This window comes from Arachis stenosperma, chromosome 4 (assembly GCF_014773155.1).
Source record: "Arachis stenosperma cultivar V10309 chromosome 4, arast.V10309.gnm1.PFL2, whole genome shotgun sequence".
Taxonomy (NCBI): domain Eukaryota; kingdom Viridiplantae; phylum Streptophyta; class Magnoliopsida; order Fabales; family Fabaceae; genus Arachis; species Arachis stenosperma.
In genome coordinates this window covers 7078708-7282689 of record NC_080380.1, presented here as the reverse complement: position 1 = coordinate 7282689, position 203982 = coordinate 7078708, and the positions used below count along the sequence as shown (strand labels likewise).

The window sequence follows — 203982 nt, the reverse complement described above, 5'->3', positions numbered from 1 at the left end:
CAAAGTAGATCAGCGCGGTGACAGAGCGCCACAACGCCAGATGCCGAGGCTCCAAAACCTCTGGATGCACAACCTGAAGTACGTCGGGACTACTGTACGGCATCCATAGAAACTGCAAAAGGAACTCACCCTTGTCAGGGCAACTGTAGCACACAACTAGAAATGCTTGATTCTAAAAGGACACTTGTTAACTAGCATACTCACCTCCCTGTCCTGTAACCGGTCTATCCTGAGCCTCCACATCTGCACTCTAGGACCCTTCTCGCTCCCAGAAGGGTTGTAACCTGACCATCTGCACCATACACATGTGTTACATCTACTGAAATATGTGTTCAAATTATGCAATAGAATATTAATGAATACGCAGTTATGTATGTCAAATTGAAATAGAGAAGGCCTAGTATAGTACCTCGAGGCCAACGGCCAGCTCAACTCCTCATATCCTGCAGGCCTAAACCGAGGAAAGCGCCAAAAGATCCAAGACTGTAGTAGCTGAAGCGGGCCCGCTGACTTGACGACATGTCTGTTCGCCACTCGGCACATGCACCGGTACAACCAAGCCAGTGCGGCAGAACCCCAGCTGTAGGTACCCAGCTCCTCCAGCCTCGCTACGTACGGAAGCCATCTGATGTGAATCCGGTTCCCTGACTTGTCCGCAAACAGCTGCGTGCCCAACAACATCATGATGTACGCACGGGCATATCGGCGCACAGTCTCATCATCTGCATCCTCAGGGCACTCACCGAAAGTCTCCTGAAACCAGCTGCAGTTCACTGCGTACTTCTGAACCTGGCTGGGAGGAGGTATAACTCCGAGCAACTCCTGGAACCAGACCCAGGCTGGACGGCCACCCTCGATGTATATATGGAACTCTGACAAGCACCCACTCACGTAACGGCCGTCCACTGGCAAACCCAGCTGGTATGCCACGTCCTGGAGTGTGATCGTGCACTCTCCGAACGGCATATGGAACGTGTACGTCTCGGGACGCCATCGCTCTACGAATGCACTGACAAGGGCCTCGTTTAGCCGGAACCAGCGGTCGTTCAGCCTTGCAAGATGGTATAGACCTGCCATCTGCAAGTACGGAACGTATCTGTCATCAAGTCGCATGCCCTGCTGCCGCCGCATGCTCCGAATGCATCGCTGGGGCTGCGCACAAAACGAACCGCATAGTTAGAACCAGCTTAAAAACCAACCACAACCATAAGCAGCACGATAAATCATCAACATACCATTCTGCTACATAAAACCGCATAATATTACATGAAAGATAAGCAACTGGAAAACAAATCCATAGACCGTACAACTAAACTGCTAAAATAAACCAGCATAACGAGATCCACTAACAAGAAACATCTTAACTAAACCGGTTTACGTAAAAGAGCTAGGGTAAAACAACTACCATAAAAAAAGTCAAACAAATCACCAACATAAAACCACTAACGAAAACCACCTACCCTAAACCACTAACATAAACCGCTTGCATAAACCACTCGCAAAAACCGCTAACATAAACCACCAACATAAACCACCAACAGAAACCACTAACTTAAACCACTAGCATAAACCACTAACTTAAACTGCTAACTTAAACCACTAACATAAACCACCTACATAAACCACTAACATAAACCACTAACATAAACCACCAACAGAAACCACTAACTTAAACCACTAGCATAAACCACTAACTTAAACCGCTAACTTAAACCACTAACATAAACCACCTACATAAACCACTAGCATAAACCACTAACATAAACCACCATCTAACCCACATGCAAAACCACTAAGGCACAAATACCGCTAGAATAAAAAATATTTCCGTGCTACCCTCCTCGTTGATGACCCCGGCTATATGAGCGACTCCGTCCAAGCGATATAACCGTGCTGGATCGTCCCCCATGAGCAGAGTATTCCGTTCAGGTCTTCCTCGGAGAGAATCTGGGTCGTTTTCTCTGAGATTTTGTGGGGTAGGGGGTAGGAATAATAGTTCGAATGAGGGTGATTCGAACTCCTTATATAGCCGAATCACCCATAATTCGAACCACCTTGGTTCGAATTATGAAGGAGCACGCCAAGGGTAATTCGAACCAGCTTGGTTCGAATTACATGGTTTGGTTTCCAATGAATAATTCGAGCTAGGCCAGTTCGAATTACGTGCAAGAAGAGTTCGAACCACCTTGGTTCGAATTACGTTCAAACTTCCTCTCCCCTAATTCGAACCACCCTGGTTCGAATTATTAAGATTTGTAGTTCGAACCACCTTGGTTCGAATTACATAAAGATAGTGTTTGGCTTATTGCTGAAACGATTTTCGGTTTGATGTATTTACGTTACACACTTCTTGCCTTGGCTTATATAAGTTTTTTACCCTAAATTTTATATTAGACAAAAATGATTGATTCCAAGAGCTCAAGGTGTGTCAAGCTAAGTTTAAGTTGTACACAAAAAATTAGTTATCATTCAATCACTATATATATAAATATGTATTTGGTTCACAAAAAAATATATGTATTTGACATTTTATTTTATTTTTTTATCATACTGTTTTAAATAAATTTGATTATTGATTTATTTTAAGTTTAATTATTTTGATGATTGATGATTTAATTAAAAAATATATAAATTAATATAATACTGATTTCATTACTTTACATGATGTATTTTAAAATTAACATGGTCTTGGTTGAATTTGAACGGTCAAGGACGCCATTCTTTATTTTTATAACTTTGTTTACAGTTTATGAAGGAAAATGGTGGTTGGTAACACTCATAAGTCATAACGAAGAAAACGTACCAAGCGAATCCTCCACCTTAATTATTGCCGATTAATTTAGTATAAGCTTATTTTTGTCGTTGTCTTTTGTCACGGAATGAAAAATCATCTTCACGACTAATGAGTCTTCCAAAATTAAACGAAAAGCATTGCTAGCTAGAGACTCAAATTGCATTTCATAAGCTAAGTTTATATTAAAATTAGACATTAAAATAAATTATTAGTATAAAATATACATTAAAATATAAAATATATGTTCATAAAAAAATACAAAATATATATTAAAAATAAATTAAACAACACATATATTTATGCACAAAATATATAATTAATTTTAATGTATAAATAATATTTTTATTAAAAAAATAATAAAATAAAAAAATTTAAGCATCACATTCTCCTATACAGGGAGATATTAAAAAAAGTAAAAATCGTAAAGCAAAAAAATAAAACGAGAATTTTTTTAATATTGTATTATTATTAGGGGTGAAATCCTCCATAATAAATTAAACTGTGTGTTAAATACTACTATGATTATGTACAAAACGTTTTGTATTTCTTTAATTAAAATACTATTTTTTTTAACAAAACTTCAATGATGTTTTGTATTTTAATAATTAAAATATTTTTTTTTTATTATTACAAAACGTCAGTAATATTTTGTTCTTTTATAATTAAAATTTGTTTTTTATTACAAACCGTCATTCCACCACAACCTTATATAACACTAAAATAATCAAATATTTTTATATTTTACATCAAAATTATTCATATATAAAATTTTAGCCATAAAACGACTGAGGTTGATTTCTCTTAAAGAACATGTGGGCTATTGGAAATAAATGAAATAATAGAATATGTAATATCCGCATGTTACACGAGTCACGGTTTCTAGAATAGCCAAGGAGGCTGCAAGAGTTTGGTCCAGCTAGTGGTCATTACATATGTCTTACAATAAATGTATTTGGGTTCAAATTTAGTTAGGCCAAGTAGAGATGAAAGTATGAAACCTTTAAATATTAAGTATATAAGTGTGGTGTGAGTAAATTTGTAACGTTTAGAAATAGAAGTTGTCTAATTCATTTAAAATAAAATAGCCAAGAAGTAACGATATTTGTACATGGAAAATTATAAATAACTAAATAAGCATGTATCATAACAGAGTACATAAACCATCTTATTAACCCTAAATAAAGTTGTTTTGTTAATTGAAATGGCCCTGTTATACTCAATTCTCTTCTTAATTACTGGATTACTTCTAAATAGTTTGTACTTTGATGGATCCGATCATATTTTATTATAGAAACACCTCTTATTTGTTAATCTAATTTTTATAATCTAATTTTAATATTTATCTAATATAAATTCAGGCCAGTAGGCCACTATCCAACCCAAATATTTTTAATATATTTTTTATTTCTGGTATTAAAATAAAAGTAATTAATAAAAAGCTTTTTGATGTATTATTTACACAACTATTCAATAAAAAATCTTTATATAGTAATTAATTAAAGATTATAACATATAATGAATGTGTATTATTTTGAATAAAGAAAGGTATAAATACAATTTCTTTGGTCATATGTCGCTAACATAACTTTATTTTCTTAATTGAAGTTTGTTTTTAGAAACGTGATAGAAGCTCAGCAACTTTTGTAATTTATAGTTATTAATAATATTTTTAATGATATAAAATTTTATTTAATAACATAAAATTACTTATTTTTTTTTTTGTAGATTACATGCTATCAAAAATTTAATAAATAAAATTGATGCAGTAGACTTTTCCTTGTTTTTATGATGTTAATCCTATAACAATCCTTTAAAAGAAGGTTTATTCAGTAGTGGAATATGCTACGTGGCATCCTCTAGATTTTTTTAAATTTTTTATGTATGATCATTATTACAATAACACCCATGATCAAATCATCCTCATTTTACTACTCTTCGGAACATCGTGCCTACTTTTCTCATCATTTACAACTTTCTTTACGTGTACACACCCTAAAATTTCAAATTTCGAATTCAAAATCAATTAAAAAGGAAATTCATTCCCAATTTTCCATCATCTGCGTTCTCCGTCCTCTGTTTCCTTTCTTCTCTCTTCCTCCTCTTCTTCATCGATTCTTCTCCTTCATCATCCGTTCCTCCTTTTTTTTCCCTTTTTCCGTTCGTTTTTTCTTCCTATTCCTAATCTAAATTGGAGATGGAGAAAGTTTATGTACTCACCAAGGCAGAGGATGTCATTGTACCTGATGGCTCTAACTTTCAGGGGAGTCGTCGCGGTGGAGCAACGCCAGCGGTGGTGGTAGGGTTACGGCAGTGGATGAGGAGCCGATTGCTATGGTGGTGGACAATGGTATGGCGTGGTGGTCGCCGTCGGTGAGGTGGAGTTCGTGGTAATCATCGATGTGTGGTGATGGATACGGAGGAGGAAGCGGCGGAAGAAAGCATATAGCTGGAAAGTAGTGAGTCGCGGCCATAGGGAGCACATGTAGTGAGAGCACAGCAACGACGACCAGAACAGAACCGTGAGATCTAATCGGCGTTCAGAACAGATTTGCATGGTTGTTATTTTTTTGTTTTAATTAATTAATTAGATAAATTATGCAAATGATTATTATTTGCTTAATCTACAAATTTTATTGTTTGAAAATTTAAATTTTGAATTGAAAATTAATTTGAAAAAAAAATCATTTGTATATGTTCATTTTCATTATCCGCACAAATTATATTTTCCAATTTTTTCTTCTCATCATTCTTGCTCTCGCTCTCTAATACTGGGAGCTGTAATATTCCACCGCAAAATCAAATCGACTACTGTTTGTGAAACATGGTTTGGTATCTCCCTTTTGAGTTTTGATCATGGAATTTGATAAATGTCTTAATTTTACTCACTGTTAAAATTACTTATAGGCAATCCTTTTTTCTTCCTTTTTGGAACTTTAGTTATTTCTAACTTTAGTGCTTAATAATTAATATATTATTTTTATTTGTTGTGCATCTATTGCACTGAGTTACATAGTTTTTAAACACATCTATATTTGGACAATCCCTCAACTACCTTTAGTTATTTCATTGTTAGATCAAACACATAATATGCTCAACTACCTATATCTATGATAACGATAAGATAGTGTTGAAGTTTCTGGTGTTTTCATGATAGGTTGAATGGTGGATCTAAATAGAGCAGGGCACCTTTGCTTGAGATAGTTTCCGAGCCTTATATAAAAACCGGTATTGAAGCAGTAGAGCATGCAGCAGAAATACGGAGATCGGTTCGGTATTTGGGAGTGAGCAATGGCAATATGTAAGAAGGATCTCTTCGTTTTGATCTCTTCGTTACATTGTTATACTCCTTGCAATTGAAATAAATTTTGTGATCTTAGCCGTTGTGATTTTTACTAATGTCAATCTTAGTACATGTACTATCTAAATATCTTATTAGATATAGCAAATTCTCTTCTCTATATAAGGATCTAATTAAATAAGAAGCTAATTTATTTTTTTATTTCAATGCAGCCCCAAACATATATCACCAACGTAAAAAGTGCAAATGTATGGACCACTCGCAAATTAACTTTTTCATACTAAGCATAATATGTATTTGTGTGGACTTGGCATTTATACATATATTTTTTTCCCTCTAATTTTGGTTAACTTAATTGTGACTTGATGGCTAAAAGATTGAAAGTCTCAATGTTTATTCTTAAGCTTTTGAATATCACAAATTGTATTTCAGGGTCAGCAGACAATACACTAAAATTTTGGGATTTAGAATCCTTTGAAATGATTGGATCTACTAGACAAGAGGTTTCTCATTTAGTGTCGTGTGAGTCATGGTGTTAGCAATAGCAATTATTGGTGGGTTTGGATTCTGCAGTTTCTCTCTTTTAAATGTTCTTATTGTGCATTATTTTCTTTTTTCAGGTTCACCCCATGATGTACAAGCACACATATAGTGGAGGTCATGGTTCTCTATGAATTTTGGTAGATATTTTTGCTTAGTGTTTCATTTATAGTTCCTTTTCGACATGTTGATTTTACTAAAGTTATTTGAGATCTGATTTCTAACAACCAGAACTTACTAACAATAGAAATGGGTACGTTACCAGACAGCAAAGCTTCAAAGGCTTCTCCATAGTGCAATATGAAGACAAGATCCATGGGTGTGAAGAATTCCACTAAGAAAACTACTAGAAGGAATCACAAATAAGTGGTAATTTGTTTTCCCAATTAATTTACTGATAGTTGTCATTTACTTATGAGATTTTTGTTGGTTTGTTCGGTATTTTTTTGGTTTGTTCTTTTGTCATTTAGTTATTTCAGCAGGATTCAAGCTATGAACAAGAAGATTTACCTTAAGTTACCAAGAATAAACCACCAGTTTCTTCCTTCAAATTGCTAAAGAACAATGAAACCTTCATCTTTTCGTTTTGTGGATGACTGCTGTTATAATATACATATAATTCAGACATTTATCTATTTATTTTTTAAAGATATGTTCTTTAACTACTTTGCTATTGATTTTATATTGTTTATTGTTTCTAATATTGCTTATGGTTGTTCTGTTATTCTGTTTTGCTATGCTATCATATACATAAATATTGAGAATTTACTATTAGCTATTAAGTGACGACTAATTATAAAAAATTATAATAAATAATAAATAATCTTATTTCATTGATATTCTTATATAAATAACACTCATTATTGGTTCCTCTCTAAAAGAAGGTGGTCAAGATGATAAATATGTATCTTCATGCTTTTCTTGCTAAGACATTTAGCTTCTTTCTTTAATTTTTTTTCCAGGTAAAAAAGAAGGTGGAACTCTTGGAGTCCAGGATCTGGCATATTTTCTTGCAACAGCCAACTTTATGGGATCTCCAAGCTCCCATTTAGATCTGTGGTAATCTAACTTCTTACAATCCCTGATTCTACTGCTTTCTTTATTAATAACAGGTGAATATATACACTTTTGTGCATCCCTTACTCTATTGCTTTCTTTGTTGCAATTCCTTTTGTTTCGGTCTTCTTCCTTTCTTTTTGGAGTTGGCATTTGATTGATGGGTTATTGCGTTTATTTTTTATTTTTATTTTTTTTAATAGTGGTTTTATATTGTTTTAATTTGAGAGTGACATTGCTATTATATTTTTCAATATATTTTTTAAGCATATTTTAAAATCTTGATTTTCATTTCATATAACTTCTCTTTAATCTTATTTTACCAATACATTATAGACTAAGATTCTTAATACCCCTCCTTTTGAAACTCCATTTTTCTTTTGTTATCTTTTTCTTAGGCTTTAGTATGAGATTGGGTTCTATTTTGATGTGAAGTATTTCGAGCACATCGCTTGATAGTAAATTTGATGATGTTGATAAGTTCCTTTCTGCATTCACATGGATTGATGAGAATGAACATTAAACCTATATCTACATTAATTTGAATAAACAAGTAACTGAGTAAGTTTCCATAAGATTCCTTAGTGGTGTCACTTTGTGTATGTTCTATTATGTTGTCATTAATTATTCATTTTAATTATGCCTGTCTAAATATTTTATATCTGATTTGGTTAGTAAGCATGGTTCCAAGACTTTAAATATCCTCATGAAGGAACCGTATATCATTCTAGATTATCAAGGGGAAAAAAAGAAGAAAAATTGCTTTCTTTAGTGTGCATGCAAGAAATCTTTTGATATCTCATTCATACATAAGCAAGATTCTACTTTTTAAGGAGGAAAAGAAAACAGAACGAAGAACAAATAAAACACAGAATTTGACCGTCTTTAGTTTCTTTTTCCTCACTTGAGAGCAGATGCTTGAAACAGGACATAGTTGAACTTATTAATAAAATTAACAGATCCTCCATTACCATTCAGTTTATTAATAAGATTTGAAGAATTACAAATGGGACACTATTTTATGTGTGGGTGACTTCGTTCTGGTTTGTTTCCTTTTTAGATTAATGATATGTATCAATTGCTTCGCAACATTAGTATTTGATATTCTTCTTTCAGTGGTTATGTTTTAGTTCGATGAGGTGGATTTGACTGGCACAAAGTTTGAATATTTATGGTTTGGAGTGAACATTTATGATTTGTTGAGATGGTGATTTGTCTCTTTATCTTGAAAAATTTATATGTTTGGCAAATATATGCATTTAAACCATTTTACAATTTTTCTTTCGAAATCCTCTGTTCCTATAGAATTAAGATAGTTCTTTCTTAGACTCTTTCATTTATGAGAATATATTATTCTACATAATGAGAGTTTAGAGATCAACTATTTTGCATTGCGTGCATTGTGCATCCTGTTTTCTAGAAAAATAACTATTTATATTTCTTAAATGATTTAGGGCTATGAAGTTCTCAAAAAACTTGCTTATGTGACTGATAAATTTGATAGAAAATTCCTTGAGCAATTACGTGAGTAAGAAGATTCAGTATTTCGTTATACTTAATGTTCTATGCTCTTTTTTTTCCTTTGTACTTAGTGTTCAATGCTTTTTTTCTTTTTCATTTTCGTTGATGTGCCTTCTCCTGTTTAGTTGCTTTTCAAAGAGTTGGATACTTATTTGTCTATATATTATGACTTAAGTTTTTTTCTTTTTGAGGGATATAATTTTGCTTTAACATATTGGGTTGCCATTGTTTAATTGAGTTCTTTGTTTATTACAGAGAATTCTGCACCACAATTCCTAATGATTTTAGATTCAGAAAAATTAAGCTCTCTCTCCCATATAGTTTTTTTATCCACTTAGTCATTTATCAATTTATTCTATGGTTGAAATCATAATTGTGAATTTCTGACACCTAATAGTGGATTTTGTACACTTTATTCTCCAATTGGTTTCCTTTTATATTAATGGTATGTATCAATTGCTTCGCAACATTAGTGTTTGCTATTCTTCTTTCAGTTGTTATGTTTTAGTTGGATGAGGTGGATCTGACTGGTGCAAAGTTTGAATATTTATGGTTTGGAGTGCATATTTATTTTTTTAAAAAAAAAAAAACATGAAGCTTTTTATCTTTTGCTGCTTTAGCTTTCATTATTGTATATTCATGCTCTAACTACACAAGCTATATCTTTTCCAGCTAATTTTTGTTGAGATAGTGAATTGTCTCTTATCTTGAAAAATTAATGTTTGGCAAATATATGCATTTAAACCATTTTTTCAATTTTTCTTTTGAAAGCCTCTGTTCCTATAGAATTAAGATAATTCTTTCTTAGACTCTTCTATTTATGTGAACCTATTATTCTACATAATGAGAGTTTAGAGATCAGCCATTTTGCATTGCGTGTAATGTGCATCCTGTTCTCTAAAAAAATAGCTATTCATATTTCTTAAATGACTTAATTATGAAGTTTTCAAAAAACTTGCTTATGTGATATATAATATTCTGTGCTCTTTTGAATGTCTATAATTGTATTTTTTTAATTATCATTATTATTTTGACTGCTGCTCTATTAATGTATATTTATAATTTTATATGACTTTTGTGGTATTATGTGATATATGAAGTTGGTGACAGTGCCATTGCAATGTTAGGTGATCTTAATAGTAGGAAATGGCTCTTCCTCTCTGATGTGTGTTATTATCTATGAGACGATGACTATTAACAAGCTTTAGGGGTCAAACATATGAGTCTATATTTGTCGAAGCATGTTTTTACACACAAGACAACTTTATGTTGCTCTTTCAAGAGTAAAAATCAAAATCAAGATTAAGGGTATTAGTTTAGAATAATCATTCAAGGCAAAAGATATAAATGTTGTTCGTAGACAAATTTAGTTGATTATGTATAATTTTAAATTTTATTTAATATGTAATTTTAGATATTTATATTCTTCTATAAGTTTGTTACTTCTTTGTAGAAATTATTTTTGGATACTTATTCACTTTAGTTTACAATTTTTCTATCATGTATTTATTGTAATTAAACGATAATCTTAATCTTAATTTATATGTTTTTACAATTTTTTTAAAAGTAAAATTAGATCATTTTATTCTTATGATTTAATTTAAAATAAAAAATTTATATTTAATTAGTTATTCTAACAATAGCTTAATATTAACTGATTTTTATTAAACTTAGTATATTTATGCATCGCTTAATGTTATCGATTTTAGAGACAACATGGTGAGGCGTGCATAAAGAGCATGAACACTAGGAGATTATCACAGGGCTGAACTAATTCTAAAAGTAGAGTGATGATATTAAATTTTTCTTTTTTTAATTGATTTGAATACTAAATTCTAAATAATAGTTGAAAGACTTATTTTTTAAAAGTATATTTTTTATATATAAATTGATCATTCTATTGTTAAAAATATAAAAAATAAAAAAATAATTTACATCACTATAATTTTTTTATATTTAATAATAGAATTCAGGTTATACAAATTTTGAAACTAAATACTTGGAGTTTAAAAGCAAGAATAAATTGGCTGAGAATAATATAAAATACATTTAAAATACATTTAAAGAGAATATAAGATCTTAGTATTTTTTTTTAATTTTTAATAATCTATTTATTATTATAAAATTATGTAAATCAAATCATTATAAAAAATAATTTATGTATTATAAAAATTAATTATATATATATGTATTAGTTAATAATATTTTATTATTTAAATTAATTAAATACTAATTTTTTACCTTTCAGTTTTAATTAACATATATAATATATCTAATATTTTTTTATTATTTTTGTGCCATTCCCGTGCATCGCACGGGTGAATGCACTAGTATATTTGACAAGAGCGAGCAAGTTAATAAGTTGATATAGGAGAATTTATAATTAAGGGCAAATAAAGTTGATTTTTGATGAGGCATTTGATGGAAGGAGAAGCGTTGAACTTGATAATGGTATGGACAACAGCGGCAGCAACAGTATGCTACTGCCGTGCGATCGGAAACTTCATCCCAAAGGGAGGGTCTTCAAGATTCGCCGCCATATTCCCCGCCATAGTGATCCTCCTCCTCCTCCCTCTCCGACTCACCTCCGTCCACCTCGGTGGCCCCACAGCCTTCATCCTCTCCTGGCTCACCACCTTCAAGCTCCTCCTCTTCTCCTTCGGAAAGGGTCCCCTCCACCACCTCCTCCCCCTCCGCCAGTTCGTCCCCCTCTCCCTCCTCCCTATCAAATTACAAAACTACCCTCCTGAAATTCAAAGACCATCCCTCAACTACGCTTTCCCCACAGCGATTGTGGTGTTAGCCACTCTCATCCCTCTCTATACTGCCAAACAGAGTCTTCATCCAAAGTTCGTGTTGTTCTTGTACAGTCTCCACATGTACATTGGTCTCGAGTTCATCTTCTTCGTCTTCTCCTTCTTCACACGGAAGCTTCTCGGTGTTCAGCTGGAGCCGCAGTTCGACCAGCCTTACTTGTCCACGTCGTTGCAGGATTTCTGGGGGAGAAGGTGGAACATCGTGGTCCACAAAGTCTTGCAGCCCACGGTGTACCAGCCCGTCGTGACTGCCGCCACCCGTCTCCTTGGAACGAGGTGGGCCCCGCTCCCCGCAATACTCGCCACTTTTGCGGTGTCTGCCGCCATGCACGAGCTCGTGTTCTATTACATCAAGCGTGAGAGGCGCGGCGCGTGGGAACCGTGGGAGCCATCGTGGGATGCCATTTGTTTCTTTATGCTTCACGGGACTTGTTTGGCTTTTGAGGTTCATTTCTTCCTAAAAAATAATAATAATTTATCTGTCTATATTCTTTATTGATATTATTATATTCATAAAGGTATACGTGTAAAAAATTAAAATATTGGCAGTTTAGAATTTCTGTTTTTCTAAACTCGTTCTGGTTGATTATGTTACTTACAGGTGGCAGTGAAGAAGTGGCTGAGGGCGAGGGGGAGCAAGTGGCGTCTGCCGGGAATGGTGTCGTGGATTCTGACAGTGGCGTTTGTGTACGAGACAGCGTTGCGGCTGTTTTTTCCGGCGCTGGCAAGGTGCCGGGTTTATGAAAAGGCCACGAGGGAGCTGAATGCGGTGATGGAGTTTGGGAAGGAAGTTTATGGCGTTTTGAGGTTTGCTTGTTTTCACGTGACTAGAAATGAAGAATGAGATTTGGGAGAACCCTTCAGTTCCTACTTAGTACATTTGTTTGATTGGAAACTCGAGCGTATTTTGGACATGCAGTTGAGGATCTGCATAGATTTTATTGAATTTATCGGAGGAATCATTTTAGATCCTTCAATTCGTTGTCTCTAATTTTAGATTTTGTTCAAGACATTTGTTAAAAAAATTCACAAATGCAATAAAACCTTTTTTTTGTTAGTTTTTTTTTTTACTGTTTTATCAATAAATGTCCTGAAAATACAATTTAAAAATCAAAAGATAAAAACTTTGGTGATGTATTCTCACTGACACACAATGCACACACAATCAGGCTGCTACTTAACATATCCTTATGCTGACACTCAAAGTTGACTCATGACAGAGTTAGTAAACAATTAAAAACAACATCCCACTTTAACAAGAGCATGCAAGTATTTATTCAAATCAAATATCCATGGCAATCCATAGATGATAGCGTTGACAACTATGAGTATTGTGCAAACCAAGACAGATTTGTGCTGCCAGAGACTTTATGAGAGCAAGTGCGAGTTTAATATCAGTATCAGGCAACCGTCTCCAAATGAATGCATCCCCACTTTTCGATGCCCTCATATGGATCTTAAATTCAGTCTTACCTTAAACTGTTTCCCCAAATTTATATACTAGCTTCTGAAACTGGTATATAGATACCTAAAAGAATAACTTGGTAACTCTGGTTAATCTGGAGGCAAAGAAGAATGCAATGGGGGTCCAAGTAGAAGCGGTGTTGGTGATAATGGTGGTGGTTATGGCTTCCCCTGCACTGAGTTGCATGCCTTCAGATGGTATGGGGTGCAAGGACTGCATAGTGAACCAGATGAGAAGTTCATGTCCCTCATGCACCCCAATCCTGCACTGCATGGCTCGGTGCTTGTGGGATGGGGGTTCAAGGCCCTATTGCATCAGCAAGTGTGACTGCAACAAAGGCGGCTACCCTACACTCTCTGACTGCAAGAGATGCATGTTCAAGTGCAAGTGCAACTGCCTCAATTAGCACCACCATCACCTCTTACTACTCCACACCTAATCACCTACACTACTAGATCTAAAGGTACTATAACATGTGAGAAAATAAAAGTTTCTTCACACTTAAATCGTGACAGTGCCAAATCCAATAGTTGAAGGATGCTGTACTTTGTGAACTATAACATCATATATTGTGTATTAATTTCATCAAATGCTATCTTAGTAGTATTTTAACAGATCTATACATGCTATTCATTTCACCATATAACACTTGCTAATTAAAGTACATTATAGAGAATAAAATATTCATACACAAGCAACAAAGTAACTTATACATGTTGAAGGGGGCAATTGAAATCAGGGTTCACGAAGGAACCTTTGAAGGCAGCGGAACCCTAAATATTGGGCGCAGAACTTATCCATATCATCGCCACCTCTCTCCCTGCAAACACTCTCCTCCATGTCTTCAATCACCTGGTCCCAATTCCTCACCAAAACGTCGTCGTAACTGTTCCACCAACCCGATTCATCGAACTTGCACTCGGACACGGAGTCCAGGATCTCCTGGAGGCTCACGATCCGGCGTGTTATCTTCCGGCGAGCTTCCCTGACCGTTGGATCGAATCCGGGGACAGAATCGAGAGTGAGGAGGAGGGACATGAGGGACTCGTTGATGGCGAGCTTCTGAAGTGGGTTGGTGCGGACGGCGTCCACGGTTTCTTGCCTCTGGATGAGGCGCTGGAGGCGGTCGGCCTCGGAATCGACGGTGGAGATCTTGCGGTAGAGGGTGCGGATGCGGTGGGCGCGGAAGGCGGATTGGATGGTAAGAGCGGGGTTGGAGATTTTGGATTCGGGAGGGGCAGAATGGTCATTATGGTGGGAAACGGCGGTGGTGGATCTGGAAGAATGGTTCATTGGAGTGAGTGCTTGAGAGTCAGGGATTGCAGACAGCAACAGTCGCAGACAGAAAGTTTGTAGGTGACTGTTTCTGTGTGCGCAAAAGAGTGAGAAGGAAAATTATTATAAATAAATAAATAAATAAATATTTTATTTTATTTTTTAGAGTCTTTTTTTTTTTGGGTTCATAACACTCAACTCACACACATATTATATGGATTCATAGACCAACGGTCATGCCACTTGAACAAGCCTTGCAGTGCTGACTGTTGGTTCTTGATTGAATGGTGTTAGCGCGTAAATGCTTTAATTCTCATGCTCCTTTTTCACTTTTTAAAGGAATGGGCTTCGTTTATTTTCCTCAGGCGTAAAGGGCTCTTATGGCTCTGTGATCTCATCAAGTCTCAAGTCTTTGCTCTATAGTAAGGTTTCAGACTCAGTTTCAAGCTATAGTAGCAGCTGAATGAAGTTAACGCTGCTCGATCTTTTATTTTTAATAGGAAATGATGTGCTGAAGAGTTAGGGGTGGCAAAACGGTCTAATCCCAGCTGATCCGCCGAATTTGCTAAGAAAGACAGGTAGATTAGAATTTAAAATCCGCCGAATAAAAAATTTATCAAATTTGTGAGTTTTGGCGGAATAAAAAATTTATCAAATTTGTGAGTTTTGGCGGAGGCAGTGGACCGGGCCAAATTTTTTTTTTTAATAAATAAAAGAGTTATGACTATTATAAAATTAATAATTATATAATGTTTTTGTAACTAATAATTATATAATTTTTAAATATTTTTTTTTATTTTTTTTAATTATTATATTTATTTATTTTATTTTATAATTTTATATATATTCAAATTATGTAATTTATTTTTTAAAATAAAAATAATTCTATTGACAAATATCATTTTAAATAATTTTATTGAAATTAAAAATCTAAAAAAATATTAAAAAATTATATTATAATCTAAATATTTTTTATTTATATTTAATTTTTTAATTTTTTTATTAATTTTAATAAATTTTATTTTTTAAATAAAAAAAAAATCAAGCAAGCTAATTCCAAGACCCACCATAAAACGGAGCAAGCTAACATTTTGAACCCACATTAAGGAATTAACTAAAAACTACCAGCGACTAGTAGGGCTACATGCGACGAAGACCATTGTAGTGTTTTTTTTTTTTTTTTTTGTTAACAAAGCCCATTGTAGTTACTATAACCTATTCAAGATAAATTTTTTATAAAAAGTAAAATTGAGTGAAGAAGGAAATTGTTTACCAAATTTCTAAAGAACATGTGCAATGCACATTTTTTTCCCTTGATAATTTTCATTTTGTAAAAAAACAATTTTCATTTTTTATTAAAAATTACAATACACCATGGTATTATTCCATTTACAATAGACACGAGCCTTGAGGGGTTGGCGTGCAGCCCTCTAGTAGCACAATATGAGATGAAGTCATAAGGTCCGCTGTTGCAAAATGAATCACATCTACAGACCACAGTATGGACCGGAAGATAAAAGATTAGGACTAGTTTTATTATATTGAAGAAATGTGTATACTTATTTCATCACACATCAATTCACTTGATAATGGAAAACCAGGCTGCATACCAGATTTGGATCTTCAACAGTTCAACTACTCTTAGCTGCAGAAAAGCATGCAACAACAATGGCGTCCTCAGGGAGCTGATGGAATTATCCTGCCGGAGCACTTGCCGAACCCAATTGTGTAACCATCTCCCTGCAAAGCAACCAAAAATTTTAGCTTATTCTCTATGCAAACTCCATTTTACAAAATAAAAGCAGAGACATGATAGAGGATCATCAGAATTTATTATTTTTTGTGGGATAAATTATGTTGTTGGATTATTAAACTAAAAAAATTGAGTTGATGGCTAAGGACTTGTTCGGGTGAACAAGCACTAAGTGATAGCCAAGAAGAGAGAGAGAGAGAGAGAGAGAGAGAGAGAGAGAGAGAAATCGAAAATAAGTAGAACACTTTAATTGATAGTAAGTTTGTAACCTTGCAATATCCAGTGAAGGTGACTTCATCTCCATCTTCAAGAAATTTCCGATCTACCCCATTCAATGACAGTGTGTTTTGTCCATTCCAGGTTAACTCCAGCAAGCATCCACGGGACTCTTGCTCCTGCAATAAAGAACACCCATTTTAACTGAATCTCCTCACACAAATGTCAAGGAACAATTACTCAAAAGATTGAAGAAGACCCCGCAGTGAGGAATCAAAACTCGAGACTACATAAGATATTAAGTCTTACAGGACCACTAATTGTCCCAGTTCCAAGGAGATCTCCTGGTCTCAGATTGCAACCGTTGATGGTATGGTGAGCAAGCTGTTGAGTCAATGTCCAATATCTGCAGAGTAAGAGGGCTACATATGTGAATATATACACTATGTATGAGAGACGTGTTATTTGCACTAATTATTTCATGGATGAACTTTCACAGGTCAGCATAAGCATTTGTCATGTAGTAAGCCTAATTGTGCGTTGAGGTAAAATGACAGGTATAAAAATTACAGTTGGGAAACAAGCTAAATAAATGTGCTGAATTATTGACGCTAATTGGAAAGAAACTCTTACAAGTGCTTGAGATTACTCCGTGTCACCACACTTGGCTTCTCATGCTCAGCTGGTTTAATGTGAACCTTGCGGAAGGAGACAATTATGTGATTTAGAATAATAATATAAAAGGTTTATCACCTAAGAAAACCATCAATTTCAATCTGAATGTTAAAAGGAAGGAATACTATTCAAGCACATGGATATAAAAGTGCTCTGAAATACCTCAAGTGCAACATCATAGTTTTTGGATACTTTTTCAGTCAAATATGGAAGTGGAGGAGGATCCTGCATTTCACACACAACAGATTAGATAGTATGCCATGGTTATCATTATATGATGAATATTAGAAGTGAGAGGCCCAAAATACAGTTCCTAAAGTGTTAATATCCAAAGGAAGAAACCATTCACCTGTTTTGGGGCTTCACACGCAAAAGGTTCTAATGCTTCTAGGGTCACAATCCAAGGTGATATTGTTGTGCCTACACAATGTTTGATGATCAAAGACCGTAACGGAAGGTTAACACTACAATAGCAGCTATAAACCAAAAGTTTTCCTTCTAGAAAAAATAACGCATGCAAGATGCTACTCCCATTTTTCCCCAGTTGGTCTTTAAGAATATGAAATAGTAATTAGTTGAAGCTTCATACCGAAATTCTTGCCAAGAAAAGGGCCAAGAGGAATATATTCCCATGCCTGAATATCCCGAGCTGCAAAATATAATTTAGTAAGCTGCCAGCACATTGTTGTCAACTATACGGCAAATTGACATCAAAAAGAGATTGAATTGGATATTTACCACTCCAGTCATTCATTAGAACAACACCAAAGATATGATCTGCTGCGTTGTTGATATCCACAGGTTTCCCCAAATCATTTCCAGGTCCAACAATAGTAGCCTGTAAGAAAACTAAGAATTTTACTAGAAGAGAAAAGTAATGCAGAAGAACCTTGACAGCTCAATTAAAAGGGAAGAATCAAATGGATGAATATCTAATCCAGAGTTTTATATCTTCAAAACAACAACATATACATGTATTTAGATCATAAAATGGCAAAAGAATATCCACAAAGAAAAAAGGCTAACCATTTCCAACTCAAAATCTAGCTTTCGAGAAGGACCAAAGTAAGGTGGAGATCCAGGTGTTGGATGAGCTTGACCTCTGGAATTACCACAAAGTGGCATACATTGTGAGATAGGGTGCAGAGCAATTAGAACATTGTATGAACTAAAATTAGCCGAAGCTTAGTTTTTTCATTTAAATTTTCTCAATCTTCATGTAATATACACTTGAGAATTACTCTTAAAGCATTTGACATAAAGTTATATTAGCCTACTTATATTTAGGTGCATGACAAAGCTTCCTATGTTAACCAACACAACTTGGATGGAGCAAAATTTGATAACTTCAAAAACATAAGACCGACAAAATGCAGATATCTTAAAAAGTAGCTTAAGCACATTGACTTGGAATAGAACAAGTTAGAATTAGCAACAGAACTTCTAACCTTGGTCGAACAATATCAGTTCCAGATATAACAACAGAAGATGCTCGTCCATGATAGGCAACGGGTAGGTGATACCTGCAAAAGAAGTTTCACATTCTTCCATTACAAACAATTTTTTCTCTTAGCTGATTTGTAAAAGGCTTCCATTTCAAATGAACATACCAATTTTCTAGGACAGGATTCTGTGACCCGCGAAATATGAGGCCACAATTTTTAGTGTGATGCAAAGATGAAAAGAAGTCAGTGTAGTCTCCAATCTGAACAGGAAGAAGCAATTCCACACGGCTCTGAAAATGTATACATCAACAAATCAAAACCATTGTAAGAAGTGTCAAACACAAAGTAATAAAATAACCAAAACAAGAATCACAATGTGTCATACCATAGGCACAAGTGATTTCTCCCTCAAAGTAGCATTGTCCCTCAAGGTTGGCTCAGTTGCTATATATAACAAAAAGAAAATAGATTTGTTTTTCAGCACAAAAAAAAAAGACCCTAACTCACAATTTTGACATGAGAATCAGCTATTTAAAAGACACATCAACCTCTTCCATTAAAAAATGCTGTAATATACAAACAAAGAGTGAATAAAAATAAAGCAAGTAAAAGAAAAGAACAAATTGAGGTTGTAACTTGTACCTGAAAGGAGCTTTTGAAGAGTAGCGCGAGCTTCCTTCCACGCTGGCCTTCCAAGGGATACAAACTTATTTAGATTAGGCTGTTTCAATTACAAACACAACATGGGAACCAATTAGTAGTTAGTAGTTACAGAGGTTCCAAAACTACGCCTTGTTCAAAAAAATTTTTCAATTGAAAAAAAAAAGGAAAAATCTTCGGAAGAATATGGGGTCAAAACTCAAAAGAGTTCACCTAATTAACAGGTACATACATTGCTTGCGTTTCTTCCGGTTTCACAGCAAAGCAAAAAGCTCATAAATTACGATATCTTAGCCCCAAAAAATGGGAGCACCTTTAGTGCTAGTATCGATATCCGAAAGGAGTACAACTAATTAGCTCAGTTAAACAATAACCGAACCACTTGAACTAAACCAAACTTGAGATTTCAGTGAAAGTAAGCTTCAATTTCAGATTTCTGCTGTTTTGGAGAGAGAGAGAGAGAGAGAGAGTTGTGTTAACCTGGTGGAAGCAATCAGAGTTGTTGAGGAGAGGACCATTGAAGAGAGCAGCAGAAGCGATTTCAGAGAGGTCAAGGACGTAGTCGCCTATGGCTACGCCGGGTCGAGGTGAAGAACCTGGTTGGGGCTTGAAGACACCGTAAGGTAGGTTCTGTATGGGGAAATGAGAGTCAGGGTGAACTTCAATGAACGATTTCAGAGCCATGAGTGAGTAGAGCAGGGTGTGAAAAAGATGAAGCTTTCGTAATCCCTATTTCCTAGTCAACAATGAGAAGGAAGGTTTGGTTTATGCGATTTTAATTTTATACACACGTAAGATTTAAGAAGAAGATGAAAATGATGATGCGAAGAATGAGAGTACACGTAAGGAACGTGATTTGAGACCCGGGTTACTTGGACCGGCAAATGTTAATTTAGTGGATTTGAGAGATGATTAGATGCGTCTATAGTCTATCTACCACCCTTCACTACGCACATTGTGCAATCATCATTTTTCAATGACTTACATCATATCAGTCAATATTCAATAAACTATTAGAGTATAGCCGTGTAGTTAATTTATTTGAAAAAATTTTAAGTGTAACACTATATTTTTAATAATTAAAATTAACAATTAAAATGATTGAAATATTAATGGCCTGAATATATTTAAATATTTTTTAATCTATTTTATTATAGTAATGTGTATATATATATATATATAGGTAATTTACTAAAAAAATATATATTGTTTAAAAAAATAATTTATTAAACATATGAGTGATTAAAAAGATAAATATATAAAATGTAAAATAGTTAATATCTTTTAATATTTTAAATAATATTAATTTACACTTTTATTATTTAGTTAGTAATATTTAAAATACATCTTAACTAAATATATAAAAAAATCTAATAATATGTGTTTTAAATATTATAATTAAAAATATCAAAATTTATTTATATCCGATTCAATTCTTGTTTACATTTATTTATGTCCTTTAGTTTGGGCCTGGTCCATATAAAATATTAACAACCGTGCTACGTTACCAATAAGTAATCTGCCAATATCTGCCAAAAGGTTATTGGGCTGCTAGACAAAACCCATTTATTTAAAAAAATACATTTTAAATTAACCTAGTTAATTCTAATACCACTTGTTTACCCCTCTAATCTTACTGTAACCATTTTTTCACTTCTTCTAACAGTAGAGACACACCCCCACTCCCCATCTCCACTTGCAGCACCGCATAGCACGCCGGATTGCTGTCTTCACCGGCCGCATTCGTCAACGGAGTCAACGCCGTCGGGAAACCAATTGCCGCCACTAACCAGTTGCCGCCACTAACGCCGCCGGGAAACCAGTTGCATGTTGCCGTCGTGGAGACGCATCCACAGGTGAAACCTTCATCTCAACTCGTTTGCCGCTGCATCACCCTCCCAGTGCACCGTCGTGGATGTGTCTTCTGCCACAGGTTATAAGAATGTGTCTTTTTCGTGTTTTCATGTAATGTGTCTTCTATGTTCCTGCCTAATTTCATCGTGACATCTTCGGAGTTGTCTCACCATGGATGTGTCTTACATTGGAGGTGGTTATCATAGTCCTGTGATGTTAACAGGTTTTCTTTTTCAGAGTTGTGTCTTATGTTTGGATATGGCTTTGTTGACCACAAATGTGTCTTCCATAGTTTTCTCGGATGTGTCTAGGTACATATGGATGTGTCTATTACCATGCGTGTGTTATAAGAATGTGTTTTTTTTTTTGTGTTTGCATGTAATCGCAGATGTGTCTTATCGAAGATGGTTGAGGAGAAGAGGGTTGCGTGACACCTTCAAAGACTCACGTTGCAGTTCTCTTCTATAGAAATGGTGGTTGGTCCACTTGACTTCAATGGAGACTCACCTTGTACCACTGACGTCACACTTCTATTCAAGGGGCCTAGTGGTGCAACAATGTGGGATCAGAGTGACAGATTCAATCACCGTATAAGGGTAATGATGGCGTGTCAGTGACCTCAACAATTCGATGAAGGAGAAGCTGGATCCGGGTGTAGGCGCAATCACCGTCGATGGAACAAATAGCGGCGTCCCAGTGAGATGAAAAGCAACCCGACGGAGACGCAATCAGCGAGAAGAATGAGAATTAGGTTTGCTTGATGGTGTGCCATGCTGAGTTCGTAATTGGCGTGAAAGTCTCTTGTTAGGTTAGTACGTTATCACTCATTACTAATTCAAATTGCATGGACCCACTAAATCCCTAATTGACATAACAAATTATATTTAATTAATTAATTTTAATTAGTGTTGGTAATAGTTGGCAGATACAACTCTTGGTACCCTATACTTTTCCAAATATTAAATATATCAAACTGCCGGATTAATCGTGTTCCTTTTTTCAGCAGGAGAGATCTCTTTTTTCACATAAAGAGAGTCTCACTAGAACGTTTGGTTCTTATCCAACAGAAAATCTTCAATAATTTACTCTTCATACAATCATCGCCACAATCGTTCCATACCTGATCACATTCACAAAATACTTCGATTAGGATTCTTATTTTCAGGATGTGTTTTTGAAACAACAAAAAGATATTGAAAATGACTACCTACGGGCTGGAGTCTATAGAAGGAAAATTGATCAACTTCAACAAAGGAGGAGAGTTTGGATATAAAGCTGATTGCATAAATCTGGTGGAAAAAATCATCACAAAAAAGGAAATAAGCTTCAAAATGTGCAAGAATACTCTGTTAGGGATGTGGGAAAACCCACAAGGAGTTGCAGTCACAGATATAGGGAGAAAAAAATTGCTGTTCAGTTTTAAGGATATCAAAAAAGGGTTACAAATTATTCAGAATGACCCATGGAACATCAGAGGCAATTTAATCAATTTGCAGCTATGGTCTGAAAGAGAATCGGTCTTTGATGTTATCCATAACTACATGGAATTTTGGATTCAAGTTCACGGGCTTCCTTTGGATTACATGAATAAGAAAATAGCTACCAAGGTGGGAAATATAATGGAAATTGTTGCTGAGGTTGAAAATCTGTTGGTGGATGGCATACTCAGAAGGTCGTTTTTACGGATTAAAGTGGGTAGAGATATAACAAAGGCGCTGCCAACTGAATTTTGCTTATTCAGAGAGAAAATGCCTAAGACATGGGTATTTTTTGCACAAGAAGAAGAATTGTAGTAAACTTACTGCCATGGCATGCTGGGATCCGACAAAGCCAAAATATTCAGCTGGTTTGGGGATGAATCCCGTTCATCCTTTATCAGCCATGGAGGAAGGTAGTTCATGGAAGAGTGGCTGGAGAAATGAAGGAGAAGTTGACCTAGTGCGTGAGCAACAACACAGTAAGAAGGAGAGTGTTGAAAAGTAAGAAACAGAAGAGAGCACAGTTAAGGTTGAACAGTGTCCACAACAGGGATTAGGAGAGGAAGGTTTCTTGGAAAATAAAATGATGAGAGAGATAGAGATGGTGGAAGTTAGAGTGCAGACAGATAATGTATAGGAAATACCTGATTTTCAGGGATATGAGGAGGAACAGAGGGAAGTAGGGGTAGCCTATCAACTGAAAAATCTAGAATAGTTGAGAAATGAGCAAGCAACATAGGTTGTAAATAAACAAAATCAGGAAGAAAATATTGTAAGAGAAGTTTGGAGGGGCAGCAAGGTTGGGTCAAGTTATGCTGATAGGCCCAACAAGATCGAGGCTTATGCTGAAAATGGAGGGAGAAAAGAATATAGGGCTACAAACCAGCCCAAAGGGAAAGAGGTTGTTATAAAAGGATATGGGCTAAAAAGGAGTCAGGAGGATAGTGTGAACATGCCACAACAAAATCTAAGAGAGTTTAGAGGCCAAGATACCGAAAAGAAGAATGAGAAGGGTAAAGTTGAAGCCCAAATTAAATATAATATTCCAGAACACACAACAACTGGGGAAGCTCTCAAAATAATAATGGGGGGAGAATTACAAACTAAAGAGCTCAGCAACCAAAGGATAGCTGGAAAAGGAAAGGAGTTTATCAGTGCTGAGGTTCAACCTGAGTGGCACTGGAAGTATAGAGAATCAGTAAGAGAAAAAATAGGCGCTACAGATTATAAACAAAAGGAGAATCTGGGGACAGGAAAGGAGGCTGCATATTATGTGGAGCTAGCTAGTGATGAAGAAAATGGAGAGGGAACAGCTGAAGAGAATATAAAAGAGATTGCAAGATGGGAAATAGAGCTTATAAAGAACATGGACGAAGGACTGCAGCTTAAAAGGAAAAGAGAAAAAGATACTCTGAAGCTGATTATGAATGAAGAATGGAAGGAGAAAGAGACAAAAAGAGAAGATCAAGTGCCAAAGAAGCAAAAAATAGCAGAACAAATGAAAGAAAAACTAGTAAAGTACTTAGAAGAAGGAACCGATTCACTAGTTTTGGACATAATCATGGCTGAGGAGGCGGGCCTTAGCATGCTCCCAACTCAACCATGATTGTCATAAGCTGGAATTGTCGAGGGTTAACAGCCACCTCGACAATTTCAGAATTAGTGAATCTGTGTAAACAGATTAAACCGGCTGTTATCTACTTAATGGAAACTAGGGCTAAGGCTGATAAGATAGATAAGATTAGAAAAAGATTACATTTTGATGAATCATTTTATGTAGAACCCCAGAGATTGTTCGATGGTCTATGTTTACTTTGGAAATCTAATATTAAAGTTGATATTTACCAGTGGAGTAATAATTTTATTAAAACAAAAATGAAGGAAAACAATAGAGAGGAATGGACTAGTATTTTTATTTATGGAAATCCTATTTTCAAACAAAGGAGGAAGTTGTGGAGTAATTTGGCAGAGGGAAAGAGAGACCCAAATGAGCCGTTAGCTTTCATCGGGAATTCTAATGATATTTTACATCAAGAGAAAAAAGTGGGCTTACATCCTAAAGCAAGGGTAAAATTAGAGGAATTTAGTAATTTTGTATTCAAAATTGGACTTATTGATATTGAATTGAAAGGAAATAGGTTTACCTGGTTTAGCAAGCCAAGAAATAGAGTAATTATTAGAGAAAAATTAGATAGGGTTATGGTGAATTGGAGATAGAGAAAAACTTTTCAACATGCTCAGTTAAAAGCTCTGCCAGCTATAAGTTCAAATCATTGCCCTTTGATCTTGAACACAGAACCAAATGATAGAGCGAATAAGATTTTCAGGTTTGAGGCATTTTGAGCAGATCATGAGGATTGTGAAGAAGTTATTGAAAATAGTTGGACTCAACCAGGTGAAGAAGTCAGAAGTTGGAATAATTTCAAGAGGAAAAGAGAGAGATGCAGGGAGGATCTAAAGAAATGGAGTAAACAGAGATTTAAGAGTGCGGATAAAGAAATAAGCAAATTAAAGGAGCAGCTTACAATTCTACAAAATTCTGATCTTAAAGGAAATCAACAACAAAAAGAGAGGGAGATAAAGGAAAAATTTTCTCAGCTTTGGAGACAAGAGGAGAAATATTGGGGTCAAAGGTCCAGGCTTAAATGGCTGGGACGGGGAGATAAGAACACGGCATTTTTTCATGCTACAATCATTCAGAGAAGGGATAGAAATAGAGTTGAAAGGTTGAAGAACGGTTATGGGGAATGGATTCATGGAGAAACAAATATTTTAAATTTAATTGAAAATCACTTTAGGGAGCTGTTCACTACGGTGGGGAGAAGAAATTTTGAAAAGTGCATTAAAGAAATATCAAGGAAGGTTACAGATGATATGAATGAAGAACTAAACAAGGAGATAAATAAGTTAAGGACCCGTGTTTAGCATGAGAAGCTTAAAGGCCCCAGAACCAGATGGTTTAAATAGTTTATTCTATCAGAAATATTGGCATATTATTCAGGAGGATGTTTTAGCAGTGGTGCAGAATTTTTTTGAAGATGGGACAATTCTAGAAGATATTAATGAAACCACAGTGGTTCTCATACCTAAGGTGGATAATCCGAAAAATTTGAATCATCTCAAACCGATAAGTTGTTGCAAATTTATTTATAAGATAATATCTAGGATTTTAGTAATCAGGCTGAAAAGGATTTTAGATATTATTGTGTCCCCAATTCAAAGTGCTTTTGTGGGAGGGAGAATGATACAAGATAATATCGTTATTGTCCAGGAAGCATTTCATAAAATTGAAAAGAAAGGAAGAGAGGGAATGGAGGATTTAGCAATAAAATTGGACATGAATAAGGCATATGATAGGCTTGAATGGGACTTTTTGGAAGAGGTATTAAAGGCCTTTGGATTTTGTCAAAAATGGGTGAAGATGATGATGAGTTGTGTTACAGGAGCTAATTACAAGTTTAAAGTGAATGGAAAACTAACAAAAAAAATCAAACTGCAGAGGGGTTTAAGGCAAGGGGACCGCTTTCACCCTATTTGTTCATTATTGCGGCTGAAGTATTTACTATCTTGATAAATAAAATAGAGAGAATGAGATATTCCTGGTATGCAATTAGCTCCAAATGCTCCGAATTTAACCCATCTTTTGATTGCTGATGATTGTATCATTTTCTCAAAAGCTAGACAAGAGGATATATATCAACTTATTCAAATCTTAAATGCTTATACGGAAGCCTCCGGTCAAAGAATAAATTTGGATAAACCCGAAATAATATTTGGGAATCAAGTTTCTATAAATACAAGAGTACATATTGAAGAAATTCTTGGAATAGCTACTTGGGATAATCCAGAAAAATATTTGGGCCTGCCTGCGAAATGGGGAAGATCTAAGATGAAAGCTCTAGAATGGATAGAGGATAAGGCTAATAAGAAAATTCACGGATGGAAAGAGAAAATCCTTAATCAAGCTGGGAAAGAAATCCTAATTAAAGCAGTGATTCAGGCTATACCGTCATACGTTATGAATGTAGTGAAGCTGCCAAAGAGTTTTTGCAAGAGATTAGAAGGCAAAATAGCAAAATTTTGGTGGACTGGATCAAGGAAGGAGAGAGGAACACATTGGATAAGTTGGAAAAGAATGACTAATAGTAAGAAGGATGGAGGGTTAGGATTCAAAAATTTAGAGAATCAGAATATGGCATATTTGGTTAAGCATGCTTGGAGACTTGTAAAGAATCTTGAGGCAATATGGGCAAAAATTAAAAAAAATGTATTTTCCGGATGGAAATTTTTAGGAGGCAAAGGCAAAAAATGGAGACTCTTGGGTTTGGAGAAGTTTAGTGGAAGGAAAAGACTTTATTAGAAGGAATGGAAGATGGAGCATTGGAGATGGAAGTAATATTGATATATGGAAAGACAATTGGATTATTGAAGGTGGGAGTTTAAAGAATTACCGGGATAATAGGATATCAATGGTTAAAGATTTATTGGTGGAAGGGAGAGGATGGAATGAAAAGTTATTACGACAGGTGTTTCCCCCTAATATTAAAGAAAAGATCCTAAGCACACCTATAAGTCTCATCAATAAGGAAGACTGCTTCTTTTGGCCACACAGATTAGATAGAAATTATACTATAAAATCAGGATACTACATTGCCAAATATGAAGAGAGAGTTGGTGAGGATAATTGGGCATCTTCTAGTGATAATATAAAGGAAGTATAGAGTGAGATATGGAAGATGCAAATACCAAATAAAATAAAGCTCTTCTTATGGAAGGCCTCACACAATATTATTGCAATTAATTATAATCTTTGGAAAAGGAAAATTACTAACAGTCCAATATGCATGATATGCAGGGATGGTGAAGAATCAGTGGAGCATGATATCCTATTATGTCCATGGACAAGACCCACTTGGTTCGGAGCACAAATTCAGGCAATACCTACGGATAATTCAATTCGAACATTTGCTCAATGGTTGCTGGAAACAATCAACAGAATAAAACAGGAAGGCAGAGAAATACAGGAACAACGGATAGGAAGTTTAGAATAAAACAGGAAGGCAGAGAAATACAAGAACAACGGATAGGAAGTTTAGGATTCATGTGCTGGGCTATTTGGAAACAAAGGAATAATCATATTTTTCAAGGAAAAGAAATCAGTCCAAACAGAATAATTCAAGCAGTAAAGGTAATGCAAATTGAATTTTTATCGGCAATCGAACAGGTAAAAATGAAGCACAAAGGAGCAGAAAATAGGAGGATGAGAAATGCTACCTGGAGGGCTCCACCAAAGGATTGGTTGAAAATTAATGTGGATGCAAGCTTCAGAAAATTTAACAGGAAGGGAGCAATGGCAACGGTTCTTAGAGATTGGCAAGAAAAATTTATTACAGGATCAGCAACAGAAATCAGGACTTTCTCCAGTCTTGAAGCTGAAGCATTAGCACTCAAGGAAGCATTGATAATGGCAAAAAATCTGCAGTTGAAAAAAGTTTTAATAGAGTCAGATAATTTACAATTAATACAATCAATAAAGTCAAAATCTTATATAGGCGAAATACTAGCTTATTTAAAGGACATAGCACATCTTTTGAAAGATTTACCAGATGCCGGGATAACCTGGACTCCAGGAGAGGGAAATCATTTAGCGCATCTCATAGCAACACAAAGAGCAGTAGGTACACTTTCAAGCAATTGGTCAGTGAGATTACAAGTGATAATTGAAACCCAATTGAGAAGAGAAGCAGAGAAAGTTAGAAGAATTGGAGGAAGGCCTACACATCACGAAGGTGCAATCGAACAAAATGAAAATTGGGTTTTAACGGTACCCAATCAGGTGGTCATTGAAGTCAGGGAAAGAACCGGAGGGGGCAGTGGACAAAGGAGCAACCTGCGTTTGAGCCAGAAGATAGTCACAAACAGGTACAAATTTAAAAATGACAGAAATACGGTAAGAAAAAAGAGAAAGACAATCAACTTACTTTTCAAGCTTAATCCGAAACAAGGATTGTACATCGGAATCGAACAATTTAGTAAAGAGGAACTCCTAATGAGAAATTGCGGGTTCCTTCACCCTTTGCAACAGAGCTTCCATCAGGGGCGCTGCCAGCGGAGGAGACCTGAACAAACCGGCACAATCATACCATGCATCGAATTCAAATCTCAAAAAAAGAAGAAAAAAGAAGATGTTAAAGAGAAGAAGACCGGTCTGAAAAGGAGGCCATGGGAGCATTGTTTTTCAACTCCCACTACTTTCAACTTCCACATAAATTACGTTATAAAAGTCTAACTGTCTATGTAGAAAAGGGGATCTGGATTTCGGGTGGGTGGGTTGTTAAGTTTGGGTAGGGTTGAAGGGCTTAGCCCAAGACTAAAAAGAAAGAATGCCACCACCCCTCAGAATAATGGTTTCCACACCGGTGCTGCGAAGAAGAAGATGCTTCACAACATGAAAAATTCAGCCGTTTCTCTAGTGCAACAGATGGGAAGGTTTAGTGGGTACTGGGTTGGATAGGGGCAGGGGTTCTTTGTTTTTGGCTTGGGCGGGTTTGCTTGCCCAAGTCTCTGTCCAAAAAAAAAAAGAAAAGAATAATTTATGTAATAAAAATAATTTAATTTTACTAAAAAAAATTCTATTAAAGCCACTTAATATTATAAGTGTTGATCATTTAAGAAATTAAAATACACGTGTTTGTGTGCACGCTTTAAACATAATTCTTTAACTAAAATGTAATGACACACGTGTTATGTATTCATTTGATATATGCGCATATAAAAATTAGTTTATTCAACTTCACCTTTATCCAAACCACCATCATGTAATAGCCACATCTTTGCACACCAAAATTAGGTTATTTGCATTGAATTCTATTAAATCTTTAAAACTTCTGATAATTGATTTCTATTCTGTGTTAGAATTGATTTCTATTCTTACTCATGCTGATATATTGAAATAAACAAATGAACAATTCAACTTATTTAGTACATAATTAATTTGTATAAAACTTTTTTTTATTTTTGCCAATAAATTATATAATAGCATTATTTTATCGATAACATAAATTTTAATAGTTTATTTATGCAAATATTTAAAATTGTATTGTAACTTTTTTAAAGGTATGTCCTTTTATTGATATATTGCTTGTTTTATCGTTTAATATAAAATAAATTGATAAAATTTCTTTAATTTACAAGTAATTTATTATGTTATTCATTTATTTGTCCTTAATTTAATACTTTTAATTTTTTTTAATTAAATGTTATTGGACTTTTGACTGAAAAAGAAAAACTTATATCATGATCAAAAATAGAAAGAAGTGACCATTACATTGTGGTTGATCTTCATGATTTGGAATATGTGAATTTTTAATATTTCACAATGAGATTTTGTTTTGTAACGATTATCTATACATATGCAAAATATTTTATCTTTTTCATTATATATTACTACTTATTTCTCTTAATTCTTGCTTTTATTTAGAAATAAGAAAAAATAAAGTGTATATGTGAGATCAATTTACAATCCAATTATTCAATTATCTACTTGATCATCAAACAACCGAATCATACTTATTCTCCAATTTGCAAAACTTAACAAAGGCATTGGTAAGCATATTGGTTTATGTTATATTTGTAATCATATTATATCTATTTTTACGAATATATCTTTTTAGAAAATATTTTTAGTATTAGCATATGGTGTATTATATTAGAGGTTTTAAATTATGCAAATGTTTAAAATTGTATTGCAACTTTTTTAAAAAGTATATCATTTTATTAATATATTGTTAGTTTTATCGTTTAATATAAAATAAATTGGTAAAAAAATTTAATTTATAAGTAATTTATTATGTTATTCATTTATTTGTCCTTAATTTTATATTTTTAATTTTTTTTTTCAATTAGATGTTATTGGACTCTTGACTAGAAAAGAAGAACTTATATCATGATAAAAAAATAGAAAGAAGTGACCACTACATTGTGGTTGATCTTCATGATTTGGAGTATGTGAAATTTTAATATTTCACAATAAAATTTTGTTTTGTAATAATTATCTATACATATAGAAAAATTTTTGTCTTTTTCATTATATATTAATATTACTACTTACTTCACTTAATTCTTGCTTTTATTTAGAAATGAGAAAAAATAAGGTGCACACTGTGAGATCAATTTACAACTCAATTATTCAATTATTTATGTGATCACAAAACAACCGAATACATACATATTCTCCAATTTACAAAATTTAATAAAGGCATTGGTAAGCACATTGGTTTAACTTTTTATTTAACATATTTGTTTATGTTATATTTGTAATTATATTATATCTATTTTTACGAATATATCTTTTTAGAAAATACTCTTAGTATTAGCATATGATGTATTAAATAATATTAGTGGTTTTAAATTATTTATTATTTATTAGAGAACCTTGCGCATTAGAATTCTCTAATAATTTATTGTTCATTTTAAACTGATTTTGATATGTTCTTACTTCATGGAAAAATAACAAATAAAAATTTGTTGGTGAAAAGTATTACTAGGTTATTTATGGTCACATTGGATATATATGTCTAATTTATTGAAAAAAATTGATTATTAAAACTGATTAATAACTATTTTAGAGTTGATACACTTAACACTAGATTAAAAAAACAAACAATGCGTAATATGTTACTTTTTTATTAATCAAATTATTATAATTAAAATTAATTTTAATAAAATAATTTAAAATTATAATTTCAATCTTATTACGTGCATGACACGGATTATTACACTTGTTCTTTAACTAAAATGTAATGGTATAATATATCTATTTGATATATGCGCATATAAAAATTAATTTATCCAACTCCACCTTTACCCAAACCACCACCATGTAATAGCCACATCTTTGCACACCCAAATTAGGTTATTTGCATTAAATTCTATTGAATCTCTAAAACTTTTGATAATTAATTTCTATTCTGTGTTAAAAAATGGTCTCAATTCATTCTTCTATTCGAACAAAAACGTATGGAGTTTATCGCCGAACAAATATATTATTGCCGAGTGGATACGATTGTCTATAAAAATTTTTCTTCTGCATTCGACCATCAACAACAGGAGTGGTTTGCGAATGAAAAGTAGAAGGCCAAAGTCTGAGAATTTATTTGTTAGAGCTTTTAATTTTATTTTAATAAAGTTTGCTATACTCTTTTGTTCAATTGAATTATTTTTTACTTTTGAGTTAGTTCTTCATGCCAATGTACATGATAATGCTGGTAAATGGGAGCAAAATAAAGGTGAGTACTTTCATTCTCAAAGGCTTATTAGTGAAAATAGATTTTTTTTAATCAAGTTCCAACAGTTGGAATTTTTTTTGTTCATAGTAATCGGATTAAAATTTGATATGACTAAGCAATTAGTTCTTGATAAATAATTACAGGAAGGTTGATAGTGAGTTTCAATTTATATAGTATAACTAAATAAATATTTCTCTTTTGCTGCATGTTCAAGAAAAGACTAAGAACAAAATAGTTTTTCTTCAATTGATTCCAACTTGATATAATAATGATCAGAATATTGTTCTATGTGAACTAAGGACTGATCTTAATCATCAATTAAAAAACTCTCATCATAATATGTGATTCGAGTTGGATAAATATAAATTTAATTGTAACTCACATTCTTGTTGGTTTTATTTTTGCTTTTTTTTATATTTTTTTGTTGCTGATGATTTAAATGTATATTTTTACTCAATAGTAATTTACTTTCATTTTTCACTTTTCTTGCTCCATTTTAATATGAATTTAATATGGTGTAAACTCTCTATGCTCAAGTTATTCGAAAGGTGTTAATGGAGAATTAATCTAATAGTTATACGATGCTTCTTTTACTATTCATGATTTTATTTCTTTGCCACTTCTATTTTTTATAAATATTGCATAGACACTTTTTTTAAACCGTAGAAGATTATGACTTAATGATTGTGAATACAAATTAACACAAATTTAATAACTTTATTATAATTTCAAATTGTTTTATAAATAATTAAAATTTGAATAAATTTATACGGGTATCAAAATCATATATAATAAATTTAATATGTAGTCTATTTTAATTAAAAAATATATATTGTTTAGTATTAGTAAACTTGATTCCATATATTACATAAGTTGGATTTAGTAGAGTTTCAACCACCCCCCAAAAGCAATCCAAAAATAAAACAGATTTTAATATTTGCAATGTAATATTATCTTTTTTTAAAGGTTAAAGACCATATAAAACTAATGATGGATATAGAGCTATACACTTCCATCTGAAATGATAAGGTTTCAACAAATAGCATTTAATTTTGTATGTAGAGAAATGAACTCTATTAAATTTCCATCTACTTCATCCCTATATGGACAATGTGAAAGCCAATCAAATAAAATAATATTTTTACAAAACTTATTGTATCACCTTTGTGATATGTGACCCTCCTCCTAAAATTTCAAAAACACACTATATTCAGTCAAGGAAAATTTTTACGCATCACTGAAAAATGAATTGTAAAAAAAATTAACTGAATAATCCTAACACATGATAGTTTCAATAAGACATGTTTTGTTTAACAGTATTTGGGAACATGACGTGATGTTTGAGAATTAGAAAAGAAAAATTAAATTATTGAAATATTTTCAACGTTGGGGAGCTGCTTCAAGGATTTGGAAAATCACCTACAAATTCTTCTATGTTTACTGTTGTGTTTTACTTGTTCTAAGTGAGTGTGCTTTAATATAGTTTATTGTTCATTTAATTATATGTTAGTTTAGTGCTACTTTGATTAAATATGTGCTGAAATGTTCTTTATTGTTAATAAAATGTCCAATCACTATGAAATCTCACTATGAAATGTTCTTTATTGTTAATAAAATGTTCTACTTCTAAATTTTTTATATGCTTCTATGTTCCTATTTAGCTTCATCCAATTTATGATTTTTGAGGATATTGTTTCCATGTAAAATAATACAATTTTACATAGAAATGGTTTGATATTTTGCCAAGACTTAACATCTCGATAATTTTATTGTAACTTTGAAGTGTTTATAATCACTTCTGAATTTGAAATGTTTATTTATCACATTTATAAATGTTGATATTTAAACAATTATTGCTTATTTTGAGGTAGAGGATATTTAAATAAACTGATTTTAGCTAACTAATCAATGCAACTCGCTTAGTAACAATTATATTGCTATTTCTCTTTAAATGTTGTTACATCCACGTGTGAGTATTTTTTTCAGGCCTAATTTAAATTTTCTTTGCATGTCTAGTGTTGTTTAACAGCATAAGTAAGAGTGATAATGGGAATACATTGTTATTTTAGATATGGTGCTGTCATTAACTACACTTCTCTCATGGTGAAAACTATACAGGCACAACAAGTATGTTAGTGATTCATAATATTCATATCTTTACTTGTATTTTTCATGCCTTGCTGCTTCATAATTTTATTTTAGCATTGTATTGGGTTACCTTTGTTGTGTGTTGTGGACAATAATTATATGTGTTCTATTAGTTATGTATATATTAGTTCAGCTTTAGGTGATAATTTCATTTCATTCTAACTAATAATTGATTTGTTAGTAGTGTTTTCCTTGTTATAGTTTATCACATTGTTACTCTTTATAGTATATATGTATATGCGCTTTTCATATAAGAACTTGCTACAAATAACATGAAAATCATCCTAATCAAGATTAGAACAGAAAAATATGTTGAATTCCAGAAATCTTTAAATAATGCAAAAATAATTGACCTTTCAGCTTAGTAAAAAAATAACGTGAGAGCAAAAATATGTTGGAAATTATCCATTGCAATCTCTAGAAAATAATGGACAATACCACTCGTGACATAACATCATCTGTATCTTTCCTTTGAATTTTCTCCTGATACAATAGTACGTGAATTCAATTGATTTGTTTACACTAGGCACCACAAGATAAAAATGTTCACTAGTGCACATTGATAATTGAATATATAGAGATAGCATGGTTCAATATAAAATTTGTGGTGATTTGGGTCAGTCCATCTAAAATAATATAGAATCTTTAAATAAAACTCTCTTTTAAAACCTATAAATTACATGAGATGAACTTTGATATAGAATGTGGCAAACATATAGCCTTTGTCAAACATTCCTAAATACGTCTTTGAAAACAACATTATCTGTCTCTTTGCTCCTTTCTTTTTCGTGATATAAGAGTATCTTAAGACCTTTCCTATTTGTAACCCTCGAAATAGTCACATACAATTGCTTGTGGGTAAAAACAGGCTTCTTTAAAATCAATCCAACTTTTGATAAAGATTGTCCTTGACTCTTATTAATTGTCATTGCATAGGATACCATTATAGGGAATTGTTTGCGTTAAAACTTGAATGGTATTCTATGGTCAAATGGACTAAAGGTCGTCCTTGGAATAAAAACTTTCTGACTAGCATTCTTTCCTGTCATGCTTTTTGCTTCAATAATGTGTTTTCCTAGCTTTGTTATCACCAATCGGGTTCTGTTGCATAATCCAACCGAGTGATCAATATTTCGTAGTGTCATGATAGGTGTTCCTACCTTGACTGTCAACTCATGGTTTAGAATCCCCGAACACCTAATTATGTTTAGAAAGTCTAGAGTATGTATTGATGCGATTAACTCATTAGTTGGCTCTGTTGGACATGCTTTGTCAGAACTATAGTATGTTTGTGATTCACGTGGATTTAAACTCATCATGTATCGGTTAATCTCATCCACTATTTGCAATGTTGGTGCAAGAATAGCTCAATCTTTGACTTCATAGACAGAATTTGAAGGCCAAAACATCTCGAGATAAATTGCTCTACATATAGCAGCTATAGGATCATCCCATTCTTTTATCATAATGTCATCGGGGATTTGAATTGTATCAATTCCATCTTTAGACTCCCCGCATTTACTATCGCCAATGCTTAGTATCCATTCTACAAAATCCTTTAACTGGGACGAATGTACATTAGCATCATCTGCTTGTACATGCATATTTCTTGTTAGTTTCAAGATGGTGCAACTATTCCAAATGTAGGATGAATTGATAGTTGCATTCACAATATCCTATCTGCTTTCTTTGGGTATAACAAGAAGTATATGTCTAAAGTCATCACCAAACACAATTGTTTTCCCTCCAAAAGGTTGCTCTTCAATGTGAATATTCTTGAATCTCAATAAATCTCGCATTGTCCTATCAAGTGCTTCTATACAATACTTATTGACCATGGGAGCTTTATCCCAAATAATAAGTTTTGTTTTTATGATCAATTCTGCTAATACACTGCCCTGATTTATATTACAAGTGGAAAACTCATTAAGATTAAGTGGTATTGCAAATCTTGAAGGAGCTGTTCTACCACCTGATCATAACAAAGCAGTTATGCCACTTGAAGCCACTGTCAAGACAATTTGACCTCTTGATCTTAACCCTGATGCCAATGTCTTCCTCACAAAAGTCTTTCCTACTCTCCCATATCCATATAAGAAGTAAACACCACCTAATCTATCGTTGACATATTGCATAATCTTGTCATAAACATGGTGTTGTTCATCTATCAGCTATTGTAAATAAAGGCTATGTTCATCAGCTAATCTGTGTCTATCATATCGTAGCTCATGGATTGTCTTAGTTGATGTTTTTTAAACGCTAAAAGTGCTATCAACAATATTACTTTAATCTGTAGTGTTATTTGTTAGCAATATATGGCAACGTATACTCAAAACATGTACATCGGTTACCTCATCTAACACTGCTTTGTTAAGTTTCTGTACATAGTGAAGACGTTTCTTCTTCATGTAATGTACATAGGGAGGATCTGATTATAATAACAATTAATAAATTTATCTTTTATTATCTATACTGTGTTTATAGCCCAAGAAAATCTTCAGAGCATCCATCATGCGTCCCTTCATTGTATCTGGTTTAACATATTTTTACATTTTTTTACCCTTCTTCTTCACATAATGTACACAGGGAATGCTTAAAATAAACTTATCCTTTTTTGTTGTATAATGTGTCTATAGCCCAAGAAAAATTTTAGGGTATATACCTCACATAATATCTCTTATACCATAAATTGAAATTGCTCATGTGATCGACAAATTTTTCAGTGATGATAAAATTCCGATAGTTACATTTTAAACATTTATATTCATTGTTTTAAAATCGGTTAAATTTAACCTTACATGTAAATGTAGATAGTTTTCCTTTAAAAAATTTCACTTCCATTACCAAGTTAGTATATTAAATAGCTTAGATCATATTAATTATTTGTCAGCATCCCTAACAAATAAGTTCGTAAAGGTCAATTTTACTATATTCTAATTTTTGGCATATTTATTTCTTCTAATATTTTTGCAATATTAATTAAACAAACAAAATATTTAATTACTTGAGTACAACTCAAACTATATTTAGTGAACCCACTTTAGTAAAAGTACATAGAAATTCATTATGAAACTGAATTATGTCTCTTTTCACAGATAAAAATTTTCGTAACATAGTCCATCACAAATGTTTGGTTTATGTATTTGAGCTAGACATTGCTTTATATTACACCTGGTCATCTTTTCTATTAAATTCTATTAGTGTTGTAAGATAAGAATGTAATTGTATTTAATTGATTTTTTTATCCTTATATAGGTTTTGGTCCAATATCACGTGTTATACTATTTCAACTCAATCATGATCCATATAGTGGCTTTTCATACTTATTTTATAAATTATTATATTGTAATATCTAGCACTTCATACATATTTCACGCCTAACTAAGTAGTTGTATAGTATATATCAGAATTTCATAGTGAATGCATACTTCTTTTTACTCTGATGTGTATATGGTTTATTTCCAACCATGTGAAATAATTTTAGTTAGTGTAACTACCGATATAAGCCAGAGCATACATTAGATGATTAAATTCATTAAGAAGAATTCTTACTAAAAACAATTCTTTTAATGTGTGTATGTAGGTAGCTACTGACCATGTCAAAACAAAGTTAACTATCTAGAAATCATATTAGGAAGCAATCAAGTTTCTAAGGTAAATTCATCATAAATTGAATGCCACCAGACTAACAAAGTCTCCCATGATAGAAAAATAATAACAGAGTCATACAATTACAAAACACATAATTAGGTGACTGCAATAGAGTTTCTTTTACTACTCAAAATATAAACCCAATTTTCAACTACTCATATATCTGCATCAAGGTTAACACATTTCTGTCTCTTTCTCATCTGCCTGCTAAACATGTTGGTTGACAGCTAGCCTTCTTCCTCATGTTCATCCAGACTTGGGGAAGAATTGTTCAATACATTGGTAATTCTTTTAGATGGTGTTTGGTATTTGAGGGATGAGATGCACTCCTCCATGACATCCTATAACACATAAATAAGAGATAACTATTAGGTTAAACTATCATCTTAAAAGCTGTCAAGAAATATGCACTTGTTTGTAGCAACATAAAAGAAAATAGATATTTTGAACATACCATATAAGATTCAGTATCACAATTAGTTTTAAGATTAGCCATATTTCCTGAAATTTCCAAATAGTTGTTGCACCAATTTTCCTGTGTTTAGGAAATGAATTGTTCTGCTTAGATGTTACAGTGAATTGACCATGTATAGGAATATACGCTTATCGGTAGCACTCAATCGTTTAGAGAACTTATACTGACATTACTCAGAAGATTAGTAGACAACTCTTTGGGAAGATTTTTGTCAATGATATCCTCATCATCACAGATTTTCATAACCGTGTACACATGATCAAACTGATTAATGTTGGCTTCCTTGATATTTATCTTGAAAAAGACTCTTTTGTCCATCATGTTATCAAGTGTTTTGGGATATTCATCTCCCACTATAACCTGTAAACAAATAAAACAACACTTTACTCTTAACTATATAGCTTATAGATAGTAATTCCTAAGAATAACACTAGGTGCTTACATGGTCCTCCATAATCTGTTCAGCTCTCTTCCCATAGAGCATACTTGTTTCCTTGTCCCACAGTAGCAAGCGAATGCTACCGGTTCTGTCAAAAACCATCACCTCGACGTTGAACCTATAATACAAACAAAATACAAATGAACATGTAGTTTATTTAAAAAGTTCCATACAAATATTATACAAAAGAACCTTAGGGCTGCAGATCTATGTGTATGGCCACACTTTCCACATTCATATCTGTTTTCAATAGGAGTTTCTACTTTCTTTGGACATTTTCTATATGATTTGTAGAACTAATCATCCTTCGTAATATTAATCGCAACAATGGTTGCAGCAATCCAAGCTGGACCTTCCTATTAAGCCATATTAAAATGTTGATTACTTTTGCATCAGCAACCAATCCAAATAGACATTGGAAAAAAAGCATTCACAAAAACATAACCGTGATTACCTCATGTTGGATAAGGACTTCTTCAATTATTTTCACTGACACAGCACCTTGTTTGAGCTCTTCAGCCCCTGACTAAGCTATTTTTTATGGAACTTGACTAATCCTCACAGAGGATGATGGTTCACTGCCAAGAAGCCTACATATTAGTTCAAAAGGATCATCAACTTCATCAACAAATATACATATAGCCCACAACATTTTCATACAAATTATAAAATCAAGTCATGCATTTTAGTGATTATATAATATAGAATCAACTCACCTGCTCCTAAATTCTGAAAAACATCTTTAAGGTCGGGCTCTATGTGCGACATTTCAAAATGGCTTTGGATAGATGTCTTGCCATTCCATCTCATTGCCTTAAAATACTGGATCACAACTATTAGTGGCTCAGCCCTTCCATCTTGCATGGTCGAAGTAGTTGGTCAACCATTTCACCAAATATAGTGCACCAAATCCTATTGTTTCTGAAACATTATAAATATAAACGACATCACATTAACTTTTTGAAAACAGAAATTTCTATATACACGCAGCAATATAGTTGTTATAGTGTTGAGTGTACATACTCGAGGTCCTCCAAGATAATAATAGCCAGTCGTTTAGTCTCTTTTCCTTTGCTGGTGATCAACTCTTTTGGATCTTCTTTACCAACTACTTCACCAATCATGTCTGAAAAGAACAAAACACACATTACACGCATTTGAGAGAACCATAGCCATGCAATGCATTTGAATATGAAAAAAGTTGAACAACTATTTAATAAAACCAACTTACCAAACAATGTAGAGTCATGATTTAGTAACTCACGGATGGTTTTGAATTGGAAAGCATTTAGAGGAAAACTGGGATTCTCAACATGACTAGCAATTGTCCTATGACTGAAGAATAATAAATACTTCCCTCTTGATATGTTACCCTTTTGGTTGTCAACAACAACGAAGTTGGTCATAATATACATTTGAAACTGAACCAAGACACCCCGCCACTTGCTCAACGGGGATTTAGGGATCGAAACTTGCAACCTAGTGCCCTGTATTGTTTTGAATATATTTAGAACTTGCTTATATCAATAAAAATTTTGAAACTTTTGAATAGAGTTAATGTATTTACCTGACTACCTTGAATAATCACTTCAATGGTGCCAACTTCTCTCTCATTGTATCTGTTAGGGAGTTCCCACACCCTTATTACATATACTTTAAAATTCCATTGTAGTTTTCTTGCATTTAAATCAGTCACGTAATCAAAGGTTTGAGACATTTTCTCATTTTTTTTGTTTACTTGTGAGAATGATTTGTGCATACTATTCTTCCTTCAGATGGCCTTTTATATAAGACTGATGGAAAGCGAGTACAAAAGAGAGGAAGATATAAATCTTTACTGTATTCTCATGTTTTTTTTTGCTGGAATCTATTAGTGAATGTATGCTTTTTTTTCTTTACTATATGACTCAACACGTGTCAAGTGAATAGATCTACTACTTGTCGAGCACCAAACCAGCCACTAGTCTCCTATTATATATAGGAAGATTATTTTTTACTAATAAAAACTTAAACTTTTTTAGTTAATCGAACGAAGTCTTTGTTAATAACGATTGAGATATTTGAGAATGAATTAAATAACATATATAATATAAAGACACTCATTAATTTAATAGGTTAAGACTTTTACTTGTTGTGGAATAAGTGTTAGCTCATTGATAATATAATAGAATTCAATTAGTAAGCCAAGTCATTTGTATTTATTAGTCACTTAGAAAAATTAGCTTAATAATGCAGAATAGATGGCTAGCTATATAATGCAAATAATTAGCTATTAGTTAAGCTTATATATAAGGAAAGCTTGTATATGATGTAAGTGTGATTTATTATTTTAATAAATTAGAACTTATCTAAGAAGTTCTCAAAATTATGCTCTAACAATCTTTTCGCTCTCACCAAATCATCATCAAGCTCTTGTTCTGCTGCCTGATACAAAACTTCATCATGGTACGGTGAGCATGGATGATTGCATAGATCCGCGAGTACCTTCCACCATTCAAGGTTTAATTGCTTCATGAATTCTGATACTGTGGTTCAAGCCCAATTTTGACGAACACACGGAAAAGAATGATGGATCAAACAAATCCAGAGAATCAAGAATTTACCGTGTCAGATTTTCAGAAGTTTGCGAAAATAATGGCACAATTCTCGTTGTTTCAATCACAAGCTGCAAAGATGAGCACCAGCCTCAATCAAAACCGAACTTGATGCATTAGAGGGAAATAAGACTTGGAAACTGACTAAACTTCCACCCGGAAAGAAAGCGATCAACTACAAGTGGGTATTCAAGATAAAGTTCAAAGCGGATGGCACTATTGAAAGGCGCAAAGACCGACTTGTAGTTAAAGGTTTTACTCAAATTCAAGGCTTCGATTATTTCGACACATTCAGCCCCGTGATTAACATGACCACATTGCGCATCATGCTAGCTTTGGCAGTTAAGAAGCATTGGCACGTTCACCAACTAGATGTTAATACTGAGTTTCTGCATGGTGATTTACTAGAGAACGTTTACACGAAACCCCCACCAGGCCTTGAAGCCCCTATGGAATGGTTTGCAAACTTGAGAAGTTATTTTATGGGTTGAAGCAGGCATCGAGGCAATAGAATTCCAAATTATATTCTGTATTCCTCAATTTAGGTTACACGCAGTCAAAGGCTGACCATTTGTTGTTTACCAAGAATTTAGGTTCTGGCTTTACATCAATATTGGTGTACGTTGAAGATTTGATATTGGCTAGGGATGATATGCAAGAGATCAAATTTGTAAAGAAGTTGATGGATGAAAAATTTTAAATTAAGGATATTGAGAAACTAAAGTTCTTTTTGGGGCTAGAGGTGGCTTGAAACAGCCAAAGAATTTCATTATATCAATGGAAATACACCTTAAATTTATTAAAAGAGTATTGATTACAAGATGCAATACCAGCTGCCACTCTCATGAACTACACACCAACACTCTCGAAGTCACCAGAGCTTCCTTTGTATGATCTCCAACCTTATCGAATATTAATTGGCCAACTCATATATCTCACAAACACTAGGCTTGACATTTGCTTCGCTGTTAGCGAATTGAGTCAATACCTAGATTGTGCAACAAATACTCATTTTAAGGCTGCCCTACACATCCTTAGATACCTCAAACAAGCTTCAACTAATGGAGTTTTCTTCCCAACTCAATCAAATTCTAAACTCACCGATTACTTAGATTAAGATGGGAGGACGTGTCCGGATTCGAGAAGATCCATGACAGATTACTGCTTCTTCCTCGGATTAGCCCTAATCTCCTGGAAAAGAAAAAAGCAAACTATTATTTCTTGCTCCTCCGCAGAGACAAAGTATCGAGCTCTGGCTTTCTTACTCCTACGCATATTCAGAGTATCAAGCTCTGGCGGCAACCACTCGTGAAGGTTTGTGGGTGACTTATATCCTCAATAATTTCAAAATTCAACAAAAAAAACCAATTACTTTGTATTATTGACAACCAAGCAGCTCTCCATATTGTCACAAATCCAGTTTTTCACGAAAGAATCAAACATATAGATATTAATTGTCCTATGGTTCGTGACAAGACTCAAGAATGTGTCCTTAAACTTCTGCCAATATATTCAGCAAATCAAACTGCCGATGTACTTACCAAATCACTTGTTCCATGACTTTTTTCAACCTTTTATTCCAAACTTGGCTTAATAAATTTTTACACGCCAAGCTTAAGGGGGATGTTGGGAAATAGAAATATTAACTCCTTGATAATATAATATAATTCGGTTAACAAATTAGATTACTTGTATTTGTTAATCAATTAAAAAATTTACTTAGTAATGTATAATAGATGGTTAGTTATAATAGCACAAATAATTAACTATTAATTAAATTTATTATAATTTGTATATAAGAAAAATTTGTATCTGATGTAAGTATGATTTATTATTCTAATATATTAGAATTTATCTAAAAAACTCTTAAAACTGTGTTCTAATAATCTTTTCGCTTTTTCCAAATCATGGTTAAGTTCTTTTTCTTTTACCTAAGACAAAACTTTAACATTACTCAAGATATATTGTATAATCCATTATTACAATGGTCTTATTAAGTGTAAGTTAGGTAAATTTGTAATTTTAAAAATAAGAATAAATATAAAATTCTATTAAGTTTTTTATTTTAAAAACATAAACTATATTTAAAAATTATATTTATAGATACTTTTAAAAATATCACTAATTTTTAAAAATAAAAAATATAATGACATATTTTTTTATTCATCAAATATAAAGTTAAATACTTACTTTTAAAATGCAAAATCATTTCTCCACTAATTTTATCCTAACAGGTGTCTTTATTATTTTTTTTACTGGAAACAAGTGTCTTGAGTATCGTAAGGGCATTCTTTAAAGAAAACATATCGCAAGTAAAAAGTTTGAATTTAAGTAAATTAATTATGTTTTTTATTTTAAACTATAGAAAAAATGACAAATCAATTTCTATTTTTGGTGTATAAATATTTAAGTTTTTAAAGATTTAAAAATATATTTAAAATTTTGATCTCTTTAAAATTTGGATATATAAAATTTTGAATCTAAATTTTTACATATTAAAATTTTTTTTACGTGTACATCTATATCAATCAAGTCAGTATAATGAGAACCATATTTAATTTTTTTATTGAATATGATAGATTTAAATAAACATAAAAGATCAATAAATCCAAAATTTAAAAATGTCAAAGATTTAAATATATTTTTAAATTTTCAAAAACTCAAATATTCGAAGATCATAAGGTCAAGGACGTATTTGTGGTTTCCTCTAAACTTTATTAGTTAGATTAAAAAGTTATAAATAGAAATTTTGGTAACGAAAGATGATTTATTCGTGTCTCATGGTGCGGGGGGGTTGCGTTGGAACTCTGCGATTCGTTTCCGAAACTCATTTAGCGAGCGCGGAACACCTCTCCAACTTTCATTTCACCTAAAATCCTATTCATGAAACCCTAGAATCTCTCCCATTCGTCTTACTCCGCATTTTCCCCTCATCTCCATAATCATTCTCTCATTCTTTATTTTTTCTTATATTTTTTCTGTTGCCACTCAGAATGTCGGCAGACCTCGTTCTGAAACCGTCTTGCGGCGGTTGTGGATCGACGACTGACCTTTACGGAAGCAACTGCAAGCACATGACTCTCTGCTTGAACTGCGGCAAGGCCATGGCACAGAAACGCGCTAAGTGCCACGATTGTGGCGCCACCCTCACTCGCTTGATTCGAGTTTGATTTCTCTCCCTCTCTTACTCCCCTCGTATAATATCCCTACCCCTTAACTTTCTTGCTGTTACTATATTCTACTGTTTTTTGAAATTATAAATTCGATTAAATGCTTATTTTGGTGGAATTTTTTTTATCATTGTTTTCTGTAAGAATAATTATTACTGTAGGGCTATTGTTGTTGTTGGTCGTTGGGCGTGGAGGTTTTGATTACATATGTGTGATTGTAACAGGAATATAATGTTCGTTCGAGTTCTAGCAGTGACAAAAACTACTTTATTGGGAGATTCATGTCTGGGTTGCCAGATTTTTCGAAGAAGAAAAGCGCCGAGAACAAGTGGTCTTTGCAGAAAGATGGGCTCCAGAACCGCCAAATTACTGATTCGTTGAGGGTATTGAGTCTATACTTTCATTATCGATTCTTTGGTTGCTTTTTATCATTTATTTTTGTATCTTCTAAGCACTATCTTTCATAGAGGAAATGCTCATTGGAGGTTGTAAACGTGTAAATGCTTCTAAAAACCCATGTGTTGTTGTGCCATTTAACGGAGGCTTGAGTTGCTAAGTGCATGGTTGTTGAGGATTCTGATATATGGTTATATTCAGTTAGGAAGGATGTGAACAATTGAGGTGAATTGTGATTATTTATTTATTTTTGGTGTATAATTTTTTATTGTGCTATGCAGGAAAAGTACAAGAACAAGCCTTGGCTCCTTGAGGATGAAACTGGTCAATCCCAGTACCAGGGTCATCTAGAGGGTGCACAATCATCTTCATATTACCTGCTTATGATGGAAAAGAAGGAGTTTTCCGCCATCCCCTCTGGTTCTTGGTATTTTTGCTGTGCTAGAAGTTTCCTTTAGTTTTCCTTGATTTTGTTTTCTTGAAATTTTCTATTTTAATTACCAATCAGAGAAAGTAGGCAGATGTGTAATATGCCATGTTTGGTTTTTTAGGTACAACTTTAATAAGGTTGCACAGTACAAGCAATTGACTTTGGAGGAAGCAGAAGAGAAGATAAGGAATAGAAAGAAAACTGCAGATGGATATCAAAGATGGATGATGAAAGCAGCAAATAATGGGGCTGCTGCATTCGGGGAACATGGGAAGTTAGATGACAAGGAAAGCAACACAGGCGGTGGTGGAGGAAGAAGCCGGAAAAAAACTAGCGAGGATGATGAAGGTCAGGCCTCAGATAAAGGGGAGGAGGACGAAGATGAGGAAGCAGAAAGAAAGAATAGACTTGGACTTAATAAAAGAGATGGTGATGATGATGATGATGAAGGTCTAAGGGGTGGAGACCTTGATCTAGATGATGATGATATTGAGAAGGGTGAGAATCTTGCCTTGTTTGCTCGTTAGTCATTGTATCTTTTGATTAGAATGGTGATGATTGGTGAAGGTCATATCATATCATTTTATATCTGGGTAGTTTTTGAAAAGGCTTGGCTGTTGTGTCAAGAAAACATCAATCAGTTTGTATGTCAAACTAGGTGAGCCATAATAAACGATCGTTTATGAAACGTGAAATGTCAGAGCATGAATTTTTCCCATACCAGAACTTAAAAAGTCCATTCAGGAATAGCTGCGGGTTTAGTCCAATAACAGTGTTGAGTTTACAGCTTTCCATATTAGTTTGACATTGGTCTATACACCTGACTCATTGGAATGTTATGCAAAGAGTGACCATATTCTGCCTTTTTTTTTTTTTTTGTGTGGTGTGTGTGTGTGTGTGGAAAAATAACTTCCTACTGCAGCCCCTTCTTGGCATAGCCATCAGGAACCAAAATTTTTATTTTTTGATATGAATTAGAACTAAAAAGCATTAATAGACAGTTAATTTAGGCATATGAAATGCATGAGCTGATTGGCTTGTTATTCAAACTTACAGAGCAGTAAGTTATGCTTAGCATTCTTTCTCCTGAGTATACAGGTGATGATTGGGAGCATGAAGAGATTTTCACTGATGATGATGAAGCTGTAGGCAATGATCCCGAGGAAAGGGAAGATTTGGCTCCAGAAGTTCCTGCTCCTCCTGAAATCAAGCAGGTTAGTGTTCATCTCCACCAACACTTTTGAGCAGTGACCTGGGGACATACTCATGTTCAGTTACCCTTGTAGCATATTTGGTGATTCTTTCTTGAATTATACGTGCAGGATGAAGAGGAAGAAGACGAAGATAATGAAGAGGGGAAAGGTCTGAGTAAATCTGGGAAAGAGCTGAAGGAGTTGCTAGGGCGAGCAAGTGGTATGAATGAATCCGATGCGGAGGAAGATGATGATGATGATGACGACGATGATGTATGGCCTCTGTTCCTTCTTTTAATTTTGGGTAATGTCTAGGGTGAAAGATAAGCATAGCTTAATGCAAACTACTTGTTATGATGAGTAGGACGGATATCGTTTTGCATTTTCTGTGACTTCTCTACATGGGGAAGCGGCTGATTATTTTATTTCTTTTGAGTTTGTGAATATCTCAGATTTATAGTTGGACAATAAGCTCTTTTTATCCCTTTATGACTCACATTTGTTTGTGTAGATGGATGATGAGGTCAACATTCCTCCTGTGACTGCTACAAAGCAGAAGGATGCACCTAAACCTAAGGAAGAACCTGTTGACAACAGCCCTTCAAAACCAGCAGCAGCAGGGGCAACTCGGGGAGCACCTTCTACTTCGAAGTCTTCAAAGGCAAAGAGGAAAACAACCGAGGAACCAAAACCATCGAATGCTGCAACACCAAAGAAGGTTAAGTCTGAAAATGTAAGTCCTTGCTTTTTTTTGAGCTAGCTTGATTATGAGGACCCTCTATTGTAATTACTACTCTACTTTGGCTTTTTGAAAGATATAGTGGATAACTTTTGAAAATAACTCAGAATTGAGCAATTAAGTTGGCCTTCAGCTTATTCTGGAAAACTGTTATATGCTAATTATCAAAGCTGAGGTTGTATAATTTAAAGGGAAAAGTGTGGGATTGTACATTGTAGACCCTTGGATAAATATCTTGGATTATTTGTGGGGCCCCTGTGAGAATAATCTAAAAGTTGATAACCCCATACACTCCAACTTCTCAAAGGTTCTAACCTTAGCTTGGAAGCACTTTCCATTCAATGCATAAACACAATGTGGCTTTTGCTTTGTTTTACGGATTTTTGAAATGTCTTCTTGTTAAATATTTTTTTTCGGTTCTTGGATTACAAAAGGAACTTAGGATTACTACTATTGAATTTTCTTTGTTATCTTATTGACTCAGGAGCAAAAGTCATCCGGTAAAGATGTACATGGGACTGCTTCTAAAAGTAATGCATCTGCAAAAGGTTCGGCCCCACCACCGCCATCATCATCATCGTCAAAAGCTGGGACTTCCACTGCAGCTTCTGGACCTGTGAGTGAAGAAGAAATCAGAGCTGTGTTAAAGCAAAAGACTCCAGTGACCACACAGGATCTTGTGGCTAAATTTAAGGCAAGACTAAAATGTAAAGAGGTAAGCTCTGCTTCTGCTAATATACCTTTACCCTCGTTTTAGACTGATATATTTGCTTGATTATTCCTATAATACATCTGTGAAGTTATATTGGACTGTTGGTATTCTCCCCGGTTCAGTTTTTGAAGGTTTCTGCCTCTTCTATGTGCAGGATAAGGATGCATTTGCGGAGATCCTGAAAAGAATATCTAAAATACAGAGAACTCCAACTTCAAATAGAGCCAGTTATGTTATCCTGAGAGATAAGTGAAAATTCAACTGCCCGAATGTGGTTGATGATGTAGCATTCAAACGGAAAAAATGGATCCAGTTCTGTTGTCCTGAGAGATGGCTGTAAATGTTTTATCCCAATAATTGGCTGCGACTGATGATGCAGCTTCATATAGAAAACAAAAGAACAGTTGATACTTAATATGCCTTGTATATTCTTCACTTTTTGGACATCATTATGACTGGTTTTCTATCAATTAAGTTTTTTCTAATCTATTTTTGGTCATAACACAAGCACACGCTGCACAAGGGTTCTCTCCAGGCACTGCTACGAAGTTTTAAAAATATAATAAATCAGAAAACATAATTTTTTTTATTAGAATTGCCTCCATACCCATTTACCAGGTTTCAATTCTTCTTCTCTTCATATGAAGTTGAAGAAGCAGGTGAATTTGCTAAACTGTTGACCAATTAAAAGTTGGTGTGACGAGAAAGGGAATTATAATAGAGGGCTCGGAAGAGCTATAATTTTGTTTTCCGGAGGAACAAAATTTATAATCAATAATGCACTATTATCTACTAAGTCTTTGAGAAACTTGTTGAGTTTCAAAGATATTTGCCTAAATGGATATCATATTAAAATAATGAATGCGGAAAATTATGAGTATTTATGTATTACAGCTCATGATTTAAATAAAAAGGTTATATTAGAAAAGTTATCCTCACTTTCATCTAGATTGTATTATACCAAGATTAGTGCAATTGAATTACATGCTATTGTAAACTAGAAGTTTACTAGTCCAAATAAATTCATAACTTGGCATGATAGATTGGGTCATCCGGAAATAACCATGATGAGGAGAATTATTGAAAACTCTCATGGATATTCACTAAAGAACCAGAAGATTTTTAAATCTAGTGAATTTTGTTGTATTGTGTGTTCTTAGGAAAAGTTAGTTTTAAGACCATCATCATTAAAGATTGGATTTGAGTCCCCTGAATTCTTAGAAAGGATTCAAGGTGATATACGTGGACCTATTCATCCACCATGTGGATCTTTTAGATATTTTATGGTTCTGATAGATGCATCTTCGAAATGGTCACATGTGTGCTTATTGTCTTCTCGCAACCTGGCGTTTGCGAGATTACTGGCTCAAATTATTCGATTAAAAGCACAATTTCCAGAAAATCCAATCAAAGCAATTCGTCCACATAATGCTGGTGAATTTACTTCCCAAGCTTTTGATGCTTATTGTATGGCTAATGGAATAAGTGTTGAACATCCAGTAGCTTATGTTCACACACAAAATGGATTAGCAGAATCACTTATTAAGCACCTCCAATTAATTGCTAGACCCTTACTTATGAGAACAAATATCCCAACCTCGGTTTGGGGGCATGCTGTTTTACATGCCGCAGCACTTATTCGTTTGAGACTAACGAGTTACCATCAGTTCTCTCCTATGCAATTAGCATTTGGCCAACAGCCAAATGTTTCCCATTTAAGAATATTTGAGTGTGCGATATATGTTCCCATTGCACCACCTAATCGCACCAAAATGGGACCCCAAAGAAAATTGGGGATATATGTTGAATATGATTCTCCTTCTATAGTGAGGTATCTTGAGATACAAACTGGAGATGTATTTAAAGCCCGGTTTGTGGATTGTCATTTTGATGAATCAAAATTTTCAACATTAGAGGGGAGAGAATAAGCTTCATGAAAAGGAACTTAATTGGAATGCATCATCGTTGATGCATTTATATCTTCGATCAGGGTAATGTCAGCTAGAAGTTCAAAAGATTATACATTTGCAAAGAATAACAAATAAATTGCCTGATGCATTTTCCGATACAAAGAGGATAACTAATTCTTATATACTAGCGAAAAATGCCCCAATTCGAATTGATGTCTCAGTTGGACAAATTGCCACCGAAGCAAATACATGCCAGAAGCGTGGCAGGCCTGTCAGTTCCAAAGACAAAAATTCTCGAAAAAGAAAAGAGGTAAATACGATTCCTGTTGAAAAAGCATAGTAGAGACACCTGCAGTTGTCCAAAATTCTGATATAGTTTTAACGCCAAAAGACGTTCAGGTACCTGAAAATTGTGAAAATGACGAGATCTCGATAAATTATGTCTTTACAGGAGAGAAATGGGACCGAAATAAGACAATTGTCAATGAAATATTTGCATATAATGTGGCATTAAATATCATGCATGAAAGTAAGGATCTTGAGCCAAGATCAGTCGAAGAATATCGACAAAGAAATGATTGGCCAAAATGGGAAGCAGCCATGAAGGCTGAATTAGACTCACTTGCAAAACGTGAAGTCTTTGGACCTGTAGTCCGTACACCAGAAGATGTAAAACCTGTTGGATACAGATGGGTATTTGTGAGAAAACGAAATGAGAAAAATGAAGTTATGCGCTATAAAGGCCGACTTGTGGCACAAGGTTTTTCACAAAGGCCCGGTATAGTTTATGAAGAAATTTATTCCCCTGTAGTGGATGTGATAACATTGCGTTATTTGGTCAGTTTATCTGCATATCATAAACCGCATATGCATTTAATGGATGTGGTAACAACCTATTTATACGGCTCATTGGATCGGGATATCTATATGAAAGTCCCTGAAGGACTAAAGATATCTAAACTATCCAATGAATATTTGCAATGGTTATACTCAGTTAAATTGTAAAGATCTTTATACGGTCTAAAGCAATCTGGATGAATGTGGTATAATCGTCTTACTGAGTATCTGGCAAAAAATGGATTCAAGAATGATGATATCTGTCCATGTGGCTTCATAAAGAAATCTGCATCTGGTTCATTATAATTGCTGTGTACGTTGATGATTTAAATATCATTGGGACTCTTGAAGAGATTCCAACAATTATAAAAACTCTAAAAGAAGAGTTTGAGATGAAATATCTTGGAAAGACTAAATTTTGTCTCAGCCTACAGATCGAGCATATAAAAAATGGGATCTTTATTCATCAAACAACATACACAGAAAAAATCTTGAAAAGATTTTATATGGATAAGTCACATCCCTTGAGTACCCCAATGATCGTAAGATCTTTGGATGTGGAGAAGGATCAATTCCATCTTAAAGAAGAAAATGAAGATATCCTTGGTTCAGAAGTACCATATCTTAGTGCCATTGGAGCGCTAATGTATCTTGCTAATAATACACAACCCGATATATCATTTGCTGTGAACTTATTAGCAAGGTATAGTTCCTCTCCAACCAGAAGACATTGGAGCGGAATCAAACAAATTTTTTGATATCTCCATGGAATGGTTGATATGGGATTGCTTTATCCCTATGGATCCAAGTCACAACTAGTTGGTTATGTAGATGCTGGCTACTTGTCTGATCCATATAAAGGGAGATCTCAAACAGGATACCTGTTCACATATAGTGGTATAGCTATATCATGGAGGTCCACGAAACAGACGATAGCAGCAACCTCCTTTAATCATGCTGAAATACTGGCGATTCATGAAACTAGTCGCGAGTGTTTTTGGCTCAGAAGTTTGATCCAATATATTATGTCATCATGTGGACTGATTGACCATAAGATAGCTCCAACTGTCCTGTTTGAAGATAATACAGTATGTATTGCTCAACTTAAAGGCGGATACATCAAAGGTGATAGAACAAAGCATATTTCTTCCAAATTCTTCTTCACTCATGATCTTCAAAATCAAGGGACAATTGATGTGCAACAGATCCGTTCAAGTGACAATCTGGCAGATTTATTTACAAAGTCACTTCCAAAATCCTCCTTTAAAAGATTGGTAAATGAGATTGGGATGCACCGATTTCGAGATATTAAATGATGTCGGCAAGTGGGGGAGACTGTACTCTTTTTTTCTTGATCAGATTTTTTCCCATTGGATTTTTTTTGACAAGGTTTTTAATGAGGCAGTCCCCATCACAAAGGATATTGTACTCTTTTTGCTTCACTAAAGTTTTTTCCCATTGAATTTTTTTTAGTAAGGTTTTAACGAGGCATAATCGTAAATGGTCATCCAAGGAGAGTGTTGTGATAAGATGTGGATGACCACGTATGACTTAGGTGGGCTAACCTTCTCAATATTGAAGGAATCATTTTACAAGACAAAATCCAATAAATGAAGATTGAAAATGAAGCCACATTTCATTTATAAATAGAAGGCATCATCAGATGCAATATACACATAATAAAATAAAGAGCAATTCTCTCTCTTTATATTAAACTTTTCTCCTCCCTCTTTCATACGCTACTAATATATAATAACAATAAATATATAAGTTTCTTCTATTATTATATTACGATAATTATATTGGTGAGTATCAAAACTAAAGTTCTATATTTATATTTCTCTATTTTATAATTTACATCTTCCTTATTTATTTAGTTATTTTACAACAATTAAGAGGAGTCTCAAATAATTTGATGTTGGTGGTGTTGATGAGTTTGACAACAAAGAAATTCTGGTATACACTTTTTCGTTAACAAAAAAGCGGTTTTTTTTATTGAAATAAATAAAGAAAAATGATTATTTCTCTAAATACGCACAGCTGTAAATAATCTCCAAAATACGCAACTCCATCTCAGGTCTATCACCCACGAAATGAATATACATCCCAACTCAACTTGTGTCCACGAAATGAGCCAGATTTTCATTTTCTGGATAGCGCCCACGAAATGGGCGTTTCATGGCGAGCGTCCACGAATTGGCCATGACAATGATGGTACACGCGAAATGAAAGCAGAAGAATATTGGCACCTAGTTTCATTTTATAACAATAAAGATGTTTCTGCGCATTAATTCCAATGTTAATACAAAATTAAACAATATAATATAGAACATTACAAAATGATTAATTAAGATTAATAATTAATTTAATTGATTAAGTTGTTTGAGCAATAATTTTAACCAATTGATTAAGATTAATAATAAACATAAAATTATTAAGAGTACTTAAAAAAATACTAAACATAAGAGTATTAAGAATACATAAAAAAATACTAAAATATGTTTGTATATTATTTTTAATTTAATAAATAAATATTAATTTTTAATACAAAAAATACTTAAAAAATTGTCAATTTTTATATGTTATTTTTAATTTTATAAATAAATATTAATTTTTATTATAATAATAAAAAATTATAATATACTAAAATAAAATACTATAAAAAATACTAAAAAAATAAAAAAAATAAATATACTTAAAAAAATATTATAATTTAATATTATATTTTTTAGTAATTAATTAATTATTTATTTATAAGTGATTTTAACTAATATTATTCAAATAATATTTATTTTATCAAAATCAATTTTAATAAAAATTGGCAAAATTATCTTGCCTTTTTTATCTTTGTTCTTACCATATTATAATTTATTTATCTTCTGAAGCACAAAAGCACCGGTTTTGACTTTAAACATTGATTATATGAGTATATAGAATTATAGAAATTGTATAATATAATTTTTTTATCGTTAAAATAAATAAATAAAATGCATCCCTTTTTGCTGATGTTATTACTAAGACATTGCAAGGCCTGTCCCATTTATTGAGTTTAGAAAAAATATTAGTATTTAACAATATTTCATTTAAATTGAATTTTCACTTAAATGCGAAATGTAATTATTGAAAGTAAATTAGTATGTGTTAAATTTAAAATACCAACAATGAAATAGCACTCATCAAATGATATTATATGCTTTTTTTTTCTTGAACAAATGAAAAATGTGTTTTCTTTGTTAGATCCAACTTTACATGTCTTAAACTTTATATAATATAATATATATATATATATATATATTCCAAAGTTTCGTAGTTTATATATAATTTATATATATAATTAGATTTTGTCATAAAATAAAAACTATGTGCCAATATCCTTTTAATTTCATTTTATGTGTATCACCATTGTCATAGTCCAATTCGTTGACGTTAGCCTTGAAATGCCCATTTTTTGTGGGCGCTATCCAAGAAATAGAAACCTGGCCCATTTTGTGAGCACGTATATTCTTGAAACGCTCATTTTGTGGGCGCTATCTAAAAAATGGAAACCTGAGTCATTTTGTGGACACTGAAACCGAGTTGGAGCGTATATTCACTTCGTGGGTGATAGACTGCGCATTTTGAAAATTATTTTAAGTTGTGTATTTAGGGAAATAATTTTTTTCTTTATTTATTTCAATAAAAAAGCCCAAAAACTCTTTACCGTTTTGCGTGCTTTTGTCTATATTCTCTGATTCTTCTCTTTTCTTCTCTTCTCTTAGAGCACCTCTAATGAATGATCCCCATTCAACTTTTTTCTGACACTTTGAAGAACTTATCATTGGAAAAGAAGAGAAACGAATTCCCTCACGGAGTTCAAAATGGAAGAGTCCCTGCTAAGAGGGACTCAAGGACAACCAATAGTAACTTGCCACATGGCAAGTTACCTTTTAAATAAATATATATAAAATTATAATTAAATAAATAATTATATTAAATAATTAAATTATAGTAAATAATTATATTAAATAATTAAATAATATTTAATTTAATAATAATTATAATAATTAATTAAATTAAATAATTATAATTTTATTTAATTAATAATTTATATTAATTATTTAAATAATAATTAAGTAATTAAATTACAATTAATTTATTAATAATTATAATAATTAATTAGATTAAATAATTAAATTTTTATTTAATTAATAATTTATATTAATTATTTATATCATAATTAGTATTAAATATTATTTATATTTATATTATTATATTAAATTAGCCGTTGTAAAACTAGCCGTTGTAAAATTAGTCGTTAGAAACTAGCCGTTATTATTAATAAATTAATATTTTGTTACTCTATATATACTACTTAGATACACTTCTATTCTCACACTATCTACTACTCTTCTTTATCTTCTTCCAAGTTTACGAAATCAAAGTTCTGCTACTATTATTTTTTGTTCGAAAAAATGGATCCAAACCAACTCAACTCTTTCTTCAATTACTTACAAAACTTTTCTCAAATTCCAAATACCCAACAATCTCAAACCTCAAACTCTCAAGTTCCAAATCAAAACTTCACACTACCAAATTCATTTCAAAATCCAAATCCACAAAATCTTTATAATTTCAATTTTCAAGATCCTTATAATAATCAGTTTCCTATATTCCAACCACAAAATCAAAATTCACAAATAACCCATTTTCCATTTTCATCCATATTTAACCCCTCTATCGGAAATGCTACTCCAACTTCCTTACCGTTTCCAACTCAATTCAGTGCATCAAGACATAACTCATCTGGTGTTGGTGGCTCTTCTAACCCATCATCTCAGACTCTTATACAATCTAGTCCAAATTCGCAATATTCAGATTTTGCCAACTCTCGTGGATTAGATGTTATCGACCTTAATGATGATGATATTGAAGATCGGAGGCAAGATAGTATTCAACACTGGCATTGGAAAGAAGATGAGATGCTGATCAGTGGATGGTTAAATGTTTCAACTGACCCTGTAGTTGGTACCGATCAAAAGGGGGAAACATTTTGGAGTCGAATTCATAGCTACTGTGTAGAATTTTGCTTCGACATGACAAGGGGGTAGTTGCATATAAGAAACGATGGTGTAAGATCAACAAGGCTGTTGCACAATTTGCTGGTTGCTACGATCAAGCTAGTCGAAACATAAGGAGTGATTCGAACATTGATGATATAAAGGAGTTGGCTTATAAAACTTTATTCCACAGATTATGGTCAAAAGTTCACTTTTGAGAGGCATTGGAACATGCTTCGGTTGGAGCAAAAATGGAGAAGCCAACTACCTACACAGAGTAGCGGCTCAAAGAGAACCAAGGTTAGTACAACTGGAGCATACTCATCCTCATCAAACCCAGAAACACCGTTGGCTGACGAATCCAGTGTGGACTCTCCCGTTCGCCCACAATGATCAAAGAAGAGCAAGCGAAAAGGTAAGGAAAAAACACAGATGTTTGAAGATTTTAGCGAAAAAAATCATCGGTTGTCAAAAAATTATCTCTCATGGAAGATATTAAGAATGTTAGAGAAAAGAAACTAATGAATAGGGAAAAAGAAAGAGAAGAGGAGAAGGAACATAGAGCAAAGATTATGACAATCAAAGAGAAGGAGTTACAAATTCAAGCGGTAATGAAAAGAACAAGAATTACAAGCTCAAGCAGCAATGAAAGAAAAAGAATTACAAACTCAGAGGTATATTAAAGAAATGGAAATAAAAGCAAAAGAAAGGAAAATGGAAAGGATGGCCAAGAAAAGGGAAAGGGAAATGGATATGCAAATATATACTTAATGTTGACACGTCTACAATGAGTGAAAAATGATTGCATGTGAGAAAATAATCGTCAAGTGGTTTACTTAGTGGTTCCTTGTATTCGTAGAGTTATGTAGTATGTTCTTATTTTTATTGCGTATTACTGGTTTATGATGTAGTTTGTTTTATTTATTTCTGATGTAAGTTTTTAATTTAGTCAATATTATTGTGCCTTTATTGTTCATGAAAGTGACCGTTGCAAAAGTAGCCGTTGCAAAGTAGCCGTTGCAAAAGTAGCCGTTGCAAAACTAGCTGTTGCAAAACTAGCCGTTGCAAAACTAGCCGTTAAGGTAGTTATTGCAGACACACTTATAAATATCAACTATCCATGACTCTGCAACTCCACTTTAATTCTCGTTTCTCACCTCGAAAGAGAACTAAAAATTACATTTCTAAATATGGCTAGAAATTTTGATGATATATTTAATGAGGCTTTGTATGGCAAAAGAAGACGACAAGATAACACAGTCATAGATAATTGGATCGATGAGTGTTTACTCAAAGATTCAGAAGAATAAGATATCGATAGAAGCTCTATCCCAATTACTCGTAGATGGATCAACAGAGATCGAGAAGTAGGACATGATCGCCTTTTTCAAGATTACTTTGCAGATGAACCGGTGTATAATGCTGACATTTTTCGACGGAGATTTCGAATGAGAAGACATGTGTTCCTTCGGATAGTAGACGCTCTCTCAAACGTCTATCCGTATTTCCAACAGAAGGTTGATGCAACTGAAAGAAGAGGCTTGTCATCACTCCAGAAATGTACCACTGCGATACGCATGTTAGCATATGGCGTAGGAGTTGATGCTGTTGATGATTATGTGCACATAGGCGAGAGCACTACAATTGAATGCTTGGAAAAATTTATTGAATGTGTCATTTCGGTGTTCGAGGATGAATACTTGCGAAAACCCAAACCAAATGACGTACAACGCCTGCTACAAATGGCGGATGGTCGTGGCTTCCCTGGCATGTTGGGTAGTATTGACTGCATGCATTGGCAATGGAAAAATTGTCCAAAGGCGTGGAAAGGTATGTACATGAGTGGTTATCGTGGGGGTTGCAACCATAGTACTTGAGGTTGTAGCATCTTCAGACCTTTGGATATGGCATGCGTTTTTTGGAGTTTCTGGTTCAAATAACGATATCAACGTGTTAGATCGTTCTCCAGTGTTCGATGATATTCTAAACGACCGTGCTCCGGAGGCAAATTACACTATTAATGGTAATAATTATACTATGTGATACTATTTAGCAGATGGTATTTATTCTGAATGGGCCACATTTGTCAAATCAATCTCAAAGCCACAAGGGGAGAAACGCAAGTTATTTGTACAATACCAAGAAGGGCAAAGAAAAGATGTGGAGCGAGCATTCGGAGTGTTGCAAGCACGCTTTGCAATTATACGTGGTCCAGCTCGTTTTTGGGAAAATAAGAAGCTTGCCAACATAATGAGATCTTATATTATATTGCATAATATGATTGTTGAGGATGAAAGAGACACTTATGCAGGAAATTTTGCTCAGGGCTTAGAGTATGATGATGTCGAAAATGGCTTATCACAACCTCAGCTGGGAAAATAAGATTTCGCACCATACCATCAATTTCTCCAAAGAAATGCCCAACTTCGAAATAGGCAGCAACATAGACAATTGAAAGAGGACTTGACTGAACACATATGGCAATTTCACAATGCTTGTCGTCAACTATAAAGCTTAATTATGTTTTTCTTTGTATTAAGTAATTTTACAAATCAGTATAACTCCAAATTATATATTGTGTATTATTATTATATATGAATTTATTTAATATTAATATCTTTTAATAGTAAATTATTTTTAAATTTATAAGTTTAAATTACATTATTGAAAAAAATTAATTACATTAATTTTAAGTATTTTAATTAATTAATTAAATGGGACCATTATAGGGACCCAAGTTAGTTCCTTCTAATAGAAAAGAGAGAAATATTTTGAGTTCTTATTGATGTGGAGTTACTTTTTATGACAAGTGAGTAGAAATTGGGAGATGAGTTCCTACCGGAGATGGTCTTATTACCCCTCCCTCTCTCCTCTATCATTCTTCACTCTTCACATTCTCTTCTTCGTCTTCTTCTCTCTCATAGCGTCTTCTTCAACCCAACCAGGTTCCATGCTTTTTAACATCTCACTTTAACACTCACTATCTCGCTATTACTTATCTTCTATTTTTATCTTTTTCTTTATTTACACTTTGTTTTTCCTTTTTGGATTGTTGATTTTTCAAGTGTGTGCTTTTGTTATTATTTTCAAGTCTGGTATAGGTTTAACTGTAATGAACTGTTTCTGATTTTGAATCTGGTTTTTTCTTTCATGCTTCACCAAGCACCTTTAATCTTCGAGATTCATCACTCACAAAGCTTTGAGTTGTAAATGATTTTATTGTATAAATAAGGAAAAAATAAGAAATTTTAGTTGTGCATTATTTATTTGTATTTTTGTCTATGGTATAGATGTGTGATATAACTGGAAAATGTTTTGCATCATGGAGCAGTTGAGGGATGAATGGGACACGGTAATTTCAAAGTCAGCGACTTTATGGAAGTTCAAGCGTGTGGGGATGGAGTATTGGTAATGCAGGAGTGGTTTTGTGGTGAATAGGTCTTATCATTTGAATGGATAGAAGAGTTTCTGATTAGGGATCAGTTCTCAGTAGTTCCTGAAAGTGTAGCATTCCTCCAAATTAGGAAGTAATATAAATGCACATGAAGTCAACATAGGTGGGTTGGGGATTTGGTTTCAATTTCTGAATTTATGTTATGCAAATGTGAATATGCGATGGATATCATACATTGACGAACAGTCTCTGGGTGATAGCTGTATTCATGTACTTGTACTACAATACTAGTATCTTCAATTGAGCCTCCATTTTTGAATTCAGATTCAGTCATCAACCATGCACATTAATCAATTTAACAGATGATGTCTATTGAAGTAGGATTAAGTCTCCTAGGTTTCTCACACGAGACAAGCCTTTGACTCCATTAAACTGATTTCTCATGGAGCTTTGATCAGATTGAGTTGCCTTTTTGGATTGCTTGTGGTCAAAACTATGGAGGGCAAATGTTCTGCAAAATGGATTATCAAGGAGCATCATTCCTATAAGGTATAAGTTGGCGATAGGGTGGTTTTGGGGTTGTGGGGTGAAGAGAGCTTGTTTAGAGTGTAGTGCAAGAGGGATTTACTTTTGATATCCACAAGAATTCAAATAGAGTCCTTTTAGGGTAGGCTGACTGCAAAGGCAGCGTGAAATCTCTAAAGGCTAAAAGCCTTCCATGGCTCATCAGTATGGGTAGTTCCCGGTATAGGTTTCTCCATAGTGGCAGACATTCCTTGGCCGAGGGTCATCCCTGACACCCAGCATCTCCCAATGGCTAACCTCTCCCCTCCTATATGATTATTAGGGCCTCTAGTGATGCCCTATTTAACCATTCTAATACATGATTAACTTTTTGTGTAGCATCTCTGAGCTTTTGTGAATGAAATAAAAAAGTGTTAAATTGAGTTTTCTGTGGTTGATGACACCTTTTGTATCTCTCTCTCTCTCTATATAAAAAAAAGGCATATCAGGCATTTTGTATTAAATTCTGTTTTATAGTCCACTAAGTTAGGGAAGTTGTATCAGATATCTAGTTGATAAGAAGGGATGACTGATCATGATTATAAACTTTTTTTTAAGTGAAATTCAATATTTCACACCAAATAAAGTGGCTAAATTAATGGGAAATAATCAAGTTCCTTGGCAGATTATGTAGGTGTACTAATGGAGAAGAAGTACATGATAATGATAGTGACAACAAGAGAGTTGATGTAATACGTAAATAGCAAATGAGATCAAATACCAAATATTAAGGCTCTTTTGCAGAATTTAATTTTGTTCAACGGGAATCACTGATTCAGTTCACTTGAATTTTCTTTTACCCCCTGATATTTTGTTAGGTGATAGGACATAGTGTGATAAGCGTATTGAGTTGTTTGCTTCATATGTATAGAGAAGTATATTTTATGTTATTTACTTTGCAGGTGTCATCTTCTGGCTACACATGTGATTTTCACATTGTCTTCCAATCAGGTGAAATCTTATTGAAGAGCTATGCAGAAGGATACAAGTCCATGTTAATTCGTGCATACTCATCCATTTGGATGATTGGTGGCTTTGCATTAATCATCTGTGAATATTAATAAAGCACTCCTGCATAGCCAAGTTTACTATGTCTTCTTGTTTGCAGCATCTAAGGTAGATCCTCTGCATCTAAAGTACTTCAGTTTTGCTGGTCGTGTTATTGCATTAGCTTTAATGCATAAGGTGCAAGTGGGTATTGTTTTTGACCGTTTGTTTTTCAAGCAATTGGCTGGAAAGTCTGTTACTTTAGAAGATATACAGGCGGCAGATCCTTACTTGTACAGTAGCTGCAAGCAAATATTGGAGATGGATGCTGATTTCATTGATTCAGATGCTTTAGGACTGACGTTTGTGAGAGAGGTGAATGAATTAGGACACAGGAAAGTGGTTGAACTTTGCTCTGGTGGGAAAAACCTTGTAGTGAATAGTTCGAACAGGGAGAAGTATGTTTCTGTTCTCATTCAAAATTATTGGGACATCGATATCTGAGCAGGTATCACATTTTGCCAAGGGCTTTGGTGATATCCTTTCTAACTCAAGGCAACTACCATTCTTCTTTAAAAGTTTAGAGCTTGAAGACCTTGATTGGATGCTCCATGGGAGCGAAAGTACTATTTCTGTGGAAGATTGGAAGGCTCATACTGAGTATAATGGCTATAAAGAGACTGACTGTCAAATATCTTTGTTTTGGGAGGTATTAATGATACTGGTTTTCTGGAACTAACATGTCTTTACATCCTTTCTGCTCCACTCTCTCCTCTCCCTTTTTGTTAACTTTTTCTTTTGCGAATGTAATTTTACTTCCCCATTTTGAAGAACTTGGCGCAACAGTTGAGTTGTTTCCGAATGACCCACGGTTTTGGGTTCAAGCCATGAAATCAGCCACTGATACAATTATGAATTTATGATACAACTTCTTCTATTTTGTTAGCTAACTCTCTTCCTTTAGTCCTGATATCTTCAATTTTTTAGGTGCTACCTAACTCCCTCCTTGAATCTCTCAGATTAACATATACATTCTTCCGAAATTTCTAATGCTCAGCGCATGCTGAGAACACCTCTTTCTACACACTACTCTTTTACATAATAGCCACTTACTGGTACCAGTTCTATAGTACATATCACACTCACACAGATGTCTCCCTTCAGTTCATTTGCCCCCAAAATACTATGATTTTAAAATATTTAACTTTAATCATAATTGGTGATGCTTTGTTTAAAGAAAAAAGAAAAAAAAAGTACTTGTATAGTTTGGCCTCTGTACTTTTGTGAAGCCATATGCTAATGAGTTGCATTTTTTTCATATTCTTTCCAGTTTGAGATATACTGTATTATTATCTAATATTATAAATTTTTCTATTTGGATCATGAATTGCAGAAATACAATAAATCTAACATTATATTCCGTCCAAAAAAATTTGGCAGATTGTTGGTAGAATGCCAGTAGAACAAAGGAAGATTCTTCTGTTCTTTTGGACATCCGTGAAATATCTGCCAGTTGAAGGTTTCCGTGGTTTAGCTTCCCGTCTATACATTTACAGGTCTATGGAAACTGAAGACCGCCTTCCTTCATCGCACACATGCTTTTACAGGCTGTGTTTCCCACCATATTCATCCAAGGCTGTCATGCAAGATCGCCTTAGAATCATCACTCAAGAACACATCGGTTGCAGTTTCGGTACTTGGTGAGAATACATTTGCAATTTGGGGGCTACAAGTGGTTTTCGTTTTGACTGCATAGAGAAGTATCACTGCTCTGCTTTGCATAGTTATAGCATCATTGTTCCATCTATCCTTGAATTGGATAATGTGAGAAGGTTCTGTAGTTCTGTTTCCCGAATCAATTCAGGGTTGGAATGTCATTGCTGCTCTGTCAAATGTTTATATCGGGGTCTAGTGTCAAAAATAAAAACAGGATTAAAAAAGAAAATTTCATTATATTGGTGGTGATGTGGTCATTGTTCTGGTAAATAGGTGTTGGTCTTGGTTCATCTTCCCCGGTGACATGTAAGTTTGGACAAAATCATGTTCAAGGGGCAACTCTTCCTCCTTTTAATCTATTAAGAGTTTGAGAATTTCTAACATTCTCACTATTTAACCTATTTATGGGTTTATGCATTCTCGTCTACTCCAGCCAAGGCAACCCACAGGAGAGAAACTGCACTTGTTTCAGTGACAGAAAATCATTAGATGTCAAGGGCTTAAATATGGGTTTACATTAGATTTTAGATATTCCTATCTGGTTGGTGATGAGCGGATAATTTGTATACTTTTTGGCATTGTTTTTAGTATGTTTTTAGTATGATCTAGTTAGTTTTTAGTATATTTTTATTAGTTTTTAGTTAAAATTCACTTTTCTGGACTTTACTATGAGTTTGTGTGTTTTTCTGAGATTTCAGGTATTTTCTGGCTGAAATTGAGGGACCTGAGCAAAAATCTGATCCAGAGACTCAAAAGGACTGCAGATGCTGTTGGATTCTGACCTCCCTGCACTCGAAGCGGATTTTCTGGAGCTACAGAAGCCCAATTGGCGCGCTCTCAACGGCGTTGGAAATTAGACATCCTGGGCTTTCCAGCAATATATAATAGTCCATACTTTGCCCAAGATTTGATAGCCCAAACCGGCGTTCAAAGTCACCTCAAGAAATCCCAGCGTTAAACGCTGGAACTGGCACCCAAATGGGAGTTAAACGCCCAAACTGGCACCAAAGCTGGCGTTTAACTCCAAGAAGAGTCTCTACACGAAATTGCTTCATTGCTCAGCCCAAGCACACACCAAGTGGGCCCGGAAGAGGATTTTTATGTCATTTACCCATTTCTGTACACCCTAGGCTACTAGTTTCTTATAAGTAGGACCTTTTACTATTGTATAGAAATCTTTTGATCACTTTTAGATCTCTAGATCATCTTTGGACATTTTAGTTCTTAGATCATTGGGAGGCTGGCCATTCGGCCATGCCTAGACCTTATGCTTATGTATTTTCAACGGTGGAGTTTCTACACACCATAGATTAAGGTGTGGAGCTCTGCTGTACCTCGAGTATTAATGCAATTACTATTGTTCTTTCATTCAAATTCCGCTTGTTCTTTTACCAAGATATCACTTGATCTTCAACATGATGAAGGTGATGATTGACGCCCATCACCATTCTCACCCATGAACAAGGTGACTGACAACCATTCTTGTTCTACAAGCATCTGAGGCTTAGTGAATATCTCTTGGATTCCTGATTGCACGATGCATGGTTGATCGCCTGACAACCGAGTGCTCGCCTGACAAACGAGCCAGCCATTCCGTGAGATCAGAGTCTTCGTGGTATAGGCAAGAACTGATGGCGGCATTCAAGAGAATCCGGAAGGTCTAACCTTGTCTGTGGTATTCTGAGTAGGATTCAATGATTGAATGACTGTGACGTGCTTCAAACCTGTAACCTACTGGGCGTTCGTGACAGACGCAAAAGAGTTATTCTATTCCGGTAGGGGAGGGAACCACACCGGTGATTGGCAGCACTGTGACAGAGTGTGTGCATTAGCTTTCACTGCGAGGATGGGAGGTAGCTGCTGACAACAGTGAGACCCTATACGAGCTTGCCATGGAAAGGAGTAAGAAGGGTTGGATGAAGACAGTAGGAAAGCAGAGAGACGGAAGGGAAGGCATCTTCATGCGCTTATCTGAAGTTCCTACCAATGAATTACATAAGTATCACTATCTTTATCTTTTATGTTATTTTCGTTCATCATATACAATTGAGTTTGCCTGACTAAGATTTACAAGATGACCATAGCTTGCTTCAATACTAACAATCTCCGTGGGATCGACCCTTACTCACGTAAGGTTTATTACTTGGACGACCCAGTGCACTTGCTGGTTAGTTGTGCGAAGTTGTGTAATGCCATGGTATTGAGCGCACCAAGTTTTTGGAGCCATTACCAGGGATTATGAGAGTTGTGAAAAAGTATAGTTCACAATTTCGCGCACCAGTTGGTATGAATACTTCTAGATGAGTTTAGGGAAAAAGAAGAAAGAATGGAAATTCAGTTATTTTCTTCATACTTTTATGTAGCAGTTTATAATACTTGGGAGTTGGGAGTCTTTTGGCTACTTTCTTCTAATTTATTTATTGGTAATTTTGCTAAATAGTTACATTCGGTTTTTCGCCAACTTTTCAAGAATGTTTTGTTGAGTAAACATGAGGTAAAACTTCTATGGATGGATGATTTTGACGTGCCTATGAAAATTTTTTACCCCTTATGATCACTTAACTAAGGAAAATGTTACTTGTGCTTCAGTCTTTGGTCAGCTTTTAATATTATCTAATTTTTCTAATTAATATTTTTTAGAATATACATTTATAATTTAAATTAATTTAAATTTTAAAAACAAAAATTTTTCTAACTTCTTATCCACTTCATAGTTAGTTATTATTTTTTTCTTTTACGTTTTTTCTCTCTGTGTAATACGGTTTTCTTTTTTTCTTATATTCTGCTACAATATTTCAATTTATATCTGCAGAAGAAAAAGAATTAAAAGTCAGTACATTTTGAATAAAATTAATTCCTTACTTATTGTACCATTGATAAAATGCAAGATCTGTTTTATGATTTTCTAGTGATGAATGGTCGAATATAATTATATATACAAACTAATAGTTTCTTTTTCAATTGTAACACATCTAAAATTATTAAGTTATACAGAAAATATTTTTAAAACACATCCAAAATCATAAATCTAAAATTTAAATTTAAACATTAAAAAATAATTGTAACACATCTAAAATTAAGAAGTTATATAGAAAATATTCTTGAAACACTTCCAAAATTCAGAAATTGCACATGCAAAAATAATTTAAGGGCAAAAAACCCAAATGAACCAAGCACAGCTCAATATAACCCAAATCAGCCAAATCAAACATTTATACCTGAATCCGCCAGGACCAATTTTAATATAATTCGAATCAATAAGATTCGAATTAATTAAACACGTAATTCGAATTGAATCAATTCGAACTACTCTCAAAAATAACTTCAAGCTAATTCGAATCAATTCAGATCGAATTAAGCATGCAATCCACCTTAGTAATTCGAAACAAATAATTTCGAATTATGAAAGTGTAATTCGAGTGATATTAATTCGAATTACATGGAGAAGAACACATGAGAGAGGTTCGAATCTAGTTGATTCGAATTAGGTGAAATACGTTTTGCATAGTAATTCGAATCAAGTTGATTCGAATTACAAGGGGTTCGGCTATATAAGGAGTTCGGATCAAGTTCATTCGAATCACTTTTTCATTCTCCAACCCCACCAAATCCCAGAGAAAATGACCAACATTCGGTCCGAGTAAGACCAGAGCGGCATTTTTAGTCGATGGGGGACGATCCAGGCAGGCTTTATCGTTTGGATGGAGTTGCGCATATCGCCGGTGTGATCAACGACGAGGTTAGTGATTTATGATGTTGCACTGTTGATTGTGTTTTTTATTAGTGGTTGATGAAAGCAGTTTATGATAATGGTATTTGTTAATGATTTTTGATAATGGTTTATGGTACTGTTAGTGGTTTAGGATAGTGGTTTAGGATAGTGGTGTAGGCTAGTGGTTTTTGTTAATGGTTTCTTATAGTGGTTTATGTTAGTGTTAGCGGTTTAAGCAAGTGGTTTAGGCCAGTGGTTTTTGTTAGGAGATTTTGTAATGGCTTTTTGTAAGCGATTTTTGTGAATGGTTTTGGATAGTGGTTTTAGTGAATGGTTTTGGATAGTGGTTTTAGTGAATGGTCTTGTATAGTGGTTTTAGTGAAATTGTTTTTTGTAAGCGGTTTTTGAAAATGGTTTTGGATAGTGGTTTTAGTCATGGGTTTAGGTTTAGGGTAGTTGTTGTTTTTGATAATTGTTTTTTATAATGGTTTTTGTGTATAATATGTTGGTCGCTTGTTTCATATATGTTATGTTGAAGGATTTATTTACTGCATCCCTATGAAATATATTGTAAATGTTACTGGTTTGTGCATCTGTTCTAATTATGCGGTTTATGTGCTGGCCAGCCTCGTCGTTGCATATCCAGCGTTAGGCGGCAGCAGGGGATGCGTCTTGATGAGAGGTACGTTCCGTACTTGCAGATGGCCGGATTGTACCATCTTGCGAGACTGAACGACAGATGGTTCCGACTAGACGAGCCCCTAGTCAGTGCATTCGTCGAGAGGTGGCGGCCTGAGACGCACACCTTCCACATGCCGTTCGGAGAGTGCACCATCACGCTTCAGGATGTCGCATACCAGCTGGGGTTGCCAGTGGACGGAGATTACGTCAGTGGTTGCCTGACGGACTTCCACCTTTACATTGAGGGTGGGAGGCCAGCTTGGCAGTGGTTCCATGAGTTGCTCGGTGTTGTACCTCCCGAGAACCAGGTGCAGAAATTCGCAGTTAACTGCACCTGGTTTCAGGAGACCTTTGGAGAGTGTCCAGACGGGGCTGATGAGGAGACAGTTAGGCGCTTTGTCCGTGCCTATATCATGATGTTATTGGGCACGCAGCTGTTTGCCGACAATTCCGGCAATCGTATACACATCAGATGGCTGCCCTATGTTGCTCGGCTTGAGAAGATGGGTCAATATAGTTGGGGGTCGGCGGCACTAGCATGGTTGTACCGGTGCATGTGCCGAGTGGCCAATAGACATGTCGTGAAGTTAGCTGGCCCTTTACAATTACTGCAGTCTTGGATCTTCTGGAGGTTTCCTACTTTTAGACCATCTGGGTATGATGAGATTAGCTGGCCTCTTGCGTCGAGGTACTGTTATTGTTTTGTACTATGTATTCTTGTTGTATTTGTTTTCGATTATGCAAGCAATTTAATGCATTGTATAGTTAGTGATGAACGCAACAGAATTTTTTAATTCTCTTACACAGATGGTCTGGTTACAATCCTGGGATTAGCAACAAGGGACCTCGGGTACAGATGGCTCGCCTGAAGATAGACTTGTTACAGCCTCGGGATGTAAGTACGCTGAACATATGTGTATCTGAAGTTGTTGTTTCAGTTTATATTGTCCAACAGAAGTGTGAAAATGTTTTTATTTTGTTTTTTTCAGTTCATATGGATGCCCTATAGCGCACTCGACGTCATCCAGGTTGTCCATCCAAGGGTCTTGGAGCCTCGGCATACGATGTTATGGCGGTGTAGGACCTCCCTGATTTATTTTGCGGTGGTCGAGTGGCATCAGGTTGATAGAGTTTTACCTCAGTTTGGGGGGGGGGGGGGTTCAGCCCACACCGTCTCCCGCCCTGAACATCGACTTCTTGATGTCGAAGGACGGGAGAGGAGGTGACCGTTGGTTCCCGGCACATTTACCTGAGTGGCATCTTCACTGGCAGGAGCGTGCGGAGCACATTCTACAGTTCGACATCGTGCCCGACCCCGGTCCGTCGCATGATTTCTTGACATGGTGGTATCAGCACGGAAAGAGGTTCTTGTCGCCAGAGATGTTATTGGAGGATCCGAGAGGTATTCCTATTCCGGATGAGGCGACGCAAAGGGGTGCAGGCCGACTTCCAGATATGGACAGGGTCGATGATGTTCCTGACAGACGTCGTATTGATAGGAGAGCACGAGTCGGCACACGTCGTAGCCAGCGTGAGTGGAATTGGGTGGATCGTGCTATGGATGACGTCGACCACACAATTGGAGGTGGAGGGAGAGTACGTGGCCGTGGAGGCAGGAGGAGGGTGGCTGCTGCTAGAGAGGGTGCCCATCAGCCTGGGGGCAGTGCAGCTGGAGGAGGTGATGTTGCGGGGGTTGATAGGGCCCATCAGGGCGGGCATGATGGTGAGTGGCATGGATCTGGTATGGGAGATCCCACGAGTCACACTGGTTCTGGGCTTGGGGGTGGAGCTTTTGGAGATTATTTCGTAGGTGTTCCCGGTGATGATCAGACCCTTCAGGAGAGTACTCCATGGGTGAGTCCTGGCTCGATGTTTTCCGACTTCCTTGCTAGTGATGGCATTGTGGCGGAGTTCGGTGGACCGCATTTCCTTGATGATATCCGGACCATCATGCAGGAGGATGAGGTTGCAGCAGGACGGGTTCACACGACAGGGACACAGGCACCGCTAGATGTAGATCTGAACGAGCCTGCCACGGTGCCTCCTGCGCATGCTTTTGCCATGGGTGGGACGCCAGCATTGGCCCAGACTCTTGGGTCACATTCAGTTGCCGGCCCGTCATCATCCAGGCCCATGCATGTTCCTCCCATGACCCCGAGACACCCAGATCCGGATGACAGCGACGACTCGATTGAGGATGAGGAGCCACTTATACGACGGGGTTACAGGACACGGGTGCCACACCGTTGTGGCACGGGATCGCACCTATTTAGATGATTTATGGATAGTGGTGTATGTCATGTTGTTATATTTATATTATGTACCTTCTTTGTTGGTTATCAGTGTTATGTTATGTACTTTGTTGTTTTTTACTTTGATGTTATGTTATGTACTTTGATGTTATGGTATGTTATGTATCTTGACGTTATTTACTCTGATGTTATGATATGTACTTTGATCTTATGTTATGTATTATCGGTCATCCCATCAGATAGTGTTGTTTATTTTAATTATTAGATTCCTTATTTAGAAAGACATTCAACATACATATGTGGTTCGAATAACAAGATTCATGACTTATATAATTCAACTTAGTTCCAAGGAGTACAATGGTTGCTAACTGAAGTAAAATACATATGCTGATAAATTAAGAAATAAAAACAGACAAACTCTGATCCCCTATTAATTCCCAGCAGTCCCGCTAGGGCCTGCGGCTTGTGGACAACTACGACGGGTGTGTCCTGGCTGCCTGCAGAGGCCACATCTCTTTGGGCGGTTCGGATCTGCATCATCCATGTTATTGCGAATTCGTGTGGACCTAGGACGACCTTCCCTCGCACGCCTCATATTCGGATCTGGTATAATGGAAGGCCCGGCATAAGGTGGCCAGAAACCCTCCGGAATGGGAGGTGTAAATCCCATCTGATAGACACCGAAAACGGAACTAAGCTGATAGACCTGGTGGACATAAGGCTGCCATGTAAGACGTGAATAAGCACAGCAAGCCAGGGCATGAGGACACGGGAAATGAAGTGCTTGGAAGTATCCACAATCACAAGTCTTTGACCCTAATGAGACCCTGTACGTACCAAGTGAGAATGAACCTGTCGGAGTCGTCTCAGCCACGGTGTACTCCGAGTTATCCCTGTCATAAACAGTCACCGTGAAGCACCTGGCTGTCTTCAGGTTGGCCTCGATACACTTTACTAGGTATTGACTGAATTGTTGTCCAGTACCCATCTGAGCCTCGGCCTCCCTACCCTTACGGACGAATAGCTCAGCCAGCCTTCCGTATGTGGCCTTAACCAGCGAGCAAATAGGGAGGTTCCTTACCCCCTTCAGGATTGAATTGACACACTCTGATATATTGGTCGTCATGTGCCCGAATCTCCGGCCCTCATCACAGTACTGTGTCAACAACTTATAATCAATTCGGTTCGCCCAGTCACACATTGCCGGATTTTCAGAGCGCAGGATGTCGAACCAGTAGTCAAACTCCACCTCGGTCTTTGCATATGCGGCGTTGACAAGAAGCCTCTGGGCATATTTGCCCTTGAAGGTGAGGGCGAAATTCGCTGCAACGTGTCGAATGCAGAATGCCCGGTATGCAGACGGAGGTAGCCATCCCCCATCAGGTGCTTCAAGTGCCGCCTTGATGCCGTTATGCCTATCTGAAATAACTAACAGACCTGGCTGAGGTATCACGTGCTGACGGAGGTGGGAGAGAAAGAAGGACCATGACTCAGCATTCTCACCCTCAACTAGTGCGAATGCCACAGGAAGTATGTTGGAATTCCCGTCCTGTGCAATCGCCACGAGCAACGTTCCCCCATACTTGCCATATAGATGGGTGCCGTCAATACTCACCAACGGCTTGCAATGACGAAATGCTTCGATACAAGGGGGAAAAGTCCAGAACATCCTATGAAAATAAGACTGAGACTCGTTCACCTGTCCACCAACTCGAACCGGGCAGGTCCTGAAGACTGCTACAGTGCCAGGCATAGTCAACTGAACTCCTAAGACCCACCGAGGGAGCTCGTTGTACGACTCATCCCAGTCCCCGTAGATGATTGCTACCGCCTTCTGCTTGGCCATCCACACCCTCTGGTATGTAGGCCTGAAGCCAAAGTGTGCTGCCGTTGCATTTAGAAGCACCTTGATGTTGACCGATGCGTCAGCCCTAACCATTGGCATGATGAATGTCGTTATCACGTGGTAGTCCAAGCTCCTATGGTCGCTGGAGACGGAGGTGGCGAGACAGGTATGCGGCCCGTTGTACCGCTTCACTTCCCAGATGCCCTTGCGCTGTCGGAGGCTAAGCCTAATCAACCATGTGCACCCATTCCCAAACTCAGAACACTTTCCCACGTACCGGCGATAGTCAGACTCAACCACCTTGTACTGTACCCCTCGGCAGATGCTGTACGTCTTGACACTCAACAGCGCCTCATCTTTATCCTGGAATTGTTGACCAACCTGGAACTCTGTTATACCGGCAGACCCGTCGGTATCTCTAGCGCCAAATCCAGCTAGCTGCCCAAGATGTCCGTCCTGCCTCATGGCATCCAGATCCAAAGATGAAAAATGGGGTGGGTACTGATTTGTGCCAGAACTAGAACCACCAGTAGGCCTTATCGGATCACTCGCTCCAACATCATCGCCGCTTTCATCAGTGATAATATCCGGCTCGACTTCATCATCATCGGGATCATCAAACGATCCCTCGCCAACACCAGCCGGAGGAGGACACCGTACTTCAGTCGGATGATGTTCATCATATCCAACCTCGTCTCCAACATTGCCGGCGAGATCAACAGCAAACAATGGGGAGGCGACATGCTAGACCGCTGGAGCGGAGGAAGAAGCAACCGCAGGTCTCGAGCTCGAACCGGCCGCCGTTGCTATAGTGTTGGCGTTCCGGTTCGACCCACCAGAGCTAGATACTACGTCGACGAACTTTGCCAATAGCTCCGGTGTCCTCACCTCCGGAAACTGCCTACGAGAAAGAAACATGACCTGCAAGTCCTCATCACTCCCGATCGTGAAACAATCATACTTCACCGTATCGTGGAGCACCGTGATTGGAATTCGATAGAAAAACTTCTTAACTCTCTTCACTCCTTCCAGACCAAGTTTGCCAAGCACAGAGCACACGAGACCATCGTAACTAGTCGCGGGGCTCATGATAATACATAGAGGATCCTTATCCGTGAACTTCATCCCAGACCGAGTTTTTCTCTTAATCGATCCTCTGTGGTGTACTAGCACTAGAAAACTATCCTCACTAGCCATCTCACCTCTTTGTTCACAGCAACATGAGTTCACAACATATATATAGAAAAAGGATCCTTACTAATTCGAATCAATTAGATTCGAATTACCAGGTGTGAGTAATTCGAATCTATATGATTCAAAATATGTACTTCTTCACCTAAGCCTACTAATTCGAATTAATATGCTTCGATTTATGGTTTGGTAATTCGAATCATCTTGATTCGAATTACTCGTGATTTTTCATCTTAATTCGTGACAAATCAATTCGAATTACGTGTGAGTGTGCATGCATGATTCGGGACAAATCAATTCGAACTACGTTCTTACATTGTCATATAGTAATTCGAGTTCTATCAATTCGAATTATGTGTTAGGCTAATTCGAATCTTATTGATTCGAATTATATAAATATTTGATCTGGTGGATTGTCGTAGCAAAGTTTTATTTGGCGGATTTGCGTAAATTTGAGCTAGCCTTGGCTCATTTGCGTTTTTTGCCCATAATTTAACATTGCAATATATATGAAAATCTCTTCAAACCATTTAATTCGATTTTTTATTTAAAAAAATAAAAAATTTATACAGAATAATAAAAAAATAATGGTGTCGGAGACCCATCCAAACCTTAAGTAAGTTTTCGGCGTGGACGAACGGCGACGTTGATGCGGACGAACAGCGAGAGGAGGAGGAAGGCGGCGACAAGGAGGAGGAAGGCGGCGACGAAGATGAGTGTTAACGGAGGGGAATGTGGCGTTGTGAATAAGCACCGAGAATGAAAAAAGCAGCGTCGAAGATGAGCGTGGAAGAGAAAGGTAGCGCGGATGAACGACGGCGGATGATGACTTCTCGATGTGAGCCTCTGAGTTTTCCATGTGCGTCTCTGGTTTTCGATGAACGTGACTTTTCTGATTCTTTGAGTGTTTTGTACGGATTTGGTTAATAATTAAATGGTTTAAGGTTTATTTTATAATTTTAAAATCAAAATTTTAAATTTAAATAATTTGATTTTTAGATATGTAATTAAATTATAATATATTAATAATTAAATATATCAAATCTGAAATTAAAATTTAAATTTAAATTTTATTTAGTTTGTATTTTAAATGCATATTTAATTTTTAAAAAAACACTAAATTTATTCATAATTTTTAGATGTGTTTATTTTAATTTTTTTTAAATTATTATAATAAAAAATTAAATATTATACATTTTTAAAGTTTTAAAAAATACCTAGTTGAATTGCTTAACTAAACATGCTCTTAAAGGTAGATCTATTTCTGCTTTAAAAACTGTGATCAAAATAGTAGTGCTTAGTTAAATATTCAAATCCATTATGCATGTTTAACCAAATTGATTCTTTTGTTTAATATCCTCTTGCTGCACTTAATTTGTGGAAGTTCAGCGTCTTTGATTTAGAAAAGTCCTTTCTTTCACCCAATGACACACGAAATTATTATATAGATCGGTGTATTCTAATGTGACTATAAAAGTGTCAGCATGACTGTATTTGAAAAGAAGACTGAGATTAAAAGAGAAACCTGTGTCTAAGAGTGGATAAAAAATTCCAAATTTTGAATTTTAAACCAAATTTAAATCAAACCATTAAAAAAAATTAATTTTAAATAAAAAATTCAAACTAAATTATATTTATTTTATAATTTAGATCCAAATTAAGATTCAAATCTCAAAAAAACCCTAATTCTGAATTTCCGGTTCCTCTTCTCCTTCGCCTGGGCACTGGGCAGTCTCCGCCGCACCCGGCACCGGAGCAAGCAACTGGCACCGGTACCCTATTGTCTCATTCAACGTTGAACGGGCCTCACTTCTGTTTCTCTTCTTCTGCCTTTGGTCTTCTTCGCCGTCGTCTTCACCGTCGCCGATCGCCGTCACAGGTGTGGGCTTCCGGTTCTTTTGCTTTCCATTCGCCTCTGCTCGTGCTTCTTGCCTCTGGGTCACAGCCTCATACGGTTAGTACCACCCATTTCTCCTTCTTCTTACTATAAATGCCTTTCCCGTTCACAACTATAAAGTTGCAGTTCCAACAAAGTGAGTTCACTGAGTTGTGTTGGTTTTCTAAAATATTCTTATTGTGTGTGAAATACTTTCTTTACCTGTCTAAATTTTCCGATTCTACTTTCATTCATTTTCAAGAGGGTTGGACAGTCAGTTCACCCTTGAGTGAATTTGAGATCACCATGTTTGTTTTTTTTTTTTTAAATCATAGGTGGCTATGAATCTTGGAACAGGCAGAAAAGAACATGCCACAATGATGCTTCTGAATCTAACTTTTCCTGAAGTTTAAAATTGATATGCTAAATATTTAGTTATTTACTGATGCAAATTTTTTAATGCTCACAGGGATTGCTCAGCAGGGTTGGGATCCTCTTCGGGTGCTGCTGAGGTAGATATCTCTGGTTATCCTTCTGTTCTGTTCATCATTATTTGAGTAATGAAGCAGCTATTAATTGGTAATATTGTGATGTGATTGCTTGCTTCTACTCTTTGTTGTTAGTTTCAAGATTTAATAGTGGTTCTTAATGTATATTATTGCCTCTAAGTAGCACCATTATGGCCTGGTATCAATACCAAGAATCTTGCTATATACTTTATAGATGGGAAGCTAATGATATTTTATATTGAATTCTGTATTTTTGGCTTGCATTTCCATGAACATGAGTGGTATTGGTCTTCCAACATAATATCTCTTTGGCTTTATAAATTAGCCATGATTTGTGAGTCTTTACATTGAGATCATAAAATGTCATAGGCAATCATACATGGCATATATACTGCAAATGTATAATGTTATCCCTATGGTGATCCCCCTAAACAGTCCCTTTTGATAGCAAATGTATAATGTATAATGTTATCCCTAAACGGTCCCTTTTGATAGCAAAATCCACTTAGAACCTATAATAGTCTTATTGCTTGGGAACTTAACTAAATCTCATGTCTTACATCTATAACAGTCTTATTGCTTGAAATTAGCAATTATGTAACATAAATAGTAGTGGGGGACAGATTCATATCTGGTGTGGTGTTTTCAGTTGAAGTAGGAGTTGTGAATATAAAAGTCTGCAGTTTACTTGAAAATTTACCAAATAGCACTTCAAATGGTGACTTAAATTCTAAAGCATAACTGGCTATAACAAAACTACTCTAACTATTGATTTGTGATTTAGAAAGCTTCCTTCTTGATGTGCTACATTCTTCTCTGATTAAATATGGATAGTGACATTGTTTTTTCTGTATGCTTTTAGATTTTAGAATACTTTAATGTGATTTTTTTCTATCAAAAGGGAATGAATTGCTTCCACCAATCCTACCCTTCATAGTTTGAACATTGTTTGCTTGTGTGAAAATTTACTAAGTTATTGCAAAATTGCTGAAATTGTTGCTGGAACTGGGCTGTTTTGATGAGAAACTGGGCTGGGATGTTTTACTTTTATGTGGTTGCTAATTTGTGCCGTCCGATGATGTTTTCGGAGAGATCCAACGGCTGTTGGGTGTCTTGGTTAAGATGGGTGGAAAAGAATGTGGAGGCAGTTAATTCTGTTGACCTTATTTCTTGTACTTTAGGACTATGATTCTTCGATTTTACGAATTTCATTTATAAGTATTTCTCTAATATCAGAGTTAATAGCTAGTTGGGATTTTAGCTATTTCCTTCAGAGTTTGATCCCTTTTGGCTTGAATTTTACGCTCAGGAATTTATGTTTCTAGAGAAGCTTTGCATCGATCCAAGAAAATAGTCACTTTCTTTTATTAGTTGTGGATATTTTGGGAAAATATTGTAAATATCAATTAGTAAGTATGCCAAATTTTTCTTCGAACCTAGTAGCCAGTTTGTAAAACAGAATTAATTTTGCAGAGGTTATTAACTATTATGCTTTTCGTTAGCCCTGGTTATTTGTAACACTTTTTTTTTATTTGTTTCTATGTTTTCACTTAGCAAACGGATTCAAGAAGGCAGGGTATTAGAGAGGTGGGGTCCACGTACAAGTGGCTTTATGATTTGTGTGATGATAGTAGAATGGAGCAAAACTAGCTTACTAACTAGATTGGCTCTTGACTTGAATGGCTAGCAAAATTTTTTAGTATTTTTTGTTTAGACTGTTTAAGTTTATGTGAAATAGCCTCATAATCCATGTACATATATCTCTTTGCAAATATAATGTTATTTTCATAAAATGCAAGACACTAAGTTGGTACAATCAGTTGTTTGTCTCTCTTTGGGCTGTGTATAGTTTATGAATCGTGCTGAAATCATTCTTAATATGAAGTTTTAATTTCATAATCTTTGGGCCGTGTTTTCTTTGCGAGATATATGAACATGGATTAGTTTATGAATCATGCTGAAGTTTTATTGGCTGCTGTTTCTTTGGATTAGTTTGTGTTAATTTTAGCATGTTTGGCACCAAATTTTGAGTTATGTACACCTTGCTTTATATGCAGAGCAAGATGACTGAAAACAGTAATATTGAAGCAGCAGGGATGTCCGCTAGTACTCAACCATCTTCTCCACCGTCAGGTGTTCGTAAGAATCGGTCAGCTGTCTGTGATCATTTTGATGTAGAGAATGCTATCGAGAAGATGAAGTTGCAAGATTTTCTCTCGGTAAATTGTGGTAGAGTATGTCTAACCACTGACACTTGGACTTCAATTCAAAATTTTACTTATATGAGTTTGACAGCACACTTTGTTGATTTGGATTGGAAATTACATAAAAAAAAATACTTAATTTTTGTCAAATATTTTTTAACGGATTTTTGAAATGTATTGTCAAATATTTTTTTTCCGGTTCTTGGATTACAAGAGGCACTTAGGATTACTACTATCGAACTTTCTTTGTTATCTTATTGACTCAGGAACAAAAGTCATCCGGTAAAGATGTACACGGGACTGCTTCTAAAAGTAATGCATCAGCAAAAGGTTCGGCCCCACCACTGCCATCATCATCATCGTCAAAAGCTGGGACTTCCACTGCAGCTTCTGGACCTGTGAGTGAAGAAGAAATCAGAGCTGTGTTAAAGCAAAAGACTCGAGTGACCACACAGCATCTTGTAGCTAAATTTAAGGCAAGACTAAGATGTAAAGAGGTAAGCTCTGCTTCTGCTAATATGCCTTTACCCTCGTTTTAAACTGATATATTTGCTTGATTATTCCTATAATACATCTGTGAAGTTATATTGGACTGTTGGTATTCTCCCCGGTTCAGTTTTTGAAGGTTTCTGCCTCTTCTATGTGCAGGATAAGTATGCATTTGCAAAGATCCTGAAAAGAATATCTAAAATACAGAGAAATCCAACTTCAAATAGAGCCAGTTATGTTATCCTGAGAGATAAGTGAAAATCAACTGCCCCACCTATTGAATGTGGTTGATGATGTAGCATTCAAACGGAAAAAATGGATCCAGTTCTGTTGTCCTGAGAGATGGCTGTAAATGTATTAGCCCAATAATTGGCTGCGACTGATGATGCAGCTTCATATAGAAAACAAAAGAACAGTTGATACTTAATATGCCTTGTAAATTCTTCACTTTTTGGACATCATTATGACTGGTTTTCTATCAATTAAGTTTTTTCTAATCTATTTTTGGTCATAACACAAGCACACGCACCATTCACTGTCACACGCTGCACAAGGGTTCTCTCCAGGCACTGCTACGAAGTTTTAAAAAAATAATAAATCAGAAAACAATTTTTTTTTATTAGAATTGCCTCCATACCCATTTACCAGGTTTCCATTCTTCTCTTCATATGAAGTTGAAGAAGCAGGTGAATTTGCTAGCAAAATAGGGACAAAGAAAAAATCAGAAATTATTTACTCACTGGACTGCCTTATTCTGCTATATAATTCCATTGGGTTTTCGAATCCGAACTCTGCATTCTTTAGGTTTAGGAGTATTAGCGCCAAAATAACAACGGATATATAATTCCCTTTCTCGTCACACCAACTTTTAATTGGTCAACAGTTTAAAATTTTTTATGTCGCAAATGTATCAAAGTTAAATTCATTATAAAATGAGAAAAGCATTTGTATTTTTTTTACATAATATTTAGTAGAACAATGTTAGAGGGCCAGCAACTTTTGTGATTAGTAGCCATCAAATAGTCATCAATGATGAGTTAATGGTGTGAGATTGATGTGAAATTTCATCCATAGTAAAATTCACAAATTAGAGAACACACAAATTCTGTAAGCACAGGTAACCAATTTAATCATTCATACAACAATAATATGTTCCTTTTAAAAAAAAAATAGATACATAAGAGGAAAGATCTGAAAATATTCTGTATTATTGTTCTCCTCTCATACATGTAAATATATGTGCTTGCTTGTACCATGCATGAAGAAGCTAAGCAAGGAGCATGGTGACAAAGAACATAAGCACAAGCGCAAGAATCGTTCCATGACAATAACGATAAGAGAGAGAATAAGCAGAAGAAGGGGTAGAGGGTGCAACAGCCTCAACTATTTTGGTGACTGGGGGTGCATTATCATGATGATCATGATCCTTGGGAAGAACATGAAGGTGTAGCTTAAGACCAGTCTTGCAGTTTTGAGGGTCTGTGCTGGCGAAGTACCTGATCCCTTCCCTCTCAAGTGGTACGGTATGGAGTCCCTCGTTGTACATCCTGATAGGGTTCCTCACATCACATGCTTCATATTCTTCTCTGCTTTCCACCTCAGCTATTAGTCCCTGCGCCACTGAGTATGTGAACCCTGCCCATTTTGGCACGTGCCACGTACCCCCACAAAAAAATTAACCATATTAATGTATTCAATTAAGTCTAGTCATTTTTATAAGTATAAGATCATTTTTAATTTTTTCTCATTCTTTCTCATATAAGTTAAAAGACACAAAGTAGAGGTCCCAGTGTCTCCAGGTCCCAAGCCATATGACAAACGAATAGGAAGCTTCGAACAGATTGAGAATCATCAAAACCATAATGAAAAAGAACAAAATCAAGGGCAATACCCACAGGTAATAATACAAAAGAGATTTTTAAACTAGCAAGTTAAAGTATCACATTTTTTCTCAGTTATTTTCTTTCCTTAGAAGAGTTGTTTAGATACTTAGACATTAAAAGAGGTGTCTATGAACATCCAAACAAATCTAACAATGGAAAACTTTTATGTCATGTTTTAACTTTTAATATGCTTTTTTTTAGCAAATAAGGGACTAACATATATATGAGAAATTATACAGATTATAAATATTTTATTATTAGAGAGAGTGTGAGGTCGAGTTATCCATGGTATATAAACTCAACAAATATTTAATGATAAAAATTTATATCCATACAGTTATATTTACGTGAAAGTGTTATTCGAAGATAGTTAGATAATTTAATTTATTTAATTAAATTATTATTTAATATCTCTTATTTATCAACTTCATATAAAATAAGTACAGATGAGTATTCATGGTATTTAATAGTGTTAAATAAGAAAGCAAGAAAAATAATGTAAAGAAATGGAAGAAGAAGAAATAGATAGAAGCTTACAGATTTGGTCTCCGACCCTAAAGACCCTGTGATTAGACCATGAAAGGAGGTCAGAATCGGAATCCCAGCCACGATCACCACCAACGACATGGTGCAGCTCCGCCACCACGCGCCATTTGCTGGTTGCAACCACAACAAAAGCAAGAAGAAGAAGAGCACCAGACATTCCCCGACTCATTTTCCGTTGAGCGAAGGGGAGAAAGTGAAGAGTATATATATATTTATATAGATGTGATGAGTTTAATTTGAGCGTAGCTGAAGATAGAAGAATGGTAGTTACGAAATGTAGTGAGGAAAATGTTGATGGATGGTACCTTCACTTCACATGATCACACGCTCACACTCAATAATCGTCTATATTGAGTATATTCCCTCCCACGCTCTCTTTGCTATTATATATGCCTATCTTCCATTTCTCTTTTATTTATTTATTTATTTACTATCATCATCATTGTTATTGTGGAAAATTATATTTTTATTATTTTTTAGTACATTATTAAGTGTACTTTTTTACTGTATAATTTTTTTCCTCATTACACACAACGTATATAATAATAAAGAAGCCATTTAAATAAAGACGCTTAAAATGTCTTTTTTAAAGATTTTTTATGTTATGTTTTAATTGATTTCTGTATAATTTATTCGGTGTTCCTTATCACATATTATTAAATTTTTCAAAAGATTTTCTTTCTAAAAACAATAAAAAATATTTAATTTGGACTAAAACAAAAAAGGTAATAGATTAACTATTAGATTTTTTTAAAAAAATTATTTACATAAAAAGATATATCACATTCATCAATATATATATATATGCTCAAGCCTCTTAAAATTTTTATAAATAAAAAAATAATTAATTTATATTCGTACAATATATAAAATAATTACTATATTATTATTATATTATAAATTAAGATTCACTAATTTAATTTTTTTTATTTATAAGCATTAAAAATAAATAAATTTTTTATAACTAAATGTAGTGTAAAAAAAAATATAATATTAATTAGTTCTTAAAAAATTCTAAAAAAATAGTTTCTTTCATTTTAGTAAAATAACTATTTATTAAAGTAGACAAATTAATTATTTTCTTCTCATATACAATTTTTTTAAGACATAAAAGTAATTAATTAGGACATTGGTTAAGATAATTAAAGTCACTATTTCATTAAATTTTTAATTTAAAAAAATCCTAGTTAATTTTGGTATAGAAATTTCGAATTTAAAAACATTGATAAAAATGATGTTGAATTTTGATTTATTTGATTCTCATTTAAATTAATCACTACATAAGTTAAAGTTCTATTTTGAAGTTCGAGTTTTAATTTGATTTTTAAAGTTTCAATTAACTTAGTTTGATTTTTTAACTTAGGTATCCGTGACTCATATTAAGGTTTTAAGTATTTAGTTGAAAAAAATAAGGTAAAAAAAAAATTTCAATTGCCACATCAAATAGTCGCTAGAATGTATAATGTAGCAGTCGTTAGTCCATCTCAGCATGTCGTTGACGATTTTGTGAGACAGTGACAAAAATAATATTAGGAACCAATGTGAGTCATAACTATTAAGTTGGGAGACTAAATTGAGTAAATCGAAATTTTTGAAATTAGATTGAAACATAGTTGTTCGAACCGAACCAGTGATCGAACCGGTCAAACTACTGGTTCACTGGTTTATTGGTTCAACCGATAAATCACTGGTTGAACCGATAAAATCGGTCTCACCTAAATATAAAATATAAAATAGTTAAAAACTTAAAATTAAAATTTGAAATACATATCTTCACTAACATTTTATGAAAAATCAAGTCTTAACTTCTAAAAATAACTAATATAAAAAAGAGAAAATTATTCTAAAGGACTGTTAAGAAGATTTAATTATTAAAAATGACCTTTAATACCAAAATTAGTAAGAAGGACTAAATCTTTTTATAATATTTAAGAAAAATAATCAAATCTTTTTATAAGGAGATAAATATATCCTTAATTATTTTTTATAATCTTTAATATATGTTGTTTGATTCTCAACGTTATATACATATGTATGAATATTCACTTGAAATTAATTAGTTAATTAATTAAAAAAAATTACTCTAAAAGATCGTTAGGAAGATTTAATTATTAAAATATTAATTTTTAACTATTTATTTATTTATTTTTTATAATTTTTATATTAACAATTTTTATTTTTTCTAAAATTTTAATCATTTTTATTATTTATTTATTTTTTACTCTTATAATCTTTTGTCTTTTTTTTTTCTCGTTAACTAAAGATCACAAAAACAAAAAAATAAATAAGTAATTAATAAAAAATAATCAAATAATAAATGTCTACCATTCAATTATTAGCAAGAGTATGAATGAATATTCAAATATCTTAATATTTTTTTATTAATTTTGTCCAAAATTGTTTCATGTATGTATATGCTATTGTTGTGCACAGTGCACCTATATATAAACATGTTTAATATGTGCAAAATTCACCTGAAACAAAAATTACCTATATATAAACATGTTTAATATGTGCAAGATTCACCTGAAACAAAAATTAGAGCACTACTGCCTCTAAAATTACATTGTTTAAATGGTTCTTAGATGGCTTGTTCACTCAGCTTGCCATATTTTGGGTATTACCCTATTGACAAAACTGTTGAAGAAGGATTGACCCAACAAGAGTATCCTACTACTTGTTGAGAGTTTCAAATGCCTCTTCACTATCCACACTACACCAAAGGGGACTATGAAATCATGGAGGAGTGGAAGGTAGATTTGCTTCTTCAGCAGTATGGGCTAAGTTTCAAGGGCACCTTTCATGACAAGAGGGCTTTTTATAAAAAGATTTATCTCTTTGTTATAAAAAAGATTTGGTTCGTCTTCTTAAATATTATAAAAAGATTTGGTCCTTCTTACTAATTTTTGTATTAAAGGTCATTTTTAATAATTAAATCTCTCTAACGGTCTTTTAGAAAATTTTCCTATAAAAAACCATAAAATTTTAATACTACAATAGTATCTTATTTTGACACAATAAAAAAATAATTAATTCACGAAGCTTATCATCTAACTATAATATCAGTAGATTTTAATACTAACATCAAAACAAACAACCTTAATCACAATACTAGCAATAAAATAAATCAAGTAAATTAATAAATTTTTAGTGAAATTTATATTTATATTAATAATGGTATATAATTAAAATATAATTAATTTTAAAAATAGAAAAAAACAAAAATTAAATTAAATTAAATATTTATGTATACTATATAATTAGTATTTGTCAAATATGACACTTAGAAGTGCAATGGTTAAGTGGCAAGTAAATGTTACTTTTGCTTTAAGGTTCTTGGTTCGAGACCTTGTGAAAACATTTTAAAAATTTTTTCAAGCAGATCAGTTTGGTTAGACCGGTTTGCACAGGTTCTTAATGGTTCACACCGGTTTTATTCCTTAAACGGTCCAAGGAGTAAATCGATCTAGTCCAGTTCATTAGTTTTGCGGTCGAACCAGTCGATCCAGTTCGGTTTTTACAACTATGGATTGAAATACGAACAAAATTTCAGAGACCAATCTTCGTCGACAATTAAGTTGTTTTAATGATAATTAAGATCTAATAATGGTTTATAATAAAAGAAGCATTCTTTTGCAATAATGAACCTATAGTAGTAGTTATGGGTGTTCATAGATTAGATCATATCCATATAAATCCACAGTATTTATCCGTATCTGATATGTAATTTGAGGATATGATATGATCAGTAAGATGATTGGATTGGATCGAATCGGATCCACACTTTAATCAGATAGAAGTAAATATGTTTAAAAAAGTAAACAAAAAAATTATTGACTTTTTTTATAAAAATAAATTTTTTTAATATTTTTATTTTATGGATATATTTGATATCTGACCCAAACATAAAAAGTGCAAATATCGAATTTGATCTAATGAATTTAGTGTGCATTGGATCGAAATTTCAGCCATATTCCATCTGTAAACACCCCTAGTAATAATAACTAAAATATAATGATTATATTTTTAACTAAGAGGAAGTGCCAAAAAAAGTACTAAATACAAGAATATTTAATCAAATATTGAAAGAAAATTTTACTTTAAAACAGTTGGACTTTTTTTGCTCATATAACATATATATATATATATATATATATATATATATATATATATATATAATGTGATAATAATAATAATATGATAATTATTTTATATATCACACAAATATAAACGTTTTTTTCTATGATCTTAAGAAAGGTTTTGTAAGTCCCTAACCTTGTTATCGATTTTTTTAGTGTTAGCCATCATATTATCAATTTGATTCATATATAATTCGAATGATAAATTATTTGGTGACGTGCTTCCTTTTTTACTGTGATATACTTGTTTATTATTATTATTATTATTATTATTATTATTATTATTATTATTATTATTATTATTATGTACATTAAAAAATAACAGGCCATATTATTGCCATAACATAATAGAAGTATGGAAGTTTATCATTCTTCTCTAATGGAGGAAACAAAATTCTTTTCAATAGTTTGTTTAACGTTTAGTAGAATAAAAATAAATTTTATTAGAATAAATTTTAGTACGAGTTTAATATTTTTATTCATCATAAAATATTTATAGAATTACTCGTAGATAAATTTTGGAAAAAAGAAAAAAAATCATGATTTTTAATTTTATTTTTAAATAAACTTTATTTTTAATTTTAAAATAAATTTTATTTTTATTTTTTTAATAATATTAATTTTTTTTCCGTATATAATTATTCAATTATTTTTTAATCATATATAAATAAATTACTCTTAATAAGACTTTTTTGTGTTATTCAATTATCTTTTTAAAAAATAATTAAACTTTTCACAACAAAAATAATAAAAAAATTATGAACGAAAAAATTAACCATCCTGATAATTTTTTGTATTTTTATTCATATTTTAATTATAAATATAAATATAATTTAATTATATTATTTATGAAATGTGACTATAGATGTAGATAAAATTTAGTTATATCACTTATATATAGTTTCATTGTATTGTATTGCTTATAAAGTTAGATTATAAACATGACAATAGAATTGTTCTTGTATTTTTATATGTGTGACTAATTGGTAGTGTTAAAACATTACTCTTAATTATAGATAAGGTTTATAATTTAAAAAATCAAAGACTCAATTAAAAAGTTACGAAAAAAATGATGTTAAAATATTCTAACTCTTTAAAATAAAAATATTCAAAATTCAATTAAAAATTATTTAAAATTTAAACTCAATAAAAATTTATATTCAATGTGTTTTGTATTAAATATATTTAATAACCTATTATATCATATTGGTTGAAATTAGTTTTTATAATGTTAATTTTTTAATAACACTTTATTAAAAAAATTATTTTTTCAGAATTTTTTATAAACTAATTAATATTATATATATTTTGTTACATTACATCTTGTTATAAAAAAATTATTTATTTCTAATACTTATATTAAAAATAAAAATAAAATTTAAATTAGTAAACTTTAATCTATAATATAATAATAATATAGTAATTGTTTTATATATTATACGAATAAAAATTAATTATTTTTTTATTTATAAAAATTTTAAGAGCTTGTTTTATATATATATATATATATATATATATATATATATTGATGAATGTGATATATTTTTTTATGTAAATAATCTTTTAAAAAAAATCTAATAGTTAATGTATTACTTTTTTTGTTTTAGTCCAAATTAAATATTTTTTATTATTTTTGAAAAGAAAATCTTTTGAGAAATTTAATAATATGTGATGAGGAATACCGAATAAATTATACAGAAACCAATTAAAACACAACATAAAAACATCTTTAAAAAAAAGATATTTTAAGCGTCTTTATCTGAGTGGCCTCCATACAATAATACATATAACATTTTTCTATTATTTTAAGCTAAGCAATATCAATTCTACTCTTTGTCTCTTTCATATATAAAAGTGTAAAAAGTTATATATATTTATTCTCTCTTCATTAATTACATCAGGATTTTTTAACTGTTTTCAGAATTTTATTTGTCAATTATGTTACATGTGTACTAAAACTTAATCATCAACTAATTAATGTATATCAAAATAAATTTAATTTTAATATACTATCAGTATAAATAATTTTATATATACATTTAATTATATAATATTACATTAGTAAATATAACTTAATGGTCATCCAAAAAAAAAAAATAAATACAATTGTACGACTATGTAAAATACTTTACACTATCAGTACATTAAAATTAAATTCTATGAAAATATATATTTAATATTTCATAATTTTTTATTATAATATTATAAATAAAATTTATTATTATATTGATATCAGATTTAATTATTTTTTTAATATGTTTAATTATTCTCTTTATTTATAATTTAGTCAAAAAAATTATGTAAATTAATATAAAAGTAATTCTACGTTTAAGTCATTTATCTAACAAAATCCAATCAAGTTATTATAATATATTTTTTATTGACGCGTTTCTTCTTCTTGTACATCGCTACTACTATTGCTTTTTCCTGTTCTCCTCATTCTTCCTTATTTTTTTCTTTTTGTTATCGACTTATCATCGTCATCGTCACCACCATCATCTCCTTCTCTTTCTTTTCTCATTTTAATTTATTTTTCTCCTTCCTTTTCCTTCTCCTCCATCATCATCATCGTCGTTGTTGCTATTGTCTCTTTTTATTTTCCTCTTTTTTTTCTCATATTTCTATTTCATTTTTGTCTTCGTCGTCACCACCACCCCCTTCTCCTCTTCCTCCTCCTCCTTTCTTTCTCATTTGAATTTATTTTCCTTCTTCCTTTTCCTTCTCCTCATCGTCTTTATCAATTTCGTTTCCTTCTTATACATAAATTACAATGATTCTTTTTCTTCTTCATTCTCTTTCAAATTTTTGCACACGTAAGATTTCAATTCAATAAATGTGCATTCAAGTCTAATTGAGAAATAATATTCTTAAAAGAAATAAGAGCAACAGGAAAAAAAGAAGAATAAGAAACGAAAAATACAACAGTAAGGAAGAGATTTCTATATTTTTGTAGCAACATTTCAATGTCAAAATTAAAAAATTTTGGTATTTTTTTGTTTATGGTAAGAATTCAATCCAATAAATGTGAACCTATATTCATTTAATTAAATAAGATTCTAATATAATACAAACATATTCATTCAAGTAATTTTGATGTTATCTAGTGATCTTTTAGTACATAATTTACTTTTTTACATTAATTCAATTAAATAAGATTGTAATACATATTTATTCAAGTCTAATATGAGAAGTAATACTTCTAAAAAAAAAAAAAACAACTCCTCCTCCTCCTATTCTTAGTTATCTTGTTCATCATAAAGACTAGAACATCAAATTTAAATATTCCTTCTCATTATCTTTAGTTAGTAAGTAGAGAAAAAAAATGCTCTCATTTAAGCATAAGAAGACATTAAGAAGACATTTATGTGTTTGTAGTAAAATTTTGGTATCAAAATTAAGAAATTTTTTTAGTTTTTGTAGTAACATTTCAGTGTCAAAATTAAAAAAATTTCTGCGTTTTTTAATTTATTTTTGCCAAAAATTCAATTCATTAAGTGTGAAACTACATTCATTCAACTAAATAAGATTGTAATATAGTATAAACATGTTCATTTAAGTAATTTTGATGCTATCTTGTGATCTTTTAGTATGCAATTTATTTTTTATATTTATTCACTTAAATAAAATTGTAATACATATTTTTTCAAGTTTAATATGAGAAACAATACTCGTAAAAAATGTAAGAATAACAATTCAAAACTACTACTACTACTCATCATCATCACCATCATAAGAAGCAAAAAAAAAAAAGAAGAATACAGTCATTAAAGAAGTTATGTTTTGTAGTTAAATTCGGTGGCAAAATTAAGAAATTTTGGTGTTATTATTAAGATATTTCGATGTTATTTTTTAACAAATTTTGTATAATTTAAAACTCTTCTTCTTCTTCTTAGGGTAAAGTATTAAATTGGTCCCTTATGTTTAGGCGTAATCCTGTTTTGGTCCTTAAGGTTTAAAGTGTCCTATTTGAATCCAAAAAAGTTTCATTTTGCTTCAATCTAGTCCTACCATGAGGTCAAAGTTAAATAATTAACGGAATGTCCTATATAACAGTAGTACAAGAACAAGATCGATAATTTGGAGAACAAGTACAAGCTCCAGAGACACAAAATCAACTGTGGATGCATCAATACATTTATTTATCATTCTCATTAGTTCTATAGACGCGATTCAACCATCTTTTCCACAATGGGTGCTACTCCAACTCTCTCCCTTATATCTTCGTTCCTTATTTTATCCAATTGCGTATGACCACTTATCCATCTCAACATCTTCATCTCTGCCACACTCAACTTATGTTCGTGCTCTCCTTTAGCCGCCCAACATTCCGGACCATAAAGCATAGCCGGTCTTATAGTGGTGCGATAGAATTTACCTTTAAGTTTTAAAGGCACTTTTTTGTCGCATATAAAATCAGATGCACTCCGCCATTTTGACCAACCTGCTTGGATCCTATGATTTACATCATGTTCAATCTCTCCATTATCTTGTATGATGCACCTAAGATACTTAAAATTTTTAACTTTTTGTAGGATGTTTCTCCAATCTTCACCTCTATATTAGGGTTTTTTCTTCTCAGACTTAACTTACATTCCATATATTCCGTCTTGCTACGGCTTATGCGCAGACCATACACTTTTAGAGCTTCTCTCTATAACTCTAACTTCTTATTTAGGTCTTCCCTTGACTCTCTCATAAGGACGATATCATCGACAAAAAGCATGCACCATGGCACAGGCTCTTGGATGTGCTCTGTGAGTACTTCCAAGGCTAATATGAAAAGGTATGGATTTAAAGATGATCCCTGGTGTAATCCTATACCAATAGAAAATTCCTCTGTCACACCACCTTGAGTCTTCACACTAGTTGTGGCCCCATTATACATGTCTTTAATTGCACGAATATATGCAATTCTTACTCTCCTCTTTTCTAAAACCTTCCATAAGAACTCCCTTGATACCCTATCATATGCTTTTTCCAAATCAATAAACACCATATGTAGATCCCTTTTATTACTACGATACATCTCCATCATCCTTCTTAATAGGTATATCGCTTCAGTGGTAGATCTACCTGGCATAAATCCAAATTGATTCTCTGTTACTTGTGTCTTTTTTCTCAACCTCCGTTCTATCACCCTTTCCCATAACTTCATGGTATGACTCATAAGTCAAGGAGATAAAAGAAGATTTTTCTTCATTCAGAACCAAGGAGAGAAAATCAGTGTTCTTGAGGTGTATATTTTGAGAAAAGGTCTTTGAAGAAGTTTATCTAATTGGACAGTGTTTCCTAGTCAAAGGTGCATTCCGCCAGTATGAAGAACTGAATCAGAGGCTTGCTAATATGGTTTTTCACATAGCAAAGAGGCTATTGAAGAAATCAATCTCCTTCATGTTTTACAGATTGTAATTCTCTTTTTTATGTTTATCTTTCTGTAATTTCTAAAGTGAAAAGGCATAATGAAAGAATTCAAGTAAAAGCCAAGAGTGAAAAGAGGCTGAGTGATACACTTAAGAGAAAAGTCTAGAGTTATTTTCAGATTTCTTTAGGTATGTTTGTGTCTTGTATCTAGTACCAGTGAGGTACCCCTTTCTTAGTTGGGTGAGCACTAAAAGTGAAGAGTTAGGTATTAACATAGCCAATGTCAAGTTAAGTTAGAACTTGAGAGTGAAAGAATTGTGTCAATCCTGTGGAATTGATGTATGTAATACTTTTAACTATAGTGGAAATTCTTCCATTGTTGTGGAGGAGACTGGACATATGTTGCATAGCACAAGCAACCGAATCAGGATACATGGAGGTGTTAACTTTTTTCTTCTCTACTTTGTCCTGTTTTTTTATATTCATGAGACAAAATGAAATTGTCTCATAAATTTTTCGCTGCTTAGTTTAAACAAATTTAGACCGCAAGTTCATTTCAAAAGGGTTAATTCATTAAGTTAAATGAAAGTCATAAATTCAACTCCCCCTTTCTCTAAGTCCTTTATATACCTTCAAAAAGTCAAATATTTTTTCTTAATACAATGAAAAAACACATTTTAAATAATAATGTAAATATATATTATAAAAAAATATTAAAGATCATGACAATTTATTTATTTGTTATCATAAATTAATTATTAATATTTAAAAATATAGATTAAAATATATTTTTAGATTATTAAACTAAAAAAACTAAGTTAATAATTAAAAATAATTAACAAAAATAATATATTATAATAATTTTTAATATTTTTGTATATTATATAATAAAAAATAATAAATATAATCTAATTTATCATCAAATATAAAAATATTAATTTTTATATTTATATTATTTATGTCTTATTCTAATATTTTATCTTATTCTATTCTTGGAACCAAATGCAGCATAATAAATTGCATAATAATTCTTGGAACCAAATGCTGCACTTAACTTGTGGAAGTTCCGCGTCTTTGATTTAGAAAAGTCCTTTCTTTCACCTAATGACACACGAAATTATTATATAAATCGGTGTATTCTACTGTGACTATAATATCTCTAAGGGACCATTAAATAATTTTATAATAAAACATGTTTTTTAAATTTTTTTAATAACTGTTAAATAATTATTTTTTAAATTTAATTACAAATTAACTCCATATACTTTATTTAATTATAAAAATTATTTTTTATTTTATAAATAATTATTTTATCATAAATCTATTATATTTATTAACAATCAAGAACAAAAATAATAACGAATTAGATCTTCTATTGATCCTAATAATTTTTTTTGCCATTTCAATCGATTAAAAGATTATATTTGATCCGTGACGTTTGTGATGAACCATAAAATCGTGTTTGATTGAAAACCAATCGATTGGATTACAGTTTACCACTAAACAATCGATTAAAAATTGCAAGGAAGCATAGTTTTCGCATAAATCAATCGATTGGTCATATTAACCAATCGATTGAACGATGAAGAAATAGTGGATATTAAATAGACGGATAAAAAAATAAAAAAATTTGGATATTGAGTAGATGGATGTTCCAAAGAAAAACAATGAAATTTTTTATAATAAAAAAAAATTATACACAATTTCAATGGTGGGATTGAATAATTGGTGATGGATTATTCACCAATTTATAATGTTAATATTAAGGAAAAGATAAGATTAGAGTATCTAAATCAAAATAAAATCGCAAAAGTTGAAGATAGAATTTTAAAGATAAGATAGATGAATAACAAGATAATTTCTAAAAACGATAACAAGATTGAAATAGGCATAGTACACATTTCAATAGATTGGGTAGCACACTTCAATTGATTGAATTTGTCAAATCCATATTGTTTTGGTGAATTCAATCGATTGAGTAACAAAAGCAATCGATTGAATTGTGAGACCTCAGGTTGTTTTGAAGCATTCAATCGATTGAAAATTCTAAACAATCGATTGAATTATACAAAATTCACATTTAACTCATCGTTCAATCGATTGGTTAATATGACCAATCGATTCCTTACAATTTTTAATCGATTGTTTAGTGGTAAACTGTAATCCAATCGATTGATTTTCAATCAAACATGATTTTATGGTTCATCACGAACGTCACGGATCAAATATAATCTTTTAATTGATTGGAATGGCAAAAAAAAATTATTAGCATCAATGGAAGATCTAATTCGTTATTGTTTTTGTTCCTGATTGTTAATAAACATGATAGATTTATGATAAGATAATTATTTATAAAATAAAAAATAGTTTTTATAATTAAATAAAGTATATGAGATTAATTTGTAATTAAATTTAAAAAAGAACTATTTAGCAGTTATTAAAAAAATTTAAAAAATATGTTTTGTTATGGGATTATTTAATGGTCCAAACGATCTGGGACCACTGAATCTGGTGCCGAAACTAAGATTAAAAGAAAAATATATGTCTAGGAATGGACAAAAAAAAAATCAAAATTTTAGATTTTAAACCAAATTTAAACCAAATCATTAAAAAAAAAACAGAAAAGCTCTACATACAAGCCATTAGGGCTTGTATGCTTTACAAGTTCATTAAGCAATAAACCCACAAAACGCGCTGCATGCCCTACGTCCAATACACGCGCTATATAAAGATCCCGCGTATATGTAACTACCAAATTTAAAAGATTTGTTTCCTTCTTCGTTCTCCTTATCGTTCTTCTTTTTCTCGTTCTTCTTCTTCTCGTTCTTCTCTCTTTATTTCTAGATTTGTTTTCTTCTTCGTTCTTCTTCTCGTTCGTTCTTCTTCTTGTTCTTCTCTCTTTCTAACTCTAGCTTCGTTTTCTATCGATTTTTGTTTACTGAAATCAAAGTTTGGATTCGTTTTGAAGATAATGAATGATTCAACCTCAGATTCTCAGCTGAATCAGGGGGAAGTGGATTATGAATTTGAATCTAACGAAGTTTCTGAGGTTTGATTTACATACGTTTACTCTGAATTTTGTTGCAGTAATTTGTATAGCATTGTGTAGCTGAATAATTCGTGAACATTGACTGTGAGACTAACGCGTCAACATAAATCTGTGGATTGAATGTAATGTATTTGATTGATTATCTGGAATTTATAGCAGACGCTCGGGTGTAGATCAGAGCTTTCTTTGGGTGTATTTGTTTTGGTAGTGTGGGTGTATTTACATTTATGGCTTTTTCTGTTATTTTAGCTGAGTTGTTGTCGTTCGGGTGTATTATATGAGACATGATTGGGTGTATTTTTAGTTTTCATCATGGTGTATTCTGCAGCCTGTGTATTTACAGCTTATGGCTTTTATTGTCATTTTGGTTGAGTTGGTGCCGTTCGGGTGTATTATATTACCAATGATTGGGTGTATTTATAGTTTTTGACATGGTGTATTCTGCAGCCACTCTCTGTTGTTGATGACCAGTTTATTCCGAAGGTTGGAATGACCTTTACCACCCTTGAAGATGCTAGAAAATTTTACAAGAACTAGTATTTCGGAGATGTTATTTCATTTGACACCACATACAATACAAACAGGTAATAAACTGTCCCTTTTTATGATTCTAAATTAATGTGTTTTATGAATCTGCCACAGAGGTGTATATTGGGTGTTTTTTGGGTGTATACAAAGCATTTGTTGGGTGTACGTAATGATTTTCCATTCTGCACTATGGTAATTTGTTTCAGGTATAATTTGGTTTGTGGTTTTTTTGTCGGGGTGAATCACCACGGTCAGTCAACACTTCTTGGATGCTCTTTGATGAAAAATAAAGAAATTGAATCATTCAAATGGTTATTTCAATGTTGGCTTCGTTGCATGGGAGAAAATGCTCCGAAAGGATTTTTCGCCGATCAATGCGCATCAATGAAAAGGGCTTTAGAGGCCTGTATGCCAACAACAATTCACCGTTGGTGTATTTGGCACTTCATGAAGAAGATTCCAAGCAAATTAAACGGGTACAAGGGACATGCAGAAATTGAACAAGAAATGAGCGAAGTTGTTTGGAATTCTCATAGTAAAGACTCATTTGATAGGAATTGGAATGAATTTCTGCTGAATTTTGGTCTTGTGGACAACAAGTAGCTTTTAGGTAATGTTTGTTTAAAATCTGCAGCAGAGGTGTAAATTTAATTTTCTTCGGGTGTATTCTGCAGATCTCTATGAAGACCGTCATATATGGGTTCCAATCTATCTGGATCACCACTTTTAGACAAGGATGAGAAGCACGCAAAGGATCTCTATGTTATAAAATACTGTTTATTTTTTTACAATGGTTTAAGGGTTTTGGGTATTAGGGTTTATGGTTTTATGGTTTGCGGGGTACGGGTTAGGGTTTAGGTTTTAAGTGTTTCGTGTTTAGGGTTTTAGGGATAAAGCATCAGGGAGATAGATTTTTTGGTGTATATTCAACGTTCTTTGGGTGTAAAAAATGGCAAGTTATGGATGTATATTTGGTTTGATTTTTTCCTTCATATTATAGTACCTGTAATTCATACATTTTGAATACAGCAGAGAGATTTTAATTATTGAAAGAAATTTTACAATAAACAGAACTATAATTGAAAATTTTTTACAGTATGTGTTCAATTTGTTACAGGACTATATAACATTTACATTAAACAGTGTCAATATCCTCAGAATCTATCTGACAATATGGACTCAATAAAAACGAGGATGGCTTGGACAGTCTTATTGCATTACTTTTCCTAATAGCTTCAGCTTTGTCTAAATTCATGTCATGGAATAGAATCCTGGAAGCATATTCCACTCTAAAGTGGTCCACCTCGTCCTACAGTTAAAAAGAATATTCTGTTTAATCAACCATGTTAATTGAGAAATGTAATACAGAGTTATTTACTTTTTAAACACATTTACCTAGCTGACATTTATTTCATCTAAGCACACTTACATTTCTTCCAACTTGGTTTCTGGCTGCCATTTTTTCTGAAATAAAAAATACACTCATATATATCAGCAGGATACATCCAAGGATATAAATAAGATACACCCATAGATATGAGTCAGATACACCCATAGATATCAGTCAGATATCACTCAAACATGCATTAATATACAAGGGCAAGCAACATTACAAGGTCAGGCAATATACACCCATGGACAATCAAATATTAGAACAGTGAAACTGTTGAATATATATTACAGTATATCAGTTCAGAAAAATACACCCATAGATATCAGCAAGATACACCCAAGGATATAAATAAGATACACCCATAGTCCATAGATATGAGTCAGATACACACATAGATATCAGTCAGATATCACTCAAACATGCATTAATATACAAGGGCAAGCAACATTACAAGGTCAAGTAATATACACCCATGGACAATCAAATATTAGAACAGTGCAACTATATTAGTTCAGAAAAATACACCCATAGATATCAGCAAGATACACCAAGGATATAAATAAGATACACCGATAGATATGAGTCAGATACACCCATAGATATCAGTCAGATATCACTCAAACAAGCATTAATATACAAGGACAAGCAACATTACAAGGTCAAGTAATATACACCCATGGACAATCAAATATTAGAATAGTGCAACTGTTGAATATATTACAGTATATCAGTTCAGAAATATACATCCAACAAAGTATGTGATATACACCCAACAAGTTACTCCATATACACCCAGCAAATTACGCATTATATTCCAAACAATCAATTACCAGAAGAACTAGAAAAACAACTACAGTAATACCTAGAACAACTAAGAAGAACACTATAACCTAGAACCAAGAATAACAGTAAAACGTAGAACAAGTAGAATATTAAAAACTGTAAAATGAGACTTAAAACAAGAACAGTAAAATCTAGAAGAATGTAGAAGAACAGTAAAACCTAGTTCTTCGTTTTCGAAATCTGGAAAATATAGAATATGAGTGAAATAGTAACATAAGGTACCTTGAGTATTATAACTTCGTTTTTTCTTGAGATTCTTGATCGAGAATTCTACGTTGTGTTGATGGAGAGTTCTAATCTTCGCGACAAGTGCTATCTCTGCAGTTTGGAATGTTGCTCGAAAATGGATGGTTTGTGTTTTCTTTGAACGGGTTGGAGAAGTGGAAGAGTGCGCCATTAAGGAGTGCTATTTGCGAAGAGAAACCGTTTGAGTGGCACGCGTGTAATTTACGCTCCATTCAAAGTGAGATGAGTGCGCGTGTGAATGATATGTGGGTTGGAAACTTATAAAACTTGTAGGGCCTTTTTGCTTGTATGTGTAGCAGACCCGTAAAAAAAAATCAATTTTAAACCAAAATAAATTCAAATCAAATTATATTTATTTTATAATTTAGTTTTTAATCCGATCCATTCAAATGATTTTAAATTCAGATCCAAATTAAGATTTCAAAAAAACCCTAATTCTGAATTTCTGATTCGGGAACCAGTTCTACCTTAACTCACACAAATTCTGAAATCCAGTTCCTCTTCTCCTTCGCCTATTCTCCTTCGACCGGGTAGTCTCCGCCGCAGCCGGCACCGGAGCAAGCAACTGGCACCGGCACCCTATTGTCTCATTCAAGATTCAACGTTGAACGGGCCTCACCTCTGTTTCTCTTCTTCTGCCTTTGGTCTTCTCCGCCGTCGTCTTCACCGTCGCCGATCGCCGTCACAGGTGTGGGCTTCCGGTTCTTTTGCCTTCCATTCGCCTCTGCTCGTGCTTCTTGCCTATGGGTCACAGCCTCACACGGTTAGTACCACCCATTTCTCCTCCTTCTTACTATAAAGTTGTAGTTCCAACAAAGTGAGTTCACTGGGTTGTGTTGGTTTTCTAAAATATTCTTATTGTGTGTGAAAGACTTACCCGTGTAAATTTTCGGATTCTACTTTCATTCATTTTCAAGAGGGTTGGACAGTCAGTTCACCCTTGAGTGAAATTGAGATCACCATGTTTGTTTTTTTTCTAAAAATCATAGGTGGCTATGAATCTTGAAACAGGCAGAAAAAGAACATGCGACAATGATGCTTCTGAATCTAACTTTTCCTGAAGTTTAAAATTGATATGCTAAATATTTAGTTATTTACTGATGCAAATTTTTTAATGCTCACAGGGATTGCTCAGCAGGGTTGGGATCCTCTTCGGGTGCCGCTGAGGTAGATATCTCTGGTTATCCTTCTGTTCTGCTCATCATTATTTGAGTAATGAAGCAGCTATTAATTGGTAATATTGTGATGTGATTGCTTGCTTCTACTCTTTGTTGTTAGTTTCAAGATTTAATAGTGGTTCTTAATGTATATTATTGCCTCTAAGTAGCCCCATTATGGCCTGGTATCAATACCAAGAATCTTGCTACATACTTTATAGATGGGAAGCTAATGATATTTTATATTGAATTCTGTATTTTTGGCTTGCATTTCCATGAACATGAGTGGTATTGGTCTTCCAACATAATATCTCTTTGGCTTTATAAATTAGCCATGATTTGTGAGTCTTTACATTGAGATCATAAAATGTCATAGGCAATCATACATGGCATATATACTGCAAATGTATAATGTTATCCCTATGGTGATGCTCCTAAACAGTCCCTTTTGATAGCAAATGTATAATGTATAATGTTATCCCTAAACGGTCTCTTTTGATAGCAAAATCCACTTAGAACCTATAATAGTCTTATTGCTTGGGAACTTAACTAAATCTCATGTCTTACATCTATAACAGTCTTATTGCTTGAAATTAGCAATTATGTAACATAAATAGTAGTGGGGGACAGATTCATATCTGGTGGTGTTTTCATTTGAAGTAGGAGTTGTGAATATAAAAGTCTGCAGTTTACTTGAAAATTTACCAAATAGCACTTCAAATGGTGACTTAAACTCTAAAGCATAACTAGCTATAACAAAACTACTCTAACTATTGATTTGTGATTTAGAAAGCTTCCTTCTTGATGTGCTACATTCTTCTCTGATTAAATATGGATAGTGACATTGTTTTTTCTGTATGCTTTTAGATTTTAGAATACTTTAATGTGATTTTTTTCTATTAAGAGGGAATGAATTGCTTCCACCAATCCTACCCTTCATAGTTTGAACATTGTTTGCTTGTGTGAAAATTTACTACGTTATTGTAAAATTGCTGAAATTGTTGCTGGAACTGGGCTGTTTTGATGAGAAACTGGGCTGGAATGTTTTACTTTTATGTGGTTGCTAATTTGTGCCGTCCGATGATGTTTTCGGAGAGATCCAACGGCTGTTGGGTGTCTTGGTTAAGATGGGTTGAAAAGAATGTGGAGGCGGTTAATTCTGTTGACCTTATTTCTTGTAGTTTAGGACTATGATTCTTCGATTTTACGAATTTCATTTATAAGTATTTCTCTAATATCAGAGTTAATAGCTAGTTGGGATTTTAGCTATTTCCTTCAGAGTTTGATCCCTTTTGGCTTGAATTTTACGCTCAGGAATTTGTTTCCAGAGAAGCTTTGCATCGATCCAAGAAAATAGTCACTTTCTTTTACTAGTTGTGGATATTTTGGGAAAATATTGTAAATATCAATTAGTAAGTATGCCAAATTTTTCTTCGAACCTAGTAGCCAGTTTGTAAAACAGAATTAATTTTGCAGAGGGTATTAACTATTATGCTTTTCGTTAGCCCTGGTTATTTGTAACACTTTTTTTTATTTGTTTCTATGTTTTCACTTAGCAAACGGATTCAAGAAGGCAGGGTATTAGAGAGGTGGGGTCCACGTACAAGTGGCTTTATGATTTGTGTGATGATAGTAGAATGGAGCAAAACTAGCTTACTAACTAGATTGGCTCTTGACTTGAATGGCTAGCAAAATATTTTAGTATTTTTTGCTTAGACTGTTTAAGTTTATGTGAAATAGCCTCATAAGCCATGTACATATATCTCTTTGCAAATATAATGTTATTTTCATAAAATGCAAGACACTAAGTTGGTACAATCAGTTGTTTGTCTCTCTTTGGGCTGTGTATAGTTTATGAATTGTGCTGAAATCATTCTTAATATGAAGTTTTAATTTCATAATCTTTGGGCCGTATTTTTCTTTGCGAGATATATGAACATGGATTAGTTTATGAATCATGCTGAAGTTTATTGGCGGCTGTTTCTTTGGATTAGTTTGTGTTAATTTTAGCATGTTTGGCACCAAATTTTTAGTTATGTACACCTTGTTTTATATGCAGAGCAAGATGACTGAAAACAGTAATATTGAAGCAGCAGGGATGTCCGCTAGCACTCAACCATCTTCTCCACTGTCAGGTGTTTGTAAGGATCGGTTAGCTGTCTGGGATCATTTTGATGTAGAGAATGCTACCGAGAAGAAGGCTAAATGCAAATATTGTGGTAGCTTAATACAATATTGGAATGGAACCAGCTCAATGGGTGATCATTTGAGAAGATGCAAGCAAAATCGTAATAATGATTCGAACAAAAGAAAAACAACGACCACACTGACTATAGATGAGCGTGGTGCTTTAAATTCACCCAGTGCTTCCAAATTTGACCAAGAGGAGGCTCAAAGGGCACTTGTGGAAATGTTTATTGGGGAAGAGCTACCATTTCGCTTCGTTGAAAGCCCGAAATTCCGAAGATTTGTGCATGCCCTACAAGCAACATTCAAAGTTCCTTCACAGACTACATTAGCACGTGACATTGGAGCTCTTAATGCTGAAGAGAAGATGAAGTTGCAAGATTTTCTCTCGGCAAATTGTGTTAGAGTATGTCTAACCACTAACACTTGGACTTCAATTCAAAATTTTACTTATATGAGTTTGACAGCACACTTTGTTGATTTGGATTGGAAATTACATAAAAAAATAGTTAATATTTGTCAAATATTTTTTTCCGGATTTTTGAAATGTATTGTCAAATATTTTTTTCCGGTTCTTGGATTACAAGAGGAACTTAGGATTACTACTATCGAACTTTCTTTGTTATCTTATTGACTCAGGAACAAAAGTCATCCGGTAAAGATGTACACGGGACTGCTTCTAAAAGTAATGCATCTGCAAAAGGTTCGGCCCCACCACCGCCATCATCATCATCGTCAAAAGCTGGGACTTCCACTGCAGCTTCTGGACCTGTGAGTGAAGAAGAAATCAGAGCTGTGTTTAAGCAAAAGACTCGAGTGACCACACAGGATCTTGTAGCTAAATTTAAGGCAAGACTAAGATGTAAAGAGGTAAGCTCTGCTTCTGCTAATATGCCTTTAACCTCGTTTTAAACTGATATATTTGCTTGATTATTCCTATAATACATCTGTGAAGTTATATTGGACTGTTGGTATTCTCCCCGGTTCAGTTTTTGAAGGTTTCTGCCTCTTCTATGTGCAGGATAAGGATGCATTTGCAGAGATCCTGAAAAGAATATCTAAAATACAGAGAAATCCAACTTCAAATAGACCCAGTTATGTTATCCTGAGAGATAAGTGAAAATCAACTGCCCCACCTATTGAATGTGGTTGATGATGTAGCATTCAAACGGAAAAAATGGATCCAGTTCTGTTGTCCTGAGAGATGGCTGTAAATGTTTTATCCCAATAATTGGCTGCGACTGATGATGCAGCTTCATATAGAAAACAAAAGAACAGTTGATACTTAATATGCCTTGCATATTCTTCACATTTTGGACATCATTATGACTGGTTTTCTATCAATTATGTTTTTTCTAATCTATTTTTGGTCATAACACAAGCACACGCACCATTCACTGTCACACGCTGCACAAGGGTTCTCTCCAGGCACTGCTACGAAGTTTTAAAAAAATAATAAATCAGAAAACATAATTTTTTTTATTAGAATTGCCTCCATACCCATTTTCCAGGTTTCCATTCTTCTCTTCATATATAGTTGATGAAGCAGGAGAATTTGCTAGCAAAATAGGGACAAAGAAAAAATCAGAAATTATTTACTCACTGGACTGCCTTATTCTGCTATATAATTCCATTGGGTTTTCGAATCCGAAGTCTGCATTCTTTAGGTTTAGGAGTATTAGCGCCAAAATAACAACGGATATATAATTCCCTTTCTCGTCACACCAACTTTTAATTGGTCAACAGTTTAAAATTTTTTTATGTTGCAAATGTATCAAAGTTAAATTCATTATAAAATGAGAAAAGCATTTGTATTTTTTTTTTACATAATATTTACTATTTGAAACAAAAGTAGAACAAACAGAATCAGCGGACTTCGTAAAATTCACAAATTAGAGAACACACAGAAATTCTGTAAGCACAGGTAACCAATTTAATCATTCATACAACAATAATATGTTCCTTTTTTAAAAAAAAATAGATACATAAGAGGAAAGATCTGAAAATATTCTGTATTATTGTTCTCCTCTCATACATGTAAATATATGTGCTTGCTTGTACCATGCATGAAGAAGCTAAGCAAGGAGCATGGTGACAAAGAACATAAGCACAAGCGCAAGAATTGTTCCAGGACAATAATGATAAGAGAGAGAATAAGCAGAAGAAGGGGTAGAGGGTGCAACAGCCTCAACTATTTTGCTGACTGGGGGTGCATTATCATGATGATCATGATCCTTGGGAAGAACATGAAGGTGTAGCTTAAGACCAGTCTTGCAGTTTTGAGGGTCTGTGCTGGCGAAGTACCTGATCCCTTCCCTCTCAAGTGGTACGGTATGGAGTCCCTCGTTGTATATCCTGATAGGGTTCCTCACATCACATGCTTCATATTCTTCTCTGCTTTCTATTAAAAATAAATTTGATGGTTAGAATTTAAGAATGAATAGAAACCACAGTTTGAATAAATTATCTATATTTAGTTTTAATTTAAATCATTTGTTTATTAGGATGTATTAAATTTAAATGTCAAAGAAAAATATAAATACATATGTAACAATCATTTCAAAATAACAACATATAAATACATTCAATACATATATTCCTCTTCATTTTATATTCTTCGTGAGTGTGTGTGCCTTGTTTTTTATTTTCCAACAAAGTGGTATCAGAGCCACTTATAAAATGTTTTTGTCAAAAGCAACTACTTTATCTTTTCAATACCCACAATTATCTAAGCTCAACTATGACAATTGGGCAGCTCGAATGAAAGCAATTCTCGATGCTCAAGGAGTGTGGGAGATGGTTGAGAAAGGTTATGTAGAACCAGAAAATGTGGAGAAACTAACAGAAGCTCAGAAGGAAGAATTAGAAAATAAAAGAAAGAAAGATCAATGTGCACTTACTATCATTCATCAAGGCTTGGATGATGATATGTTTGAGAAGATTGCTGATATAACCAACGCAAAGAAAGCTTGGGATACTCTTCAAAATTCCGTCATAGGAGTTGAAAAGGTGAAGAAGGTTCGTCTTCAAACTCTAAGGGCGGAGTTTGAGTCTCTAATGATGGAGACTGAATCCATTTCGGATTATTTCACCAAAATTTTGACGGTAGTGCACCAAATGAAAAGGCTTGGAGAAAAATTAGAAGATGTTCGTGTTGTTGAGAAAATCCTTCGTTCTCTCAACTCAAAATTTTACCATGTGGTGGTAGCCATTGAGGAGTCCAAAGACTTGGATACGATGTCCATTGATTGGTTGAATGGTTCCTTACGGGCCCATGAAGAAAGAATGGATAAAGACAAGCAAGAACGCGTGGAGTATGTGTTGCAGGCAAAACTTTCGTGGAATGGTAGAGGAGAAACCAACGAAAGTGGAAAACAAGGACGAGGTCGAGGCCATGGACTAGGACGAGGATGTGGTTACGAAAGAGGAAGAGATGAGAAAAATTATTCTCAAGAGAAAAGAAATCAAAATTTTGTTCGAGGTCGTAGAAGAGGAAGAACAGTTGACAAAAGACACGTTGAATGATATTCATGTGAAAAGAATGGACATTATTCTTGGGAGTGTTAGACATCCAAAGAAGAAGAAAATAAACTTGTTGTGCATAGTGAAGATATTGAAGAACCAACATTATTCCTTACGCTCAAAGAAGATCAAAATTTTGAAGATAGTACATGGTATCTTGACAATGGAGCTAGCAACCATATGACAGGTGATAGGAGTAAATTTGTAGCACTCGACACCAACGTAAAAGGACACGTGCGTTTTGGTGATGAATCAAAAGTAGAGATAGATGGCAAAGGGACGATTCTATTCAAGCTGAAGAATGGAAGTCATAAGGTTCTTTCCAATGTTTATTACATCCCAAAGATGAAGAAGTATTGGACAACTTATGAAGAATGGTTGCAAGATAGTCATGGAAGATCGCTATCTTTGGCTTAGAGATAAAAATGAAAATCTTATTGCTAAGGTTTCTATGACAAGAAATCGTATGTTCTTGTTAAACATGAGAAGCGGTGGAGCTATATGTTTGAAGTCATGTATTGAAGATCCACCATGGATTTGGCATATGAGATATGGACATTTAAATTTTGGTGGACTCAAAGAATTATGAACAAAGAAGATGGTAAAAGAAATTCCAACAATTGATCATCCTCATCAGTTATGTGAAGCTTGTTTACTTGGAAAACATTCAAGAAAGAGTTTTCCAAAGCAGTCCAAATCAAGAGCTACCAAGCCACTTCAGCTTATTCACGCAGATGTTTGTGGACCTATCAAGCCTTTGTCACTTGGTAAGAGCGCCTATTTTTTGCTTTTTATTGATGATTATTCAAGAAAAATATGGGTTTATTTCTTGAAGCAAAAGAGTGAAGCATTTGAAGCATTCAAGAAGTTTAAAGCCCTCGTTGAAAAAGAAGGTGGCTATGAGATAAAAGCTCTCAGAACTGACAGAGGTGGAGAATTCACTTCAAATGAATTCAAGATGTTTTGTGAAAATCATGGTATTCGACGTCCCTTAACTGTTTCTAGATGGCCTCAACAAAATGGAGTTGCTGAAAGAAAGAATAGGACAATTTTAAATATGGCAAGAACGATGTTAAAAAGTAAGTCATTACCAAAAGAGTTATGGGAAGAAACAGTTGCATGTGCAATTTATCTCTCAAACCGCTCACATACCAAGAGTTTGAGAAATATAACACCTCAAGAAGCATGGAGTGGTTTAAAGCCTAATGTATCACATTTAAGGGTATTTGGATCTATTGCATATGTCCAAATTCCTGAGCAAGAAAGATCGAAGCTTGATGATAGGAGCCAAAAGCTTGTATTTATTGGTTATAAAGAGAATACTAAAGGCTACAAATTCTTCAATCCCATAAATAATAAAGTAATAATAAGCAGAGATGTTGAGTTTGAAGAAAATGCAAAGTGAGACTGGAGTACAAAAAATGAAGTCACTTATGATTTTCTGCCTTACTTTGAGGAAAAAGAAGCCCCGATGCAAGAAGTGTAAGGCGAAATCGATCCTTCAACACCAGCATTAACCCCACTAGCATTATCATCGTCATCTCCATCCTCTAGTTCAAGCGAAGGCCCTCACAGATATCGAAGTCTCACTGATCTCTATAAGCAAACAGAAATGTTAGAGGATGAAAATTTATTGTGTTTACTCTCCAATGATGAGCCTTTAAGTTTTAAAGAATCTGTCAAATATGAGAAATGGATATGAGCTATGGAGAAAGAAATTCAAGTAATTGAGAAGAACAACACTTGGGAACTTGCATCACTTCCAAGTGGTCATCAGGCTATTGGAGTCAAATGGGTTTACAGAGTTAAGAAGAACTCTAAAGGAGATGTAAAAAGATATAAGGCAAGACTCGTTGCAAAAGGGTACAAGCAGAAGCAAGGAATAGATTATGATGAGGTGTTTGCTCCAGTTGCTCGCTTGGAGACGATAAGGCTATTGTTGTCACTTGCAGCACAGAACAACTGGAAAATCCACCAAATGGATGTGAAGTATGCTTTTCTAAACGGTAATCTTCTGGAAGAAGTTTATATTGAACAACCTTTGGATTTTGTTGTTGAGGGTTGCAAAAATAAAGTGTTAAGGCTTAAAATGGCCTTATATGGACTAAAGCAAGATCCAAGAACTTGGAATGATCATCTTGATACGTATTTTTAAGATAATGGTTTCACTATGTGCATTCATGAATATGCACTCTATGTAAAAGAGGAAAGAGAAAATTTGTTATTTGTTTGTGTCTATGTGAATGACCTTATATTCACAGGAATCAATCAAATAATGTTTGAAGAATTTAAGAAAGTAATGGCTCAAGAATTTGAGATGAGTGATATAGGACTAATGTCTTATTATCTGAGAATTGAAGTGAAACAAATGGAGGATGGAATTTTCATCTCACAAGAGGCTTATGCAAGAGAGCTATTGAAGAAACTCAACATGCTAAACTGCAATCCTACCAATACACCTATGGAGTGTGGAGTCAAACTTTCCAAAGAGGAAGAAGGAGTAAGAAAAGTTGATCAAACATTATTCAAAAGTCTCGTTGGGAGTTTAAGGTATTTGACCTGTACCAGACCTGACATTTTATTTTCAGTTGGGTTAGTTAGTCGTTACATGGAAAATCCAACAGAAACCCACATGAAGGCAGCCAAGAGAATTCTTCGCTATCTTAGAGGCACTCTTGAGTATGGCATGTTTTATTCAGCTTCAGATGAATTCAAATTAATGGGCTATTGTGATAGTGATTATGCTGGGGATATTGACGACAGGAAGAGTACTACTGGCTTTGTTTTCTTTTTAGGAAATAATGCAATTTCTTGATATTCAAAGAAACAACCTATAGTCACTCTTTTAACTTGTGAAGCTGAATATGTTACTGCCACTGTCTGTGCATGTCATGCAATTTGGCTAAAGATACTACTGAAGGAACTTCATTTTGAGTAAGCTGAATCCACCAAGATCATGATGGACAATAAGTCAGCGATTGCCATAGCAAAAAATTCAGTGTTTCACGACAGAAGCAAGCATATAAAAACAAAGTATCATTTCATTCGACAATGTATTGAGAACATGCATGTGGAGGTTGAGTATGTGAAACCACTTGATCAAGTTGCTGACATTTTCACAAAACCTCTGAAATATGATGCTTTTCAAAAGTTAAGGATTATGATTGGAGTCAAAAAAAATTATCAAGTTTAAGGGAGGATGTTAAAAATAAACTTGATGGTTAGAATTCAAGAATAAATAGAAACCACAGTTTGAATAAATTATTTATATTTAGTTTTAATTTAAACCATTTATTTATTAGAATGTATTAAATTTAGATGTCAAAAAAAGATATAAATATATATATGTAACAATCATTTCAAAATAACAACATACAAATACATTTAATATATACATTCCTCTTTATTTTATATTCTTCGTGAGTGTGTGAGTGCCTTGTTCTTTTATTTTCTAACACTTTCCACCTCAGCTATTAGTCCCTGCGCCACAGAGTATGTGAACCCTGCCCATTTTGGCACGTGCCACGTACCCACAAAAAATTTAACCATATTAATGTATTCAATTAAGACTAGTCATTTTTATAAGTATAAGATCATTTTTAATTTTTTCTCATTCTTTCTGATATAAGTTAAAAGACACAAAGTAGAGGTCCCAGTGTCTCCAGGTCCCAAGCCATATGACAAACGAATAGGAAGCTTCGAACAGATTGAGAATCATCAAAACCATAATGAAAAAGAACAAAATCAAGGGCAATACCCACAGGTAATAATACAAAAGAGATTTTTAAACAAGCAAGTAAAAGTATCACATTTTTTCTCAGTTATTTTCTTTCCTTAGAAGAGTTGTTTAGATACTTAGACATTAAAAGAGGTGTCTATGAACATCCAACCAAATCCAACAATGGAAAACTTTTATGTCATGTTTTAACTTTTAATATGCCTTTTTTTTTTTACAAATAAGGGACTGACATATATATGAGAAATTATACAGATTATAAATATTTTATTATTAGAGAGAGTGTGAGGTCGAGTTATCCATGGTATATAAACTCAACAAATATTTAATAATAAATTTTTTTATATATTTGTATTTACAAAAAATTATTAATTAAAAATAATTAAATGATTTAATATACTTGATTAAATTATTATTTAACATCTCTTAACTATCAATTTCAAATAAGATAACTGCATATGTGTATTCATCGTATTTAATAGTGTTAAATATAGAAAGCAAAAAAAATAATGTAAAGAAATAGAAGAAGAAGAAATAAATAGAAGCTTACAGATTTGGTCTCCGACCCTAAAGACCCCGTGATTAGACCATGAAAGGAGGTCAGAATCGGGATCCCAGCCACGATCACCACCAACGACATGGTGCAGCTCCGCCACCACACGCCATTTGCTGGTTGCAACCACAACAAAAGCAAGAAGAAGAAGAGCACCAGACATTCCCCGACTCATTTTCCGTCGAGCGAAAGGGGAGAAAGTGAAGAGTATATATATGATGAGTTTAATTTGCGCGTAGCTGAAGATGGAAGAATGGTAGTTACGAAATATAGTGAGGAAAATGTTGATGGATGATACCTTCACTTCACATGATGACACGCTCACACTGTCAATAATCGTCTATATTCCCTCCCACGCTCTCTTTGCTTTTAAACATGCCTATCTTCCATTTCTCTTTTTTTTTTTCTTCTTACTATCATGTGGAAAATTATATTTTTATTATTTTTTAGTACATTATTAAGTGTATATTTTTACTGTATAATTTTTTAGTAGATTATTTTTCATTGCACACAACGTATATAATAATACATATAATATTTTTCTATTATTTTAAGCTAAGCAATATTAATTCTACTCTTTTATATATAAAACTGTAAAAAGTTATATATATATATATATATATATATATATATATATATTCATTAATTGCATCAGGCTGTTTAATTTTAACTGTTTTCAGAATTTTATTTGTCAATTATGTTACATGTTTACTAAAAATTAATCATCAACTAATTATTGTATATAAAAATAAATTTAATTTTGATATTTTATTAATATAAAATAATTATATATATTTAATTAAATAATATCACATCAATAAAAATAACTATTTTTTATATTAATTGTGTGAATAATCATCTAAAAGAATGATTACGATTATACGATTATGTAAAATTTTTTACAATACACAAAATTAAATTCTATAAAAGTATATATATTTAATATTTCATATTTTTTATTATAATATTATAAATAAATTTGATTATTATATTGATATGAGATTTAATTATTTTTATAATATATTTAGTTATTCTCTCTGTTTATTATTTAGTTAAAAAAATTATGTAAATCAATATCAGAAAAACTCTATGTCCAAGTCATTTATTTAATTAAATCTAACTAAATTATTATAATGTATTTTTTGTTCACGCGCTTCTTCTTTTCATACATTGTTGTTGCTATTGCCTCTTCGTATTCTCCTCCTTTTTCTCATATTTCTCTTTTGTTATCGTCGTGATCGCCACCATCAGTACTTCCTTCTCCTCCTTTTTTTCTTATTTGAATTTATTTTTCTTCTTTTTTTTTCTTTCTCCTCCATCATCATCATCATCATCATCATCATCATCATCATCATCATCATCATCATCATCATAAATGCCGTTCATAAATTACAGTATTTTTTTTTCCTTTACTTTCTTTCAAATTTTTACACATGTGAGATTTCAATCCAATAAGTGTGTATTAAAGTCTATTTGAGAAACAATGCTTTTAAAAGAAGTAAGAAGAACAAAAAAAAAAAGAATAAAAAATAAAAATGCAGTATTAAAGAAGAAATTTCTATTTTTATAGCAACATTTCGATATCAAAATTAAGAAATTTTGATATTTTATTTCTTACAAAAATTCAATCCAATAAATGTAAACCTAAATTCATTCAACTAAATAAGATTTTAATATAGTAAAAACATATTCATTCGAGTAATTTCAATGTTAGATATCTTGTGATCTTTTAAAATACAATTTACTTTTTACATTCATTCAATTAAATAATATTGTAATACATGTTCATTCAAGTCTAGTATGAGAAGGAATACTCCTAAAAAAATAAAAATAACAATTCAAAACAACAACAACTCCTCCTCCTCCTCTTATTCTTAGTTATCTTGATCATCATATGATTACTTAGAAAGATTAGAACACTAAATTAGAATATTTTTTCTCATTATCTTTAGTTAGTAAGTAGAGGAAAAAAAGAATCTCTCATTGAAGCATAAAAAAACACTAAGAAGACATTTATGTGTTTGTAGTAAAATTTTGGTGTCAAAATTAAGACATTTTTAGTTTTTGTAGCAACATTTTGATATCAAAATAAAAAATTTCGGTATTTTTTGTTTCTATCAAGAATTCAATCCAATAAGTATAAAACTATATTCATTCAACCAAATAAGATTGCAATATAGTATAAACATGTTCATTCAAGTAAATTCGATACTATCTTGTGATCTTTAATATGCAATTTATTTGTTACATTCCTTCGATTAAATAAGATTGTAATACATGTTTATTCAAGTCTAATATGAAAAGTAATACTCCTAAAAAATTCAGAATAACAATTCAAAACTACTACTCCTTCTCTTTATCATCATCATCATCATTATTATCATCACCATCATCATCATAAGAAGCAAAAAAAATGCAGCATTAAAAAAACTATATTTTTGTAGTTCAATTTTGGTATCAAAATTAAAAAGTTTCGGTATTATTATTAAGATATTTTGGTGTTATTTTCTAATAAATTTTGCATAATTCAAAACTCCTCATCATCTCTTTTTTCATTATCATCATCTTCTTCTTTTTTACCTTTTTAAAAAATTAAAAAAATTAAAAAAATAAAATAAAAAAAGAAGACATATATAATACTGTAAAAAATCACCAGAAAGATGAAGAGAAAAAAGAAAAAAAATACAGTAATTGCATGTAGAGAAAGAAAATGAAAAAGAAAAAAAATACGAAAAAGATAAGGAAGTGCAAGATGCCGCTGAAAGTTAGAGTGTGTTTATACACTTTCACTAATTAAATTAGTTTTTGTTAAATTTAAACCAACTTAGTTAAATTTAGTTGTTATAAAAATTTGGATATATATATATATATATATATATATATAAAATGATTGATTTGATGATTGATAAATTTTTAATATATCCGTAGTATTTTTATTTGATAAATTCTATTTTTAGGACTCTTATTAAAAACTAAAAAGAGAAAGATTTGTAAACTCAAAAAAATGGGAAGGTTTTTTTTGATGAAGTTAATTTATAAACATTTATTATTATTGAAAATTTTATCTTTCTAATAAAATAATTTTATTTTTAATTTTTTATAGAAACCCTCAACCAAACCTTTTATTCTCTTGTATTCATTAATGTAGAAGTACCTGAAAAAGTAAAAATGTTAGATTAATTTACTAAGTGAATATTTATTGTCGAAAAATAAAATTTCAAAAGAATACTAATTAATAATGGAATGAGTTTCATAGTGTGTAATCTTTTGATATAGTAAATTAGTAATATAAAATGATTAATTTAAGGGAAATTCCATTATTCAATACATTAGTTTTATGTTGAGAGTTAGACAAAGCGTAATAATGGCCGAGTGGCCAACTAAAATTAGGAAAACAAATAATTGCTGTTTTTCCTTTTCTTTTTTTTTTTTTTTTTGGGACTGGGTTTCTTTCACTTTCTTTCTTCTTTTGGACTGGAGTTTTTGTTTCTCTTTCCTGTTTTTGGATAGTGAGATTATAACCTATGATTCAAACGGGTTGGTTGTATGAAACTTTTTTTTTGTCTGGGTATAAAACTTGTTTGGACCACATAGTAAGTAAGCTTCAGGCCCAACAAAACAACAACTCAAGGAAGCAATTCATGGCTTTTTCTATGGACCCCAAAATATTAACAAGATACGCATCATTTTGTTGAGAGAGAAGAAATTAGTCATACATCAAAAATAACATAAGAAAAGTAAATCATATATAAAATGAAAGATTCGTAAATTTATTATCTTAAGATTTTAAATTAAATGTAATATTTTTTTATTTTATAATTGATATACTTTTTTTAAATATGCTTTTGGTAATTATTTTTTTATTTTTACAAAAAATAGGAAGATTCGAACTCATGACCTTTTAAGTGAGTATAAAAAAAATATGTCATTCGAACTATAATTCAATGACTTTTGATAATTATTTTACTTTATGACAAAATGTGCATGTACATAACTAAAATTGTGACATAACTAATATATTTTGTATTCGTTTAAAAACTTTACAACCTAAATAGCTATGTTCGTCATGCAACTGAAGAACTTTGACAAATTGAAATCAGTTATAATTAGGATTTGATTATTAGTTAAATATCTACTTTAAAGCTGCTGAGTTGTGATTCCTACATAAAATCTACACTAACAATAATTTATCGCATTTTTAAAGGGGTAACGTTCTTTGAGAGTTATATTAAAACCAGTGAACTGAGATATTGCAGAAGCCACAATTAGTTGGAATGAAGCATTTTGACTTTTGATTTTAGACCAACTGAAAAGCAGAGCATCTTAGAATAAAGAGCCACTTTTCAGAATTGAACTTATGCTTTTCAATCTTCGAATTAATTAATCTTCAGCTCCAAAACATATAATGTAGCATTTCTAAATATACTAAACACTGAATATATTAAAATCATTTTGAAAATCTTAGACTATTTTGTTTTTTGCGTTGTCACTTTCTGCTACAATTTGAAAATTGATTGTTATTATGTATGTGTCTTCTGTTACTTCAAAGGTGGTTAAGGTTGTGCTTAACATGTGATTCATTATAGAAAATACAAAATTATTGCACATAATAGGGATAAAGATAAAATTAGAAAACAATTGTACTGTGTTCTTATTCTTGCTTTATTCTCTTCAATATATTTTGATAGATAAAAGAATTAGACAAATTATAAGTATCTTTTTTATATATGTCTGTTTGAATGGTTTTTTTCCCTCTAATAATTAACAATTGCCAAACATGTTTTACTTACAGATTTGAGGGTTTACCTTGAGAGCATAGAATGGGAAATTTCCTAAATTGGCTTCAATTCCGTGCTATTATTCATGTAATTTAATTATAAAACTTTGGACCATTAAATCTCCATGTGCAATATAGTAGTATTTCTGAAGCGTATTTATATTGTGCCCAAAATTCTTCCTTGTTCTTATCGCTTCTTCCATTTTGGATTCCCAAAACTTCGTTGCTTCCAATAATTACCAATTATCTAAAATATTCTTAAATTTTTTTAATATTATATAAACTAAAAAAAAATCAAATATTTCCAATATTTTAAGAGTTTAAAGAATAATAGTTTTATTTAGCAAATATGGATTTTAACTTTTCTTCTGAAAAAAAAACTTAGTAATACTGGTTTTTCTTTTTATATTGAAGTAATACTAAACTTTGAATTTGCAAAATATATTATCACTTATATATTTTCTTAACAAATATAATGAAATAAATTGCTTTGAGATATTTTTTTTAATGAAAAAAGATATTAATTTCGCGGGTGTACAAAACTACAAATATTATTTAAAGGGCAAAATACTAAAATAAGCCAAGGAGAGAAAATTTTTACGCAAATCCGCCAAACCAAAATTTGGTTCATGAATCAACCAATGCATGTTTATATGTAGTTCGAATCAACTAGATTCGAACTCGATCTACACATAATTCGAATCATGTTGATTCGAATTATACACAAAACTCACACACACACTAATTCGAATCAACCTGATTCGAATTACAAATATACAATAATTCGAATCAGGTTGATTCGAATTACACCCTAATTATTAAAAAAAATAATTTATTAAAAAATTTATTAAAAAAAATAATAATTTAAAATTAAAAATATATATTTTATTTCATGCATTAAAAAAAAGCTAACAAAATATTTAATTACAAGATTTCTTTAAAATATTAATGAGCTATCAATTTGAATTTCATACGATACTCCTTTCTCCATTTTTAATAGTTCATGAATATTTTTTAATAAATTTTTTTAAATTATATGATGAGATATTACATGAATCGAATTACGCATGGGAAGTTCAATCACTCTGATTCGAATTATATGGTGAGCAATTCGAATTCTATATAATACTCTTCTGCCCATTCTTGATAGCTCATGAATATTTTTTAATAAATTTATTTTAATTATACCACAAAAAAATATTTTATTCTATGCAAAATAATTTAAAAAATGGCTTAAAAGATGTTAGGAGTACTATAAGAATTTGTAATGACTTAGGACATTAAAAAAATACTCTACATACTCGATAATAATTTAAAAATTAAAGAAAATATATTTTTATCATGTATTTACCTAAATCACTGGAATATTACAAACTTTTATAATACTCATAACATTTTTTAAGCCATTTTTTAAATTATTTTATATAGAATAAAATATATTTTTTAATTATTTTGGATGGAATAAAATATTTTCTTTAATTTTAAATTATTATTGACTATGTAGAGTATTTTATTTAAAATTTATATACATGCATATATTTACCTAAGTCATTAGAACATTATAAATTTTTATAGTACTCCTAATATTTTTAAGCCATTTTTTAAATTATTTTGCATATAATAAAATATTTTTTTGTGGTATAACTCAAATAAATTTATTAAAAAATATTCATGAGCTCTCAAGAATGGCCAGAAGAGTATTGTATAGAATTCGAATTGCTCACCATATAATTCGAATCAGAGTGATTGAACTTCCCATGCGTAATTCGAATCATATAATATCTCATCATATAATTTAAAAAATTTTATTAAAAAATATTCATGAGCTATTAAAAATGGACAAAAGAGTATCGTATGGAATTCAAATTGATAGCTCATTAATATTTTAAAGAAGTCTTGTAATTAAAAAGTTTGTTAGCTTTTTTTTAATGCATGAAATAAAATATATATTTTTTAATTTTAAATTATTATTTTTTTAATAAATTTTTTAATAAATTTATTATTTTTTTTAATAATTAGGGTGTAATTCGAATCAACTTGATTCGAATTATTGTATGTGTGTAATTCGAATCAGGTTGATTCGAATTAATGTGTGTGTGAGTTTTGTGTATAATTCGAAGCAAGATGATTCGAATTATGTGTAGATCAAGTTCGAATCTAGTTAATTCGAACTACATATAAATATGTATTGGTTGATTCATGAACTAGATTTTGGTTTGGCGGATTTGCGTAAAAATTTCCTCTCCTTGGCTTATTTTAGTGTTTTGCCCTTATTTAAACTTTATGCTATCAAGTATAAAGATTTAGAATAGAAAAAGTCTAGGAACAGTGGTTTTATCAAAATTTGGTCAATATTTAACTAATAATAGAAAAATAAACAATCTCACAAGTTATACTATTGAACAGAATCTTACACCTTTAAAAATATTAATGATAACTAATTAATGTCTACAAATCATAAAACTTACAGCGCTAACACTCCTCTTTAAAATAATGCTTATAGCCAATGTTCTGAAAACCGGTTCGAACCGGCCGGTCGAACCGGTCGAACCGTGAACCGGACACTGAAGCGGTTCGGTCAACAAAGAAAACCGCAGAATTTGATAATCGACATTAAACCGACGAATCGGCCGGTTATCGGTCGGTCGAACCGAACCGGGACCCGGCCGGTTTTTTAAGCTGGCAGCAAAACGTCGTCGTTTTGCAATGTGGGAACCCTAATTCCCTTTTCTCCTTCGTCACTTCGTGCTTCGCCTTCACTCCAGCCTCCAGCCTCCAGCGTCCCACTCCCACACTACCACTCCCACAGCATAACACCGACGAGGTCACGAGGCCACGACCCACCGGCCACCACTGTGAGAGACAGAACGCCTGAATCCTAAATCACGAAAACTCCCAAGGCTGAGACTGAGATCCCTAATTGGCTTCGCTGCTCTCTCTGCTTCAGTGGTTCCCATTGTTGATGATTCTTCTTCGAGCAAGCTTGCTTCATTGAAGTTACTAGCGTCACCGCGTCACACGGGTCGAGGACTCGCCGTCGAGACACCGCCGTCGCGCCACCTAGAGCCATCGAGAACTGAGAAGTGAGAACGCCTCACTCTCACACGGGTCGAGCCACCGCTGTCGAGCCACCGCAACAGCCGTGGAGAACTGAGAAGGTGCCTTCGCTGTCTCCCACCACCTCACTCTCACTCTCTCTTCCCCCATCTCTGCTTCTTCTCTGTCTTCCAGGTCTCTGCCCTTCCCCTGTTCTATTCATTTTGTTGCTATAGCTAGTTAATTTTGATTAGCTTAGTTAGTTAGAAATGCATGTTAGTTGATAAGGTGGTTAGCGAATCTGAGCTGGATAGTGGATTTAGGTTTGTTTTGAATAATGATGATGACTGAAAGTGTTGCTGTTCTATTGGTTTTTCTTGCTTTGTTTGTGCCGTATGGTTTGCTCCTGTGCCAATTTGGCTTGATTGATGCTGCTGCATACTGATTTATTGCTGCCTTGTCCTGCCTGTTGATGCTGAGTCTTGTTTTAATTTGAGCCTAATCACTGGATTCAGTTAGGAGCATTTGTGTGGATTCATGTTGCTTGCTTGTGCAGTAAGGATTTTTGCTGAATTCCTGTTTCATTTTGTTCTGATGCTGTGTTGTAAGCTAGTATTTCTGTACATAGTTTAAATATTTACAACTTTTTTTTGCTAAAAATTTATGGCTGATTTGGATTTGCTGAGGAAGATTCAATATTTATTATCCCTCTCTTGAGTTGAATGAAGTTTTTGTCAAAGTTAAAAGAATGTATCTGAGCAATTGCAACATGCATTGTTACTATTACACACAGCAATTTGATGATTTGTTTGATCTTTGTTGCCTGTATTGGTGTGTGTTGATGGCCTGAAGTTTTGAGCTATTTGTTAGATATGAGTTTAGATTGTGAGCTTAATTGCAGAAGAGGTCTTGTTACTTTGTTGAATTCTGCAGTTTAATCACCAAATTAAACTCTTAGTCTACTCTCTACATCTCTTTCTACCTACTCTATCTGTGTATATGCACATTTTAATTTCTTGCAAGCAACTCATCGTGAATAAACATTGTTTCCATTGTTTACATGAGGGGTTTTTTGAAGTATACATACTTGCTTCTCTCGGTGTCTTTGTCTCTGTCTGTCGGTGTCTCTGTCCCCTTTTGCAACCATTGTCTCTTTTATAGTGATATCTGATATGTGGTTTATTGATATAGTGAAGTTTGTGAACTCTGATTCAAGTCATTCAACTGTGAACTGATATAGTGATATAGTGATTGAATAATTGTTTTTATGTGAACTGTGAAGTGTGAACTGATATAGTGATTGAATAATTGATTGAATAATTGTTTGCTTGTTTCAACTGATTTTTCAACTGAATAATTGAAATTGAAATTGAAATTCTGCAACTAATTGATAGGTAGGTTTTGTTTGTTTATTTCTCTTGAATTGAAATTGAAATTCTGCAACTAATTTTCTGATTTGAGTGAGTAAGAGTCAGCTTTTTCTGCTATTTAACTTCATGTTGTTGTATGCTTATGTGTTTGTTCATTCTTGGGGTGTTACACTAATATTTTTGTTTTGAGTCTTCTGAAAATACCAGGGTGTTATATTTTGGTTTATGTAATACTTTTAATTTGGATGATATTTCAAGATTTATATTAGATTATAATTATATTTTAATGTGTTTATTTATATTTTATTTATTATTTTATTATAAAACGGTTTTTTCGGTTCAATTACGGTTGAACCGGTTGAATCTATAAACCAGTGAACCAGTAGCTAGAGCGGTTCGATGACCGGTTCGGTTTTCAGAACCTTGCTTATAGCACGTTGAACGGTGCACGCACACAAAAATTTAAACTAAATCCTATAAAAAAAAAACATGAAAGATTTTGATATAACAAGTAATGAAATTTAATATAACAATTTTCAAATTAATAAGTCATTTCTATTTTTTGTTTTATTCCTTAGAAAAATAAATAATTTATTCTCAAATAGTATAACCAAATTTTGAAGGTAAATCCTAATATCTCACGTTGGTTAATTAATTGGGATGAATTGATTATAGTGGGAAGAATCTCAATGTTAAAATATAATGCAAATATGCAATGTCTTTTAGTAGGGGTGTAAGTTATCGAACCGGACTGAATTTTACCGTAAAATCGAACCGAAATTTACAACAACCGAAAGAAAAACCGAAAAATCGGTTTTTTTTTGTTTTTTTCGAATTAAACCGATCGGTTTGGTTCGGTTTTCGGTTGGCTCAGTAAAAACCGAACCGAATCGAACCGAACCGAAATATTGGTTAAGAAACCTTGTTTTCACATTTACCCTTTAACCTTGTTATTTTGCTAAACATTTTTAATTGTCTTTGTTTTATGTTTAATTAAGTTGAATTTGTATTGGATTTGGATGTGATAAATTCTTGTTTTTCTAGTTTATTGAAGGTTTTAAATTTTATTTTATGGCATTTTAAATTCAGATAAGTAGGTGTAAAAAAACCGAAAAAACCGACCGAACCAAACCGCTATTGGTTCGATTCGGTTCGGTTCGGTTGCTCAAACTGCAGCCAACCAAACAATTGATCTCTTTGAAGAACCGATCAGGTCGGTTCGGTTAGTTTTCGGTCCAAAACCGAACCGAACCGAGCCGCACCCCTATCTTTTAGAATTGTAAAAGAAAGGAACCATATCAACCCTGCATTGGAATTTTGAGCAACTTGCGATCCTAGAAACGAATGTCCTCAGCAACAAATCTCAACCATATATCTCCTCAATTTATTTTTTCTTTTTCTAAAGCTGGACAAGAATTTTTTTTTTGTATTAATACAATAATAATTTGTAATAAGAATAAAATAAAAAGTAAAACCCCATTAAAATTCGTTATATATCTAATTATCTACCATTCTACCCTTACTATCTCTGCACGTTATAAAGAAAATGGTGAATACGCATTTCGGCTATTTATAGAGGATATACGCTGTACATATTAATTAAGAAAATATTACTTTTATAAATTATATATGATGAAAGACATTTTGAAAAGAAAATTTACCTATTATATATAAAAGTATAGACACACATAAGATTTTAAAGTAACAAATGCAAGAGTCAAATATTTTTTCTTAATACAAGGAAAAAAGTCAAAAACACATTTAAATAATAATGTAAATATATATTATAAAAAAATTATTAAAAGTCATCAAAATTTATTTATTTTTTATCATAAATTAATTATTAATATTTAAAAATATAAATTAAAATATGTTACTAAATTATTAAACTAAACAAATTAAGTTGATAATTAAAAATAATTAACAAAAATAATAAATTATGACAATTTTTTAATATTTTTGTATATTATATAATAAAAAATAGTAAATACAATTTAATTTATTATTAAACAAAATATAAAAATATTAATTTTTGTATTTTTATTATTTGTGTCTTATTTTTATATCTTTTCTTATACTGTTCTCATAATTAAATGCGAATTTTTTATTTTTAATATTGGAGTGGTAGTTGTGTTTTTTTAAAATGTGGATTGTTGGGGTGTTATACTCAAATGTGGAATCATTTGACTAGAAAAGTAGAAAACGGACTGTCTGATTTATTAGAGGTACAAAAATCGGACCGTCCGATTTTTAGAAATATACAAATCGGACCGTCCAATTTATAGAAGTACAGAAATCGAATGATCCAATTTGTGTTAAAAAAATAAAAAATTTGGAATACAGAAATCAGACCCTCCGATTTGTGTACTTCTACAATTTTAAAAAAATAAAAAATTACAATATTAAAATATATCAACACTTCTATTTTCATAAAAAAAAAAAATAGACCAAATGCAGCATAATAAATTGCATAAAAATGATTTAGTTTGATTAAAAGGAGTCTCAAATAATTTGATGTTGGTGGTGTTGATGAGTTTGACAACAAAGAAATTCTGGTCTACACTTTCTCGTTAACAAAAAGCTTCACCGTTTTTGCGTGCTTTCGTCTATATTCTCTGATTCTCTTCTCTTCTCTTCTCTTATTACCCCTCCCTCCCTCCTCTATTATTCTTCACTCTTCACGTTCTCTTCTTCTTCTTCTTCTCTCTCATAGCGTCTTCTTCAACCCAACCAGGTTCCATGCTTCTTAACATCTCACTTTAACACTCACTATCTCGCTATTACTTATCTTCTATTTTTATCTTTTTCTTTATTTACACTTTGTTTTTCCTTTTTGGATTGTTGATTTTTCAAGTGTGTGCTTCTGTTATTATTTTCAAGTCTGGTATAGGTTTAACTGTAATGAACTGTTTCTGATTTTGAATCTGGTTTTTTCTTTCATGCTTCACCAAGCACCTTTAATCTTCGAGATTCGTCACTCGCAAAGCTTTGAGTTTATTGTAAATGATTTTATTATATAAATAAGGAAAAAGTAAGAAATTTTAGTTGTGCATTATTTATTTGTATTTTTGTATGTGGTATAGATGTGTGATATAACTGGAAAATCTTTTGCATCATGGAGCAGTTGAGGGATGAATGGGATACGGAAATTTCAAAGTCAGCGACTTTATGGAAGTTCAAGCGTGTGGGGATGGAGTATTGGTAATGCAGGAGTGGTTTTGTGGTGAATAGGTCTTATCATTTGAATGGATAGAGGAGTTTCTGATTAGGGATCAGTACTCATTAGTTCCTGAAAGTGTAGCATTCCTCCAAATTAGGAAGTTATATAGATGCACATGAAGTCAACATAGGTGGGTCGGGGATTTGGTTTCAATTTCTGAATTTATCTTATGCAAATGTGAATATGCGATGGATATCATACATTGACGAACAGTATCTGGGTGATAGCTGTATTCATGTACTTGTACTACAATACTAGTATCTTCAATTGAGTCTCCATTTTTGAATTCAGATTCAGTCATCAACCATGCACATTAATCAATTTAACAGATGATGTCTATTGAAGTAGGATTAAGTCTCCTAGGTTTCTCACACGAGACAAGCCTTTGACTCCATTAAACTGATTTCTCATGGAGCTTTGATCAGATTGAGTTGCCTTTTTGGATTGCTTGTGATCAAAACTATGGAGGGAAAATGTTCTGCAAAATGGATTATCAAGGAGCATCATTCCTAAAAGGTATAAGTTGGCGATAGGGTGGTTTTGGGGTTGTGGGGTGAAGAGAGCTTGTTTAGAGCGTAGTGCAAGAGGGATTTACTTTTGATATCCATAAGAATTCAAATAGAGTCCTTTTAGGGTAGGCTGACTGCAAAGGCAGTGTGAAATCTCTAAAGGCTAAAAGCCTTCCATGGCTCATCAGTATGGGTAGTTCCCCGTATAGGTTTCTCCATATTGGCAGACATTCCTTGGCCGAGGGTCATCCCTGACACCCAGCATCTCCCAATGGCTAACCTCTCCCCTCCTATATGACTATTAGGGCCTCTAGTGATGCCCTATTTAACCATTTTAATACATGATTAACTTTTTGTGTAGCATCTCTGAGCTTTAGTGAATGAAATAAAAAAGTGTTAAATTGAGTTTTCTGTCGTTGATGACACCTTTTGTATCTCTCTCTCTCTATATATATATAAAAAAGGCATATCAGGCATTTTGTATTAAATTCTGTTTTATAGTCCACTAAGTTAGGGAAGTTGTATCAGATATCTAGTTGATAAGAAGGGATGACTGATCATGATTATAAACTTCTTTTAGGTGAAATTCAATATTTCACACCAAATAAAGTGGCTAAATTAATGGGAAATAATCAAGTTCCTTGGCAGATTCTGTAGGTGTACTAATGGAGAAGTACATGATAATGATAGTGACAACAAGAGAGTTGATGTAATAAGTAAATAGCAAATGAGATCAAATACCAAAATATTTAAGGCTCTTTTGCAGAATTTAATTTCGTTCAACGGGAATCACCGATTCAGTTCACTTGAATTTTCTTTTACCCCCTGTATTTTGTTAGGTGATAGAACATAGTGTGATAAGCGTATTGAGTTGTATGCTTTATATGTATAGAGAAGTATATTTTATGTCATTTACTTTGCAGGTGTCATCTTCTGGCTACACATGTGATTTTCACATTGTCTTCCAATCAGGTGAAATCTTATTGAAGAGCTATGCAGAAGGATACTAGTACCAGTGCCCCGTCATCTACTGGTGCCAAGATTAGGCACCGAAAACGCTCAACTGAGGTTAGTTGTTTAAACCTTGATTTCTCACTGTAAACCATATTTTGCATAAAATATTGAATGAAAAATTGTCAAGATACTAATTGAGAAAAACCAAATGATTGGAAGCAATATTTGACTTCTTTTCAATCCCAGTGGTATCTTTCTGGCAAATTTTTCTCTGCTATTTGAGGTGATTTGGTTTTCATTGTCTTTTATCTCAGGCTGTTCTGGAAGTTACCAAAGCAAATGGAGGCCAGTTGCTTGTTGATGACAAAAGCAAATACAAGTCCATGTTAATTCGTGCATACTCATCCATTTGGATGATTGGTGGCTTTGCATTAATCATCTATATGGGTCACCTTTATATTACAGCAATGGTGGTTGTTATCCAAATCTTCATGGCAAAAGAGCTTTTCAATCTACTCAGGAGAGCACATGAAGATAGGCAACTTCCAGGATTTAGGCTATTAAATTGGTACTAGTGACAAAATTGTTTCTTCAAACCATTACTATTTGTTATTTTCAAGATAAGCTTGTCAACAAATGGCCAGAAACAAGTCTTGTTCTTAGTTATTTAATAGCTTGTCTATGTTTCATTTTTCATTGGCATTTACCATTTCAGGCATTTTTTCTTCACCGCGATGTTATTTGTTTATGGACGTATTCTTAGTCCACGCCTCGTTAACACAGTAACTTCAGACATGGTATTATATCGGCTAGTGAGCAGTCTTATAAAGTATCATATGGTTATCTGCTATGCCCTTTATATTTCAGGTGATTTTATACATATAATTTTATTGTCCATTTGGTTGTGCTTGTGGAATATGTCTACCAGATGCCTGAATTTCATGCTAATTTTATTGGGTTGTGATGCTGCTTGCTGTGGGAATACTAATACTTTGGTTAAATGTATTATTTTATTGTTTGGTCTCAGGATTTATGTGGTTCATTCTCACATTAAAGAAGAAGATGTACAAGTACCAATTTGGCCAGTATGCTTGGACTCACATGATTCTAATTGTTGTATTTGGGCAGTCCTCCTTCACTGTGGCAAGCATTTTCGAAGGGATTTTCTGGTACGATCTATAAAAGGAATTTATTATTCACATTTACATTTTCATCATAGAGGACTATTGGAGAATTGTCATTCTAAAACCAAGATTATTTGCCTACTTTCCAGAGATAAGGGAACTGGCTATATAATGTACTTTTCTTTGATTATGCAGTTCGTAAAACAAATAGGCTTGCAAGGCTGTCGAGCTTCCATGCGAATTCATAGTTACATGAACAAAGTAAAATTGAGATGGGCAAATTATGTTAATATAGTCATATCCATACCTATCGTTTTTGCTGTATGAATAAATTCCTATCCTTAGTGCCTTTCTCATAGGTTAAACATATGCCCGTTAACTTATCTTTGGTTCATTGTTGAGTATATTCTTTTTCTTTGTGAAGTTGTAGGTTAAGGTGATTTTTATATGTTGACCTATATCGTTGATATAATTGTTTCATTCATGTATTTAGTGTTCCTATGCCACCCGTTACTTTAATTCAAATAAAATGTCCTTGCTACCATTAATCTCTTTTGGCTTCAAGACTTACGCACATGGTTTGACAATTGAGTTGATTAATGCTATTTTTATGCTTGAACTTACTATACAGGTTTCTTCTTCCTGCAACACTTATCGTCATTAATGACATTGCTGCTTATATTTTTGGTTTCTTCTTTGGAAGAACTCCTTTGATCAAGTTATCTCCAAAGAAAACTTGGGAGGGGTTTATTGGGGCTTCAATTTCAACTATCATCTCTGCATTTCTGGTGAGCAAAAATTCAGGGTTTCCTTTTATAAAAAAAAAAAAAAGAAAAAGGGGGGGGGGGGGGGGTGTTGAAGATGCAACCATTGGAGTGGTTTGGGTGGGGGCTGGGGCCATTGCCAATCAACCAGAATCTTTAAGGATGCTTTGTGTTCCTGTGTCATTAAATGACCCAACATCCTGAATAAACTCTCTGCTCTTGGAAAACTTGATTAGTTTTTTGGTGAAATTCTTCGCAGTTACATGCTTTCTGAAGTGTTATTATAAATCAATAAAGCTGTGTGCTGAATTGAATGTTAATATGATTGTATAAAACTCTCTTGTAGCTTGCTAACGTCATGGGTCGATCTAAGTGGCTAACATGTCCAAGGAAGGTACCTCTTGCCTACCTTAACTAATTGATATATTGTGAAGTTTTATTTGACAACTGATTTACTTATGTTCATGTTGCTGGGAATAACATGCAGGACTTGACAACTGGTTGGCTTGATTGTGATCCTGGCCCACTGTTTAAGCCAGAACCTTACTCCTTATCGGGATGGATTCCACACTGGGTAAGCACTTAACATTCGGCTGAATTCATAATCCTTAAACTCACTGTGCAATATTTTGACCAGTTGATGCAGGTTTCATTCTTCTAAGATCAAGTCACAATTAAAGAAAGAATGTTGTGGGATTCGAAAATAAAACATTCAGCTTATAAAATATGACAATACTGTAATCATGAAGTGCCAATCCAGATTCCTATAATATATGACATTATAACGAGTGACATTCTATCTTTTAATATGCAGTTTCCTTGGCAAGAGATAACAATCCTGCCAGTTCAAGGGCATGCTCTATGTCTTGGTTTGTTTGCTTCGATTATTGCACCTTTTGGAGGCTTCTTTGCAAGTGGCTTCAAAAGGGCTTTTAAAATAAAGGTATCCTCTCTTTAGTTCTGCTTTTATGATATACAAATGAGCAAATGCATATCATCCATCTAGGTCAAAGGTATGAACAGATTAGCTGAATTTTCCACGTTCTGCAGGACTTTGGTGACAGTATTCCGGGACACGGGGGAATTACTGACAGAATGGACTGCCAGGTAGACTCTTATTTATCACAAATTGCTAATATTTTTACAACTTTTAGAATTATATAGAATATCATACATCCAAAATCATGGTTTCTCGTGCTCGGATACACCGTTAATACCACCAAAAAGACAAAAAAAAAAAAGAATAAGAAGAAAGGTGTGTCTTTGATGATAAATGGAGATAGTAGTAGTCATATTTGTTTTCCAATCTAAGAGTATACCCTCCTTTGAATTGTAAGTATAATATTATATAGTTGTGAATTATTGACAAATTTATTTATTTATCCTTGGTGCAGATGGTAATGGCCGTGTTTGCCTATATATATCATCAGTCATTTGTTGTGCCGCAAAATTTATCAGTTGAAATGATCCTGGATCAGGTACTCTGTTGATGTTATTTTGTATTTTACTTTGTATGTCAATTAATGAATATATTGAGAAATGGTTTAACCATGGTTTATTCCAGATATTCATGAACCTATCATTCGATGAACAACAAGCTCTATACAGGAGGCTGGGGGAAATATTGCAACAAGGGTTTCAAAGCCATTCTTAGTTCCAATGCCAAAGGTGTAATTTGTTCTCTCTTATTGCAAAGTTTATTTAGAAGCGGAAATGGAAAAAGATACTTTGTACATTTTGTATTCTACCATTTGAGTGAAAAAAGAATCAATGGATTCAGGAAGCTATCAAGATGTGTATATATATATATCTTGACCGTTGATGTTTCATTCCCAATTTCCTGAATATTATTTACTCAGGTTTTTGCCTACACATTTATCTGTAAATGAGAGGCTGTATTTGTATAAATTCCTTGAGATCATTTAGCATGTTTCAATTACCTAAAAATTCTCATTTGCAACATTGTTTTCAAAGCGGCAACCAACATAGCTATATCTATCCGTTTACAGTCTGGGACTTAATGATCAGAAATTCAACACAAATTAGATTAATACCTACATATTTTCAATTTTTCATATGGAATAATCTTGGTTATACCCGATTATGCTTAGTATATTAATAGGCAATAGTGTACCTATAAATTCACTTTTATAAATTAAAATGTGAACTAATAATATAAATTTAATCGAAATGATCAGGTATCTACATTTAAACTAAGTGAAGAGTTCAAGTATTGAAAATAATATTCTTTTAATAGATTATGAGCTTGTTTATATGTTAAGTTGTTAAAAAAAATTTAATTTTTTTATTGTTTAATATGTTTAGCAAAATTTTAGTAATAAAAATACACTAGAAGAATAAAAAAATATATTTTTTTAGAAATTACAATTTATTTTTTAAAGATTTTTTTAACTTAAAAAATATTTTTTACATAATAAGTAAACAAAAAGTATTTTTATATTATTGTAGCCAAACATAATTATTAAATAAAAAGATATTTTTATATAAGATATCCAAATATGAAATTGTTTTTACTTTTTTAAAAGATCTTTTAAAAAAATTAGAGTAAAGACCTAAGTCAGCCATTTTCACAAAGGACAAGGCGCTCATTGTCAAAAAAAAAGGACAATTCAGCCTTCAACGTTTTTATTTTAGGACAATATGACCCCTCTCTTAAATAGTAAGAAAAATTAGTTTTTTGAGAGTTTTATTTATAATTTGTGGGAGTTTTATATAACCAACTATGATCCTTACTATCACCATCTTTTTCATCCTCATCATTATCACTTCTTAGTGTGTGTTTGGATAAAATTGATTTTGCAAACTTGATTTTGATCAAAAGTAAGTTAATGTTAAAGTGATTTATGTTTGGTAATTTTTGTATCAAAATAGAATATAGTAAAATAAATGTTGTTTGGCTTATACTATTCAAAATCACTTTTAAATAAAAAATTACTAAAATAGACATCAACTTAAATTTTTTTTATATTATCCTATTATTTTAATTTAGATATTTAAATATATTTTATTAGTTAATTTTATAATAAAATTAATATTTACTTACTAAAATAAAAATAACATATAAAAATAGATAAAATATATTTTTAAATAAAAATAAAAAATATAAATTATATATATATAAAAGAATATTTAATTAAATATGTTACATTTTCTAAGTATTAAATGTTACTTTAGTATTTTTTACATCGTACTCTTATTCTAGTACTCTCAATAATCTTATTCTTAATATTAATTTGGAATCCAACGTTTATGATTTTATTATTATCTATGATTAATTTTTTTTTAATTTATCTTTTTTAATGAAATCATAATCTATATTATAAAAAATTACACTAAAACATAGTATATGAGAATTACAATTATAAAAGAGAATATTGAAAATAATAAAAAAAAATTAAATATTTACTTTGTAGTGATTGAAACAAATCTAAAAGTTCATGGTGATCTTTTTATATAATATATTTTTAGTATTTTTGATACTCATTTTTTAGTATGTTATAATTTTTTACTATTATTATTATTTACAGTTAATTTTTTGTTTAATTTACTTTACCTAATAGAATTAATAAATTATATTATAAAAAGATAATAACAAATATAATACACAAAAATCATAATTATAAAAATGTATAATGTCAAACAAATAGTTGAAAAAAATAAAAATAATAAATAATAGAAAATAGAACTCATATAAATAGAAATAACAAGAATTTTATAAATAATACAATAATATATATAAAGGATAAAGTTGGTAAAAGATAAATAAATTGTTAGTATTTATGGCTAAAAGCCAGTTAAGAAAACGCAGAAGCTACAAATAGTTGCTTCTTGTAAACGTGATTTTGGCAGCAAAATCACTTTTGTGTTCATGAGAAAAAAATTTGCCAAACCAAAAGTTGAAGCTTTCAAAAAATTTAAACATGTTTCTTCCCTTCCAACGGGTTTCCAAACACACCCTTCCTCTACTATTTTTATCTTTATCCTCGTCATTATCACTTCTACCTCTACTATTTTTATTGTGTAACTATACTTTATCACCATCGTTAATTCCTCTACTGTCATCATCAACATTAACGTTATGTTCCACTTTTTATTTAATGCTATTTTTTTTCCTTTAAAAGGTCTTCATACTGCAGTTACTTTTTTTTTCCTCGGATATTATTTCTACCAATGGTCTTTCTCCAATTAACCACCACCAATCAAAAAATTTTAAAAAATAAACTTACTAATAGTTTGTGGGAATTTAAAACTCCCACAAATTACAAATAAAACTCACACAAAACTAATTTTCATTATTATTTAACAATTTTTTTAAAAAAACGTATTGTCTTAAAATGAAAAGATTGAGGGTCGAAGTATCTTCTTCTTTTTTTTGACAAGGGATGTCTTTTCCTTTGTAAAAATAGACAAGAGTCGAGTCTTTACTCAAAAAATCACTTGAAAAATAATTTTTTCGTAAAAATTCATCCAAACAAATTCTATACATGATAAACATTTTAAAAAAAGAATACATCAAATTGCTCTCTTTTTTTCATTATTTATATATATTGGATAGAAATTCTGATATAATGTCTTCAACAAAACCAAAATTCTAAAATGTAAAAAAAAATCATTATTTGTTACTCAGTTTCTTTAAACAAAGATTAACTATATCTTAAAAGAGATACTCGCATATTGGAAGATATCCAAAAGCATGTACAACTTCTCATTCTTAATGTTATATATTTCTAATTTCTAAACATATACAAAAATGTGCTGTGAAGAATATTTTAGCCTAAATCACGCATGTTAGTATTACGATTTACGATAGCATATAAGGTCTTACAGAATAATAATCATAAGATAGCTCTGCTGATCTGCTCTAACCAAAAGGTAGGGATCCATGAACGTCAACAAATGTTAACACACAAGGAATATTTCTCAATGAAAGAAAAATGAAACTGAACATCTAAAGAGGAACACGTTTTGAATATACTCAAACTAACCTAGAAAGGGTTTACACAAGACATTACAATTAAATGTTGGGTGATTTTTCCAACTGAAAATCCAGAAAAAAAAAACCGATCAGTAGAGCAAAACTTTTTGGTAGTCATAACTTTTGAGCTAAGGAATGCCCAGGCTCCAAATGGCACCCATATAAGTGATAAATATGGTACATGTCCTACCTCTACAACAAAATATGTAAATAATCAGTAGTCATTTAAGCCAATCTAAACCCAAAAACCAAAAAACTGAAAACATGACATGACTTGCTAACAATTTCTCTTTACCAAAATGTATCATGACAAACTATCATCTTCTATGATTTTCTGTGTTACTTCCTTTTCAGTTTCTCAATCTTCACATATGGTAAAACACCCATTAAACAAACAATCTTCGGTTTCCAACCACGCTGTTGAGCCCGGCAGAACATCAAGAATGTGTTAGCAAAGTAGGAATTGAAACCCATGAAGAAGTGCCACAAAGCATGACCCTGTGGATTAATTGGCCAAGTGGATATCTCCTTGCAGAAAAACCGATCACCTAACCAACATAAAGATCCTAATACAAGGGTGGCTACATATAGCTTTGCAATCCTCTTTGCAGACAAATCTTCAGTATAAATGTAATATTTGTATGTTCTTGGAATGCAGAGGAGACAGAGAATGACATAATGCGCTTTGAAGCCGATGCCGAAACGGAAGAAAGAATGGAAAACTGCAAAAACAACACCATACAAAAATAGGAAGATGGGCATCGTAGTACGGTAATGCCAATCTGGAGAGTACAGGATGTACAAGTACAGCAGCATCTCCCATACCATGGGAGTTTCATCACTCTGTTGTTGCCTATATTAAATTGTAAGAAATAAGGAATCAGCATTCATACAACTAGCAACTTCCACAAAATAAGAAAAAGGTCACGGAAGAAGTTTCGTCGTAGAAGTGTGCGGTCAAGCATTGATGACAAACACTACTCATCGATACCTAAATCAGAAGACTAGTGATACCATAGGTGCCCACTCCGTCAAAAAATTAGAAAATTGGTACTATTGCAGGTGCAAACTCCATTAAAAGCTATATATCAATATCACTAGTATACTCCTTAAGAAATAACTCAATGCAGTCTTCATGAATCCTTTCCCTCAAACATGTACAGTATCTTATAAGTTCCGACAAAACAGGACAAGCTGACTTAAACCCCCTGTTATAAACTTCAAACCTTTTCCGATCTGAACTAAGGTAAGCAAATTAAGAAAATAATTATGCATGCTACTTTCCAGAATATAATGCCATACATAAAAGCAAATTCCAACCCATAATGAGGATAACTAAATCTTGTTACCAAAGTGGTTCAATAATCTACAATGAAACATAAACCATACAGTCATTTTATATATGCATTATCGTACTGGCCTCTCTGAACCTGACCAAAAGCATAGCCTTTCTCCAAGTGGCAAAAGAAAGGTTAAAAGATGTTGCCCCAACTTATAGAAAGACACAAGTTATAGAAGGTAGCCTCCTAATTCAAATTCAAAGGTAACTTAAATTATCATTACAACTAGATTGCATCAGATAGAGTAATGTGCAGTAAGACAGAATAAACATAATTCAATCATCATGAAGTTAGAGAAAGCAATTCTAATTATTTATAAATTCGAAAAACAACCACACTATATGCATCTAAATGGTTACTAATGCACAGATTAGTAAACAAATATCCCCCGTTCAATATATTTCCAACACAGCTCGAGGCATTGCAGACACCCTAAATCGGAATTTTCCAACTTTTCAACCCCCAGTAGAAAAATATATAAAATTATCCATTTTATATTATACAAAAACAAAAATTAAATGGAAACAGTCAAAGGTAAATTTATATAAATTACTGCAAGAAATGAAGACATCAGTACTTACACATGTTGCAGTGTGGCATGGTACAACATGCTTCCAATGGCAAGTGCCATATTCGATAGATGAAGAACACTAAATCTTTTCTCAAACCGCTGTCGTAAAGCATTTATAAGACCAAGGAGAGCCAAAAGAATGCATGGAATGTTGGATATTGTGTTAAAAAACTCTGCTATATATGATGAATGAGCATAATTATTTTCACAACACTCTGTAGTTGATGTAACCGGACCCCAAAAGCTGGCTATGGTGTCTGCCATTCTCCTCTACAGCCTGATGTTTGTTGATCTGTATTTAAAGCTGCAGAGTTCACAAATTCCTGCAAATCATGTGCCAACGAGCCAGAATACAATCAATCCCACAACTTATTTATTAAGATGCACAAATCCAGGCAAGCGGTAGTCACGGATCATGTACGTCAACGTGTTAATCCATACAGAAAGTGCGACACCCATATTAAATCAATGCAACATGAAAAACAACCAAAAAACTCTAATGCGTGGTATAAATTAACATAGGTATTGAAACTAACGTCAGGGAACCTTCAAGGATCTACATTGGGTCACTACCTAAAATAAAAAATAATGTAGATAAAACTAAATAGATATATCAAAATCCTCTTAATTAAACCTATCAAAATAGACTAATAATGTTCAAATTCTAAAACATACAAAATCCATGTCTCTGAATTCTGCATTGTCCAATACACTCTAAGAGGCAATATATCGAACAGAAAGAAATCAAAATTCCATAACCACAACATTCACTTCATTTGCATCAACACCCAAACCAACATTATCCCCCCTATCAAATAACAACTTCAAACAAAAAAAAATCAATGTAACGTGATAAAAAAAAAATGGTATTTGATTAATTCCTTATAGCCCAAGATAAAAATTTAAAAATAAAAAAAAAACCCAGATCCTAAATAGGCAAAGAGAAGGAAGCATTACACAGAAAATTAACATTGAATAAAACGATCATTAAATAATCAAATTATACCAAACTTACAGAGACGATCAAATCTGAGGAGTTTTAGAATTTCAAATTCCCATAAACAAAAAAGGGGTCAACCCAAACAAACAAAAAAAATATAGCATTACAGGCAATTTCCATCGGAGTTCATGCGACAAAGTAAAAGTACCGTAAATGCTTGACACATTAAAAAAATAAAAATAAAAAAGGGAAAAAAGATTCAGATATTAAGTATGAAAACAAAAACGGTAAAAAGAAATGCATAGAATAAAATTAGAAGAGAGAGAGAGAGACGTACTTGAGAAGATTAACGAAGAAAAAGAAAGGGATTGGAAGGAATTTACGTAGATCTCATTCTGGGTTGGGTTGGTGTTCCAATCTGCGTTTCTAATAATAAATATTCGGTCGAGAATCTCTTTTCGTTTTCGTTATACGAGGCAACCTCTACCTTCCAGACTCTCTTCTCTCTTTCCTTTTTTTTTTTTTCCTTTCCCCTTTTATATTTAACAAAAAGCGGATTATCTTAATTATCTTAATTTTCATTATCTACTCACTAGTGATCATAATAACTGATTAAATAGGATTTTCGTAGTATGCTTCAAAATTCAATAGTTTTTCTTTTAAAATAAATATACATTATATTATTTAATATGAATTTAATTTTGATATAGACATCCGTTTTTTATGATTATTTACATATTTAATATAAAAAATAATTATTTTTACTGACGTAATATAGATGTACATGTAAAATTAATATTATATTAAAACTAAATTTTATTTAATATTAAAAAAATTTTAAAATTCAGAATTTAAATCTAAAATTTAGAATTTAAGATAAAAAAAAATAATTTAAAAAATCCGGTAGATATTGATCGAGAAAATTAACTCTTCAATTAAACTAGCTACTCTTTTTAAAAATTGGATCATCGATGGCTATGAAATTTAAATTTATAACATATTTGGTAGTGTTGAATTTATTTAAGCCATAAATTTAGGCGTGATACTAAATATTTAGGCTAATTTTAGAGTATATACTCAGATAGATTTTTAAAAAATTTTGCATAAGACGTTTTTATTTTTAAAAAAAATTTAATAATTATCGTTAATGAACATACAATGTTTAAATTTTTCTTATCTTAGGTAGAAAATTATTTAATAAAAATGATGTTGTGGATGGCATTATTTTCAGAACTTGTTTAAGATATACAAACTTAGATGACACTAAACAACTAATTATATAATAAATGAACAAATAATACATAAATGTATGAAGGTCATTTTAATTTAATATCAATGTATTTTACTATAAAATGATTGAGGTCGAAATGTACTTGTAAAGGGGCGTTTACATAAAAGAAATTAATCACTTTTTTTCAATAAATCATTTTTAAGAGTCTTATAGACAGATCATCTAAGTGGATATATAGCAGTTGCATAATAAATCAAGACTGATTAGTAATTACAGTACATAGTATATAAACATTTTACACTAAATAAGTGATAAAGACTTCAAAACTCAAAAGAATCAAATAGAAACTAACTGATAAGTCAATGTTATAAAAACCAAAAAGCAAAAAACAAAAGAGAATAATAGCACTAATTAGTCCATTCAATAGACTTATAGGTAGAGAAGTTATGAAAGAAGATAAGATGAACGGTCATACATTTTCAAATTAGAACAAAATAAATTTCATATAATTGGATAGCCTTTCTTTTCTCTTTTTGAGTTTCATTTTGCTGCTGGGAGATGGGGGGTCACAAATATAATAGAGTAGGAAAGGTTTTTTATTGAAAAGTAATAATTATAGGAAAATGCTAGGGTTCAACAATGTTAATTTAATATAAAAAGTTAATTAATGTTGGTTTAAATGTAAGTTAAAAACAAGAAAAAATGAATTGTTTGAAGATAAAGAAAACAGATATAATTTCAAAAATTAAAATAAATTAAGTACATTCTAACAAAAAAATTCATATAATTTCTCCTACTTTATTCTTAATTGGTTTTTCTTAACTTCTTTCTATTTTATCTTTTTGTAATATTTTTTTTAATTGTTTACAGTATTTTCTAAACCAAAGATTAATTCGTCTTTTTGTAATATTTTATTTGTGGGACAATACTTTTTTTTTGGGGTCAAATTTAATACTCTTACTTAAAGACCTGGTGTATGTTTTTTCTAAGAAAGGCCTATTAAATAATTGAAGGCTGAAAGGCCATAACACGTTCGAGCCCACCACCAGAGCACCTTGCCGCCTTAATATAATTTATAATTAATGACAAAAAAAATATAATTTAAAATATATTAACAAAAAAAATAAGTATTAATTAAATATGCATCGCATGTGTGAAAAAAAAAGAGCGTCCCATGCTGAACACACAAATATGTCCCGACCAAAAACTAAAAGGACAAAGACCCAACAAAAGTATATATACAAAGTTATTACTTATTAGGAGTAGCTTTTGAAGATTATAATTTAGCAACATTGTTCAAATATTACTAATCTAAGCTGTTATAATAAAAGTAGAGAATCTGATTAATTGTTCCTAATAAAAAAACATTGACTATTTTATTCACGGAATAATTGTGATATTTATTTATTTATCTCAAAATTTTTTTTACTCAGTCGCAGTACTATTTAATTTTATTCTATGCAAACTATATCAAATTTATATTACTTCTATTAAACAAATATTTTCATTGCTAATTTACTTCTAACAACTCGATCATTACTTCATTAGACTATCAAATTTGAGGGCTTAGTATCATTAGAATTTTTAATCAAATAACGGCATTAATTTGTATACTGTACTTTTTTATTATATATACTCAATTAGTTTGATTATTAATAAAAATGTTTCTTTCACAACAAAAATCCTTACCATTATGTAATAAGTAAAAGTGGACTAATAATTATTAGGAAATTTTTATTAGTTAATAAAATTTTATAAATAAAAATAAGAGTAATGTAATAATCAATCAAGTATAAATTTAGTGATTGGTATTCTTTTTCTCTTGGAATTTCTCTTCAATAGAATTATTTTTTCCTTCTCTCCTTTTGATTTGATTATTCCCTAATTTACTCTTATTCTTTCCTATTTAATATTTTTCTTTTGAATTAGAGTAAGAGAAAAAATAATGAATAAGAAAGAATATATAAGAGTGAATTAGAAAAGAGTCAAATCAAATAAGAAGGATATAAGAATTAGAAGATGATTTCATTAAAAAGAAATTCTAAGAGAAAAATAATACTAATTACTAAATTTATGCTTAATGGATTATATTACTATTATTATTATTTATAGAATTCTACTGACTAATAAAAATTACCTAATTAGACTATTATTTGAGTAATGATAGAGAATCAATTTTTTTTATAATTATTTTATTTATCTTAAATTTTAAATTATAAATCCTAAACATTGATGTTAATTAAATTAGTTAACTAAATATTGATTTCTAATCATTTCTCTTATTGTTTTGATCCCTTCATGCATGTCCTATTATTGACATGTGTAGTAAAATATAACTATTACTGGAAATAAGAATATGTTACTACTAACAGCATGCTAGCGACCAAATGTAATCTCAGTGGCTAGCTAGTAATACGGAGGAAATGATACGCGCAATAATAGCAAAAGACAAATTAAAGGATAATTTATACTAATAGATACTACCATTTATTATTGCTTAAAACTTTATATGTCATGATTTCGTGACAAGCAAAATTTCTCACAAACTCAGTAGTGGTAAAAGCCACGAGACTTTGACCAAAAAGGGCACGCTACAAAATGTGAATTTGGTTCATTGCATTGAGACACTTTAAATTGAGATTCATTGAACCTGGTCTTAACCAAAAACAGATAGCAATTAATCCAATTATACACTCTCACTCTCACTTTAACTCACAGCAGCGCCCAATTTCCACATCACCGCAATCTAAAACTGGAAACGCCAGATGACGTGGATTTGGATTTGGATTGTAGTATAGCAATGAACCATTCCTTATTTTGTGTCGTAATTTTGGGGAATACTTCAATAAACTTTTCTATACTTAATCTTGTACTGAGTTTAATGTTTAAGCGGTCAATGAGTATTGTGATATATATATATTTTAATTTGATCTCCAATTTTTGTTGTTTTTTTACTTTCGTTTTAAAAATGTTCTGTGAGTTAGATTTTTATAGTCATACAATTTTTAAATGTATTACGTAGTTTTTTGATTGAATGAGTTAGTAAGTTTTGTATTTTATCTATAATTTAATTTTAATGTAGTATACGAGGTTTGTATGGATAATTAATTGTATATCACTATATTGTCATATTAATAAAAAATATTGTTTTTTAATTTTTTTTTAAATTATTTAAATGTATAAATGTAACTAAATGAATGATAGTATAAAAATTTTTATATTACTTTTTTTTTTTTGAATACAAAGCTCAACACAGTAAAGTGGAGCAAACATGGTTATCCAACAAGACAAATAGAATAAAAAAATAAAACTAAAAATTAGACAGCTGGGAACTAGAGCAATTCTACAAGGCCGATCCCCAAGTCATCTCCGGCATAGCCATCAACAACACAAAGGATCCACACAACTCCACTCATTAGCGCTAAGGAACGTCATGTTGATAACTTCTTCATCTGTTACGATTCAACCTTTAGTATAGGTCTAAGTGCGCACAAGTGATCGTTAAAGGGTCGTAGTCGACTTCACGTGAAGTTGATATTTGAGAATCATTAGATAATTTGATTGATTTGACTAAATTTTCATCTAACAATTTTGACATATCAACTTTACGTAAATTCAACTTTACCTGAATTTTCACCTTCAAATTAATATCATATTTCATAAACCGGGACAGAATGGTCATTAAGACTATGTGTGTTTAAATTACGTTCATAGATAAAGATTTGTATAAAATTAATTTTATAAGTTGATTTTGATCAAAAGTAAATTGATATTAGTGTGGTTTATATTTAGTAATTTTTATTTAAAATAAATGATAGTAAATTAAATATTGTTTAAGATTACATTATTTAAAATTATTTTTGGATAAAAAATTACAGAAAAAGTCATAAATTTAAATAATTATTTTATGTTATCTTATAATTTTATTTTAAATATTTAAATAAATTTTAACATTCATTTTTTAGTACTCTAATGAGATTAATAAAATTATAATACAAAGTAAAAAAATATTCCATACAAAAAAAATAACAATAACAATAAAAAATTTATAAACAAAAAATAACATAAGTTTTATAAAAAAAATAATAATATGTATAAAAGAATATTAGAAAAAAAATTATAAAAAAATAAACATATAAATAATGAAAAATATAATTGGTACATAAAAAATAAATTTTAGAATGACATAAAAAAGTGAACACAAAAATTAAAATTTGTAATTTTGATAAAAATGGGTTGAAGGGTAAAAATCACTGCTACATTCAAAAAATAAAAAAATTACAAAAAATAAATGAAGTGTTTAAAAAAGTCAAACACATTTCTCTTTTCTTCTGTGCAAAACCAAACGCACCCTAAAGACCATAAGTATTGGTTTTCGAGTATTTTATGAGCTTATTAGTATAATTTTTTAGACCAAAAATATTATTTGTACATTCAAATTAGCTATTAAAATTAGACATTAATATATTTGTGTATAAATATATATGTAATTTAATTTATTCTTAATGTATATTTATATTACAACATGTATTTTATATTTATAGCTAATTTTAATAGCTGATTTTGATGTAAACTTAGCATTACTTTTTTTTAGACCCACTTGATTGTGGAAATTCTCCTAGGTGCACTACCCCATTGAAGCCACCACGGATTGGAGACTTTTTTTTTACTCCCTCTTTTGTCACTGTAAATAGTTGTAGACCAAAATAAGGATAAAATTTTTTTTGCTTCCATATAGTGTACACAAAATAACGAAATGTGTTAAAGAACATGACTATAAGAAGTTAAGAGCGAACCTAGACGGTTTTGCAAGCAAGGTTCATGAAAAACTGAAGGAGGTGTCATAATTTGGGCTACATTCATTATCATATGAATACCATGGTGCAAAGTGCAAATTACTAACCAAAATTAAAACTCAGAAAATCGTCGTTAAAGTGCCAGCAGTCAATCATACTCTACCTGCATCATGCTTGGGCAGTTATGTATAAATTAATGCCCATCCGCCTCCCTCTTCCATCATTCTCAAACCACGTCCACGTGATGATGGCCACGGCGCCGCCAAGGATTCCGGTGAGGTTTCACAGGGTGGCTGCGGCCTTTGATGCTGAAGTGGCACGGGTGAGGCTCTGCGAGAGCAGCGGCAGCGAGCATTCCCCGGCGGAGACTTCGAAAGATCTGTTTGATCTGGTGAACTCCTTCATGGAGAGCAGCGATAAGGCACGTGAAATAACGGAAGAAGAGGAACAGAGTGTTAATGGCGAGGAAGGAGTGGTTGAAGAAAGAACAGATTGCTTTGATTCCGAGAAGAGGGAAATGCTGCAAGATCTATTTGCCTGTGGCGATGGTGATGATATCGAAAGGGACTTGATTAGAAGAGAGGTTGAAGCTGCGGTTGCTTGTGGAGTTGTTTCGAAAACTAATTTTCCTGAATTCAAACGTAAATTGATGTCTCACTTGAGAGAGAAAGGTTTTGATGCTGGTGAGTACAAGTTACTAATTGCTTTAATTATTCAAAAATCAATCACTTGTTTTGAGAGTTAGTTATTTAATTTGAATCTGCACTAAACTGCAGGGCTTTGCAAATCGAAGTGGGAGAAAAATGGAAGATTAATAGCTGGTGGCTATGAGTACATTGATGTGAATTCCTTAGGAAAGCGATACATTGTTGAAGTCTCCCTGGCTTCAGAGTTCGAAATAGCGCGCCCTACAATTCAATATTCTTCATTGCTACAAGTTTTCCCACTCATATTTGTTGGCAGAGTGGAAGAACTGAAACAAGTTGTGAAGCTTATGTGCAGTGCCATAAAGGGATCCATGAAAACAAGGGACCTGCATGTTGCTCCATGGAGGAGAAACGTGTACATGGAAGCCAAGTGGTTTAGCTCTTACAAGAGAACAACTAATGCAGTTTCAACCAAAAATGCATCATCATCATCAGATTCTTTGTTTCTTGAAAGGTTCATTGGATTTGAACCTCGGCCTATTATAAAAGCGCACAATTGCAGGGATTATCATGCCGATAAAACTAGGTTGAGGATCGGCCATTTGACATCCACATTCGAATAGCTCCATCCCTATCTCCATAAAAGTACTTTCTTTTAATTTATTAGAGTTGATGAGTGATCGATTTTGTGAAATATATTAGTCCGGAGCACAAAATACGCTTGAGAAAGAATTTCTCAAATGCGTGTGTCTTATGGCTCATTTTATTATGTATGTATATATTTTGTAAAGGAATTAGGGGTTCATTATCCTTAGCATTGTTTTTATTTGTTGGAGAAATAAATATTGTGAAAAGAATTGAATAATGGTTGTTGGCAAGGAGCATCCCTATTAAAAGTATAGCGATCTACTATTATAGCATGAAGTTGAGCTGCAATTTCTTGCAATAGTTTACCCCAAACATGATACCATGTATATTCTTATCTGTATTACTAGGTCCACCATTTATCCTCGTTGGATAGAAAGAAAAACAAGTCTCTTTTTTCTTTTTCCATTGGACTTGAAGGATATCATTTCTCAATCGAATCAAATGTAAATTTGAATAAAGTATCATAGGACTACAACTATGTATATCCCACTAAAGGAATATTCTTTTTTTTCGAGTATAGCGTGTGTACCAATTCTTTTGCATTATGTACACAAAAAATATAAGTTATTACATATATATAGAAATATAGAAATATGTATTTGATATTGCATAAAATTGTTTTACTATATTATTGTAAATAGTTTTTAGGTAAAATTTAGAGGTGCAATTCCAATATAAGCCAACTAAGTCAATCTTCTTTTATTTTTTATTTAAAATTTAAAAAATTAGGATAATAATTTTTTTTATAACGAAATTATTTTTTAACTAATTAATTGGAGTTGATTTCACTCCTATTTTAATTTGTAATATTACAACCCTTGTTTCTCCAACCCTTTGCCAAAGGTGTGAAGTAGTTTATAGTCTCTACTCTTTTTGGTTCTTTTGTTTTCATGTTTTTCAGATAATACTGTAATTATATGGCATATAGACATATAGTCATTGTGCTAACTACAATATTACAACACCTAATTCGTCAAAGATACTTCTCTCTCTAATCTCATTTTCGCTAAATTCTTCTTTTTCTCCTCTAAACCACGTTAAAATCAGTTACTTTAATTTAATTACCGTATATTTTATGTATCTATGAATGTTATATAGATTTTAAGTTAGATGATATCATTTTGGATGTTTAAATAAAGTCAACCTTATTAGAAAAAGGATGTTGACTTAGTCTCCTATAATTACATGAAGAGGGTACCAAAGTCACCTGAAGTGTCCTTAGCTATGATCATTCCATTAATGTGAAAGTGGCTTTATTTGTCGTCTTCTTTGGTTCTGGCTATGCACCTTTTTTTACCTTTTTATTGCTTTTGTTTCATGATTCGCCAAGTGAAATTAACAAGCACGTCAAATTAAATGCATGCGTGTATGTGAGACTTGAATGTATTAGAGAGAAAGAGAGGATATTTAGAGGGAAAATTGTAAAGATGAAATTATATATTCATATATTAACTTTGTACATGATATAATTAATGCTTATATGAAACTAATTAAAGAAACTCAACTAAACTAAAGATGAACTTTATTCATCTATATATTAACTATGTACATGATAATGCTTATATAGCTTAAAGAAACTAAAGATGCATGGAATTCTATTAACTATGTACAAACTATAAACTAATTAAACTAATACCCATATACCAATCTTAATTATTACAATCATATATTGTCTTGTGTAAAAGTTAGCATGCAACACATGCAGCTTTAGCATCATGTGGCACTTTGCTTATCACTTTTCATGCTTTAGAAATAAATTTCAAGGCTTGGCATATTGTTTTGTTGTTTCCACTAGAAGAATCACTCTTGTTTTTCTTTAAAGATGATGATTTATTATTATCGTGGTTGTTTTTTGAACTTTTAAAACTCATTATTATAAATAGTATAAAGAAAAGAAGTAAAAGATAGAAGTAGTAGATCAGATGTTGCAAATTTTTTTCTTAAGCTAATGAAATCTATTTATAATGTCCAATAATTTAGTTAACAAGGTAAAATTTTTTTTATTTAACCATTGAAATTGTTATTATAATAATAACTGTCCACTATATACAATGTCACAGTGACATACGCAAATATAGTAGGATAACACGTGATGAATTAAAATTTCAATACAAAGAGTTATTATTCATTTTTAATTTTAATAAAATTGAGAGAGTACGTAAAAAAAATTTGTATATTTCTATTGAATTGAAAATTAAAAAAAAATAACTAACTATATATAATACATGATTCGCCAAGTGAAATTAACAAGTACGTCAAATTAAAAGCATGCATGCCTGCATGTCCATGAGACTTGAATGTATTAGAGAGAAAGAGAGGATGTTTAGAGGGAAAGAGTAGTAATAGTAAAGATGAAATTATATATTCATATATTAACTTTTTACATGATAATTAATGCTTATAGGAAACTAATCAAAGAAACTAAACTAAATATGAAATTTATTCATCTATATATTAGCTATGTACATGATAATGCTTATATAGCTTAAAGAAACTAAAGATGCATAGAATTCAACTACGTACAAACTATAAACTAATTAAACTAATATCCATATACTAATTTTAATTATTATAATCGCATATTGCCTTGTGTAAAAGTTGACATGCAATACATGCAGCTACCTTAGCACCATCTGCCACTTTGTGGGTCACTTTACATGCTTTAGAAGCAAATTTCAAAGCTTGGCATATTACTTTGTTGTTGCCACTAGAAGAGTTACTATTATTTTTTTTGAAGATCATTTATTATCATCATTGTTAGTTTTTGAACTTTTAGAATTCATTATTATAACTAGTATAAAGAAAAGAAGTAGAAAATAAGAATAAATCAGATGGGGCGAATTTTTTTCTTAAACTATGGAAGTCTATTTATAATTTTCAATAATTTAGTTAATAAAGTAAATTTTTTTGTTTGACTGTTGAAATCGTTAATATGATCACGTATATACAATATCACTGTAACATGCACAAATGTAGTGGGATGACATGTGATAAATTAAAATTCAATAGAAAGAGTTATTATTTATTTTTATTTTTGATAAAATTAAGAGAATACACGAGAGTACGTAAGAAAAATTTGTATATTTTTATTCAATTGAAAATAAGAAAGAATAATTAATTATATATATAGACATATACAAAACAAATTAATAGAATTTTAAATTTTAAATTACATAAATAAACTAATAGAATTTTAAATTTTAAATTTATTCATGAACGTGTAGATGATTCAAACAGTACTTTACCCATTTTGTCACATGCTTTAGAAGCAAATTTCAAGGCTTGGCATATTGTTTTATTGTTGCCACTAGGGGAGTTACCATTATTTTTCTTTGAAAATGATAATTTATTATCATCATGGTTATTTTTTGAACTTTTACAACTCATTATTATAACTAGTATAAAAAAGAAGTAGAAGATAAGAGTAGATAAGATGGTGCAAGTATTTTTTTTAAGCCACTGAAGTCTATTTATAATGCCCAATAGCTTAGTTAACAAGGTAATTTCTTTTTATTTGACGGTTTTAGTTGTTAATACGATAATAAACCGTGCACGTATATACAATGTCATTGTTACATGTAGACGTGATAAATTAAAATTTAATACGAAAGGTTATTATTCAATTTTTTAATAGAATTGAGAGAGTATATGAGAGAGTACATATAAAAAATTGTATATTTCTATTTAATTGAAAATAAAAAAATAACTAATTATATATATATACAAATATAAAATAAATTAATAGAATTTTAAATTTTAAATTACACAAACAAACTAACAGAATTTTAAAATTTAACTTTTTTTTTATGAATTTCTAAAGATAGTTTATTCAATATTATTATTATTATTATTATTATTATTATTATTGATTCAAATAAAAAATTATTATAGATTAATTAAAAATACATTACCCTTTCTTGGTAGGATCTTTGCATAATATTCAAATAATATTAATTTTCCTAATTTTTGGTATAATTGATAGCAGTGACGGATCCAGAAAATTTTGATAGTGGGGGCAAAATTTATATAACATCATAATTATTTTTATAATAAAAATAATATATGTATATAAAAAATTAAATATTAAATTATTTATTAATTATTATATATCTGTGTATAAATATATGTATTGTTTAACTTATTTTTAATATGTATTTTATATTTTAATATATATTTTATACAAATAATTATTTTTTATGTACATATAACATAATTATTGTTATGATTATATTTTATTATTGTAAAATATGGTTTTCAAAATATCTAATATATAAATTACAATACTAAAATAGTAATTTAAATAATAATATATAATTTAAATTTCTATTATTTTAGGTTTTATATTTTAAAAAATTAAATAATTTTTCTGTTAACTGCCATCAAAATTTCTCTCTTTTTATATATATTACTAAATAATTATTTAAAAATTTACTTCCTAACACAATTAGAAGTCGACTCTTATTTATATTTATAGTTAAAAAAGTCTATGCAAAAATTAAAGCTAATTTAAAAAGAAGATAAATAATATCCTTTTGAGTTGATTTTAAAAAAAAATACTAATTTCGTTTAAATTTGAGAATTGATCATTCTAAATTTTAACAAATTTCTAATATAAAATTTTTAAATTAACGATTAAGTACCAAAAATTGAGTAAAAATTTATTGTGGGGTCAAATTTAATAATCTAATGGAGACAAATAAATATTATTATCATGTACTACTCAAAAAAATTTCAAATTGTAGTGGGGGCGCTTGCCCCTACAACAATGTATGTAGAACCGTCCCTAAGTTGATAGATATAGTTTTTTCTTTTTTTGTTTAGTTACTGCAAATAATAATTTTGTAAAAATAAACTAAATAAAAAAATTATCAAATTAAAAAAATCAAAAGTTGCAAGTGCTCAATGTTGACAACCAATTAACAAACATAGTTTTATCATCTCATCAGTCATCACTAAATAGAATCAGCTAGTAATGTGAACATGGACATGCATGATGTCTAGTGTCTTATTTCTTTTATTGCTTCTGTAGTTGAAGTGGGTCATTAATTAATTAACTAATTAATTAATATAATTAAAATGCATGATTTCTTCTACTGCTTTTATAGCTAAAGTGATTCATTAATTAATTAACTGATTAAATTAATGTAATTAAAATGCATGAATGATGATTGATAGAACAAATTTTTTTAGACCCGATTATGGCAAATAATTAGATTCTTTAATATAATATATTTTTATTTTTAATATTATTTTTCATATATAACTACTATTCAAATAATTTTTATCAAAGCAGTTTTTTTTAATTTTTTTATTGGCCAGTTTCTCTTTTTTCTTTAGTATAGACTTTTTTTTTTTTTTCAACACATGTACTCTTAACACAAAATGGTACTTTGCCCGTTTTGTCACATGCTTTGGAAGGAAATTTGAAGGCTTTGACATATTATTTTATGAAAAAATATAGATAGACAATGAAAATATTAAACAATATGAATAATGAATATATCGAATATTCATTTTATTAGGTGTTGAAATAGTTATTCTAATATTAAGATTTAAATGAATAATTTAGAGATATAATATGTTTTAATTTAATTAGTAATTATTTATGTTATTCAAAAAAATTATTGGTTATGTAGCATTATTCTTATTTTATTATTATCCTCGGAGGAGTCACATTATTTTTCTTTGAAGATAATGATTTATTATCATCATCGTTGTTTTTTGAACTTTTGGAAATCATTATTATAAGTAGTACGAAGAAAAGAAGTAGAAGATAGGAGCAGATGGTATTTCTAATAGCTTAGTTAATAAAGTAAAACTTTTTTGTTTGATGGTTATAATTGTTTTTTTATTAAAGATATCAAATCTGCAATTTCTAAATATGTATGGAAAGACTATACCAGTTGAATTATAACTTGTTGGACAGTTATAATTGTTAACATGATAATAACCTTTCACGTTGTTAGTCGAAAAATATTCTCGATCAGGACAAGCCAATTCGAAATGATGTTAAGATGGAAACAAAGGTCAAGATAACGCACGTGCAGGCATTTATTATAAGTTACTTAACACGGACTCGACTTAGACATCTTGAGAAATCGAATAAGTATTCAATTGAAGAATCGAATAAGTGTTCAATTGAAGAATCGAATAAGTGTTCGAATGAATTGAAGAATCGGATGGTTACACTAAGTAGGGAAGTTGAAGGCTTTCTCTAAGGAGTGCGCATACAAGACATCACCATGCAATTAATAGTCAGTTATAAAAGTAGATTATAAATATTAGCAAGTTTTAGGAAAGGAAATAAGGGTTAGAACTTTTCTTTAGAAATATACTCAATCACAATCACATCCCAGCAAATTCCTGAATCTGCATTCGAGTTCAATTTCTGTAAAGTTTCTTCCACGGTCTTAAAAACATTTTTTTTAAAGACATTTTTTAAAAATTAAAATTTAATACATATAATTAATTAAATTTTGTTATTTTTATTAAAATTAGACCAAACAAATTAGTTTTGTCAAAAAATTAATAAATTAAATTTAAACCGGTCTAAATTAATATTTTTTTATAAAAAATGACTATAATATCCATATTATTATGAAAAATAATTAAAATATTCCTATTATATATATTGAAAACTCTAAATCCTAATCTTACGACAGAGGAGAAAAGAGCTAGAATTTAGGATTCTCAAAATTAATATATATAATAAGAGTATTTTAGTCATTTTCTATAATAGGGGTATTGTATTCATTTTTTATAAAAAATAATATTAATTTAGACCGTTTTAAAATTTGATTGATTATTTTTCGGTCAAATTAATTTGTATGACTTAATTTTGATAAAAATAATACGATTTAATTGATTATATGTGTTAAATTTTAATTATTAAAAAATATCTTTAAATTATTAAAAAATATCTTTAAAAAAAAGACGTTTTAGACGTCTGTATCGGAGTAACTACTTTTATATTTTATATATTATAATATTATTTATTGTCTTTTTGTTTTCGAAATAAATACAAAATATTGGTTAGTTGACTTAGATTCAATATTTCAAATTTCTTTGGGCCGTGTGTAGTTGTTGGGTTGTATTTTTATTTTTTGGTCATGAAAGACTAATAATGAAAGTAGAGTAATTACCCAAATCAATCCATAAGGATTTTAAAATTGGATATTTTAATCTTTAAAAAAAATTAATATATAGATCAATTTTTAAGGTTTTATTTCGACAGATAAATTAGTCCCTAGTTTATTTTTTGGCAAAGTAATTACTCAAATCAGTCCCCAAAGATTTTAAAAATGGACATTTTAGTCCCAAAAAAACTAATGTACAAATCAATCCTCAACGTTTCTCTCTTAGACATAGCAGTCCTCCGTCTAAAAATAAAATAAAATAAAATTGTTATTATTATTGTTATTATTATTATTATTATTAATTGTACAATAATATTGTACTATTTTTTTTATATTTTTTGGACAAAAATAATGATAAATTTATTCATTAGATTCTTATATATGTACAGTCACTCAATAATAATAATAATAATAATAATAATAATAATAATAATAATAATAAAATTATTAGAGATTATTCTACAAGAAATTTAAAGTTAAAATCGTTTGATATTTTTATATTTAATATAATTAAAAGATGTGTTATGTTAAAAATAAAATATGTTTGTAATAAAAAATATGTATTAAAAGAAAATATTTTAATTTAAATTTATATTAAATACATATTTTTTCAATACAAACATATTTTTTAAAATAGTAGATTTTTTGATTATATTAAATACAAAAATATAAAATAATTTCAACTTTGAATTTTTTATAAAATAATCTCTAATCATTTTATTTATTTATTTATTTATTATTATTATTATTATTATTATTATTATTGAGTGACTATATATATATATATATATATATATAAGAATCTAATGAATAAATTTATCATTATTTTTATCTAAAAAATATAAAAAATTATGGTACAATATTATTATGTAATTAATAATAATAATAATAATAATAATAATAATAATAAATAAATAAATAAATAAATAAAATTATTAGAGATTATTTTATAAGAAATTTAAGGTTAAAACCATTTGATATTTTTGTATTTAATATAATAAAAAGATGTACTAATTTAAAAAATATGTTTGTATTAAAAAAATATGTATTTAATATAAATCTAAATTAAAATATTTTCTTTTAATACATATTTTTTAATACAAACATATATTTTTTTATATAGGACATCTTTTTTGATTAAATTAAATATAAAAATATCAAATAGTTTTAATTTTAAATTTTTTGTAAAATAATCTCTAATAATTTTATTATTATTATTATTATTATTATTATTATTATTATTATTATTGATTGACTATATATATATATATATAGTACAATGTTATTGTGTAATTAATAATAATAATTATTTTATTTTATTTTATTTTTGGACGGAGGACTATTATGTCTAACAAAGAAAAACGTTGGGATTGATTTGTACATTAGTTTTTCTTGGGGACTAAAATGTCCGTTTTTAAAAATTTTGGGGACTGATCTGGGTAATTACTCTGCCAGAAAATGAACTGGGGACTAATTTGTTTGCCGAGTAAAACCTTGGGAATTGATTTGTGTATTAATTTTCTTTGGGGACTAAAATGTCCGATTCTAAAATCTTTGGGGACTGATTTGGGTAATGTTACGGCCTGGCCCAAACACCACGCGGACCGGCCCGACCCGTAGGTCACCCGACCCGAACGATTGGGTATCAGACGCTCAACCATCGACCCGGACACGCGTGAATGACAGCTCTCTACTACAGCTGTACGGAGAAACTTCGAGGAAGGTGGGTCTGTCCTTGCGGGACCCACTTCTGACACGGTATATAAGGGGAGAACCTTGCCCCTCCCCCAAGGTACGTCACACATATCACTTTACCCATATTGCTCGCCTGCACCACGACTGACTAGAGCGTCGGAGTGTCTTTGCAGGTGACACCCCCTCCTCGCGAAGAGCACGGAACGTCGGCTACTCCAATACCCAGCCCTACAACCTGGAACCAGGCCGTGCCTCACCTTACCCGCCCGAAGATCCCTCCGAACCGTCTGGCATCCGACCATCCGAACATTGGTGCCGTCTGTGGGAATTTGCCTGAATGGACATCGTAGCAGATGCTGCGGACCCGGGCGACAGGGCGAACCTAAGGGGAGCAGCCCCCGTGGCTTCCTCCCGGGCACGTACGAGGTCCCCTCCTCGACGACCCGAGCCACCTTTACGGTCCCAAGAGAGACGCCCCTTCGGGGGAACCGACAGTGACAGCGCTAGGATAATGCAGGAACTGCGCCATAGGGTGCAGAATCTGGAGCGCTAGCTAGCAGATCAGGAGCACCGTCAACAAACCTCTGACCTAAGCTATTTTCCATCCCTCGAGAGCGGGGAAGAACTTCTCAAAGAAGTCACTCCCGGCGCACGCCAACCTCGAGGTCTGAATCTGGAAGTAGCCGGGAAGACCGAGAACGCCCAAGGAGACGACATGACCCCGTGATATACGGCCGATCTGGAGGGACAAAAGCCGTCGGACGAGATCGGAAAGACGGAGGAGAAAGGACAAGGAGAACGCGATGACCCGGGATCATGGGAGCAACCCCATTCCACCATTCCATCCTCCAGGTCCAGCTACCAAAGCATTTTGATAAGCCGACGGACATGAGATACGATGGAACTCAAGACCCACAGGAGCATCTGACGGCCTTTGAGGCCATAATGAATTTGGAGGGAGTAGGCGACGAAGTCAGGTGTCGCGCTTTCTCGGTCACCCTGGCGGGACCTGCAATACGTTGGTTTAATAGCCTCCCGCAAGGTTCTATCTCCAGGTTCTTGGATATCAGCCGCACCTTCTTGGCCCAATTCACCACCCGAATCGCAAAGGCAAAACACCCGATCAACTTACTCGGGGTGACACAAAGGGCCAGCGAGCGGACCAGAAAATACTTGGATCGCTTCAACGATGAGTGTTTGGAGATTGATGGCCTAACCGACTCGGTGGCCAGTTTGTGTTTGACGAACGGACTTCTAAATGAGAATTTCAGGAAGCATCTCACCACAAAGCCGGTGTGGACGATGCAGGAGATCCAAACCTTAGCTAAGGAATATATCAACGATGAAGAAGTCAGTCAAGTCGTGGCTGCTAACAAGCGGCATCCCTACTACCACCAACCTCAGCAGCACGGTGGCGGAGAAAGACAGAAGGAGCGCGCCAGGGACGGCGGTTGGTGCACGAAATTGCAATCACACTTTTGCAATCCCGCACAACTAACCAGCAAGTGCACTGGGTCGTCCAAGTAATACCTTGCGTGAGCAAGGGTCGATCCCACGGAGATTGTCGGCTTGAAGCAAGCTATGGTTATCTTGTAAATCTTAGTCAGGATATCAGAAATTATCAGGATTGATTGTAAAAAGCAAAAGAACATGAAATGGTTACTTGTATTGCAGTAATGGGGAATAGGTTGAGGTTTTGGAGATGCTCCATCTTCTGAATCTCTGCTTTCCTACTGTCTCCTTCTTCGAGCACGCAAGGCTCCTTCCATGGCAAGCTGTATGTAGGGTTTCACCGTTGTCAATGGCTACCTCCCATCCTCTCAGTGAAAACGATTGCATATGCTCTGTCACAGCACGCGGAATTCAGCTGTCGGTTCTCGGTCAGGCCGGAATAGAATCCAGTGATTCTTTTGCGTCTGTCACTAACGCCCCGCCTGCTAGGAGTTTGAAGCACGTCGCAGTCATTCAGTCATTGAATCCTACTCAGAATACCACAGACAAGGTTTAGACCTTCCGGATTCTCTTGAATACCGCCATCAGTTCTAGCTTATACCACGAAGATTCCGATTAAAGAATCCAAGAGATACCTACTCAATCTAAGGTAGAACGGAGGTGGTTGTCAGGCACACGTTCATAGTTGAGAATGATGATGATTGTCACAGATCATCACATTCATCCGGGTTAAGAACAAGTATTATCTTAGAATGGAAGCAAGCATGATTGAATGAGAAACAGTAGTAATTGCATTAATCCATCAAGACACAGCAGAGCTCCTCACCCCCAACCATGGGTTTTAGAGACTCATGCTGTGGAAGATACACAAAGAAAACGTGTAAAGTGTCATGAGGTCTGATACAATGTCAAAAGATCCTATTAATAGTAAACTAGTATCCTAAGGTTTACAGAAATGAGTAAATGACATAAAAATCCACTTTCGGGCCCACTTGGTGTGTGCTTGGGCTGAGCAATGAAGCATTTTCGTGTAGAGACCTTTTCTGGAGTTAAAAGCCAGCTTTCATGCCAGTTTGGGCGTTTAACTCCAAGTTTTATGCCAGTTTCAGCGTTTAACGCTGGAATTCCTGAGGGTGACTTTGAACGCCGGTTTGGGCCATCAAATCTTGGGCAAAGTATGGACTATCATATATTGCTGGAAAGCCCAGGATGTCTACTTTCCAATGCCGTTGAGAGCGCGCCAATTGGGTTTTTGTAGCTCCAGAAAATCTACTTCAAGTGCAGGGAGGTCAGAATCCAACAGCATCTGCAGTCCTTTTTGGTCTCTGGATCAGATTTTTGCTCAGGACCCTCAATTTCAGCCAGAAAATACCTGAAATCACAGAAAAACACACAAACTCATAGTAAAGTCCAGAAAAGTGAATTTTAGCTAAAAACTACTAAAAATATACTAAAAACTAACTAAATCATATTAAAAACATACTAAAAACAATGCCAAAAAGCGTATAAATTATCCGCTCATCACAACACCAAACTTAAATTGTTGCTTGTCCCCAAGCAACTGAAAATCAAATAAGATAAAAAGAAGAGAATATACTATAGACTCCAAAATATCAATGAAACTTAGCTCCAAATTAGATGAGCGGGACAGTAGCTTTTTGCCTCCGAACAGTTTTGGCATCTCACTCTATCCTTTGAAGTTCAGAATGATTGGCATCTATAGGAACTCAGAACTCAGATAGTGTTATTGATTCTCTTAGTTGAGCATAATGATTCTTGAACATAGCTAGTGTATGAGTCTTGGCTGTGGCCCAAAGCACTCTGTCTTCCAGTATTACCACCGGATACATACATGCCACAGACACATAATTGGGTGAACCTTTTTTTATTGTGACTCAGCTTTGCTAGAGTCCCCAATTAGAGGTGTCCAGGGTTCTTAAGCACACTCTTTTTGCCTTGGTACACAACTTTATTTTTTTCGAAATTTTTTTTTCACTGCTTTTTCTTGCTTCAAGAATCACTTTGATGATTTTTTCAGATCCTCAATAACAGTTCTCCTTTTCCCTCATTCTTTCAAGAGCCAACAATTTTAACATTCTTAAAACAACAAATTCAAAAGACATATGCACTGTTCAATCATTCATTCAGAAAACAAAAAGTATTGTCACCACATCAAACTAATTCAACTAGTTTCAAGGATAAATTTCGAAATCCTGTACTTCTTGTTCTTTTGTGATTAAAGCATTTTTCATTTAAGAGAGGTGATGGATTCATAGGACATTCATAACTTTAAGGCATAAATTTTATTAATTATGAATTAAGAACAAGACTCAAATATAGATATAATATGAGACTAAAAAAATAAAAATAGGAATAGAAAACAAAAGAAAAACGCAAAAATAGGCTCCTAATGATAGAGGTTTTCACAGAGTTAGGACTCAACAACCTTGATTTTGAGAAGTGGATGCTCCCTCAACTTGAGAGGAGAGCTTTTGGCGTTTCATCTCTTGGAGTTCATGCCCCTGCTTCTCTTGTTCCTTCAGCAATTTGCAGAGCATGCAGTTCTGATTCTGCTGTTCTTCCTTCAGTTGCTCCATAGTTTCTTGCAACTTGGTGATAGATGCTTCTAGGCTGGCCCAGTAGCCAATTTCAGGGAATTCAGGGAGGAACTCCTGCGCCCTCCTTTTGATAGAGTTGTCTTGCATTTGTCCTTCCATTGACTTCTTGGTGATTGGGTGTTCAATGGGTATGAACTCATCTACTCCCATCTTCACCCCAGCCTCTTTACAGAGCAAGGAGATCAAGCTTGGGTAAGCCAGTTTGGCTTCAGTGGAATTCTTATTTGCAATTGTGTAGATCTCACAAGCAATCACATGATGGACCTCCACTTCTTTTCCAAGCATAATGCAATGAATCATCACTGCTCTCTTGATGGTGACCTCAGAACGGTTGCTGGTGGGCAATATGGAACACCCAATAAAGTCTAGCCAACCTCTTGCAATTGGCTTGAGGTCTCCCCTCTTGAGTTGATTCGGGACACCCTTTGAGTTGGTTATCTACTTAGTTCCAGGGAGGCATATGTCCTCTAGAACTTGATCCAACCCTTTATCTGCTCTCACCATCCTCCTATTGAAGGAATCAGGATCATCTTGCAGTTGAGGTAGTTTGAAAATTTCTCTTATTTTGTCCAGATGAAAGTACATAACTTTCCCTCTGACCATGGTTCTGTAGGTATGGTAAGCAGTTCCAGTCATTCTCTGCTTATCTGTTAGCCACAGATTTGAGTAGAATTCCTGAACCATGTTCCTTCCAACCTTTATTTCAGGATTGGTTAGAACTTCCCATCCTCTGTTTCGAATTTGCTCTTGGATCCCCGGATATTCATCTTCTTTCAGATCAAATTTAACTTCCGAGATCACTGACCTCAGACCCATTATTTTGTGATAATGGTCTTCATGTTCTTTGGTTAAGAACTTCTCTTGATTCCAAGGATTCTTTGGATTAGTCTCTTTCTTGCCTCTTAAATTGGTTTGTTTTCCCTTAGGAGCCATGATATTGATGAATCTTGGCTTAGTGATCACGGAAAAGCACACCAAACTTATAGGTTTGCTTGTCCTCAAGCAAAAGAAAGAAGAGAAGAGAGAGAGAGGAAGAGGAAATTCGAATGGTGTGGTGGAATGAGGGGGAACAAACGTGTATTTATAAGGTGGAGAGGGGAGATTTCGAAAAGAAAAGAAAAATTTGAAAGGAGATTTGAGAAGATATGGAAAGAATTTGAGAGAAAGGTGAGTTTTTGAACAATATTTGGAATTGATTTGAAATAGATTTGAAGAATGGTTTTGATTTTTGAAGATTTGAAAGTGAATGATGAATGGTTGAAGTGTGATTTTGTAGAAAAGTATGGGTGAGAAAAGGAAAGTTTGAAAAAATTTGAGTTGAAAACAAAATTGTGGTCCCCCCACCTGTCTGGCGTTAAACGCCCAGAATGGCACCCATTCTGGCGTTTAACGCCCATTTGATGCCCCTTTTGGGCGTTTAACGCCCAGCCAGGTGCCCTGGCTGGCGTTAAACGCCAGAGTTCCTTTGTCACTGGGCGTTTTTCCAAAACGCCCAGGATGCTGCACACCTGGCGTTAAACGCCCAGAATGGTGCCCATTCTGGCGTTTAACGCCCAAAATGGCACCATTCCTGGCGTTAAACGCCCAGAATGGTACCCATTCTGGCGTTTAACGCCCAAAATGCCCCTTACTGGCGTTTTTTCGCCAGTAAGCTCATTTCCTCTGCTTTTTGAGCTGAATCCTTCTGTAACTCTGTGAATTCCTTCATTTTTGATACTTGCCTCTGTAATAACAAATCATATAATCCCCCTAATGACTGGGTTGCCTCCCAGCAAGCGCTTCTTTACTGTCTTTAGCTGGACCTTTACTGAGAATCACTCAAGTCTCAGTTTTGAGCATTCCTGCTCAAAATTGCCTTCAAGATAATGCTTGATTCTCTGTCCATTAACAATGAACTTTTTGTCAGAATCAATATCCTGAAGCTCAACATATCCATATGGTGACACTCCTGTAATCACATACGGACCCCTCCACCGGGATTTGAGTTTTCCTGGAAACAATTTGAGCCTGGAGTTGAAGAGCAAAACTTTTTGTCCTGGCTCAAAGACTCTGGTTGACAATTTCTTGTCATGCCATTTCTTTGCCTTTTCCTTATAAATTTTTGCATTTTCAAAGGCATTGAGTCTGAACTCCTCTAGCTCATTTAGCTGGAGCAATCTCTTTTCACCAGCTAACTGTGCATCCATGTTTAGGAACCTGGTTGCCCAGTAGGCTTTATGTTCCAATTCCACGGGCAGATGACAGGCCTTCCCATACACCAATTGGTATGGAGAGGTTCCTATAGGAGTCTTGAATGCTGTTCTGTATGCCCACAGAGCATCATCCAAGCTCTTTGCCCAATCCTTTCTCCGGGCTATCACAGTCCGTTCTAGGATTCTTTTTAGCTCTCTGTTAGAGACTTCAGCTTGCCCATTTGTCTGTGGATGATACGGAGTTGCTACTTTATGGCTGATTCCATATCTAACCATAGCAGAGTATAGCTGTTTATTGCAGAAATGGGTGCCCCCATCACTGATTAGTACTCTGGGAACACCAAACCTGCTGAAGATGTGTTTCTGGAGGAATTTTAGCACGGTCTTGGTATCATTAGTGGGTGTAGCAATTGCTTCTACCCACTTAGATACGTAGTCCACTGCTACCAGAATGTAAGTGTTTGAGTATGATGGTGGGAATGGACCCATGAAGTCAATTCCCCATACATCAAACAATTCTATCTCTAATATCCCTTGTTGAGGCATGGCATATCCATGAGGCAGGTTACCAGCTCTTTGGCAACTGTCACAGTTACGCACAAACTCTCGGGAATCTTTATAGAGAGTAGGCCAGTAGAAGCCACATTGGAGGACTTTAGTGGCTGTTCGCTCACTTCCAAAATGTCCTCCATACTGTGATCCATGGCAGTGCCATAGGATCCTTTGTGCTTCTTCTCTGGGTACACATCTGCGGATCACTCTGTCAGCACATCTCTTAAAGAGATATGGTTCATCCCAGAGGTAGTACTTGGCATCTGAAATTAATTTCTTTCTCTGCACGTAGCTGTACTCTTTGGGTATGAACCTCACAGCTTTATAATTTGCAATATCTGCAAACCATGGAGCTTCCTGAATGGCAAAGAGTTGCTCATCTGGGAAAGTCTCAGAAATCTCAGTAGAAGGGAGGGACGCCCCAGCTACTGGTTCTATTCGGGACAGATGATCAGCTACTTGGTTCTCTGTCCCTTTTCTGTCTCTTATTTCTATATCAAACTCTTGCAGAAGTAACACCCATCTTATAAGCCTGGGTTTTGAATCCTGCTTTGTGAGTAAGTATTTTAGAGCAGCATGGTCAGTGTACACAACTACTTTGGATCCCACTAGATAGGATCTAAACTTGTCAATGGCATAGACCACTGCAAGTAACTCTTTTTCTGTTGTTGTGTAGTTTTTCTGTGCGTCATTTAGAACACGGCTGGCATAGTAAATGACGTGCAGAAGCTTGTTATGCCTCTGTCCCAACACTGCACCAATGGCATGGTCACTGGCATCACACATTAGTTCAAATGGCAATGTCCAATCTGGTGCAGAGATAACTGGTGCTGTGACCAACTTAGCTTTCAGGGTCTCAAATGCCTGCAGACACTGTGTGTCAAACACAAATGGTGTGTCAGCAGCTAACAGGTTACTCAAAGGTTTTGCAATTTTCGAAAAATCCTTTATAAACCTTCTGTAGAATCCTGCATGCCCCAGAAAGCTTCTGATTGCCTTAACATTGGCAGGTGGTGGTAACTTTTCAATTACCTCTACCTTTGCCTTATCCACCTCTATTCCCTTGCTTGAAATTTTGTGCCCAAGGACAATTCCTTCAGTCACCATAAAGTGACATTTCTCCCAGTTTAAAACCAGGTTAGTCTCTTGGCACCTTTTCAGGACAAGTGCTAGGTGATTAAGACAGGAGCTAAATGAGTCTCCATATACTGAAAAGTCATCCATGAAGACTTCCAAAAATTTCTCTACCATATCTGAGAAGGTAGAGAGCATGCACCTTTGAAAGGTTGCAGGTGCATTGCACAGACCAAAAGGCATCCTCCTGTAGGCAAACACGCCAGAAGGGCAAGTGAATGCTGTTTTCTCTTGGTCCTGAGGATCTACTACAATTTGGTTGTAGCCTGAATAGCCATCCAAAAAGCAGTAATAATCATGGCCAGCTAGTCTTTCTAGCATTTGGTCTATGAATGGTAAAGGGAAATGATCCTTTCTGGTGGCTGTGTTGAGCCTTCTGTAATCAATACACATGCGCCACCCTGTGACTGTCCTTGTAGGAACCAGTTCATTTTTTTCATTATGAACCACTGTCATGCCTCCCTTTTTGGGAACAACTTGGACAGGGCTCACCCAGGGGCTATCAGAAATAGGATAAATAATCCCAGCCTCTAGTAATTTAGTGACCTCTTTCTGCACCACCTCCTTCATGGCAGGATTTAGCCTCCTCTGTGGTTGGATCACTGGTTTGGCATTATCCTCCAATAGGATCTTGTGCATGCATCTAGCTGGGCTAATGCCCTTAAGATCACTTATGGACCACCCAAGAGCTGTCTTGTGTGTCCTTAGCACTTGAATCAGTGCTTCCTCTTCCTGTGAATTTAAAGCAAAGCTTATAATCACTGGAAAAGTGTCACCCTCTCCCAGAAATGCATATTTCAGGGATGGTGGTAGTGGTTTGAGTTCAGGCTTAGGAGGCTTATCCTCCTCCTGAGGAATTTTCGAAAATTCCTTTGCCTCCTCTGGTTCTTCTTGATCAGGTTGAGCATCTTTGAAGATGTCCTCAAGCTCTGATTCTAGACTTTCAGCCATATTGATCTCTTCTACCAGAGAGTCAATAATGTCAGCGCCCATGCAGTCATTTGGTGTGTCTGGATGCTGCATAGCTTTTACAGCATTCAACTTGAACTCATCCTCATTGACTCTCAAGGTTACTTCTCCTTTTTGTACATCAATAAGAGTTCGTCCAGTTGCTAGGAAAGGTCTTTCTAGAATGAGAGTTGCACTCTTGTGCTCCTCCATTTCCAGCACTACAAAGTCAGTGGGAAAGGCAAATGGCCCAACCTTGACAATCATGTCCTCAATTATGCCTGATGGGTATTTAATGGAGCCATCAGCAAGTTGGAGGCATATCCGGGTTGGTTTGACTTCTCCAGTCAACCCAAGCCTTCTGATAGTGGATGCAGGTATTAGATTGATGCTTGCTCCAAGATCACATAGGGCTGTCTTGGTGCAGGCACCTTCTAATGTGCATGGTATCACAAAGCTCCCTGGATCTTGAAGCTTTTCTGGTAAGCTTTTCAAAATGACTGTACTGCATTCTTCAGTGAGAAACACTTTTTCAGTTTCTCTCCAATCCTTCTTATGACTTAAGATCTCTTTCATGAACTTAGCATAAGAAGGTATTTGCTCAAGTGCCTCTGCAAACGGAATCTTTATTTCAAGAGTCCTTAAATAGTCTACAAAGCGGGCAAATTGCTTATCCTGCTCCGCTTGGCGGAGTTTTTGAGGATAAGGCATTTTGGCTTTATATTCTTCAACCTTAGATGCTGCAGGTTTATTCCTTACAGAAGTGGTTGAAGAAGCCTTGTTAGAGGGATTACTGTCAGCACTCTCAGGTGTCTGATTCTCTCTAGGCGTCTGAACGCCAGGAATGGGTGAAGTTTGGGCGTTAAACGCCAACTTCTCTCCCTTTTCTGGCGTTTGAACGCCAGAACTGGGCAAGGAATGGGCGTTTAACGCCAACTTTCCTTCCCTTTCTGGCGTTTGAACGCCAATAACATTCCTCTCTGGGCTCTTACTGTCCTCAGAGGGATTTTGAACAGTGGTTTGGTTATCCTCTGTCAATTGTTCCCTGTTTGGCTTTTTATTCTTTTGAGCAGTGGTATTCAGTGTCTTCCCACTCCTTAGTTGAACTGCTTGACACTCCTCTGTTATCTGTTTAGATATTTGCTGTTTTGCCTGATTCAACTGTAGTTCTATGCTCTTGTTAGCAACTTTAGTTTCATAGAGCATCTCTTTAAATTCTGCTAACTGTTCTGTCATCAAGAGCAATTGTTGATTAAGCTCAATTATCTATTCTTGAGGATTAGGGTCAGTGACTACTGTCATGACTTCCTCTTCTGGAGAGAACTCATTGCTAGAATACAAATATTGGTTTCTAGCAACAGTGTCTATAAGCTCTTGAGCTTCTTCAATTGTCTTCCTCATGTGTATAGATCCACCAGCTGAGTGGTCTAAAGACATCTGAGCTTTTTCTGTAAGCCCATAGTAGAAAATGTCTAACTGTACCCACTCTGAAAACATTTCAGAGGGGCATTTTCTTAGCATACCTCTATACCTCTCCCAGGCATTATAAAGGGATTCATTATCCTCTTGTTTAAAGCCTTGGATGTCCAGCCTTAGCTGTGTCATCCTCTTTGGAGGGTAAAAATAATTCAGGAATTTGTCTGATAACTGTTTCCATGTCTTTATGCTTGCTGTAGGTTGGTTATTCAACCACCTTTTAGCTTGATCTTTTACAGCAAATGGAAACAGTAATAGTCTGTAGACATCCTGATCTACCTCTTTATCATGTACTGTGTCAGCAATTTGTAAGAACTGTGCCAGAAACTCAGTAGGTTCTTCCTGTGGAAGACCGGAATACTGGCAATTTTGCTGCACTATGATAATGAGTTGAGAATTTAGCTCAAAGCTGCTTGCTTTGATGGGAGGTGTGTAGATGCTACTCCCATATGCAGCTGTAATGGGGTTAGCATATGACCCCAGAGTCCTTTTGGACTGATTAATCCCACTTAAGTCCATAATGGACAAAAGGGAAATGATAATGATTGCAAAGAGATAAATTTTGTTTTTTTTTTTTTGAAGTAACCGAAAATAAAATAAAATAAAATAAAATAAAACAAAAGAAAACTAAAATAAAAATTCGAAAATTAAAAATAAAATAAGATCAAAGCAAATTGAGAACTGAATCAATTAGTTAATTAAAAAGATTTTGAAAACAGCAATTAAAAAGATATGATTGAAAAATTTTTTTTGAAAAAGATTTGATTTTTGAAAAGAGGAAAGAGAAAAACAACAAAAAGACACCAAACTTAAAATTTTTAGAAAATTAAGCACTAATTTTCGAAAATTTTAAAAGAAAAACACAAAGAGGACACCAAACTTAGAATTTTTATGAATCAAAAAGGGACTAAGAACATGCAAAATTCGAAAATCAAAAGAAAAACAAAAGCATGCAATTGACACCAAACTTAAAATATGAAACTAGACTCAACTAAAAGACTCTAAACCAACAGAAATAAAACAGTCCTAATCTAAGCAACAAGATAAGCCGTCAGTTGTCCAAACTCGAACAATCCCCGGCAACGGCGCCAAAAACTTGGTGCACGAAATTGCAATCACACTTTTGCAATCCCGCACAACTAACCAACAAGTGCACTGGGTCGTCCAAGTAATACCTTGCGTGAGCAAGGGTCGATCCCACGGAGATTGTCGGCTTGAAGCAAGCTATGGTTATCTTGTAAATCTTAGTCAGGATATCAGAAATTATCAGGATTGATTGTAAAAAGCAAAAGAACATGAAATGGTTACTTGTATTGCAGTAATGGGGAATAGGTTGAGGTTTTGGAGATGCTCCATCTTCTGAATCTCTGCTTTCCTACTGTCTCCTTCTTCGAGCACGCAAGGCTCCTTCCATGGCAAGCTGTATGTAGGGTTTCACCGTTGTCAATGGCTACCTCCCATCCTCTCAGTGAAAACGATTGCATATGCTCTGTCACAGCACGCGGAATTCAGCTGTCGGTTCTCGGTCAGGCCGGAATAGAATCCAATGATTCTTTTGCGTCTGTCACTAACGCCCCGCCTGCTAGGAGTTTGAAGCACGTCACAGTCATTCAGTCATTGAATCCTACTCAGAATACCACAGACAAGGTTTAGACCTTCCGGATTCTCTTGAATACCGCCATCAGTTCTAGCTTATACCACGAAGATTCCGATTAAAGAATCCAAGAGATAACTACTCAATCTAAGGTAGAACGGAGGTGGTTGTCAGGCACACGTTCATAGTTGAGAATGATGATGATTGTCACGGATCATCACATTCATCCGGGTTAAGAACAAGTATTATCTTAGAATGGAAGCAAGCATGATTGAATGAGAAACAGTAGTAATTGCATTAATCCATCAAGACACAGCAGAGCTCCTCACCCCCAACCATGGGGTTTAGAGACTCATGCTGTGGAAGATACACAAAGAAAACGTGTAAAGTGTCATGAGGTCTGATACAATGTCAAAAGATCCTATTAATAGTAAACTAGTATCCTAAGGTTTACAGAAATGAGTAAATGACATAAAAATCCACTTTCGGGCCCACTTGGTGTGTGCTTGGGCTGAGCAATGAAGCATTTTCGTGTAGAGACCTTTTCTGGAGTTAAACGCCAGCTTTCATGCCAGTTTGGGCATTTAACTCCAAGTTTTATGCCAGTTCCAGCGTTTAACGCTGGAATTCCTGAGGGTGACTTTGAACGCCGGTTTGGGCCATCAAATCTTGGGCAAAGTATGGACTATCATATATTGATGGAAAGCCCAGGATGTCTACTTTCCAATGCCGTTGAGAGCGCGCCAATTGGGTTTCTGTAGCTCCAGAAAATCCACTTCGAGTGCAGGGAGGTCAGAATCCAACAGCATCTGCAGTCCTTTTTGGTCTCTGGATCAGATTTTTGCTCAGGACCCTCAATTTCAGCCAGAAAATACCTGAAATCACAGAAAAACACACAAACTCATAGTAAAGTCCAGAAAAGTGAATTTTAGCTAAAAACTACTAAAAATATACTAAAAACTAACTAAATCATATTAAAAACATACTAAAAACAATGCCAAAAAGCGTATAAATTATCCGCTCATCAGCGGTCCAGGCAAGACGTCCGGGCCGTTTACTCGAGTCGGGAAGTTCACCAATTATACCCCCTCGCCATCCCCATTATAGAAGTTTATCAGCAGATAGTCGAGAAGGGAATCTTGTCGAAGCCCTGACCTCTAAAGGACCGAACTGGGGGGAACAAGAGCTTCTATTGTGATTATCATAAGGGCTATAGGCATAAGACGCAGGATTGCTTCGACCTGAAGGACGCGCTAGAGCAGACAATCCGGGATGGAAAGCTAGCCGAGTTCTCCCACCTCATCAGGGAGCCGAAGAGACGCGAACGAGACCGAGATGGAGAGGACAAAAGCCGCGCGGTAAGACGACGCCAAGAGCCTGAGGACAATGAATGCGATCTCACCATAGTAAATGTGGTAATCGGGAGAAACGCGGCTCCAAGGTCGAAGTCGGCACATAAAACAGACGCCAAAGTCCTAGCGGTCTCGTCATCTAGCCCCACGCCAAGTTCTAAGAGAACCCCACCCATATCATTCAGCCCGGATGACCAATGGTTTGATGAGATCACGAAAAACCCTCCAATGGTCATCACGGCCCGGGTAGGACCGGCTTGGTCAAAAGGATCCTTGTAGACACCGGCGCTGACTCGAATATTATGTTCCACAACGTGTTCGATGCCTTAGGCCTTCGAGATGCCGATTTAAAAACCCACCAACACAGTGTAGTAGGCTTGAGCGACCACTTCATCAAGCCTGATGGAATAATCTCCCTTCCCATATCCATAGGGTCGAGACAGGGGAAAAGGTCGGTAATGGCAGAGTTCGTGGTTCTCCGAGACTCCACAGCCTACAACATCATCCTTGGGAGAAAGACCATCAACGATCTTGGAGCAGTGATTAGCACAAAGATGTTGGTAATAAAGTTCATCACTGATAATGGATCTGTGGGATCCATAAAAGAGGATTTGGAAACGGCAGTCGCTTGCGACAACGCCAGTCTCTCCTTGAGAAAGAAATCCAAAGAGGCGTCGGGAGTCTTCCTCGCCAACCTGGATGCCAGAGTCGAGGACAAGCCTAGACCCAAGCCGGAAGGAGACCTAGAGAAGTTCAGGGTTGGCGACTCCGAGGAGAAGTTTACCTTCGTCAATAGAAACCTTCCACACCAATTGAAAGAACCCTTAATGTAAATGATCAGGGCTAATGGCGTTCTCTTTGCCTGGACGCCAGCTGACATGCCTGGGATAGACCCCCAGACCATGTCTCATCGCTTGGCAGTCAGGGCGGAGGTCAAACTAGTAGCCCAAAGGAGAAGGATTGTCACAAGAAAGAGTAGAGGAGGTGGCAAGGCAGACGGCCAGCCTCCTTGAAGCGGGGTTCATACGAGAGCTCGACTACTCGACCTGGCTGTCGAATGTAGTCCTAGTCAGAAAGCACAATGGGAAATGGAGGATGTGTGTGTACTACTCCGACCTTAACAGGGCATGCCCCAAGGACTCCTACCCCCTACTCAACATAGATGCGCTCGTCGACGCGGCGGCAGGATACTAGTATCTGAGCTTCATGGACACTTACTCTGACTACAATCAGATACCAATGCACCGGCCTGACGAGGAAAAAACGGCGTTCATAACGCCAGGGGGGACATACTGCTACAAGGTAATGCCGTTCGGACTGAAGAACGCAGGAGCCACCTACCAAAGGTTGATGAACAAGATATTCAGCAACCTTATAGGTAAAATGGTGGAGGTATACGTAGATGATATCTTGGTAAAAATCACCCGGCCTGATGACCTCACAAGTGACCTTGAGAGCGTGTTCACCTCGCTTCGACAGCACGGCATGAGGCTCAACCCGCTCAAATATGCCTTTGCCATGGAAGCAGAAAAATTCTTGGGGTTTATGATAACCCAGAGATGAGTAGAGGCTAACCCAAAAAAATGCCAAGCAGTACTCCAGATGAAGAGCCCGGGTGTATCAAGGACGTTCAGAGGTTGGCGGGAAGGCTCACAGCAATTTCCCGTTTCCTCGGGGTGTCGGCTGCCAAGGCGTTACCATTCTTCAATTCGATGAAGAAAAGGGTACCTTTCGAGTGGACCCCGGCGTGTGAAGAGGCTTTTGAACACTTCAAGAAAATACTAGCATCACCACCTGTCCTCGGGAAGCCCAAGAACAGTGAACCATTATACCTATACTTGGCCATAACGGATGAAGCGATAGCAGCGGTATTGGTGCGGGAAGAAGGGAAGGCCCAACAACCAATCTACTTTGTGAGCAGAGCATTGCAAGGAGCGAAGCTTAGATATAGCAAATTGGAGAGGCTAGCACTTGCGCTTCTACACTCTTCCCATAGGTTATGACAATACTTTCAAAGTCACAAAGTGGTCGTGAGGACGGACCAGGCAATTCGCCAGGTCCTCCAAAAGCCTGACTTAGCGGGAAGAATGATGACCTGGGCGGTTGAACTATCCCAGTACGACCTACAATACGAGCCCAGGCACGCGATCAAAGCACAAGCCATGGCCGACTTCTTGGTGGAGATGACGGGAGATCCAACCGAGGCACCGAACACACGGTGGAAACTCCACGTAGACAGAGCTTCCAACTAGATGTTCGGCAGAGCCGGGATAATCTTAGAAAGCCCCACTGGGGTAGTTTACGAGCAGTCAATTAAGTTTGAATTCCTGGTGTCAAACAACCAAGTGGAATACGAAACCCTTCTTGGCGGATTAGTCTTGGCTAAGGAAGTTGGAGCCACAAGACTTGAAGCGTGTAGCGATTCACAGGTTGTGACTTCGCAGATAAATAGAGCACATCAGGCCAGAGACTCGTTGCTACAAAAATACATGGAGAAAGTTAAGGAGCTAGCTGCGCAATTTGAGGAAGTCTCAGTGCAGCACGTTCCGAGAGAGAGGAACATGCGAGCAGATCTCTTGTCGAAGCTGGCAAGTACCAAGCCAGGAGCGGGAAACCGATCTCTCATCCAAGGCCTAGCAAGAGAGCCGACAGTTACTCTCCATATAATGAGGGTAAGACCCTCTTGGATGGACCTGATTACCGAGTTCTTGGAAAGCGGCAAACTCTCCGACGACGAGAAGACGGCCAGAGCATTGAGAAGGGAGATGACCAAGTATGCAATCATACAAGGCCAGTTGTTTAAGAAAGGTCTCAGCCAACCCTTACTGAAGTGCTTACATCTCAACCAAACGAAATATGTGCTTAAGGAAGTCCACAAAGGATGCTACGACCACCACATCGGGGGCAAAGCCCTAGCAAGAAAGCTCATCAGAGCCGGCTACTACTGGTCATCGATGATGAAGGACTCTAAAGACTTCGTGAGAAAGTGCGTCAGATGCCAGGAGAACGCCAATTTCCATAGAGCGCCGGTAGCCGAGCTAAGTCTGTTGACGTCTTCCTGTCCTTTCTCACAATGGGGAGTCGACCTCTTAGGACCTTTTCCGGTTGGCCCGAGGAAGTCAGGTATCTCATAGTTGCTATCGACTACTACACCAAGTGGATAGAGGCCGAGCCACTTGCCAGTATATCCTCATCCAATTGTCGATACTTTATGTGGAGACAGGTGATAACTCGATTCGGCATCCCAGAAGCTGTTATCTCTGACAACGGGACACAGTTTACTGACAAGAGGTTCGTGGAGTTCCTCGCCGGTTTGGGCATAAAGCAAAAATTCTCATCCGTGGAGCACCCTCAGACGAACGGCCAAGTTGAGGCCGCAAATAAGGCTATTTTGCTAGGCCTAAAAAAGCAGCTTGATAAGAAAAGGGTGCATGGGTTGACGAACTCGCCTCAGCTCTCTGGTCTTACCGAACGACCGAGCAATTGTCCACGAGGGAAACCCCTTTTCGACTGACATACGGAGTGGATGCCATGATACCCGTAGAAGTCGGCGAGCCGAGCCCACGAGTACTGCTGAAGGGAGTAGAGGGAGCGGTAGAGAATGACTTGGTAGACGAGGCCAGAGAGATGGCCCATTTGTCAGAGGTAGCACTAAAGCAAAGAACGGCCCTGCGCTACAACGCCAAAGTACTCCAGAGAGAGTTTGAACAAAATGGCCTCGTCTTACGGCGCAATGACATCGGGCTACCAACTCAATGGGAAGGCAAGCTGGCGGCAAATTGGGAAGGCCCCTACAGAGTCAAAGAAGTGATAGGCAAGGGCACCTACAAGTTGGAGAGGCTTAACGGCAGGGAAGTCCCGAGAACCTGGAATGCAGGTAACTTAAGAAGATTTTATTCTTAGCTCAAAGTCGCCGAGCAGGTGTTTTGACGAGCTCAGTAAGACACGGGTTCCCCTTTACCATAAAATAATTTACTTTTGTTAAGTACTTATCATTGCAATAGACTTGTCCAACTGTCGATTAATATTCACTTGTTAAATTTACTTTTCACCATTTATGCATCCCACGACAACAAATTTTTTATAATACATGTTAAACAGGACAACGACACGGTGTTCTGGGATTGATCACCCCGGAAACCAACCAAGCTAACGCCATAACAAACGGATACAGCAATAGTGAAACCACAACATGGCTTCGTCAAAATTGCCAACACAACGGTAAACAAACACAGACGACAAGCCAATACCAACAAATCGGTAATAAAATAGAGCAAAAATGCGCTGCCATATAACCGACAAAAGACGGTGACTATAAGCCGACCAACCGACTATCAAGATAGTTCAAAATCAGTTCTACAAGTTCAATAAAATCGCACGGCAAGTTCTACATCAAAATCACAAATAAAATGCAAAGGTACAAGAGATCATTTCTTCGGCATATCGACTATCTTGCCATCTTTGATCATTTTAAAAACCCCGATAGCCAATGTGTCGAAGTCAGGAGTCACGATCTTCACTTGGGCTTTAAGGGCCTCTTCAATCATTAGGATGACGCTCTTCCCCTGTTTCATGGTTTCTCTGTACTTTTCTTAAGTTCCTCAACTTCGGTTTGAGCAGCCTTAGTCGACGAGACGGTCTCATTACGTTCCTTCTCCAAGGCGGCCACTCGACCCTGCACCGCATTAAGTTGCCTCTCAAGGGCCAACTCCCGCTCGGTTAGCCGGAAAATGGCCGCATCAGAAGTCTTCAACTTCTCCTTAGCAGTTTTGGCCTTCTCCTCGACGGCCTTGAGCCTCTCTTCCACTTCGAACACCTACCCCCGAAGTGTTTCAACTTGCGCTTTAAACTGATTGTTAGCTTTAATAGAAGACTCGAGCTTTTTCTGCATCGACTGCATCCCCGACAGCTCAAACTCGGCCTTCCTGGCTATGGCGGCACCACGAAGGAGAGAGCGGTACATCCACCTCGCCTGCCCGGGAAGGTCTGAGCCATGAAAATAATCATCCGTACCGGGAAGCAGTTGAGAGTCTATAAAGTTCCCGGCGTCAAAATTCCTCTCCATCACAGTGAGAGCCCCCTCAGGACTGGAGGACGGCTTCTTCCTTTTGGGGTTGTGGATAACCTTCACGTCATCCTCCTCGGCTTGTGGATTGGAGGTCGAGCCCCCAGTGCCGACCATATCCTCATGAATAGGAGAGACGTGTGCCTCGTCAGCATTATGGTCCGACATCTCGACATCATGGAGAGGGGGCACCGCCTGGCTGTCGTTATCCCAGGGTGGGGCCACCTGCTTCCCGTCAGCCGTCTCCTCATCGCTGTTGCCGGCCAGAAAGGTGTCGTACAAGCTCTCGAGGCCCGTCAGTTCGGCAGACATTCCCACTACAACAAACCAGTAAGAAGGGTTAGTCGTGAAATCGGCCTGACAAATCAAAGCAACAATAATACAAGAAATACAAGTTAAAGCTACTCACAAACATAATTTCTAGCAACCTTCCGGGTCACCCATAAGGAAATGGGAATTCACATGGTTCTTCCCAAAAACAGCCAATAACACATTGGCAATCTTTTTATCCACGGAGGACATTCCTTTGTATGTTACTTTTATAACCCCGAAACTCCAATACGTCGGGATAAGGCGTTGTCCCTCCAGCGATAGCCAGAAGGGGTGACGACTTTTGACTTGGCGCACTTTGAAGTACTTGTCCTTGAACCCATGGTAAGAGTCCTCAAACAAGCCAAAAATTCTCCGACCCTGAGCAGATTGGAAGGACATAAACCCTTTCCTCGCTTTCCCCTCTTTGGAAGGGTTCATAAGGTTAAAGAGAAAAAGGAAAACGTCGACAGACACCAGCAAATCTAAGTATTCACACACCATCTCGAAACTGCGGATGGAAGCCAAACTGATCAGATGCAGCTGAGATGGCGCCACGAAAATTCGATTAAGAAGCGCCATTTGGAAAGCGGAGAAGGGGATGCGAACTCCCAATTGGGTAAACATTGCCTTGTAGAACCAAATCCAGTCGGTAACTCGGGAGGCGTGGAGGTTGAGTTCGTATAACCGTTCATGGGGAGCAGGAACGAAAATATCATAATTAGACTCCTCGTCAGTTCCTCCGCACAAGTACTCGGCTTGACGGAATTCAGTCAACTCCTCCTCGCCCATTTGATTTGGGTAATCCTTCACGTCGGAGGTCACCCATGCGTACCGGTCGTAACCCACGCCTGATGTGAAAGCTCGTGAGACGATACAAGGCATACCTACAGTGGGGGCACCACTCGGTTAGTCTATAAGGTCGGGAGTTCAGAAAAGGCCCAAAAACTACTTTTAGCCTATTCAAGGACTAAAACCAATCATGGCCAAAGTGAATCCTAAGTAAAGTCTAAAACCAAATCCCTGGAATGGTAACCCCCCTAATGCACCTATCTAACACTAACGTCACTTAACCTATGAGTAAAATAAAAAAACTAGCATGCATACTGAAAACAAACAGTAAAGGTAAAACAAATATAGAGCAAAAGGTAGAAGATGAGTGCTTACCAAGACAATTGCAGAGATTCGGAAGGAAGCAAGAAGGGGCGAACGCACAAGGGCGCAGGAATGGCAGTAGGAGATTCGGAGAGAAGAAGACAGAAGTGGGAAGAACAAGAGAATGAAGTGAAAATGAAATGGAAAACTGATGGGGGGATTAGGAAACTGACTCAAGAAGCGCGAATGGCCAGGGGGCAAAATGGTCTTTGCATGCAGGGTTTTGAAATAACCCATTATGAGCATTAAATGCTTGATGCGAGGAATGAGGCAACGAACGACTATATCCAGCAACGAACAGACACGCACTCAAGGGGCACGTCCTCTCCACGAGCGGCCGACCTAGCGACAACATGCATGAAAGGATTTAACGCGCCACCAACAGCCCTCACGATCCTTGTTGACGCGTTGGGGGCACTGTTACGGCCTGGCCCAAACACCACGCGGGCCGGCCCGACCCGTAAGTCACCAAACCCGAACGATCGGATACGAGGCACTCAACCGCCGATCTGGACACGCGTCAATGATAGCTCTCTACTACAGTTGTATGGGAAAACTTTGAGGAAGGTGGGTCTGTCCTTGCGGGACCCACTTCTGACACGGTATATAAGGGGAGGGCCCTGCCCCTCCCCCAAGGTACGTCACACATATCACTTTACCCATATTGCTCGCCTGCACCACGACTGACTAGAGTGTCGGAGTGTCTTTACAGGTGCAACCCCCTCCTCGCGAAGAGCATGGAATGTCGGCTACTCCAATACCCAGCCCTGCAACCCGGAACCAAACCGCGCCTCACCTTACCCGCTCGAAGATCCCTCCGAACCGTCCGGCATCTGATCATCCGAACAGGTAATTACTCATGAAAGTAGTACTAGGCTTTGAAAATCCAGATAAGGACAATTGGAGTTGGCAAAGTACAATTCATAACTCATTATAGCTTAGAAAAGTACACACAAGACAAAACACCCCACTAAATTCAGTAGCTACCATGAGCTGCGCAGTAAACTAGCTCGCATGTTCGGCCTTGAAGGTGAGCTGGAGGACCCTTTCAGATCAGGCTGGCAGCTTGAATTTGTAGACCGTGAGAACGACGTTCTTCTCCTCGGCGATGGCCCCTGGCCGTAAGTACTAATTACTAATTACCCCACACCTCACACCTCATGCTTCTTTCTATTATGCACAGGCGCATGATCTTTGTTTGTTTGACTGGGAATTCGAAAATAGTGTATGGTGCATCAAGATACTTTTCCCGCAAGAAGTGCAGCAAATGGGCAACTCCGGCCTGGAGCTCTTGAACTCGGTTCCGGTCCAAAGGCGTATCTGCGACGACTATGGGAGCTGAGACTCAAGAAGTTTAAGCACGGGCGGGATAACAACGGTGGGATCATTAGACTACTAAATCAAAGTTACTAGGCATTTCTTCCATATTTCAATTTGTAATATTATAACCCTTATTTCTTCAACTCTTTGCCAAAGGTGTGAAGTAGTTTATAGTCTCTACTCTCTTTGGTTCTTTTGTTTTCATGTTTTTCAGGTAATACTGTAATTATATATGGCTTATAGTCATTGTGCTAGCTACAATATTACAACACCTAATTCGTCAAAGATACTTCTCTCTCTAAGTCTCATTTTCCCTAAATTCTTCTTTTTCTCCTTTAAATCACGTTAAAATCAGTTACTTTAATTTTAATTACCGTATATTTTATGTATCTATGAATGTTATATAGATTTTATGTTAGATGACATCATTTTGGATGTTTAAATAAAGTCAACCTTAGAAAAAGGAGGGTGATTTAGTCTCCTATAATTACATGAAGAGGGTGCCAAAGCCACGTGAAGTGTCCCTAACTATGATCATTCCAAAAAATGTGTAAGTGGCCTTATTTGTCGTCGTCTTCTCGGTTCTGGCCATGCACTTTTTTACTTTGTTATTGCTTTTGTTTCATGATTTGCCGTGAGACTTGAATGTATTAGAGAGAAAGAGAGAATGTTTAGAGGGGAAGAGGGAAATAAGCCTCAAAATTATTTCTAAAGTTACATTCAAATTTTATAGTAGTCTTTGAATTTAAAAGTTACCTATATTTATCCTTAAAATTGTACTTTAGGATTCATATTCGTCTTTCCGGCATATTTTATCCACCTGACACCATCAAAAAGTTGATCTGGACTCCTACGTAACACGCTGATCAGGTAACGGTTAGTGGATTAGTAAATTTTTATGGTACAATTTGGTCTTTAAATCAAAATTAAAAATTTTAATCCCCAAATTTAATCATCATTCTCTTCTCTACAGTAATCCCTCTTTTCTTTACAGGCATAGATCTTCTCATCTTCATATCCCAAATTCATAAGATTTTTCTTTTTGTTTATTTTTATTTGAAGTATCTTATAACAATAACAACAACTAGAGTCTTTTTAACAATCATTATTTGAACAAATTTAACCGTTTTTATCCCTTTTTTCCGTAAGAAAGATAGTGAGATTATAATATAGAAAAAGTTATGTAATATATATAATTAAAGAAATAATGCAAAGTTTAGTTTTTAAAATTGTGAACGTTCATAAAAATCTGTTCACTTTTAAAAATGATTAAATTGATTCCTAAATTCATAAATTGTGAATCTCAACTCATCTCTAATACTAATATAAAATGTTAAAATGTTAGCATGACATTTGTAAATAAAAAGATGATATGATTAATATTTTAATATAATCAAATTAGTGTCTTAAATTAGTTAATTATATTTATTTTGCATAATTAATTTTTTATTAATTAGAGACTAAAATAATAAATATTAAATTAGGTAAATTTTTGCTATTTTTTGTTTCTCTAATATTATCTTTAATTAATTTGAAATACCTATTTAATTATAATAAAATCTTAGACACGTTATTTTAATGGAGATGTCATACAATTTAAAATGTCATAATATAATACTTTATATTAATACTATGTGAATGACACTTAAATTAGGATAATGGATATGGTTATTTTAAAATAGGATTCGAAAGGAAATGTAATGTCCGCTGTGTTTGGTTTAGCTGTTTGGTTTAGCGTTAGAAAGAAGAAAAGCACGTTTAAGTGCATTGAACGCTTCCTCTTTATGTTTGGGTATTTTTTTCCTCTAACTGCCAACTACTTAACGTGCGTTTACATAAAACTAGAAATTGTAACTTCTGCCTTTATAAAATAACGTTAGGATTGAATTTTTTTTTTTATCAATTCTACCCTTTATTTTTTTGCTTGTAGTCTCTTTAGTATTCAAATATTTTAAATATATAATTATATTTTTTATTAAATTTTTACTTTTTATTTTTTATAAAAAATTATTTTTTGTTTGACTCTATTAAAATTTGTAAGTATAATTCTTGTATATTAATTTATTATTATAATTTTGTTATAATATAAATTATTAATCCCATTAAAAAAATAAAAAATAAATAAAAAACTAATTATAACTAAGAATAAAGTCATAAATAATTAAAATTTATAGTTTACAATAATATTAAATAAAAGAGTATCGAGAATATTAAAAAATTATAAGTAATATAATATAATAAAATATATTTTGATATATTTTTCATATATTATTTTTATTTTAGTAAATAAATATTAATTTAATTATAAAATTAATTAATAATATCTATTAAATATCTAAATTAAAATGATAGAGTAATATAAAAAATTTATTTAAATTGATGTTTATTTTAGTAATTTTTTATCTAAAAGTAATTTTGAGTTGCATAATCTAAATAATATTTACTTTACTATAATTCATTTTGATATAAAAATTACCAAATATAAATCACTTTAACACAAACTTACTTCTCATCAAAATCAAGTTTACAAAATCAATTTTATGTAAACTCCCGTTTACAAACTGAAGTCCAAACACACACGTAGTATATAATAATAACTATGTAACTTTTTAATTTCGTAAATACAAGAGATAGATTTTTGTAAAATCATATAAAAATATAAAATTGAATTTTGTAAAACATTTTAATTAAACTAGAGTTAAATGAGTGCATAAAATGTTAAATACAAAGACATAGTATGTGACTTTTAATTAACAAAACATATGCATGCATTCAATGAAGTTGTAATTTGTAGTCTCTTTTATATCTATATGGAGAAAAGAAGAGAAGAAAAGAAAAGAGAGGAATTACTACTATAGAGTAGAGAATGATGATTAAATTTGGAGATTAAAATTTTTAATTTTGATTTAGGGACCAAATTACACTATAAAAGTTTACTAATCCACGTCATCTAGCCGTTACCTGGCCAGCGTGTCACGGAGAAGTCCAAATCAGCTTTCCGGTAGTGCCTGGTGGACGGATGTGACGGAAGGACAAATATGAGTAACTTTTAAGTTCATGAATTATTATGAAGCTCGAGTGTAACTTCAGGGACCACTTTGAGGCTTATCTCTGGAGAAGAGGAGTAGTAATAGTAAAGATGAAATTATATATTCATATATTAACTTTGTATATGATAATTAATATTTATACGACGGCAGAAACTCACATGCAATTGACTTCACATGAAATTATTTTTGGATGACTGACACGTGGTACCAAATATTTGATTTTAAAAAAATTGGTTTATTTTTTACAAATAGTTTAATTAAAAAACTAATTTAAATTGGACTCTTGAAATTCGTTCTCACCCAATTTTTTAGAACTAATATCAAACTTTCAATTGAGCATGTTCGTCTTATTTATATTTTTTAATCAAATTTATTATTTTAAATATATTTTTTAATTTATGTTTTTATTCACTTCTCTATAAATGATGAAAATTATTTAATAAATACATAACTGTTAATGTGATCACACCATTTGATGTTCAAGATAAAATTTGATTGGATGTTAGATAATAATTTTAAAAATTTTACTGTTCATATCTTTGTCTAAAGTCAACATAGAGATTAATTGGGTTGTTATTAGTCATTACTTCCCATATTTAAGTCATTATAGGTAAAGCAAGTACTTTTATCTTGAAAGTATTGATTAAGAGTTATGTTTTTTTACAAACTCGATTTTTTCCTTTCATATGAATTTTATTTTTTTTTCTTTATCCTTTTCAATTCCTAAATTTTTTTTTGCCATTTTTATACAAACAAATAAATTTTTTTTTTTAGAAATTAAATAAATAAAAATAAAAGATAAATTTAAAGAAAAATTGGTCAAGAAAAATGAAAAAGAAGAACTACTAAATTTATCATTTAAGAATCTAAAGATAAGACGCAGAAAAAATTAATTTTTTAAAAAGTAGTTATTTGATTTATCCAAACTAATTTTTTTAATTAAACCATTCATATAAAATAAATCGATTTTTTAAATCAAATGATAACACACAGGTGAGTTTCCACCTTATATGAAACTAATTAAACAAATTAAACTAAACTAAAAATGGAATTTATTCATCTATATATTAACCATGTACATGATAATGCTTATATTATAGCGTAAAAAAACTAAAGATGCATGGAATCCTATTAACTATGTACAAAGTACAAACTATAAACTAATTAAACTAATACCCATATACCAATCTTAATTGTTACAATCATATATTGCCTTGTGTAAAAGTTGACATGCAACACATGCAGGTTAGCACCGTTGTTTTTCTCTGAAGATGATGATTTATTATCATCATTGTTTGAACTTTTAGAACTCATTATTATAACTAGTACTAAGAAAAGAAGTAGAAGATAGTAGTAGATCAGATGGTGAAATTTTTCTTAACTCTATTTATAATGTCCAAATAGCTTAGTTAACAAGGTAAATTGTTAATATAATCTATCAAACAATAGATAGCCGTGGTTTCATCTCCGAGTTGGCCTTCTCTCTGCATTTCACGCCGGTATCCATCCCAGGTGGCGCCTCTCCTCCACGGTGGACTCCCTTCCACGGTGACTTCGGATCTTCAGGGAGTGCATGTGCTCCTCTGTCAACTCGCTGTCATTCGTGCGTTTCGCCTCCTCGCTTACGTAAGGTACTTGCCCTTTTTTCCATTTTTTCACGCAAGCTGCGTTCTCAATCGATTTGTTTGAAGAAGTAATGATTACCTCAAACCCTAGGAGCTTTGCTTTCTTCTCCTTACTCTGCCCTACGAAGCTCTGTTCAGGAACCCTATTTTCCTGAGACTTTGGTTCGTCGCCGTTCATCCAGCTTAACCATCTTCCAGTGGACGCACAAATGGAAGATCTTCCATCCATCAATCAGGTGCATTCAAACGTTTTTTTCATCTTCATCCTTTTTCGTTCGCTTGATTGTGTACTTTTTTCTGATCAATCTTGGTTTCTGTTGCAGGGTTAACCCAGATTCAACTTTCTAGGGTTTGAGAAATTTCAGATTGTGCAAAATGTGGTCAATTTTTGTTTCCTGTTCCATGGTTATCCGAAATTCTATTGTCTAGGGTTTCTGAAATTTATAATTGTGCAAATTCAAAATCATGTTTGGTATCTGTTCGATGGTTAGGCGAGATTTTATTGTGTATGATTTTCCGAGATTTCTTTGATTGCAAATTTGGTTCCTTTTTTGTTATCTGTTTCAATGTAATTCCAGATATTATTGTGTAGGGTTTCTGAAAATTGTAATTTGGAAGTTGTGTATGTGACTTGGTTTGTGTGTGGGTTCATGTTTTTGGTTAGAATATCATGTGATTATCAATTCTGCTATTCGTAATCCCTCTGTATGTTCTATTGGTAGTGACTTTATTGCAAGAATTGATGTATAGGTTGCTGGTTGTACCTAACTAAAACATTTACCAACTCTAAATGTCATCGGTACAATGATTGTTTGGAGTAGTTGATCACTGCCTTCCCTATGGTGAAATGAGATATAGGTTCACTGCCACAGGTATGGTATTTTTTCGTTCCTATTTCTTGATTTCTTGGAATTTTCAGTTGTTCTTGCTGTTTTTGTCTTTGTTCATGTTTTTCCGTTCTCATTAGTTGTCTCTATGGTATTTAATGGAGATGGATAAGAAGTGATATTTTGTTTTCCGTGCATTTTCTGTATATTCAACAAATCCATGAAGTTTACATCAGCTGAATTGGTGGTTGCATGTGGGTTCTGTGAATCATGATGAGGGAATGGGTTTTGTACCTAATATTTTCTATTGGTAGTCATGTCATTCACATAAGTTGATGTATAGCTGGCTGGTAGTTCCTTTATACAATTTGCTTTGATTTTAGGTCAATTTCATTCCATTCTTTTCTTGTTTCTATAAAAGAACATTTTTGACTAACAAGAAATTCCCTGCTCCAAGTAGTTATAGGTTGATTAGGTTATCTTCCCTTGAAGTCTGTTTTGCACAGAAAATTATGTTCTGCCATACATTGTTCACTGAAAATGTGTGTATCTGTATCAAGGTATGGGGTTTCTATCTTTTTGGTCAGTGGTGATGTGATTGATAAGAAGGAAGAGGCTTTCTCACAATCAGATGCGATTGCTCCATTGTTTGTGTTACTAGGAAATTCTGTTCTAGGTAGTGTATTTGATGAGTGGTGATGTGATTGATACCAATTGATTCATGGCTTCTTAGTGATTTATTTGGATTTTGAAAAAACCCTTTGTTTGTGATGTCATTTGCATTTGAATCCTTTATTGGTTATGCAAAGAGTGCTGTATATTTCCCCTGTTGTATAGAAGTAGAGCTGATTGTTTTGAATTATTGTTCTTCTTTGATAAAGGAAAATGTTTTTGCCACTCTCATTAAATTTTTGCATTCGGAATTCCATTCTCTCCTATTCAGGTCTTGAGAGAAATTGATGTATAACTTTGTGGTCATTTATTTATTTATTCAGTTCAGTTGAATTGGATTACATTATTTGGTGTTTGTGAAAAAACAAATTTAGATATGAGCTGGTTTTCCTATGAAAATCTTTACTGCACACACAATAAAGTTGTTGTATATATTTTTAATTGGAAATGTCTGAATCATTACTAACCTATGAGGATTTCAATCTCACCCATTTCCCCAATGTTGATGTGATTGATAGATTTTTGTTGATGGTTGTGTATACTTTCTTTTTCCCTTGATTTGCTGTTTCCAATGTATCCCTACCTAGGACATTTACCAACTCTCATTGCCATGAGTAGAATCATTCTTTGGGGTAGTTGATGATTGTTTTCCCTATGGTGTAATGATACTTAGGTGCACTGTAGTAGGTATGGTGTCATGTCTCATTTTTTGCTCCCTATTTCTTGATTTCTTGAAACTTTCACTTGTTTTTTCTTTTTTTTTTTCTGTTGGTTCAGGTTTTGCTCCTATCATCAGTTGTCTCTATGCCATTGAATGGTGATTCATGTGGACTCAGATTTCGTTTTCCCTCCATTTCCATCCTCAACTTGAATTCAAAAAAGTGAGCTTGTGTCTTGGTTTTTTCTATAAAAGGATTGTTGGTTGATCACATTCATTGCACAAACATTCTCCTCTGTTCTATTTCCTCCTAAGCTCTATCTATTTTAGAATTTTTCTGTTTCCATTTTGATCTATTCCATCAACTGTGTTTATCTGCTTTTTTTTTATTGCAATGCCTCCTCCATTTGATATGATTTCTAAGATGCATCCTCCTAGAGAGGCTTGGAGGTTGAAAGTTAGGATTCTAAGGCTTTGGGTTGTACCTTCTTTTGGTAACAATGAGGTTCCTAACTCAATGGAGATGATTCTCCTTGATGAGCATGTTAGTCCCTATTAAGTTCTCTTTTAAATATGGTGTTACTTGTTTTTTAAATTTACAAGTTTAAATTATGTGTTTCACTAATCTGATTTTGTTTTTTTGTTGGATTTCTAGTGTGGAAAAATACAAGCTACAGTTAAGAAACCACTCCTTAATAGGTTTAGGGATCTTATAGTTGAGGGTCAGGTTTATAGAATGGCATACTTTACTGTTGTTTCAAATCATGGTAGTTATAGAGCAACTTCTCATGAATTCAAATTGGTTTTCCTTCACCGAACCACTGTTGTAGCTGTTGATGAAGACGTTATCCCTAAGACTTGTTTCAACATGTTTCCTTTTTCTGATTTGCTGAATATGACTGAAGATTATGATTTTTTAGTTGGTGAGTCTATCTTTTTTGTTTGCTATTATTTATGTTTTTTTAACAGTTGCTTTGAATATTTAATAGGTTTTGTTTGTTTGGAATAGATGTTATTGGTCTTTTAACTTCAGTGGGAGAAGAGAAAGAATATGCAAAAGAGGGCAAAATTGTGAAAATGATTGTGCTGGAATTAACTTCCAAAGAGTATGTTGATTGAGTCATTCCTGCTGGTTTATCTTTATGTTTTAATCACTTTCTCTCATTATTTTCTGTTTCATTGTTTGTTATGTTTTGAGTTTCAGTCTTACCTTGCGATATGCATTGTTTGGGGACTATGTTAATCAAGTAAATCATTTCCTTGCGTCTGGCTATGTGGAGCAGCCTGTTGTAGTCATTCAACTTGCAAAAGTCAAGTTCTTTAGGGGTACATTGTTTGTTTTTTGTACATCTCATTGCTGCTCTAGGTGTTGTCTCCAATAAACTTTTGCTTGACTCTTTCTGTGTTTCTGTGTAGGTCAAGTAGGCCTTCAAAATGTGATGTATGCCACTCAAATGTTATTTAATCCTGATCTTCCTGAGGTTGTTGAGTTCAGGCAGAGGTTAGGATGGTTTATTTTGTTGATTTTTTATTCTATTCTTTATTTAAAGCCAATCTGTGTCAATAAGTACAAGTATTATCAAAATTTTGTTTCTTTTAGTATGATTGAGCAAGGGGTGAATGGTACTCAGCCACTGTTTATTGCAAATGAGGGTACAGTTGTGTCCTTGGAAGATGATTTCATGCGTTTAACTAGAAAATGCACCATTGAAGAACTTCAAGATAAGAATCAGGTTGTTTTCATCTGAGTTAGTTTTGTTTATGTTTATTTTATGTACAAATGAACTAAAAAATAGAATCAAAGAACAATTTCGAGATCTGATTTTTCATTCATATTGTTAACAAATTCTGAAATGCTCTTTGGATAGGAGGGTTCTTTTATCATTTTTGGTACAATCCAAGGTATTGTTGAGGATGAAGGTTGGTGGTATTCTGCTTGTGTGTGTGGAAAGGGTATCTATCCTCAAAATGGTGTATATTACTGTGATTTCTGTTTGAAGCACATAACCAATGTCACTCCAAGGTCAGAAATTTTGTTGAAAGTGTATTTTTATTTTGTGTTCTGGATTGTTTGTAAGAATGATATTTCTTGGTATTTTTTTTCTGAATGATTGTGTTCCTTTTTTTTCCCTCTCTTTAGATTTAAAGTTAAAATAACAGTTGAGGATCATAGTGGGGAGGGTATTTTCCTTCTCTTTGATCGTGAGGCATCATATTTGCTTAAGAAATCATGTGCTGACTTGTTTAGTGAGGTTCAAAGAGATGCAAGTGTATGTACTTACTTTGTGTTTTCTGTTTTGTTCAGTTTATGGGATGTAATATTTGTTACTTAAACTCTCTATTTCCTATGTATTACTTTCAAAACAGCTTGTATGTGGGGATACTTATCCTCCCATTTTCCAAGGGCTCATTGGAAAGAAGTTACTGCTTAAGGTTGATACCAAAGGTGTCCCACATGATACCTTTTATGGCACTTTCCGAGTTAGGAGAATATGTGATGATCCTACGATTATTACCATGTTTGAACTTCCCAATTATGATGCTGATGATGAGTCTACTCCAAAAAAGGTTACATATTCCTATAATTATCCTTAGATTGTGTAAATTCATGTTTTGTTCTTTCTTTCTTTTTATATTCTGTTTTGGTGAATTTTTCTTATGGTGTAATGTGTCTTTAAAATCTTATGCCATGTGAATAGGAGCCTGATTTACACAAATCTGTCCTGTTTGGAAAAGGGGATATTGGTGTTAAGGAGGAGTCTTCAAAGAGTTGTATCAAAAGTGAAAAAGTTGATGGTGAGTGTTGTGGGATTTTATGTAAGTCTCCAGTTCTTATAGATTTTCTTGCTGAAAAACAGTCTGCTGTTTCTAGAGGGTCTGAGTTTTCTGCGTTAGTTACTGGTGAAGATGGGAAAGATGAGAAAACACCCACCAATGATACTGTTAGTGATGATCTTTCTTCTGAACTGGATATATTGCTTAGCTCACCAGAAAAGGAAACTCAGGTTCTGTTATATACATTTTTTTCCTCCTTCCTATGTGTGCTGTTTCTAAATGGATTTTCCAATCTTGACTCACTTTCATAGGTTTTATTATTTTTGTTTTGTCATAGGATGCGCTGTCCCATGTTCTCCATGCACGTTGCCAATATGGAGGAAAGGTTACTCATGACAATGATGTTGTCATCTCCAAGGGCAAGAGGAATTTGAATCCCCAATTTGAAGAAGTGGCTACTGTTGCAGATGAGCGTGGGTCCAAGGTTGCCAAGGTTAATGGGGTGTGATTGAAGTTGTTGTATTGAGCTGCTGTGTGTAGGTGTAGGTATTTTAGATAGTATATTTACAAGTGATTAAGAAGGCTTGTGATTCCAAATATTTTGAAATGTAATCGTGATGGCTGGATGGTGTTTTGGTTTGACTTTTTTGGATTGTGTCCAACAAATAGGATTGTCAGATATGGGGTTTTCCTTTTGTGTTGGATCTGGTTATGTTTCAAGTATCTGTATTTTCAACCCCTTTTTTTGTAATAGTGACTTTGCTAGGGATTGGACACATTTTCAATGTTGTAGCCTGTTTAGGTTACATACTAGGATAGGTTGTCAGATGTTGGGATCCTCCTTATCATAGGAGTGATAGGCATATGTAATTGTTCATGTCACTATCAACATTTTCATGAAATGCAGCAGTTTTTTATTTTTATTTGTTCATTTTTGTACAAATTTATCTTTTCATGTTATTTACTTATTGGTGTTTTTTAGAATACTTTATTTTGTTTGCTTTTCTCCCTTATCAAAACTCTGTATGGTTATGTAAGTTCTTTTTTGGTTTGTTTAGCTTTTATAAAGTTAGCTCCAACACTTACTTGCCCAAGAAAAGATAGAAAATTTGTTGGTTAATAGATTGACAATTTGTTTTCCTATTGACCCGTCCTTTTTTAATACATGTTTTTTTATGGGTACTTAACAATGTCAATGCCGTTTTTGCAATGAATTAGGGGTAGTTTTCGTGGTTTGTGTTTCAAACTCTTTTTTTTTTAGTACGTGTAACAAAGATGTCTCAGAATTCTATTCTTGCTAGAGAATATAGGAGAAATTCTTTGAAAAGAAAACGAACACAAGGTCACAATCGAAATGCAAGAGGTTGGTACTGATTTTAATTTTGTGATATTTTTATTATTTTGGTTCAATTTTCAATGATTTTATATCCATTGGAGTCTTTTTAATTTTGTTCCTTTTCTAATGTTTTAGAGGTGCTCCATTCCTCGACGCCTGTTGTTTCTTTGAATGATTATTCTGGTAATTTTTGTTGCTCTATTTATATTTTTGCGGTTAATCCTTATGTTTGTAATAATTTCCATGTTTATTTTCTATGTTTCCAATGTTTTGTGCTCATTTTTTTCTTTTAGAAAATTTAGTTGATGTGTCCCAAAATGTTTATCAGAGTTCAACTTTTATTCTGTCAGGTACAATAATATGTTTAAGTATTTTATTCCTGTTCAATTTTGTTTTTGTTAGATTATGTTTTAAGGTCTTTTGATTTATATGTAATAACGCATTCGTTTGTTGATTTACTATTGTTTTTTTGCAGTTTTATACCTAAAAGGTTTGATTTAACTAATAGTAACCCATACAATTCCAAATTAAATATATTAGGAGATTTCTGTACTTTATATTTTTTTAATTTAATATCTCACTTATTACCGTATGAATAAATTCATTTAGTACCATCTCAATAATTGCATATTAAAAAAATTAATTACTCCATTGGTCCTCTAAATCTTGAAATTTCCTGTTAGGTTTATATAATATCTTTTTTGTTTCAATCATATTTCCTCAAACAAACTTCATTTTTTTATTAGGGTTATTATTGGTATTGATTTGGTCAATTGTATTAGGATGTATTTAAAAAAAAATATCTCCATGAATTCAATTAAAAGAAAAACAAAGCCTTTAAAACTATTTAAGGAAAAAAATGGTGTAATGACTCAATTAAAATAAGAAAGAAAAAAGGGAGTTCTTTAAAAAATTTGGAAAATGCTATTTATCAATAAAGTCATTAAAGTATAAAAAAATACAACAATATTTCTAATTGTGATTTGGATTATATAATATAAACTTACATAATTAGTATGAATAATTTAAATAATGAAGCAAAGTCTATTCTAACATTAAAAAAGAAAATAAACTCTTCTTGAATATGCTTTATATTTTATCTATATTTTGTTTTTTAATAAATCAATGTTTCTTTATATTGATTTTTGTAGTTTATTATATTTTTTATGTTCAATTTTTTGTTGATTATTAAGTAATCAATTCATTCCTTATTTGATCATGAATTTTTTTTATATTTGGTTGTTAAATATATATTTACATAAATTTCTATTAATTTAAATTAAAATGGATGATATAGACCAATCAGAAATATATGATCCTTCGATAAATTCATTAAGTCAAGTTGCTTCTCTTATTGATCATCCGCTATTCTTGCAAAGTGAGATACAAGGTACGCTCTCTTTCTTAAATTATTTATTATTCAATAATACTCAAATTAAAATCTTATTTAGTTAGTTTTAATAGATTCCATTCTGCTTCTGTGATGAGATATTATTCAGGCAGTATAAAATAGAAATAGTGTTTTCCTATATATTCTTTTCACAAAATTTAAACGAGTCAATTATTTATTATATATTATATCAATAAGCTAATGGTTTATTCATTTTATGTTCAATCTCTTTCATGGCATCTAACTCAGATAAAAAAAAATTTATTCTTATGCATGTTTTTTTCTTGTTTATTTTTTATTAGGTTGTCTTGATGTTGGTGATCCTAACTATGAATGCTCAATCTGTGGGGCGTGTTTCTGGTTATCAGAACGTGTTGAAAGAGATTTACAATTAGTCGACCTGTTTTTACTGTTTGTTGCTCAAAAGGGAAAATTCAATTACCTTATCTTCAAAAGCCCCCAGATCTGTTATATAATTTGATTAATGGACATGATAGGAAGAGTTTGTATTTCCAAAAAAATATTCGATCCTATAACAGTATGTTTGCCTTCACGTCTCTTGGTGGTAAGGTATTGGATTCAGTGAATGATGGGAGTGGTCCACCGCAGTTTATAATAACTGGTCAAAATTATCATCGGATTGGAAGTTTGCTCCCCGATCCTGGTCAGAAGCCTAAATTTGCGCAATTATATATATACGACACTCAGCATGAGATAATGCATAGGCGGGAAATCTTTCGGTATGTGTGTTTGAATTTTTGTTGTTAATCTTTTTTTATTTTATCTCCTTGATGTTTTAATGTTATTTGTGTTGAAAAACATGTTTATATCTGTCACTGGATAGTTATTTTGTGTTTTATTCCCGTTATAATGTGTTATTAATCATTTTTGGTTGATAATGATTTATCAAAACATATTGAAATTGTATCTTGTGTGGTTTTAAATATATTTTGTGGTTAATGTATATTTGTTTTAGGCAAACATCTGAGATGGATGAAGAATTGATAATTGAGTTATTGCAAATGATTGATACTCATAATGTCATAGCACAGTCATTTCGAAGAGTCAGAGAATTTTATCAGTGTCATCCATCCGAGATATTCTCTTTGAAGTTGTATTCGCATAGGAAGGTTGATCGAAGAAATTACAATCCTCCCTCTTGTGATGAAGTTGCTGCTCTGATTGTTGGAGATTTTGATTCGTCGGATCATGGTCGTGACATTATTGTTCGATCTACTACTGGTCAGTTGCAACGTATCTATGAAACTCATGCTCTGTATTGGCCTTTACAGTATCTGTTGTTGTTTCCATATGGCGAGGATGGTTACCAGTTGAATATTCCATATCGAGGTCAACAGGAGGGATATGTTCCTGGAAGAAGAACAAGGGTTTCTCTTAGGGAATTCATATGTTTTCGTTTGCAAATTAGGGAGAAAGAAGATGGAATTATTCACAAGTGTAGGCGATTATTTCAACAATTTGTTGTTGATTGTTTCACGATGATTGAGTCCCAGAGATTGTATGAGATTAGGATGAAGCAAAGTACAATTAGAGGAGAAGTGCTTCAAGGAATAGAAGAGGCTATGCGTCGTAGTGACGATGAAGCTTCTTCAATTGGGACACGAGTCATCTTGCCTTCTTCGTTCACTGGTGGTAGACGTTATATGTTTAATCGTTGTCAGGATGCGATGGCAATCTGTAAACATTTTGGCTATCCAGATTTATTTCTTACTATTACGTGTAATCCAAATTGGCCTGAATTTCAGCGGTTCACGGAGCGAGAGCGAATTCCCATCGCTGATCGTCCTGATATTTCTTGCCGGGTTTTTCATGCTAAGTTGAAATGCCTACTAAGCGATCTCAAGAAAGGTGTATTTTTTGGTCCACTTAATGCAGGTATGTTCCTTTCTTGCTTAGCATTTCAATTTCTGTCTGTTGTTTTTGTAGATGTAGTTGTCTGGCTTCTTTATGTTGTTTTTTGTGTTTTTTAGGCATGTATACTATTGAGTTCCAAAAAAGAGGTCTACCGCATGCACACATGTTACTATGGCTTAACGGGGAAAGCAACTTGCAAAGTGTTGAAATTGTTGATGAATTCATCTGTGCTGAACTACCCAATCCACAGAAGTTTCCATCTCTTTATAATGTTGTCACCAAGTACATGATCCATGGTCCTTGCGGTCTTCTTAGACCGAGTTCTCCTTGCATGAAAGATGGTAAGTGCTCAAAATTTTATCCGAAAAGATTTGTTGATCAGACGAGCTTTGATGAAGATGGCTATCCGATTTATAGACGTCGTAATATGGGTGTGACAGTGAAGATCAATGACGTTGATATTGACAATAGATTTGTTGTGCCTTATAATCCACTACTGTTAATGAAATATCAAGCTCACATAAATCTTGAGTTCTGTAACAAGTCAAACGTCATCAAGTATCTTTTTAAGTATATCAATAAGGGTCCGGATCGGGTGACTGCAACTGTTGGAGAAACACATTATGTTGGGGAATCTTCTCAGGTAGTTGATGAGATCAAGCAGTATTATGACTGTCGTTATTTATCACCGTCTGAATCCATGTGGAGAATTTTAGCTTATGATATTCATCATAGATGGCCGTCAGTACAGAGGTTGACTTTTCACTTGCCGAACCAGCAGCATGTTGTATTCGATGATGCTGATATCACCACTCATGTTTATTTGCACAACAAAGATTTGTTGACGATGTTTATAGGTTGGATGATGGAGAATAGACGGTTTCCAGATGGCCGGTCTTTAACATATGTTGAATATCCAGGAAAATTTGTCTATTGTTTGAACAGTAGGGAGTCGAAGCCGAGGCAGAGGGGATTTTCAATTGGAAGATTGAGTTTTGCTCATCCGTCATCTGGTGAACTTTTCTATATGCGGATGCTTTTGAATGTGCAGAGAGGTTGTACCAGTTTTCGGAGTATACGAACTGTGAATGGTGTTACTTATGATACATTTCAGGAGGCATGTTCTGCCATGGGATTCTTGATAGATGATAAGGAGTATGTTTCTGCGATTAAGGAAGTTGCCGAGGTAGCGTCCGCTGCCCAGCTAAGGAGGTTTTTTGTGATATTGTTGTTATCTGGTTCCATGGGAAGGCCTCTGTCAGTGTGGGAACAAACTTGGGCCTATTTGTCTGATGATATTCTCTATCGTAGAAGGCATGAGCTGCAATATCCTGGTAAGAATTTTGTTTATGGTGATTTTATTATGTGATAAGCAGACACACATGAACTTAGACAGTGCAGAAATTATGTTATCGTGCTAATATTTATTAATTATTGTTAAATGTAGATTTAATGATGAGTCAGGACGAATTGCAAACATTTTGTTTGTTAGAAATTGAGAGACTATTGCAGAGTAATGGAAAATCATTGAGAAATTATGCCGGTATGCCAGTTCCTAATAACTCTCTAGTGTCTCAATTTAGCAACTTGTTGTTGCTGCGTGAGTTGCAGTATGACACTGTTTCTTTGACTCGTGAGCATGATGCAAATGTCGTAAAGTTAAATGAAGAACAGAGGGTGGTCTATGATAAAATTATTGATTGCATTTTGAATAAGAGGCACGGATTCTTTTTTGTTTATGGCTTTGGTGGCACTGGAAAAACTTTTTTATACATGGTTTTGTCAGCTCGATTGCGATCTGAGAAAAGGATTGTTATAAATGTTGCTTCTAGTGGTATTGCTTCTCTGTTGTTACCTGGTGGTAAGACGGCTCACTCTATGTTCAATATTCCTATTGAGCTGACTGAAGAAACTGTTTGTCGGATTAAGAAGGATAGTGCAAAAGCTGAGGTAGTCCGATTGGCCGATTTGATTATTTGGGATAAGGCACCGATGACTAACAAGTTGGCTTTTGAAGCACTCGATAGGACATTACGTGATATAATGGTTTCGGTCTCTGATAGGAATAAAGATTTACCTTTTGGTGGGAAGGTGGTTGTTCTCGGTGGTGATTTCAGGCAAGTCTTGCCAGTTATTCCGAAAGGTTCTCGTGCTGAGATTGTGATGGCTTCGATAAATTCTTCTGTCCTCTGGAAATATTGTGAAGTTTGTTGTTTGACAAAAAATATGAGGTTAACAATGGGATTGGAACAATCAACTTCTCAGGAGTTAAGGTCATTTTCAGATTGGATACTTCAGATTGGTGAAGGTCGGTGTGGAACAGTGGTCAATGATAAACTTTTTGTTGAGATTCCTTCTGATTTAATAATTCCTGTGTTGGAAAATCCAGTGGAGGATATTGTAAATACAATTTATCCGAATTTGGTTCAGAATTTTCGTGATCCAAGTTTTTTCCAGGATAGGGCAATTTTGGCTCCGACTGTTGACAATGTTGAAGAGATAAATAATTATATTGTTGACTTGTTGCCCGGGGAGGAGAAAAATTATCTTAGTGCTGATTCGATATGTGGTAGTGATGTTTATTCTGATGTTGATGTTGATTGGATAAATGTTGAATTCTTGAATCAGATTAGGTGTTCTGGTCTACCTAATCATTCATTGAAGTTGAAAATAGGTGTGCCTATTATTTTGTTGAGGAATATTGATCCAGTTGGGGGTTTGTGTAATGGTACCCGACTTGTTTGCGAGATTTAGGGAGAAAGTGATCGGTGCGGATATGTTTCTGGTAGCAATGTTGGGGATAAAGTTTTTATCAGTAGATGAATATGATTAACAACAGTCGGTTTGTTCTTGCGTCGTCCTGTGTTTGTCACGGTCAACTTTATGTAGCTGTTTCCCGAGTTAGGAATGAAATGGTCTTAAGATTTTAGTTTGTGGTGATGCATTAGTTGATCCTGTTAGTGTCGTCCTGTGTTTTGTCACGGTCAACTTTATGTAGCTGTTTCCCGAGTTAGGAATAAATGGTCTTAAGATTTTAGTTTGTGGTGATGCATTAGTTGATCCTGTTAGTACTGAAAATTTGTATTTACGAAAGTTTTGATAAGATATAATGTAGTTTCTTTTAATACATTCAATCTTATCTCTGTAATTTATAGTTTTTATTTTGGTGTATGTTTTGTTTATTAGGACAGTTTCTCTATGGTATGTGTACAATAGTCTCAACCATTTTGTGTGCAGTAGGTGCACCATATTTTATGACTGTTATATTCTATTTCATGAAATCAAAGTATGTTATGAAAGAAGAGTATTCATACGATTTATAAATATAGGGTATATTACTATATATTAGCATGCGCGTGGGTTTCATCTCTGATATGGAAAGCTATCTTCATTTAGCCCCACACACATGCAAGTTGTAGGTTCTTTTCCAGCGTGGCTTTCTCCTCAGGAAGGGTGCATGTGCTGCTCTTTGCTTTCGTTGTCATTGTCTTTTTTTCGCGATTCCTTCGTGCAGGCCCCCTTTTCTTGTGGATTTAGTTGATCAAGTAATCATCAAATTGACCTAAGCCCCTTTGTTTTTATTTCCCGATTTAGTTCTAGCTGCCCTACCAAATCTTCTGTATAGTCTTTGTTTCTTTGGTGTTTGGTCCTTGTCATTCATTGCATGTTAGGGATTTTCTCATTGAGTCTCAAATAAGATTTGTTTCGTATAGCAAGAAAAGTTATATGATACCATGTAAGTTTCATTTTAGTGTTATAAAACAAAAAATTATTTTAATCGTAACTACACTCGTCTATACAATTTATTTTATTTTGTTATTTCTATGAAATATATTTTAGGTAACTTTTTTAAAATGTATGTATCAATTATTCTTGGTGGCTTCTGCTATCTATTTTTTTATTATTTTTATTTTAATATTTAGTAAAAATTCTAATTTGATATCTAATATTTTAAATATTTTGTTTTGGTTCAAAATAATTTTATACTATTTTAGATACTGTTATAGTATTTTTATTTAAACTATTAATTATGCAGCAAGATATTATGTCTGTTACAGTTTATCAATATTTTCTGATATTATTTTTCCTAAAAAAATGGAAGAAATTATATTAATTTATTAATAAAAAATATTTCCATCTATTAATCAAAATTATTATGTTTTTATAAAAGTTTATTTTATATAAATCTGATGAAAATTAAATGAATTATGTGAGAAGTGATTCTTTTTTAATTTTGTTTATAAGCTTTTAAATTGCTTCTTAAAAGGTTGCAAGTTGGTTTTTAAGATTGTATCATACATTAATATTACTACTTTACATAAGTTAAAAGTTAAAGAAAGTTACTCCTAAAGTTTTGTAAACGGACTCTATATCTTTATTAAAATATAAAATTTTATTAAAAACTTAATTATCTACTTCTTTAAATTTGATATTTTTTTTTCAACTAAAATATTTATAACTACTTTATATTATTCTTATGAATTTATCCAAATTTCAATTTATTTTGTTTTATTTTTTTTACCTTAAATATCTATTTAATAGATGAACAACTGTTATTTTTCAAAATTCAATTTAAAGTATTTTTTTAATACATTGATTTTTCATAATAATAAATGAAATATAACAATTATCGATTTAATTTTTTTTTCCTATGACTCAAAAAAGACTTGGTTGCATTTTTTTTTTATTAGTATAATTATCTCAATTAAAAGCTAAAGTTAATTAAAGTGAGGTCATTCTAATTTTATCATCAAGTTCATCAATTTGGGGTTATTAGGGATCCTAAAAGACGTTTCTGCCTCACGCGGTGTTCGTCTATCCCTAACCAAATCTCCATCCGTCGGATGATCACCGCCGCCATCCTCGACTGAGATTTCGGCTTCCCTCCTCGGTTCTGGTCACATGCAGAGAAGCTATGGCTATCTCTGCATTCGATTCCACCATGAGGTTGTTCTTCTAATCCGTTGTTTTCTGTTCCTTTCTCCCCAGGGTTGCTCTATCTCTCTCTGTCGAGGATGCCTCACTCTCCATGTCGACTTCTCGGATTTGGATAGCAGATATTGTCACCGCGATTCCAGAGGTATATGTGGGCTATGGTTCCATTCGCCCCTGTTCAATCTGTTTCTCGATTCATTCTCCAATTTGAATTTCTTTTTTGTGTTAATTGTTGGTGTTTTCTGGATCTATCATTTGATTTTTAGTTGTTTAGTTTCTGATTTATTCATGGTGATTGTTAATTGTTTTAGTAAATCAATGGTTCTCTCCTATGTTTGTGCTGTTGGAGTTTCTGTGAAATAATTTACTTCTTGGGGGAGGGGGGTTTGCTCATTATAAATTATATAATTTCCTTTTTACTGTTGGACTGAAGCTAACTGTAATGTTTGGTATAGTTGACTGATGAAATTCTCTTTTTGCTTTACTGTGAATTGTCTAATCAACTATATGTGGTATTTGGTAATTTGTATCAGACCTCTTCCCATATTGTTTTTGCTATTTTCCCATGAGTATTTGGTAACTTGTGATATCTTCCTAAATGATGTGTGTGGTTATATCAATCTTATATCCTATTAGTCTATCTCTGTCCTATATGTGAAGCTTACATTGTAATCTTGAGTGTTTGTTACATTGGGAGTTTATAACCCAACTTTTTTGTTTATCTGCTCATCTTAGTTCTGAGTTCTTTTGTTTATATTTCTACTTTTGGTGTTCTTATCTTTCATATTTTCGGAATGAATGACCGTGTTGATCTGGTGGACAAAATCACTCCGTGGAGAGAATCATGAAATTGCATGTTAAAGTTGTCAAGATGTGGTACCACAAGAATCCTGCTTTGGATTCTTCTCAAAATCTGTTGCATATCTTAATGGATGAGAAGGTAGTTTTATTTTATGTTAGCATTTCTTTAGGTTGTTGCAGTTTTTATTTTTTATTTTTATAATATCCATAAGGGAAGGTTCCAAACTGATATGTTTTGTTGTTTTATTTTTTTTTAATCAATTGTTGTTATGCTTTTTGTATACCTAAATAGTTATATATTCAAATATGAAGCATTTTTTTCAACTGCAGTTACACAAGATCCAGGCCACCATTAGAGATCAGCTAATATCAAATTTGCCTTGTCTCTCAATGAAGGAATTGTGTACTTGATGACCCATTTTACCGTTGTACCCAACACTGGTTTGAACAGGGTGACAAAACATCGGTTCAGACTTTTGTTCCAATACAACACGTCTGTGTTTTGGTATCTCCAAGGATACCTCATTCGGGTCTGTGTTTTTCATCATTAGATGAAATTGATCAAATGACAAAGGATCACAATTTCCTGATTGGTTCGTACAAGTTTCTTGCTCTTCCCTTTTACTATCATGTATTGTGTTTTAAAATGTGTGGCTTCTGATTCAAATTTGTATATGTTTCAATCTTATTATAGACTTTGTTGGGATTATTACTGGTGTTCGAAAAGAAAGAGATGTGGCATCATATGGGAAGCTGGTGAAAGTAGTGGTGCTAGAAGTCTTTTCTGATGGGTAATATCTCTCTCACTGTCTCCTATATCAGTAGCTATCTTCTATTGGTTCTGTTTTTTTTCTTCCAGTTTTTATGTTTATACGAATAATATATAGTTAGATCCTTTTGATCTTTTGAAACTTATCTGTTCAGCAAAAGGGTACAATGCATGTGTGGAAATGCTTGTGATTTGTTAGAATATGATAAATTACAAAAATATGGAAGATCTCCCCTGGTTGTTCTCGAGTCTTTTAAAATCAAAGCCATTGAAGGTTAGTTTTCACCCATATTCAGCTTATTTTTACTCTATATTTAGCTGTCTGTTTTCTTACTTTCTAATGTGGATATGGTTTCAGGCTAATAAAATAGGATTCTTGCATGCAGGTGGGGTAATCCTACAGAATATGATAGATGTCTCTAGGTTATTCATTAATCCTGACATTCCTGAGGCCGTTGAGTTCCTAAGCAGGTTAGTTGTGATCAAAATATTGAAAATGTAGAAGCTGCCATGGTTATTTTGTTTGTGTTGTATTTGTTTTGTGTTATGAAGATTAGTTATTGTATCTTGTGTGTAGATTTAGTGTAGCCAGTTATGGATTCTCAAGCCTTGTGACCAATGACCTTGGATACTTAGTTTCTAAAGTTGATGGTGATTATTTCAATTCCAAAGAGATCAGTAATATTCAAGATCTTCATTCAGATAATGGGGTACTACTTTAGATTGGCAAACTCTTTATTTAATAGTTAATCTTGAATTTCTTAAACATCTGTCTTGGGTTTTGTAAGCTGTTTTGTTAATGATTATTGTATAGTATATCATTTTTTTTTAAATTTTACAGGATTCTCATTACTTTGTTATTGGGACAATTAAGGAAGTTATGGATGAACCAGATTGGTGGTACTACACATGTGTGTGTGGTCAAGCTGTTGTTGAGCATGAGGATCTCTACTTTTGTGATTCTTGTGGTTCATGTGTTGAGCATGTTATGGTCAAGTGAGTTCATATGTAACCTTATTTTAGAATATATTAATTAAAATCTAATGGATTTTTGTTGCTTCTTTGTTATGCGCCACTCTATGTGTTGTTAAGCAGATTTTTTGGTTATAGTTATGATTCTTGGTTGTTAATTGTGTTAGATACGGGATTCGGGTAAAGATTCAGGATGCTAGTGTACTGTTTTGTTTGTTTTGTTTGATAATGCGGCAACAAAACTATTTGGAAGAACCTGTTCTGAAGCATTTCTTAGCATAGAAGATGAATTTCCAGTTGATCCTGGTGTGCTTGCAGTATGAACTCTTTCATACCGAAGCACATTTAATCTTTTTTATTGAATTTGTGTACAAGTTTATTGATTCCTTTATATTAACCTCCTAAGGTTTGTCGGTCATATTCTCCACAAATGTTTGATCATGTTGTTGGAGAGAAGAAAATTTTCAAGGTTGAAGTTGTTTCTACAGTTAATGCAGATTACTCCAGTTGCTTTAAAATTGTGAATGTCTTTAGTCATAATCAAGAACCAGTTGCAGTCGATGATTATATCAATGTATGATTCCTCACCTTATCTTACAACATGTTGATGCAATCGCTTTTTTTTTTTTTTTGAACCAATGGATTCGATGCTTATTTTAACCAACTTATCCCAGGCAATGTTTCAAGGTCCCATTTTTCCACCAATGTATGATAGCTACTTGCAGTATGCAACTGGCGAAGATTACAAGACTCAAGTAGTTTGTGATAATGCTATTCAATCAGAAACTATTGAAGATATTATCACTGATCTTATTTCACCGAACCGCTGTTATTCTGATTCTGAGAATGTATTTTTTTCCTCTCATTTGCAATAAAATCTCTTAAATCATTTTTTTGTTAGTCTTGTTATATCATAACTTGAACAATTAGAAAATAATAGTTTTGTAAATTATTTGAAATTTTAAATGCTGTAATCCTTTTTTCTTTGTTGCAGGGTGGTTTTGTTTTTATTCTGGGAACTATATCATCTGTCTTGAAGAATCATAAGTGGTGGTTCTCAACTTGTTTATGTGGTTCTGTTGTCAAGTAATAAAATATTTTATCATGTGATCTATGTCAGCTTCAATGCATTGATGCTGTCCGAAGGTGTTTTGTTCTTTCATTTTATTCTGTTTTTGTAACTATTTATTATTTCAATGTTAACTGAAGTTTTCGTTGTTTGCTCATGATTTGGAAGGTTCTGCTTGAAGGTTGTAGTGTCTCATTCAAATGGGAACAATATTTTTGTTCTTAAAGATCGTGAAGTTGTCCAAATAATAAAGACAACATGCTCGAGGTTTTTGGATAATCACCCAGAGTTGAGTCAGGTTGTCATCCAATTGTGGTTTTAATTAGTATATGAATATAGATATAGTAACTTTGTTTCTTTTGTAGTTCCTAGACAAAACATAAATTATTATTGACGTATTTGTTAAGTATTTTGTGTTTTTTTTTTCTTTAATTTTTGGTTTTTAGGGATCTTATTGCAAAGTTGTTCCATTGAAACTCATTTCAAGTGTTTTGCACAAAAAGTTGTGTTCATGGTTGATGCTAGGCCTGTGGGTTATGAGATTAATCGTTTTCTGTGTATATTGTTCAACAATCTGGGATGATACTCTGTTATTAATGTTTTGAGGCTGCTGCTGAGATGAATGACCATAAGGTTTGTTTTATATTTTTTATAATTTGTTCAATTATTAGTGTTTAAAAATATCAATAGCTAAGTGCATTTAAATTTTGTTCAGATTCATGTTCTGGTTGATTCTGTGCCTGAAGTTGAGGATGCTTTCAGCCAATGTGGAAGTGATCATGAAGCCGTGGAGGATCTGCATGCTTTTTAGTTTAATGTGTTGACATATTACTTGAAATTGTTGTTTGATTTTCTGGTTGTTCGATTCATGTTTGGTTGATTCTGTGCCTGAAGTTGAGGATGCTTTCAGCCAATGTGGAAGTGATCATGAAGCCGTGGAGGATCTGCATGTTTTTAGTTTAATGTGTTGACTATTACTTGAAATTGTTGTTTGATTTCTGGTACTTATAATTCTAATATGGATATAATTGATAGTTATGTATTTAATGAAAGTATTTTTTTAATTACAAGAAAGGAAAATTTTCATTTATTTTATCAATTTCAAATGAATTGGCTCAATAATTAATTAATTATTACTCTGTTTATAAATGTAAAAATAAATTAATTGCCCAAAAGATATAGATGCTGGTTAATAAATTGTTTTACATTACATTTTTAATGTATTTAAGCTAAAGTTAAATTTAATTCTTATTAACAAAAATAATATTTTGTCTTCATTTAAAAATTTATACATTTCAAATTGAAGTATAAGTAGAAACCGGGTTAATTCCAAATACCGAACTGATTTTGTAAAGAACTTTGGTCTTCATGAAAGGATTTTTTCCTTGACAATGCAGTCAAAAGACAAAATATATTGTAGTACAGTGTATTATTTTTTTTTTTCAAAATTATTCTCAAGATGTCGTGATAGTAGGGTATTTTTACATCAACTGTTTCATCAATAATTAAATCTATAACACAAAATAATATGTATTTTAAATATTCTTTTATATAACATAAAAATTTCTATCATTATAGTTAGATTAATTAATACTATAATTTTGTTTAGGAAAAAACAAATTTATTATTTTCATATTATACAACTAATATATATAATATTGATCAATTTTTTATTAAGATTCTAATATCTTTTTTTCTAATTTAGTACATGATTTTTAACTTTATTTCGTATATTATTTATTTATTTAAGTTTAGTAATTTCTTTGTTGTCCATATATGTTAATTTTAATATTTGAATAGTATTTTATTTTTGTTTTAGACTTCAACCTAATGTTTAAAATTTATAAAAGGATTTAAAATTAAAATACATTTATATTTAAAGAATTATTTGTATTTTTTTTCCTGTCAATTTATTAAAAAAATTAAGTTTAAATTATTGGTGTACTCTCTTCATGCTCATCTAAAAATATCATGTATAATGTTTATTGAATTGGGGTGTAAATTTATTTTTCAATGGTATTTGAATGGAAAAAATATAATTTATTTTATAGAAGATTCGTAATATATTTTGAAAACAGAATAATAAATTTTAAATTTTTTTATGATAATATATAAATTTAATTAATAACATATATATAAAATTTAGTTAGTTTGCTTAGTGAGGTGAACGTCATATCATTATCTATGGTAGCGGTGTCAGTGGCGTGGTTGTGATGGGTAGGGTTTTTGCATCAGTCGTCTCATCAATCACTAAAGCTATAATAAAAATGATATATATTTAAAATATTCTTTTATAACATAAAAATATTTATCATTGTATTTACATTAGTTAATAGTATAATTTGTTTTAGACAAAAAAAAATTATTTAAATTTCATATATACACCTTATATATATTTAAAATTGATTTTTTATTAAGATTCTAATATCTCTTTTTTCATAATTGTACATAAATTTTCAACTTTTCTTTATATATTGTTTATTTTATTTTAAAGATCAGTAATTTATTTTGTTCTGCAGATATGTTAATTTTAATATTTTATACTATTTTATTTTTGTTTACACTTGAAGCTAATATCTGAAATTTATAAAATAATTTAAAACATAAAAAAATAGTTTCTCTAATGGAATGGAACATCATCTTCCTCATAAGTTTCTCCTTCGTTACTGATTCCTCGGCCTACGTTTCTCTTTCCTGCTTCTGCCGGCTGTTGGCAATCTCCCGTTCCTGTTTGTTTCTTCTTTGTGTTGGTGTGACCCCGAATCGCGTCTCACCATTCTCAACCAGTTTCTTTATCCCTATACGGTTTGTGTTTATGGATCGTTTCTTGGATTATCCGATCTCTCTCTCTGTCGGAAAACTGTGCATCAATGTTATCCACTTCCGTCGACCTTCTCGGTCTCAACAATCCGTCGGAACGGTATTCCTATCATCATCGTGTTTTCTTTGATTTGTTTCCTTTTGTTAAAAATTCATTCTAATTTACTAATTTTTATACTCTAATCTCTTGGTAGAGGAAGATGTATGAGAAATCAATACAGATGGAGCTGGTTCTGGATCTGAAATTGCAACCGGGTTCCACTGAAAATCGAGAGTGGGTTTGAAAATTTTGAAGAAAGCTAACTACATAATTTCTCTTCTGAGCTATTTGTGTAGAAACTGTGTTCAATTTTGATGAGTTTTTTATTCTTCTTATCAGCTGTTTTGGGTCGATTGTTTTCTTTGTGAGTGCTTTGAGGTAGTGATTGAGAGAAGGGATTCAAGTGGGAAGCATGCAAGGGAGTATACTGTTTATACAGGGGGTATTGGTTCAGTATAATTGTTTTCATTTGTATGGGTTTTTTGCGTGTTTGGTCCCAGGAAAATGATGTGGTTAAAATCTATGCTCATAAGAATCAAACTAGGATGTCAACATTTCTTCAATTGAAATATCTCCAAGCGCTGTTGTTGTTGGGAACTCTACTATATTTCAAATATAACAATTTGAAAAAGGGATATTGTTTCTTATGTTCATTTCTGTTTCAGGTTTAAAACGAAATTATTGACCACAAAAGAAGTGATTTTTTGATTTTCAATTGGTCTGGGTTGGTTTGACATTTATCTTTTTTTTTTGGGTGTAATTTGTACTTTCTTTTTCAGCTCTCTTGGAGTTGTAGCTGAACTGTGGGGCATCATTGATAAGAGTTTATAGTTTTTTTTTAGTTTTATTTTTGTGAATCTTCCTGATGTGTTCTATCTCAGTACTCATATTGGTGGGGAATAGTATATGTACATAGTCAAAGATATCATGAATCAATAGGTATGGTTGCTTTATAAATAATAGATAGATAGATAGATGTATCTAGATTCATAGATAGGTTGATATTACATAGCTATATGTAGAAGTATGAGTATATGTTATTTAATTAGGTATGGGCACATTGAAAGTCATATGTCAATCAATCAATCAATCTATGGAAGGACTTCAACATAAACGTGTTCTGCAAGCTTTGCATTACAGGGTTGCCCCTTTCTCTACTATAAGTAGTGATGAGGTGATGGAGTATTGTGCTGATCTCTCAGAAGCTATCATTTGTTCCTTACTTGGTTCTCTTCTTTTGCATTCCCTTTCATTGAGATAAGACTCAGATCTAACACAGTTTTTTTCTTGTCAAACTTTTGCTTTCTATTTTTATCATCTACATTTTTTCATCTCTGGTATTTTTATAAGATGAGTGTTGCTATTGATGCTATTAGAAAAATCTCTCCATGGAAGGAAAGTTGGACTATTGAGGCTAAGATCTTGTCCATTTGGGAAGATGCTACGGTTGTTAATGAAAATATGCAGAAACTCTTACACATGGTCCTGATGGATAAGCAGGTGAATATGTGTGTTTGTGTGTCTCTCTGTGTGTATGCCTGCCTATGTTCTATCAAAACTTTTTTAGTTAACTAAATTCTGTTTTTTAAAATTCTATATGTGATGATTTTTAGCATCTAATGTCTCATGGTATAATATTATAAAGGCTAAGGTGTTTTTTTTTTCCTTGTTTTTTTTTTTTAAGCACCACAAAATCCAAGCAAGTGTTGAGGATGATTTGATTTCAACTTTTGTTGATCTGTTAGAAGAAGGAGAAGTATTCATTATTTCTGACTTCAAAGTGATACCCAATCTTGGATTGGTCAGGGTTAAAAGGCATCGTTTTCGCATCCTTTTCAAGTGTACTACCTCTGTTCTTGCTGCTTCAACTACAGTGATACCCAACCCTGGTTTAAGTGTAACTTCTATGGACCAGATTCTTCAAAAGTGCATTGATTATGAGTACTTAATAGGTAAATTTCAATTTTTGAAATATAAACCATTATAAAGGTGTGTTAAATTGTAATTAATAGAAAATCAAGCAAATGTCTCGTGGTATTCTATCTGAGGGTTTAATCCTCTCTTCTATAATTTGAGTAACAGATTTTATTGGGGTGCTTTGTGGATTGAAAAAGAGAAGGGATGTTGAGAGTAATGGAAAGATGTTGAAAGTTCTGACCCTCGAAGTTTTTGCTGATGGGTATGCATTGTGTTTCTGTTTCTGATCCTTATTTTTAAATAAGCTTGTGTTTGTTTTTCTTCTATTTTTTTTTTACTGCTCTTGAATTAGTCTATTCTTGTGCATTCTTTCTTATAATGATTACCCAGGAAGAAAATCTCCTGCAATTTTGTTGGTGATTGTCCTGCTCTTTTAGACATGAATACTTTGAAAAGGTACCAGAGACCACCTGTTGTAGTTCTGCAATCTTTCAAGGTCAAAGTCAATGGAGGTGAAGAGTTGTCCATGTTGCACATGTTTCAGTTTTGAATTGTTTAAATATTTTTTCTATACCGATGAATACTTTCTTTAAGTATTAATTTCTTCTTATTGTCTTTTGTGATTTGTAGATAAAGTCAGTCTCCAAAATGTCGTCAATATTTCCCGAGTTTTGGTCAACCCTGATATGCAGGAAACTGTGAATTTTCTGAATCAGTTAGTTTTATTCAGTTCTCTTTAAGTTTTGCCTCTCTAAAGTTGAAATTTGTTTCTCCCTCTCTATCACTCTCTCTCTCTATATCTCTTTCTGTTTTTCTCTTTCTTTTTGTAACTCTCTATAACTTTGTTATTGAAATTCTTTAATCCTAATTTTAATTTTTTATATTCGTTTTAAATAGATATGGTATTGGGAGCCACCATTTCAGTAGACTCTGTAGTAATGAGGTTGGGGATTTGGTATGTGTAATGGATGATGAATCTTTTGATTGGAAGCTAATACGCACTATTGATAATCTTAAGGCCAACAATGAGGTGCGCACTATTAGTTTTTTAACATGTTTTAGTGGTATGTAAGACATAGTCATGTTAATTGATTTTTTAAAATTGTAGACATCCCTTGCTTATTCAATTCATAGTTTTATTTTTTCTAATAGGATGGACAATACTTTGTGGTTGGAGAAATTAAGGAGATTGTTGAAGATCCGGAGTGGTGGTTTTTTTCTTGTGTTTGCGGTCATCCTATTGTAGGTGATGACAATGTGTTCTATTGTCAGCTGTGCAGCAGAGAGATTCAGCATTTTATGATAAGGTAAATATATGTTATGATTTACAAATTTACTTTCATGTGTTCTGATTCAATGTTATAAGTTGCCTTCATGTATCGGCCTCTTCTATGGCTGAAAAATAGGTGAATCTCATATTTACTTTCTTTGTTATAGTTACAGGATTAAGATACTTGTTGAAAACGGCACTTCTTGTGGAATGTTTGTCTTGTTAGACAGCCCAGCCACTAAGCTATTAGGGAGAACCTGTTCTGATGTTTTTTTGTTGTTAGAAGATGAAATCGATGTATGGTTTATTCACTTATATTTTATTGCTGCATACTCTATGGATAAGTATCTCTTATACTTTATTTTTGTCGAATAATTAGTGATCACTTTTCAATATCTATGACAGAAAATTGAGCACCCATACTGTCCACAGTTTTTTCATAAAATGCTTGGCAAAGAAATTATTTTCAAAGTTCAAGCAAAGAGGATTAGTGCTCATGGTTATTGTGGTACCTTTAAAGTCATCAATGTCATTAGTGATTCACGGTTTTTCAACAAAGTTCAGGCTGATCAGTGCATCAAGGTTAGTGCATCAAAGTTACTGCTCTTTGTTTATGTTAGATATGTATATGGATTAATTGGAGGAATCTTTTTTATATATAGTTTGTCAATCCCCATTTCCTAATTATTTGGCTGTTCTTTAAATTGGTTTGCTTTACATGCCAAGATGGTTTTGTCTCATACTTTATAAAATTGGTTGCCTTTAATGATTAATGTTTTGTTTCCAAATTTTAAGGATGTTAGTTCTGATTCAACCTTTAGCCCAATATTTGAAGACTTTTCTCGGTATGGACAGCTTAGATGTTATGAGAACCAAGTTATATCTGGTGTTCAAATGGAGCTGCATAACATTAAAGAGATTCTTGCTGACATTCTTTGTGCTAAGATGTATTCTTGTGCATCAAGAAATGTTAGTAATTTTTTTTTCAACCATCTGAATTCTGTTTCAACATGTGTGGTATTATAAGAGATGTATCATAATATACCAATTATTATTTTTCTACAGGATCATATTTGTATTTTGATTGGTGAGATTATAGATGTTCTTAAACATCAGAAGTGGTGGTACTACTGTTGTCTGTGTAATGCACCTGTTTCTCATGTTGGGAATGTATTTTATTGTTATCTGTGTAGAGTTGAGTGTGTTGATGCGATAAGAAGGTATCTATTCTCTCTCTCGGAGTTGTTGGTACCAGTTTTTTTTTGCTTTACTGAATCTTCTGCACATGTTTCCCAATGTACATATTTTTTATTTTTTATTTTTTTTACATTACTTAGGTATCGGATCAAAATTATTGTTTCCCACTCAAGTGGCAGCAATATTTTCATACTTGAGGATGATGAGGTGATGCAAATAGTCAAAAAGAGTTGTTCAGAGTTTTTGATGGATGAAAGGAAAAACTCCCAAGTACTCATTTTGGTTTTAATTTAATTTAGTTGTTCTTCTTTTCGGTTTAGTATTTATGGTTCAGGTGTGTGAATTTTGCTAATGTCCCTTCTTTTTTTTTTTCCCCTTAGTCAACCGATGAGTACACTCTTCCGAATGGGATAATTTCTCAGTTGATGAACAAGAAAATTCTGTTCATAGTGGATCCTAGATCTGTTGGATATGAATTGAACACATCTCTTCATGTTGTTCGTGCAGTATGTGATGATCTTGAAATTGTGAAGTTTTTGGAGGACTCTAGCAATGATAATGAACAGCAGGTGATAAGATTGTTAATTGAATCTGATGTTGAGTTAGTGGGATTTTTTTCTAATCAGGTCAACCTGACTTTGGTATATTGTTCTGTGTTTTTCATGTGTTATGTGTTAATGGTTTGTGATGTTATTCCTTTGTTGTTCAATTTAGAAATTTCATCTGGATCCCTTTGTTCCTCATTTTCCTTTCGAACTTAAGAATCCAGTTCAGTTTCACTCCAATGCAAGCATTCAGTGTTCATCGAGCTCAGGTGCTACAGTGGGACAGGCTTCACCCATTTCTGTTCTCAACTGGAATTGTTGGGTATTTGTTGAACTAATTCACTTTGATTTTTAATCTCTTTTTAAACTATATGAACAGTGATAGATACATACCTATATGTATTGGTTAGATTCTTTTACTTTATTTGTTTAATTTTTGTTTTGTTAGTCTTCAATGTTTCATTCTACCTGGTTTGTTTCTCATCTTGATTTATTTTATTTGTTTATTTATTTATTTAATTTTTTCTTCTTTTGTGGTCTCTTCATTCGATGTTCTTATATTTTGTTGTGTTATTTGTAGAATGTTAACCATGATTTTCATGCAAGAATCTCATCCTCACAAGGTTCGAATTTATTTGGTAGTCATCAGCCTCTCACTGTTAGGGAAGAGCTTCGGAGTGCTTTTGGACAACGTGAAAATTCTGCCGAGGCTGTTGAAAGGATGGATGAGTGTAGTGGCTAATATTTTGTTACATTAGAATATATATATATATATATATATATATATATATATAGTATAATTCCAACTCTTTGAAGAATTGCCAGAACTTTGTTTAGTTGTGTTAAGTAGTTGGGAAAATGGTAGGTATGTATTATCAAGATATTTCCGGAGTTGTGATGTTTATCAAACTTATTGTTCTATTTGATATATTTATATTTCTATGTGTTGTTATGTTTCTCTATGTTGTTGAATAAACCATGGTTATTATGTATATTTCTTTTTAATATATCTATAAATAATTAGTGAAAAAAATATTACTTTGTGCATTTATAAATAACAAAAAATAATTATATATATGTAAATTCATACATCTATCTATCTATCAAACAATAGATAGCTGTGGTTTCATGTCCGAGTTGGCCACCTCTCCGCGTTGCCGGTTCCAGACCCAGGTGGAGGCTCTCCTCCACCGTGGCAACCCCACCTCAACGCCCATGTGCTTCCCTCTGTTTCCGCCGATCAGCTGTCTCTTCTCCATTCACGCACGCAAGCCCCCTTTTTTCACGAATTTGGTTAAACAGGTAATGATCAATTCGAACCCTAGATCCCTTGCCTCCTTCTCCTAATTTTCTTTCCTCTGTCCTACGATACATTGTCAACAGGCTCTGTTTTTTGGGACTCTGCTTCCCCGCCGTTCATCGAAGGTTAGGGATTTCGCCATAGACTCTCAAATCGAAGCTCTCCAATCAATCAATCAGTTACATTCTTCTGGGCTCTTTACTTCCAAACCTGTTTTCCTCTTCATCCTTCTTCTTTTTCTTCGTTGTGTATCCTGTCTTACACAGTTATTGTAGGTTTTAATGTCTATGGTTTGTGGATCTGCTATTTTGAAAATTGTGTATCTATTTTGGTGGGTTTCTGAGTTCATGTTCTTCATTTCATTCTTTAAAAGTTGCTGTTAATTTGATTATGATTTATGATTTGGGTTCATCTTCTTCATTTTCTTTTTTATGTTTTTTTGATTATGATTTCTCCTTTTGATATATTATTAAATTTACTCTTTATTGTTTCATATATATATATATATATATATATATATATATATATATATATATATTAATAAGTCTTTGTTCTTTTTTTTTTCTTTCCTTCTTCTTCTTACTTTTAATTTTTTTTTTTACTCAAATATATCTTATACAAAAATTAAAAATAGAGATACAAATTTTTTTTCTCACATATAATCTTTTCATACTCATATTAATGGATTACATGCTCCTATGTAATCTTTTCACCCTTCTTAAATTTCATCAGGTTAAAAAGGTTAAATGATTTTTTATTTTATCCAAAAAAGTTCATGGGATATATATTGTTAAATTTACATTTTACTGTTTCATATATTTTTTTTAAAAAAACATGTTTGTTTTTTTTTTCTTCCTTCTTCTTCATTTTTTTTAATTTTTTTTCGTGTGACTATTTTCTTTAACATATAATTGACTCATTATTTTTTTATTTGTATGCAATTTGTTATATTTTTTTTTGTTATTTATAAACGGATAGATTTGTATTTCATGCACATTCCCTTTTCTTTTCCTTTTTTTTTTGTTTAATGTATTTTCCTTTTTTGGCACCCTGACGCTTTGCCTGCTCCATACTCTTCGGCCGGGGGATCAGTCTCCAGCTTCAATAATGTTGCCTCGATGTCACTGTGACTTCATTCTCTTTCTGTCTCTGTATCAAAAGCCTATCCTTTCTCTCTTGATGAATCTTTTATTATTCCCCTTTTTTCATGTCTGGTTTTTAATTTTCTTCGCAAATCTGTGGTTGATTTTCTCGCGTTCTGGGTTGGGGTCAATTTTGTCAGCTTCTCGAATTGTTTGTGTATCGTTTGGTGAATTTGGTTAGTGATTTTTAGATGCAATTGAACCACGCCTTCGATCTTCTGCGTTTTGGGGTTAAAATTGAGATTTACGAATGATTTTTGGTTATCGTCGCCGTTCATCCCTCTTGGCCATTTTCCACTCGAGCCTCATATCCAAGATCTCCGATCAATGAATCAGGTGTGTTCAATCCTATTTTGCTCTTCATCGTATGCCTTTACCTTCATTGTGGAGTTTCTTCTCATCAATCTTGGTTACTGCTTCAGGGTTTTGCGCATATTCAATTTTCTAGGGTTTCAGAAATATAAAATTGTGCTTCTCTCTGATCCAACATCACCTTTACTTAATTTCAATGCTCATAACTATACATAATATGGATCTTGATTAATTAGTGAAATTTTAATTTTTGTGTGGAGATTACTTAATTAAGAACGCCACCGACTATGTGTTTTCATATGTTTCACATTAACAGTACTGTCCACATGCAGTAGTACGAGTATATATGCTTTTACATTTCCTATTTCCTTATATATATGCTTTCTGTGTGTAACAAACTCTGCTTTATGCTTAATTAAATTTGATTAGCTTTCATATTCCTAATTAAGATAGTATTTTGTTGAACCAGATTGAGGTTGGGTGCTTATTAGAGAAGCTAATAAGGCTAATAGTTTGAATTTCCTCCTATAGAGCTAAATCTATATAGGCTAATAATATGAGTTATTTCTTGTTCTTTGATATTTGTTTTCTTTGATACTCAAGTTTCCTTTCAATTAACAGGATTTGTTTTTGTCCCTGTTTGGGTGTTCTTTTCTGATTCTGTTTTGAAAATTAGATTTTTTTGTTTTCATATAAGATGTTGTGTTCCAGTAACAGTAATTGTTTTTGGTCCTGATTATCCATTCCCTTCTGATTTGCTTCTGAAAATTGGGTGGTTTTGTTTGTATTGCTACTTGTGTGATAGATGAAACAAATGAGCTATGCTTAGTGGGAACTGATTCAAAAAAGTTCCTCTCTAATGTCGCCTCCTGGAAGGAATGTTGGAAGATAACACTCAGAATCATCAGAACGAGTAGTTTAATTGATCATAGGGAGGAGAATGAAAAACGTGCTTTTGTTTGGCTTCTGATAATGGTTAAAGAAGTTAGTTATTATAGCTATTTTGATAGTTTTGTTGAATATGTTTGTATACCCAAATTTTTGTAACTTTTAATTAGTCATTTGAATTGGATAATAACTATTCAATGCACAGATTTAATCATGCTGGTTCAGATGCTTTTTGAAGTTTTTTTTTGAGTAAAAGTTTTATATGATGTTGACTAGAAACATATATTGAGTTTACTACTACACATGTGTAATTTTTTTTCCAGTTTATATATATATACTTTTTTTTTTCAATCCATTTGCTGTTTCCAATGTAGGCCTAGCTAATATATTTACCAACTCTGAATGGCATCAGTACAATGATTTTTTTGGGTTACTTGATGACTGCCTTCCCTATGGGAAAATGACATGGAGGTGCACTGTACCAGGTATGGTTTCATTTGGTTCTTATCTGTTGATTTCTTGAAAGTTTCAGTTGTTGTTGCTATTTTTGTGTTTGTTAAAGTTTAGTCCCTCTTATTATTTGTGTCTATGGCATTTGATGGAGATGGATATGGACTCATATTTTGTTTTGCCTGGATTTTCATAGCCAATTTCAATTCAAAAAGATCAGCCTATTTGATATAAGTAGTACTAATTGTGATGCATTTATGTGCTTCGTTTAATTGTAACCAAAGTAGAACCCTTAAATCCTATATATCAACTGATGAATGTATTTTTAATCTTTTACTTTCTATATATTCACGAGAGGATGTAACTGTGAGAAGTCATTCTACCAAAAGACATAATGTAAATGCTTTCAGGTATTCATCCATCCCACTAATGGTAGTATGTTTTGTTTTTCAAATGCTGGTTTTGGATGTTCGATAAACTGTCGACGTGACATGTGTAAGAACACGTTTGGTAGAGAGGATGGTGAGTTGTACTTTCTTTTGCAAATTAAATACATGTCATAATTTAATGGTTTTATTGTTTCAGGTTCTAATTCTGTAGGAATAGAAACCCAACCAGAAGTAGAAATAGATGCATGTGGTAAAGAGTTTGTTGAAAATGCATCATGAAAAATTGAAATTCAGATTTCCCATGGAAAATTGAAATTGTAGCTTTTATTTTACTTTTGTCTGCGTTAATCTTGATAAATTTGGTACTTAAAGGGGTGTTTTCATTTACACTCGCTTTTGATTGTGGTCTACAGATTTTATTTGAATCATTAAGTAGTAAGTGTTGATTTTTTCAATCTAAAATTATAGTGAATATTAGTTGGTTCTAATTATCTTTGAGCTCATTAAAATTTGATAAAAAACTGTTAATCTTATTCCATTCAAGATTATGTCAAAGCAATATTTAATTAAAAAGGAGAGAGGTTGAGAATAGAAAGGGTCAGTTCTCTATTAATTGAAATCAAGATTATTAATTAAGTATTATTAAAAACGAATTTTAATACCAAAATTAGTAACAATAATTTTTTTCTTTTTACACATATATCGTATATTGTTACAGAGCAGTTTGCTATTAGTTCAAGATTGAGGCGTGATTAACTTTTTTAGGAAAGTTTTACATCAATAAAAGAATATATGTTCACAAGTGAAGAAAAAACTGATTGTTGGTGATTTTAGTCATTTTGTACTTGAAGATAATTTTTAAATTTCATATTTAATTTTCTTCTTCTTTTTTTCTTGGTTTGTTGGTTAATTAGAAACTTTATTTTATAGTACATATAAACAATTAATATCTACAGAAAGTTGTCTTTTTTTTATGTTATGAAAGTTATTTATGCTGTTGATATAAGAAAAAAGGAAATATTAGTTTAAAAAATTGGTTGGGATATTTTATTACTAAAAAAAAAATTACTCATAACATTATTAACAATAATTAACTTTTCTTTTAACAAGTTTCGTATTTAATGAGAAGAACCATATTTTTTTATTAAAAAAAATAGATTCTTACTTATTTTTTTACTTATATTTCTTAATTTGTATGTTAATCTGATTTATATTGCCTACACTTTTTGTTAAGTAATTATTTCTTTCTCTTTTTTCTGTGATTTTCCATATTTTTTTCTATAATTATCAATGGAAAATAAATAAACAAAAAATTTTGAAAATTAGTTAAACTTTGGGACACATAAAATTTATTGATTTAAAAAGTTCTTAAATGAATAGAAAAAATTATATTTACCACATATTTTTCTCAATATTTAGTTATTTTTAGCTATGTTAAGTATTAAAAAAATTTTTACTTATTAATTGTTAAATTAATTGCATTGTCTAATTATTCATTTCTCATAACCGTTCTTTTAGTGTCATTTATTTCTAATGAATTATCTAGATTATTTTAATTGTAATCTTATATCTTCTATTAATATTTTTACTTCTTTTACGTTAAGAAGGAG

At 33.3% G+C, this 203982-nt stretch overlaps 20 protein-coding genes across 24 annotated transcripts; 12 read left to right on the top strand and 8 right to left on the bottom strand.

Moving 5' to 3' along the window:
- Positions 1-11590: 11590 nt before the first annotated feature.
- LOC130976543 (probable long-chain-alcohol O-fatty-acyltransferase 5) lies at positions 11591-13082 on the top strand. Its single transcript, XM_057901430.1, has 2 exons — positions 11591-12470; positions 12627-13082. Exons 1-2 carry the CDS (start codon positions 11619-11621, stop codon positions 12867-12869), a joined length of 1095 nt encoding a protein of 364 aa, XP_057757413.1. The 5' UTR covers positions 11591-11618; the 3' UTR covers positions 12870-13082.
- A 1074-nt stretch (positions 13083-14156) lies between these two features.
- On the bottom strand, positions 14157-15499 carry LOC130976545 (BAG family molecular chaperone regulator 5, mitochondrial). Its single transcript, XM_057901431.1, has one exon. The coding sequence runs from the start codon at positions 14781-14783 to the stop codon at positions 14226-14228; it is 558 nt and encodes a 185-aa protein (XP_057757414.1). The 5' UTR covers positions 14784-15499; the 3' UTR covers positions 14157-14225.
- A 559-nt stretch (positions 15500-16058) lies between these two features.
- Positions 16059-20283, bottom strand: LOC130976846 (fumarylacetoacetase). 2 transcript variants are annotated; one of them, XR_009084779.1, is made up of 15 exons: positions 19995-20283; positions 19497-19575; positions 19240-19298; positions 19020-19144; positions 18858-18932; positions 18436-18511; positions 18148-18247; positions 17999-18058; positions 17759-17829; positions 17572-17634; positions 17368-17432; positions 17044-17140; positions 16788-16913; positions 16376-16505; positions 16059-16252 (listed from the first exon to the last, which is right to left on the bottom strand). XR_009084779.1 is itself a non-coding variant. In XM_057901782.1 (14 exons), the coding sequence occupies exons 1-14, from the start codon at positions 20196-20198 to the stop codon at positions 16443-16445; spliced, it is 1263 nt and encodes a 420-aa protein (XP_057757765.1). In that variant the 5' UTR covers positions 20199-20283; the 3' UTR covers positions 16280-16442. The 2 variants fall into 2 exon arrangements, 1 of the variants encoding a protein (XP_057757765.1); XM_057901782.1 differs by lacking the exon at positions 16059-16252 and having other exon boundaries at positions 16280-16505.
- A 15365-nt stretch (positions 20284-35648) lies between these two features.
- On the bottom strand, positions 35649-36119 carry LOC130974517 (uncharacterized). The gene is made up of 2 exons (XM_057899391.1): positions 36013-36119; positions 35649-35913 (listed from the first exon to the last, which is right to left on the bottom strand). Exons 1-2 carry the CDS (start codon positions 36117-36119, stop codon positions 35649-35651), a joined length of 372 nt encoding a protein of 123 aa, XP_057755374.1.
- A 3563-nt stretch (positions 36120-39682) lies between these two features.
- Positions 39683-40563, bottom strand: LOC130974516 (uncharacterized). The gene is made up of 4 exons (XM_057899390.1): positions 40414-40563; positions 40078-40333; positions 39870-39972; positions 39683-39767 (listed from the first exon to the last, which is right to left on the bottom strand). The coding sequence occupies exons 1-4, from the start codon at positions 40561-40563 to the stop codon at positions 39683-39685; spliced, it is 594 nt and encodes a 197-aa protein (XP_057755373.1).
- Positions 40564-44225: 3662 nt separating this feature from the next.
- On the top strand, positions 44226-48567 carry LOC130973935 (transcription initiation factor IIF subunit alpha-like). Its single transcript, XM_057898632.1, has 9 exons — positions 44226-44604; positions 44835-44993; positions 45288-45433; positions 45558-45934; positions 46535-46650; positions 46759-46902; positions 47141-47362; positions 47853-48083; positions 48235-48567. The coding sequence occupies exons 1-9, from the start codon at positions 44434-44436 to the stop codon at positions 48331-48333; spliced, it is 1665 nt and encodes a 554-aa protein (XP_057754615.1). The 5' UTR covers positions 44226-44433; the 3' UTR covers positions 48334-48567.
- A 6711-nt stretch (positions 48568-55278) lies between these two features.
- LOC130974514 (glutathione S-transferase T3-like) lies at positions 55279-56256 on the top strand. The gene is made up of 2 exons (XM_057899389.1): positions 55279-55910; positions 56028-56256. Exons 1-2 carry the CDS (start codon positions 55279-55281, stop codon positions 56254-56256), a joined length of 861 nt encoding a protein of 286 aa, XP_057755372.1.
- A 1055-nt stretch (positions 56257-57311) lies between these two features.
- Positions 57312-58245, top strand: LOC130974513 (uncharacterized). Its single transcript, XM_057899388.1, has 2 exons — positions 57312-57693; positions 57920-58245. The coding sequence occupies exons 1-2, from the start codon at positions 57312-57314 to the stop codon at positions 58243-58245; spliced, it is 708 nt and encodes a 235-aa protein (XP_057755371.1).
- A 7946-nt stretch (positions 58246-66191) lies between these two features.
- LOC130974512 (protein MAIN-LIKE 1-like) lies at positions 66192-67998 on the top strand. The gene is made up of 4 exons (XM_057899387.1): positions 66192-66263; positions 66863-67605; positions 67725-67812; positions 67927-67998. The coding sequence occupies exons 1-4, from the start codon at positions 66192-66194 to the stop codon at positions 67996-67998; spliced, it is 975 nt and encodes a 324-aa protein (XP_057755370.1).
- Positions 67999-69599: 1601 nt separating this feature from the next.
- Positions 69600-73065, bottom strand: LOC130974511 (uncharacterized). Its single transcript, XM_057899386.1, has 3 exons — positions 72818-73065; positions 71865-72219; positions 69600-71759 (listed from the first exon to the last, which is right to left on the bottom strand). The coding sequence occupies exons 1-3, from the start codon at positions 73063-73065 to the stop codon at positions 69600-69602; spliced, it is 2763 nt and encodes a 920-aa protein (XP_057755369.1).
- Positions 73066-73700: 635 nt separating this feature from the next.
- Positions 73701-77781, top strand: LOC130973936 (transcription initiation factor IIF subunit alpha-like). 2 transcript variants are annotated; one of them, XM_057898634.1, is made up of 5 exons: positions 73701-74160; positions 74552-74594; positions 76649-76810; positions 77062-77292; positions 77444-77781. In XM_057898634.1, exons 3-5 carry the CDS (start codon positions 76655-76657, stop codon positions 77540-77542), a joined length of 486 nt encoding a protein of 161 aa, XP_057754617.1. In that variant the 5' UTR covers positions 73701-74160; positions 74552-74594; positions 76649-76654; the 3' UTR covers positions 77543-77781. The 2 variants fall into 2 exon arrangements, with proteins under 2 accessions (XP_057754617.1, XP_057754616.1); XM_057898633.1 differs by having other exon boundaries at positions 73710-74160; positions 76649-76825.
- Positions 77782-78394: 613 nt separating this feature from the next.
- On the bottom strand, positions 78395-80053 carry LOC130976829 (mavicyanin-like). The gene is made up of 2 exons (XM_057901760.1): positions 79705-80053; positions 78395-78919 (listed from the first exon to the last, which is right to left on the bottom strand). The coding sequence occupies exons 1-2, from the start codon at positions 79880-79882 to the stop codon at positions 78552-78554; spliced, it is 546 nt and encodes a 181-aa protein (XP_057757743.1). The 5' UTR covers positions 79883-80053; the 3' UTR covers positions 78395-78551.
- Positions 80054-95693: 15640 nt separating this feature from the next.
- LOC130973028 (zinc finger BED domain-containing protein RICESLEEPER 4-like) lies at positions 95694-99979 on the top strand. 2 transcript variants are annotated; one of them, XM_057897392.1, is made up of 5 exons: positions 95694-96035; positions 96397-96439; positions 98489-99022; positions 99256-99486; positions 99638-99979. In XM_057897392.1, exons 1-5 carry the CDS (start codon positions 96016-96018, stop codon positions 99734-99736), a joined length of 927 nt encoding a protein of 308 aa, XP_057753375.1. In that variant the 5' UTR covers positions 95694-96015; the 3' UTR covers positions 99737-99979. The 2 variants fall into 2 exon arrangements, with proteins under 2 accessions (XP_057753375.1, XP_057753376.1); XM_057897393.1 differs by lacking the exons at positions 95694-96035; positions 96397-96439 and adding an exon at positions 96486-96506.
- A 604-nt stretch (positions 99980-100583) lies between these two features.
- On the bottom strand, positions 100584-106736 carry LOC130973198 (mavicyanin-like). 2 transcript variants are annotated; one of them, XM_057897636.1, is made up of 3 exons: positions 106425-106736; positions 105597-105641; positions 100584-101017 (listed from the first exon to the last, which is right to left on the bottom strand). In XM_057897636.1, exons 1-3 carry the CDS (start codon positions 106600-106602, stop codon positions 100692-100694), a joined length of 549 nt encoding a protein of 182 aa, XP_057753619.1. In that variant the 5' UTR covers positions 106603-106736; the 3' UTR covers positions 100584-100691. The 2 variants fall into 2 exon arrangements, 1 of the variants encoding a protein (XP_057753619.1); XR_009084049.1 differs by lacking the exon at positions 105597-105641 and having other exon boundaries at positions 100983-101017.
- An 11404-nt stretch (positions 106737-118140) lies between these two features.
- Positions 118141-124132, top strand: LOC130974335 (phosphatidate cytidylyltransferase 1-like). The gene is made up of 12 exons (XM_057899177.1): positions 118141-118344; positions 120263-120407; positions 120608-120861; positions 121009-121160; positions 121321-121462; positions 122049-122205; positions 122528-122575; positions 122669-122755; positions 122996-123124; positions 123232-123288; positions 123576-123659; positions 123746-124132. Exons 2-12 carry the CDS (start codon positions 120333-120335, stop codon positions 123833-123835), a joined length of 1275 nt encoding a protein of 424 aa, XP_057755160.1. The 5' UTR covers positions 118141-118344; positions 120263-120332; the 3' UTR covers positions 123836-124132.
- A 2851-nt stretch (positions 124133-126983) lies between these two features.
- LOC130973356 (alkaline ceramidase-like) lies at positions 126984-130562 on the bottom strand. The gene is made up of 3 exons (XM_057897839.1): positions 130366-130562; positions 129099-129411; positions 126984-128030 (listed from the first exon to the last, which is right to left on the bottom strand). Exons 2-3 carry the CDS (start codon positions 129350-129352, stop codon positions 127517-127519), a joined length of 768 nt encoding a protein of 255 aa, XP_057753822.1. The 5' UTR covers positions 129353-129411; positions 130366-130562; the 3' UTR covers positions 126984-127516.
- Positions 130563-136242: 5680 nt separating this feature from the next.
- LOC130974510 (uncharacterized) lies at positions 136243-137325 on the top strand. The gene is made up of 2 exons (XM_057899385.1): positions 136243-136738; positions 136832-137325. The coding sequence occupies exons 1-2, from the start codon at positions 136252-136254 to the stop codon at positions 137323-137325; spliced, it is 981 nt and encodes a 326-aa protein (XP_057755368.1). The 5' UTR covers positions 136243-136251.
- A 9672-nt stretch (positions 137326-146997) lies between these two features.
- LOC130974509 (uncharacterized) lies at positions 146998-159778 on the top strand. The gene is made up of 2 exons (XM_057899384.1): positions 146998-147635; positions 159364-159778. Exons 1-2 carry the CDS (start codon positions 146998-147000, stop codon positions 159776-159778), a joined length of 1053 nt encoding a protein of 350 aa, XP_057755367.1.
- A 14796-nt stretch (positions 159779-174574) lies between these two features.
- On the top strand, positions 174575-177463 carry LOC130974508 (replication protein A 70 kDa DNA-binding subunit C-like). The gene is made up of 11 exons (XM_057899382.1): positions 174575-174724; positions 174836-175103; positions 175190-175286; positions 175385-175506; positions 175597-175681; positions 175781-175913; positions 176049-176203; positions 176321-176450; positions 176548-176748; positions 176880-177185; positions 177293-177463. The coding sequence occupies exons 1-11, from the start codon at positions 174575-174577 to the stop codon at positions 177461-177463; spliced, it is 1818 nt and encodes a 605-aa protein (XP_057755365.1).
- A 2758-nt stretch (positions 177464-180221) lies between these two features.
- Positions 180222-184310, top strand: LOC130974507 (uncharacterized). The gene is made up of 4 exons (XM_057899381.1): positions 180222-180421; positions 180658-181577; positions 181673-182890; positions 183004-184310. The coding sequence occupies exons 1-4, from the start codon at positions 180222-180224 to the stop codon at positions 184308-184310; spliced, it is 3645 nt and encodes a 1214-aa protein (XP_057755364.1).
- The last annotated feature ends 19672 nt before the right edge of the window (positions 184311-203982 follow it).

What these genes read in the sequence shown, in the direction of transcription:
- LOC130976543 (XM_057901430.1), top strand. Translation starts at nt 11,619, where the DNA reads ATGAGGCATTTGATGGAAGGAGAAGCGTTGAACTTGATAATGGTATGG. An exon ending in GGACTTGTTTGGCTTTTGAG is followed by an intron (nt 12,471 to 12,626) that starts GTTCATTTCTTC and finishes TGTTACTTACAG; the next exon opens with GTGGCAGTGAAGAAGTGGCT.
- LOC130976545 (XM_057901431.1), bottom strand. Translation starts at nt 14,783, where the DNA reads ATGAACCATTCTTCCAGATCCACCACCGCCGTTTCCCACCATAATGAC.
- LOC130976846 (XM_057901782.1), bottom strand. Translation starts at nt 20,198, where the DNA reads ATGGCTCTGAAATCGTTCATTGAAGTTCACCCTGACTCTCATTTCCCC. An exon ending in AGAAATCACTTGTGCCTATG is followed by an intron (nt 19,145 to 19,239) that starts GTATGACACATT and finishes ATACATTTTCAG; the next exon opens with AGCCGTGTGGAATTGCTTCT. An exon ending in TCTAATGAATGACTGGAGTG is followed by an intron (nt 18,059 to 18,147) that starts GTAAATATCCAA and finishes TATATTTTGCAG; the next exon opens with CTCGGGATATTCAGGCATGG.
- LOC130974517 (XM_057899391.1), bottom strand. Translation starts at nt 36,119, where the DNA reads ATGGTCAATAAGTATTGTATAGAAGCACTTGATAGGACAATGCGAGAT. An exon ending in TTTGGAGGGAAAACAATTGT is followed by an intron (nt 35,914 to 36,012) that starts GTTTGGTGATGA and finishes CATTTGGAATAG; the next exon opens with TTGCACCATCTTGAAACTAA.
- LOC130974516 (XM_057899390.1), bottom strand. Translation starts at nt 40,563, where the DNA reads ATGTCTCAAACCTTTGATTACGTGACTGATTTAAATGCAAGAAAACTA. An exon ending in TGATTATTCAAGGTAGTCAG is followed by an intron (nt 40,334 to 40,413) that starts GTAAATACATTA and finishes AAAACAATACAG; the next exon opens with GGCACTAGGTTGCAAGTTTC. An exon ending in TCATGACTCTACATTGTTTG is followed by an intron (nt 39,973 to 40,077) that starts GTAAGTTGGTTT and finishes TGTTCTTTTCAG; the next exon opens with ACATGATTGGTGAAGTAGTT.
- LOC130973935 (XM_057898632.1), top strand. Translation starts at nt 44,434, where the DNA reads ATGTCGGCAGACCTCGTTCTGAAACCGTCTTGCGGCGGTTGTGGATCG. An exon ending in TGATGATGATATTGAGAAGG is followed by an intron (nt 45,935 to 46,534) that starts GTGAGAATCTTG and finishes CTGAGTATACAG; the next exon opens with GTGATGATTGGGAGCATGAA. An exon ending in CTCCTCCTGAAATCAAGCAG is followed by an intron (nt 46,651 to 46,758) that starts GTTAGTGTTCAT and finishes TTATACGTGCAG; the next exon opens with GATGAAGAGGAAGAAGACGA.
- LOC130974514 (XM_057899389.1), top strand. Translation starts at nt 55,279, where the DNA reads ATGGATCCAAACCAACTCAACTCTTTCTTCAATTACTTACAAAACTTT. An exon ending in TGCTTCGACATGACAAGGGG is followed by an intron (nt 55,911 to 56,027) that starts GTAGTTGCATAT and finishes GATGATATAAAG; the next exon opens with GAGTTGGCTTATAAAACTTT.
- LOC130974513 (XM_057899388.1), top strand. Translation starts at nt 57,312, where the DNA reads ATGAGAAGACATGTGTTCCTTCGGATAGTAGACGCTCTCTCAAACGTC. An exon ending in TTGTCCAAAGGCGTGGAAAG is followed by an intron (nt 57,694 to 57,919) that starts GTATGTACATGA and finishes ACTATTTAGCAG; the next exon opens with ATGGTATTTATTCTGAATGG.
- LOC130974512 (XM_057899387.1), top strand. Translation starts at nt 66,192, where the DNA reads ATGGGGGACGATCCAGGCAGGCTTTATCGTTTGGATGGAGTTGCGCAT. An exon ending in CCGGTGTGATCAACGACGAG is followed by an intron (nt 66,264 to 66,862) that starts GTTAGTGATTTA and finishes TGTGCTGGCCAG; the next exon opens with CCTCGTCGTTGCATATCCAG. An exon ending in ACTTGTTACAGCCTCGGGAT is followed by an intron (nt 67,813 to 67,926) that starts GTAAGTACGCTG and finishes GATGCCCTATAG; the next exon opens with CGCACTCGACGTCATCCAGG.
- LOC130974511 (XM_057899386.1), bottom strand. Translation starts at nt 73,065, where the DNA reads ATGGAAAACTCAGAGGCTCACATCGAGAAGTCATCATCCGCCGTCGTT. An exon ending in ACGCCGAAAACTTACTTAAG is followed by an intron (nt 72,220 to 72,817) that starts GTTTGGATGGGT and finishes CTGTGAACAAAG; the next exon opens with AGGTGAGATGGCTAGTGAGG. An exon ending in TGGCAAAGTTCGTCGACGTA is followed by an intron (nt 71,760 to 71,864) that starts GTATCTAGCTCT and finishes CCAGCGGTCTAG; the next exon opens with CATGTCGCCTCCCCATTGTT.
- LOC130973936 (XM_057898633.1), top strand. Translation starts at nt 76,655, where the DNA reads ATGACTGAAAACAGTAATATTGAAGCAGCAGGGATGTCCGCTAGTACT. An exon ending in TCTCGGTAAATTGTGGTAGA is followed by an intron (nt 76,826 to 77,061) that starts GTATGTCTAACC and finishes TTATTGACTCAG; the next exon opens with GAACAAAAGTCATCCGGTAA. An exon ending in CAAGACTAAGATGTAAAGAG is followed by an intron (nt 77,293 to 77,443) that starts GTAAGCTCTGCT and finishes TTCTATGTGCAG; the next exon opens with GATAAGTATGCATTTGCAAA.
- LOC130976829 (XM_057901760.1), bottom strand. Translation starts at nt 79,882, where the DNA reads ATGAGTCGGGGAATGTCTGGTGCTCTTCTTCTTCTTGCTTTTGTTGTG. An exon ending in TAGGGTCGGAGACCAAATCT is followed by an intron (nt 78,920 to 79,704) that starts GTAAGCTTCTAT and finishes CAAAATGGGCAG; the next exon opens with GGTTCACATACTCAGTGGCG.
- LOC130973028 (XM_057897392.1), top strand. Translation starts at nt 96,016, where the DNA reads ATGGGTCACAGCCTCACACG. An exon ending in TCTCGGCAAATTGTGTTAGA is followed by an intron (nt 99,023 to 99,255) that starts GTATGTCTAACC and finishes TTATTGACTCAG; the next exon opens with GAACAAAAGTCATCCGGTAA. An exon ending in CAAGACTAAGATGTAAAGAG is followed by an intron (nt 99,487 to 99,637) that starts GTAAGCTCTGCT and finishes TTCTATGTGCAG; the next exon opens with GATAAGGATGCATTTGCAGA.
- LOC130973198 (XM_057897636.1), bottom strand. Translation starts at nt 106,602, where the DNA reads ATGAGTCGGGGAATGTCTGGTGCTCTTCTTCTTCTTGCTTTTGTTGTG. An exon ending in TAGGGTCGGAGACCAAATCT is followed by an intron (nt 105,642 to 106,424) that starts GTAAGCTTCTAT and finishes CAAAATGGGCAG; the next exon opens with GGTTCACATACTCTGTGGCG. An exon ending in ACTAATAGCTGAGGTGGAAA is followed by an intron (nt 101,018 to 105,596) that starts GTGTTAGAAAAT and finishes TATTTTTAATAG; the next exon opens with AAAGCAGAGAAGAATATGAA.
- LOC130974335 (XM_057899177.1), top strand. Translation starts at nt 120,333, where the DNA reads ATGCAGAAGGATACTAGTACCAGTGCCCCGTCATCTACTGGTGCCAAG. An exon ending in AAAGGGCTTTTAAAATAAAG is followed by an intron (nt 123,125 to 123,231) that starts GTATCCTCTCTT and finishes CACGTTCTGCAG; the next exon opens with GACTTTGGTGACAGTATTCC. An exon ending in CTGACAGAATGGACTGCCAG is followed by an intron (nt 123,289 to 123,575) that starts GTAGACTCTTAT and finishes TCCTTGGTGCAG; the next exon opens with ATGGTAATGGCCGTGTTTGC.
- LOC130973356 (XM_057897839.1), bottom strand. Translation starts at nt 129,352, where the DNA reads ATGGCAGACACCATAGCCAGCTTTTGGGGTCCGGTTACATCAACTACA. An exon ending in CATGCCACACTGCAACATGT is followed by an intron (nt 128,031 to 129,098) that starts GTAAGTACTGAT and finishes AATTTAATATAG; the next exon opens with GCAACAACAGAGTGATGAAA.
- LOC130974510 (XM_057899385.1), top strand. Translation starts at nt 136,252, where the DNA reads ATGCCCATCCGCCTCCCTCTTCCATCATTCTCAAACCACGTCCACGTG. An exon ending in AGAGAAAGGTTTTGATGCTG is followed by an intron (nt 136,739 to 136,831) that starts GTGAGTACAAGT and finishes ACTAAACTGCAG; the next exon opens with GGCTTTGCAAATCGAAGTGG.
- LOC130974509 (XM_057899384.1), top strand. Translation starts at nt 146,998, where the DNA reads ATGGGAGCAACCCCATTCCACCATTCCATCCTCCAGGTCCAGCTACCA. An exon ending in CGCGCCAGGGACGGCGGTTG is followed by an intron (nt 147,636 to 159,363) that starts GTGCACGAAATT and finishes TAAGGGCTATAG; the next exon opens with GCATAAGACGCAGGATTGCT.
- LOC130974508 (XM_057899382.1), top strand. Translation starts at nt 174,575, where the DNA reads ATGCCTCCTCCATTTGATATGATTTCTAAGATGCATCCTCCTAGAGAG. An exon ending in TGATTCTCCTTGATGAGCAT is followed by an intron (nt 174,725 to 174,835) that starts GTTAGTCCCTAT and finishes TTGGATTTCTAG; the next exon opens with TGTGGAAAAATACAAGCTAC. An exon ending in AAAAGTCAAGTTCTTTAGGG is followed by an intron (nt 175,507 to 175,596) that starts GTACATTGTTTG and finishes GTTTCTGTGTAG; the next exon opens with GTCAAGTAGGCCTTCAAAAT.
- LOC130974507 (XM_057899381.1), top strand. Translation starts at nt 180,222, where the DNA reads ATGTTTGCCTTCACGTCTCTTGGTGGTAAGGTATTGGATTCAGTGAAT. An exon ending in CATAGGCGGGAAATCTTTCG is followed by an intron (nt 180,422 to 180,657) that starts GTATGTGTGTTT and finishes TATTTGTTTTAG; the next exon opens with GCAAACATCTGAGATGGATG. An exon ending in GCATGAGCTGCAATATCCTG is followed by an intron (nt 182,891 to 183,003) that starts GTAAGAATTTTG and finishes TGTTAAATGTAG; the next exon opens with ATTTAATGATGAGTCAGGAC.